General features: G+C 38.6%; 1 protein-coding gene and 3 long non-coding RNA genes across 13 annotated transcripts; 3 read left to right on the forward strand and 1 right to left on the reverse strand.

The window, feature by feature from the left end:
• Positions 1 to 349: 349 nt before the first annotated feature.
• PTPRC (protein tyrosine phosphatase receptor type C) lies at positions 350 to 76,102 on the forward strand. 4 transcript variants are annotated; one of them, XM_064720279.1, is made up of 30 exons: positions 350 to 399; positions 4,967 to 5,026; positions 5,138 to 5,227; positions 51,632 to 51,664; positions 54,471 to 54,503; positions 54,740 to 54,967; positions 55,516 to 55,653; positions 56,476 to 56,619; positions 57,255 to 57,389; positions 57,926 to 58,093; positions 60,166 to 60,362; positions 62,046 to 62,106; positions 62,770 to 62,878; positions 63,707 to 63,738; positions 64,908 to 65,023; positions 65,558 to 65,648; positions 65,745 to 65,821; positions 66,050 to 66,086; positions 66,491 to 66,588; positions 67,461 to 67,586; positions 68,989 to 69,146; positions 69,528 to 69,663; positions 70,204 to 70,353; positions 70,797 to 70,887; positions 71,233 to 71,366; positions 72,207 to 72,341; positions 72,655 to 72,777; positions 73,195 to 73,373; positions 74,027 to 74,162; positions 74,919 to 76,102. In XM_064720279.1, exons 4-30 carry the CDS (start codon positions 51,646 to 51,648, stop codon positions 75,189 to 75,191), a joined length of 3,324 nt encoding a protein of 1,107 aa, XP_064576349.1. In that variant the 5' UTR covers positions 350 to 399; positions 4,967 to 5,026; positions 5,138 to 5,227; positions 51,632 to 51,645; the 3' UTR covers positions 75,192 to 76,102. The 4 variants fall into 4 exon arrangements, with proteins under 4 accessions (XP_064576349.1, XP_064576350.1, XP_064576348.1 ...); XM_064720278.1 differs by lacking the exons at positions 350 to 399; positions 4,967 to 5,026; positions 5,138 to 5,227 and adding exons at positions 13,687 to 13,703; positions 15,251 to 15,275; positions 19,082 to 19,197; XM_064720280.1 differs by lacking the exons at positions 350 to 399; positions 4,967 to 5,026; positions 5,138 to 5,227 and adding exons at positions 12,862 to 12,880; positions 13,631 to 13,703.
• An 11,589-nt stretch (positions 76,103 to 87,691) lies between these two features.
• On the forward strand, positions 87,692 to 91,543 carry LOC135451122 (uncharacterized). 2 transcript variants are annotated; one of them, XR_010441223.1, is made up of 3 exons: positions 87,692 to 87,757; positions 88,533 to 88,820; positions 89,485 to 91,543. It is a non-coding gene; the product is annotated as an uncharacterized LOC135451122 (long non-coding RNA). The 2 variants fall into 2 exon arrangements; XR_010441224.1 differs by lacking the exon at positions 87,692 to 87,757 and adding an exon at positions 87,844 to 87,928.
• Positions 91,544 to 92,108: 565 nt separating this feature from the next.
• LOC135450884 (uncharacterized) lies at positions 92,109 to 227,357 on the forward strand. Its single transcript, XR_010441175.1, has 3 exons — positions 92,109 to 92,221; positions 126,996 to 127,126; positions 227,264 to 227,357. It is a non-coding gene; the product is annotated as an uncharacterized LOC135450884 (long non-coding RNA).
• On the reverse strand, positions 111,924 to 172,480 carry LOC135450883 (uncharacterized). Of its 6 annotated transcripts, XR_010441172.1 has the most exons (8): positions 172,085 to 172,438; positions 142,426 to 142,538; positions 136,580 to 136,698; positions 125,850 to 125,973; positions 113,678 to 115,339; positions 112,946 to 113,019; positions 112,792 to 112,863; positions 111,924 to 112,707 (listed from the first exon to the last, which is right to left on the reverse strand). It is a non-coding gene; the product is annotated as an uncharacterized LOC135450883 (long non-coding RNA). The 6 variants fall into 6 exon arrangements; XR_010441169.1 differs by having other exon boundaries at positions 111,924 to 112,863; XR_010441174.1 differs by lacking the exons at positions 113,678 to 115,339; positions 125,850 to 125,973 and having other exon boundaries at positions 172,085 to 172,467.
• Positions 227,358 to 288,358: the final 61,001 nt, after the last annotated feature.

Raw genomic sequence — 288,358 nt, forward strand, 5'->3', positions numbered from 1 at the left:
GTCTCTGTGGCTGTACTTCCCAAGGCAAACACTTTTGAAATCTCTTTTTTTATAATTAGGAACTGAATTCTTTCCAAATGAGCTGCTATGACTGCTAGGTAGCACACACTGCTCAGGCTGCAGATGTTAATTCACTGATAAAGCCCAAAGATCAGCAGTGTGTCAGGCAGGGCAGCTGCCTCGGGTGCTTTTTTGAGTTTGTGTGCCTTTTGTTTCGTTGCTCTAGAAAGGCCTAAGTGAGGAAAAGCAAGGTGCACACCTGCATGGCTTCTGCAGCACGGTGGGGGCTGTTCCTCCTGAAAATGGAGCACCTTCTGATGCAGTAGGATCTGTCAGGCTGAGAAAGAGAGACGGGCTCCTGTTAGCATCAACAGCAAAAGGTCTTTGTACACAAACATGGTAAGTATGCAGTGAAAACCATCACACGTATATGAAAATTCTGGCCTTTTCTCTCTGAATTCAAAATCCCTGTTTGCTTACATTAGAAGAAAAAGTTATGAAGTTTGTACTGAAGTTGTAATCATGTCTGCAAGCTAAGATTCTTGCTGCAGCCATTTTCTGACATTGAGAGTTTCACTCTGATGACCTCACCACAGCTGAATTCAGCAGCCTGAATTTCGTGCATCAGCCTGAAAAATATGGGAACAAAAAGGTATGCAAAGATGAATAAATATTAAAATATTGCTAGAGGCAGCTTACTGCCACACTGTCTGGGTGAGCTTATTGACTGCTGGCCAAGTCTGCAACACAGCTCCAGCTTCAGCTGGTGTAGCACTCTGATGACCCTATCCTGAACACATACTTTAAACCAGCTCATATTTTTTCCTAAATTTGGCCTGTGTCTTAATGGAAATAATTTTTTTTTGCAACTATAGGAGGTTTCACATTCAGAGACAGCCAGTGTGAGCTGTATATTTAATGAATTTTCCTAAAAATCTCTTCAACATCCAGGAGAAAAGAATAAAGAAAGTGTCCTTTCAATAAATCTCACTATCCATGTGAAAATTTAGGTAGAGCAAATATTAATTTTAAAAAAGTGCAAAAGAAACTGCAGCAGAAAAAGAGCCATAGTTTCTGTGTCTGTAACTTCCAGGTTAATTTATAATTTCACTGTCATTATGGTTGTGGTTATTTCCTATTCTCAGTTTATGGTGTGATCACCTCAGCCAGCAAATCCCCAGCCAGCAGATCACATACTCCCCCACAGTGGCATGGAGGAGAGAATCGCAAGTGCAACAGTGTGAAAATGTGTGCGTCACAGTATAAAAGCAGTTTTAAAATGAGGGGAAAGGGTAGGAGGACACAAACTGACCAACAAGAAGTCACTTCTGACCTCCCACAAGCACAGCAGTGCCTAGTCAGCCTCCAAAGAGGGAATTCTGAGGAAGGGCCAAACCCCAGCTCTGTGGCTGAGCTGGCACTCTGTGACACCCCTTTGGTCAGCCCGTGCTGCTGTCCTGGCTGCGCCCACTCCCAGTTTCCTGCCAGCCCCATGGGGCACAGAGCTGAGGAGCAGAGAAAGCCTTGACACCCTGCAAGCCCTGTTCAGCAACACCTCCAACCCTCCAACACTGGTGTGCTATCAGCACAATTTGAGTTGCAGGCTGGCAAGGTGCAGGTTGCAATGAAGCAATTAACTCCATCGCAGCCAGCCCCAGCACACAGCTTCATTGCAAGGAGTTTTTTTTTTCTTCTTTCCTCAGTGCAGCTATTTGCTGTTTTCTTTCCCATTCTTCTGCACCATGACAGTGCCTCTTCCCTTATTACATCTTCTCTATGATTCTTCTCATTGCTGCCTTTCCCAAAAGAAGTTTGCAACGTCATCAGTGTATTTGTGCACCCAGGCAGGCAGGGAGGGGAAGTGGGGAGCCGTGTAAGTATATTTTAAACAGTGTAGGCTAACCAACAACTCATATCCGTGTCACAGCTCAACATTCACTTGAAGAAAACTGAGTGTACTATATCAGAAAAGTTCAGCTCTGTCTCAATTTAGATTTGACAAGATCAACAAAGATACCACAAAGAAATTAGTTCAACTTTGCAGCCTAGAGGAGCTGAACCTATGGTCCTCTGCATTGTACTTCAGTGCTGTTGCTTCGTGTATAGCTTAAGGTTGTTTAATCAATTTTCTAACTTGTAACAATACCTTAATTTTCTACTCAGTCATTTCATTGTATTTCATTCCAGCTCTGAGCAACACTAGCTTAAACTAAAAGTGAGAAAAAGGAGTAAGAATTTCCTTTCTTGTAGTGAAAGTATTAATACCTCAATAGGAAGAAGGAAAGCTTTATTTGGAAAGGTAAGAGAGAAAAGATGGGATGGAAAAAATGAGAAATACTGGCAACCTTTCCCTTTAGACTAGAGTAGAAGTTGCTTTAGCTAAGGTAGTCTGTAAATTTTCCTGATGTTATTCTGATACAATTCTGAAGGTGAATGGGGTGTTTTTCTCCTTACTTTGTAAAATCAATTTTTAATTAGTGCTCCCAAACATTAACATGTATATGTATTTGTGTTAGTACATGTGAGTACTGAGATTTAAAAATCTCTACTCCACCACTTTCCAGTGACCTCTAGGATTTTTGGTGTAATTTAAAAAATAAAAATAGAACTTATCCTCTCTTTTTAAAAGAAATCAGAGCATTAACTAATTTTAGCCTATCCACCACCTTACATCACGTCTCTGGTATTTCTGTTCCTTGTTTCTCTTGCTTGTCATGTGGCTGTGAGAGTAGTGAGTCTTGTCTCAGGCAGTTCCTCATTTTAGAGGGGGAAGGATTTTTATTGTTAAGCTTCGTGCAGTGCAAACACTTTTTTTTTTTATTCCTTTTTTTTGCCATTCTCTTGGTAGCTCGTAGGGACTTGAGTTTTCCTCTGCAGAAGGTAATTCTGCGGGGGGGAGATCTCTGTATGATTTAACGTAAAGCCTCTTACAGGCTTGAAAAAGGTCAGAATTCACGATTAGTTCTGCTTTTCTTTCAAACACTTCACTTGCCAGTACCGGCAGAGCCTGTGAAGCCAAGCACCACTACAGCGTGTTAAACATGTCCGGAAGCCTGGCTGCCCACACGGCTGTGTGCGGGGCCACGGCTGCGGCTCCCGCCTCGCCTTCCCCGGCCCCGGGCGCCCTTCCCGCTCGGCCCCCGCCTGGGGCCGGCCGGCTGGGGAGGGAAGGCAGGGAAGGCAGCCTGGGGCCGGCCGGCTGGGGAGGGAAGGCGGGCGGAGCCGCGGCTCGGCCGCGCTGCAGGCGCTGGGAGCGGGGTGGCAGCGGAGCCGCCGGGGAAGCGGGGCCCTCACAGCGCCTCCCTGCAGGAAGGGCCCGCTTCGGCTCCCGACTGTGCTTCCGCCCGGGATTGTTTGAAATTGTCCTTGGCTGGGATGGGAAGTAACAGGAGTGGTGATCCGAAGATAGGTCAGAGGTGGTTGGTGTCATTGTCGTGGAATAGACTGAGAAGGTGCATTTCGGACAATAATTATGCTTACAACGGTGAACCGTGGAGCCTGGGCCACCATGGGAGAGCTCCCTGTGGGCCTCCCTCACAGCTCCTGTGCGGGGAGTTTGGCTCTGTATTTCTGTGGTTATGGCACAAAAGTTCTAGGGGTCAGACTTTGTCTGGGAGAACAAAGAGGAACAAAAGATTTTATAGAAGAACATTTTGGAAGATCCCAGGGAATATTTTCTGGCTCTGCAGAGAGCCGCAGGATTTTTGCTATCACACAGCATTTAAAGGGGAGCCTCACTGCTGTCTGTGCTATTTTGAAGTCATAACAACAACGACCTGGATGACTTAAAAAAAAAAAATTTAATATGAAATGGAACTTCATTTACATACAGTTAATGTTAATATGAAAAGTTTGCTCTAGTAAATATGGGGTCTGGTAGGAGCTGCTGGAATCAAAAATAAAGGCAAATTATTATCAAGTTGGCAATTCTGAACAGCTGCCTATTTTATCTTTTAAATAAATGCCTGGATTTTTTTTTTTTTTTTTGAGAAAAAATTTGAATTAGGCTACTAAGAAAGCACAAAAGTATTTTCTCTATTTCTGTCTGAGTATATTGTGAATATTTGCACTGCTCTTTTTTGCTGCTATGGGTAATGGCAGAAGCAGCATGGATTAAACCTTTCTCACAGAGCATGGCATAGGCTGTAATAGAAGTCTCTCAAAAGAAAAAATCATTGCTTTGAAAAACCTCAAAAGATACATTAAGAAAAGAGGCTTCATGCTTATGGGTATGGTAACCCTTGATAAAAGGCTACACTGTCTTGGCTCTCAAAACACTCTTGAAATTAAATTAAATCCATTGAAATTCTTTAGTAAAGGCCTAAGAAGTGATAGCTTTTATTCTGTCAGTGTGCCCTACTGGATCTTTGCCTTCCAAGCCACCTGAGATCCTCTTAATAGCAAAGATGATTGTAGACATGTGTCCCAGAATCCACAACATTACAGCAGTTCATCTGTCCATTTCACTTCTCCCCCTTTTCGAGGTAGGGGTGAGCACTGTATGCAAAGTACTGAGAGTCTCAGAAATTACTCTTTTTCTGCCTCTTTCTGGCCACTTGACTCCTCTTCGCCTTCAGACCAAAACCAGCTCTGCTTTCATGAAATAAGCTGTGACAGGACACATCCATTCCTGCATTTTGCCCATGCCAGCAGCTCCCTCTCCGTGCTGCTGCCCAGGGCCTCATGCTGAGTCTGTCCCCAGCTGCAGGTGTAGCTCTGCAGTCTTTTCGCTGGCTCCTACAGCCATGTTTTTAATGAATCCCACGTGGGAAGAAGAGGGACAGACATGGTGATGAAAAGACAAGGCTTTCACCTTGTGAGCTTCAGTGAGGTGCAGGGGCTCACCTGCATATGTCAAATAAATGTTGTGCTACAGTGTCAAGTGGGGATGTTGTGCAAACTGACTGTAATAGCAACAGGTTGATATATTTTTCATAATGTGCATATTATGTCCCATATACTCCAGGAAAAGACCCCAGCAGGAATGTGTGCTGTTACCCTTGGGGACTGCTCTGAAGCATTACTGGTAAAGCACTATCATTTCCTTGAAATTTCCAAGTATAAATTACCCCCTCTTGTTGTAATATCTTTGATATCAGTGTTTACTTCTGAGTCTCTCACATTTCTGTTTTTGCAGCTCTGCAGTATGTGAAACACCTGTTGTTAGAAGTATTGATGATACTGAAGAAATAACAAGGCTCTGCAGCATAGAAACCTGTGTCAATAGGTATGTGAATTAAAGGGTAGGAGGGGAGCTGACGGTAAGAAGTTCAGAAACCTGACTCTTTACAGTAACCCTGACTTCCTCTATATAAAATATTGCTGTTTTGAAGTTTGCAGGTTAAATATATAAAGGGATGACTTGGCTGTGGGAACTTTCCCCTTCCTCAGACAGTATCTGATAAGGTTGCTACTGACAAATCAAAGGTTTGTATGAAAATATGCTTATGCCTGTGGTTAGGTGTGTGTTATCCTGTTATTTGGCTTACAAATCTTCATAGCAGCTTTGCAGCCTACCTTGTCAAAGAACCTGTTTGTTTTAGAAAACTGACCTAAATAATAATTTTGCAAGGAAAACCCCTAGAGTTCTCTGCAGGAACATGTTTTGAACACATTGACTCCTACTTGAGAATGAAAGTGGTTTAGTTCCACACCTACCAGCAGTTTGCTTGACCCCTGAGGCAGCAGCACAGAGGCATCCTCAGCTCCCAGGGTCCAGAGCAGTGAGTGCCATGGCATGACAGGGCCTTTACTGCAGTCTGTGCACAGCCTTGTCTGTTCCCCTGCCTAGAGAGGATACAGAGCTGACCCTGTCCTTTCCCGCACCCCTGATGTCCCTCAGGTTGTCTAACAGCTGCAGGCAGCAGTGGGGAAAAAGTGGTGAAGTTTAATTTCTAAGGTTTGTTCAAGGAATATAAAGAGGAAAAACTCCTGCATACATCTAGGCTGTAACTGCTAGAGTTAGTGTACTCTAGCTTGCATTAATATCCATGTTGGGAAATGGAGAGGCCTTAGAGGCTCTATTTCTTCCTCTGTAATCACCCAGAGCTCAGTTAAATGTTTTCAGGCTCGTGGTTTTCAGTCATTTTACTGAATCACAGGCTCTGCACAGCAGCCATACAGCAGCAGGCTTTAGAAGTCCAGCAGAGGAAGGTCTAAGTACTGGGGAATGGCTTGAAGATTTCATTGCATTTACTGCAGTGATTACACAGACTCTGGAAGTTCAGTTTTAGGAGTAGGTGAGGTGGCAGTAGGCTCTGTGTTCGGAGGAAACCCTCATATGAAAGAGAATGTTTCACAGCAGAAGTGTTTCAGACTCCCATATAAATAGGAAATAGGATCCAGAGTGGCATAAATGGAAATAGATTCCCTGTTACTAAAGGAGGTGAATGGAAATGAATTTAGATATTGTGTAATCTTATCTAACGTCTTGGGTGTTCTTACCCAGGATGTTAGATAAGACTAAACAATATCTAAATGTTCTTCTTACATGGGCAAGCATTGCCAGATTAAAATATATTATTGTGTGTAGGCTGAATGATTCTACAGTGTTTAGTGGGAAGTGATTTCTTTGATGAAGTCTAGAGAGCTCCCATACAAAAACATGGGACACTCATTCTGCTGTGTTTTACAGTGTGGAATCTTTTTTCAGTGTATACTGGGCAGTTATGGATCAGGGAACAATCTTTATTGGGTGTGTGGTGGTGGGGTGTGCATGTGCTCATGCATCATGTCCACAGCAATGTTGATGAAAAGCTACCAGTCCTACTCTGTTGCAAAAATCATTTTCAATCTCTAGCCCTCTCTCTGAAACATCTTCAGGATGATTCCACAGATAAGGAGAAACACAAAGGTAGGATTCAGAAGGCAAAAGTTGTTAATAAACTAGAAGGGCAGTAATCTTTTTAAGATAAATAAAAATCCCCCAAGAAAATAAATGCATTGATCACTTTGAACTACCCAGCTAGACCTGCTGCTTCTGACTGTCTTGGCTGTTCTACTCCTCTCTTCCTGAAATATCATTTTAGTAAGTTCACAAAGCTGATTTAAAACATAAGACACCATGGAGTCCTATCTCAGGGAAGCCTTAGCTGATGATAGCAAAGAGTGTGTTTGTTTCAATGTATTCTAACTAAAACTAAGAAGGATGGGAGAGCCTTTTCATCTGGATAGCTCTGTGTGGAATGGTGCATGAATATACAAGCATATTTATGTGTCTAAATAGACATAGGAATAGTCATATAAATGTCAGAAAAAGCTACTCAAATACATGGCAATTGGTCTTTAGTGTTTATTTGGTGCATTATAAATACAATTTTTCTTTCATATAGACTGTATTTTCAAGTTCCTTTTCTTTCTGTCCTTCACCTCACTGGAGTATTTCCACCTAAGACCAGCAGGAAGTCTGTAAAATTGCTTTTTTTTTTCAGTAAGAACTATAGGATTTGTTCTATGGTTTTAGTGTAGATGAAAGAAATAATGGATTTCTTTGAAAAAAACCCAAGGAAAATCAGGACCATTTTGTTCAATACTACACCACTGTTTTCAGTAATTGCCTTGTACAGTTTGCAAGTCTTTCCACTTTATGTAAATACATTTACTTCTGAAAATCCCTTCTAGCTGTGAGGTGGGGCCTTTTGAAGGAGGTGTTCTTTTGAAGGTTTGAGGGTCTCTTAAACACACATTTTCTTTCTTCAAAGGAAATCTTGTAGACTCCCTGTCACAAATCCTTCTTGTTAGGAATTCTGCTTGAAGAACTGTTTGAATTTCAATATCAAGTATTTCAAACAAATACATCTAATGCCTCAATACATTTTTCGTAGGGTCAGTAAGTGGCCCTAAATAAGAAAGGGAACCTCTGATAATTTGAATTCTATTCCCAGAAACTCTTTGAAGAAAAGAATAAAATAAAATCTGAGCTTTTTTTTATAGTTAATCCTGGAAACCAGGAAAGGGGAAGTAACTGTAAACTTCCAATTTTTGAAGCTGCTTTCTCTTTATTTTGTGCTCCCATTTCCTATATTTTTGAAAGATGAGTGAGAGGTGAAAAACGGTAACAGAAAAGAATGCAATAACTTAAAGGTAGGTTTTGGTCTTGACTCCTAAACAGAAGGAATAATTAAGTATAAACATGAGTGTTACTATCAGTGTAAGCTGTCAAGTGAATAACAGTTATATTTGAGTTTTCTGTAGTGAAATCCTGTTCTAGAACATTTTAATGATTGCAGGACAAGTGGTCTGTTTACACATCACTGAAAAAGTGAGTCCATAAGACTGTAAAGCATTTACCTCTGAATTTTTATTGAAACTAAGAATTGATTTTTTAAATATAAATTTGAGAATTTGGAAATATTCTGATGCAAAGATTGTGAAGGCTACAAATCAAGAAAGAGAAAAGGTACTTGTAAAATTTGGATATGGAGAAAAAGAATATCATACTCTCAAGAAATGTGCATAATAAAAGCTAGAATTGTGCTCAGTGTCTCTGCATCTGTGGATGTGAGGAAGTACATAGCTCATCTTGGTTTTAAAGCCTTTAGCTATGAGACAATTAAGGAAGAACATAGATTTCTTAAAAGATTGTCTGGTTTTTGTTACAAGATATACAGCTCAAGGACACCTTGTTAAGAAAACCAGAAGTGTACTTTCTTCTTTAAGTCCAGCCTCATTTTTACAGTCAGGGTCTCCAGGAAATAAAATCATAAATCTGGAATGTTATAAAACACTTTCCCATAATTCAAGGTCAGGTTATAAATCTAAGTTGCCGTGTCTCCTGCTAGATATGTATTTGCTCTGGTTCTTAGAGCTAAAAGGTTGCAAGAAGAGACCCTTTAAATGCTATTGACATTAATTTTAGCAGCAAATTTGAACATGTTCCTTGCTGAGCTGGGCAGTATGAGCTGCTTAAAACAAGTATATGCTCAGAGGTTTTTGGGCAGCATGGAACACAAAACATTTTAAGGATCATCTTTACCTGATAACGCTTCCATTGAGAAATGGCAACTAGTCTGCAACTTCATGCATCTTTACATAGTCATACACATGTTCCTGTATGTACCTACAGATACACTGAGAATCCTGTGGATCATTGCCCTTTTGAACACTTCTTGGGACTTCACAAATGCCTGTAGAGCTGAGGGTGGGGCCCAGCAGCCTGACATCTAGGTGGAGCTGGGTGTCGTAAAAGCACATTGCATTGTACTGGTGTCCATGCTTTCTCTGCTGAGATTTTTGCAGCATCCTGCTTGCATATGCACAGCTCTCAGTGACCACCACTTCTTGCTCCATGATCTGCTTTTCTCCTCTGCTCTCCTCTTCCCTCTCCTCTCCTTCCCTCCCACTCACAATTGCATTGCTTGACCAGAACACGAGTGTGCTGCACAGAGCTGGTGGCCGAAGGGTGCTGGCACCTGTGGCAGGCAGATTGGTGAAAAGGAGCTTGGTACCTCTGATGTACAGAATGAAAGCTGAGATATCAGATAGGTTGTTCCCAAAGGATCAATCTTTAAATCCAAACAATCCAAAGGTAAGAAGGCATGGACTCACCTCAAGTGTTTCAGTGTGTTAAATTGAGGTTGGGGATTGAGGGCCAGGATATCAACACTGCTGTTTTCAGCTCCCAGAGTATTCCTTACTTCAGGGACCCACAGTGGGCTGCATCAAAATGCCTTAGCTGATCTCCAGAAAGTCCATCTGCAAAGAGAGCTACCAGAGACAACATAAATGAAATTGTGGCTTCACTGATGTAGCTGGAATTTCACTTAGCTGGAAAAGAAGGTTATATTCGGTTCCTCAGTTATGACTTTTGCAGCTCTGCACCATTTCTGGGCCTTGGTAATTATCATACAGGAACCACAGAGTGAAACCAGCTTGGAAAGCTGAGAACAGCAGCGATTTATGGGCCAAGCTGAGGCAAGAGCAAGAAGCAGCAGTCAGAAATGTTTATTGTTTTTCAGTTATAGCTTTATTTGGTCTAATATTCTTAATCTGGCAATCTTGAAAAACACTGCTAGTGACCTTTCACAACAGTAAAGGTATTAAATATATTTGATGTTGCAGTTAAACAAAACTTGCTTCAGCTACATAGATTTTTTACAAGTACAGCATAAGAACTACTGTCAGTAGTTTAAGTGGGTATCTGCTGGGATTCAAGATAAATCATCTATTTGACAGGATTTTGGCATTTTGTTTTTCCTTTTGAGCTCTTACTTGTTCAATAAATGGTTGTAGGTGGTTTGGATTATTGGTAGATAATTTATAAAACTGGTTTCACATAACTTAACTGTTGTAGATCATGAAAACCAAACTGTTTTGCTCCTTAATTAGTCTGAATGTTAATGAAAGGACAGAACTATTTAAAATAGGTAAATAAGAATAGATGCATGATCTTCAGAGAGATCCTATGGTTGTATACATACAAAGAATATGTACATTTTCAGCTGCTCAACTTTCTAACATGAGCTAGGACATGTATACAGCCCAGGCTTTCTCAAAACTACTTTTTCTACTTCCTGTTACCTCTTGGAGTAGAGCAGAGGCCATTGTGGAAGCAGCAGAGAAAAGCTCTTCCCACCTTCTTTTTGAACTTCTCTTTTCTCACCCTGCCTGTGTTCCTCATGCAGAAATATGCACGGAGCTTGTTTTCTTCAGGACTGGTGTTTTGGTGCCCAAAAATTGTAGCAGTATGTGAAAAGTATTTCCAGCTACAATACAGTGTCTGTAAGTCTGACCTTACAGATTAATGATTCGAGAAGGTGAGCTGTCTGTGAAGAGTAGTGAGACAGTTCAGGATTTTTTTCAGACTGATGTGGGAAATTTGGAGAAGGGAAGGTTCTGAGAGCAAGGAGTGGCACCAAGGATTCTTTGTTCAGGGACAGTGGGTGGCAGGCAGGTCATGTTTTGTTTGCTGTCATCTGTCTTTAATTTGTTCCTGTTTACAATAGAAGAAGGAAAGGAAAATGAACAGGTTTTTTGCTTTTCCTAGACAAATTATTTGTGAATTTGTATTTTTCCATGGCCTCCTCCATCTAAAATGACCATGTGCTGATGGAGTGGGTAAAGTCTCTCAGAAAATTCACCCCTCCAAAAAGTGTCTCTATTGATCAGTGTGGAGCAACTTTCTGAACCTCAGTAAACTGAAAATTAGGCTGGGCTATGAAACTAAAATGAGGTTCAGATTGCTCAGCATAGCTTTGTCTCAAGGAGAAGCCTTACATTTTGTTTACCAGGTTGTAAGTTTGACAGACTGACATTGTTCTAGGAACTGGCACTTTATTTTTGGTTTGCATCAAAATCAATTTTAAATAATGCCTCTGTATTTTTAACAGAGAATCTCATAAACTCTAAAGAGGATCTTCTTATGAGAAGAAGACAAAAACAGAGACTCTTGCTAAATAATTGTTGCATGAAGTTTCATCTTCTGTGATATTTCCTAACCTACTAAGTGTAGGAAGTAACACTTGCTGTAAAGCAGAAAGAGGATGTGCAAATATTTTATGCTGATCTGGGGAGTGAGAGCACATTACCAAATTAGTACATCAGCCTGAGCTTGGTATGGGAAAAATGAGCTATTCTTGATAATAATTTATATTGCCATCATTTTATCACTTTTTAGAATAAAACTGAAGAAACAATAGTGATACTGTGTTTTTTGCCTTTTTTTTTTTTGATAGAGATTAGATTTTTCTCATTGTACACATGAGCACATGTTATAAAACAGTTGTGAAATTGTGGTGTTTCTTAGGGTCCTGTTTTATGAGAAACATGGAAAGGTTTTTTTTTAAAAAACAAATGAGTCTGATATTGTTTTGTTTCTCTTGTGATTCAGTGGTTTATACACTCTGAGAATTCCAGGTGTTTGGGGAATACCACAGCATGGGATTACCAACCTCCCCTCCACCCCTTCCACCATCCTTTTTTGGTTATTTTTGGCTATTCCATTTCACTGTATGCACAGGTTGTATGTATTTATAAGGCCTCAACAATATGTTTCTTGAGCTTTGTGACCCAGTTAAAGTAGCCAATTTGTGCTAAATGTCTTTGAGTGCTTATTGTGAAATGTCCTTTAATGAAATAGAAATTAGCTATAAAACCCAAATACCAAAAAAACATCTATTTATTTCAGTGCTTGTCTTCCCAATGCAGTCTTTTCTCTTACCTGTTGTAAATCATTCAAATATTTGCTTGACTCTGCCAAAATTTGTCATGCACAAGTCTACTGTTTACATGATTGTTACTTTAAAAATAAATATCCAATATTTTTGCACCTCTCTTAGCTGACTCTAATTATGCCCATTAATAAGAAGTGATAAAGAAGTCTTTTCAATTACATGAATGACTTTTGCATTACTCTTTTTCTTTAAAGTTTAGAATTTATTGCCTTTGCTAAATATTCTGTTGTTTTTTTTAGTGTGAGAATAAACCAAGACATCCAGTGCCTCTTTAGGCAGACTTTTTTTGTTTTTCCAGACTATCAGCACTATGAACTTGTGACATTTTAAGATGGTTTGTAGTGTGTGTGAAACAAATAAACTGAATGTCTTGAAGGCATGGAAACTGAGGGAGGGAGATACCGACCCTGATGTACAAGGTAAATAAATCAGTGGGATCAGTTTGGGTTCCTAACTGTTTCAAATTCAAAGATGATTATTGTGAGGTTAGATTATACAAATCTCCCAGACTCTTGTAGATTTATAGCAGTAGTTTCTTGACAAGCCACTGAGGGAGAAGTAATGCCTGCCACATGCTTGTTCTTGGAGACTTCTCTCTAACCCTTTTGGACAGCCCCAGAGAGAAAATCATGTCCCAACGTGAAGAAGGGCAGGAGATGGGCTATCAGAAGATGACCGACAGCCTCACTGTGAGCAGACCAGCCTTCTAGGTAAAGATTTGTGGTTTATGCTTATAAATACCTTGCTCAAAGGCATTTTGGGCTTCTATACAGTAATGACTACAATCAGCTGTGGGACTGCATGTCCATCCAAAACATAATCATAGCTGGGATGTTAGAAAAACATTTGCTATAGGGTAATCCTGTGTTTTATTGGAAAAATGCACACAAATACTCTTGGTTATAAGCACTGTCATCTGACAGATAGTGAAACACCAGGACAGCTTGTAGAGCACAGCTAATAGGGTATGACAATCAATCTGGCACCCCAGGTGAGGAGCAGTCTGGGTGGAAGCAGGATACAGTGGTAGAAGCAAAGAAAACAGAAGTTAAAATCACAGAAGATTCCTGCTTGGGAAAAACAGAAAAGGGGGCTGAGAACTCACAGAAAGCAAGCTGGTCTGCTCATTTACAATGAAGACTGGAGAGCAGTTAGCTCAGAAGTAGCACATTGTAGGAAGATAGTCTGAAACATGGGTTCAGTAGCCTACCCTGACCCTGGTCCTGGCTTGCTTCAGCTGAAGTTGAGCATTAAAAAAAGATGAAAAAAAAGAGCCCACCCTGTGTATTACCTTCAGAATAAACAGACTGATCATTGTATTTGGTGCAGAGCACACAGGAAGCAATATTCAAGAGATAAGGGAATACCCAATGATCTGCAATGAAACCAGAATCTAAAGTCTTTGGAAAAGACTGTAAGCATTTTCTTCTTTTTCTGTGTGGGTTCTTTTGTGTTGTCAGGTGCTACTATTGCTTTGCTTGTGTTCCGTCAGGCCTTCTGCAAACATGGCCCAACTGTGACTTTATGGTGCAGGTAAGATAGCATTTACTGCAGAGTGTTATGTAATTAAGTATAATTCTGCATATAATTTGGGAAAATTAACCAGCAGGTATAGCTTAGCTAGTACCAAGCCATCAGCTGAAGGCAGGGTGGGTTTTGTGAACGTGATAGGGGAGACCCTGCACAGAGGGAGCTTGTTTAGTACCTCCAGCTGGGGTGGAATTCCTGAATTTCAGCCAGATTGTTCAGAGGACAATGCTCTGCCTAGAATTCAGCTTACTGCCCTTTAAAATTGTGGTTCTTCATTTGTTGAGACAGTCATATGAGTGCCTATAGAACCCAGAAGTTGGTACTAGGAAATGAAACTGGGGGGAAGAGGAAAATCGGACTAAGAGGAGGAAAAAATCTGCCACTGTTGAAGAGCTCTTCAGAATGAGAGTTCAAGAAGTGGTCCAGGGGAAGCAAATACTCAATTAATTGTCATCCTTTCTTTTCATTTTCCCTTTCAAAGTGAATCATGGAAGGATACAAAGAAAAGATGCTATGGGTAGAAATGTTTATTTGATGTTTTATAATGTAAAATTATCTCATTCACTGGGCAATATTTGAACACCTTATGCAAAGCTAAATCCTGAGCTGTTCTCAGCATCCAGCACCCATTCAGAACCAGGAAGCAGAGCAGATGGTCAACACAAATCTAACAAATCCCAGGATTTATGGATATGCTGACACTGTTTAAGGGTAGCAATTCTAAGTGAGCATGTTAAAAGGAGCTATTCAAGAACGTTCATTTCACAATAACTGAGCCCACTGTTATCTTGCATTGATTTTATGTGTAAGCAAGAAGTAGGTGCCTGGCACTTCCAAGAGCTTCTTGTAGGCTTATTGCTCATTTTGGGCCAGATTGTGCAGAGTGCCTCAGGGATACCAGAATACGTTCTCTGTCCTGAGCAGGTACAGCACAGATCATGCAGGCAACATATGAAGTGAAGATGTCAAATCATCCTTGCCTGAGGGTTGATAGCAGCAGAGCAGTATGCTTGCTCAAAGAGCTCTATTGTTTACTCTTGACCTTAAAATAATTTGATCCAATGTGACACATTAAGTAGAAATGCTTTCTTTCTTCAGGAAATAGTTCTTGGCAATTGAAAACAAGCCTGGAAAAGTATGTAAAAAATAGATTTCTTAGCAAATGTTCAGTGAAACATTAAGACTGTTATAAGATATGTTCTCTAGCATGAACAATGTTTTCACAGTAGGACTGTCAAATTAATTTTACTCGATAAAATGCATAATGCAGGTAGCCCCCTTGATTTAAACAGAGTTGCCCTTGGGATAAATTTATTCTCTGTCCCTTAGTGTTTGCAAAAGCATGTGACTTCAGTTTCTGTGAACTGCTAAATTCTGATATGCAGTGTGCTGAGCATCACTGTAACTGAGCTGAGTCATATGAGATGACTTCAGTGCAAGGGAAATTATGCAAAAAGAAATCTGCATTACTTTAAATGCAAATGATGTATGGACTATGTAGAGAATTTATTTTTTATTTAGTTACATGCTTTGTAATTTATTCTTTCAAGGCCTCTGAACAAAAGGAAAACACAGGTGAGTTCTTGAGAATGCATTGATTGAGAAAACTAATTCATACTACATTTTGTAAACACATTAACACAAAACAGCATTAGGTTTAGGTACCAATGAAGAACACCATTGCCTGAATTAATCCTCCCCCTCCATGCCATTATACCCTCCAAAAACCAAATAAATCCCAGTTAAATTCTTGGTGATGGATGCTAAAGTGAAACCATAATGACTTTGATAATCTGGACTCAGAAGCTGTGTTGTGTGAGGAATGTGAATGCTGCAGTGTTATCTGGTTAAACTCGTAGGGAAATGAACACAGGGTGAAACTGCGCAGCATGAAAACATATGAAGAGAGAACAAAAAGAGTGAGGTTTCACTAGCATCTTTCAGTCCTGCTTCCTGTGTTTAATGTGTGGCATTAAACACACTGAGCACCAATGGTCATTTGTGGGTGGCACAGGCCCCGTAGGTGTCAGAGTGCAGGAGAAGTGTGGCTGTTGGTATCTGGTGGCAGATGCAGGGTGGGCCAATCTTTGGGGGCAACCTGTGACAATCAAACCTGAGGCACAGATTTATTTGACTTGTGCCTGTATTAAGATGCTGTTTATACCCTGGTTACTGCTACTGTTGCCTTGCTTTAATATTTCCAGTCTATTTCCTCCTGGCTCAGTAGTACCAGGCAGAGATAGGGAATGGTTTGGGGAACACTCTTGGAGTAGAAAAAGGGACTCTCTGAATAATAACTCATGGTTGAAGAGTTCATGCTCTTCCTTCTTTTAGGGTAAATAGTGGTGAGCTTTATGGATGTTCTCTACTTTGCTCTACCATTCACTGGAATAGGAGGCAGCTCCTTGGCTTCTCCCCAAAAAATAGTAAGGTATTTTTTAGCTTCATTAGCATATGGTGGAGCTGTTCTGGGGCAGAAGTGTCATGCATTCGTGCTTGCCCCCTTTCTCTCTGTCACATCCTGCAGTCTGATGCCTCTGGGCCACACCACTTACAAAACAGAGCTACAGAAACACCTCCTGGTAGAAGGCAAGTTAGCAGGGACTGTGGAGGCTATGAGAGATTTGGTGTCTCTCAGCTAGCTCAAGACTGTTTGGAATCTGGGCAGAGCTTTTGCACTGTCTAGCATCAGTCACTGAACACCTACAGCATTTTGTCTGCTGTCTGATGAGAGGCTGTACACGTAGATGGGTGTTGGAGTGTTTTGAGGATCACAGCTCCTGGCTCCAGTGCTGTGGTCTTATTAGCAGTGAGAGAACCAGACCCTCCCTCCCAGGTTACCCAGGGGGATGAGTACAAAAGAGAAAGACTTCCAAAGAAATGGGTAACTTTAGCAGCTGCACGTTTTTAATGTCATTTTAGAAATCCTTATTAATACAAATGGATGGTTCTGGCTTTGATTCTTTCCAGGACAGGGGAAGTATACTGCTGTAGTTACATACTGACATAATCATGTTGGCCAATTAAAAATTCAGGCTCTGTCCTGAGAAAGGATTTATTTTAACAGTCCACTGTTTAATGTGCAAGTGGAGTAAATTAATTCTCTCCTTCCCTCAAAAGGAAAGTTCTGGATTTAACCTTGGGAAAGGAGACTGCAGTTTATGTCTGGAAAAAGACTTCACGAGTTCTAACAGAATCATAGAATGTTAAAGTTGGAAGGGCCCTTGAAGATCATGCAGTCTCAACCTTCCTTTAGTGGGCAGAGAGATCTCCACTAGACCAGGCTGCCCAAGGCCTTAGCCAGCCTGGCCTTGAACACTGCCAGTGTTTGAACATCCACAACCTTCCTGGACAACCTGCTCCAGTAACCACCCTCACACTAAAGATTTTCTTCCTAATATCTAACCTAAATTTCCCTACTTTCAACTTGTACCTGTTATTCCTTGTCCTGTCACTACAGTTCTTGATGAAGTGTCCTTTGGCTTCCCTCTAGGCCCCTTCAGACGAGGTCTTCACACAACTTTCTTCAGGCTAACAGCCACAACCTTCCCAGCCTGTTTTCATAGGGAAGGTGCTCCAATCCTCTTATCAACTTTGTGACCCTCCTCTGGACTTGCTCCAACAGTTCTGTGTCCTCCTTTTGTAAATTTGTAACTTTGGTCATTAATTTTAACAGCTGATAGTTTATGGTTAGCAGTATACCTAGAACAGTGGGATCACTGGAGAGTGTGATGTTTTCACTAAATAATATATAGGGCATGGTGCAATATTTCAGGGCTGTGGAAGCTCTGTAAATATCTCACAGCCAGAAAAGATCCATTCTGCAGGAATTTGTCTTGGGGTTGCAACTAGAGTTGAGTGGAGATTGTATAAAACTACTGGGGAAGGTCAGGGGGAATGGAGCCTGGTTCTCTTTGAGAACCTTTATGAGAAATTCTTCACAGGCTGGCATGCACTCTGCTTATCAGATGGCACATGTCAGCCGTGCTGGTGTCCTGCTTTTGTCTAGGATAAAAGGGACTAAGATGTCAGGGCTGCAGGCAATGTATGGCTGTAGTCCAAACTTAATTTTTGATGACTCCAGCCAGGATGGTGAGGTTATTTTATATCAAAATGAGAGTATCTGGTGTGTCAATATCATTGGATCAGTTTTGTTCTGAACACATTTAAAATATAATTATTATTACAGCCACTTTGTATGAAGACATACTGCTTAATGGAAGCTAAGATTTTGGTGTGTGTTGTAAGACTTGACTCAAAATTGTAGAAGATGTATTTAATCTTCTGAGGAGTTTGATTCAGTCATGACATTTGTGAATTAAGTGAATTTTTGCAACCTTTTCCTGTGTGTTGTTAAAAAATCTCTGAAGGACTTAGGAATAGGCAGCACAAAGGTATTCTCTTCCTTATCTGTCTTATGACAGAGTTCTGCTGGTTCTTTTAGAACTTTGGAGATCTTCAATAAGAGAAGCAATCAAACATTTCTTCCCCTTGTAATCTACCAGATAAGGGACATTGGTTACCAATTTGTTGAGAACTGCCTCAGTGCATGCAGTGAGGGAAAATGCCTTTGCTGTACCTTGTATTAAGTCCATGAAAGCAACAACAATTCTCCTGCACTACCATGGTAAAGAATTGTATTGAGTTCTCCAATTCTAAACATTACAGAAAACAGAACTGGACTGCCTCTATCCATTTGTTGTGTATGACTGTCATACCCAGAAGAACATCCTTGTAGAAAGATTCAGAAATACATCCCACCAAATCACAAAATAATTAGGGGTTGGACTGGGCCTCTAGAGATCATCTAGTTCAACCCCATGTTTCAATGGTTTTCATTTAATCATCATTACTTCACCTGAGGATGCATTTTTATGAAGGCCTTGTTGTCAGAACAAGTGTTTTGGTGACTCGTGGTTAGGGTTTCTCTTTCTCTCAAGAGAAATCTCAAGAAACATACATAACATATATGGGAATCCGTGAATGTGAGAAGGAAAGTGCACATGATGGGAAAAACGTGACTTTGCTAAATCCAGTCCTATGAAAAGTGAAGTCTTGTGTAGCTCCTAAGTACAAGGGGACAAATAGCTGAAAATAATCTACTTCAGTTGAATTAAGGAAGCTAAGTATTACTGCAGGAACCTAAGAAAAACCCCTTTGACTTCCTGGAAACTGAAAGAAGTTTTTTTGAAGAAGTAATTGTCTCTGACATCACTACAGTGCATTGCGAGTTTGCGAGTGGTTAGTTAGGGTAACAGAGGAAGCAGCTCCTTCACAGATAAGCAGGCAGTGCAATGTATGTGCCTAGTTAGTCTCCTTCTGGGTTCAAGTTTTGTGAAGAAATTCTTCTGCAGACAGATAACATTTATTTTGCTTTCCAGAGAGACACATGCTGTTTCATAAGGATACGCCTAATTTCCAGAAATAATCATGTTTTTGTGGCTTAAACTCTTAGCATTTGGCGTTGCATTTCTGGGACAGGATGCTTTTCTCAAAGGTAGGTTGCAAACTGATCTTTCTTTCTCTCATTTTGATCCCTCAGTATCCTCTGTAGATGTAAAACCAGTGAAAAGCTTTGCAAAGTGCAGAAATACCATCTTGGTTCAGAAATTAGAATGCAATTGTATGCAGTGGTATAAGAACCTAGGTCAGGAGGACTGGTGCATCATGTGCGAGGCTAAAATGTCTCCCGCGTGGTCCCATGTGAGAGTCAGACTGACCATTCAAAACAACAACCACATTTGTAGCTGAATTTGAAAAAGAATACATTTAGGTCTCTTCTATAAACCTGTTCCATGTAGTTTTCATGTTCACCTTCATCTCATGATGTAGTACTGGTTTTCTGTGTTTAAATCCTTCAAGAAAAAAGTCTTCCTATCAATGTTAGCCACTCCCTGATCACAGAATCTGCTTACAGTTCCTCAAGTTTTGATTTTTGGTACTGCAGGAGGTTAGTAACAAGTTCTGAAAGTTGTAAATTAATCTCTACTATTGGTAAATTACTTATTTTGTAAAACATTATTTATTTTCTTTGTAAAAACTGCTCCTTAAATAGTCTTTGGAATATTTAATTACCTTAGTGCTGGTGAATTTGTTGCTTGACATTTTAAGAGAAAGATCGAGCTCAAGAGGATGATCTTGCAAAACATGTTAGATGTTACAGATAAAGTGTAGCAAGAAAAGCAATTAGTCTTTAGGTAATACTTAATGTAAAGAAAATAATTTTTTTTCCTGTTCAAGAAAATATTTTCTTCAGAAGAAAATGCAACATTTTATGTATGTGTACCTTCCATCAGTTTAGCTAGTAATGTAATTTGAGATAGTTGATGGCAGACACAAAGTGGCTTGAAATATTTTTTCTGAAATGGCAGCCAATTATATGCAGGGCTGAAATATCTTTTCGTTTACATTGAATTTATTCATGCTTCTACCCTCATGTTCACTATAGTAACTCCAGGTTTGTACTGATGTAAGCAACAAAATGATCTGCCTTTAGTTGATAACCAGCTAAGAAGAGCATTTGAAGCCTGAGCATTAGCTGTCTTGTCCCTCAAAGTCTCGGAACAGAGACAGCACTACATAAATCTGGTTGATAGCTGCTGGAGATTATAAGAAAACAAGGGAATGCTGCACTGTAGAGGAAGAGAACAAAAGCTCTTGCTTTTCCTATAGTTTTTTTTTTTTATCTGCTGTCCTACTTTCCATTTTGTAAGTCCTTCTGAGACTTCCCACTGCTACCTTTTCTCCAGAAAAGGCAGGTTACTGTCTGCTCTCAGCCACCTCCACAGTCAGTCAACATGTTAGCTGACAGAGAGGGCTGGAAGACAGATAAATGGGTAGTAGCTTTTTATTTCAAGTAATATTTATTTCTCTCTGTTCACACACAGTAGTCTGATGTGAGCCAGTTCATCCCTACATTTTCTAAACTGAAGAGCCTCAAGGAAATATTTTAACTCCTCTTTACTACACTTAATTAAATCTCATGCTGTAGTATCAAGTACAGGGTGACAGAGCCATTATACTTCATATTTGCTGTGCAGATTCCTGTGCCTTGTGGCCAAGGGACACTGGGCAGTCTCTTAGGGAGGGGTTTGTTAATGGAGGAGCAGCAATTTGAAAGGATGGTGTAGGCTTTGGTTTTATGGCAATCACTTATCAGGCACTTGATTGTAAGTGTTTGATGGGCATTTGGACTTTTGTTATTACTAAAATTATTTTCCAGCAACCTATTGTACCTAGTGATTTTGAAAACTTAGCAGGAGAAATTTCAATGTTGTCTTACTTCCTCCACAAGCTCAGACATCCTATAGAATATCACTTAATTTCTGTAATCACCAATCCACATTTAAGAGCATCAAACTACATTAAACCAAACAAAACAGAAGTTAGAGCCTGCACAAAGGCCTTTTCATGGTGTAAATCCCTCAAATAAAGAGCATGTGTCCAACTAATTTTTCTGATAAGAAAGAGACGTAGTGGTAATCAAAAACCCTAAAAAAACGACTAATACCCCAAAGCCCTCCCCCAAAAACCCCTAACCCAAGCCAGAAAAATCAGAAAAACACTTTTGCTTCCCTTTAGAAAAAAGAAATGCTAGCAGAACAAGCACTGTTTCCATTAAATCATTATTTCAAGTTTCCCCCCTCCTCCACAAAAGTTTTAGCAATTTGACAGCTTTCAAAAGTGGCCCAGTTTTGAGCCACTTCCTTTATTTCAGGAAACTAAATAATTGTTTGATAGTTTTGGGTGTGACTTTTTTTTCCCCCCAAGTTAAAAGTATCAAACTTCCGGAGGCACTCTGTGCTGGTTTTGTCTGGGAAAGTGTTAATTTTGGACACAGTAGCTAGTATGGGTTTGTGCTGAAAACCATGTTGATAATAGAGGTAGATAACCACCATCTGCCTTCCCATCCTTTGGTGTAATACACAGACACCACTGCAAAGTGTTCATGAGATGTCCACCACACCTCCATTGAGTCCATTTAGTCCATGACTTTGGGCTCTGTGTTGTAGTGATACTCAGGACAGGAGAGGTGATTTGTTTTGTGGTTATTGGGCATCAAAGCCAGCTCAATTTGGGTTCCTGATGCACTTGCTCTGTTCCTTGTAAGGTTTTTCTTCCATAGGTTTGGGTGGTTCTTGTTATAATAATTCCTATAACATGCCATTCAAATCACAGGTTACAACAATTTAAAGGTATTTCTACTACAATCTCTTACTCACTCCCTATTGGGTTTAACAATGCAATGAACTCTTCCCCTTGCCCTTATTCCAGCTTGGATTTACCCACAGACTGCAGTCCCTTAGGGTTGTATGTACTCCAGGTGGAGCCTTGTTTACGAGGCAGTCTCTTCAGGGACACACCTGCTGGTGTATGGGGTTATCCACAGCCACAGGGGCTCTGAGGGGCAGCTGTTCCAGCACAGCCCTGTCCACAGCCCTGACCTTTGGAGATAGACCTGCCCCAGCACGGCCTCACCCACAGCCACTGTCCCCTCAGAAAGCAAACCTGCCCAGCCTGGCCTTGCTCCTGGCTGCAGTCCCTGCAGGCTGTTCCTGCCCTGCTGTGGGTTTGTCCATGGCCACATCCTTCGAGGTGATCCAGCAGGGCCCCATGAACAGCCGCTGGTGCTTCAAGGTGTCCCTGCTGCAGCACAGAGCTGGCCTTGGACCCTGAGGCCTTCAGGGCTGCCCCTGCTGTCCACTGACACAGCCACGGCCCCAGCCACAGGCACTTCCAGAGGTACCTGCTCTGCTGTGGACTTATTAATGACCAGAGAAGGTTCAGGATATCCTGCTCCTGCGTGGGCTCACCCACAGGTCACAGTCCCTTGGACTCAAGCTCACACTGGAGTTCCAGTATGTCCAGCACTGCGGCACAGAAACAGCAGCAATGCCCTGGCCATGTGCCAGTCCCTGTGCAGCACCATGGCTGTCCTCAAAATGTCCCCAAGCACAGCAGAGTGAGGGGATCAGCAGCACCACAGAGGGAAAGCAAAAAGCAGCCACAGATGAGCACTGCACTGATGTACTGTAAGGCACAGGGCAAGCACAGGAGCGGCCAAAGAGCAATAACAGCTATAAATTCCATCTAATTCTGAGCCGCCTTTTGGGCATCAAAAGGAGCTGTTGTGGTTTAACCTGAGGTGGTAACTCAGCCCAACACAGCTGCATGCTCACTGCCTCCCAGTGGGATTGGATGAAAGAGTAAAAGTGAGAAAAATCATGGGTTGAGATAAAGACAGTTTAATAGGTAAAGAAGAACAAAAGGTAAGGAATCAATTCACTGTTTCTTCTGGGCAGGCAGGTGTTCAGCCATCCTCAGGAAAGCAGGGCACCATCACATGTTACTTGGAACAAAAATGCCTTCACTCTGAATGTCCCCACTTCCTCCTTCCTTCAGCTCCCAGTACTGAGCATGATGCCATACACAATATCTCTTTGGGCAGTTGGGTCTCTTGTCCCAGCTGTGTCCTCTCCCAGCTTGTTGTGCACCCACAGTCTCCTTCCATAGTGGGGTGGTATGAGAAGCAGGAAAAGCATTGACTGTGTAAGCACTGCTCAGCAGTAATGAAAACATCTCTGGATTATTAACCCCATTCTCATCACAAATCCAAGCAGTCCCAAGATAGGTAATGTGAAGAAAATTAACTCCACCCCAGTCAAAACCAGCACACACCTGAAATTCTGGTTATGTAGTCTCCATGCTCAAGAGCTGTGCAAGTTTCCAGCTGGAAGTGTTACATTTTCTTTTCAGATAGCTTATCCTATGGCTCTGATTTTCCATGAAAATCTTTTTCACAGGTCAGTCTATACCCTGGGAAAGAGTCTGGCCAACTGAATTTTTTAAGCAGTGGAACTTAGTAATATTGGTTCATTTTATGTGTGGGATAAAATATAAGGGGAATTGCTCTGGCAGGAGAATGTATATTAAGGTAGGAGGAAGTGAAGAACATCACCACTGATGCTGTCCTCTTACAGATGCCCCACTGCAGGTTCTGTGTGGGACTGTTCTTTTTTGTTGTACTGGTACACTCGAGGGTTTCAGAAATGCATACCCCAGAGTCCTGTGCTTAGGGACCTCTTAACCCTATACAACAAACTGCTTTACACACTGTGCACCACCCCAGTGGTTTATTCCCTGAATGGAGGCAGGGAGAGGTGTGCACACAGGTGCCTGGCAGCTCTGCTCGCTCCCTGGGCTGGCCAGACACAACTGCTGAGCTGGAAGGAGTTCAGTTTCATTATGGTGTCATGCCTAAGCTACAGGCAGGACACAGGTTGGTTGGAGCTCAGCAGAACTCTGGGTGAACAATGTACTTTCTGGAATTAGATACAGATTTTGACTAAATATTTGATTTATTTTTACTCATTAACCTAGACCTGTTCAAACATAGCAAGCAGATGGCTGGGTTGTGGATGTGCTGTAGGTGTATCTGTTGATGCAGACAGCACAAGAGATATTGGTTCTGGACTAGTGAGTCTTTCTTACATAGTAAGGAAAAGACATGTTCGGTTCATTTTTGTTCACTCACATCAGTATATCGATATACTAAGAATATTTTACCAGTGTATTCCTAAAGCCAAAAGAACTGTCATGCAGAGACCAGTTCTAAGGAAGGTCCAGCTCTTGGTGGTTTGGTATTTGGAACTATTTCCTTTAGTTTCAATTTGGTGAACTTTTATTTATATATTAAGGTTCTGAAAAACAAATCAACAGCAAGCATGTTAGAAATATTGCATATATAATGAAATAAGGCAGAAGAAATGGGGGGAGGAAACAGGATGAAGTGATTTTCCAAATGTGCTGAGTGTCAGGAATCAAGCTCTGTTTTTCTGACTCCCATGACCTCTCTTCAGAACTGCCTGCTAGTCCAGTAGCATGTGTATGCATTAAAGCAGCGGCAGTCTCTGCGCTGAAGATAGGAATACATTGTATATATTTTGTTTTCCTTTGCTGTGCAGCTGCATTGTGGTATTTATTGAATCCTGCTGGGAGCTAGGCTAGGAGAGAACAGCAAACCATGGAAATGTTTCTTCTCTGTTTACATTCTCTATCTATTTTAGGAGTTAATATTCAGAAGCATAAATCTGGTCTGCCAGGAAGGCAGAAGAAATTCACCCACGTTGAAGTCTGCTGACATGGCTTGACTCTCTGTACTCAGTAACTGGTGTAGTTAGCTCAAGTATCTCTGAAGTGTCTGCATGTCAGAGAAGGGCAGACTTAGTCATTCTGCCTTCTTTGGGATGCTGTTCCTCCTCTGCTGCTAGTCCTAGGGTGAGAACCAAAGTGGGGAGAGCACAGCACGGGGGTGGCTGCAGAGATGGAACCCAAAACAGCAGAGGAGTGAGAAGTGCTGCAGGAAGGTGTGAAGTGCTGGACAAGGCCTGCTAGCATTTCAGCTCAGTGGCTGTGAGCTCCTCTGAGCCCCAGCAGAGGCTGTGTGTTACAGGAGTGCATGGCTTAGGCAGGGCTGGGCGGGTGTTTGTGCCTGCTCGGAGCAGATGGGCTCCCCGAGCTGGCTGCTGGCGCTGTGACTGCCACTCTGCCTGTGAGACAGCGATTGTCCCCGAGCTCTGCTGCTTCCTGCATCCTCCTGAGACACCCATCGCTCACACTGATTTATCTTAAGTCCTATACAACAGAAATCAAGCAGGCTTTTTCTTTCAGACAAACATATGAAGTGCATCCAGTATATTTTGGAGGAAGTAGCTGCCTCACAAAGCTCAGTTTAGGCCCTGAAACACTTCTGTGCAAAAAAAAAAAAAAAAAAAAGGTGAGAAGTTTTGAGTGGCAAAACTCTGACTTCCTCCTGTAAATATCAAGATTAAAATAACAGATACAGTTACAAAAGTTGTTTATTTCCCTGCAACTTGACTGTTATTTTAGCCTGCATGTCCTGATGTATTTCCAGGCTATCCATGCACTTGCAAACAGGTCTTTTTCACTGGTGTTTCAGTAACTGTTGCAGCATTTTATCTATTTCTAGGCTTTTTTCCCTTTCAAGTAAAGCAGTTTGGGGCCTTCAATGCCAGGATTTTAGAAACTAGCTGTGAGCACTTCAGTGCTAGCTTGTATTATCCATAGTGTTGTATAGCTAACAGGATCCACTTCTTTTCTTTTATACCACTACTTTGCAGTACTGTTCTTGCAGTTATTCCCTCTGTGTCAGTGCCTTCTCGGCTGGCCTGCTTGCTTAGGTTTCTATTCTTTAGTTTCAAAGACTTCTCTCACAATCTGTCTGTTCTTCATTCATAATCCCACTGCCTTGCAAAGAGCTCTAGAGGTACTTTTTTTAGGGCATGAATGACTTTTTTGTTGTTTCAAAAATGTGAACTCCACGGAGGAATATTTTTAATTGCCTTTTGAAATAGATTCTTTTCCTGACAGTAAGAGAAATAATCAAAATAGCTGTCTAATAGAAAAATGAAGCCATACAATGAAGCTCTTTGTAAAATATATAAGGAAATAGTAGTTAGTTAACTGGAACATATGTCCTGTATGAGTTCAAAGATTTTTACACTCAGAGAAGTATATAATACAGAACCTCAGCTGAGATGTAACAAAAATATAGGGCTAGCATTGCCTTTCCAGGTAATCATGCACACTGCAAAACTGAATTGAATATTTAAGATAGTATTAAACTCTGAACTGTTTCTGGAGGCTTGTAAGTTAAGATTTATGTAGGGAAAAATAGGGTAAGATAAACAACAAAGCAGAGTCAGGCTTCTAGAATAAGATCTAAGAGACAGAAGTCAGCTGCAGTCTTGGCTGTCTCAGAAACTCCTGGTGTGAAGTGTTGCTTTCATTTCTCCAGACTTCAGTTTCATCATCTGTCAGACTGAAGATAGTAACACTTACCTTGCCGAAAATGTAGAGTCCTAATTCCTTAAATATTTAAAGGTATGCTTGTATCTTGCAACATGCAAACTACCACCAATTAATGCGATGCAACTGGCTGTGGATTAGAGTATTTTGGCTATTTTGGCTAGAGTATCTGAGCAAAGAAAGCAAAAGTATTGGGCAAATTACTTGTACATAAATTTATACCTTTTTGTCAGTCCTAAGGCACAGGTATTGTCAATGGGGAGCTGATAGTTATGTGCTGAATGAAGAACAACCCATATTGTGCTTAACCCTAGCAAATCTGAAATTCTGTAAAACATGATCACATCAACTTAGTGTCCATTTCACCCATTACTGGGTGAAATATCTGAAGCTGCTCAATGAGTTCTTGGGACACCAGAACAGGACCACCAGCCTTTTACTTCCCATCTCTGTGGATGAGCTGAGGTGTGCTAAACAGACCACAGCTGCAAAAGGATTCATGTAAGAAAGAATCCTCCACACCTAAGGGTAAATACAATAGGAAGCCTGTCTAGTAAATTAGGTATTTTAGAAGTCTCAGTGGTAGCAGTTATAACCCTGAGCAACTGTTCTAGAGAAGTGCAGGCCAAGTTGACTTTGTCAGCATATAATGTAAAATCGTACACTCACGTGACCAAAGGAAAGATGACCAGTGCTGCTACTGCAGCAGTTTGACTAACCTCTTAAGATAGACCTTTGATGTCTAAAATGAATGCAAAACCACATGTGTATGCATCTTAGAGAAATCTTCTGGTTTTAATGAGTTTTGGATAGAGTATCTGGAGCATTTCTTTATTCATATCATACTTTCTTGGAAGACTTTAAATGATGAAACGTGTATTTTTTAAATTACGTGGATTTTTTTTTTATTCGATCCCTGATGGCAGTAAGAGATGATTGCCCTAGATCTCTTGTATTCAGTACACAAGGTCCCTCCTCCCAAAATGCAATGTGTGAATATGCATGCCTGTGCAATGTGTGTGAGTGGAAGAGTGATAGTTGGGATATCTCAGACTGCTTAACAAGTACAGAAAAAACTTGACTTGGTTTGCAGCTTCATTAATGCTGCTGTGCTCAACTGTGCTGCCTAACAGAAGTGAAAGATCTTTCTACATCCTGTACACACCTGCAGTCTGGTGTCTTAGTCTGAGGTAAGAAATGTGGTTAAAGTTTGAGGGAAAGATGTGAAAGAGCAGAAAGAAATATGCGTTAGTAGACATTAGTAGTGTTTTTGATTTTGCTGTCTGTCTGCTAATGAAATGACAGAAAGAAATGTTTCTGAGAGACATCCAATATTCCTGCTCTTAGAAAAAAATGTATGAATAATAACAGTTTAACCCAGTGTCAGCTTCCTCTCTACAGTTTAGAAGGTTTACAGTGGAATGGTGCTGAATACAAGGGAGGCGGCTCAAGGAAGTGAATTTGAATTCTGTAAAGAGTTATATAACCTTGACAGTAACGGATCAAGGCTTTGTAATACTCTGACATGAAACTTTCATAAAGCCCTGTGTTGTTTGGATGCCAAATTTAGCATTTTCTACTTTTCTGAAGACTGGTTGGTTCGGCCATGAGGATTTTGAAGTGATAAAACATTTAAGTTTTTTCTATGTAGTAAGATATTATTTATAGAAGCATACAGTTCTGGAAGTCATCTACAGATGCCTTTTGAATCAACACATGATGCATTAAATTAATTAGAAATCATAGAACAGTTCAGGAGAAAAATGCCAAGATATGTGCATCAATTATTGCAAAAGATAATAAAGAAGCAACAGCTGCATTTGTCTTCCTCCTGTAGTTAATGCTCAGTTCAGTGGCCTGCTAAGATGCAGTTTTGCACTGCCCTGAATAAATAGGCAAGTGTTTGGTGCAGTAGCTGGTCTAAGTTTTTGTGTTAATATTGGAAAGAAAACCATTTACAATGTGGATGACATCAAGTGTGTTGTCATTGTGGGAGGGTGCCTTAAATGGCGAGTGAAGGACTGCTTGCAAACCATGGCTTCTAAAAACCACACTTTTCACCAAGCAACGGAGACATTTTCATAAGAAAATGCATGTCAGTAATGCCATTTTCAGTTGCTCTCACTGCAGGTGATGCTCTCTGTTTCTCTTCACAATAGAATTGCTGCTCACCTGAGTCTCACCTCAGTGGTGACGTCAGTGGAAACTCTGAAAAGGCTTTTCAGTGTCCTACAGAATTTATTTTATCTTTCTGGTTTTGCTGGTTTGGGTTTTGGGTTTTTTTTTTGTTTGCCTTTTTTTTTTCCCTTTAAACCTACTGGGGGTCTTTGAACTTCCAAGTCCCTGAGAAAGTTGTTTGGAAAAGATACCCCTGGCTTTGACTGTAAGCTCCAAAACACTTGGGAGCTGTTTTTATATAGAATAAAAAGATCAGATTTTCAGAGGACCTCCATGTGTTGGTCACTGACAGAATATGAAAAACTGTGGTGTTCAGCTGCAAGTTATTGTTTTCTGAAAGTTTTTCTGAATACTTGGAAAGGAAAGAAAGAGCTACTTGGGAAGTCAGGAAGGAGCTGCTCCTCTGTGTGCTTGTGACTGTTTTACTTCTGTGTTTCTAGGAGGGCTCTTTTCCATAGCTGTGGTCTTACTGGGCCAGGTGCTGGACAAATGTAGTATGAAGTCTGGCCTTGTCCTCGAAGAATTTCTGATCTGATTCTGGATAGCATGGATATTTCTTAAAAGGGAATGCTATAGAGGTGAAAGGAAAGACTGATAATGGAAAAAGTGATAGCAGCATATGCGGCCAGCCAGAGAACTTGCATAATCCCCTGTGCTGTTTATTTCCTTTTCTGAGAAAGGGACATACAGCACCTCATTCAAAGCAGCATGCAATCAATTATTCCCAGAATTCAAGATAAACTGTCTTACACAGGCCCATGTATTGCACATATCATCACATTGTGCTCTTAAAACCTTTACACATGGCAGCAACTGGTGTAAATATTCCTGGGATAACACTTAATGATAAAACTACTGTGGGTAAAAAGGTAGCTTTTCTCTTGCTGTGTGGAAACAATAAAAAATCAGGTCACATACAAAGGCACTATATTTATTTGCAATGATTATTTTCTCCAGCTGTTGAATCCTTTCATTAACATATTGAATTCCCCCACCAGTGAGTGAAAGACAGTAAACAAACAACAGAGTGTGTGGATAATGTGTTACAAACACACACACACATTCACTATCTGGTATGGGAGAGCATGTAATCCCACCCTCCTGATTCTCAGTTCTTGTAGCTGTTGCTCTACCTGCAGGAGATGAGCTAACATGAACAGCATCTGGATGGGCAAGAGAGGTTCCACATTCCATGTTCAGTTCAAAAAAATTTCAGGTTGCATTCAGCACTTTCATATCTAAGTGCTCATAAATAGTAATAGCAATAATAAATTATTTTGACTTGTAATTGATCTAACTGATTTATTTAGACTGTAAAGAAAAAAAATTATATTTCCTCATTATCAGAGGGTATATTCTGTAGATGCAAGATCTGTAGATGCAAGATCTGCAATTAATTCAAGTGTGACCTGGATCTGTAATACAGTACAGAATATCTTTTTACAGATATCTACTGGACACTACAAAGGGTTGGGGGGTTTTGGTTTGGTTTTTGTTTTTTTGGTTTTTGTAGAATTGGTTGTTTCTAATTGCAGTGTAAGATTTCGGGGTCATAGGGACTTTTGGGTCCTGGATGGCTGCAAGTTTGAGTGAAAAGGTTTTGTATAAAATGTTAAGCACTTGGAATGGCTCTGTTTGCAAATGCAGTAGTTGATGATAAGATACAGCTGTAAGCAGAGCCTTGAATGGAGTTGTGTTGTGTAAGATGTGTGTAATAACTGTTTATTAATATAATCTTTCTGTAAAATCTGATCTGTTATGACAGCCTTTCCTCGAGATAATGAGTAACCATAGGGGGAAGGAAACAGGTACAGTAACCCTACACACTTTTTAAAAATTGCTTTAGATCTCTAAGGTAGTGTTTGAAGAGCACTGCAATGATAGAGTGATAAAGCTGACATATGGCTGATACCAGATCTTTGCAGTGGTGGTGGATGCAATCAGTATTTTCACTGAAAGAAGTTCTTCAGAACTTCAGAAAGAAGTTTTCCCTTTATTGGATTCTCTTTTCTGTGAAGAGAATGAAAACCTGTTCAGTGTTTTATATCTCTTTTGCTCAATGTACAGTTCAGGCCATATTTACACAATTGCTACTGAAAACTTTCTACAACTAGAAATACTTGTTTCCTTTTATGTTTTTTGAAGCTGCTGGTGCTGATCTTCTCTAGCTAAGTGCAACACACATACAGATTTTGATACCTGTGATGATAAAATGGCCCAAAGAGAATATCAGTCTAATAATCAGAAAAATTAACTGAAGTTAGGGGTGCTTTAAGGAGAGGGGTGCTTGTCTCAGACTGATTTTCAGTTTTGAAAGGTCACCACTTCTGTCAGTCAGACTGGTATAATTAGGAACCTGTTAAATACAGACCAATTATTAATGTTTGCTGCATGTGAAATTTAGTCTGAGTACATTATGTAACATCATGCAAGAATTCTTTGATGAGAGCTGGAATATTTGTCCTGATACCTAAGCCACCATTTCTCTACTTAGCTGTGAGATCTCTGTTCTCAGGGCTCTTTGCCTCCCTCACTCCATGGCTCAAGCACAGGATCAGCTCTGCAGGTGAAAGGTATCTTCACCACCTGCTCTGGAGCTGTGTTCTAAGCTGGACAAAAGAGCAGTCTGTGATCATGGAATGAAACCTTTCTGTGGATGTTCAGCAGTGTTAGGAAAGGAAAAGGACTGGCAATACAAATGGATATTTGCCAGCTCTTGAGTATTCACCTTTGCTCCCTGGACAATGACTTTGGAACAGCTTATGTGTGTATGATTTTGTTATAAAAAACAGCCCTGATGCTGGTAAACATTATTTGTTAAAGGAAATGCAAAAGAAAAGAGCCTTGGGACACCTGTTCATCATAGCAAATTGTCACCTCATAGAGCTGATATAAAATATTTCTACTTCATAAGTGGACTTCAGTGCACCTTTCTAAATATCTTACTGTTCCACAGAGCTCAGAACACTTTATCAAGTAAAGGTTAGTTTACTTTATAAAAAGACATTTTTTTCTTTCCCAGTAAATCAGGAAGTTTCTCATGAAAGAGTAAATTAGTACTGCAGGCACAATCACCTTTTGGCATTAGTCTAAAGAGGATGAAACCCTACTGGCTTGTCTCCAGCATTTCTTCAGTGATAGCATTTTTTTTTGCCCTTTTCTCTTTTTTGGCTTTTTTCTTTTTTAAAACTAGTGCTCAGCCCATACTCATAGCTGTCAGAACTAGTGCAGAAGTCTAGTTAGCCCTTCCTGACTGATTCCTGCTCAGCCCTTTGTCCCCTGCCCCCAGCTCCAAAGCCAGGGAGGAGCTGATTGGAGGGCCACAGTGACAGAAGCTGTGGAATCTGCTGCCATTGTAATTCTGAGCATGCTTGGAAACAGTCATGGAAATAGTGCACTTCATTTTCTTAGTGATTATATCTGATCTGTTTTTGAGGGAAAATCACTAACACTCTTGAACTGATTCATTAGGATAGGTAGCATCTTTGTCTCCAGATGAGTATGAAAGTTACCTGACCTTTGATGGATATTTTGATAAAAGCAGACACACAGGCCTAGGCACAGTTTCCAGGAAGTGTAGGCAGAACATTCTCATTCTTCCAGTCTAAGAAAGAGTATAGGCAATTCTTATAGGAGTAGGGGGAGGAATTCTGCTTAGAGAAAGGATTATAGTGCTCATGGAGCTGATATAAAATATTTCTACTTCATAAACAGACTTCAGTGCAACTTTCTAAATATCTTACTGTTCCACAGAGCTCAGAACAATTTAGTAAGTAATAGTTATTATTTCTGTGTTAAATGGAAACATTCAGATAGCTGATTTCCAAAAGGTCACTTGAAAAGCTGCTGAAAAAAAAAGAAAAGCCATTACTTTTGCTGAGTAAGAAGCCCAAAAAAAAAAAAAAGAGGGTCCAAAATGAAGAAAAAAGGAGTATTTTTAAATCCAAACATTGAAGTTGATTGTTTGTGACTGTAATTTCATAAAGGAAGTCACATAGTTTGCAGAAAACTGAAGCAAAAAGCTGTATTGAACAGCCCAAACTGAGAGTATAACACTGATTAATGCATGAAATGAACCCTTAATTTAATGAACCCTCTTGATCAATCAGCAGCATGGTAGGAGGCCTGTACATCACCTCAGCCAGTTGCAGAAATCCTGGGTCAACCTTCTGCATAAAGTACTTGTCATCCAAGTAAGGGTGGACACAAGAACTTAATGTGAAATTCAGCAAAGACTACTGCAGGAGGACTTGAGGGCATTAATCCTTTTTCCTGGGAGAGAATTTCTTCATCTTCAGAAGAAAATTTCTGCCTAATTCCACCCAGAGTTATTAAATTGAGCACAAATAAAAGGGTTGTTTGGACAGTTGGGTCACATCAGAGGGTGGCATTTTTTAATGAACATGAGCAAGAGTAAATCAAGACCAGAGTGATGTCAGTGATGTCTCAGTAATTTTATAGCAGGGCTCAGTATGTTTAGCAGCTCCATTTATTTTCTGATCTGGAATTATTGTGGCATTGCAGGAGGCAAATGCAAATGAAAATTAACATGATCAGGATGATGGTAGGTCTTAGTGAGGCAGATTGTTATAGAAATTACCATCTACCTTTCTTGTGAAATAAGTCTAACCCCCAAATCAAAACAGCTGTGCTGGTGATGCAGAGTCCTGATCCAGGGCTTAAGTCAGAGTGACACATTTCTTTGAGTCCTCTTTCAATCTAAGGGACTGTAAGAGCCTTTTCACTGGAGGTGGAAGGTGTTGCAGAGTGTGTGTTGTTGCAGTGTTGGTGCAGTCATAGAGGAAGATGAAAAGCCTCACTACAGGAAATGTGATCATTAGGGAAATGATCTGTCACAAAATTCATTGTGATGCCATGTTTCAGAACAAAAAGTGCTTCAAAGCTTTTGGCTCAAAAACAAGCTCAAATCCAAATCCCTATGACTTCTTGTCATATAGAGACAGGAGATTTCACTCATAATAATCCTGGGAATGGCTGACAGTGTGTGATGCTGAGTTTTTGAAATGTTAGATGTTTCTTGACCACAGATTCCGTCTAGATGCTTCACAATGCAGTTGCTGGAGGAGAAACCAGTTTGATTGCAAATACATCCTAGCTTGGTCTCTCTACTCATTATCTTTATGGTACACTTGCCTTTCATATTCCTGCTGTTGTTTTAATATTGAAAATTCTTTCTGAATTTCAGCTCCTTGATGATTCTTTGCTAAAAAGAATTAGATTTAATATTGTTTTATTGTCCAGTGCTTGCAGTCTTACTGGGAGTCTTTCTAATATTGTTTTGATGGATTTATTAATATAATGATCAAGTTGGCAAGCATCAGCCCAGTTTGTGCCTTCTTCACAGGTGAAGCCTTGTTATGGGGAAAACAGAGGAAATAAAAGAGATTGCTTAGTTTCTCAATTTGGGTAGGAATTGTCTGCATGCTACAGAAACAAAAAAGAAATTTAAACACCCCAGTGGGCAGATTTTCCACATCTGGGAGGTTCAAAGGGTTTTGTGGAGATGCAGGGGTTGCTCATCTTCTGTGAAACAAATTCTGACCACTTTCCTGCTTACAATTTCAAGGACACACCCAGGTCCATTGCACTACCTTTGTGCTGTCAGCAGATTAATAATTAAACAGAATGAATTTTCTGTATTTCTTTCCACTGCCATTTATGATCTGTCTGTCAAGGCATCTTTATTGAAATCAACAGATTTTTGCTGTTTTCTAATATTTGTAATTTTGTTATGCAGATTTTTTTTTCTTTAATAATAAGGGGTTTTAAAGTGTAAATTAGAGAAACTGATTAATAGGGATCTTTTCAAAAAGCTTAATAATGCAAACTATGAAATAAAAAGAAATCTATAAAAATGATAAGGTAGGAGAGGAGTATGGTGTGACATCCTTGCCTGGCTGTCAGCCCTCTGGCTGTCCAGGAAGTCACCCTGACACACGTGGCTGCTTCCATCTCTTCTGCAGGTTTAGGCTTCCTTCATGTAGTGGTGCAGATGGAGGTGCTTTTCCTTTGGTGTCAGGTGCTTGATCTGGACCTGCAATCTTGGAAGCATTGTCAGGATTGTTGGTATAGTGATATTCATCCAATTCTACTGATGCATGAAGGATGGAACTTGAGGGCATTTGGATGCCTTTCATCATACTCTTGGGCAGTGTGCACTTTTTCCAGTGATTGATTTGCTCTTGCTGTAGTAAGTCACCACTTTTTACCTAAAAAAACCTCATGGCTTGGTTTAATGTCATGTTTGAACTGATACCTTTTCACAGAGGATATATTCTACTTTAAAAAAGCACAGGTAACAATGTGCAGATGCAGTAATTTTCTTAATGGTCTGAATAATCCTCCATTCCCAGTGCTTGGGAGTGCACACTAATTGAGTTTGCATTCTTCTTTATGAGGACAAGGCACACATTTGTAGAATCTCACTGCAAACACCATTAAGTTAGACTGGAAATTGGGCGTACAAAGAAGAGTTAATTCACTGAGTTGTATCAAGCTCCCAGCATACCTAACCAAAGGACTGCTTGCACAGTTTAAGGCAGTGGCAGAGATACACCATGAAGAGCTTCTGTATTATGAGTAGTATTTGGAGCTAGTATTGTAAAAATATATGCACACTTAGAAAGTGAGAGATGTGAGCATGTTACATAAGTGCAATGTATTGAAAGTATATATGCTATCTTCTGAGTGTAATTTAAACAGGAAAAGTTACATCTCCTTTGAAACCCCCAGTGCTATTTGTGCAGAATATGAGCTCTAGTCTTCTTTGGACAAGAGTTTAAAAGTTAGCTCTAGGAGAAAGCATTTCAGAATGTATGGAAAGAAAGTATACAAATATAAACTGAAATCCTAGAACCTGTCAGGAAATTATGACAACACACTGTGCAAGTGTGTTAGGCTAAATGGAGAGGGAGCAGTAAAGCCAGAGAAAAAAATAAAGACTGGGTTATGAGTGTTTGTGTAGGTAGGAGTCGTTTTCTGAAGATCAAAATCCATCTAAAGAGATGCTAAATAAAGATATCTACTACTGTGGATAAAATTCAAAGTAATTATTACCAAAATGAAGAAATTAATTTAGGAAATCATATAAACCATAATTAATTAACATATTATTCCAATGTATGAGAAAAGCTGTGAATAGCTCAATGGATTTGCAAAAAGTACTAGAAGCAATAAAACTGAAGACTAAAGTGCCTTTTTACCAAGTTTTCATGCAGTCAGCCCCAGAGAGATTCCTGTTCAGTGCTGGAAAGTCTAAGGCAACAGTAGAAGGCAGGGTTGGCTACAATCTGTTAGTGGTGTGAGGAGGGGGCCCAGCAGTTTAACAGCACAAGGTGTTTGCTTCTGAGAGCACTGGGGAACAGCAGAAATGGGACCTGTTGCCTTCTATTCTTTTAATTTTTTTTTTTAAACTAATGCTAGATTTTCTTTTAGGAAAGAAAAGCGTATGAATAAGCTTATAAAAAAAACCTTGTGGATGTTGTCTTTAGGAAGGAAGTTTCAGAGCTGAATGGTGTAGAATTCACCCAACATTTCTTGAAGGACTTATGAATATGAAATTCCAGTTAAAAAAACCCAAGCAGCTGCCTGAGCATCAGCTGCTATGGTAGAGGTAGCCAGAGGATCATAATTTTAATAATGGTGGCTCTTTGGACTTTAGATAGACCAATGAAGTTTCAGTAGTTAAGAAATACTTGAAATAATAATAGCAGAAGGATAAAAGAAAAAAGTACTTAGGATGTTTGTACTGGGCAGCTCTGCTCATCCTGGCCCAGGACAGTCTCTGGATATTGTGTGCAGTGCTCACAGAAGGGAAACGACAGTCTGTTCTTAGATATTTGCCATCCCATAGGGTACCATGAAGTTTGTGTCATTATGGTGGTTGCCTGTGTTGTGCTTTGTAGATAAAAAAGCACTCTAAAAATGAAATCCTAGAACCTGTCAGGAAATTATGACAACACACTGCACAAGTGTGTGCCTCAGGCTAAATGGAGAGGGAGCCAGAGAAAAAAATAAAGGCTGGGTTATGAGTGTTATTAGGGCAACTACACTTTCTTGTTCTTTAGTTTTGCAAAATTCTGTGTCTTCAAACAATGTAGGCTGAAGTGTTAATGCTTCTGTCCATTGCCACCATTCCCCTTAGCTCAGTGAGGAAGTTTACTCATTTGTGGGTTGACAGGCAGCCTTGCCTGGGAATAGGAAGGTGCTTGCTGGCAGTGCAAGCTGAGAGCTGCTTTGCTAAGTGCAGACCAGTGCTCTGCTAAATGGAGATAAAATTCAGGCACCCACATCCTGTCACACCACTTAGTTCTTGCTGACTGCCATATACCAGGAAATTGAAATAAGTCCATTAGTTCCAAACACTGTTAAAAACCTGCAAAGACTAAAAAGTTATACTTGATATGCTTTATACTGTGCACGGTTGAAAGTCTGCCTTGGTAGCTTAACCTCTGCTCAGGCAACTCTTCCTGGTGACGGCAGAGGAAGAGCAAAGCCAGCTCTGGCTGCTTCTCTGCCATATTAGGTTTGCAGGTGAACAGGAATAAATTCACAAAACTGGTAGCTAATGCAACTCTTCTTGTACATCTGTAATCATTATTTGCTGCCAGTCCCTGTATCTGTTACCCTTGTACCAAAGATGTTGAATATGCAGCTTAAAATTATTGAAAAATTTAACTGTGTTTGATTTTTTAAATCCATATATGTTTCAGATTAAGTTATTAACCAGGGAAGTAGGTATTCTCCTTTTATTACTCTATAATGTTAGCAACTTTAATTGAACTTTAGCAATAAATTATTAAATAGGGCTGAGTGGGTCTATTTTGGAAATTCTTCTGAAATCAGTAGGTCATTTGAAAAGAAGTACAAATTTTAATTGAGCTTCTTAGTTTACTGAAGTCAAACCTTATTATCCCCGTGAAAACTGGTCAAGACCAGGAAGATAAACATAGTAACATGGTTATGCATCACAGGCTTGCTGGGCAAGCAAATCTGAACTACAGTCTCTGTAGGAGATTGAACTAATCCTTGTGATCTTATCACCTCTGAGTTTCAGAATTTCTGATCCAGTTGGAAGAGAGATAGCAAACTCTCAAGGTTCCTAAATGGCAGTTTAGGTGGCAGGTCTGAAGCAGCTGTAAGCTCCTAGTGAAACTGGTACAAGAGCATGTCAGTTTTTGACTGGTGTTAGACTGAACACATCTTTCAGATTGTGCTGTGGAGGCATCATCAGAGTTGTGTTTCCTGAGTGTGTTGTAATCAGATGCACAAAAATAAGATAATGAGGAGCCAGGCAGGTAGGGACCAGCCCCCTGAACGTGGGGCCATTGCAGTTTAGAGGTCATCTGCTGAAGGAGCATTGAGTCAGGAGCTCCCACATTGGCTGGCAGGGAGGGCAGAAGGCAAAAAAGAGGGCAAAAAGCAGCCAATCACATACGACTTTTGCAATTTTAAGCTGCACAACGGAGAGTAGCATTGTTGGGTGGCTGTGCAGAAGGCACTGGAGCCCTGCAGGACCTGCCCAAGCCCCCTCTCTGAGCCCGTTCACATGTTAGCCGTGCTCCATAAGCTGTTGTCAGTGTCAGCATTAACACAGAGCCTGGGAAGGAACAGAGGCAGACATTTTGTCAAACTTATGCTACAGACCAAACACATGTAGCAAGAATTTTATCTGCTTTTAAGTGTTAAAATAATTCCCCTGCCCCTCCCTGCTGAGGTGGTGGACTGCAGTGGGTTTTATCTGCTTTATGTGATGTCTCTATATCTCTGCCAAAGCAAAACTTGGAGCTGACTAATGGATAAATACCAGCATTGACTCTCAGCTTTGTCCCCTAAGGTCTGAAGGCAGAAACAAGACAATGGGAGCCCTCCCATAGTTAAGCCACTCAAATCTAACCTGAAGCTGATTTAAACTGAAAAGGGAGTTAGATTGTGTGGCTGGCTGACTGACTGTGATGAGTCATAGCCAAAAAGGACAGGATTCCACAGTACAGCAATGCCAGCAGAGAGGCCCCTGAACAAGCAGTAACAGCTACTGGCGGAAGCAGGACTTTTACAGCCGCATTCAGGAGTGCAGTGCCAAAGCTCATTAACTTTGATGAGGTAAAAGATGACTTTCATTAGCAGCTGCCAGTAACTTAAAACCGAAAGACAAAACAAGCTTGGCAGTTAAGCTGTTTTAGCTCTGTGCACCTTTGCACAAGTAAAAACACTTGCACTCCTGGCTGGAGGGCCGATGCTCTGGCAAGAGGCCGGTATTCCTCATGTAAAGGACCAAAGCCATGCTCAAGTAGATTGCAGTGGTTCTAATGTGAGAAGTTTCTCATGATCCCAAGTGCTGTGGCATCCCACTGAGCCATCAGCCACTCATCTCTGCAGAGCCAGCTCCTCTGTCTGCCAGTTCCCAGTCACTCATGATGTGGGATTGAGCAAGGGGATCTCAGCTCAGAGTAGGAGATGTTGGGGACCATTAGTGGCACTTGTTACATTCATTGGACAATTCTTTCAATAAATTCCATTTCCATTCATCAGAGAATCCTGTTCCTTTGGGGTGGCTGTTGGCCTCATACATGTGCCAAAAATGAATTAATAGCCTTTAATTCAATTTTCTGTTACACCATCTGCTGTGGCCCTGGAGGGTTGGCTATTTGTACCCTAACAGAAACACATTATATCCTTGGTACAGGGTTCCATTCCCTGATCATTGTGTTCCTTATTTTCTTGAAACTTCAAAAGTCTTTGTAAAGCTTTCTTTTGACCCTGTCAACCTTAAAAACAGTTGGACATATCTTTCATTGCATTATTTCAGACTGCTTTGTGCTCTTGTCACTGCAGATAAGGCTCATTTGTCCTTAATTTCTTTGGGTCTTGCTTATGTAAATGTATATAAAGAACATATTTTATATCCAAAAGGAAAGAAGGATTACATTGTGTTAACAAGGCAGAATTTATTATTTGTCAGCAGATGAGCAGAGCATCTTGACCATGGAATTTCTTGACCATCATCCTTGACCATGGAATATCCTACAGAAGGATCTTATGTGGCAAAATGGAAATCCAGAAGCTAGAGTTTTACTTTTTGTAGATTTTTCAAAGCTTATGCTCGTTAGGGTATTCTTGACAATCCTGACTGAAATGCTACAGTCTCCTTTTTTTCTCAGTTGCCTTGCTGATGTTGAGCACCATTAAAAATGGTCTTTCATATTTTTAATATTAATTAAACTACCTTGAAAGTTTCTGTTTCAGCATCAAGTATAATGAAAACTGAAAAATTTGATAAAGAATTTGAGTGAGGGTGCTGTAGGTTGTGCAGCGGTTTGCTCATAGTTGTTTATCCAGGTACTCCTAACAGTTTACATGCTGGTGCAGAGCAGCCCATGGAATTCCAGGTGATCCCACACTTGAGTTGGTCTCTGTGCACCAAATGGAGGTACAGAGAAGGCTCATGTGCTTTCCTGAGCCAGCAGAGCTGAGTGCTGAATTAAGCACTGCCAGTGCCCACTTCCTGCTTCTGTGTGCTGCTGGGGTTTATTAAGAGATCTGTTACATGCCAGACTCTATAGAAGTCTTGATTCACATTATCTTTCTTCAGACTATGATCTTTTTTCAAGTTGTACTTAATTCCTACCGAAGTAAACGACAAGTAACAAATTTCTGTGCTTCCTTGAACACCTACCAGAAGGTTTTGTCTTTTTTAGTTTGTATTATCAGTTTGCGGGGCATACATATGAAATGTAAAATAATAGGTGCTGAATAATATCTTCAAGTGCCTTAGTCTACACAACTGAAAAAACTTATATATTTCCATATTAAAAATGAAAGACAGTAAATGTTACCAGTTCATGTGGCCATACATTCACCACTATTTCAACCAAATACTGTAAAAGTATAGACTTAGAAAAGCCTTACCCACATTTGCACACACTTCTGTCTTTCTGCTTCAGCTTTTTCATCTGTCATCACAGCAGACTATACACACACTAATTCCAAACTGCTCCAGCTGGGGATGTGTGTGTACAAACTGATGCTTGTGTCACAAATCCAATTGGGTTTCTGACCTCCCACCTCCAAGTGGGAGTTGTTATTGTCAGATATGTAATGCTGCCATATACACATTTCTTATTATTAGACATAAGAAATGTTTACAGGTCTGTGGTATTTCCCAGCTTGTGAATAGCTGTGCCTATATAAAGAGTGTAAAATTATTTGGAGCATGAAATTGGATGTTCTCTTAACTTTGGCCTGAGGGCTTTCTGTGGGCCCCTATGCATTGAAAGGTCCATACAATTCTTTTCCTAAATAAATTCCTGTCTAGCATCCTTATTCTTTTATTTTTCTTTTATTTCCCAGACCATTCATTTAAGACTTTTAAAATAAAAAATTATAATAAAAAAGGAAACTTGAAATCCTAATGAAAATTGCCTTCCACAGGCAAAAGATGGAAGCACAGACTATTTTTGTTCTTTTTGCCTTGGATTATTTAAAGAGATACTGAAATCAGTCTTGTTCAAATCTTGAGTAACACGAGCTTTAGATTTTTGCTGGAATTGGGACACCACAATCCCTGTGAGCAGAGTGGAGTCCTTCCGTTCTGTGCCTTTATTTCTATTTCCTGAAACACTCAGCATACAGTCTTTTAGAAAAAGATGATCAGCACAGGATTTAAAGAAAAATTAGATGAACTGTTTTCACCTCTCTTTGCTTGTGATTATCAGGTGGTTCATTAAACTTGGATCTCACATCTCCTGTTTGTTATAATGAAAATAGCAAATGGAGAAAGAGGAAAAAAAAGGACACATTTAAAATGCAGTGAAAGGCTTAGTGCTGGGTACCAAAATTACTGATCTGGTTCCAAAAGAAGAATAAAGAAGGAGAGGAGACCAAGAAATCACTTTCACTTAACGTTTTTATTGAATTCCAGAGGAGTTGTGTGGACTGTGCTCTCTTCTGAAATCTGTTCATCATTGCTTTTGATGTGACATGAAGTAAGGGCCCCTTCTTGACCTGTTCAGCTGCTCAGCTTCCCTGAAGGGACAGAGCCCAGGTTTTGCAATCCAGATTTTGAGATAGTGAGAAGCTTTTGTAAGTGTGTGCAGGACATTCTGGGGAGCTCAAGTTCAAGGAGTTTCTCTCTTTGCAGCCTGTTCCTGTTTATGCAATCAGACGGATGTAGGCATATTTTTTTATGTCAGTTTCAGGTTCCTTGTCTGTGAACTTCATAATTTTAAATTAATTTCTAATTGCAATATGACACTATCTCCACTTTGCATGGGATGTTAGAGAGACATAGACATGGAGGGTACATAGAGCCACTCATTCAGTTGAGTGAGTAGAAAGTGGAATTCCTGGGTAGGACTTGGTCACAGTTCCAATTTTTTTCACTAGCTGAGGACAAGATGGATTTCAGGCCACACATCAAATATAGGACATTTTGATTAATTTAAATAGTGTAATTTCTGCTTTTCACAGAATCCCAGAATTAACTAGGTTGGACAAGACCTTTGAGATCATTGAGTCTAACCTATGACATAACACCACCTTGTCAGCTGGACCATGGAATTAAGTACCATATCCGGCCTTTTCTTAAACACCTCCAGGGAAATAATAAAAAAATGAATGATAAATTTTAACAGACAGTGTTCTGGAAGATAATGATATGCATCACTGAATGATTTACTTTTCAAATGATTTTTGCATGAATAATGCTGGTAGAATCTGACCCTTATATGATGCTTCCTATCAACATTTTCTGTGTATAGATTACTGTGTTTTAAATTGCACCCTAACAAGAATGCAGTTGATTTAGCTGTTGGTCAGTGAATCCTGGCTGTCAGAGTATTTTATGAGCAATAAAAATGTTATTCAGTAGCATATTTGATGAAGGATATTCAATTCTGATAAATTTTGGCCTGAATGTCTGGAGGAAAAAGTGAAGATAGTAGCCAAGTAAAATCAGTGTCCATTGAAACAAAGAGAGTTTGCTGGCTGCAGCTGGCAGCCCTGGGAGGGTGAGGAAGCTGCCCAGCAGGCAGAGTTGGTATGGGAACAGTTCTCCACTGAGCTGCATGATTTTCTTTCCCTCTGTACTCTCTATCCTTTCAAGAAACAGAAGCTAGTTGTCTATCAGCCAGTGCTGGTTAGGATCTCTTCATGCTGGAAGAAATCTGGGCCATAGGAGATGACTGAGACTAGCAGGATAGTTTAGAGCATTGCTGCTTGGAGATGTGAGGCTGGGACTTCACCTCATGTAGCACAGGGACTGCTGAGGGTCCTGTTAAGCTTGGAGCAAGAAGTCACAGAAATACAAATGACAAATCACTGGAAAAGGAAATTTTTGTGCCACATCTTTATTCTGATTTGTGAATCTTTCAAAGGCTGAGGCTTTGCAGGCAGAGTAACTAAGCACAATAAAACCCTCAAGTGACTGGAGGTACTGAGCAATGGCTCATGCATTCTCTACTGTGGAATAGAGCAACTAGTTTTCTTTAGGCCTGAACTGCACAATCATCAGATAATTCAATTAAAATGTAGTGTTTAATTCTGTGAGTAGATAAAGGCAGATTCTCACTCAGATCTTCACTCTGACTCCAATGTGCCTATTTGAACCACGAGACCTGTTCTCATCCAAGACAGCAGCTGAATCCGCCAGCCCCAGCATTTGACTCTGTGATAGGGTTGTTTCAGAAGCACCAAACATCACTGTATCACTCAGAGCAGCACTCTTTTGAGCCAGTTGCCATCTCTTAGAAGTATCAGAAATGTTTTCACAGGACTGTCTGAAAAGTGTGATTTTTGCAGCAGTACTGAATTACCTTGGTGAAGGGAAAAGCTGTGGGAACGGTGTAACTGCAGCCGTACATTCACCTGTGTCACTAGGCCAGAGGAGCTCTGTGACTGCAGCCTTGGGGGCTCTGGATTCCTTCTGTCCCCAGCTGCCTCTGCTGAGGGGCATGACACTCAGGTGCTGTCAGTGCTGCTACACCTTTGCAGCAGTTATTCAGTGTTGCTCTCTGGTGAACTGTTGCTCTGTCATTTGTCACACTCTGGTCCTGCTGGCTTGAGTCTGTGTGCCACCACTGCTTACCTTGCCCTCAGCCCTTGGCCAAGGTGAAACCATGGAGCTCCTGTGGTACATTTATATATCTTTTATCAGTAAAAAATCTGCAGTGCAAAAAAGATTTTTTGCAAAGGTTTGGTAGGGTGTTTAACATAGCAGTGGATCAGAGACAAATATTATTATGAAAGGGAATAACTCACAGGCAGATGTCAGTTCTTGAAAAAAATGTTCTTTTTAAAAAGCTGAATCTTTTTGAAAATCACTGATTAGAGTCCTCACTGGCATAATGCTCCCAGTAAGTACAGAGCTGTTGATCCAAAGATTTCATGCTAATAGAACTCTGAGAAACAGAAGGTATTTCTGATTTCAACAGGCTTTACGTTATCAGTGGCTAAAATGCTGATCTTAGAATCCCAGACTCACAGAAAGACTTAGGTTAAACTAGACCTTCAACATCATTTACTTGCAGCCTCCCCTACTCTTCAAATGGTACTAAACTGTTTATGGTTTGAATTTGAGCTAATGAAAGACAGTTGAGAAGTATTTCCAAGTTGATTTTGTTTTTTAGAGCAAAGGACCCATTTTTTATTGCTGGCAAAATGACATAAAAGTTATAATCAATCAGGAAGATGTACAAAACCAGATAATGTTTTAATCTTGAAGAAACTCGAAGATATCTGTCTCTGAGAAGCAGAGAAGCGAGTCGGATATTCAAATAAGCCATGGTCCAATGAAGGGATTGAAATTAAGTTTGCCCCTGCCTCACACTCTTCACCAAGTCAGTCAGTCAGGCTGCTCAGCTGTAGCCTTTTTTTCCTGATCAAAACTCTTGAGAACTGAGCTGTCTTCTGCTGTTCTCCACAGCTTCCTGTGACCAATAGAGTCAGCAATTGCAAAAACCGTGGGAGTACAAGTTGAGAGAATGATAAAATAGGTGTAAGTTCTTACCTCCTCCTGCTTGCCATAAACAATATACATTCAGCAAATCCAGAACCATTCTGTCAGTGCCATTAAGCAGAGCAATATGGAGCAAGTATTTCTGTTCAAGGTAGATGGGGGAAAGGAAGATCAAGGAAGGATCCAGCAGGGCTGGAAAAGTCATGACTGAAGTTAGAGGCACTGGCCCTGGGGAGCAGAGAAGTTTAGCACGGGAACAACATGAATCTGGCTCAAGACTTTCCGTGCACAAATACTGAAATTATATAAAGGGCAGAGCAAATATGAACACAGATTTTTTTGCATGTTGCATAAAGTTGCCAAACAAATATCACAGCCAATCTTTCATTCCTCATGCAAAGGTGTTTCTTAATGGCTGTGGAGAGTACCCAGCATTTCACAGCTGAAGGAACTGTTACATCAGGGTTTGATATTCTCCTCTCTTGCAGACAATTCACATGGTGACAAGGACTCCCTGCAAAGCAGTTTGGACTTCATCCCAAAGATTGCCACCCCTCACTGTGTCATATTAATGAACCTGTGCAACTGAAAATAATTACAAATGCAAATGTGATGAAAAGGAGTTTAATAGGGACGTTTCATGACTGCACTAGAGAAGTGGTTTAGCACTAAGATAAGTCTGATTGCTTGGGCATGTGGGTGCTATGGTAACTCCGTTTGCATTTGGAATCACTTAAGCTCAAAACCACAGTATGCTGCACCCTCTTCCTTTTGAGCAGGGTTCTGTAGAAGAAAGGCAGAAGTAAACAGCATGAGAGAAACCACAGGGCAGCAAAGGCGTCGTTAGCTGTAGCTGTGTGAGTGGGTTACTGCAAAGCCGTCCTGTGAAGGCTGAAAATGTCATTTAAAGTATGGTGCAAGTGATAGAAAACCCCTCCTTCTGACTGCTAAACACACAATAGTCCTGGGTATTTCTTTTAGGTTTGCAGGAACTGTGTTGGCAAAAAGAATTTGATTTGCTGCTTTTGGTTTTTGTTCTACTTCAGGTTTATGGTTTTGAGAAATTCTACATATCATTGGTAACAAGTATTACTTCCATTAAATTAATGTTTCTTCAGGGAAATTTCTCTTTTGCTCTGTGTTTTTATTTTCCTTTGGAAAAAATATACTTCTATATTTCTTTTGCATAATCAGAACCAGAAAAATACTTTTTTTTTAATTGTCAGAAATATTCAACATGTATTATAACATTGTGTTCCTCCTTGTATCAGTCAGTTGTGAATTTTTAATTCCCTCCTTTCTTCTGGTTGTTCCCTTTGTAATTGATTGTTGGTTTTTTCGCCTTCTCCATAGCTGTAAATGCTGATTAATGCTCACAGTTGACTCTGAACTTAAGAAGGATAGGGGTAACTACAGTCTTGGAAGGTGGACAGCAAGGAGAGGGATCTAGAACAAGCATTAATTTCAGAGGTCAGTTTTCACTGCAAGCCTAACACCACATCCTATCACTGGCTGTCGTTAGAGCAGCTCTCCCTCCTGAGCTGGGCTCTGCAGGCAGACCCCGCCTTCCCACTGCAAGTCAGCCCTCAGCACTGGCAGGTGCTTGGGAACAAAAAGGCCTTTGACTCTCAGATAATGCCTGAACCAAAGGATAAAGGGGCAGGAAAGAGTGCCAGGATCAGGCTCTTGGGAGTGATGCACTGTGTGAAGGAGTTGCTCTGGGAGGCAATTAGTAATGAACTTGTGCAAAAAGAAATATTTTGAGAAATCAGATGGAAACTATTTTAATTATCATTTTGACAAGTCAGAATGGACATTAAACCCAGATATCAAAAGCAAAAAATTGGCATTTCTTAATTAGAACACTTTAGAATTTCTGTTAAATGAAAATTTACAGTTTCAACATTTTATCCCTAATTTCTAGTGAAAATAAATGTTGTCAATATTGCCTGTGGAAAAGAAATTGTAATGTTTATTTAGTTCTAACTTCTATGATTGCTATAGGGCTATGAAGACTTTTACCAATTAGACAATGAATAAGTTAGAAGTGATTTGATGGCTTCATCTTCAATTGACCACAAGAATATATTTTTATTTTACGACCCTCAGAAATGTCTCTGTCACCTGAGAAAATTCTATACTGTAAATCAAATGATTAGTTATTTTTTGACTCAGAGCATGAAAAATTTCACATATTTTTAATATGAAGTCTATATGGCATTCTTTTACTCGATTTCCAAAAAGCAGCAGTTCATCCAGAAACTGGGAATATTATCAGTTTTTTCTTCCCCAGAATGAGAGATAAAGAATAAAGTGTAATTCTGTAGTCTCTGGTTATGAAAGCATTTCAGCACATGTGATCCCACCTATAAAATTTGAGGGCTCCTCTGTGGTATAGAATTGCTCAGATGTTTAAATGTTTGTTAGTTTATTCTTACGTCTGCCCAGATTTGGTTATAAAGTAGCAATGGATCCCAGTTTTGTGTTTTCAGCAAAAATAACAGTAACATCTCTGGCCTGATGCTCATTTACTTTAAGGTCTCGTTAGCTGGTTCTGGCAGCACAAGGGAGCTTTAAAGCAGGTGTGAATTACATCCTATCCCACTTGAAGTTTAAAAATAAATCAAAGGGCGGCTGGCAGCATTTTGTGAGGCTCCTTGCCTTACTCACCCTTCACCTCCCACCAGGAACTGTTCTTTTTTTTGCAATTTAGTGTTGGCTGGCAGGGGAGCTGCAATGTCTGTGCTGTTTGCTAGGAGACCCCCTCAAAGAGCTTTACTCCATCTGAACAAGTAGACCACATCCTGTTGCTTTCTGTGCAGATGTGAAGAGCCCTGACCCTGCTGAAGCAGTGCTGTTCAGCTGTGAAAAGAGGGAAGGCAGAATCTGGACTTACATTGGTTGCTTGGTGTAAAATGCTGCCTGGTGGGGGTTGCTGGGGTCTGTCCAATGTACTAAAGGCTGGAGAGATCCTGGGAAAAGGGCAGCAGCTCTGCAGAATCAGTAAGCATTTTTCCTGGCTGCAAAACGCGGCTGCCAACTGTTTTACAGACACGAGGCTGAGAGGAAGGATTACTTCCTCTGCCCCCTCCCAGCTCTGGCAAAGACATGAGGAGTGCAGCTGGATGTGAAGAGCCAGCTGGTGTGGCACCAGGCTAGATAAAACACCAAATGCACTGTTAGCAGAAGAGCATCCTCCTTCCCACATTGCTCTGTGCTGTGTGTGGAGGAATGCAGTCCTGCAGCAGTCCTGCGCTCAGAGCAGACAGCCTGAGCTGCTGCCATGCAGGTGTAGCCTCCTGGCCAGTCCAGCAGGAAATACAAAGCCAGGTCCATTTTACTCACTGTGCAAATTAAGCAGTGGAATAGAATTAAAAGACATGTTCCATGTCATCAGCTAATGGATTTCTGCCCCTATAAACATGATAGCACTTTTAGGCTCTTATTGCTGATTCAACAGGATCTCCATCTTATCAGCTGGAGTTTGTGTTATTAATAGCACATGCACACAGGAAATGTGTGCTGGTTCTTCCTACTGCTCAAGAAGATCACACCCTGGACTTCCTTGAAACATATTTTTATCTTTTAGCATATTGTAGGTCCTAGTTGTCTTCTGTTGAGTTGCTTGGTCCTGCCAAGTGAAAACATTTTTCTAAGACAGCAAAAAGCTGTCTCCTTATACAACTGGACTTCTTATACAGGTGCAAGCACAGCACTGCAGTGAGTGCAGAGTCAGTACTGCAGAGGGGATGCAGCAGCTCCTGTACCTCCACATGTGACCCAGAGAGCCTCCTGTCCTAGGGGTTTGAGAGGTTGGCTTTTTTTTTTTGGTGGCCTGGATTCTTTCATGATTTTTCCATTTGCTCTTCTTTTTGAACATCAAAAGTACTTAATAACACAGTATTCCCATGTTTCACTCACAGGGCCAGTACCTGTTTGGGCTTTCAGGAGAAAAAGTGATGAATTCATTTGTTTTAGGTGTATTTTGTTGTCATCTCAAACCTTTCTTTGAAGCAGCAGCTGCATTCTGTCCACTGACTGGTAGGAAGGAGAATGAAAGTGATTAGCCAGGCTCCCAGCTGCCCGAGGGATGAGCTGCTGGTTGTACCTTTTTCCAGGGCATGTGATTAAGGCCAGATCTGCTCAAACATTACTGATGAATCATTTGAAATCTTTTAGGTATGTCTGCAGGAACCAACTGTGGCCAAATCAAGAGAAGGGAGAGGGAAGCTTAAAAACTTACTACAGTAGTAGGAACTTTTTCTATGCTCTAATTCTTCCATATGGGTTATCTGATGTTATCCTTGTTATCCTACACATATCATCTTAAGAATGTCTTGTGGTTGGATGCAGTTTAAGCTCTGAGAAAAGTTTTGGGGTAATTCCCATTTAAACTCAGACCAACTTGCTTAGTTTGGCAATCATCAAGCTTTTGTACTGAACAGCATGTGTTTGGGGGATTGGACATCCTCATTACATTTTAAAGATATTTTTGGATTTCAGCTTTCAAGTTTCTAGAGTTATGTTTTAGAATATAAACATGAGCAGACAGTTTTGTCTTGGTTAGTCTGAGGTTAGCTCAGACATTGTTAGTGCTGGGACATGTTTTTGAAAATTAAGAGTAGCAATATACCTATTAATCTCAGAGTAAGTCTGGAGTGTTGAGATTCTTCTTGATTTTCCTTCATTTTACCCAGTACCTCTCAAAAAGGTTTCATGGGGAAATGCATTTGCTTTTCTTTTTGAGAGGATTTTTTAGTGTTCTGGTGCCACCTATTGAATTCTTTTCAACTGCATCTTCTTCCATTGCTATGATAAAGCATATCAGGGAAGGGAATCACAGGAGAGCAGGAGACCCTTGAAATGCTTACAAGGGCATAAAACTGCCATGAAGTTCCGTTTAAATGACAGTTCTTGGTTATAGACAGGATAAAAGGGCAATCTCAGACTATTATTTCCCATATTGTTTTAAGCCACTGCTCTGAGCAAGGCAGTGGGACCAGGTGATCTCGTGAGGTCTCTCATAACCTGGAGTTCTATGACTATATGTAATGTTTAGGTTCTCTCAATGGGAGTGAGCAATGAACCTGACACTCTATTTAAGCTGTTAGCATTATTCTAACTTTACAAGGGGAAGGATGGGGAAAATGATTTTCACAGGAATCTTGAGGAAGTGAATGAGGCAACACAACGCTGACAAGCTTATGATCCCTCTTATCTTATATTATCTCACTTTACTTGGAAGAGGCAATCTTGATGTGTATCATTTTGTCTCTATTATGTTTGCATCAGAGATCAGTAAATAGCTTGAAAAGTATTTCTGAATGTTTCACTAATCTGGGCAGAGTTTAATTTAGAGTTTAATTTTTCTGCAGCTTCTTTTATTCTGTTCAAGAAAAAGTTTTTAAGTGAAAGTTAATCTGTGACAATGCTCATGGAAAGTTAATATTTGGCTTTAGGTATATTTGATGTGCTAAACCAAACTATGATTTGGAAAAGGAGGTGGAGTAATTGATGACTAACTGCCAGCTTTCAAATCCTGAATTGAAAACCATGAAAATACATTGAAAATTTATTGTTTATGGTAAATACAGATGGATATGAATGTTAGTTTTCACAGGGTTCCTTGGCATTTTAATGCATATACTTAGAGATCATGCAGTTGTTGTAAAGAAATGTTGCAGGCAGGAGGTTTCAGATGCTGAAGGTACATTGAAAGTTCAAACGATCACTTTTCAGTCTGCTACATTTTAAAGCTCACATTCTTCCAATTAAGAGCAATGTTATTTTGACAGTTTCATAGGATTTTATGCAAACCTAGTAGACCCATATCCTCATCTCATGGACCAGATTTTAGGCAGCACCCTTCCCTACTTCTGTAAAGAAATAAATGCTGCATTAGTGTTTTTAGCCAAACTTCATTTGACTTCTGTTGATGCTTTTTCTGTAAGGTATCAGGCTACTGGCTTTTTCCAAATTGTCAGCTGTAGTAAGAGATCTTGCATATTGTACAGTGCACAACAAATTCAGTTGCTGACTAGAAAAGCATTTGCAAGACTTAAGCTTTTGTGTACATTCATATTCATATAATGGCTTAGACACACTTCATGACAGTTCTGAGCACCCAGAAATTCTCACTCCCTGCAGGTGATGTTGCCATCACTGGTTGAGTGTTTTTAATGTCTGTTGCCAGCCTTCTGAACTGTCCATGACAGGTGGAGAATCCATGGTGGCCACTGAGCAGCCAACACTGCTGCTGTTTGTCGGGTCAATAAGGAGAAAATCTCTGGAGTCCCAGGGTATCTGCTTATGTTGATCTTCTGTGTCAGAGATGAGGGACATGATTTTGATGCTGATATATGAACAGGATATTATGTATCCCTCACAAGTATGGCAGTTTCTCACATAAACCTGGCTTTTTGCTTTAAAGGTTGAAGGAGTTTATTTTCAAAAGAGTAAAGATACAGCAGTTGTGAAGTGTCATGAAGTGAAGCTGAAGTAACAGAGAAATTATAAACAGGGAAGTTTTATCTGAGAAATATGTGCCACAAGAAAGAGATAAATAAATTCCAAGAAACAAACATAGTAGGAAAGATCTGGTAGAAAAAGAGCAAAAGAAGGAGGAAGGAAGAGCCAAACAGGTGGCTGGAAGTTTGTTGGATAGGGCCCTGAGCAGCCTGATCTGCTGGGTGGCATCCCAGCCCATGGCAGGGGTGTTTCAACTAGGTGATCTTTAAGATTCTCTCTAACCCAGACCATTCTGTGATTCTGTGACCATATACTTGATATTTTGGGCATCTGGTTGTTGCTATATCCACTAAATATAACTTTAGAATGTGTAATTTCCTGGGGAAAGCTTAGCTGATATTTGGGAGGAAGGAATGTGTCTTTATATTTTTTGGCAAATTCCTGGAAAGGTTTTGTTACGTTTCTCTCTTTTTCTCTTTTTCAGGGGAGGAGACAACAATGACCACACCTGGTACTGGTAAGAAACATTTTACCTGGCAGAATTGCATTGATTTTTTTTTCTTCCTTGGCAATATCTTCTTTCATTTTCTCACACACAATTACCTCACAGAGTGTATAATGCCTTTTCATTCACCCACCAAAATTAAATATGCTGTCTTAATAGGCAGGAATATCAGACAAGTATGGTTTTGAGTAATGTATTTAGGTATATTTTAAACACAGCATTTAGCATGAAAGGCACAATCATAACAAAAAAAGAATACACTCACTGGTTGTTCATCTGACACCTGTTGAATCCCCTGCACTTTGAATGTTTGATGTGCCTTTGCTTCGTTAAATTTTGCCAGTGTGTCAGTATGGGAGTGCTGCAGCACTGCACCCTGGTGGTGTGGGCAGCTCTGTCCCTCTGTCCCTGCGCGGCCGGGCACACCGGCTGGAGCATGTCCGACCCCGCTGTCCCTCTCACCGCAGGTGCCAGCCTCGCACACAGCACGCACCTCTCCCCGCACGGCACGGCCCCGAGCAGCCCGGCACGCAGCAGCGCCTCCGCTGCGCCCACCGCACGCACTCCCTCTGCCTTCGGGGATGCTCCTGCAGGTTTGCTCTCTCCCCTTGCAGCCACGCGCTGCTCTCAGAACTCTAGGGGAAAACGAGGTCATTCAGCACCAGGGTAGCCTTTTCCAGCTCATTTTCATCAAATGGAAAAGGTGTCTGCGCTTTGGTATGGCGGCAGGGCCAGGGTAATGTGCAGGACCTGGTATCGGAGGGCCGAGTCTTGCAGTCACCATATTAGCATCGAAATGCCAGCTGCTGCCAACAAGGCTGCCCCCAAAGCCAGAACAGTGGGAATGAGCCTAAAAGAGAATATACAGACTGGTCAGAGATTTATAAACAGGGAGATAAATAATGAAGTATAGTAAAAAGTACAGTGAATGAGAAAGGTACATGACCCAGCAAAGGAGCACGATCTAGAGTTGCTGTTTGTGAAACAGCACAAGCACTGTTTGTAATTGTGTTTTATTGTAAGAATATAGCAAAATGTTCCAGTTTTTCCCAGTTCACAGATTGTAGTACTGTTTTTATTTTGACTTCATCTTGAATTATGACTAAGTGTTGACCAAAAAAGAGTCATTGTACACAGCAAAATTCATTTGTAAGTGGTGTAGTCCGAAAAATTTGCTTTCTATTTAAATACTCTTTAAAAAAAAAAAAACCACTTTTTTTTTCAGCAGTATCTCTAAACTACAGAAATCCCCCAAGAAACAAAACAAAAACAGAGAAGTGCTGTAGTGTAAGACATTTCTGATGACAAAGCCATATGGAAGAATGAATTTCACTTTTTAATGCTGATATGTTGTTTATTTTCTTACAGATGATTACAATTCAACATCCTTGCACAGCACCACCTCATCAGTCAACACGCCAGCAGGCACTGGGATGAGCCCCACTCCCAGCTCCACTTACACAATAGGTGACAAACTTGCACACAGTTACCACAGTTCTGATACATCAGGCACAGAAAATGGATTCGAATGAGGCTATTCATTTGGAATGTTTTCAACCTAAGCATACAAATTAGACATACAACTGCATTAAACTTAAGGATGTTTTTAGGAACCCTACTAAGTGTTTATGAGAATATTAAGATACCAGATTTGTTACTTGTCAAGCAAGTGCAAAATAGAAATTATTTCCACACAGTGGCATATAATAGGAGGGTAAATTTGTCAGTTACTGTGTCAGTACTTCTCTTGTTATTCACAGAAATTAACAAAGCAGCAAAAAAGTGTGAATACATCTGAGATCTGTGTGCCTTTCTGTCTTCCAATGTCATCCCTTTGGTTTCACACAGCAGTAATACTTCCTTGGGATCTAGTAGTTCAAGCACTTACAGTGATTTTAGTTGCCATTAGGCAGTAAGGAATTAGTCAGGTCAGCAAAATATATGTATGTGATTGTGCAAAGTACCTCCAGGAGCTGGACACTTTCCATTTTGAACTGTCCTTCAAGTAGCTGTAGGCTGCTGTCTGCTCTTTGACAAATTGAACTTAGCTTTTCCTTGTGGCTGTTTTGCCCCTTACAGTCTTGGTGACTCCCCAGTGGTCTCTCTGTTTGCCCTCTCCTTAAGGCCACCATCCAGCTGGTGACTCCCAGCCTGGAGGCAGGAAATCTAGGGCCTGACTTCTGTGAAAAAATTAGATTTTGGTGTGTTCTAGTGACACCTTTACCTTGGGATATATTCAGTAACTGTTTTCAGGATGAAGTCCTTTGCTCTAGCTTCTCTACAGAAAATACCAGTAAAAATTTCTTTTGGGTATCCTGGTGTAAAAGTAGTCACTAAACAATCTGTACTGTTGTATAAATCTCTTTCCAAAGGTAAGATGGCAGTGCAAAAAGCAGGTAAATTTTGTTTCTTTGGTGACATTTTATACAACTCAGTTACCCATTCCACAGCATAGATATCCTGGAAAAGTGCTGTAGTTTATCATACTGCTATGAGAGTATGTGATTTTGGAATATTCTTGTGTTATTTTGTACTCAGAAATGTTGCTAATAACCAGTTTGATTTCTAGTTCATTGATGTCATTGGAAAATTGTGAAAGGCACATGATCCCTAAAATAACTAGTTAAGGAATGATGTTATGTATAGCTGATGTTTTCTTTCCTATTTCAAATGTGAGAAGAGTGCTAAACACATTTACTTGTATTGAATATATTGAAAAAAGAGTTTGGGGCAGTACTGGTCACCCTTCTCCAATGCTTTGTGGAAAAAATACCCAATCTGTTAAGACAGACCTTCATATTGTTTTCTTTTTTTATAGAACCTACCACAGTGATACCTGAAGCAACTTGTGGTAAGAACCATACCCCTTATTCTCCTTCAGTCTTGAAATGTGACCAAATAGTAAACTCAGATACAGAAAATTGGTAAAGCTGATAAAGCAGAAAAAACAATAAAACTGATCAGTTAGCATATAAAACTGGTGATTAGTTATTTTATAAAATGTCTTCCAGTTCTGGAAGAAGTAAGATTAAAGTTATTTAACAATTCTGGTATTTCCAACTCCATTTACAGTAGCTTTTCTTTTAGCTATTACTGAAGACATAAAAGACTCTAACAATGACTCTGACATGGCTGAAGTTTTCCTGAAAATTGACACAAACGACACAGAATACATTATTCAGGGGGATGGCGGAAGCAAAACCGTGAGTTCCAGCAACCGTTCAGTAGAGCTTCGGAAATGCCGGAGTTACACTGTCAAAGTTAAAAATGGCAGGTGTTCAGATGGTTCTTCTTCTTCTTTTCTTGTTCCAGAAGGTAGGTGTACAAGGCTTCTAGTAGTTTCTTTTCTTCTTTTTTTAAAAATTCATTTTTACCTGCAGTAATTCAGCTTTCCTAGATTTCTTTGTCTATTCTTGTTGCTTTTCAGAGAATCAGACAGAAAGTTTTTCATATTTTGTCCATGGTTTGCAAGCTATTCTGAAGTTGTATATTAGAACTGCGCAGTATTTTCTCAAAGAACAGTGAAAGCAAACAATAGTTTTTTCATTCTAAAGAAAATGGGAACTTTAACTGCATTGGCCATATGCATTGTGGTAGACAATAGCAAGACCAGCCTTCAAAGCTGGTGTTTATGCTGAATGTCTGCACTAAAACATTAATTTATTATTTGAATACCTGTGTGTCTTTATCTCATGAAGGCTTTTTAAATTTTTGCTTTCCATTTCTTGTTACATTCTTTGTATATCATTCTATGCTGATTGTATCTTCATATTGTAGAACAAGTCAAAAAATATAACTGAACTGTTATTTAAAGACTCAATATGGCCAATGTCACAATGATGTATAATATTCTTCCATTCCAGTCACCAGGGAATCTCTTAAAGTTGAGGACTCAACTGACACATCTGCCACATTATGCTGGAGTAGCTCACTTGCCTGTGCTAGGGTGACTGTCACCTGCAACGGGACATCACTTCAATTACATCCAATGCGTTCTGAATGTGGGTTATTTATTTATTTCTCTTTAAAAGCATTGTTGATGTTGTCTTTTGGTGAAAGACCGGCAGATTTAAATTAATTGTGCCAGTCTGAGGAAAGGGTAGCTCAGAATTCCTGGGAGTGCCAGTTGGAGGACTGTCATCCCCACAAGTGCAGATCTGGGAAAGTTCAAACCCAGAGACCTCTTTTGCTGAGTTCAGCAGTTTCAAAAGTTGCACGAATTCTGGAGATTTTGAGGTCCTGTTTGATTTTCTGAAAGGGTGCTGAGCAGTTTGGAAATGCCGCAGTCTGTGCTCGTGCTGTGAGCTGATCCCCTGCAGGCTGCCTTGGCCAGTGGCTGTGCAGGCTCCTGGATGGTGTGAGGCCAGGCTCTCTGCTCTTGGAGTCAGCCAGCCTGAGGACATGCTGGCTCAGAGGCACCTCATGTGATAGGGCAGATATGGATGCTGAATGGCCTCATGTGTCCCAGAAAAATGGGTGATGAATGTCTGGGGCTGGAGATTTCCTGCTTCAGGGAGCTGAAGATCTAGGAAGCCATTCCAGGGTTCTGCCAGACTCCCCATGACATGTTCTGATTTCTGTAGGAAAGCTGTTTCCTACAGAAAGTAAAATTTTGACCTTTACTGATGAGAAGTAAAGGTCTATGCAAACTAAGTTAGTATGTAAGAACCTAACATCTAGTCATTGGATCAGGTTGTCCATTTTTCTGTTTGGAATATCATGATAGTTTATTACAAATGATATCAAATAAATGTGGTAGGGAATGGTGCCACATACTTTAGGAGCTGTGAAAAATATTGATAAAGCTCTTCTTGTGTCTACAGATCTAAATTCTAAAGATAAAAATCAAACTTGTGAAGTGCTGAAAATTTTTTTGCCAAACCGTCTGTATGACTGCAATGGATCCATACATTTTGAGGAAAACATTGTTGCCAGCCAAAACTTCAACATACATACAGACTATGGTGGTAAGTGTAATGCTTACTTTTGGTTTACATTTCACATATTTCTGGGAGCTCCTACTATGAAACCCATTCTCTGGGTTCCTGGGGTTTAAGATACACTTTGAGCAGCATTCTCTGCCTCACTCAGCTTCTCTGTCAGCTCCTCCTTCCTGGTCTCTTGCCCTAGTGGTTGTTCTTTCATTGCAGTCACCCCCTCAGTCTTCCAGCCTGAGCCTTTCTTTCCTTCTGTCAAAGACTGTGATTATTTTTTGTTGTTGTTTTGGAGACTGAAAACATGGTCAGCTATATGGAATTTTGAATGAAGATGCACATACAAAAAAAGTGCAGACCTAGTCAGAGACAAGTCTTAAATTCTTGATTTGAAGACATAGGACAATTTTAGTAAAATGTGATGTTGCTGTATTCACCTTGTCCTGAATTAAATAAACGTATGAAATTACTGTAATATGATGCTTTTACATATACTCAGTTTATACTTATGTATACCTTCTTGAAATAGAGTACAAAAAAAATTACATGTTGTTGGTATCTTGCTTTAGTGTCAGATGAAATTTCACCTAATTAATCAAAATAGGTCAAAGGAGGAATACTTTTATTTTCATTCATTGCAAATTATTGTTATCTTTCTTTTACAACAGTCCCAGAAGCACCACAAAACCTTCAAGTAGTACATAAAAATATGACAGGTGTAACAGTTCATTGGACAGCACCTGGGAACACTTCCAACGGTCCCATAGATGGCTACTTTGTGGATTTCTGGGAGGAAGGCAAAAGTAAGTAATTAAATAATTCATTGCATGTACATAATTACAGAGCACCAGGCATAATGCACTGGTGAAGTCCTATTGGACTCTCTTTACACTGCAATTTATTCTAGACAAATGTTAAAATTTCCTTCATTTAAGGTTGTTCCAGTTGAATTTTCAGTTGAGGTTATTCAGTTTACCATGTCAGGGCATGACCCTGTTTCCCTTCAGTCGGCACAAATGCATGGCAGTTAGGCATAAACAAGTTTAGATGATTATAGCCAGGGGATTGTCTTTGCTAAATGGCCACTCCTTCCAGATATGCTGGTCTAGGCCATCTTACATTTCAAGGAATCTTTATATGTAAATACTCTTTTTGTATTTATGTATTTCCTCTTCTTCCTGAGCCTTCACTTAGCATTGGTAAGCAAAGCAAAGCAACCAGAATAAGGTAATTAAAATAGAAGTACACATGACAGTGGTTTCAGGTAGCTCTGATAAAGTGTAAGAGTTCCTGTGCTCCTAACACAGATTTAATTAATTTCATTAATTTCATTTTTCAGAGTTTCATCACGGAGAAATCAACACAACTAACACAACTCACTATTCTTTCAATGGATTTGAACCTTATACCAGTGCTTCTGTATCTGTGACTGCATATACAATCAACAAACGCAATTCCCTTCTTAAAGGTAGAAGCGAAAGCCGTGAATTTACAACAGATGCAGGAGGTAAATCTTCTTGCTAACTCTTATGACCTAGGCTGATACTAATACAAAGAATTTGTACTTTCCTAGTGTACTTCATTGTATTTCATACATAGTATTACTATTAGCCAAGAAACTGATTAAAATAATGGTACTGACATTCATATAATTAGTGTCCCTTTAAAAATTACTTAGTTGATCTATTTTTTATTATGCACTTAATATGATTATTTTTCTTTTATATATATAATTCTTAAAAGAAGATTTCATTATTTGAAAGTCTTGTGAATTCTTTAGGAAGCATTCTATCCCAATATAAATTAAAAAAATTGAATTAAACAAAAAGATAATAAAAAAGTTTAATTTTTTCTTTGTGGCATGAAGACTTCTGTTGTGTAGTTACTTATTTGCTTGAAGTATACCCAGGCTACACCAACACTGTCAATTTGTAATGGATATCAGTTAGTTTGGATGTACCTGTACACAGCTTCCAACATTAGGTTAAGAATGAAAAAATGTGTGTCATCCCTTCTGCTGACAGAAAGGTCTGTGCATCTTTTTGGGGCTATCCTTTCAAATGTATAGTTTGAAGTGTACAGGGATCAGAATTGTCACCTGAAGCCCCACAAAAAAAAGGTGATAAATTAATTTACTGAAAAATATAAACAGGTTGATCTGAGACTTCACTGCAATACAAATTTAAATATGGCTTTAATTTTTAGGCAGCCCTAATATGAGCATGACTGTGGTTCTTTTCTCTCCAAAAATCTAGTTTGAGCATATTATCTTTTGAACCCCCCACTTTCTGCATACCACTCATTTTAATAACTCATGTGAAGATTGAAGTCTTCAAATAAGTTTATGGATGTGCCAACAACCTCATTTCCCTTATTTTTTGCAAAAATAATGCGTTGCATCATGAATTAATGGTATTGATTAGACCTTCTCAACTGTCACAACAGTTAATAACGAGTCAGGCAGGATGTGGAAGAGTTTTATGGCTTCTTGAACTGAAGAATATAACAGTGGAACACTGAACTGAAGAATATAACAGTGGAACACTGTCCAACAAAGTCCTTGGAAGCAGGAAAACCCCTACATTTTATAAAAGATGTTTTCATCTTCAACAAACATTGCCTCCAGAAATGTTCACTTTCTCCTTGTCACATCTCTCTCAGCAGCATGTGGGATAGGAATCTAACAGATCTGCCCTGTGCATAAAATGATCAGCTGTGATGTAACCTCACATTCAGACAAGTCAAATATCCTGGCTCTCCTCACCTGGGATATTTGATCTGCTTTTAGAGCCTTATATATCTTAGCTCTTCACATGAAGAAAAAATCAGCTGCAGTTTTTTGGTTTTATTTTTGCTCAATATGCTGTTTTGCAAGTTGACATGCTTTTGTAGAAAATTTCCATGGTGGTGTTCTACTGAAATGTGGCTACTGATATATGGCTTCTGAAATGTGGCTGCCTTACAAAGGTTGCCTCATTTACTTTCTGAAAGGTTTTACCAGCTCATAGTGAAAGGTCCCTTGGCTGTGCCCCTCAGTCTGAAGCCTGCAACATTTGCAGCAACAGAAGAAACTAGAGTTTAAAACCACAGATTAGACTTAACAGATTCTGTATCATTAACAAGTTCTTGTGGCTTTAAGCCAGACTTAGGTGTAAGGACACTGTTCTAAATATTAGAATATACTAGTGACTTCTGGGAGAAATTTCATTTAAAATAGTTTTGAAACAAATATTCACATGGAGAGCTCTTTTTTTTCTCCTGTCTTGTCTGTTGCCCCATGTTCCTCAAATGAGAAAGTGATGTCAGATGTAAGAGAGAGTTGCCATCACACTATTTTTGCAGTCTGTCAGTAGAGCATTTCATTTCCACATCACATCTGTTTCAGCTTAGATAAGCTCATGATTAAGTCAAAGTTGATTATTTATCTTGTTACTTATTAAATTGGGACTGAAATTTTTAAGCAAGAAAATATATGAAGTTATTGAGAGAAGACAGGAAACAGACATGAGCACATACAGCTTGAAATGTTGAGCTTGAAATGATGAGAATAGAGCAAGTAACCCTTTTTTTTGTCTACAGTACCAGAAGAAGTGAAGAACGTTAAAGCAACATTGATAGATAATAATGCTGTCCATATTACATGCAAAAACCAAAGTGTGTTTGGACCATATGCAGAATTTATATTGATTTGGGAGAATGATGAAGAACCTGAAAAGAAAAGCAAATGTGAATTTAAAAGAGAAAATCTCCTTTACCTGAAAAACTATACATTTAAGGTAAGTTAGCTTATTGCATTAAAATATATAAAATATTGCTGCATTTTCACTGTGTAAGTATGTTATGCTTGATTTTAGGGGAAAAAGGTAAATTTGGTGGCAGAGAAGTAAATTTTTAATATATAGGCCTCACGTATAAAAAAGTAATTATTATTTTGGAACTAAAATGCATAGGTGCCTAACCTATCAAGCAATCCCTGGTGTGCTATTCCACATAGGTTCTAACAGCAAGAAAAATTCAAGCAGAATAGATTGTACTTGGCTCATAAGATTAAAACACTTTCTTGAGTATGACAGATATTTTAGTTTTTAAAACATATTCCATTTAAAGAATGAAGATTTTTGGTTCTTCAGGGCCTAATTAGTGTAAAGCAGTTCAGATCCTTTTGCATGCCATTACATCAGCCTCTTACAAGCCAGTCCTTGTGTCCATACAAAATATAGCATCCTCTGTTTATGCCTTCACTTTGCTGCAATTTTCTGTCAGCCGTTTCACCCTTTTGAGGTTGCCTGCAAAACCAATGGTCTTGTGTGATTCCCTTAATATGGCCAGTAGGAATATTTCTTATATCCTGATAGCTCCTCTCAGTTAAGTTTAGGCAAGAAAGTAACCAGTTTATTACTTTTAGGAAGCAGTTTCGCTTATTCCCCACAGTCTTTTCCTCCTTCTCTGACTTGACCTGCACAAATGCAGTATCAGGGAACTTGAGTAATCTCAGTTTCATGTCAATATTTTGTCAGGCTTTTTCCAACAGATGCTGCTCAGAGAGCTTTATATTTGAAAAATTACGATGTGGTCCTGTAGGAGCAAAAGATCCTTGCATTGTCCCAGTAGCACAGAACCACTGTGCCATTTAAAGGTTTTTGTTCACCACTTTCAGTGAGCAGTTTTCCTTACAGGAGGAATTTGTTTCTGCACCTCTAAATCCTGGCTTCTGCTTTGCAGATATTTTGCTTAATTCTTTCCCAAAAACTGGAGAAAGCCTTATGGGCTTAGCTGGTAATGAAAAGACTCTGGTCAAGTTATAGGAAACTCACAAGGAAAAAAAAACCCAGTGTGAAATATTTGACTGCAAGCTGTCTTTTAGACCTGTCAGGAATTTCCATTAAAGAAATATAAAAGATCAAATAAATATTAAATATATGACAAAACAAACACAGTTGAACAATGTGTTTTAACACCATTTAAAGTACCCAAAAGTTAAAGATGCAAGAAAACACCCTATTTAATTAAATTTCTATTAATTACCTACCCATACATAAATTTGAACTAACACCATCAAATTCAGTGGACTATTTGTATATTTACTACTGCAGCAAATGAGGTTTTTATATATTGCACAGTTATTTTTCAGATTTAAGAGGCTTAATAAAAGATAAAATTGATTTTACTTTGAGATGCATCTGTTTTTTATTTTTTAAAGTGTGTTTCCTATTTTTCTAAATTCTCTTTCCTGTCAGCTCCGTATTTTTGAATCCAGGTCTTGCTGTAACTTGGGTAGAAACCTGAGCTGCACCATAAATGTCCATACAGAGATTGACAGCAGACACTGCTGTCAATGATGTTGTCAATAGAGGGATGAATTTGAAAAATCCATTTTAATTTGTTTTTTAAGAATTGTATGCAGAAATTTTTACTTGTTATATCTGAACATCTCTGTTATTGTCACCCATTACATGCAGATCTTTGTCTTTAATGGCGAACACAATGGGACAGCAGTGGTGGGGAGTATAAAAACCAGATGTAAGTAAATATGTACAGCATTTTTCCCTTTTGATTTTAGCATAATATAAATAATATAAATTGTCAATTCAGTTAAATTATTCCTAATTAAAAATCCAAACTTCCTGTTTTATAGTTAATATTTGATCTGCATTTGAAAAATATCCCCATTCAGTATTAATGTAGCAGATCATGTTGACAAGTCATTAATCATAACTCAGAATTATTACACAGCTGTGGTTTCTTCAGGAAACATTCAAATGCAACTAGAAAGTAATTTCTCTGACTGACATGATTCACTTTTGGATGATTTTCCTGTGTTCGGATCCTGCATTTCAGGAGCTGAACATCTGTGACTTGGCAGAGGTTCCCAGTTCCCAGATCAGGAACAGCTGTGAGCTGAACTGTACAGGTCACACAGAGCAGGAGACAAGCACAGTAATGCTGAGCCAGTGAGTTGTAGCATTTTGGCAGGTGGACATGGAGAATTTAAGGGAAAGTTTTCTTAATGAAAACATAAAATTCCCTCCTCTACTTTGGTATAGCAAACTCAAACCTGTTTATTTTTTTTCTCTAAAAGGACCCCAACCCAAAAATTGATGAGCACTGGTTCTAGGGAGTATACAGGTTTCTTTTTTTAAAAGTAATTTTAAAATAATATATGTAATTTTTTTCTGTTGGTAGATAATTCTACAGCCTTGATTATATTCTTGCTATTCTTGATCGCTGTGACTGTAATTGCTTTAATATTGGTTCTGTACAAAATCTATGATCTTCACAAAAAAAAGCTTAGGTAAGCTTCATGTTTGTCTCCTTCTCTTACATAAATGGAAGGGCCATGGGTGTGGCTTTGGTTTTTCCACAAGATTACACAGTGGGTAATGACAAAATGGTACAAATTTGATGTTTCATTAAACCTGGGAAAAGGTATCCTTTTACCTTTAAATCATTTTAAAAGAAACTAATTTTTTGGTGTTTGTCAGCAGAACAAATATAGCGAAATAGATTTAAAATCTCACTGCTCTACCCTTGTTTGGGGTGCAGAACAAAATTACTTGTCCCTAGTTTTGTGAAAAAAAAAATCACAGATATCTGGAAAACATTTCCTTCATGATTTAAATCAAAAGTAATGAAAATAATCCACACTTTCTTGGAACTCTTTTAAATACTTGTTCACTCTAAACAATAGCTCAGGGAGGTGTTGTTATTACAGTGCCCTCTCGATGGCTCAGCAGCTCTGTAGCACAGAGGATGGCAATAGAAGGATGGCCATTGCATTCCCTGATGCCTGTGGCTACTTAGCATTTCAATTTCCTGTACTTTGTGTATGTGTTAGTTTTCTGTCACTAGCAAGAGAAGAGAAGATGGTGTGAGCAGTCACTTCAGTGAAGAAAGTAAACACATTTGTTGTAGGTGAGATAGGCAAAGTCATGCAGGCACTACAGGTTTTTGATGTGGCCACCTTGTTTCTCTGCCTTGGGGCAGGAGGGCAGGAGGACAAGGATCCCAAGCACCTCTGCATAATCCCAGGTGTAGAACTCTTGTTTCACTGATTTTATTAACTTATTATTATGTATATCTTACTAGTCAAAGCATTTACAGGTGCTTTTGCTTCTTCCAGCAATTCTTCGGAAGGCGTGAACCTTGTTGCAGGTGAGTATATCTATATATTTAGCAATTCATATTTATTTCCATTTAGCAAATGGAAATAAAATTAGGCTCAGGTCTTGCTACGGACTTTGGGTTATTTGCATTCTAGGTTGCATATACAGATTACAGATATCAAAATGATAACACCTTATATGGTGGACAAAAATACTTCAGTAAATACATAAAAGAAGTATTTATACTTGAGTGAACTGAAAGTTCATCAGTGTTTGAAAAATTCTTATTTATTAGTCAATTAAAAACCCAGTTAGTTATCCCAGACAATGTTTGTGATATGTTTAACAGTGAGAATAAGTCCAGAATAAAATCTAGTTTAAAATATAATTCCCCTTTTCTGTGCACCTTTTTCCAAAACAAGAGACTGAACACTAGCCAGTTATTTTTTTTACTGAAAAATTTTGAAGGCTTTTAAATCCCAAAGACTGAAAATTTTGTGCGCCTTTTTACACAAGATTTCAAAACCTGTGAAGAAGGACATGATCAGTCAATACCAGAAAGTTTCAAGAAAAAAATAATTTGGAACACTAAAATTTGCAGCAAATAAAGAAAGCATTAAATGGAAAGTAGGACTTAGTTGAAATTCAAATCCATATGCTTAGACACAACTTTTCAATGTAAATGAAAAATTAATATATGTCTAATAAGAGGTGTTAAAAGTTGTTCAATTGTTTGTTTTTTTTTTTCATTCAAGATGATATTGCAGATTATTACAACTCAGAACACAGATTGGAGAAAATGTGGAAAGTTAGGTGATGCATGTGGTTCTGTTTTAATCACTGACAAAGACTGAGCAGAACTGAGGCAGAAGGCAAGGCTGTGGGACTGTTGTGGCTGCTGAGGTAGTTGCTGTGCCCTGAATATGGCAGTCACCATTTTGTGCAAAAGTATTGATGTGCTGTCCCTGCATGTGACCTCCTCCAGAGGTGTCTCCAGTCAGGCAGCAGAGCTGGAAAAGTTCTCTTATTCCCACAGCCTGTTTGCTCACAGCTGCCTCAGGCAACACCAGTTTTATAAAAATAACTTGGTGTATCCAAGCTAAAAGAAAGAGTTTAGTTCTTTTGTTCATTTATCTGGCAGTTTTAGAATCACGTTTACTGAAGTGTAATGAACATTTTCAACATCAGTAACAATAAACATTTGACTTATTTACACAGTTAAAGATGATGACAAGCAACTTCTCAATATAGAGCCAATACCCTCAGAGCTATTGCTGGACACATACAAGAGGAAGATTGCAGATGAAGGAAGGCTCTTCTTGGAAGAATTTCAGGTTTGTCATTCACTCAAAATATACCACAGGTTTTTATCCAGATGGTTGGAAGAATTCCATCCCAGAGCATGTTTGAAGTACATGTACTGTTGTATTTATACTAGTTAGAAAGAAATTATGTAGAAAGGTCAAATAGTATAAGTTAAGGTCAAATAGTCCTCAGTTAATTTTGCTACCAGTCTCTCCCCATTGTAAGATGAAAATACTCTTTTTTTTCCTGAAGGTGTTCTTCAGCAAAAGTATAAAGTATGCAGTCTAAGTACCTCTCATCCTAAAGTGCCTTTTAATACATATTTTTAAAGTTTTGTCTTACTGCATAGCCATGGGGATATAAATAATATTTAATTGTGGAGATATATACCAACTATATTAAGGAGAAGGTTTTTTTAAACTTTAGATATAAGAAATGTATGAAGTAATATCTTATGAGGTATAATGTTACCTTCCAGATTCAGTAATTCCAAATTATTTCCATATTCATTTGACTATTTTAAATCTAGGCTTAACTAATAAAATAAATTTTGTATTTTACAGAGTATTCCTAGAGTCTTCAGTAAATTTTCTATAAAGGAGGCCAAAAAGAGCCATAATCAGAACAAAAACCGTTACATTGATATTCTTCCATGTGAGTATTTGTAATAATTTTAACATGGTTTATATATGTTTGATTTGTCACTGCCTTGAGATAATATAATTGTTTTGGTTTAAATGATTTAAACAGATGACCATAACCGTGTTGAGCTCTCAGAGATGCCAGGAGATCCAGGATCAGACTATATCAATGCAAGTTATATTGATGTGAGTGACTTTTACTTTAAAAAAGTCTTAGACACTATGGAAGAAATCCTGTAGGCTGTGCATTTGAAGCATCAGTACCTTGGAGGATTTCCATTGGGGTTGCTTTCACCTTTGTAATGTATTTGGTATTATTGAATTGTTGCATATTGAATTTATTTTTAAAGTTGCAAACCTTTTATATTGTAGATGCTTTTTTTCTAAAAGTTGATAACAATGTACTTCTCACAGGGCTTCAAAGAACCAAGAAAATATATTGCTGCACAAGGTAATTTATAATCTTATTCACCCATTTTTTTAGAGTAGTAAAATCCTATTAGTAATCTTAAAGGAAAAATTAAGATCTGACATTTTGAAATTTAATATGACAAACTAGTCAATGAGTTTTTGCTTAGGGAATTTTGTGACAATTAATAAAGGGTAGTTTAAAGACAGTTTTCTCATGTTATATGATTTTACACCAGAAGTTTTCAGATTTCATAGCTATGCACTAAAGATACAGATGAGAGTTTTCAAATGCCGTAGCCTAGTGGCAGCAGCCATAATGAAATCAAGTGTGTGACTGTTTTTTGTATGATTTCTGGTTAGCTATTCAGATTGCCTGGCTAAGCATGAAGGTGTTTTTCCATGTGGCTGCACTCTGAAAAAGTCCCTTAAATTATCTCCTTCTAGGCCCCAAGGATGAAACCACAGATGATTTCTGGAGAATGATCTGGGAACAGAAGGCAACCATTATTGTCATGGTGACTCGCTGTGAGGAAGGAAAGAGGGTGAGAAAGATCTGTCCTTCCCTCCTTCTATTTTCCCTCCTTCTTTTTCCTGAAAACCAAGTGGATTGCTGTGCTGTGCTGAATTACATACTCTTCTTAAGTACTTTTTTTTTCAATCTTTGCTGTTCTCTCATTGTGGCAGAACCTGTGTTGGAAAGCATGCCAAAAGAGTGTTGCCTTATGAATTACCAGTCTAACCTGAAAATATCACTTTAGTCACAGCAGTATGTAGCAGAGGGTGAGCTTCCAAATTATGGCTAATTAATCCAGAAAAGGGCTCATGGTAGAACTGTAGCTCCTCAAAGATCTGTCAGAAAAGGTATGGTTTCTATTTTTCTCCTGTCTATTCTTGATAATCTGGCAGTGCTCTCAGTAGATCCTAGAAAGAATATTTTAGCTCTGTTGCCTTTTTTAAGTGGATGGCTGGGTGCTTCTGGCCTGCTTTTGTTCCTTATTCCAGGTACAGCAGGAAGAAGGGGAACTGCTGTTTTAACTGCAGTTAAAGATGTTGACAGCCTGCAGATCTACAGCACACCCAAGCTGATGTTATAGGCAGGCAGGAGCAGCAACCCTCATTGAAGACTGAAAAACAAGGCATGGAAGTAGCTGCAAATATTTCTCCAGCCATCAGGCAACAGTAGCAGTCACTCTTCATTGTTTCACTAGTGTACAGGATTTTTTTTTCTGCACTATACATCTGAAGTTAAATACCATGGCCATAAATTTCAGGTCAGAGACCTGAGTTGTTGGATATTTGGAATTGAAAAGTTGGAAAACTGAGTTGCCATTTATTTTAAATTAGGTTTTTTTTCTAGCTTTCAGTTCTCTGCCACATCACCACATCACTTACTTTACTTTATCTCTCTTCACAGAACAAATGTGCCCAGTACTGGCCATCAATGGAGAACGGGACTGCAACGTATGGGGACATCATTGTGAAGATCTATGAAAGTAAAACATGTCCAGACTATGTCATTCAGAAACTGCACATCACAAATGTAAGTTGAGTCAAAAGTGTGAGACTGACTGGAACTGGAGTGTCAATTTGGAGTCTGTATTTTAAGAGAGAAGAGTCAGCGCTCAGTGGAAGATGCTCTGCTGACTTTCCTAAGCATCATGTAGCTTAAGGGAAAACTTAGACGTAGATGTAATTTTTTGCAAGAAATATGAGTTAGATATATATTTCCCAACTTCAAAAGGTATTTTTCCTTAATCCTCTGGAACCTGTATTTAGGATTATACTATTAATATGCTGCCAAGTGGTAAAAATTAGTATATACACTGTGGAGTATTTATATATTTAGTTTGTTCTCTAACACAAAAAAATTGCTGCTTTGTGTGTATCTCAGCATAACCCTCTGCAACTACAATCAGTGCAACTCATTGGTAACCATCATTTCCCCTTCTGATAATTGTACAGTGGGACAATCACAAATTCTGGTGATCTCAAGTGTGTTTATAAATATAAGTGTTTTTAAATCGCCATTTAGAAATGTGTAAAGTCATTAAGGGTGGTTAATTGCTCTTTTTCACACATCTGAAGTCTATGTGTAATTGAGAACAAAATTTGCCATCAAAGGCTAAATGCTCAGCTCAGGCCCTTTGCAAAAAAATTTCAATGATAATAAATGGAGCCTAAATCATAGCTAAAAGCATTCAGACTCAAAGAGTAAATCTGCTGGCAGATCTTCAGCAAAGCAACAGAATCCACCCATCTTGATTCATGATTACAGCTGGAAATACCTATTCTGCTGTCTCGTATTGCATTAAAATTCACTCAGGAAGTGGTCTGATTAAAAGAAAGCTGTAACTTTGTGTGGTCAGTGAGCAGATCAGGATGTTAAAAGTTACCTATTTACAAAGACATTACTCTGACCCTTAAGAAATGAAGGATTGCAGCAGGTTGAGGGCTGATATTTTTAGAACTGTCTGCTCTTTGTTCAGCTGACATCATATCAATAAAGATAAAATGGATATTGGTTGGGGAATTGAAGAGTGGTTCATGGCAAGAAAGTGGAGACTTCTGTAGTTCTGGTAGAATAGTGATGTGTAATTACTGAAACCATGGCAAACAACTGCATGAATAGCCACAACTGGATAACTCAACTATGAGTAAGAATTTTGAGGTTAATTAATGGAAAAATGCCTGTACAGGAGTATGAAATCTTGGCCAGTAAACAAATGTCATTGAGGGTTTTTTCTAATTTAGTTTTATAATCATGGTTATCAAAATTTATGTCCTTTCTTTTAGTCTAGCAGCAACATACCAAAGTCCACTCAATAGTCTCATGCTTTGGGCTTTAGTCTAGTCATTTAGATTTATGTATACATCTGTATACACATACTAATTTATATATAGGTTGATATATATTAAAAAAAAACACACTTCACTTTTTCTAGGGAAGAGAAAGGACAGCTGGAAGAGATGTCACTCATATCCAATTCACAAGCTGGCCAGACCATGGAGTCCCTGAGGATCCACATCTCCTTCTCAAACTCCGACGCAGAGTTAACGCCCTCAGCAATTTTTTTAGTGGTCCGATCGTGGTTCATTGCAGGTAAATATACATTATTCTTTTAAAAATTTGGTAATGTTAAATGACTGTAATGAAGCTATTCAGAACAGGGGTCTGGCAAAAGTCTTTGTCTGATCCCAGATTTTGTGGGATCACTTTAAATACTTGAAAATGAGGCAGTAAAAGATACACCAGGCCTGTTTTTGAAGGATATGAAAGAAATTCAGGTTGATAAAACCTGAGGATACATAGACTTTTGAAAAACAGCCAGATCAATGTTGAGCTGCTCTGGCTATAAGCACCATATTTGGCCATGTTGGCCTTGCTTTCACTGAAAGATACTAAAAATGCCAGCTGATGATTGTTTGTGTTGCCAATCAATGGCATTGCCTGTGGATAACCAAGTCCCTCTGTGCACGGCAGTGCCGGCGTTGGGCGCACGGGGACGTACATCGGGATCGATGCCATGCTGGAGGGGCTGGACGCAGAGGGCAGAGTGGATGTTTATGGATACATCGTGAAACTGCGCCGGCAGCGATGCCTCATGGTCCAAGTAGAGGTATCTCCCTGCAACTCCTGTCACCACTCTCCTGGTCTAGGGCTTCAGCAGTATTGCTCACAAGGGCATTGCTCAGTTCAGTTGAAGCTGTTCATAGAAAATACAGCTCTGAAAAGTATTAAGAGGGAAAAAAACTTCCAACATAATTTTTCGATTTTAGGAACTGCAACTCTTTAAGTTCATACTTTAGAAGAGGAAGCCAAGGAGAACAGCTTTTTGGCATACAATTCATAAATGCAAAACTGAGCTTACAGAGTCAAACTGGATTTTAAAAATTCTAAAATACCTCTGCCCAAGTGCAATTTTCATATGAGTTGAGTACAACAAAAGTTATGGACTGATGCATTGCATGTTTTTAACTTATTTCACCATTTTAAAGTTTTAACATTTGAATTTGATATCTGTTTAATATTAATGCTTAATATTAATAACACTTATCACAGGAGTAATAGCTTTAAATAATGATTTTAAAAAGTGTTATGATTTTTTTTTAAATCTTTAATAACTTCATGTGTAAACTCTTCAAATGGGAAACACCAGTCACAGTACATCCTTATTCATCAAGCGCTGGTGGAATACAATCAGTATGGAGAAACAGAGATCAGTCTCTCAGAACTGCATTCCTCCCTTAACAATCTGAAAAGAAAAGACCACCCGAGTGAGCCTTCTCTGCTGGAGGCAGAGTTCCAGGTAAATAAGCTTTGCATTCCAGTTGCCCTTCCTTCCCACTTATGTTAAAAATGGCCTTGCACAATAGTCATGAGCTAGAGAGATACCACAGGTAATAGATCATTTAGGTGCTATTTTATTTCTCTGGCACAGAAAGTTTCTTTACCTTCATGAAAAAAAGCTGTATGCTAATGAAGCTTTATTTCTGCTTTGGTATTAATATATTTAAGAAGGATGGAGCTCACAGAATGATTACTTGTGTGTGTGTTCATGATTTCCTGTGCCATTGTACATGATGTAGCAGGCATTTTTAAACGGTAGTTCAGATGTTACCAGAGTTTAAAGAACTAAAGTAAGAAGAGAGGCACTGAGAGAAGAAGGCTGCATGTGAGAGTCCTGAGGGGAGACAATGATGTCAAGAACCATTTCAGTCGAGTATAATATCAAATATCCTCTTTCTTCAGCGATTGCCTTCCTATAAGGGGTGGCGGACACAGAACATTGGGAATCGGGATGAAAATAAAAGCAAAAATAGGAATGCCAACTCAATTCCTTGTAAGTATTTTCCATTGCCTTATTTTATCTATTTTCTTCTATTAGAAAAATTTTGAAAAAAATGAGCAAATCACCTTATAGAGTAGTATTTGATTAGTTTTCTGAACACTGTGAAATTCTAAACTTCTTGTAGTGATTAAAAAAGAAGAGATGATTTTTTACCAAAGTGAATTATTGGGAATGTTTATTTCAAACGAGGTGGCCTTGGTTCTGCAGTTTATTGTGAAAGGACTGGCCTTTTCTATTCCCTGGCCCCCACAAATGCCATACCCAGGGCGTGTGCTGTGACAGCGACCCTTTGTCTCACACAGATGACTTTAACCGGTGACACTTTGTCTCACACAGATGACTTTAACCGAGTGCCCATCAGGCACGAAGAAGATTGCAGTAAGGAGGCTGAGCATGATTCAGATGAGTCCTCGGATGAGGACAGCGACTGTGAGGAATCCAGCAAATACATCAATGCTTCCTTCATAACTGTATGTATTGAGAGGATCCACTATAGGAATTTCACAAGCTTTCAGGTCGACCTCTTACTCTCTTGTTGGCATCACAATAGAAAAGAATTTAGTCAAATAAGGGAGATGGAACTGAGGGCTGATTGGCAAATCCATCTATGTTTAAAACCATTAGCCTTCACCTGGCCTCATGATAACATATATTTCCATTAGTGGGCATCTGTCTACAGGTGGAACCAGATTAATATTGTCCCTTTTAGTGAAATATGACTATAGTTATTCACACAGACCAAACCCTACCAGTGAAAATTGGAGCCAACAGTTTTTTGGTATCATTATATATCCAAAGAAGAACAATTATTGGTCGTAAATGAAGTCACTGATTTTAATGGAATCACTCACTAAGTTCCATTTATCTGAATCCTTTGAAATGCTGCACAGTTTAGATACCTATTCAGGGTAAATGTATCTTTATTTTTAGGAAGCTCAGTGTGAATTGACTGGTGTACCAACTTTGTATGGTGTAAACACAATTTCTTAGTGGCAAAATGAAATGGCTGTGTAAACAGAATGTTTTACCCCTTGAAAATATGCTTTTCAAAAAATGACAGGGTGAGATCTCAGCCACTGCAGCATCAATATATCTTGTTGTAAGTCTGAAGTGATATTCTTAGGAGGACTGAGGTTAGTGTCATTTGGATAGTAGAATTCCTGTAAGACCAATTCCTACTGTGAAAGGCATGTTTTCCCTATAAACAGACAGCATTAATTCATTTCACAGGGTATTCCTTAAATGATGAGTTGTATTGTTTGACAATCATATTTCAAATTAATTGAAGAAAAAAATTATCTCTTTTATAGGGTTACTGGGGTCCAAAAGCCATGATTGCAACACAGGGACCACTGCAGGAAACTATCTCTGACTTCTGGCAAATGGTGTTCCAAAGAAAAGTCAAAGTCATTGTTATGCTGACAGAGCTGAAGGAGGGAGATCAGGTGAGGGCATTGTCTGCACACTGACGCACTGAATATCCTCTACATGCAAACAAAACACTGCACTGCACTCTCTTGTTCCCTTGCTCAAATGTTTTCCATAGGGTGAGGAATTTGCATTTTCAATATATTTTCCCCTATCATTTACCTACTTAATTTACTTTCTAACTAATTTTTCAGGGAAAAGTGTATGATGCTATATTTTAAAATACCACAGAACTCCTTTAAAGTCAGTACAGTCTCTAAGTGCACGTGGAAGGCAAAGTAAAAAAGGATTTAAGTGCTAATCACTGACTTCTACTTTTATCCATTTTAGGAACTCTGTGCACAGTACTGGGGAGAAGGAAAGAAAACGTATGGTGGCATAGAAGTTCAAATGGCAGATGTAAACTCTGGTCCTAGCTATACCATACGTGCATTTGATGTTGCACATCTGAAGGTGAAAGTTTCTTTGCTGTTTTCAAGGAGGTTTTAAATTTAAAAGTAAATTTATAAACTTAGCCTCAAGAAAGAGAAGAAACAGTTCACTCTGCAGTTCTAGGAGCTCCTGCTCTAAGAAATGGAAATATTTTTCTCTTCCAGACCAACAGTAAATCATGAGAAATGCTATAAATTATCTCCAGTTTTCTGTTTAGTGAGTTGCTGAGATGGTGGTAGGGGAGTCTCAGGAGATCAGCTGTCTTTTGTACTTTGAACAAAGCTTGGATGTCTACCTACCTCATATTCATGAGGCAGAAGTATCACCCTGCAGGTCCTCAGGAACATAGTTCTTCCTTTGTTAATCCACAGCAAGAGTTACTGTGTGAATCTGTATTTTATACTGAACATTAACCACATCTCCACTCCTGTTTTGCAGACAAAAGAAACTCAGAAGGTGTATCAGTATCAGTACCATCAATGGAGTGGCTGTGATGTTCCAGAAACCCCCAAAGATTTAGTCAGCATGATTCTCAATATCAAACAAAAACTTCCAGCTAGACCAGTCACTGAGGACAGCAGGAGAACCCGCAGTGTCCCACTGCTTGTCCACTGCTGGTGGGTCTGAATTCAGCACACACATTCACCTAGCTCTAAGTTCTGGGTATACATAGCAACCATCATTTTGGGATGCCTACCTTTTCTCACAAGCCCTTCCGTGTGTCTGGAGACTCAGCTCTCCCAAGAAGATTCCTTGAATTGCTCAAGCTTCGCCTTTTGGATTGTAGTGATGAAAAGAAAGCACACTTTTCTTGGGCAAGTGTGGGCACACAGCAGGTGCTATGAGCAGCTCCTCTTGGCTGGTGCACCTATTTTGTGCTAGGTCAGAGTGCACTTGCAGGACGTACTAGTGAATATCCAGTAGGGTTTTTAGGATCATCTCTCGCTCCAGGATAGAAGTGCACTTTTCTAGGATCATTTCCAGGAATAGCCTTGCATCCCATCAAAACCAGAAGATAATCCTGCTAACAATAGTTGAGACTGTAAGTCTCAAATTTTGAATTTCCCTCTTCCCTTAAGTGGTACTTCAGGGATAAATTATGTTCTGTGTGAATCCTACATGTATACTTAATTGTGACAATTTCAGTCCAGTAAAAAATACTTTGGAAATATAATTCAGTAGAAAGTTTTAAAAATGTATCTAACATTTAGTCAGAAGACTTCTGATTTTACTTTGTAAATTTACATGTGTATTTTGCATCATCTTCTAGTGATGGATCACAGCAGACTGGTTTATTTTGTGCTTTAATGACCCTTTTGGAAAGTGCAGAAACAGAAGAAGTAATAGATGTTTTCCAAGTAGTAAAATCACTTCGTCGCACCAGGCTGGGAATGGTCTCCACCTTTGTAAGTAAATCATATGAATTAATAGAAAAAAAAAAGACATTACTTACCATGATCACTAATATCCCCATAACCTTGGGCATAGGTTTCTGTATAGGGAGCACTGATTCTAATCAGAACATTCACACTCCACCATTTGGGCAGCAGCACTTGCTGATAGGAATGAAGGAGTCTGTGATATGCAGAGCTGCAGTTCTGTACTGCCTTTGCAAAGGGTGTACAGTATCAAATTACAAATGGCATAAATTGCTGTTCCTACAGGTGGTTCATGATGTACAAGCAGTGTCCTTTCTGCAGCTGGGAGATGAACTCCATGTGCAGGCTGGCAGCCACTGACTGTTTTGTTTAGTCACTCCAGAGGAACTGTGGCACACTCTGTGCAATTACCACAAACCAGACCTGGGTGTCATCAATATGGACAGGTTATTACATGGCCTTCCTGACTCAGTATAATACATGTTATTTGCAACTTAGGTACTCTAAAAAACATATTTTTGGTACTTTATGAACCAAAAGGGCACTGAGTGACAGCTTGGAATATCTGATGCAGACAGTTTCAGAGATGTTATGTACACATGAAGTCAGAATAAACCATAGGAACGACGCTCTCTATGCCAAAAACTGTGGAAGTGCTTCATATGCAGTCTTGCTTGTCCAACTACATGCTACATTTCTAAAATGTAAGAGGAAAAAGAAAGAAAGGATTAATTCTTGGACTCAGAGCATTCCATTAACTAACTTCTTCTCTTTATTTTTAAGGAACAATACCAATTTCTGTATGACACCATTGCCAGTACCTACCCTGCACAGAATGGACAAATAAAGAAGAATAGCCAGCAGGAAGATAAAGTTGAATTTTGCAGTGAAGTAGTAAAATCAGATCAGGAAACTGATTTGATCACAACTGATCTTGCCCCACCACCGCCAGAGGAAATTGAGGCACCTGAAATATGTGATGGTTCTAAGGCTGCAGATAGCACTAAGGGAACAGAAAGCTCTACAAATGGCCCCACAACTGCAGTTCTAACTTAGAGCTAGGTTAAAAAAAAGTGCTTTTTTGCCAGCAAAAAACTTAAGCAAAATGGGAGGTATAAGATTTCTTCTTCTTCCCACTTTTTTTTTTTAATTTTAGTTATTTTTGGTTTTTGAAAGGTACAAATTTAAAGGAATACTTGAAACTTGTAGAGAGTGACAAAGAACTGTGGAATTTTAATTTTTGTGTAGATTTGCATTTAATACTTCTTCAGAAATCTTCACTGTTTTTTACTTTTCCTTTTAAAAACATGTACAGTTTAATACTATGCTGAGGAGCGCAAAGCAAAATTTTTTATTTCTGTAACAAGGAGGAAAGCAACTCAGAACATGATTATTAAGTTGCAAGAACAGGTCTATCCTCAAAACTACTAGCAAGTAAGTGAACCTATAGGTAAGCATATATTCTAGTATTTCAGGACTAATGAGAGCATTAATAATACTCGTGGGACTTGTGGGAGTTTGCCAAACAGTTTTAAGAGTTTATAATTTACATCATGTGGTAATTCCAAGGAATTCTGACTTACAAAGGATGTGTAAGTCCTCCCATATCAATGCAGAATAGAAATTTTTGCATTTTTCTAAGTGTCCTCAAGGTGTCCTTGTTGCTCCACATATATTAATCTGATACTCCTATAGGAGTTTGGAGATTGGCATTTGATCATTGAAATGGTTCTGGTGGAAAACACATCCTGTTTACTCTTAGAGCTTAAAATACTGAGTGCTTTTATATCTGTTTCTTATGCTTACATTTATTTAAAGGACTATTCCATGAATGCCTCCAACCTCTTTTCAGAATTGAAAAATACTTTGATAATTATATGTGTAGATTTTAATTGGTACAGGATATATTTTTTCATAATGATGTTTTGTATGTTACAATTTTGATATTTTTACTATTTCTTGCTGGATTTTAGCCAACTGTTTTTAGAGCAAATAAAAAAGTTAATTAACAGTTGACAAGATTAAAATTATTTTGCTTTTTAGTACTATGCAAACTGATAATTTACTTCTAAATGTATAAAATTTCATGCTGTCCCATACATGGATAAAATTTACAAATGTCAGTAGGAAAACACATCATTTAATTCTTCTAAAACTGTGTGTGTGTATCCAGGTAAGTGTCATGACTCTCTCAGAGCAGAGGAAAGAGGCTTCATTTTATTTTGCTTGAAGCCATCAACAAAATAGTCACGCAACAGATTCATTGCTCCAAGTTTCTCACTGCTCATTCCTAATTTCTCATTACAAAACATAATTGAAATCACTTAGAGAGCTGTGTAAACAACATGTACAGTCACACTTGGTTAAAGCCCTGATTTAATTGTGCTGTTAGCCTAGATCAAATATATCATTCACAATTATCAGCTCAGCCAAGTGCTTGCTGGCAGCCTTGCTTCAGAAAGTGGCAGCAAGCAGACAAGGAGCAGGGGGATTCCCCTTGGCTGTCAGCTGAACTCCCTTTTCAGCAAGGAGTTGTGTTAGGTGATAAACAAACAAAGCTGAAGGGGTCATGTGTGGAGGGACTACATGGGACGATAATCTAAAATATACTGCAGGCCCAAAATCTGTTAGCTAGTTTTAGAGAACCTAAAAATAAAATTGTAAATTTAGCATACCTTGAAGATCAAAAGTATAAAGACCCTTTGGTGCAGACTGGTTCACTGGTGTTCATTGTATGTCAGAGAACAATAAATTTCTTTCCCTTTGTTTAAGATTTGGCAACTGTAAAACCTCTCACTTAAAAAAGCTAAAAAGTGAGTGCTGCTGTCTAATGTAAGGCTGTGGAGACAGAGACTAGTCACATTTTTAAAAATAACTGAAAGTGTTTCCCAAATCAAAAATTACACCACACGTTTCTTGTTTTAAATCTGAGGGCAATCATATACTTCAATTCCTTGAGAAATGATTTGTATGTTTTTTAGGCTCCTGCAACACTTAGGCTGTAAAAGCCTTGTGTAATTATGATTTATTTAATTTTTTTTCTAGAATGATTTCAATGTACTTTTGCTGGTATTTTTTAAAAGAGAAGAATGCCAAGTTAACTCTTGACTTCTGCATGAACTTTGAAAGAAAAATCCTTAACTCTGTTAAATTTTCCTTCATGTATGTCTTCATTATTAGAAAAATGGAGCTTTACACTGAAACTGCCCTCATGTGCTTACTGTGAACCACTTTTGCAGTAAAGTTCCTTACAGTCACAAGGAGGTAAACTGAGCTCTTGGATTTTAATTATTTTCAAATTAAAGAACCTATTGTAGAATTAAACCTCATTAAATCCCAGTTCAATGACTGAAGGAGCCTGTCTTAAGTTTAGAAGTTTAGAAGTTCTGATTGCTTGCAGGAACTCTCCATGGGTGTGCCAGGGATGCTTTTTTGCCTTCTGTATTGTCCTTTGTTTCCTGAACATCCATGAGGGGGTGACACAGATCTTGCAGAAGGTGGTCCTTATGCTGGATGCTGCACAGTCACTTGGCTGATTCACTTGAAGGATTAATGTTACATTCCCCAGGAACATGGTAAAACATTTTACAGGTGAGACACGAACCCTGAGCTAGAAAGCTTTGCTAGGAACTGCTTTGGCTCTATCAGGGCAAGAACAATAGTGTAGCTCACTGGCTTTGCATAGCCTGAAAGTTGAGAAACAGTCTCAAAGTAAGATGAAAAAAGTTTATCTCATGAAGTGCCAGTAAACCACAGAAAATATGCTAACCACTGCCTCAAGCTGAGCAAACCCCTCTTGGAGAATGGTTTAGAATCTGAAGTCCAGGATAAAAACAACTAAGCAACTGATGAGCTGAGAGGACTTTGAGCAACAAATAAAGGTAATCAAGTGCTAATGTGACCAGAGGGACTAAATTTCTCCCACGATTTTCTGGGTAGATGCTGACATAAATGTGGGCATGTAAAAATTACAGTGCTGTGATAGTGGAATCCAGTGTGGGAAGATGGGGAAGAAGGACCTTAGAGTCTACACAAGATTCTGCTCTCAGGTAACTGCAGTGAGGAGTGAAGTGTGAGTGTGTGCTTTTGTTTAGCTTTTTCCTGTTTCTCATGCTCTGGAATGAACAAGGCAGTTACATTAAGACTTTTCAGAGGCTGAACATTATGATGCAGCACAAAACAGGGCCAGCACACAGAGCCCTGGCAGTCAGGGTTCTGGGAGATGGCAGAAACCGTGCTGCTCTCCCACAGCCCAGCAGCCAGTGCTGGATTTGTGCTCCTGAGGGGATGTTTGTGCCTGCTCCTTTCCCCCACACTGGTGCAGACAGTGTGCACAAACCCGCTCTCTCCACTTCGAGCCGGCTGGTGCTGCTGCAGCACACGCTCCGGCGGCACTGAGCTCACTCCCCCTGGGAAAGGGAGGGCGTTCTGCCCCTTGCCCCCAGGATGGGCTGGGTACAGCTGGTGGCCACAGCAGGAGCCGAGGGTCGGGGCAGGCCTGGAGGGTCCCCACCCGTCCCAGCCGTGTGCTCCGGGTTACCCCGAGGACACCCCCTGTGCAGGAGGGCTGCTGGGGGAGTGAGGCAGGGACTGTGTTCTGGGCTTTGCTGCAGGCCAGGAGAGCTGGGTGGAATAATCTGGTGTGAGAGGCACAAACTGTGCTGGGTAGTGGGTAGAAAAGGGAAGAAAAATCCTGCCATCCCATTGTGAGCTGTTTGTTTGTGTGAGATAGCAAAGAAAGTAAAGTGAGTGGTGCCTCCAGACAAGTGTTTCATTAAGCAAGAAGTTGTATATTTAACATTCCACAGAAAAACTATCCAGCACCAATGCTTATCTCTTTGACAAGGAATCTTACTTCTGTAAAGGCCCAGGTTTTTTTCTGACATGGTACATTCTACAGATTGCCTCTAAAATAAAATCAGAAATTCCCTGAGGGCTCTACACAGCTGTACCACAGCTATTTTTCCATATGTAAAGCAACTGTTTGCCAACTGTTTGCCAAGGACCAGTGTGCTGGTTTTGGACTAGGGAGAACTACAACAGAAGAAAAGGGAGTTTCAGTTACAGAATACAGAACATTTCTGGGTACATCAGATCTGCTTCAGAAAAACCTCAAGCCTTTGGATAAATATAGTCCAATTTTTTGGAAGGTACGGCAACAGAGAATATTTTATACAAAAGCCCAAGTCAATCTGTTTTTTCAATGTAAAAGGAAGGAACATGATTCCAAAAGTAATGTGCAAGTAGATGCTCAAAGATCTTCTTTATAGTGATAAAAAAATTATTTAGGAAGGATACTTACTACAAATTATAGTAAAATATAGCTTTAAATATTTTTAGCTTTGCATAGTTATGTCCTGAGACTCAGAATTGCCAGCATCAGCAATGCATACTGTTACTAAACTTTCTAAAATTAAGATAATAAATCATTTTCAGAGGAATAGGCATAGATCTACTTACAGCTGGGTATCTCTTCAATCCCACATCTGTGTAGTGCCCTGGCAGGCAGTACTAACATAGCCATAAGTGTGACTGTCTGACACACAGAGGGACAAATAAAAGGAAGTTTATTTTGGATCAGTTTCAGCACTCAGACTCCAATTTTTCTTTTGGAGATGAACCCCCCGATAGCCTGACCTTGCCTGGCAGTCAGCTGGGAGTCAGAGCTCGCACATGTCAGTGCTGCACAGAGTCCTTGGGGCGACCCTTGTGTATTTCCAGAGCTTCCCGGCAGGCTGTGCTGAAACTCTTCAAACGCCTTCTGCTCACTTCCAAGCCTCCTGCAGTGCATCCAGCTTGCTCCATTTCAGTAGCATGGAGCCATTTGAGGTAATGAAGATGGCATTTGTTTATGTAGCACTGCAGATCTTCTCTCCCCAGGACCAAGCTCCAGTTCAGACACAAAGCATGTGCATGTTGTGTGTGTGTGTGTGTGTGTGTGTGCATGTGTGTGTGTGTGTGTGTGTGCATGCATTGCTCATTGCCTCAAGTGTGAGATTCCATCCCCAGCCAGAAATCCATAAGCTGCTGATTTGGCAGCTGCTTGGCTTAAAGGAAGGAAAATTGGAGAAACAGGAATGATATGGTCATCCTGCACTAACTTTTTTTTGTGGGGCAATGCAGCTGGTGGTCTTTATAAGCTGGTTTTCACAGATGAATTTGCAAAGTAGATTAAAGGTGAGGTGCAGGAGACTGCATGGTTACAGAGCACTCCTGTTGTCACAGACCAAATCAGCTCTGGCATCAGGGGCTACCAAATACATATTTGTTAGCTCTCCTGATATTGCAATAGAAGTCAGTGTGCATGTTCTTCAACTGCAATGAAAAATGGTAAAAAAATGACAACAGAAAGTTACCACTGGAAGATGGTGTTCTTGCCAAATGCGGACATTTGGTAAGAAATGTCAATTTTGAATATTTTTTCTTGAAGAATAATAATTAATTTTAATCCTATTTTTTTAATGTTAATATGTTATTTTGAGAAATCCAATATATTGTTCTGTGTTTAGCACTATAGTTCCTTTTACTCCTGCTATTTTCTGAAATACTTAAATATATTGTTTTTAATACATCATTATGTCACTGATATCCCTTCAAGACTAAAACAGTTCAGTATCATTAAGTGTTTCCTTTTTCTAGGCTGCTTTCTTAATATAATTTCTATTCAGCAATAAAATGAAATTCTGACTTCATATATTGATTTAGCATAAATAAAATTCTCACAGAACAGGAATTCAATTTCTTAAATGGCATTAGTAAATTATTCCATAAAGAGTTATGTCTTGTTTCAAAGAGAGCAAGGCATTTCCACTCTCAAATAACACCTTGCAGGTCTCCACTTGCAATGGAAATACTCTTTCTGTGGCAGTGCAGGGCAGACAAGGCTCACGGCACACTCACAGAAAGCTCTGCTCTCATCTTTGCAGTCCAATTTGTTGAAGACTCTGACTCTTCCTTCTGTAGCTTTTTCTCAGTTACTGAATTGTGATCTCTTCCCATCTGAATAATTTTATCAGATTTCTAGGTTTTCTTCTGATTTGGAAGCTCCAGCATTTCACTGACTTGAAGAGCTATCTGTTTTCCACAGCAGCTTTCTGTTTCCATCTCCCGGCCCAGCCCTGTGCCTGTGCTCCATGTCCCTTTCCCCCATCGTGGGTGCCAGGGAGCAGCAAGAGCTGCCTGCCCTGCCAGGGAAGGAGAGCCAAGCAGGAGAGGGCCAGCCCCACATGGACACAGTCTCACTATGCTGAGCAGGGTGAGCAGAGCAGGGCTGGACAGTGACCAGCCTCACCTGTGGCACGGTGCACAACTCCATGGGGCCCGCTTTACTGCTTCAGAGAAAAATGCAGATATTTTAGGTCCTGTATATGTAGATGACAGAAAAACTACTGATTCCTCTAAAATCAACCTGCCACAGGTACCAGCTTAATATTTGGACCTAAACTCCAAATTTTATTGAGAAAAAATATTAGTTTGGGATTACCTGTGCAGGTAGAGATGAGAAGGAAGCAAGTCAGCTAAATTTATTGCCTTACAGATATGATGCTCGTCATATTTTCATTCAAGGCCCATTTCCACACAGAGCTACATCTGCATCTTCTGCCTCTCTATCATATGGTCAGCTGAAGTTTTATTCTGAAAGTTTGTTTCATACAAGATAGGAAAGAAATAGCCACAAAGTAGATATCTTGTTCTCTACATTTCCATCATGCAGGAACAGCTTTCTGTTGGGGTTCTGGCTTCAGGCTTGCTAATTTTGAATTCCTAATTCAAAATTCTAAAGTCATGAATGGTGAACTGCTGCACAGAAATGCATTAGAAAGGACCTTATCTCATTTTCTGGTCTTTTGTTGAAGCACAAAGTTATATAATGTGCTTTATAAATGCTGCTGTTTTCCAAGACAGCTGTTTCCCCCTTTTTGGTTTTAACAAATGAGAGAGTGGGGATATGAGTTACTTGTCCTTTTTTCCTCATTATGCCCAGACAGGGAGGAAAAGGTTCCTTGTCCCAACAGATGTATGTACCCAGACAACATCACAACTCATGACAGGCTGCACTACAAGTAGGTGGTTAAGTCTGGGCTGCACTACAAGTAGGTGGTTAAGTAAATTTTGGTCTTTATCTGATTTGAGTTTTAAAGGCCTTGAAGCCTAGGCTGCTGTTCTACTTTAATACAGAGTTGAGAGGCATAGCTATGAACTGACAACATGTGTGAAATCGTGGTCTCTGCCCTGTTCATACAGGAAAAGTCTGTTCTGCTGTCATGGCAATAGCTCTGAAAATCAAACTGCATGTCAGCAGCCGAGCGCCATGAATGTTGATTGGTTTCGAGGACATCAGAACTCATTTACAAGGTTGTTTGTACTTGTAAATGTCATTTTTGGTGCATACATTCCACAGCCTTCCTGTAGGCACCTCCTCCTAGTGAGCAGCTTCCTCAAAGCGAAGCAGAGCCGTCCTGAGGCCAGCAGTGGTGCCAGCTGCATGGCAGGATGCTCCTGGCAGGAGGCACTGTGGGAGAAGGAGAAAGGCAGCTTGAACTGAGGCGGCCCCACGCTCACAAAGAAATGCTCTGGAGGCATCAGATGAATGCCATTAGCAGCCAGTTCAATCTCTTCTCCCTTTTCTTCTCCAGAGTGTTTGATGGAGCAGATCTGTATGGTCTTCTGTATGTTTGTGGATTTTTTGTTTTGCTTTAGTTCTTTTCTGCATTGCATTTTTTAAAAAAATTGCATCTAGCACTCTATTTAAGCTTTTGCTAGTAGCTAAAAATATAAATAAATCAGTAGTTTGTTTAGTTTAATTCCTGCTGCAAGTTTTTGCATCCAAGTGTCATTATGAATCAGTTATTTCTTTGCTCAAAACCATCAAGTATAACAGCATCCAAGGTAAATACTTAAATAAATCAAGTTTGATAAATTAAGTAGTTAAAACTTCAGAAATCTAAGATAAATAGGAAGGAGAGAATATTTTTATAAGGTTTATTCAGGTTTCCTTGGCAAGACCTTGATCTACAGTAGACATCCCAGCCAGTACTTTCCCCTGCAACCTGACACTTTTGGCTGGGAGACATCGCAAACACAACCGAGTGACCATGTGATGGTAACTGCTCTGAACAGCTACAACTGTGTGCTGATGGCTCCTCTGAAGTGGTTCACAAGCTGAGATCACATGTAAAGGCCAGTTAGAAGGTATCCTGGATAACCCAGCCCTGGAAGGAGAACAGGATATGTCTCTGTGGCAGGGTAGCAGGCTGTATGCAAGAAATAAATGCAGGTTTCCAGCTATTCTGCTGGACTTCTAGGTTGGAAAAAAAATCACACCATATTTAGAGAGGAAGAGTTCTCTTTTTTTAGCCAATTACATAATTTTATAGCAGCATTTAAGGGAAAAATGCAGTGTGCACTAATTATTTTTATAGCAAATTAATAAAATCATCTGATAGGAAGGAACACATTCTCTCCCTTTGCTCCCTCAAACTGGCTCCCTACTTGCTGTCCTGTAAAACTCCAGCATAAATACTCTGTAAGGCTGCCCCTGATCCTCAGAAGATCAAAGCAGCCTCTTCATAGAGGGCTGAACTGTGCAGGGCCAGCAGTACATGCTACAATAAATATCTGAGCATCCATTGTTTATCAAGGACTAAGGAGAGCAGAAGGTTATATTAAAGAAGAAAAGAGAAAATTTTCCTGCTGTGAATACTTTGAGGTAAAGGACAAACCCAGTATGTCAGAGTTCAGTGCTGGAAAGGAGAGCTCTAGAAAGAGAAGATGTTTCTTGCTGTCCAAAGAGGGGATGCTGTGACAGTAAGTGTGTCATCCTAGTCCTCTGTTAAAGAGCATTTTAGATGACGTTAACCAGACTTCGGAGGGCAGCTGTTATGAAGCACAGCTCAAGAAACTGTGCTGCCTCAAGGCCTTGGAGCAGCCTTTTTACTTTTATATCTTGGCTAATGAATAGGCTGCCCTTTGGCAACTGTTATATAAGTGAGAGCTTTTTAAACCCAATGCATTTCACATTCTCTTGAAAAACAAAATTTTTGACCCAACAGGATAATGCGTAAGCAATTCCCTGAGTTATAGCCTTCTCTGCATTTTCCCAGTGTGGGTTTTTGCTCCATAAAGCACATTGTGAGCATGGGGAAAGCAGTTCCATGGGCAAACTGCTTTTGCAATATTGCTTAGAAGTGTCCAGTGATGTCAATATGATCACAGCATTCTTCTGAGCCAGGACTCTGTCCTACATCAACTGAAATTAGTGGGATCATTTCCAACAATTTTGCTGTGCAGTAAGTTGGGATTTGAATAAGAGAAGCAAGTATGAATAGATTATATTCAACATATTTTTCTCCTCAGTACCAGAGAAACTGATACTCACAAATACTTCCTCTATGCTGAAAGTTTTCCTTCTTTAATAAGCTCTTTCTTCTCCCCAAAACTAAGGGGAAAACAGGTCATCCACATAAAAATGTGCATTTGGCACACTACTTGTCTTGAAACAATTCAGTTCTTGGATTCTGCTGCCCTGTAAGTGGAGAGCAGATCTGGCTACACTTGTAGTGGACTCTTAACATTCATGTTGTGCTTAAAAAAAAGGTAAAAATAATAATCTGTTTCAAGTTTTACCTGGAGCCCACTGTTAAATTGGTCCTTGGCCAATGGCAATCTAAGAATATGCTTTCCTCCTAATTTGGGTCAGTGATAAGATTGCTTGCCAGCAGTACACAGTGGGGGAAACTCAATGTGGTTAGCCCTGGTCACCTGGCAAACAGGCATGCAATTTGAACAGCCAGTGGGAAATTCCTATTGACCTGCTTATGCTGCTTTTTGGAGTCATACACTTGTCTCTTTTTCAGTGCTCTCTTCCTCTGCATTAGTTGTTCCTAGGGATTATTTTTTGTGCCTGTAAAAGATCAAAGCAAGAAGCAAGCTGAATTTGCTCTTAGAAGTGGCTTCTGTTACATCAGGATTGAGACCAGTAGACTAAAAATTCACACGCAATTTAAAAAATTCCAAACCCCACCATCACAGCTACAACTTCTGGTGCCTCATGGTTTATTTTTGGAGAGAGACAATTACATGAGTGTAGTTGGAGGACGCACAAGTACCTGTTACAGTGTCAAAACCAGGCGAGTGTAATTAAATGTGCTGTTCTGGTGGGCTTGAAACCTATTTGCAATCAAGCGAACCAGTGAGCTTTTCAGCAGATTTGGCTTTCTCCCCTCGGGAGAGGTTGAGCCCTGGGACAGTAGCCACGTTTCACTGCTGCTCCTGGCTGAGGCACGTTGACAGAGACGTGTGGGAGTTTACGCAGGGTCCACTTGCACCAAGCCTTGTTCTGGCCAGGATTAATCTCCCATTTTTATGAGCACAAAACTTCACTAACATTTACCCCTAAATTTAAAAAATATCAAGAATGTACTACTAAAGCAAATATTTTACATAAATAAATATTTATTTAATCTTTGTTGGCATGGATGAAGAGAACGCAGTGTTGGAGCCAAACCCTTCATGGCCTCCTGGATGTACCTGGTATTAACTCTTTCAGAGGAAAGGGGAAGCGATGAGTCACCCACTGATTTGCAGTTTCTTTTTATTTCCCATCTAGCTTGAGCAAAAATGCCAAAATCTTGAATGCTGTTAAGAGTCTGAGTACATTGTATGTGAAATGTGAGATGCAGGCTCTGACAGTCCTGCAGCAGAGCACAGCACAGGGGCTCCCCAGCCAATGCAGAGCCAGTGCACTTGGAGCTCAGCAATCAGATGCAGCGTGGCGATGCTATTCCAGCAGTCTCATCAGAATTAATTAGCCTGGCTGAGAGGCAGGACAGATTTTGCCTGAGCAGACTGCACAGACAGAGCAGCTATAGAGCCTGGTACCTGAGCCAGTTTATTTGGAGCAATACGGAAGTGCTGTCAGTGCTGAGAAAATTGCACTGACTTAAATGGTGCCAGATCACACTGTTTATTAGATCAGTTGTCTCAATGACATATGCAGAAGGCTGTATCTAAAACAGGTTTGCTCCTATGCTTTTCCTTTTTGGTGAAGATTCAAGAGAGGGAAGAGTCTGAGTATCCTGCTTGAAAAATCATTCCCTATGAATTCAACAAAAAAGGTTAAGTTGTAGTAAAGCAGTTCCTCATATGCAAGCACATTTATTAAGAATGGAAGAGAAGTAGGAACTTATAGATATGCATTAAAGTATCAGAGATCTCCAAGATTAATCCATACACTCACTAATCTATAATAATTCTATTTTACTTAGTAGAACCCTTTAAATGAATGTTTGGCAAACAGGATGCCTATATTTTATTCCTGAAATCTACACAGCTAAATAATAGTTAAGGATATAGAGTCACATTCATTAGCTTCCAGGAGAAAGGAATTTGGGAACCTAATCTGATGTTAAGACCTTTCCAGGTAACGTGAGCCTTTCATCTAATGGGGTTCTTGTGTATATGAGCTGTTATTGCCAGGCACAGTAACCCCAGCTATGAGCAAGGGCTGACCTGTAGAGTTATCTGCTCCCCAGGGAACACTGGTGGAGGACTCAGCTCCTTCCTCTGCCCTTGCCTTTGCTGTGATTCTGGGCAAGTCACTGGGAAATAAGACACAAAGGCTATTTGGAAAGTGAGGAATATAATACTTTGAACTAGGGGTAAGCGTTAAGATAAAAAACATTGAAAGACTGTGAAGTTATCTTCAGTAACTGAGGAACAAGCAAGCATTTTAGAAAAAAACCCTACACTGTTACGTGGCTTGTTTTTGTGACAAGCAAAGAGGAAGCAGGACAAAAATGTGAGTATGAAAAAGTATTTTATATACACATGAATACCTGTAACTGATGGGATCGGGAGAGAGGCACTGCTCTGGCAGGCTAATCCCTGACTGCATCCTTCACACTGTACAGTTACTGCTTGATCCTACAACAAAGTCTGTGTTCACAGGTGAGATTTCTGTATGGCTATATACCACACACAGCTGCTGCTGCTGCATTACAAAGTGCTCAGGGCCAGATGCTGCTGTAGTTTGGCAGAGTGGGTACAGAATAGGAATTAGGGCTTTCAGAGCTATCCATTAAATTTACATGTCTGTTTCAATTCAGTTAATGGAATAAAAATCCAAGACTGAAGATCTCAACTATGAATCCCTGGAGAAATACAAGGTAAGATTTAGGTAGCTCAGAAAGGAGCAGATACTGTCTGCAGTTTTCTGTGCAAAAATGTGCTGTAAAAATTCAGTGTTACCTAAAGGGGAAAAAAAAAAAAAAAAAAGAACAACCCAGAAAAAGAACAACCCAAACATTTTTTGAGAAGCAGCACTAATGGGGGGACATGTTAACAGGAGTGCTGATTCATATCATTAATGTGGGCAGGCAGTAACCGTGGAGAGGGAAAGATCTGTTGGAACATGCTTCTCTTGAGAACACGCCTAAATTAAGAGGCTGTCAGAGACATGTGTTTCACAGTGTTGGCAACCCAGGTGTAACAAATTTCCAAGATGACTATTAGTGAGTACTAACAGCTATAAAAGCACTTCTAATTTCTTGCTGAATATGGAGGCTTAGCTGGAAGTGGTAACTGCAGGTAGAAGCGAAGAACATTTAGGACACATGTGCCGAGTAAGGGCCATTGGCAGGGAACACATAAATGGCATGATGGGGTCCAAATCAAGTGATTTGATTTAAGGAAAAGAACCAGGAATTATGAGAGTGGAAAGACCACCTCACACTATCCTACTGCAGAACTTTTAGCTTTCTGTGTCAAGCATTTGCCTTTGACACCAGATCTTGGTTTGTTATGGCAATTCCTATTGTCCTTTCTTTGCTTTTCTTTTGAGACGTTTTAGAATAATTATAATTTCCCTGGGGAAAAAGATACACATGCTCTCTTACCATTTTTATTTTCTGAGTGCTACATTTCTTTTAATTTATGGACCCGTTTTTGTACTGCAAAGAAACCAAAGACTTGACAGGATTTTATTTCCTGAATATGACTGATGCCTGAGAAAACTATGTTTCTATTTCAGTAGGGCTGCTTTGAGGAGCAGAAATAGGAATAAAGTGTGACTTTAAAGAATTTAAAGGTCTTCAACTTCACTAATCTCTTCATATAGTTAGTAGCCGATGATCTGCAATGGTAGAATATTTAAGCACATGACATGAAGGAAAACAGCTATTTGTGTATTTTTAATAACTTGTAGGTATCTTGCTAGTAAAGGACATTCACTCCTTTCACCTTGCTGAATTTTTAGTAAGGGTGGAAGAGAAAAGGTAAAATGTTTGATGCTAAACATGGAGACAGGGTTCAAGGATGTTTATTTTACCAATTGGCTTATAATTGGCAATATTTATCATTGAGGTTGAAGTGACACTTTGGCTACTTTCTTTTCAACAGACAACCCCACTCCTAGCTGTACTTATGGCATCCAAAGATCTGAGACTGCTTCATGATACTGAATAATGAAAAACATTTTCTGGTACCTTAAAGAAGTGTTTTCATGGTAATTATAAAGAGATGACCTGTTCACAAAGCAGGGCATCAGGGCAGGTGAAAATGTTGCAAAACAGACTTTGAAAATGGAAGTCTCCAGACCACATCTGAAATACATGAAGTATTTTTTCCAGAAAGCACTCTGTCAGTCACTGGTGCTGGTAGCAGAACTCTGCCAGCCAAGGAGATCAGGTAATGTCAGCTGCATGGTAATCAGGCTTGAACAAATGCTGGTGGGCTTTTTTGTCATTGCTTTTTTTAAACAATCATTCTGAACTTCACACTTATGTAATTATACAGGTTTTATTAATTTACGATTTCGTTGATTTTATCTGATTTATAGTTTAATTAACATTGTGTCTGGGAACTGTTTGGAAATGCACCTTATTTGGAAAAATCTCTGAAGGACACAGGAACATTAATTCCCATGAGTTTTCCATCTCTTATTCACATGATTGTTTGCAATATGAAGGAATTTATAGCACCTACATCTGTGTTTTTTTCTGGGGAAAAGACAGTATCAGAAATTAAATTACAATCCACTGTGTTGCATTGGTCGGTAGGGGAGCATTGGGCAGTATTTTGGGGGTATATTACCTGAGAAGGTGCTGGAAGCTTCTCTGGAGCCAATGCCAGCCACCTCCAAGATGGATCTGCTGCTGGCTTGAGGCCAAGCAGGAGAGGACTTCTGGGTCCCACTCTTTCCTTTCATATACTTTCTAGATAACATTTGTCATGGGTGACTGTTTCTGGTTTCAATGTCAGGCTTGCAGAACCTCATAATCCCATGGCTATTCTTTTAAATGGATCCACCAATCATGATGTGACAGAATAAACTTTTTTTTTTTTGCTGCAGGATACAATTTTATGATGGGTCTGCACTGCCCATCTCACAGAAGCTTTTGAAAAAAAAAAAAAAATGCTATTCAGGGTGTTTTGACCCTGAACTGTCTTGGGCACAGCAAGAAGGAGCACCTGGAGTAGGAGGCAAAAGGCAGGCGAAGAAATGTCTGCTGTGAGCTCCCTCAATCAGCCTGGGCGGCCCAAAATGAAGGAAAGCCCTCACCTGCCTTTGAGGAAGGAAGGCAAAAATACAGGTCTCTGACAGAAATAGAAGCTCTTGACTATTGCCAGGAATTTTGCATCGTTTGCTGACTGACATGATGTCTGCTGAGTGTTTGCCCGTGGGCCTTAGCTCCAGGATTTCTCCCCCACTCAGAGACAACAGCTCCCAAGCAGCTGCACCATTCACCTCTGTGCAGGCACAGGCAGTCCAGGAGAGGGATGCCAGGACACCCAGCCCCTGTTTTGGACAAAAAAGGGACCAGCAGGCAACATCTAAGTCAGGCAGGGCTCAGGAGGTGAGGCAGGATCATCAGATCAGACTTGGAAAGCCTATGCAGGATGCCTATGGAGCAAACACCATGCCTGATGTTCCCAGTGTGGATGTGTTTAGAATGTCTTACGGCTCTGAACTTAAAAGTATTTTAAAGGGATTGCATTATATATCCTTTCTAGTACTTTATGAAGCTGTTTATAGTAGTTGAATGCCTGGAGTTTGAGATTAAAAAACCCCAAAGCAATTCTAGATGTAGCCTTTATTTTCTTCAGTCTTGTGGTTCTGTGTGAGATGGATAACACAGAGTTAGCCATATTACTACTTCATACTGGCATATTCTATTGAAAATGAGTCAGGAGCTACCCTGGAATACCTCCTGAATCCAGCAGAGCTAATGCAGATTTACACTAACATTACTGAGAGGAGAATTTGGCCAATTTTGGACATCAATGATTTCTAAACAATGAGATACAACATATCTCCAACAGGGCTTCAGAACCCCTCATTAATGATTTATGAAACTTGAAGAGAAAACAGACTGCTGAGCAACAACTTTATTCTTTGAAATTTGTGCAAGCTGGTGATACATACCTTTTACATTTAATAACAAAACTCCTGCCTGGAGCACCTTTTACACTTTAGCTTGTATGTGCATTGTGTCATAGTATTTTAATCCAATTTCTATCAGATAACTCTACTGTCTGTATACAGGAAGAGCTTTTAAAATGCTTAGTGAAGCTCTGAGTCCCCGAGACTGGATTTTTAGTTCCCAAGTAGGGCATTCTCTGCAATAACTTTCCACCACTGCATCCAACATTCTTTGTCTCCTTTGAAAATCATGGCTGATTAAAAGTCTAATGCAACAGCTGTTTGTGATCATATGATTGATTGATATGTTTCCTAGACAGATGCTGAGTATTAGATGCAGAAACATTTTCACAGTGCTCAAGAAATTTGGAATTGATATTTTTTAAAGTCACAGTAGGACAGAGCTGCTAGACAATGCAGATTCTTTACAGACATAATTAAGAATTGCTGTAACTCAAAAGATTGATCACACCACTTAAAAAACCCACCCCCATAGGTGTTTTTTCAGGAGGCAAAATTATAAAATTATTTTCACTAATCAGAAAGTACTTTGAAAACTTCTAAGATTGCGCTATGCCCATAGATTACTACACAATGTAATTTCTTTTTGCTGTTTAATATCAGAAGTGAACTCCCATTGTGAAAAAGCTTACTGGTTAGCTCCCATTAGCTGGACACTATGAGAACAGCTGCTCCTGGCAAGACCAGGTGGAGCACAAGTAGGGATGTGGCAGCTAAACAGTTTGCAGTATAGGAGACATTAGGTTTTGTAATTGTCTTTAAGATATAAAAAAATTATCTTTGTGATCAATCAAAGATTGACTAATCAAAGGCTGCATGATAGCTCCAACCTGGGGAGGCATCTCAGGGCAGTGATCCTCATCCACAGCCCTGCCATGAACCTGGCACTGAGGGTGATGCCTGAGAGAGCCTGACCAGCATCCACTGGGAACACCTCTGTTACTCAGGGCCCTGAGGCCCTGTGCCTGTGCAAAGAGCCTGGAGGGGCCGCAGCAGGGCTGTGGGATGTGACACGGCCTGCAGTGAGGCTGCCTGGGCTGAGGGGGGGGCACGGGGACCTGAGGGGATGCACCTGAGGGCCAAGGGGGGCTGCTCCTGGGAAGTGAGCGGTAGCACTGGAAATTCAGGGGTGGCACTGGGACCTGAGGGGATGCACCTGGGCACTGAAGGGTGGCACTGGGAATTGAGGAATGGCACCTGGGGCCTCAGGGGATGCACATGGGAATTGAGGGGTGGTACAGGAATCTGAGGGAATGCACCTGGGACCTGAGGGGTGGCACCAGGACCTGATGGGATGCACCTGGGGACTGATGGGATGCACCTGGGGACTGAGGGGCGGCACCAGGACCTGATGGGATGCACCTGGGGACTGATGGGATGCACCTGGGGACTGATGGGATGCACCTGGGGACTGAGGGGCAGCACCAGGACCTGATGGGATGCACCTGGGGACTGAGGGGCGGCACCAGGACCTGATGGGATGCACCTGGGGACTGATGGGATGCACCTGGGACCTGAGGGACTGCACCGGCGCTCAGCCCACCCTTAGGCTCCGGCAGGAGCTGTTCCAGACCAGTTTCCAGCCCGCAGCAAACTCTTTGTGAAGGGTATCCAGGACTGTCCTGTGAAGAGCTGGAGCACTCAGGTAGGCTGTTGCTGTTAGTTTCCCTCAAAGCTCTGCCTTGCTGCAGGATTATCTGCGTGGGTGGTGGGAGAAGGGGAGGGGAAGATTCCTTTTCTTCTTGGAGAGAGTTGGAGTTTGAGGTTTTAAAGGTTCTGGCTTCACACTTGGCTAAGGCTGCTGCTGTGTGTGTTTGGGAGAACCTCCCTGGGTAAGCCCAGGCTCTACTGTCTTGCCCTAGGCTCTTCACATTTTGGGGAATCAGCACGGAGAGGAGACTTGGGCTTTTAAAGGATGTGGACAGGGAAACTAGGGAAAGGTTTTTCAAAGGAAATTGCTTGCTGAAGTGATTCCTAACAAGTGTTCATGAGGGAAGTTTGAATGTGCCCTCACCTCCTGTATGTGCTCTTGGTATCCCTGGTTGTCTCTCAAGGATTTCTTTTTCTGGTGCTGTCACAGATCCTGAGCTCAGGTAAGATATTTTTATGCCAAACTGGGCTCATAAAAGTAGGTGAAAGTGTTTAAAGCTTTTTAAGGAGGAGAAATCTTTAGTGGAATGCCTTTCTTTCTGGAAGGTGTGTACTTTTGACAATCCAATTATACATGCAGTTTTTCTTGGTACTAGTAAGACTTTCTGGTTTTGGTTTTTGGGTTTTTTTCCTTACCAGTTCTACCTGAAATCAAAAAATTTTTATCACTTCCCTCTGTGTCATGGACAAAGAGAATATAAATGTGCAATTACTTTACATCAGTGCTGCACCTGAAACTAGTTAGTGGCAGTTCCTTGGGTTGAGGGGAGGGGGAAGCAAGTTTATTCCAATTTGTAAAGTTAAAGTCTGTCTATGGAATTTTCATACTCTGAGACTAAGGTCAAAATAAAGTTAAGTTTAAGAACGTAGTCTTGAAATAATCAAAAGCTTGAATAGGTGGTGTCTATCCACATATTACTCTTTTCCCAGGAAGATCACTTTCTCTTGATAGGGGAATTTGGTTACAGAGTGAATTAGTGAAGCAAAAGTAATATGGTAGTTACTGGCTTAGGGAGGGAATTCTGAGTCTGAGAAAACTGCAATAATTTATGCTCTTGGCCATCAGTGTGTGTATACCATGGGAACAAATAAATACCAGCATATGAAATTAGCATTCAAAGAAGGCCTTGCTATGTGTAACATGCAAGGCAAACAACCTCTGTGTGTTAAATCTGTGGGTCTTTAATGTAAAACTGAAAGAAAATATATGTTCTTGGTAATCAGCTCTTATTTAGTGTTCAGCTCACTTTAAAAGTCTTTTTAAAGCCATCACTGCCAAAGACCCAAATGCAGAACCAAACAAATTCTTTTCCCACTTAGCAGAATCCAGCTTCTGAAAAATGACAGAAGAGGGTTCTGAAAATGTAGGGGACATGGATAAAAACACCCAAATAGGCAAATGGAATATTTTTGTATTTGTGAAACCATGTTTTTGGGAAAGAAAGGGCTCTGTTTCCTCCAAAATTGTTGTTAGTTTCCCTCTAAGAAGAAACTGATTACAAACATACAAAATTAGTGCAGAGGACATGATATGCATTCAGTTTGTGTCAGCATGCAAGCCCCTTCTAGTAAATGAAGGTCAAAAAGCTTTAGCCAGGAAGTTGAACCAATCTATCAACACATACAAAAATAACCCAAGCCAAATACCAATTAAACATCACATATTGTTGTTTGCTATAAAGGAAAGCAATATATTTAGTTCATTTTAGATTCTCTGTTTTGAACTAGAAAATGTCTATGATCTACAAGTAACCATATATTAATTAGCCCTTGTTATGTCTGTTTTTAAGTTGCCTATTTTATTATATGAGTTGGAAATATTTGTACAGATTCCTAAACTGCAAAATATTCTCAAACTTTTGCCTAAGTGGTACTTTAATTGAACTATGTGTAGTAAGCCTAATATTCGTTTAGCTGATCTATGGTGTATTTTCTTTAGGTATTTCTGCTTACATTAGTAATGTAAGGAAAGGTTATTATTGCATTAGATCACAGTTATGTTGCTTTTAATACCAGGAACTAAGAAAATGGGCAGGTATGTAAGCTGAACAATGTCACAGAGTTTGGGCTGTGTGTCTGCAATAGTGTCATTGTAGTCCCTGTAAAGCCAACAGAGCAGTGCTTGTCTTGTGGTTGAGAAACCCCTTTGGAAAAAAAGGGGGTCAAGCTGTAAAATAACTTAGAGGGAACATAACTTCCCTGAAAAATTTCAACAACTGCATTTTAGATTCTTCCGTGCTTCATCAGGATTATTTCCTTTAAGCATGGATGCAACTGTAATTTTTATAACTTGATAGGATTACTGTGGCTAGATGAAATACAATAAGTTTGGGTGTTGTTTTCTATGTGGGGTATCCACTAATTGTAAAATTCTCATGACACAATCAGGGCTGATTGGCTGGTTGATGATTTTTCTGTGAAAAGAGCGTGTAAGCATTTGGGCAATCAGGTGGTGCCTGTCCTACATGCATCTGCAAGGAGTGGAAAGCTGCAATGCATGTCTGCCCTGCTGAATCCAGGTATTTTGGCTGCCCGTTAGCATCTTCCTGTAGCTGGTCCCAGCTTCTGACTCAGGACTGTGTCCACATTGTAACTCTTTAAAATGCCACCTATGAGAGCTCCAGCAGTTAAAGCTTGAAAGGCTCTTCCTAAGAGCTTTCTTAACCTCTAGTAGATTCAATACAGCATGATTTAAAGCAGGCGTTGGATTTAGAGCATGGATGGAAAAACTCCAGGGAAACAAGAGATCCACAGCCATGTCCCTCTGGGGTAGATGGCTAAACTGAAATGAAGCACTGTCTCACAGGGCTTGTGAACGTGCATTTACAGTCTCCAATTTATAGATGTATATTCTGGTATGGGTGCAGATGTACTCTGCCACAGAGCTTTCTTTATTAAGCAAATGTGGGTTTTGAGGGAGACCTAACATTGTGTTCATAAGGACAGCTTTGCTGTAAAGCTGACTCTGGCAATTTAGGGCATATGTTTGTTTATTAATACTGTACTTTGTTCTATGTATATAAAGAGAGGTCATCAAAAAGTGCATTTCTGATTTGTAGCTTGAAATGCAGATCTCTGCTAAAGCTTGTTTCTGTTCCAAATATCTGCTCATAAAGATATATGGGTATGTGTGCAGTTTAGATATTGTGAGATTAAACTCTCAGAGGCAAACTTTGGTGCTCTGTTTATTAAGGGACAAAAGCACTGTCTGAAAATTTTACAATAGAGGAGTAGTTCCAGACAGACAGCAAGGCACCACTGTGGGGGCTGATTGCTCATTATATTTATAGATAAGTAAGGAAGCAATGTGTGAAAGATTGCTTTAAGGGCTAAAGTTTTCTAGTATAGGATACAAAGTACCAGTGGCTGTTTCTGAGAGCTGAGAACACAGATTTAGAAATGGGACCCTGTTTTTAACAGCTGCCTAAAGATACCAAGTGAGAATTCTCTCTTCTTAAAGACCTTTTTTTAAAGTTGTAACACTTCTTGTTTTGTTAGTGAGGACTTACTTCATTAGCACCTAACTTAGAATGCCTGATGAGGAACCAGTGAGCCCTTAAATAAAGATTTCTCAGTATGTTGCATAACCTAATATCTGGGGTTGCTAATAATCAGCAGCCCTTTGACTTAACCTAATAATTTTTTGATTTATTTTAAGTAATGCTCATTTGAATCCTGGTGGGCAATTTGATAAAGAGCTGGCTTCCCACTTGACCAGTGCAACCCACCATGTATTTAGATAATACTTAAAAGCTGGGTGATCAGTATTATATCTGTGTTTTAACAGGGTCATTTTCTTGCTTGAAAAGTTCTTAGACTTATCAAAGAGCAGTAATTTATTTTTTAAGAGGAAGCCTTATGTATCATTAAGTATGATTTGAGACTTCAGACTTTAATTTCCATACCCTATTGAACCTGACTAATTCAACTTGGAAATTGAACTTTTTTTCCTTAAACCTTGCATAGCATTAAAATTGCTGTAGCCAATACTTTAAAAAAGCCACAGTTTAATTTTTTCTTTTCAACTTTGCTTTCCATGTGTATTTTTCAGCCCCTTCTGTAGAGAAAGACTATTTGGGACTATATTTCTCTTCCAATAACATGTCAAAATATAGGCTTAAGAATAGTGTATGCCACAGGCACTCTTTTTCCAGAATTAGCATTGAGAATTTGCTATTTGCTCTGATTTCAATAGATCTATGACTTATCTGAGGTTCACAATAACATTATCTGTGTTACACAGTTGTGCAGCTTCTGCTTAAAAATCTTTGGAGAGTGTCCAGTCTGGAGCGCAAGCTGGCAGCTTTCTCACCCTCACCCCTTGTGGTCTGGGAGCTGGCTGGAAGGTCAGCAGCCCCCAAGGTGCTGAGGCACTCCTGATGGACTGACTGAGGCTCTGCACAAGCCTTTCCTGTTTCATGTGGGAGCAGTGATAGAGCTAAATGTGCCTGTGCATCAGGGTCTTTCAGGCCCTCTTTCATAATAAGGTCACTGCTTGCTGTGATCCCAGAGTGATGCATTTTTATTTTCCTTTGCCAATTCATTAAAGTGGCCTAAACTGCAAGCTTACACCCTTAATTTCCCTGGATGCCCAGAGTATTTGGGTGCTGACTTGCTCAGTCAGGGTGAGCTTAGGCAGGGTGTGAAATGATGCAGCTGCCTCAGGTAAAGCCAGCGCAGGCACTCTCACTCATTCCTGGGGATACTCTTACAGTCTCAGCCATCCATAAAATCAATGTTTTAAAGATGTTGTCCTGTGTCAATTTGGAGAACCTCACAGCTAATTTAATGGCATATTGTGCATGATAAAATCTTCATTGCCACCCAGGTTCGTGTCTGACTTCTGCCAGGTTATGCACATCTTATATGTAAGGATGTGTTAAGAAACTAAGAGTTCTTATTCTCTTTGGAACCACTGTGTGTTTACATTTGCCAAAGAATCTCTACCTACAGTCTCATGTTCATTCATTCCTTAATCTTAAAACCCCTAAAAACACACCAACTTCTTACCCTCTTTCCCTGACAACTTCACACCCCTGAAAAGTGAACTGCAAGCTGCATTAACCAAGATGTTCATTCCAGTCTGGGCTTCTGATGCCAGTCCATGCTCTCTTCTGTTTTCTGCTGTGCAGGTTTAGTTGTCCTGTGCTTGTATGTGCTATCATTTGGCAATTTCATATCAAATGTATTCAGATGGAATATTGAATTGGATACTACACATAAGAGAAAACCCTTTTCCAGAAACAATGATGAAAAGTATTACTGATCTCATTTCAGTTTCCAAATTTGGGGTAAAAGGTAACAGCTTTGGAATGTGACTGAATAAGGTGGTTTTTCCTTTGTAGTGGAGAGCAAGCATCTCATGTCACCAGGTTTCTAGTGCCTGAGCAGGTACCTGGAAGAAAACAAATACTGGATCCTTGGAGCTAAAATAATGGATTTAATTTATCTAGTTTTCCTGGATTGCTTCATTGCTACTTGGAACGTTCAAAGGTGACTGTCATGTATTCAGTTTTCCCTCCTAAAATACTGGAAATCAAAGGTCAGACAGTGACTGAACAAACCAATAGCAAATTTCCTGTGTTTCACACAGACAGTTGAAATTACACTCCAAAATATTTTTTAATTTGCCACAACATTTTGTTTCATTCTGTATCTAACACAGCAGCTCAAGTTGCCTGCAGAAATCATTGTGAGGCATGTTTCTATATTGCTTCTTGTGCAAGATAAAAGCTTAGCTCACTCTCATAAGGACCAACTTTTTAAAATTAGAAAACATAGGAAGCAAATTAATTTTGAGCAAGGTGCAAGTGAATAAAAATGCTTCCCTATATCACTTAGTGCCATGCAGCCTCCCCTTAATCTTGAAATATACAGTATAGTTACAAGATGCTATGTTTTTTGATCAAGCTACTCAGATTTTATGTAGATTCCCTCAGGAAGGAAGAGACTTGCTCCTCAAAATGCCTGGAAATTTTCAGGAATGAGAGTTGTAATTAGTGAGGAGTGTGATTGAGTGCCATCATTTATAGTGATATCTTCACCTTTCCTGCACTTTTTACTTGGACTCTATTATGATTAAATACTATTTTTGTATGTAGAACAAACACCCATAGATTCTGGCGATGCCTCAGTCTGAAGGAAAGTTGAAGCAGTGCAGGAAATGCTTTCTGTGTGGACACTGTCTCTTTTTGCTTGTGTTCCTGTGCTTGTATGTAATGTTTACAAATCAGACAGACACCTATTTCCCTTTCCTCGGTTGTAGTCCTTGGATCCAATGAAACAGCTTGTAGAATATAATATTTGGTTTTTCTAAATGGGGAAAGCAGCAGTTGAGCTTACAGGAGTGCAAGGTGTGTAGAGGAAGCAAGAAAGCACCTCGGGTCTGTCTGAATTCTGCAGCAGGTCCCTGACGTGATGCTTTGTCCCCATCAAACTTTCTCTGCAGTGGTGTGCACAGAAGATGAGCATGGATTCCCTCCCCAGCCTATCGGGTTGGTGTGTGACCTCTGACAACAGCTAATCAAGTCCTAACAAATTTAAAGATGGTCTTTGCAATATAAACACTGCTTAGCAAAAAACTTTACAATCCTCCAGTTATATACATGCATCCGAGCACAGATGTTAAATAAAGCCAGACCTTTACAGTTCAGTGATTGAATTCATGCATTTGAAAGGAGGAGAGGGGAAATGGTTTCAGGACAAACCAAACCAGATGGAAGAAGGTGAGGCTTAGCTTTCCTATCAGTTTTTTTTGGGTGAACTCAAACACATAGTCTGAAGTTAATGTATTAATTTAAGGATCATTTTATATTTTTCAATCTATATTAAGCGAGAGATTTTTAGATTGACATGTTCAATGTATTTCTTGAAAATACTGAATGAAATTAATCTGAAATCCCAATTTCCCCCTCATTTTGATTCACTGATGATGCAGTTAAGAAATCACAAAAGACTTGTTCTACTATTTTATGGTTAACCCATTATTTTATTTAGGGGGAACAGGACAGTTACACAAAATGTTTGGACTTTATTGCATGTTTAAGTGCTGTTAAAGTTTCTTCAAGATAGAGGATCTGAGGGAAGAATGGTTTCCAAACCAGAGTTGCGCTGAATGTCAGGTCTGTCCATATAAAACAATACAAAAAATGAACCTGTCACACGGCCTTTTAAAATTTTTCTCCAATGTCTCATTTGTGGGTATTGAGTTTTTTGGCTCAATATTCTTTTAAAAAATTTATTGAGATACCGAATTACTGTCTCTTTCCTACATTGTGTACAGTAGTACTAGATTTGGAAGCATTAATTTTTCATTTCAAATAGAATTTTTTATGAGAAAAGAGCTGCTAAATCTTTCAGATCAGCAGAAATACCCACTGTAATTCTAATTTTGGAGTCTTGGTTATATGATAAAGGCAATATTCACACATACAAGTTGAGGGAGCTATTTTGATCCCAGTCATGAAAAACCCCTGCACAGACTGCTGCTATATATGAGTGTTTACCCAGAGCATGACGTGAGTGGACAGTTGGAAAGGTTAGTGCTGTGGTTATGTACTGAGTTGTGTACATGGCACTGCAAACAGAGACGTAAAAAACCTACACAGATTGTTTCTAATAGTGGTGAATACTGTGGTTTTGGCTGAACACATTTATGCCTTTCTAGATGAAAGTAGAACATAAGTTTGCTAGAAGCCAGAAGATTTTTTTATGAACTCTAACAGTCTGGTAAAAAAAGAAGTTGGCTCAAAGAAAAGAGAACTGAGATGAAAAAAATTAACTCCCGGAAAACAGTTTTTGCTGCTTTTAAGAAAATCAAAAATGCCTTTATTGTTATTTTGTTTCTATTTTTTTTTGCTAAGTTTTGAGGCAGAAAGCAAAAGCAGTCTGACTATGGCTGTCTTAGGACAAAGCAACCTCAAAGTAGTATTTCAAGAGGATGAAAGAATTTAGCCAGGTACTGCTGTGAGTTGTTGTCTAAGGCCTCCTGGATGAGGCCCATTCTGTTGTGCATATAAAGCATCACACAGTGAAGAGTTCCTGCAGCATAAGTATAACTTGAGAAAGTTTCTTAAAACAGAAGACATGAGAAATCTTGATTAACTAAAGTGGAGAACAAAAATTGACTATTTGTTTTGATACAGCTATGCAGGCGACTGCCTGGTGTGACATGGGATCAGCAGCTCTGCATGGACATGGCTGTCTGAGCATGTTGGCAGCAATGGGATATTCATCCTCAAAAACTCCACCCAGAGACAAAACATTTCAATAAATAAATAGAGCAATGAAAACTTTAAGGCTTTTTTATCCTGGTCTGGCTACAAAAGAACTAATACTGATTTGCCAGAATTCACAATGCATTTCTCAGACATTATTTTCCTCCAAAACAGCCAACTCCTTCAAATTTGAGAAGTACTCACAAGGAGGGGAAGAAAACCTGGTAGCTGTAAAAGCAAAATGTATTGCCATTTTTGATCCTTCAAACTCTCAGTTCCTATTGCAATGCTAGAAGTAGGAAAGCTTATTTTGAGAGTAAGCTATCAAAGATTCTATGTGCTCCATCACTAATATCTCACCCAGGGAGCAGGACAGGTGCCTTTGGCAGTGTGGAAGGGAATAAGGCCAGTGACATGTCAGCTGCTGCCAGTCTCTGGTCCATATAAACCCACCTTTGAGTGGACTCCAGCCCAGAGTCACAGCAAGGCAATGGGCCCAGATTGCTAGGTTAAACATGAGGGTCTGGAAAAGATGGGTGCCTGGGTTGGTAGGGCTGTTGCTGCAGGGGTAAGCCCAGCTGGCTCTCGTTCTGCTATCTTTGTCTAAACCAAGGGCACTAATGATTGCAAAGGTTTGTTAGCAAACATGGATGTGAGCAGGGAGAGTTCCAACAGCTGCATGCCAGTTATTGGGGTCCCTCCATGATCCTTTTTCTGAGACATGTACTGGCCTGTTTTCCCCATTCCTGCAAAATATCTCACCTCCTTTTGTTGAATTATATTTTTAATCTATGCTGAGACACCATCTGATGCTTCTGTAGTCTCTCTTACTTTTTTTTTTTTTTCAAGTTTTGGTTTCACACAACCATTCTAAACCTTTTCTCACTGGAATCTGTCTACGAAGTGCTCCTTTCTCATCTATCAGTGCTACAATTCCTTAATCCTCCTCCCATTTCTGCCTGACCTAATCCATGCACACCATCCGCCTGTGCCATCGGTGTCACAGTGCCTGAGCCACCTGAGCACATCCCTGCTGTCCCAAAGCACAGCTGCCTCGGGACCAGCAGTGATGCCTGCAGGCTTCCCTGTGGGATGTGTCACTTGTTCCGTTCCACTGTTGGTCTGCAGTGAGAAAGGGGACATGTGCTGTTGTCTACAAGTCTTTCTTCAGTTCTGATATACTTCTGCTCAAGGAGGTTTTCTTTTCTACTGCCAAGTGTCCTGGTGCTGACAGTGTCAATCATATGTGAAACTTTCTAATCTCTCTGCAAACTTTTTCCTGAAAAAAATGCCTGAAAGATGTGGTTCCAAGGAAAGATTGAAAAGCTTAGTAGGAGGACTGATGATGCCTGGAAAGAGAAACAATCTTTTACATCTTTAAGAAGTGGGACCAGGGTAAGGGGAGTCACATCATTGTTTGTCTCTTGGCTGAAGTTAAATTCCTTGGATTAATATTGGAATAAATGGTCCAACTTTTAAAAATCTCAAGGGATGTGAGGAGAATGAGTTGTGTTGAGGATTTCTAAGGAGCAGACTGTAAAATTTCCAGTACAATGGGATAATAGGTCTTGAGAAAAGAGAGCACCAATAATGTAGCCTTGCACTAGTAAGGTTCAAGGCAGTTTTCAGTTATTTGCCCTCCAAATAAAAAGCCATTGAGTGGGGTGGGAAAGCTTCTGTTCCAAGTCAGGACTAATTAAACAAGTACTCTGAGAACCTGATGTTGTATTTGAGTATCTTGGCCAGCTTTAGAATTAAGGATAAAATTGGGAAAAGGGAGCTTGCAAGTATGTTGGGGAACCATAGGTCCCTTCCTCCATCTTTCATGGACTAATCTTTGGGACAGTCCTATGCAATTAAACACCAGAAATTTGGTACTGCTCCCTTGTGTCATTTTACATTATCAAAATGCTTATATCTTTATATGGGCTCATGAGGATCTAGTAAATTTAATTGTTCCAAACTAATATTATTTTCATGGTACTTTTTCCTCTCCTTTTAAGAAAAATCCTAAGAAATAGTGAGGTGTTGTAATGGTTAAAGAGATAGCGTAAGAATTGATACTAGTGCTTGTCCCAATAGGAGAACATTTCACATCTGTTATTTATGATGTGAAGCACCACTGGGGACAGCTTCAGTAACTATGTACATAGTAATACCTTTAATTAGACTAACAGAATAAATATTGCACACAGGCTTTAGGGATTTCATAAAAGCTCTACCCCTGATGGAGAGGAAATTGGTTCAACTGGACAATGATAACTGTAACCTGGGAAGATCACTATCTCCTAACTTCTTGTGCAGCAAGATTCTTGCAGTACTTGTGGGTAAACTTAAGGTTCATCTATGACCTTTCAGACAAAACCTTCCTGTGAACCTGGAAAGCTTCAGAGTAAAATTTACTTGTCAGTCAAATGACAAATGTCAGATGACCTTCTGCTATTACTATGCTTATATTTAAGATTTAAAGAAAAATCTCTCCAAATCTCTTAGAAGTACTACAGAGATTAGATTATTAGAGCAGAAAAATATCTTTACCTGAGACTGTGCTGCCTCTCTTCTGGGCTGCACTGCCTGAGGTACAGAGCTGAAGCTTGGGCTATGAGGCTTTGAAGTTAAAGCATAACAGGCTCTTTGTTTTCTCTGTTTTCCTTGCCATACAGAGCACATGACTGCAGTGACAGAGTTCAGTGAATAGGGGCTTTACATGGCTGCCCAGTGCAGCACCTGCTGGCAGCTGAGTGTGACACCCCTGCAAACCTCTACCTGTGCCACAGGCAGGGACACAGAAACCCCTTGTTCAGCCTCATGTTTTGTAATAGTCAGAAATATACATGTGCTGGGTTGCATTTTCCTCCTTGAAGCCAGTTTTTCCATGTGTTTCAGCCAACACAAGACCTGCAAATAGAAAGAATAGTTTTCCAGTTCAGGACTTTGGAAATAACTATAGCAATGCTACAATGGAATAGTGACACCTTTAGCTTGTGGGGCTGCTTTCAGTGTTTGTAGTGGTCTGCAGGCATAAGTGGACAGGGTATTTTAATAATCTGTGGCTGTGGATTGTGTCTTGTAGCTTGTGTCTATCTTGAAATAAAAAGCCAATGGTTCAGTCTCCAGATTAAAAAAAAAACTGATTGTAAATTTAGAACTTTTTGCATGGTTGTCACAAATGAATACTTTCATATGAATGTCTATTAGGGGCAAGGGAACTGAGGTGACAAAAAGTGAATTGCACCTTGTGGATGCAGAATGTCTGCTCAAATAATGGAATAGCAATAGCTTCTGATATTGTCGAGAAATAAGTGAAAACACATGAATTACCAGACTGGCTTCAACTTGTGTTCTTATCATTTACATGACTTGGTCCATTAACATTACTGCTTATCTTCTTCTTACAGTACCTTTCTAAATTACTCTGTCTGTGGGTTTGGTTGTTTTAGTTTGGGGTGTTGTTGGTTTTTCAGGTTTATTTTTTTTTAAAGGTCTATTTGTCCCTTGAAGAATTATAGGATCTGCTCTTACAAAGAACATGTCTTATAGCCCCTGCCAGATCTTCTTCTGACTTATTAAATGTTAATTTCCAAATGCAAGGTTTGAAAAAACAGCAAAGCGATGTATTTTTTACAAATAGATGCCTCTGAGCTATGTTTGATATGAAGTAGCTTTTTAACATTCCAATTTTATGTCAAGAGTTAATAATTTATCCAGAAAAATTCCACATAAAGTGAAAATTAGTGCCTGTATTTTGCTGTTTAAAGTTTTATCTGAAACAGCACTTGTGGCTATTGCCTGAGAGGCAGGCTAAAACCTTATTAAAAGCTGAGCATCTACTGCAATACTTCATTCTCTATTTAGCTTTATTAGTAGTTGAGAGCCTTCTTGGTGGGAGATGTTTTGTTAACCATAAGAAAAAATTCTATACACGTATAAATAAAACTTGATGATGAAAAGTAGGTCAGTCCTTCAGTATGGCTTTTAGCTACATCTTAAAGATTTTTCTCTGCAGTGATTTGCTGATCCAGTTATTCTTAATATCATAATCCTCAAATTTATAATCCTCAGTGATAGTTAATGATTGCTAACATGCATAATTTTCCAAATCCAGTGTCATCAGTGGCAGTGATACATTTGGTCACGTGTTTATAAGTGGCTGTCTGTTTCAGAATCTGGTTATTTAAAGTGTATCTAATTTAATTACCAAACAGTGAATACACTGCCTGCAAAAGTCACTGACCTAGAATGTTGCCTCTAAGCTTTTGAGCATGGCTGATAGTGGAATGATGTAAAATGACATGAAAGCTGAAGACATAATTGCTCATTGTGAATCTTTTTTTTTTCAGTAGCTAACATTATTCCAAAGATGAAAAGTGACAGTTATATATTTTTGGCAATGTTTCCCTGTAGGAAAGGAACAGGCAACCTACTTATTTTTTCTACTGTTAGGGCTGACTCAAAATTATATTCATAAGAAGTTTATTTACTGACATTTTAGACTGAATTTTTGAGCAGTCTGTACCGAAGTACTAATTTAGGGCTCTTGTAGTCTAGGTATGTAGTCATGAAAAATGAGCTGTTGGAGGTTTAGCCACACAATATCACAAGATTACTTCAAAGAGCAAATGCTGTGTTTGGGAGTTTTTAAGAAAATAAAACCTGAAAAACAATGAAGCATTCAAAATTCAGATGTTCTTTCTGAATATCTGGCTCTACAAAACTTAAAAATGCCATCTGGTGACAGCTTTACCTTCTCTCAGATTCCATCAGACTGAGTGTGTGTTGTTCCCATTGCTTGCAAATTTACACTTGTAGCTGATGGGAATTGTACATATGTGAAAGCTTGGAAAGCAGTTACTGAGCAGCCTTATTTCCAAAAGAGCTGATAAAATGTAGCAGCCAACAATCTTAAAGTGAGCCCAGAGCGTGAGCTCACATTGCAGTGCTGTGTGCAGGCTCCGGGCTCACTTTAACAGTGCCTCTTACAGCTTCTGATGATGATCAAGGTACATCAGCTGTAGGCAGCTCAGGAACCCCCCCATGTCTGGGTGCCGTGCAGGGATACGGAGTTCTTTTCTCAGCAAGTGAGAGTTCTTTTCTCTGCCTTTCAGCTGTGAGTCCTCCTCTGAGAGGAGGATAGTGGTGCCAGCACCTGGGACCTCAACTGCAGGAAGCTGCTCATGTGATCTTACTGATTTGGGATCCAAGTCAAAACTTATTTGTAGACCTTATAGATATATATATAAACACTTGTTATATATAACACTTTATTTGTGGTAGAAAGAAGGCAAAATAATCTGTTTTGAGAACTACAAATAGTCATTAAAACATGATCTATTATTTGTAGGCACTTTGATTAAATCAGTTCTTAGTTTCAGTTCATCAAAGGATAGTATATCCTCCTGGCAAATCTGTCACGAGTATACTGAGCTAATCTGATCTCCTCACAGAAAATGAATGAGGTAGAAAGATTTCTGTTTTGGGAAAATATAACTCTGGTGCTCACCTAAGTAGAGAGGAGCCTCTAGTGCTAGATGCTAAGATGGGAAAGGCACACTCCTAAGTTCAAGCAAGAAACCCTTCTGCACAGGCATGCATGTCTCAGACTTGGGTTACTCCTCAGCCATGCTCCTGACTAATTAGCAATAGACACAGCAATGCCTTAGAATCTCAATACAAGGTTTGAAGCTGAAATCCTGTTCCCATATAGATAGGCATCTCTGTAAGGAGGAAGGAAACGTAATGTTTTGTTTGATTTTGTTTGGTTTATTTTTCTCCTGCGAGGATGAAGTTTCTTAAGTGCTTGTCTGCTTCCACAAAAGGCATTGATGGGATGGGTGATGTAGCAATGGAGAGATGAAAGAAGGGGAGGGTTTTTTGTTTGGTTGGTTTTGTTTTTAGAATTCACCCTTAACAGTCAGTTTATGGTATTCAATTTGAGCAGACCTGTGGTTTGATTATCTCCCTCTTGATACATGTCAGCTAGTTCCAGAAGGCACTTGCAGTCAGCACTTAGCAGCATTTGTATATGTACCTGCATTGCCTAAATTGTGCAGAACATAAATCATGTCTGGTGAAGGCTGATACACATTTGAAGTCCATATGTAGCTCTAGGCCAGAGAGGGATGCCAAAAAGCACCCAAACTAAAGAAGCCTCTGGGTATTGTGACAGGAGGTATTTTAAAAGATGTGATAATGTTTTGCTTGGATTTTTTTTCTCAGATGCAACCAATGAGTGGCTTACTTTGCTAGCTCTGTGTCAAAATAATGGGAAATGATGGAAGTGCACAATGTGAAGGGAGGGAGAGGAAACAGGCTGCCATTGCTTCAAATATATACACTTGTGCTGTGGGAGCCATCGCCAGCCAAAAATAAGCCGTGAGCTCTTTCCCACCCACATAGCTCAAGCTTTGTGAAGCTGAGGAGACTGTCATGTGGTGGCAAAGGCCAGATTATCATAATGTGGGTGAGATGTTTCTGCCCAAAAATACTCTCCTGCCTGTTGTGTTCTGAAGCTCCTTATTTGTACCTGCCAAGCAGTAATCTGCACCTATGGAGTAGTGAAGTGTCCAAGTGCTGTTTGTGTGGGGCACCCACAGTCTGGGGGCAGAAATGCTCTCTGTAGGTGGAAACTGGTGTTTTTTCAAGTACATGTTATTTTGTTTCTCCTCTTCCTCCTCCCCCAAGAGTGACATCTACCTCTGCATTTTTTCCCTTAGTGTAGGATGTGTGGGACCATACTTCTCTTACAGTTCTCTTGTATGTTGGCTTACCAAATCCTCAGCTTGCACAAACTGGCATAATTTTACTGAAACTGTTGACTTCAAAACCAGCAGGGAATCTGAATTCATTAGGTAGCAGACCATGATCCACATGAACTTTTGGAACAATCTCCTGCTATTGTTTTGGGGATGTACAGAGATATTCCTGGAGAGTCTGCAAAGATTTCTTTTAAGATTTGCTGTAGGCCACAGCTGGCTGTTGTCTATAAAGTAATGTCTTTTTTTTTTTCTCCTGCTATCTCCTACAGTTATATCCTGAATATCTCTCCAAGTTCTTTAGTTTTGCTGTCCCTCTAGCAGTTTGTGGCCTCCCTGAAGTGTGTTCACTGTCCCTGTTGGTGGGAGAGCCTAATTTCCTCATGTGTCTCAGTCTGGTAACCAGCAGCATATTGATACTGAGTGGACTGGATGGCATTTAAATGTAAATCTATTGTCATGAACTCGAGGCTTACTATGGCTCATTATTTTGAGGCAAGCAGAGTAATTAGCACAGGGTGTGCTCTATGACAATTAGGAATGTTTTACACATCAGATGGTGATGTTGACTTTTGAGGGCAACCACCTGGACTCAAGTCTCACTAGCTAAAACAAGTATTTTTGTATTTCTTTTTGTTTCAATATGCCTGTGGTAAAATGCTCTAACTGTTTAATCAGTAAATAATAGATCCATGCAATCAATTAGCTGAATAGTATGATTAGTTGGACAAATTGCTGGTACCCAGAGGTGACACCATAGCTGAGATATGCAGTTTATGTGTATTGTGATTTCTCTTGAATGCAAGGTGGAACTTCCGCTATCTTGAAAGCCAGGCACTTGTTGCTTTCCAGCTCTCCCTCCTCTTTACCTGACCTGGTATTTGAACCTTCTGAACACTGGTATCATAGATTTGTGCTATCTGGTCCATTTTTGACATTTTTTTCATTATAAAGAGTAGTGTGACATTCGCAGTGAAAAAAGAAAGATTATTAAAAAAGCACTCACAAAAAACCCCACCAAACAAAACACAACCCAGACATTTATATCATCAGGTCTCATTATAATCTCTTTGTGAACTTGTTAGATTAAAGCAGATTTGTTAAAACATCAAAAATTTTAGGGCTATGTTGGAAGCAGCTCCATTTCATGAAGTAGAATCAGGAAAGATAAAAATATGTACTGTGGACCTAAATTCTGTCTGCAGAACTGGAGGGATGATTTCTGATTTATGCTGAAATACAGGCAGTTTGTTCTGTCCCTCATGGCTGTGTGGATTAGTTTCTGTACCTGAAGCTTTCCCTAAATTTCTGGTGTTGGTTCATATCCAAATCGAGGAGGAGGAGGGTGTTCTCATTTCTAGCAGCAATACAAAGGCAGGCTCATAAGAAGATGTAGAAGCTGGGCATTTCTGTCAGTTTCCATAAGAATTGTATTTGAAAGCTGTGCAATTTGAAGACTTACCATGTTTCCTCCTCAGATCAATAATTGCTAAACTCAAACATGAACTTTCTGTTATGTATGTTTGTATTCAGTATGTGATAACTGGTTGTTATGAAGTGAAGGCTCTACCACAGCCACGGAAATACTGAGCTTGTAAATACCCTTTAGGTGCAGACATCAGGAGAAGTTAATCATTATGCTTCTGCTGCCTCTTTTTCAGTTTGTCCTCTTAAAATAATGTGGGAGAAATTCAGAAATGGACAGTTTAATTTTTTTAAATTATGATAGGCTTCTGCTTTTATTCTAAGTTCATTCCTGCTTCTGTGTGTTACCATGTCATTTCTGACACTAATTTTCAAAATATTGGTGATTTGGGGAGGGTGAGGGAGGAGGAAGAGGAGCTATATTGTGAAAAAGAACCTCTTAAATTTAAAAAAAAAATTGCAAGTAGTGCATTTCAAGGAGATGAAATAATCTATTTTAAACTAGGAAAGAACTTGTGGACCCTGTATCTATGGAATAATGTTAGATAAATTTAAATGTGTTAACTGTGTGGTGCCATTACAAATGCTTTTTTTGGCTGAAAAGGATCAGTGATTTCTTGTAAAATAAAGAGACACCAGATTATTTCAGCTAGCCCTGGCTGGGCTCTTTGGAATGTGGTCGAAGTTTCTGGCACTTGCACTTAAGGAGGATGTATGGAAAGATAAAAAAACAACTAAAGTTCAAACAAAATTACACAAACCTAAATAAAAGAGAAGGCAAGATGTAAAAATATTTCTGTAATGGGTGTGACCATTCAAATGCTTGGAAAAATAATTGGTTACCATTGTAACTGTGGCAAGGAACAAAGAGATGCGTTAATAGGGAAAAAAAAGATGGTTAGGTGGTTGGCAAGAAAAACAGGTATTTACATGAGGTACAAGTCAGGATGGCAGGAGCATTCTTTTTTTATTATTTTCCCAGAAGACATGGTTGGAGTCTAAAATTGTCTCGATACTGCTTCTATTTCAACTATAAATGACTTCTATATTTAACTCTTTAACTTACTGTGTCACCTCACCATCTGTAAAGCAAGAGATGTTAATGCTGTGGTGTCAGCTGTGCCAAAAAGCAAGTCTATCATATTCATGCTGCCATGGTCCTGAATATCACAGACTATTTCTAGCATAGAAATTCTTTGACTTGTGGTTTTAGAGGTACAACCAAGTGTGTTTCTGTACTTGCTAAGCAGAAGTTGTAGAATTGATACAGAAGCTGTTGGGTTGGATGTTTCAAATCATCTTCTGCCAGAAGCCAGGGAGAAAAAAAGAGCTTAGAGGTAATTAAAAATCCCAGCAACTCCAAACCTCCTAACAAGCCCTTAGTACCACCTGTGCTGTACTCAAGCACGGTGATGGGCACGCCGGGGAGCAGCAACTGATCCCTCATGGATGGCAAGTGCATCCCTCTCCTCTTCCTCCACTGCGGTAAAAGCAGTGCTCCTATTATGTCAAGGTCCATTGCATTTACTGCAGCTTTGATATGCTTGACCTAAAAATATTGCTGTGAGTGAATTATTTACAATGACAATGAGGAGCAATTTTCTAGAATGTTTCTGTGGCCTGTGGGCATTGTACCGAGTACATATGTATGTTATTAACAAAACCCATGAAAATTACCATGAAACCTTTCCACAGTATATCACAGTTATCGTCACCAAATTGGGATTGTTCTGTGGCTTTAGAGCATAAGGAAACATATGTGCAAGCCAACATTTCTTGTGGGGAGTGGAATAATGGAATTGTTTTCCAGTGAATATTAAGTAACTAGTCTGTAGAGGTTGATTTCAGGTTGTATGAAGTACTACGTGTCTGTGCACTAAGGAGACATTTTTCCATTTCTATACAAAAACACAGTGTAACTAAAATCACTGATAAATTCCCATGCTAGGCACCATTACAAAGTCATTCTTCTCTTCAGAAACCAGTAGAAACTTGCAGTCAAGGTGGAAATATTTCATATTTGCTATCTGTGCCTAGGTCAATGCTGGCTGAGGTTTCTGCATCCTGACTTAGTGGAGTATGAATAGTTCTTCTTCCATTAGTAAGTATATGGAACAAAATGATGACTGAAATCAGGAGAGATGTGTGTTTTGAGGGAAAGTACTGCCTTAAAAAAGGATGTAACGTTATCTTTTTCTTGCAGTGGAGTCTGTCCCTCCTCAATGCTAATCATTCAGGCATTATCAGTTAGCAGAGAAAATATATATACAGAAACTACTCATGTTCCAGGATATTAGCTCTTCCCAGTGCTGAGAAATTCCAGATTCTTCTGTTTCAATAAGTGTTTTCTCTGTTAAAGGCACATAACACACCTACAACAAGCATTAATAAGTGTTTCGCAAAATGAAGAGCTGGTTTTTAAGTTTCAGTAAAGAACTTTGTTTTGTAGCAAAAACATATTAGCTACAATTTAATTTGTAATTTTCTCTTTCTAGACAGAATGTGTACCTCTGAGTCTTTTAATATGATCTTTATCTCCCTGCAATATGTAAGTCTGTAGTAATTCAAGTTCCCATTTTTGTAGAAATGGGTAAACATAAAGATACAGGCTTATCTGTGAACAGCGTTGCTGAGAAATCATTTATCCATAGCAACTCTTCCTTTTAATGCTTTACTCCTCTGTCTCTGACCAGGATAGCATTCAGTGAGCAACAGAGCATGTGGGTTCTTCTCCAGTAAATATTGGAATAAAAAAAGATAATCTTCCCAAACACCACTTTTAAATAATGTCCAAATAATTTCAGGATTTATATTGCTAGTGTGGTTATGTTTTTGAGTCTATAAATGTTAGTTTCACGTGTGACAGAGGACTGATCTCTTTCATGATTGAACTGCTGAAATGCATTCCTACCATTTAATTAGACTGATAACGGTTCTAGAAGTGGCTGTAGATGTATTGTCCCATGATAGCCTTGACACTTTTCTGTTCAGTTCCTACACAGAGAAACATGGATAGACCAAGCAAGCTTAGTACTTGTGTGACTAATGTGCTGAGTAACCTTTGTAAATAATCCCACTAAAGTACTGTTTATAAACATTGCCATAATGAGAATAATGATATGAGTGATATGATAGTATGCTGTGAGTTTTCCTGATTTTGTAAGCAATTTCTGCTGCAGAGTATTTGAGTCTAAAGGTAGAACTTACCTTGGATGATTGTGTGAAGTGAGAAATGTAGACTGGTTCTTTTGTGTGTCTGACCAGGTTAATAAAAGGTTGTAAAGAAATAAGAACACAGTTGTGAGCTTCTTTACACTTTATTTTCTTATTGCAAAACTCAGACCATGACATAGGTACTCGGTTTACAGTAACTTTAAAATTTAACCGCTTTTCCATTATTATTTCTAGATATGTTTCTTTGTCATCTTTCAGATCCCTAAAAATAGCAAATGCAGTAGTATTTTTGTTCTTAACATCAGTTTAATGTAAAATTAATTAATATTTTTGATGTAAGATTTTTATCCATAACAGTTAAATCCCATTTGTTCCCAATTGTGTTGTCATAAGTATAGAATAAACTTTTGAACTCTTCAACATTGCCTAGTTAAACGGCAATTAAATATTCTTTCCTCTTATGTCAGAATCCTTAGGAGTAGATATACAGAGCTTCCTATCCTGTTATTTTTTCTGCATACATACTAAATAAGAATTTTCACATTTTCAATGGTACTGAACCCTGTGAGGACAATGCTCCAGAAAAAGGCAGCAAGTTTTTTTCCTAGTCAGCTAAGTTAAACACACTCAAAACCAAGCAAGCACAAAGTGGATACCCCCAAGTGTTTTTCTGACCAGAGAACTGTAGCTTGTAAGAAGTGTTTGCTTCTCACTATTGCCTTCAGAGCTGCTGCTCCTCTTAACAGCAGCTGTACAATGTGGGGCCACAGTTGCATTCATTGTTCAGTGAGCTTGTCCACATAGTTAAACCCACCGACAGCAATGAATGTTGATTGTGACCTTTTTTGTAAAGCTTGGCAGGGTGAGGGAGAAACATCATAAGATGGTTAGGTTGCTATCTTCGGTGTTAAGGCCTGAAAGCATGAAGTAAGGAGGAGGATGGTTAGCTGGAGGGTACAATCAACGGTCGATGGTTTTCACTTTAATTCCAAACTCACCGACAGCGTTGAATGTTCACTGAAGCAACCACTACAACAGAACTCCATTGACTTGACTGCATCCTCAAATCTCTGAAAGTAGGGGGGAAAAATCACAATTCACACAGTGATTTTAATTATACAGATGATGCAACTTGAATCATTTTTCTCTTACCGACACCAACACCCTTCTCTGCTGATCATGTTTCAGACTTTCTGCAAGGAGCTGGCAGTTTCCCAGACTTCTTTCTATGAAAAGAAAATATGTTTCTCTTACTCAGGCTTTAAAAATAAAGGTTACAGATCCAGGCAGGAGTGGATTAATGTTGTCTGTTATTTCACAGGACTGAACTTCACAGTAAAACAAAACATGAATTCCCATAAATGAACAGAGCTGGCTAAGAGTTTTAAAAATTAGTGTTGCCAATTAGAGATTGCTCAATTGAGAAAAATTTCTTCTATTGACATGGTTCAATTGGATAAAAACTTGTTTAGGATTGATAAAAATAAATTTTCTTTAAAGAAGGCTTAATTTTTCAAAAAATATCTCAGAGACAGTAGACCTTTTTTTCTTTACAAATTTTCACACATGCAGAACTTGTTGTGATAGTTTTCAGGAGGAAAAAAGGTGACTGTATGTCAAGGCTTGACCTATATTTATTGTCATTTTTTTTTGTGTCAGCATGCTGTGCACATCCAGCTGATCATCCTACAGTAAAGTCCTTATTCTTAAAAATTTCCACAATAACACAGCACTTTTTCCTAATCTTCTGAACTTTCCAACTCAATTGTCCTAATTATTATTAAAAATAAATAATACTTAAAAATTAAGGTTGTAGGTTTTGTGTTGCAGAAGAATTTTAGAAGCCGGATAAGAAGACAAAACATGATAATCCAGAAATTTTACCTTATTTTCGTTTCTGAGCAGAGTTCTTATGCAGGTGTTCTTGAAGCTCAGCTTGTCAGAATTCTTTTCTACCAGGTCCACTCTTAACTGTGCTGAAATTCCGTGACTGATTCATTGACTTACATGAATTGCTGTTTGTTTGTTTACCTTATCCTTTGGATAAAGATGCCCTCTACTCTCTGTGTCTCGCATCCTTTGTTATTTATAAAGCTTTATAAATGTTTGGGTTTTGTCTGTACTCGTGTTAAGGGAACCCACACCAGAACAGGAGTTGATCAGTGTGCTGCCCCAGCCCCTTTTGCAAATAAACACTATGACAAGGACTTGGTCCTAACTGTTTCTTTCAACGAATTGCTCTGCGTGTAGAGGTATTTATTGCATTATTTGACTCAACTGTATTTTCCATCGAACACAGCTAAAAGAAAAAGTCATTAATATATAGCCTACTGGAGAACTAGACCAGAACAGAATCAACTATTATGGTGGCTTAGATGTGTTTTGTTTATGAAGGCCACTTTGTTTATGAATATAGCTAAATCAAATACATTTTAATTCAATGTGGCAGCCCACCTTCCTTTCCCAATACAGCAGCACAGGATATTTGCTGCCAATACTTTAGCTGTGATTATTTTTAGTTCTCCATTTATTTGTACTGAAATTTCCAAGGTTTAATTCCATGGATGTTAGGAGAAGACCTCTGCACACTGGCATGAGTGATGAGAGAATAAGGCTCTCCAACTCAGTCTTACATGCATCTGTTCAACTTTGTTCTAGCCAAATGAATTGACTTTATGATTAAGGGTTGCTCATATTTAAGATCTACCCTATTATAAGCTTGTTTTCTGTTCTCCATTTCTTTCAGTACTCATTCCTATGGCCTTATTCCCTGCTTCCATCTGTCACTTCATATTTCAGTTGGGGGCTTGCCTGGTTGATATCTGGCAATTGGGATGGGGTGCAGGGGAAGGAGAGGAGCTGTGTAGAGCTTGTGGCTGGGTGGATTTCATCTTGGAAGGAATTACTTTCGCAGGTTGTTAATAATGCCTCCCCACCCCCCATAATGGAAATCCTCAGTATTTCCTTGGTCACCTAGCCTGTGAAATGGGCTGAAACTTCTAAGTAAAAAAGGTATTTCTGGATTCCAGCCCTGATTCCTGATGTGTGCAGGTTATGCAGGGTAAATATGCTTTCATCTTCTTTCATCTGGCTTTCATTTTTTTAAAATCCTTTATTGGGCTTAGCTAGCTGTTACAAATGCCAGCTTTATTTTAAATTTTATTTCAGATCTGCAGGCTTATGTGAACATTCAGATTGGATGTATTTTTTTTTTTATTTAAGGTTAGTAGGTCATAAATAAACCAAAGCACTTTCCTTGCTTTGAGCAATAGGGTCATGATGTACATGAAATATCGCTCTAAAAAAACTGCAACCTAACGTGAATTGACAGAGGTACATGAGGAAGTAGTTCATCGTGTCGCTGCAAAGGCCATGGGGATTTGGACTGCTCGAGCTGCCTGTCTTAGGAATAGATTAGATATCTTGTCTGATGACCTGTACTTAATTTAAGTGACTGCCTTTGCAAGTCCTTCCAGAGGGCAACTGTGTGAAGTAGAGCATCTCATCCTCAGTCTTCAGTCCTTTTCCTCCTCTTGATGGCCTGACCTAAATTGAAGATATGGTTGTTGTGCTTGCACAAATAGACAATTATTTCAATACTATGTGAGCTGCATCTTCAGTTCTAATTAATTACCTTTTCCATTTTGACCTTGCTATGTTGAATCAAAAACCAACATTCCAACTTCATTGTAGTGGTTAATGCTGGGAATACAATGCACTCATGTTAACAACTGCCTTATGTAAAATAGAAGCAAAAGCTCCCTCTCCCTGTTTAGAAAAGCTGTCAAGTACTACTCTGCCCTGCTTATTGCCCCACCTTTTCCCTTCTTCCTCCTCTCTCACCCACACAGATGAGATGAGATATGGAAGATGTCAGCCAGATCACAGTCTGGCTTGCAGGCCACTTCAAACAGCTGCCTTCGAACTGTTACCACCTTTACTGCTGGTGTGCAGCGGGGAGATTGCTTAGGTGAATACACAGAACTCGGCCTTGAGGCTCTTGCAGCTTTAGGTGCTTTTTCTAATGGTGCATTAAAACAATCTATGTGTACTGCTTAAAATACTATGTTAGCAAATTTATGAAGTAGATACTTCATGTGGTTTACAGCATCATTTTTCTTTCACTGACACGGAGTTGTTTGTTAGTGGAAGGTGGAGTTAAAGCTTTCTGAAGCCAAATATTCGTTTGTATAAAAGGAAGACAACGGAACAGTGCTCATACTGATACTGCAAAGTTATCTCATGGATGCAGTTGTTGGCTACTTCCACCTCCCACTTGCCCTCTCCCACAGTCTGTCAACAGACTTCCAGTTAAACACTTGGGGACAGGAAGAAATGCAGTGTGTGCATGTGTTTTTTTAATTGTCTTGCAGAAGTGAATTCCAGGGGCAATGTCTAAAAATGGCAGAGGCACACTTGGGATCAGATTCTCAGCTAGAGTAAACTGACACAGCTCCATTGATGTCAGTGGCATCTGGGTTTACACCAGCTGACACCTGGATGCTCATCTGGAAAAAAGTGAATTAGAATGATCAGTTATTGGTTCTTATAATATAAATTTTTTGTGGTGTTGATGAGTTCATCATTTTTATTAAACCTTTCTAAAATGACAAATTTTCATGTTGTATTGACATTTTACTTTCAATAAATCAGCAGTAATACTAAATCCCGGTAAGTATTGACACTGCTGTGCTTCCACTGAAAGGAATTAAATCCAGTTGACTGTAGTTATTAGAAATTCAATTTGTTCTTAGATGCCTTTGAGTTGTAAGCTGAAAGTAAAGAATCTGTGCAGCTATCAACAGGACAAAATGAAAAGTATTTGTTTCTTCTGTGATCTAAAAATCTGCAAGAACAGAAGCAAATAACAATCACTGTAACCTAAGACTCTGACTGTGTTCTACAGACACTAACTGCAGTTGTTTCTGCAGTGTGCTGGAGTGTAGCATCAGCTCCTAATGAAGTATATCTAAGGCTAATGTTTTACAAGAAATCCAAACACACAATCACCATGTTTTCATGTTGCCTTAGACCTATGGAAACATCTCTGTTAACCTCTTTTGGAAAAAAAAGTTTGAGGGAGTATTTCACCATTTACTGGAGTACAGCCATCTCTGGGGAAGAGGAGCAGCTGTGTAACATCTTGAAGCACTAGTGCATGCCAGCCTGAGACAGGAGCAAAAAGTTGTGATTGCCATGTTTAAATTCTCCATTCTACAAGGCTGCTTTTTTGTACATTCCTGGTTCTTGCTCATAGAATAAGAGAGTGGAAAAACAGAAAACACTTTCAGGTGAAATATTGTCCACAAAACTGGTTTTTAAACGAAATCAAACTTGTTTGACATGCACAGCCATCACAGAGTGATCTGAAGTTCACTGTCTTATCAGTGTTCTGATGGCCTAGAAACTGTGACATCTCCAAACATGCTGCTTTGTGTGTTTGTAGGCTTTGATGAAGTTTTTGAGTAAGTTTGCTGTCCAAAAATTGACTTTGCTCTTGAAATGAAACCCATCAGCTAATATTACATGTTTACAACACATGCTATGAGGTGGGATACTGATTAGCCAAGCTAATTTAGGAACAGAACAAATGTGAGAAGCAGCAGTGATATTAGTTCAATCAGATATTTGATTGCGCTTCCAGAAATAATTTAATTGCAGAGCTCAAAACTATGCTTTGCCCATTAGAGTTCTACCTGATTGGTATTTGGTTAAATCTTGATACTAAAGAAACTTCCAAGCCCATATTTAATGTGAGAGCACACACAGTAATATTGGCTTTTTGCTTACTATTTAGATTTATTACATCTCAATCAATATAAATTGCTACTCTTACTTAACAAATCATAGTTGCACTCATGTTCTAAACAGACTTTTGTGTCTGCCCGTTTGAGCCCAACTGCAATTTATTACTGCATGTTGTTAGTCCTGTTTGACATTGTAAGCACTTTTCCAGCATACAGGATTCAGGCCCTGGCTCTATGAGATTTGCTTTTTATTTAAAGCCAAGAAATTGGTAAATAAATTCTAATACTGCCTGCAACTTCCCAATCTTATGGATCACAATTCTCTACTCTTGGTTACTGGAACACATTACTATTTATGGAAGATATGCACGTATTTCAATGTCCATAAATCATATGCAAACATCTGTTCTTTAGATCAGTAGATGGAGTATGGTAACTGGTTCTTACATTAATAGCCATGAAGTAATGCTCACCTATTGATGTTATACTTTAATATTTTAGCAAATATTTCAGTAATTTAACTTTTCAGGCAATATTAATCAAAACAGTAGAAATTGCAAGCATAGTCTGGCATAGAGTTCTGTGTAGCCTGTACCTGAAAAATGCCAAGTGAAAGTTGTAAGACAGCGGGTAAATATTCACAGCAACATGATCAACCTGGCTAAAACACAAAAGGTTCTGTTAGTAATTCTCTCTGCACTCATTGCTGCCTTTGAAGAGAATTTCTTTCCCTCCCCCTTCCTGTGATAGTTTTAAGCAGGCACCCTTTTCTCATTTGATGAATCTGGACTGTGTGTAGTGGTCTACATTGTTGTCTTAGTAGTATGATCTATTTCCCACGTGACCCTGCAGGCAAGGTTCTAAGGCCAATAACTGCGAAGCTGTGCTCTGGAAACATGTGGTGTGTGTGGAAACCAGGGCTGTGTATGAGGCAAAATGTAAGAGGTGGGAAAGACAATATTGTAGGATAGGATGGGCACAGGACGGAAAGGCAGAGGATAAGAGTTTTCTTATTCTGTCTTCAATCTCAGTGTTTGGATTTTTGGATCAAGTGATTTCAGTTGTAATGAGAAGAATCTTCAGCAACTATCCTGTCTAGCATTTATGTCAAGCCTTTATTTGGTTGTCATATATACTGTGGATACATTGGTTGTTTTTCAGCATCTCCTTTGTGTTTGTGTTCTTTTTCAGGAGCAGAGACTTGATACTTTGAGACTAGCAATATAAATGTCAGCATAGTTGAATTTTCATAGGAAGAACATGTGTAAAAATGGAGAGCAAAAACATTCTATATTTTTAAAAGTTGAGTCCTACTGTAGTCAGCCATAGGACAGGAGACTGTAGTTCTTTTTCTGCAGAAAATGGGCTTGCTTTTAAGTTACCTACTAATCTTGGTATAAAACCTCCCAAACTGCTTCAGAATGAATTCAGAACCCCCTTTTAGGATTTCTGGAGTACTTCAGTACCATTTACATGTTGTCTTTTATGTTCTTCACAGTGAACGTGTTAAATAGATACATATAGAAAAACATGCTTGTGGGCTTTCAAAACCTTTTGTTTAACTTTTGCTCCTGATTTTTAAATAATTTTCTATAAAAGGTGCTGTGAGTGTAGGTTTGCCTAAGAGATCCTCCACGTGTCCATCTTGCTGCCAGCGCAGAGTGCGATAGCAATTGGCTTTAATATCCCATCCCCCTCTTCATTCTGTGTTGCCATAGGAATGGTCTGCGAGAATTACCAAATTCAAATAATTATAGTCCTGCTGCACAAAGTTTCTTTTGATCAAGAGCAAGTCATTTGAACCCTGATGTTTAGTGGGGAATACTTACAGCCTCATAAAAGTGTAGTGATGGCTGATATCTCATAGTGCTTTGAACATGTGAAGTGCTATATAAACAATATAGGGCTATTGCACACAACTCAAGCTATTAGCATTTCAGGCACAGTGCCCCAGGCCCTCGGAGGGGAAGTCACGTCTTCACTGGAAAGGAGGCACCTTTTTGAGTTTTGTCTGCTTCCAGATTAGGTATCAGGAGCTCTCGAGGTAGTGTAGAGATATGAAAGGCTTGTTTTTTCAAATACTGTGTCTACTACTCTGCACTGGATTCTAACAATTAGAACTGTTATTCTAAAAATGTGTGGATGGTAAATCATTGCCTGGTTGCATTACTTCCTTTGCTGTAATTGTATTTTGGCATTTCTGCATTTTTTTTCCTTTGTGAAAATTCTGTATGCTAATCTATTTCTTACTAACAGCCTCGGTATTCTTCATGTGTAATTTGAAACAGATGAGAAATTATGCTTCATTTCTGTTCCCAAAAGCATCACCTTACTTGCAGAATTTAGAGCACAAATGCAATTTGAGAATGTGTAGAGCACCCCATGAGTGTTGGTGTGTACATGTTGGTGAAGCCTTGTTCTTAAGGTAGCAAATCAATGTAAGAAAATAGGCCAGGGGTATTTGCCACACAGCTGATATTAGAGCCTGTTAGAGCTGAAGGTACTGCTCAGATGGGAACAGTTTGCCCAGGATTGATGGAATTGCCTGATTTGCCTTGTTTTGACTCTTTTCCACATTTTGCACACCCTGATAAACAAGGGCTCCTGCTTAGGACCCACAAGAGGCACCTCTCCTTGCAATCACTGCAACACAAACTCTGGGGCAGTAGAAAGGCTCATGACTATCTTCAGGGAGAAGAGGAAATTCCTTGAAGTCTTTTTATGCCAGTCATTTCTCCAGTTTAAAAACAAAGCAATTCTTGGTCCAGAGTTGGCAAAACATTCTTTTTGCTTTTTGATGGTGTAACTTCTTTTCACCAGTAGAGACTATTCTAAAGGATTGCATTTTTCTGCTTGCTTGTTGTGTGGCTTTTTTAATGTCTCAGGCTAAGCTCTTAGGCATGTTAAATGATGTAAACAAGTTTTGGATTTTTGTTACTGTTATCTAGGAGCAGCCATTCAAAACAAATATGCTATTGACTCAACTCTAAAAAGCTCTGAACACAGAATAAGCTCAGACTTTGAAGGACTGGGCACACAGTTTAAATATTTAGCATAGCAAAACCCATTGCAGTACAATTGCTTGTACAGGATCCAATGATTTACAGCACAAATGTGAAGCATAATCCCATGTATTCAGGGAGCAAATGCCTAGTCAATTTACTGTTTTCTGGTGGATTTTTTTTATCAAGACTGACACACACAAACACAAAATACCTTTTACTGCTCTGACAGAGGCTTTTTAAAGTAATGCATATTCTTCTAAAGAAATAAATAGATACAAATTACCAGAACTGTTCTAAGGCCTTATCTTTATTATTGAAAATGGCCTAGCCTTTAATGGTTTGTAATCTGCCTGTGTTTTTGTGGCTTTCTCAACATCCTCCTCCTTGTCCTTGTTGAGCTCAGCTACCCTTTGAAAAGCTTTTTGCTCTAGTGACCACTTTAAACTTTCTATTGACAAAATAAAGCTGGACTCCTAATTTGTTTTTCCAACAGAAGGTGTGAGTTGAAAGTGGTCATTGGCCCAAAAACCTATCGTGAAGACAAAGTTGATTTTAGTGGGAAAGGGGGAGTGATGTCTGGTTTCCTTTTCTCTGTCCTTCAATTCCTACCTCCCAGAGTCCCAACCTCACAGCAGCAAGGTTTCCCTTTTTTCCAGACTTTTGCTACAGCAAGGAAAGGTAGGCCAGGAAATTGTACTTGAGTCCTCAACTCAAATTGGTTTGTGAATCCAAATTCAGTCTTTTAAAACTGTGGGAAGACTGACTGGGGCATTGGCAATGAAATAAATGAGTGAATGGGATGAGGAAAAGCATGTACAGCCAAATAAGTTAATAAATTAAACAATTCTCTTTGCTTCTTATGCACTTGTGTAGCTTAAAAATACATGCAAGCATACCTGCAGACATTTTAATGTGCAAACAGAAAGGGAAATATCTTTGTTTTGGAGATTTAAACAGATCAGTACAACTGTAGCACCCAGAAACTTCAAACATTATCAAAATGGGTTTTTCAACCGCAGGGTCTTGCTTTTCTGCAGTACCCAACACATTTAAATAAAAATTCTGAAATGAATTAGTAGGTTCAGGAGTAAGTGGATGGCATTTTACACAGTCAGGACTTTCTGTAAAAGTCTCAAGAGATCCCCTATCACCATTGTGGTAACCACTCCTAATCACAAATCCTGATCTGAACAATCATAGGTGGTACTGGCTATTCTGAGGAGTTTTGTTTCTGCATCAATACCTGCCTGGATTTATAAACCATTCTTGTGTCAGTGCCTGCCTCTTTTCTTGCTGAAGGTAATCAGGGAGCTTGAGGCTCACAGATTACATTTTCTGTGCTGTTCAAAGGTGTTCTATTTATATTTTTACTTAGAAATATCTGGATGAAATTCCATTTGGAGGGAAGTTCCATCCCTTAAGCCCTATACACTGAACACCTAAAGCAGAGACATTGCTGGCTCTTAGCAGATAGGGTGGATTTCATTCTTACTGAATACGACCCAGGTGCTAAAAAGCTATAGCTGAGAGTGCTGGGTTAAAAGCACGAGGCAGCTAGGTGCATAAATATTACATGGCTGTATCTTTAATGGGTTCCTGTCATAGACTTGCTTTTGTTTAAAGATTTCCATAACCCTGCTGATTTATTGCATCTTTTCTAGAAGTATGCTGTTAGCAGGAAACTCAGTTGAAGCACTTTCAATCATGTTGGAGGATCATTATACCTCCACTTGAATAACTAATTAGTTGCAAGAAATTAACCACTGCTGTTTAGCACAAAAACACTTTCAAGAAGGGCTTTCATTTTTGTTGTGGAAAATGACCTCAGGCACTTGAGGAGGTGGGGCAGAAAGGAGAAATAATGATCCTGCTGTCTTTTAATATAACTTTTGTTTTCAATTCCACCCAATAACTAGCAGGCAGCGTAGCTGTCTGAATAAGGAACTGCACTTGGACTTTGGATAAATGTGTTCTGATCTTTCTGATCCCATGGATCTGGCAGCTGACCTGAACCTATTGATTGACACTGGTTTCAGGTTCTAAAAGCTGTCACTGAAGGCTTGGGAGATGGAGTACAAGACTGAGGAAGAAATAAATTAGTGAATAGGATGGAAGGAAGAATAGAATATGGGCAAAGAAAGGTACAACCAGTCTCATGTTTCTGAAACTTAATGTTCATATTGTGAAATGTAGATTTTAAAATATCTTTTTACTTGGCACATAAAGGTCCCTGTCTTGAGCTCAGTATTATTGTCAGATGGTGTTCACAGCACTACTAATCTAATGTCAAACACAATGAGGTGAGGAAGGAGAACAAACAGCTCAAATACTTAGTGATTCACCCTACTTCTGTGGTAAAAACTGGGAGGAATTTGAAGACAAATGATTTCAGAGGTCTAGTTTCCTCTCTAATGTCAAATTCATTTAAGCCAATATAAGTAGCAGGTCCTAAACACTTTTTTTGTCTAGAACTGCAATTTTGCCTGCTATTGGAGAAATATATATATGAAATTGATCTTAGTTTATCAAATAAAAGCTTAATAGGATGCACTTACAAATCAGTTACCTTCTTTTGGTCTTCTCTGTCTAGTAGGAGAATTCTTCAGATATTTAATAAAAACAAGAAATATTGGCCAGTAAGGTGAGGACAAGGGTGAAAGGGGGAGTTTATTGGTATTTTTTGCTCTGCTTCCTTTTCTCTAAACACACTTACAAGATTAGAAAGTTGTCTTTGATATGTGTATCTGAGATTTGATATGAAAATGCTGGGAATTATTCAGTGCCAAAAGGGAGTGGGCTGCTCATGACAAACTCCACCTGAATATAAAATATAAAGGTTCCTATAACGCTTTTAGCACTTTAACTGTCTCCTCTGTTCTTTGGATTATTTTCCATCTTGCAGCAGCTATTTTGGGTATTTTAATGTCAGGATTAGAACCTCATTCAGCTCTTTATGATTGTATTGGATTACCTGCATAATGTGTCTTCTGAAAATATTTACGTAAATGTAGTACATTCTGGTGGCTATGGTTTTTGTTTTGTTTGGGGGTTTTTTATGTGGTGGGGTTTTTTTGGGTTTTTTGACTAAATTTGCAGCCTTTTGGTATATGAGAATGCAGGAGTCAGAGGTTTGCATATGTGCATATCAGGAAATCTAACTTTTTGCTTTCTAGAGAATTCCCTACCAGGTTTTTTAAAACAATACATTACTCTGAAATGGCATGCAGAGAATTTCAAAAGGACCAAGGGATTTAAAAATTCTCCTTCCCCAATGCTCAGGGGAATTGCTTCTGATAATCCCAGTGCTTTTCTTTTGTGCATCACTGAAGATTGAAATCTGAGTGTAGGAATATCACAGAAATCTGTTCAATGCCTTGCAGTTTCTCTCAAGTGAGCAGTGTGCAATAGCCCAAGATACTTTAGTTCTACACATGGTGAGAGTGTGGTGCAAACACCAAAGCTGTGGGTTCAATCCCCCATGGGTTGTTCACTCAGGTGGGACTTGCTGATCCTTGCGAGTCCCTTCCTATCCAGAATATTCTGAGATATAAAAACTCCTTCTTTGTAGTAATCACAGTTGAGTAGCATAGAACTCAATAGAAGCCCATTAAGAGACATGCAAGTCAGATGTTAATGACAGATGTCTCAATTTCCCTTTCCCCTCTCTGAGCATGTTCTCTGCTTTGCTCTCATTATCTCATTTTGCTTTGCTTGCTCTTTCATTTTGATCTGTTACTGTTCAATGAGTATAAAATGTCTTCAAATAACGGGTGCTGACTTTGAGGGTGGTTTCAAGTTTTGGTTCAGACTTCTGCCTGTGGTTCTCATTGGGTGCATTTGAGTTCTTAGATCTAAATCTTAAAATTCCTTTCCACTTGGATACTCTTATTCATGCCATACCAAATACTTTTTAATCTTCAGTCATCCCATGTCCCCATCTCATGAAAAATATATGGTCCTTAGTCTTGTATAACCAAAAGTATTGGAAAATGTGGAATCTAAAATCCCAGCATATCTAGGGAGAAGAGAACATAAGACTCTTCTTTAAATAAAAAACCCTTTGAAATACATTAAAACACATAGACAGCTATGCCTGTCCTGCATTTACACTTCAGTTATTCAATGATATCACAAAATCAGAGCAGATCATGAATGAATCGACAGCAGAATAGCCCTGGACCTCTTTACTGAGAAACTGCCTTGAATACATTACAACCCTGAGGGAGAGAAATATTACTTTAAGTGGATTATAGGAAAAAGCATGTAACTATGTTCCATTTTTTCCATCTAGGAGGCTCCTATGTATTACTTGTGTGTAAATGTAGCTAATTTTCTATTTTCAGTAGCTGTGGTCACATGCAGTTGAAAAGACGAAGTGAGAAAGCGGGTTGGGCTTGTAATGTAATTGAGAATCCTTGCTTTTATTGGGCCTATGCCAAGTAAACCAAATGCGTAGAGATTAGCTCCTAAAGCACATTGCAGGTGATTTCACGCAAATGGAAAGAAAGTTACTGTGGGAATTGGAGAGACTGTGCTTGCTGGTCTGGTATAGTCCAGAAAGATTTGTTTTTTCTTTTTCCTCCTGTTTCTCTGCATTTCCTCCTCTACTGAGGATATAAACCAACCTTATTTGTCTTCCTTTCCTTTCTAGTTTACCAAAGTGTGAGTCTGTAAACATGTCCCCATGCTGACAAGTAAATGTTTTTCTGCAAAATTTTACAGAGCACAAGCTGTATATCTCATCAGTTAATGAATGATGACGTTCAGCACAAAACATGTCTGCTTTTCTCAAATGGTCAGCAGTTCTCCATACAGAGCTGGTGGGGGGGGATTGAAGTTTTCAGTGTTCAAAACCCCTTAAGTGCAGTAAATGAACATAAATCCACTGTCTTACAATTAGAAATAATCATTGGAATTTTGCAGTTCCTGAGTGGAATTAGGAAGAGTTCCACTGGTCAAAACAAATCTATTCTTTTCAGATTATACCATATCTCATGAAAATGAACAATTAATAGTCTTGCTTGCATTATGGCTTCTTTTTTCTAATACTTTTATATATATTATAGATATTTGGCAGAGTTGCATAGTCAGAAGCTGAATGATGAACAGAATCTGCATTCTCTTGGCTTTGGTATTCTGCCCAGGATTTTTGCTTCACAATCCTTATTTGAAAAAAAAAAAAAAAAAAAAAAGTAGGTCTTAAGCCCCAAACCTACTTTATTTCTTATTCTTTCTTGTGCTGTCTTGAGCATTTGTATAGCAATAGTATCAATTATTCAATCAGTGTCTTTGAAAAGCACCTACCAGGCTGCCAGATTCCTGTTGCAGAGAAGCTAGATGGTGCCAGAAATCAGTCACTCTGCTAAATATTGCTGCTGGCTCCACTCCCTGTCTCTCAGAGTCGGTAGAAGTCTAATCTACTGTTCTCCTGTGAAAAGATGGCAGGATGTAAAAATGCCATGTGAAGTTGCTGTTATGTAACAAATGTTTTGCCATCCTGCATGGTTAAGGAGTTAAACTGGTCTCCGGTCTTAAAGTGTGGGTATCTTCTGTTACATGGAATGCTTTTATGTTCAGCTGATGTGGTATTTGTCATTTAGTTCTTCACTTGCCAGACCTTTAGCTCTGTGATTTTAGAAATTCCTCTGTTTTAAAGAACTGGTTTGCTTGCAGTCAATTCTAAGCAAGGCAGATATCACACTGCCTTGCACATGCACAGAAAACCACCCAGCAGAGTTCCTATACAGCAGTTCAGCTACCCCAGCATTCACCACCCAGATGACGCTTGTGCACAGTTGCCATGCTGAAAATTAAAATGGTGTAATATTAAAATTATCTCGGAAAAAGTAATTCTGATGGCAAATGTGCAAACAAATTTGTTCATAATTGCAGATGCATCTTCATGGCGTTTCCAGTTTTTGTAGAATCCAGGGACCTTTCTAAAAGTGCTAAGAGCCATTTGTTTGTATAAGAAGAAATAGAATTAATTTTTCAGTCTCACTTAAGATATGCAGTACAAGAGCCTGCTCCTTTGTCAATTGGCAGAGAAGTGTTTTCAGGGCCAAATTCCAGGAGAGAATTTCTGGCCATATTGTTTTAAGGCCAGCAAAACTTTAAAGGCTGCAGTTCTATGTCTCTGGTTCTCATTAGTCCCCCAAATAGTTTAGGAGGATTACCTTCAACCTGCTGGCTTCTGAGGGTATTTTTCTGTGTGCAGTTTTTTAGGCAGCTCTACGTATTGCCTAGATATACATCTCTGTGGATATTTTGGGTATGGATCCTTGGAAGAGAACTGCAGTTTTTAGCTGACCTTTGAGTTCAGAACTTTGGTTGCTCTATTTCCAGGACTCTTCTAATTAGGAAATGGCTGCAATGACTGTGGGTTGACTCCTCTTGTCCTTAACTAGGAAGCTAATGTATTCTTTGCTGGGTGCTGTTATTTCCTCCTAGGTCTAAGTTGATATTGCTCCTTCTGCTGAAATGACAGCTCCTGGGTGAGGTGTGACACTGCACAACCAAGAAATCTGCATGCAGGATGTGTTTTCTCCAGCTCCACAGCTTTCCAGGAAGAGGTTTAGCAGGTAAACCAGAACCCCAAAATCTGTTTCCATTATCAAAAAGCTTAGGTTCAACTGCTAATTCTGGAAATATAAAGGCACGAGCCTGGTATTTATGCATATGACTTTGATAGCTGAAAATGTTAGCACTTGAATTTGAGGGTTTGAAAAGGATTTTTAGAATGCAAATCAACTTTTTGCTAAATCTTACACTGAAAGTTAAACCCGAGAATATAAACGAAAATAATATTTATATGTAGCAAACTGTAGGGTTTATTAATCTGTCAACAAGACAGACAAAACCAGAAGGCTTGTTGCATCTTACAAGTTCTTTTTTGGAGATAACATGTTGGAATACAGCTCTGAGAGAAATTTCTTGTTTTAAGATTATTAATATGTAGAATTACTAGTGGGAGCAGCCTATGACCTTTAAGGCAGTTTTTCTCCTTTGACAACCTTTATTTTGGATGCTATAATTTACCTTTAGTGTAAGAGAGTTTTAGCCTTTCCTATCTGCAAAGCTGAACCTTAAAAAGTGCAATTTTCTTCTATTCTGTGTATGTCAACTTGAGTTGGCCTAATTAAAGGAGTACTTTGCTTTTCAGGTGGGGATTTCCTAAGGTATTTTCCTTTTAAATTGACTTTGAAAGAAGTGAACTGAGTTTTGAGCTTCCTTACTCATGTTTGACTGCTTTATTACTGAAACTTTATGCTGATTTTTGTTTATAGTTCAGAAGATCAGGTAATTGAAATTAATTTAGTTACTCTTCTCTAGATGCCTTTTGGGCATACTTGGAAAAACTACTTGTACAAATGTGCTATAGTATGAATCTTGCTGACTTTCATTTGATTTTGCATTCGTTACTTTGAGACAAGGAGAACAAAGGTTGCTTATGTAAAATGAGAGTGCAGAAACATAGCAAACATGCCTATTCTTGTGAGAGGTGTGGTGTGTAATAGCTTCTGATGAGGTGCATTTGAAGAGTTATTATGACTAAAAAGATGCTGCCTAATACACGGGTCTGGTAGAACTACTGCTTCTGATTGTGTGTTCCCCCTTTACTTTCCTGCTTCTCCTCCCACTGCGCCACCATTCTGCATTTTCCCTTCATGGGGGAGGGAGTTTGTGGGGGAAAACTGGCTGCCAACAGAAGCGTGATTCCAGCTGGACTCTAAAGATAAAACTCAAAAATATGTTGCAGAAATACACTGGAAAAAGGGAAATAATAGCCTTGGGAGCGCTCTCTGTTGTGAACTGTGGCAGCTGGGCAATTGCATTGCAAGGGGTTATGTGTCTGTGGCTTATGACTAGCTGGTAATTATAAACTGAAGATAATTCAGTGCACTATTTATATAATTTCTTGTTGAAATTTTCATGTATGTTCACTTGTGATTCTGTTTAGGTTTGGCATTTTCATTTTACTGCATTTACATAGTTTCCTGCTTTTCTTATGTTTGGGAAAATTATGATCAGAAAGCTTTTCCTATATTAGCTATTTTCTCAGGACCAGAATGCAAGTATAGATGTTTCTGTGAGTTTGGAAATTTTTTTTCTTTTGGAGTTGGTTTAGGTTTCTTTGCTCTTCAGGTATTCTCTCCATATTTCTTCAACTCAAACATAGGCCCTTAATAATGAAAACTGATAATGTTTCATGTGCCAGATATTTGATTGAAAATGTTTGTCCAAACCTGCAGCTTAAAAAGAGGTGTCTGGATGAACAGCAAAACAGAGTTGTGCTAATTCATGTTCCCTCCAGAAGATATCTAATCATCTGATTAAAAAAGTAATTAATTATTGATCTGATATGCATACTCTTTCTCCTGTAGTAGCTTAAATTTTACTCAAATTTATTAGATTTTCGTATCATTAAATCTATAACAGTATTTAAAAATCATAGATATGGTAGGCCTGCTGCAAGTTTCTCTACAACCCCATGGATTTGAGTGACGGTGAGCAGTGAAAAGTGCGGACAGGAGGAATAGTTTCTACCTCCTTGTGTCCCCATCAGTCCCATCACATGTCCCTGAACATAGGTGGCTGCTTCTTGACTGTGCAAGGAAATGATTAAACGTGTGCAGCTGGATTGTTGTCGATAGCAATTAAGCATTCCAGACAGTCAGGCTATCATTGTATGCAAGTTAGAATTAGAAGACGTGGTTGAAAGAGTTTATCTGGAGAAACCAGGGAAATGGCTGAAAAATTTGTAACTCATGAATGCACAGAAATATTTTATCAGGAAATTCAAAATTTGGTTACCAAGAACATGACTGAGTGTTAACTGGTCTGAATAAAAGAGGGTCTTTGAGACACAATATAATAGATTTCTCTGATGGTCACGAGTGGAAAAGGATTTTTACTGTGTCAAATATTTTTGTTTGCTGGACTTCACAGAGCAAAAACTTTCTATGTAGTTGAGAGGAAAAGAAAAATATTATTGTATTGCTTTTTGTAAAGGCTTATTTGTATCAGCACTCCACCAATAATATCTGCTAAACATTTAATTTTGTGTTTTTCTATACAAGTATTGAAGAACACATGCTTTGGAAATGTAATACACCCATTTCTTTGTGATACATCCTAAATTGTCTAAGAAAATGGTGTTTTCCTTCCATTTAAAAGGAAAAAGATATAAAAAAATACAACAAGGTGTAAAATGGAATGCATTCAATCATTAATATCCCTGAAACGCTTGGAAATCCATAGTCTAATGTGGGACTTGTGACTTGTAAGAGGGAATACAGAGGGTACTGATCATTTTCAATTTGGTTTTTGTTCAAATGGAGTCCACTTCCTCTTGTCAGTGAATTTCCTGTTGCCTCATCAGTAGCACATATCAGTAAGTTTAAAAATGGGCCTGATATCCCAGTTTGGAGCACAGCATAGAGTAAAAGGTATTCTAATTTTCCCAAGTTCCTTCATTCTATACCTGAAACACAGGTCACAGCCAGCTGATTTTGAGTAAGAATGAAATGTTTGCCAGGCAATACCACATCTTTTGAAAAGATGTGTGAAGAGAATATCTGGTATTTAACCCTTATTTAAAGGTCAGAGATCAACTAAAGGAGGCAAACTCTGTGCAGAAGATCTGTTTTTGAGAATCCAAACTGCGTATCTCTTAATAGATTCTTTTGGGGGGATTGTCACATTCAAAAGCTTACAAACAGTGAGTTGTTCCAGGGCTATCTCTGGGCTAGACAGTATGTCTTCAAAGCAGGTTTTGAAAAGGGCCTGATGTTACTTTACTTTCCTCTTAGTGAAGTTAAATGGAAATTTCGGTGCTGAGTTTAGGAAAGGATGTGCAAGGAGGACTTTCTGTGTGAATTGTCAGAACAAACCATCAGTACTTGGAATGAATCTAGTCTAGGCTGGCTCCACTAGCTCCTTAAGGGCTTTTGAGGTAGCTGTTGTGAATGACATGAATTGAAAAGAAATTAAATATTAGTGAGGCATTGATAAAAATATGGTCAGATTCAAAAACTGAGAGTATCTGCAAAGGATCATCCATATCAAGATTTGGTGATCATGCCAAGTCACCTAACACACCGTTATCTAATGGTCTAGTGTAAACTGAGTGCATTTAGCAGTAGTTACCATGGGTAGTATCTGACATACCACAGCTGTTTATTTTCACAAAGGAGAGCACATGTCATGAAGAATAGTTAAATATTACAGCTAAAATGTGCATTTCTTCCAATTCAGTCATTGGCTAATATAAGGTCCTATGTACATTTTTTATCACATAAGTATATAAAGTTTTGCCTTGTATTATTACTGACATGTGAGGAGAGGCTGCTATCTTCCATCTTGATGATACTTCAGATTTGGACTAGACACTCAGCGCAGGGTAAGGCCAGGTTTTCCTCAAGTTTGAGTAGCACACTGGGCTAGGTGAGGGACTGAGGTCCCTTCCTACCTCGCTTATGTCCAGTGCCTTGGTATCTGAATGATACTGAGCTTTCTGTTCTGAAGGTCAGGAATAGGAAATGTATCCTTTTGATTATTGACACATGAAAAAAACCCCAAACATTTGCGATCTTGCTATGTATGCGTGAATTTCTCCAATGCCTACAGTGGGGTGGCCTTTTGCTGTGGTTTGACTGTGAGAAAGGATGAGTGAAAAGCTGGGTGGAATTTTGTTATGCTTCCATAATCTTCTGTCCAATGCCAAATCATTGTAACTTGGGATGATATTGAAAATGGAGTGTAGGAGGAGATAAATCACATCACGTTGAGGGGAAAACAAAGAAATAAAGAAGCTACATTGCTAAGATATTAAAAGTTTTCTCATTTAGAAAAAAGTAAACTAATTTCAAGATTTTGTAAGAAAATTGTAGGCTGCTTTGTCTTCCCTTGCTCAGAAGAAACAATTGTAAAAGTTTAGTTGAATTGTTAAATATATTCAGTTGCTCTAGATGTTCTTGGCAAGTTTAGAACATGCACGAAAGTTTTCATGAATTCCTGATATTTAGCTCTTCTGAATTGAGACTATGCCTTTAATAAGCAAAAAATCAATGCTGGTTTGCATATGGCATTAAAAATAGGCCAATACAGAATAAAATTAGCTGACTAACTTAATATTGTGCATTTTTTTCTTAATGTGAATACTTTGAGAATCTGAGTGCTTGAAATGATGAATTACACATGCAGAAAGCAGGAAATAATGGAGTCTTGAAGATTGTTCCATATATAAATATTTCATCTCAAATGAAGATTGTCCATTTGAGGGCTACAAGCAGCAGACCAGCTTATGGGAGCAGATGTCTGCCCACACACCCCTCAGGAGTTTTTTGACCTTGAAATAGCTTGAAGCTTTTGAGATTGAAAAAAGTTTTAAATGCTGGCTAAAATTCTGACTTTAGTACCCAGCTCTTCAGTAACTTGCTATGACCAGTTTAGCTTTTTATTAGTATAATTTAGAAAAAGAAGTGTTTCTGATTTAGTCATGAAATTGTTCAGTAATGTCAATATATTTTCTTTTAAGGTGCTGTCAAAGAATAAGTTATTTAATCAATATTTGTCATTGTGAATAACTGTATGTAAAGGTCAATACATACAATATCATGGTTCTGGGAAACAGTATTTCAGTAAATATGAAATACTTCACTGGAAGTAAATACAGAAAATACCTAATACTCAAAATAACCCAAAAGAAATGAGAAATCCCACCTGATATATTTTAGAAATTAATTTGGAGCATATTATTTCTGACTCCCTAGCCATATTCTGTATTTTCATTTTAAGTTCTCAATGACTTTTTTTATCTGCTTCTGTACTGTTTGTACGTCTAAAAATTTCATTGCTGTAAACAGGAGACTTGGATATGTGATGAATGAAGTGTTGCAGCTGCCTGAGTAAGAAATTTTTGTGGAGCTAAAGATAGACTTGTCTCTTGTATCTATCCTTTGGCAGAGAAAAAGGGTGATTGAAGAGAAGTAGAGTATATGAAAGCACAGCTAAAACACAGACACACTGACATTATAATACAGTGTCTCATCGGGTGATGTGGTGTTTTGACTACATGGCTGCAGCAGGTCTATAATTTAAATGCCATTAATGGCACACAAAACAATAGTGTGGAGACAGGAATACTGTAAAATCTCTGGGTCTGTACTTAAAATGCAGATGAAATCACCCTTTGAACTTGTAATGCCAAGTGTTGTCCAAAGTTACCATTCTTCCATGAGGAAAGCAGTTTGTTTTTGTGGTGTTTTATGTCTTCTTCTCCTAGCACAGACATTTTCTGTTTAGATTGCTTGGCTTGTGTCACTGCAAAAATCCCAGGCCAAGGGGGGCTGGTTCTATTTTGCCTCACTCATGTCCAGTTCACACATTCGGTACAGAATTCACTATTGTCGATAGTCATGACTGTGTTTTCTTTGTGTTCGTTGTCTTTTGAATATGCTTCTTTATCCTTTTCCTGAAGTCACACACAGCGCTAGTTTCACCAGAAGCTCTTGGTGCTCAGCTGTAACAGAGTTACACATAGTCCTGTGACTGAACCCCAGCTATAATATCTCATTTGTTTCCACTTGGCTGTTGTAATGTTTTCTACCGCTTAAACTTCTTGTCCTTTCCCTTGCTCTCTTTTTTCCTTTTTCTTTCCTGATGCCATTTAAAATTGTATCTGACTTAGTTTTTCTTATTCAATTTAACTGTGTGTAAGCACATGTTTCTGTACCCTCAAAGATTTAATGCACCTTGGTGTAATGTTTGCTCAAATTATTTGCCAAATTGGAGTGAGTCTTTCCAGAAACAGTTCCTGATCTTTGAAAACCTTGAAAAATGTATACAATATGTTAATTGTGAAGCTTTTTTCAGAGCATATTTCAAAGGAGAAGAAATGCTGTGTAAGTAAAACTCGTTCAAAGTGCTCCCTCCACCACTTCTAACAGGAGACTGTTACAATAGTTGCATTATTTCTTTATCCTGATCAAATGCCTTTGTAAATCTCACTTAGGCTCCCCCCCCCCCCCTTTAAACTGGCTCACTGTGTAGGTCTGGTACTATACCATGTAAATACTTAGCTGTTCCTAATTTTGGCTAAGTGGATGAACTCCTTCGAAATATTCATGCAGTGTTAACAAAACTTAAAGCCAATTTATACTCCATGAACTATAACAAAATATTAAAAGTTGTTAAAGGCATAGGTATGGAGTTTCAGCAAAGTGGTTTCTCTTTATAGTACAAGTCTCAAATTTGAATGTGGGTAGTTAGGTATGCCTTTCTTTTCTCACTTAAAAACAAATAATACATAATGTTCAAAGCATATGGAGTAGACGTGGATCTACTTAATATTGAAGGTAAATAGAATTGAAGAAGAATAATTAATTTATTCTTATTAATTTTGTATTAATTTAGCAACTTTGCATCTTAGCAGAAGTAATTTATTGGGCATTTTTTTATCTAGTGTGTCTCAAGTGTTTAGAAACAGGGTCTTTCAAGTCTGTGATCATCAAAATGGCTTTCTACTAAACCTGGGCATTAATAGAACAACTCAGGTTCTTCCAAAATATCGATGCAAATATGTACAAAGATGGAATCTTATGAATGGCACTGCACTCAATAATATTAATAAAGGAAGATTTTATGTAGGCCACTATTCTTGGCTACTACAATCAGTATTTTCAGTTTTGTCTGAAGTGAAGCTAATAATTTGTCTTGCACTTGTTGCCACAAACTCTGAGGAGTAACATGAAACCAAAGCAGAACTTGAGAGAAGTAATAGGTAGCATTTACCCAAACTTGTTCTTAGTTAGAGTATGAGTTAGTGAAATAACTCTCCTTAGTGATAGGTTTGGTAAAATCAGTCTTAGTTATCACACTGTTTTCCTACCTAGGAAATAATTTCCGAAATGCAAGGGAACTATTTATGCTCAATGGGATTTAAATATAGAGTGAATCTGCACAATTTCTCCGTGTCAGAAAAATACATTATGCACTTTGACAAATTTTCCCTTATACCTTGTACACAAGTAATTTCTTCAGTACCAGGATGGTTGTTAGTTTTCTGTGATCAGCCCCAAGTATATTTTATAACCTGAGCACAGTTCATTTCCTGACATAGCAGTGCAGTCCCAGCTGCCCTCACAAGAACAGAATTCCAGATGTTCCTGTTTTGCTCTATGGAGCAGTGCTGTAATTGTTGGACAGCAAGGATACAATTTGGCTCTCTGATAATGCTGTATCTGTAGAAATAATTTCACTGTGGCTGTAGGAATGTATGTATACATTAGGAAGGAAACTCTATTATGGATTTCAGTCTTTAAATGCATTCATATGGCCCAGGTGATTGCAAGAACCACTTGGATTTAAGAATATAATTATGACATTTTAAGTGTCATGTAAGGAAGGAATTAGCCATTATCTAAAGCAGCGTACATGGTAACACAGCCAGTGATCTGAACCTGTCATTCATTTAATAATTCACATTGGAAAAGGCATGTGAGATCATTGTGTCCAACAGCAAACCTAACACTACCAGGTCTACTACTTAAGTCTCGTCCCAGAGCACCATGTGTGCATGTCTTTTAAGTACCTCTAGGGATGGTGACTTCATCACTTCTCTGGGAACCCTTTTCCAATGCTTGACAGGCTTTTTGGTGGAGAATTTTTTCCTAATATCAAATCTAAATGGCCCCTGGTGCAACTTGAGGCCATTTTCTCTTATCCTATCACTCGTTACTTGGGAAAAAAAGACATTTGATACTCAGATATGCTCTGCTTCAGCTGCCTGTAAGGTACTTATAGAGAGTGAGAAATTCTCCCCTGGGCCTCCAGACTTCATAATCCCAGTTCCCTCAGTTTGTCCTGGATGGACTTGGGCTCTAGACCCTCCAATTTAATTGTGCAACTGCTTGCTCTAGTCACGATTACAGTTTGTATCTGTGTAAGAGTTTCTGGCTATTCAGCTTTGGTGCTTCTCCTGCTGTTTCATGGAGCTGTTTTTATAGGAGACTAAAAGCTTAATAAAGCTTAGAGTCAGTAAAAACAAAGCATGTGAGAAGACCTTTAGTTGTGGTTGTTCCCATATTTTTGGTATTATTTCAGAATATGTCCTACTATGGTCTGCTCAAATTTCTTGAATGTATTCATGACTGGGTTGGAAGCTAGTCCTGGGTTCCTTTCACACTTAATAGCTCCATTAAATACTGTGAGTACTCTGGTTGTGAGTTATCCCATTTTAAATCATCTCTACAGAATATCTAAATGCCTTCGTGATCAATTGGTTAGGGCAGAAATCTTCTCATGTACCAATTATAGTTGCCACTTGTGGCAGAAAAGATCAAATGTGAATTATTTGTGTTCTGAAACTCTCTGTGGCCATTTCTATTTTCCAAATTGGCTTAGGCTGAAATTTACTTTTTTTAGCAAAATTTAGCAAGACAGATTCTTGATTTCATGTGATGATAATGATGTTTTATTGTAATAGGAATATGTAATCGAGATTATAGAAACTGTTAACAGTATGCAGTTCTGCCTTCAGGATAAGAAAAATGGTGATGATTCCTGGAATCCTACTTTGTGGGAGAAAGATTGGAGGGGCTAACAACATGAACTTAGGAGTGTGGAGAAAAGGATCTTCTCTCCCTTCTGGGCAAGAAGAGTTGAACATTCAGTTTGCTTTGTGGTCTAGGTTTATTACTAAACTCCTGAGCAGGCCTGGAGGCATTTCCTAAATGAGACTGCAGCTACACAGCTTTTAAACTCAATTAGCCCTCTCTCCTGTGCTCTGCATGCCCTGTCAGTTCTAATGGACTTGGCTTGGCTCTGCGAGAAAGGGAAAGTGTGGGGGTCTGCACCACCAGCCCCCTTCTTCCCCCAGACTGGGTGCAATTCCCACATCTTATTGTGGCCCTTGGACAGCAGCAGTTTAAAGGTTCTCCAGAAAGCTAAAATGTTCATTTTGCCTAAGGAGGAAGGCTGGGGAAAAAATGGGTAGTCATTCAACAGCAAAGAAACAAGTTAGCTTCTACTACCTGGTGTGAGACTCCTTCAGGGTGGAAGGAATGCCAGACTGGGCTGGACTTTGTGTCATACCAACAGAATGGGTTGGCCCAGTGTCCTTGTTTCACAGTGATCTTCTGAGTCTTGTGGTCTGCAAAATGCAAACATGAGAGAAAGCAATCCTATCACAACTAATGCCAAAAGAAGTGTCTTAAGAAAATTGCTATTCCCAGGAATACAGATTAGAGTGCATTAAATAGAGGGGTAGAAATTATATATTACCATTTTAAAAAGTAACAAAAATAAAGACAAAACACCTAATGACTACCTTATGGAAAATCCCATTTGTTAGTCTTCAGGCACAAGAAAATATTTGACCTGTTTTGAGCAGCAGTGTTTTTTTATAACATGCTTTTGGTGGATAGAAATCTTTTTTTTCCTTCTGTTTGATCTAAAAGTCCAACTGTGATAATTTAAAAAATGAATGTAATGCATTAAGCTTGTAATATGATTAAAGGTATTACCAGAACTTTATAGAAGTTTTTTTGTTTTTCTCATTCTGTTGGTTGCAGTTCCATGCAAAACTGTAACTACATCTGGTTGAAAGCTTAATTTTTTTTTTCCCTCTCTGGGGAAAATGCAGGAGGTTTTGAAGAAATTCATATTTTAATGGAAGTTTTTCTGGGAAGGCCTTTTGTGTGAGGAAAGGAAAAAAAACCCCTTGCTGCCCTAGAAGGGTTGATGGCCTGGTGTTTTGGTGTGCATCCAAAATGTCAGAATCCTGTTGTCTTTGGAGAAGGGCTTGGAAACCTGGGTTTCTGATATTTTCTGTGGAAGTCTTGATGATCAGATTATCTGTCTGGCAAGTGATCGTGCTTCCTATGTTTTCTCCTCCTCTTTCTTTTATGATAAGCTCCTTTTCCCAAAAGAAAATTAAAATAACTTAGACATACTCCCCTTTAGTCTAAAAATAAAATTTCAAAAATCTTTTTATCGCTCTGAGAAAGGAATATTATTTTCTGATCAGTCTTAACAATAATGCATAGATCCATTGTTTGTGTTGTCCAGTAATGAGAAAAGTATGATAAGGATATAGTTTGCTCTTAGTAATGAAATTGAAGCAACTGTATGTAAGGAGGATGCTGTGGCTGGAGAGCTCTGGAGCCATGGAAAATTCTTGTGTTTATTCTACTGAGTATTGCAAAGAAGCACCTTGCTGTCTGTGCACTTGTAGGTGTACTTATTTTACTTTATGCATAGTGGAAAACTAGAGCTTATGTTGAAAATGTGAGAGCTTCTTTAAAAAATTCAAAACCAAACAGAAGTAAACAAGTTTGAGGGGAAAAAACACCTCTTCATAAAGCCACAGTGACTCTCTATGGAAGATGTGTCTGATGTCTGTGTCACAGTCTGATGTGTCTAGATCTCTTTTCCATTCATACAGAAACATGAAAAAAATCTTAGCTGCTCTGACTTACATCATCTCTTTTGAAGTACAAATGCTAATTGAAATCAGTCAAATATCTGTCTAAAAGCATGCGTGCTAAGATACTCCAGATCATTTTTTCATGTACTTGAATACAGATATATCTGATTTTCTCTAAAGCTTCTATCAGTGGGGGAAGAAAGGTGATCCTTGGATCATGCTCCCTTGATCCTCACTTTTATTACTTCATGTTTTAATGTTTACCACTTAAATGTGGTTTTGAATGTGCTTCTGAATCACTATTTTGCAAAAAGAAACAGACACTGCAGTCCATCTCCAACTGATTTCCCACCTTGCCTAAAGATTGGTGCTTTTCTCCTTTATTCTTTAGAAAAGATATTTTAAAATTAGGTTCTGCTTGCCAGATAAGCTGCTCTTCACTTTTAATTCGAGGGAACAAGAGGTAGCCATTGGTGTATGTTTGATCTCTTTGAAATATTTCAGTCTGCTATGTCATTCATTCAGATGTTTGTTGGATGGACTTGAAAGTATGCTTTGGTTGCTGTTTAGAAAAATCCAGTGCCCTGTAGGTGCAATACATGATAAAAAGAAGTAATGCCCAAGACCTATTGTGTGTGGATTGCTGCAAACTGCTTTTTCCCTTGCTGCTTTTAGCTTGCTGACCTGCAGAAAAGGTTGTCTCCATGTTTTCTTCCTGCTATCGATGTAAAATTCTTCATTTCAAGTACTTTTTTATTTTGCTTTGACCTGTTTTTATAGTTTTTAGTGCTGCCTGTTTAACACGTGTGCAGCAAACTGCTGCACTACAGAGTTCCTGCAGATGTTGGGAGCCAGTATGGCTTTTATAACTGCCTCTACAATGTTCGGTCATGGAAGCCTTGATTTAGGAAGAAGAAACCCAGTTCAATGATAAATATCTTCAAAGGTCCTGACCTACACCTGGAAAAAACAGTACGGCATTTTCTTGCACTGTCTGCGTGCTGAGCTGTCTGGGATAGTTTACTTTTGTGGCTTTAAACACATTAGGTAAAGTTTGGAGCCATGCAGTAAGTGCATGTTCCAAGTTCCTTTTTGCATCTACAGCAATCCTGTTAATGTTACCTCTTTAAAATTCTTTGTTAGTATATATTATCAGATAAAAGGTTCTTTTACTCTGTATTTCTGCTCTGAAAAAGTCCATGAAATGAACACAGTCTTACCAGCTGACTTCTGAGTTTAGGTTTTCTGGGGCTTTTAGCAGGTTGTTAACAACTACAAGTATGGCATTTTTAACCTTCTGATTTGAGGGGAATTTTGCTTATCAGATCACCTCTGTTTTCCTGATTCCTCTGCGTATAAACTTGCCCTAAAGGAGAGCCATCTCTGGCCACATTTTGTTTATTATGAGTTCAAAAACCTGGAAATCTGAAAATTATTTTAGCAAGAGCCTTCCACTGTTGAAACAGTGGCCAGAACAGTACTATTTTTCATCTGTATTTTGCTATATTAATTTCATATATTTAACAAATGATAATTTTAATTATTTTCAAGACAAATGTCAGAAAGAAAAACCTGAAACAAAGCCATATCAGTGCATTTTTCTGGGAGTGAGGTTAGACATCAGGACTGTGTCACAGCCCGTGTGCTTGTGCCTGGAAGGGGGAGTTAAACTGTGGGGGGTAACCTTTCACAAGAGTGTACTAGGCAGTGTTTGCAGGACATAACATCTTTCTTTATATGTTTGAGCTGGGTTTTTTCTCCCTGCTCTGGAAAATAGCGTTTTCTGTGATATATCATAGACCTTTCTCATTACTCCCATTTCTACCATCATATCCTAGGTATAAATGCAAGATTTTTCTTTCTTTTTATGGCAGTTTCTAAATAATGCTGACAAGTTTGTCAAGTCATATATTGTTTGTCAAGCAACCAAACCTGTACACAGTAGTTTTTTAGAAAGTGGGATGGAAAGGGAAATTAAATCAGCACTACTGGTCAAGAGTTGTATGGAGGTGTTTTCCAGGGGAAAGAATTTTAACAGTAAAGCCAGGACCCATTGGTCCTAATCTCTGTGCTGGTTCACAGATTGTTTTTGCCTCTTCCTTTAGGCCCACCAAAAATCTTGGCTGCAGGCACCTCCTGTTTGGGGTGGGGAGGGGATTAAAAATATAAAGATTTAGTATTCACTCTTTAAAGCTGATATTCTAGCTCTTTTTCTTGCTAAGGTAGAATGAAAACCATAAACTATTGGTAAATGTCAACTAACCGCTAGACTTGAAAGAACCAGCAGCTGCTTTCTGCTTATGAAGCAGAGAAACTGTGTGGGAGGAGATGTAAAGAACCTCCTCAAATCCCCACTATAACAGAGGGGCGGGGGAGAGGCTGTGCTGAATATGAGGTTTAACCTTTAGAATTCTTCTTCTGTTCTCTCATGCTCTTAGACTTGTATGAAAATGCAAAATGGCAATTGATTTTTTTCAGGTAAAAACATCAGACAAAGGCCCCATGCCACCTAAAACTAATTTCTGATAAAAAATGGAGTACTCAGCTTGCCTGTATCAATTTTGTGTCTGTTAAAGATTTATGGTATGAATCTCATAAACAGTTTTCAAATGTATTTAATGAATAATTGTTTGCAAAGGGCTTGAGTGTGCCTCAAATCAGATGCAATGTTTCAATGCAACAATATTATTAACAGCATCGTTAGTGTAGTATTGAAATGGCAACACTTAAAAATTCATCTACCACACATCTGAAATGATGAGTTTGTCTTGAATACAAATAAGCATAGAGGAAATAGATTGGGAGGTAGTCATTCATGATGTATAAAATGAGATCAAAAATAGGCCACAGGTTTATGTTAATATAAATTGAGACAAATTCTAGCTTGGCAACACTGACCTAAAAGCTGTCTAAACAAAGCAACTAATGTTTATTCTGCTTCTAAAAGGAAGTCTGTATCTGCTGTTGAGAAAAGAAAAAGGGTTGTTCTGGGATGGTTTTTGGGGTCTTTAAGTAACGTATTTATAGATCCTTCATCACTTTCTGATATGGAAAAAATATGCATAGCCTCATTAGCCCATGGCAAAAACTATTTTTAGACCTTTTAAGACTATTTATGAAAACACACCAGAAAATGTAGAAAGAAAAAGGGTTGGATTGTTAGGGTTTTTTTTCCCTTGAAAATAGTAAATTACAAGACACTTAATAAATGTATCTGGAAAATATGGTGGCAATCTGGCTTTCTAAATGGAGACCTTTCTGTAGCTAGATGCTGACTGTACTGGGCAGATGAAACAGCTCTCAAGGAATGATCAATATTGTTCAGTATGAGAAGACTAGTATTTTTTTTTTTATATGAGAGTTGTTCATGTAAAAACAGAACTTCAACTCTGTTATTTCACCTGCTCTTCTTTTAAACATGTCCTTTTCTGTTTGCTGACTACTCCCACTATGAAGCACTTGCCACAGTCCTGGGAATTCCTACTAACTCCCTAAGATGGGGGTGGGAAACTAGAACTGGTGAACAAGGGCTGGAAGGGTACCAGCTGGAGGATATTTGTGACAGATCAGAATAACAGGAAGAGAGTAAAAAAGAAATGGTCACCACTTTTGGCTTTTTAAAAGTGGGGTGCAGATGACTTGCTGTTATGTTTTTGCAATGTCTTGTTTCCAGACTGCTGGCTTAGTCAGCCAAGTCTTTAATTTGCCCAGTTTATAACAGCTGCTTTGGCTGCTACCACAGAAAGAGAAATTGTAATTTCCAAGCCTTCATTTCATCCCTCTTACCTATAATCCTCAAGTTCCAATCTGTCTGACCACTTGACTAGACTTTTTAATTAACAGATCTTCTTGGGGGCCCTTAAATGTGTTTTGCATATACAGGAGCACTAAACAGCCTTGGAAATTCTTGATGAGATGAAAAACATCCTGCTGGGAATATAAAATGGCACATAATGCCTAGAATAATGATTTCCATAATTGAAATTTTCATGTGCTGTATTAAAAGGCATCATTTACCTGGGGTCCTGTTCTTTTGAAAAGAAAAATTATTTAGTTTCGAGAACTTCTCTGTTTAACTCTGTCCCTACAAGGTTCTGTTGATTCCTCAGAAGAAGGTTTATGGGCTGGGCAAAAAAGGCACAAAGCTGAGGATGAAAAGTAGCATTTGAATATTTTTGTGCAGTCGGTGATTCAGATGTACTTACTTGATTTGCTCAAATGAGGCAGGTGGTGGAGTTCTGTAATGATCTTTACTTTGTACCTGGGACCACATTTGGCTGAGGTGGCACATTGTTAATGATGTGTTAATAAACAACAGCATTTGGGAAGGCAGGCTCCTCGATGGAAGGTAATAGTCCTCCCTGCTGCCATTATCTTAATGTAATTGAAGAAAAGGTCTTGTTTTAAAAATTTACTACTTGAATGGCACAGCAACTTGGGTCTGGGATGTACCTTGGAGACCCGATCACGTGTGTCGTCGATTTCTGGGGACATGACACGGATGATGTTGGTCAAATTGCCCTCAGCTCTCTTCATTGCTGGTCTGTATCACTGTGGTGATTTGTCTAGAAGGTAAAGAAATAAAGAATTTTGTTGGATACCTCAGGATATGTCCAATAGATCAGCCAATAATTGATCTTGACATTCCCCTAGGAAAAATCTCTAGTGTCACTGTAAAGGTCTTAGCGATTTTGTAGAATCTATACTAACTTGTTCTTTAGATAAAATAAGTTTTACTTCAAGCCAGCTCTAAGTGCAATTTGATTATTAAGAATATTGAGATGTGACACAATACTGTCAGTAATCCTTATATTTTCAATAGTTTAAACATCATAAAAAGTTACATCACTGGTGTTTTTTCCATGCTGTTCGGGTTTGCTGTTCATGTAGGATCATTCAGACATATGATACAATAAAAAAATTGTTAGAAAATGAGCTCCAAGATTATTTTGCAGTACTACAGATAAGTGTTGGCAAGATGAGTTTCTGAAAAATCAAATACTAGACCTGTGTATGTTGGTTTTTATCTCTTACAGAAAATTAATCCTGCTTAACCACTGAAATGCAGGTCCAGGTAACAGTCTGACCTTTACTGCTGACATGCATCAATCCTAATGAAACCTGCACTACTCCTGCAGTTTTTTAGTAGCTCTGAATATTATTCCAATCTCAGCCTGTGATATTCAAAAGCATATGAGGAACTACATAAATGCTTCCCCTGTCACTGAAGTGCAGCAGGTTAGGTGATGAGATTCTCAAAGCCGTCTAAATTCTTGGCATTCAGGAAAGAAAATGCCAGGGCTCAAGTAACAAATATTTGAGTTGCTTCTCAAAGCCACTTTATTAAATTGGACTCCTTTAAACAGGTTTAGTACTAAGTACAGTATATTAAATCTGGAAATTTTTTTTTCAAATCTATACTTTTTAGTGGTCTAATGGTTACTTTTTGAAGAACTTGTGGCCTTGCAAAATACTGTAATTACATAGCATGTTCTCAAAAAACCTGGTGTCTAGTATTAACCATCTTGTGGTTTCATGGAAGACATTTTGAGAATTTCGGATCCATCTTGTTCAGCTACGCCTCCTCTATTATGGTTAATGGGGGAGCATGCACGTTTGAATTCTTTGAATTGCTTTAAAAAGTCTCACATTTTATATTTGTCTGTTTTATAGGACATGAAAAAAGCTCCATCACCCCTCAGGGCATTAAAGCACAGTGCTTTAATTACACAATGCCCATTAATGCTAATAAATTTCATGCTAAGGACCTATGCTGTACCAGTGCCAAGGAAAACATAAGTCTCCTTCCTTTTCAAGCCCAGTGCCACACACTGTCTGGACGTGAGGCCATTAAAATGAGCTCTGTGGCAATGACAGACATTAGACATAGATGCAAGATTTCATGTTGACTTTCAATAGCTTCTATTGGTTGAAATAATGTTAACATTTGTTTTTCAAGTAATCTTTAAAAGTATTTAGATAGGAATAGTGTTAGGTGAGTGACAGAACATGTGTGAAATCAAGTGATAATATTTTTCACTGCTGCACTCTTTCTATAATCTGATTATAACCTGAGTTTTGTCTGTGAAGATTACTTTGTAATGATACTCTGAAGAATGAGTTTACCCACTGTATAAGATAAAGCATGTTTGTAACTGTTCATAAATCTTATTTCATTCTCTGCTCTTTCTCTTACCTAGGTCATTAACTGCAGCCCTCTTTTTTTCTATATAGCTCTTCTCTTAGCATTTCTAGAATCTGACCTCAGAAGTAAATCTCTTTATCTTGGAATATTCCTGGAAATCAGGCGGTCATATTATTCTTGATTCATGTGTACAAGTACAGCAGTTCTACTTTCAGGGTGGTGGGGTAGGGGAAGAGTTTGGGGTTTAGTTGGTGAGAATTTGAAGCGAGGGAAAAGTGGCAGTAGGTGTATCTGACTGGGAGACACAGACTTTTTTTCATCTCTGCAGTAAGATAACATCTACAATCTCTCTGTAGTAACAAAATGAAAATGGTGGTTTAGTCTGGTTGAGAATGGAGACCAAATGGACACAACAATGCATTTAGGAGGGGCTGAGTGATGGTTGGATGGTAAAATGTATAAAAACCCTCAAAATAATTTAGATACTGACTGGCTATGAAGTGTTAGAATATGCCTAGACTTACCAAGTGAGAGGATAGTGGGATCAACTAAAGGAATATAAAGAAATTTCATTAAAAATAAATGTGGATTTGTAACTAAATGGGCAGTGTTCAAGTTTTCTGGTGTTCCTGGTACTTCACCTGAGATGTAATGTGGAGAATAGGGTTGGGTTTTGGTTTGGGGTGTTTTTTAATAAATAGTTCTGGACCATCCCCAGTCCTTGTGTAACAATCAGTGTTGATATCCTGAAGGGGATTCATTAGTTAGTCAAAGGATTACCAGCCCTTTCTTAAGTCTTTTGGCAGAGCAGTCTTCACGAGCAGACAGAAGGGAAGAGAGGCAGCACTGGGGTTCAGAGTCAGAAATGTGCCACATCCTCATGGGCTGAAGGAAGGGGAGCATGAGGGTGAACCCAGCAGAGAGCTGAGCTCTCTGCCCATGGCTCTTCCTGCAAGGCAGAGGGCCCTTGAGGGTCTTTAGAGAGCGTTCTCAGCAGTTGTTTATCCTCACAGTCACAAACCTGTCGATTCAGGGTGTTATTCACATTTTCAGAATGTTTATTATGTAACATTTTCTATGTTCTGTTTATACTGCATTAGTGTTCTACTGCAAGACTGGAGGACTTGGGCTGAATTTGAGTGCCTCTGTAGAAGCAGCCTCCCATAAGACAAAGTATATTACAAGTGGAGAGTTTGTAAGAATGCTAGATGTTGATGAGCATTAATTATCAGAGCTGGAAGCATTCTGAAAATCTTTCTGATGCCTAAAAACTCCATTTTACACCTCTACTTCCTAAACTGCCCATCTGGTGGGAGGTTATGTTATTTTTAAGATAAGTAGTTTCTTTTGCCACTGAATCCTAAAGGACTGGAATCACATTAAAAACAATAGTTTCTAATCTTATATGCAGTTGTGAATATCCTTTTTTATTTTTAAATTAGTGAGAATCTTGAGTTGTCCCAAATCTTCCCCACCATAAATTGGACTTTCCCCCAGCTTTGACTAGTTTCAAGAAGAAATCCTATTGTTGCTTTTTCTCCTGCTCTGCTTGCCTGCATTCACCTCACTGCTGCTCCCCCTGCTCAGAGGCCGACCTGTTCCAGCTCAGTGAGGAGCACCATGAAGGTAGTAAACTTGTTATGAAAAGCTTGAAAACATGGATGTGCCTATGTGCCAGGCTTTTAAACTCATTGCAACTTTATTAACAACACCCTGGGTGAAGCATCTTTTAGTAGTAAACATAGTTGAACAGATTTGAGCTAAAAAGCTGGATTGACTTTGTTTTGGTTGTGTACTACAGCATTATCAGGAGATGATTTAGAGGAACAGCCACGAACTCTTAGTTTGAATCGTGTTAAACTGAGGGTTCTCCATGACTGAAAATGTTTTCCTGTCTTTATGGGAGCTTTCCCTCTCCTACCCCCTGTAGCACTTAGCAGTTTAAAGACAGCTGTGTATCAAATAGCATTTGTTGAGCTTACTCAATAAGCATATGTAATTTCACTTTTTCTTGAAACATTCATTCCTGCTCTGCTTTTAAGATTACACGTGTTCCCGTGTGCTATTCTTCTCCCTAGTAGTTTCTACATGAAATCTACTTTCCCTGAAAAAATGGAATCTTTGTGTCTTTGTCTCCTCGCTAGCTTTCAGGCATGTTTTGGCAGGGGCTCTGACTGTCGAGGCACTGGAGAGGAGGGGCCTTGCACTCATTTGTCAGCTTTTCTTGCATCTGTAATTTTTGCCCACTCAGCAGTACTGAAGGGGCTTAAAAAGGGGGAGAACTTGCAGTTGTTGAAAGTCAAACTCCTGAAATAATTGCCAGACTGTAACAGTTTGGGGAAGAGGTGTGTGTGAGAGAACAACAAATGCTTTGGCTAAAACCAGCTTTAGCTTTAAGGATTTAGCAGCTCTCCATTTCATGTAATTGCATGCCTTTTCCCCATAGATCTTTACAGGCAATGGTACTGTGTTTTTATAGATTTGCTCATTATGAGTTGATAAACTGGCTTTTCTTAATGATGATGAAAATAATTTCACTGGTGTTCGAGACTTGGTTGTTTCCGACCAACAGTTTAATTTAAAATGCTTAAGTCTTCTCCAACCTCTGTCCTAATCCTTTCCTGCAATCTCCCTTCGGAAGCTGGGTGCTTTCATCTCCTTATGTAATGTAACTGAACAGAAATTAGTTAATTTTTTTATTATTAGAAGACAGATCCCTTCATAGTAAGGAAAGCATTTTTCCTCTTCAGCTTTTTATGGAATATTAAAGTTGATCTCTCCTCCTCGTTTCAGTAGGCTATTTAAGCTCAGGGCTCATACTGTGAGCTGTTAATTAATCAGTGTGACAGATGAAGAAAGTATCCAACTATGAAAGGAAACCTTACTTCAGTGACTAACAATAAGGATGTGAGCCCGAGTGATTTAAAGGATTTTTTTTTGTGAACGTGTGATAAGGAGCCTTAAGCTGTTTGAGGTAACGATGGGGGTTTTTATGCTCAGATTGTGTCACTGCACAAACATTAAAGGGCTCATCAATATTTTGTCTTGAAAAGTCTAGACAGGAGTTGAAAGACCCTCTCCTACAGTTTGAAGAGATCCTGTTTCCCATAATTAATAACAGGAAGCAAGTAAATAAGGCTTTACTGACAAATGAAACAGCAACAGTAACATGTAACCAGAAACATTAGCTCCTGGCTGAGAAATGTAGCTGGGGTCTGTTGGTTTTAGTGTACAGCAAAAGATTGCTCTGGAGGCACAGTAGAGCTTTGCTCATGTCTAATTCAGTTATGTGATAGCAGACTAAAGTCAAAAAGTAATGATAATGCATTGTAATTATTGAGAGTGATTCGTGACCTTTGTTTACATCCGTGTTACAGTCCAAGAACTCTTCCCCTGTCATTATTTGAAGTTCTTTGAACTCAAAAGGAGATTTTCATGTTTATGTAAAAGCTACCAGAAGGTATTTCAGACATTTCCTGGAACAAACTGTATATATGTATTTTAGGAAGATAAGAAATGAAAGGAAACTGAGGAAAAGCTTTCCATTTTCTTCCTTTTTGAAGACTGCATTTTCCCTTCAAAGATACCTTTTCAGAAAGTAGTTGGAAACCCTTCTCTCCCCCTCCCAATTCCTCTTGTTAAAATCAGTTAAACAACAAAAAGGGGAGTTAGACCCTCATCTCTTCTGTACCAGTGTAAAAACCAGAGCAGTGCAGTTTATCTCTCGGAGCTGTTAATACATTTCAGTAACTCCACATTGCACAGACAAAAATTCAGCCTTGCCCTTGCCTGCCATACTTCTGATTTCTTTGGTTTTTTGGGTTACCCTGGAGGGGGAGGTTGGAGGTGCAGGAAAAGGAGGAGGTTTCTGTCTCTGTGGCTGGGGGATTGGTTGTTTTCCTAGGGAGCAGCAGTGACTGAATGCAATATTCAGAAGTACTGGGAAGCACATTTAACTCTGTTTGTGCTGGACCTTAAGTCGGGCTTGTTGAATTACGGGTTCATCGTCTGGCATGCTGGCTACATGATACAACTGTGTAATACAGACTGTTTGTCATCTTGTCTGACCTTGAAAAGAAGTGAATTTGTTTCACTGATTCTTAGATACACTGGACAGTAAATTCCTGCTTTAGCTATTTTATTTCCCCCTGTAGGTGAGCTGTTGGGCTTTCAGCTAAAAATGACAAGATAGGACAAAATAAGCTTGTTTGTAGAGCTGATGTTTTTTCCTTTTCTGTATATTTTAGAAGATTAACAGCCGTTACTCCACAGAAGCATGGTGATGAATACTAAATAGTCCACCATAAGGCATTTTGGAAGGAATTCAGTAAATTCAAAGACACCCCAACATTGTATTCCATAACTTCTTCCACTGACTGTAGCTTGTACTATGACAGCAACAGACTATATCCCAAAAGAGGACCATGTTGTTTACAATACCTTGTCAGGTTAAAATGTCTCCTGGCAGTTACTCTTTTTTTATTGACTGATTAAGTGAGATATTTGAGCACATGCATATAACCTTAAGCATAGGCTTCTCCCATTTTCCTCTATATTTTCACAGTTCATAACTGGACTTCTGTTATCTTCTAAATGCCTTTCCCTCTCCTGCTAAGTACTGAGTTCTGTCCCTTTGAATCATGCATGCCAATATCTAGCTAGACTTACAGCTTTTAAATGAGACAACCTGTGGAATGTGGTGCTACTTGACACAAGTGCTTGGCTTCTTACTGAAAATAAATAGCTCAGATGTCACTTTAAATGCCTATTGTAACAGGGAAAAGCCAGAGACAACTGTTGAAGCTGCACTTTCAGGGCACTATAAGGTATTTTATCAAGTTTTTTCCCTAGCTCAGAGCCGTAACCACTCATGAGCTCCCAATAAAGTTTATTTTGGAAATGGCATTTTCTTTGCCATGAAAAAGTTACCCTACACAGCAAAGCTGTGAATAAAATGGCATTACTTTTTCATTTATTTTGGACCTTTGAAAATCATGTGTCTAGATTGGTTATGTGCAGCATATAGGGTTAGAAATTTTTCTAATTAAAAAGGAAACAATACACAAGTCTCTTTAATACCAAACTTGAGTATCTTCAAGTCATATCCCAGAAAATATTCTTATATTGAGCCTGATCTTTGTATTCAGTTTTTGGTGTGGTTTTGCATAAAAAAGGTGGAAATTTCCATGTTTAGGGTGCTTCTTTTAGAAAGAAAGGTGATCCATCAGTGAAAAGTTTAAATTCTTTGAATTGTCAGATTATGTATTACCAGCGCTGTGTGCCCTGGTACATGTAGGTTGTTTAAATGCATATTTCAGAGAGATTAATGACTATAGGAAATACTAGACCAATGTAGAGTAAGATTCCTGATATAACCTCAGTTTAATCTGAAAGGTGCTGGTATGAAAAGCTACAGTTCTAACAAGATTAGGTATTGGTGGCAACATTTTGCTATCTTTAGTCTTATAGTACATATTTCCCAAGTGGAACTCTTGATCACTAGCCGTTTCCATGTTATTATCTAGATTTCCTGTTTACTTTATGTGGTATTGTAAGGACCATCTTGTGCCCTTTTCCAAAAGAATGAAGACTCTTTAATAGGGCATTATCTAAACCCTGCTCTGTTAAAGTTGCAGGGCTCAAAGTAACTGCAGGTACCCTGATTATACCTCACCTTTTAATACAATATTTTTTCTTGTCCTCTAGGATTTTTAATTACTTTTAGCATACTTTCCTTTGTGTGTGTGCTTGTGATTGGACCTGATTCATCCCTTCTCCATATTTTCTACTTTAAAGATAAAGATTTATTTCTGATTGAACAGAAGGCTCCTTATAAGAAACCTAACTAGAAAATAGTACAGGGAAGTGAATTTTCATTCAGCTTCAAATGTAAAAGTTTTTAATTACATTCCATACCATTATTTAAATATGTAAAGAACACATTTTTATGGTGCTGCACATTTACCGTAGGAAGTGTTTGAAAATCCCTTTAATTCATAGAGGTTGGGAAGCTCTGCTTATTTCTTTTGAGCAATAGACTTACTTTGGCACACAATTTAAAGAGGATATGCCTATTCATCCTCCTCTTAAATTAAATAAAGATTGTATGGGTAAAAATACTGTAAATTACTGTGAAGGTGTTAAAGTAGAAGCGAGCAGATGGATTAAGACTTAAAGAATTTGCCCCAAATTTCCTTTCAGCATGGCTGCTATTGGCTGCCTCTCGGAAAGTTTGGCCTACTGTGTGCAAAAGCTCCCCAGGCTGTCAGGGAGCAGAACAGAAGTGAAATAGAAAAAGTGTTCTGAACTGCCATCAGGTAATAAAACCCATGGATAGCCAACAGGATATGTGAGTTCAGGCATTCAATTTTCAGAGGGGTTCACTTCAGAGATTCAATTAAAAAAGAAGTTTAGACTTTCAGTTTCTTCTTTGTATAACAGGGAACAGAAGACACCTGCTAACATTAGAAAACATCTTTGAAAGGGGCAGACACCTACTGCTGCATTAATTCAGTGACGCTGTATAGTGAGAGGCCTCCTGGCTCTCCCAAGTCTTTCTGTCATGCATCCTACAAGGGGTTCAGAAGGAGGGGAAAGTCCCTGAGAGTCTTCACTGTGCTCTCACTATTGTGACATCAGTATTGGGAGTCAGAAATGGAGAGAAATTGTTCAGTACTTCACCTGCACATTCTGGAAGTTAAAACTTTTGCTTTACCCAGAACAGTAACTGAAAAAAAAAAATCCTGTAATGCCCTCTTTAGCCATTAGAAACTCAAATGCACCACTGTAATCAGAGGAAGAAATAGTAGAGTTGCATTTTTTTGGCAGCAGAGAAGTAAGGGAATACCTGCAGCTATTATTTCTTGATGCCCTAGTTTAAGTTCAGACTCACTAAATCAATGTGCCTCATGTTCTCACTCCTTTAAACACAGCTACCTGTATCTTTTTGAAAAACCAGGAGATAGGAATATGAGAGTACGAAACAGGATTTTTATTTGTTTACCTGAATGTTCTTGTGAAGGATTTTTTAGCTACCATGAACTGCACCTTTCCAGAAGCATTATTTCTCCCAGGTGACCTAAATATAATGTAACCAGTTAAATGTATTTTTGGGGTTTTTAAGGTAAAGCATATAAGGGCGTAGAATAAAAAAGAGTGATACTTTGCTCTTCCACTGCTTTTCCCCTGAAAGGAGGTAATTTCCTATTCTCATAAAGAACAAGCACTATTCTTTTAAGTATCCAGTGCTTTTACTTTTTTTAAAATTCTCGTTTTTTACTAGACTGTATTATTGACATAGGTGTAGTAGAAGCCTTCATTTATGGTACAGGAAGGGAGTTCTGTTAAACAACTTTCACCCTTTTTTTGCCAGGCTCTGTAAAGTAGCTCCTCCCTGAAGTCATCATAGGAAGAGGGACAGAGATGGCAAACTTGTTTCATAAGTATGTAATATGCCAAATAGTATTTTGGTGTATGCAGTGAGTTGGTTTTTTTTGAAGTAGTATGTCATATAACCCTTCATTTTACTAATTAAATGAGCATCTATAGATATTTACATTCAAATGCTTCTTGTCTGCAAGTTAGGGCAGGTTGTACTTGTCAAAGCTTCTTCTCCATCTTGTTTCACTTTCAGAGTTTCGACCTGCTTCTCACCAGCAGTGAGGCCGTGGCTGGGACACTCTGGGGGTGGTTCTGGCTGGCTGAAACCATTTGGCTTTTGTTTGTTCCTCCACCACAAGGTGCACTGGCAAAGGCAGCCCAGCAGTGCATGGCCTGGGCGGTGCCGCTGCTGTGCGGACACTACAGCCTGGCCAGTGGTGTTGGTTCATTGAAGAGGTTTCAACAGCACATGTTAATGCTTTTCAACTAGGGGGAAAACTTTTAAATTGCTCTCTATCCAGCAAAAACATTTTGCCTCATGACGCTGAGTTCTGACATAGCAGAGGAGTGCTTTGACTCTGCATTTTGAATGCTTCTAGACAAAATTTCCCTCTGCAAAGACAAGCAGCTCACTTGGTGAACTGAGACATCCTTTGTGTTCCTTTTGTTATACTTTTGGATTGACTGTTAAAACAATTTTTCCTTTTAATCACTAAATGCAGACTTGCATATTCATTTCTTGAAAACTGAAGGGTTACATGGATCCTTCTGCCTTAAAATGTGTGGAGAACCTTTTGTAAGAATTCATGTAAGGAAAAAATCAACAGCCTAAAGTACCAAGATGATTTGAAGTATATAAAGCTGTGTGCATTAAGATGTTAGTGATGTTTGGCTTTGTTTTTTGGAGAGGCTTTTGTAGGGGTTGTTGTCGTTTTTAATCTGGAGATCTCTAACCTTATTAGACTCCATTAAAAGAAGAAATTTTAGTTATCCTCCACCTTCTAATCCCAAGCATATTGCTATGTACTTGGCTTCCACTTGACAAAGGAAGATAGATATTTGTTAAATATTTGTGTGTCTCTCTTTTAATCATATAAACCTTTCTAATTGAACGGTATTGTCTTTGTAAAGAAATAACTACATCTTTTGTTGGATAGTATTTTTTTATGATACTGCAATAAACAAAGCAGTATTTCAACTTGGGAGGCAACTTCCTGGTGTTAGAAACCAACAAAAGCAAGTCCAGCACATGATTCACAATGAGAAATTTCTCTTAAGGGATTTGCCCTAAATTTGATGGTAGCTCAAAATGCTTAAAGGTTTTGAATTTTATTTTTTATTAATTCCGCAACTCAAACAGTCAAATCTTTGAAGACCCTTTGAAACATTACCCCCTCCTTTTTAAAATTTCTTTTTATGTGTATGCCTTGCCCTCTTCATAGCTTTAAAATGGAAGATGAAGGCTGTGCTAAAAGGCTCTTCTGCTGAATTCCTGTGGAACATGGAGTTTTCTCCATGAGAAATCCTCTACAATCAGTATCAAATACCACACTAGTATGGCTTGGAAAATGGAAGTCTGCAATAACTTTGATAAAGGCTGAAGATGTTTCTCAGAGAGAGGAGCATCTCTTTAACATTCTCATCTACAATACCATGATGAAGGTTTTGAAGCCCAGCAGAAGGGTCTCAGGGACCTTTGTCAGCTGCACATTTGCTTAGCTGTGGTCATAAGAGAAAGGAAAGGTCTTTATCTTCTCTGGCTTGTTACAGGTGTCACCTGTTTTGTGATGGTGGAATCTTCTGGCAGCAGAATTATTTTTAAAAACAGAGCTGAATCTCATTTATTTTCCTCTTCCCCCTCAAACTGCACTAATCAAAGTCCAAAAGCCATCCTTGCCCTCCCCTGAATAAATTTGCATAACTCATAGCAATTCTCTATTGAAACACCTGAAAGTTAGCTTTGGATCTGGGATTGTGATGAATATACTTTATCTGGGGGACTGATCTTAGGGCATTGTTATATTTTATTAGATGGTTTCATTCGATATTTAATTGGAAAAGTTGGGATAAGTAGATGCACTTGTCCAAAATGGACTAAAAACTTTTTATTAGAAATTTTTTAGGCTGGTACTGTTGCACATAAGATTGCTTGCAAATTTCCTCACAAATTTTGTACTTAATTCTATCTTGAGCTGTTAATTGTGCCAAACAACTTTGAGGTACTTCTGGCCCACTACATTAAGCACTAAATAACTTAGTGGGAGGCCACGTTGTAGTGCTTGTATGAGGGTGAGATAAAGTAGCATTACTCAGTATGTTAAATACATGTGACCACTGAATGCTAGGTTGCTAATTTATACCAAGTCCTTCACATAAAGAAATGAATCACTGTATACCATTCATTGCTCTTTTAACTGGGAAACTGATAAATATTTCATGACCACAGGTAAGCAGAAAACTCACTTTTTCCAGCCCACAAAACTTTGAGTTCAAAACTAGTCCTGTTCTACTTTGAATTTCAGTGAAATTTGGGAAGAATGAGGAGATCTGTCTCAAATAGTGAGTTTACTGCTAAATGTGAAACAGCTATTTTGGAGTCAGTGTGTCTGTTTTTTGACTATAAATTCCCTTCTAATCCCTGGAAATATTTTCTGAAGGAGTTTTCTTTTAAAATGGTACCACGCCACATGAAGTTTAACTTTATGAATCACCATCCTCCAGCTTGACAGAAAAGCCGATATTCAAAGACTGCAGTACTTGTGAATAAGGAGTCAAACATGAAGTGAAATCTTCTTACGTTTTTGGTGAGAAGTGGCACTTGATCCTTGAGGCAAAGAAATTCACTTCAACCTACATGACACATCACATTGCGAGCAAGTGCACTGGCAGGGCTATAAGATGAAATGCCATTTTCTGTTAAGTTAAAAGTAGGACACGTTTTTTCCATTTCTGAGAGTTCTATCACTTCATATAGTTGCTTTTGGAAATGAAAAATGGCAACAGCCCTGTACTGGAGTGGCCTATGAATTACAGAAAAGCAGCTTATGCTGAGTAGTGTGGCACAAGAAGATGCCAGGCATTTCATGAGGAGAAAATGCAGCACAGTCATGTGGAGATTACAGAGCCCACAAAATTTAGTTATGCTAAGTCTCTTTTTCTTAAATAGAGAGGAGAATGAATAAAATATAATTAGTTATTTTTTTTAGCAGGCTTATAGATGTTCAATATACTTGCAGAACATGTGCAGTAAGTACAGAGAGGAAAGAGATAATATGGGGGGTTTTAAGTTTGCTAACTTCAGTATCTGATCTAAATTACTGCTGTTTGAGGGTGATATATAACTCTGTGTATCATATGCCATACAGAACTACCTGGATTTCTCTGTTACTCTATAGCAGTGTCCAAAAGATGGTCTGCTTTGGTTTATAGTGGAATGAATAAAGGGAATAATCCTAACACAGCTTCTCACAGCTCGGGAATCAGGGAATAAACAAAGAGGAGTTTCTCATATTACATCATTCCGAATCTGGAACAGGAGCCCAGATGAACCTGCAGTCCTGCTGGCTTTACCAGTAGCTTGGTTTTCCCTTAAGGAAGCTAATAAAAATGTTTCAACCTACATTAATAGGTTTTGTTTAATTGTCATTCTGGCATTTATGTTGGAATTGTGTTCTACATGTGGATAACAGCAACTATAAGACATAAAGGTGATGAAATGAATGAGGAGAATTTTATTCTTTGCACCATAGTTTTATAAATTGCCTTGTTTTAAGATTTTTGTTATTGTTTTAATAGCTTTGAGGCAATTTTTTTTTCAAGAGTTTGAATCAGTGGAAAAAGAATAACAAAGACTTAAAAACAAGGAATAAACTGCAGTGAGGACTGTAACCCTATCTCACAAAAGCTTTCGCTTATAATAATAAAGACTGGAGTTGTAATTAGCTTTTTTGGAGTGTTTTTCACTCCAGCTGCACTAGACAATACTCTGACTTGTAGTTAATACATACAGACATATCTACTTATTTTCCTTTGCATTGCAGCATGTGTACTTCCCTAATTGGCAGCTTGCCATTTATATGTGGAAAACAAGATTGAGTTAGCAAGATGGAGAGAGAGTGAGATATCAAATATCTGCAGTGCACAAATTTCTGAGTTAGATTACTGAAAAGAGAGGAGATTTAAATTGGAATTTAGTTATTTGAATCACAGTGCACTTAGGCTGTAAGGCTAAACATGAGTTACAAATAATCAAACTCAGATCATAGAACTCAGACTGCCACTGTGAGATTTCACTTTAGGAGCACCCATTACTTTCTTTTAATGTGGAATCTAAGTGGTATCCAAGAAGAATGGATAAATTAAATAAACTCACTTGAGTTTTCTCTTAGTACTGAAACTTAGGTCAAACTGCTAAGACACTGTTCTCCCCTAAAGAAGGATGGGGCTGTGAAGGCATCTGCTTTAGCTTTTGAATTTAAACATCATAGGTAGGGACAAAATGATGGAGTACAATGATCTAGGAAATAAATGCTCCTTATGCCATATAAGAACTAAAAATTAGCATTAATGTCCCACACATTTTTGTAAATTAGAGAATTGATGTAACAACAAGAGCTCTATCAGGTATTGTATCACTGCCATTTTAAATGGATGTACTGCTAATCTAATTGAGGATCGCTTGGCACCAATTTCATATGGTCTAGCTGGGCCACCACAGTCTATCTTGAAGTAAAGCATTAAAATCAATTTTATCTCCCTGGGAAAGTCTTGCTATGTCTTCAAATTTCTCTTGCTACGTCTTAAGTGAAATTGATCTTGAGTAGAACCAACTGCAATTCTGGATCTTGTCTGAGAAGTCCAACTTTCCACTAGTACAAAATACTTACATAGAAGCAACAAGTTTTAGCAAACTTCCTAAATTCTAGAAGACAGAATTTTAGTTCTTTGTAAGCATAGACCTTGCATGTTTTAAGACATTCATGGCTTAAGGGCACAGAACTAAAATAAATTTTTAAAATGCTTTCAGAAAGACTCGGTTTAGGACTTCGGTTTCCTTGAATTCCTTTTCTCAGCATCCCTTTTTCTCTTCCGTGTATGACAAGAGCTTGTAGTAATTCAGGTGTTGCAGATGGATTACAAACTGAAAAGTATTGTGTGTTTTGTGCCTGCCAACCTAAGGAATTAAATGAATAAGTTTTGAGTACTCAAAAGCAATGCCTTTCTATACAGAGTACTTGAATTAGACTAACACTCTGAAGACTTTCTGACACAGGCTGTCTGCTATAGCTTGCATAAATCTGTGCTGAATGAATACTCAACCAGAATTACTTGAAAAGAATTGATGGAAGTACTGCCAAATGATGCAAACACTTATCTTAGCTCTGTAAAACTGAGATGGTCATCAGTGAACACAGTCACTGCTGTATTAAGGATTTAGTTATTAAAGGTGATAGAACAGTGGAACACAGTTAAAATCACCAAAGTTTGCCATCTCTATTCCAATCTTTCGTTTTATAGTTCTCATCCTGAATTTAGGGAATTCAGTAGCTTCCCTGATGTAATCAGCCAGAAGTGACTCTGTTCAATGCATATAATCCACTGCCTTAACAGTCTGTATGATCTTCACAGATTTTAAAAGAATTTCCAACTGATGGAGCTAGCCTTCAACCCTGCTTTGCTGGGAGCTTATCCAGTTTGTCACACAGGAATTCATTCAATTCCATAAATCTGCACACATCTTTTCTTTCTTTGCCCTTTCTGTTTATTAAATATAGTAGCCCCTATCCTCTAGGCAGGTTTTGTTAGCTGAAACACAGCAGGTAAAACAGGTAAAGAAATTTTCCAGACAAAGTGATCATTAAAGCACCAACAGCACCCTCTTAAAAACTTTTGATTTAGGTGTTTCTGTGAAAATCCTGATGTCTTGTGATCCACACATCTAACTTCAACTTTGAGATTAAATCCACACATCTAATCTAACTTTTGAGCTGGCTAGTTAAATGGTGATATTAAATAAGACATACATATCAATAGAGTTTGGAAAAAGTTGGGTGGTGTAATTGCCTTTATCAATCTTTGCAGAATTGTCTTCCCTAATCAGCATGTCTACAATGACTTGTTACACAACTCTGATTCTGGCCTCACAGTTTTGAGGATAAACTTTTCATGATCCAGCTCCAGAGATATAAAGCATGTCTGCCGTTATTCGTTCCACTAAAAAGGTGTTTTCCTCCAAAATATCTCTATTTTCCTCATCTTCCCACCCTTGCAGGTAAAACCAGTCACTTTCCCAAGTGCTCTAATGAAGCAATATCATTAGGTGGCTTAAAGAACAGCTAGAAAATATTTAAATACCTGCTTACACTTTTTTATATAATTCTCTTTTAGTCTGAAATAAGTTTTTATTAAGTTTTTATAATAGGCCACTTATTGAACATTTGTTCCTACTAGGCATCCTTTAAGAAATACAAAAAAATGTATCAAGATCAGTGTTACAGGACACTGAGTCAATTATCCTTATGAAAAAATAACGTGAGAAAACTATTTGAATAAGAAACATTTTTAACTGAAAATTGGATTTGAGAGTCCATAGAGAAATGAGATGTTCTTTCAGCATCACTGAGATGAAGTAGTGCTGGTCTGTTGAGGAAAGCACTTACACTTAAGGCACTTTGTTTTGGAGACTTTTTTGAATTTTGCTATTGTCAGTGAAAGGTAGAGTTACCAGCTCTGGAAGGCAAAAGTGCCCAGCTCCCATTTGCCTCAGCAAACTTCTGCTTTTGTTTTTAATCAATCTGGAAGTAATTTGCGTACGAAAATATTGAGTATTCTCATGAAAAATCTGTTTTAATGCTGCTTTTAACTGTCATGTTTAGGAAAAGGTAGGTGTTCTGGTAGGTAACAATAGTAATGACACTATATGAGGGGGACATTGTCTCCTTGTCTTTCTTAGAGCAGGATAAAATGTGAGGCTTCTGAGGCTGTGGGAAATGACTTTTGCATACATGAAATGTTTTGACTTTTAACTAAAAGATTGAGTTCTACAGTGCCACCATCTTTTAAAGATTAAATCCACATGGCACTATATGGAATACAATATCCATTGTTCATACTTCTTGAATGACTTGGAATCATGTGTTAACATGATGAAACCAGATGGGATGTTCAAACATTAAACTCCATTCAGTGGTAGCCAGATGTCTTTCCAGGAGAATGGGGGAGGGATCCTCCAAATAGAAATTTCAGAAAAGATTGCAACTGTCAAATTTTGAGGCATTTATTCAAGTTATAAATATGTTATATTTGTGATACAGTAATTGCTTATCTTTTCTTAGGCAAGTTTGAGCTCTCATCTTTGCTTCTGTCTTCAGATAAGGATGCATCACCTGATCCATAATGTTTATTCACCTCTAGCCCGATTTCCCCCTTAAATGAGGAAATAATAGTAAAATAACTTGGCAATTAAGCTGGGAGATACAGGGTTTGCTTTTGTGGCTCAGCTAACGTCTTACAAACAAAAAAAATTTGAAAAAGTGAGCAGCAGAGAAAAAAGTTGGTAAGTCAAAAGCAAACTGCAGAATGTAGTACTAAATTTTAAAAAAGTTCATAAAATGGTTAGCAGCCACTCAAGGCAGTTTGTGTCTCTAGATTAGATTAACAAATATTTCTATTTATCAGCCAGCTATATCTGCAGCTAGATTTGCAGAAAATTCATGGATATCTCCTTGTGTCTTAAAAAACAAACCAAAGCAAAACCTCTTCAGTTGTGCTACTTTTGACCCTTAGAAAAATTCCACTACAATGAGCTTGCAGGCGTGTGGAGAGACTGTAAATATGTTTAGACAGGTGGTACAGTCTGAGGCCTTCTCTAAGGAAATGGAAAACAATACAGAAGGTCTTCATTTGGAAATATTCTCATATAATGAAGCATGCCCAGTGTCTTTCAGTGCAGAATGCCTTTTCCAGTGAATCTTGCTGCTTGTCATGAAATAAAGTACAAGTTTTCAAACAGAACAATTGAGAAGCAGTCTCCCCCACGTTTCTCCTTAATGCTATCTTAACATCACTTATTTTACATTTGTGCAGTAAAAGAAATGACAGCCAATTTAAGTTTCTAAATTTAAAGCTACTGGATGACAAATCTTTGGCAAGGAGGGGTGCACAATTCTAGTCTTCGTTATGCTTGCCGCCTCCTGTTGTAGAGAGCTAAGGAAAAAAAGGAGCAGGAAGCTCATTAAGATCTTGTAGCCAAAGGCCACAAACCCCTCTCCCATAAAAGTCTCAAATTTTCTTGACTGTCTCCTCTTCATTTGCAACATCCAAAACATGCAGTGAATCCTGAGGGCATCCAGCAGGAAATCATTGCTGTCTGTTCTGTGTAAATCCCAATGAAGGAAAGAAAAGGACAGGATATAGGCACTACATGGTGAGTTACTCATCAGAGAAGCATTGCAGGAGGAGAGAGGAGAGACCATTTCTTAATACAATAAAAAGTTGGGAATTCAGCCAAGTTCCACTGGTCCTTTCAATGGCCTTGATGTTGTCACAACCTGAGCAGGCAAGGCATCATTGTGCTTTCCCCCAGAGTGTGTTGGGAACACGAAGGAGCCTGCTGGGATGAGGCTAGAGGAGATTGCTCTGCTGGCTGCTACAAAGGTACAAGTGTGTTGCCATCTCCTCAGAGAAATGCAGTTGTGCATCTAAAAAGTGGATTCATGAACTTGATGCATGTTCAGTGCTGGTCCCTGTTCCCTTTGAACTATTTCTTAAAGTTCAGGATTTTTTCCTGTGGTATAAATTTAAACCAGTATCTCAGCAAAAACCGTCTTGATTCCTCCTCGGAAAGGACAGGAACTTCACCAGCTTTTTAAGTAACTTGGGTTTCACTTCCTTCATTAGCAGGACGATAGATTTTAGGGTTTTTTTTCATGGAAAAGACCTTAAGTTACCCCAAATTTAATACTGAGCCTGAAAAATTCAGCTAGAATATGGATATGGAAAGAATAGTCCTGATTAATGATTCACTAAATGAAGTTGTGTAAAATTTATTCCTTGAATATAATTACAAAACTGGCATGGGATAGTGGTTAAAGGGATATTTTCTCCTCTTTAGAAAAAACCCCAAAAACAACTAAAATAATCCATGTGTTTTGTAGATTTGACTATAAAATAAAGCAGTAAAACTTGATGATAATTACAGTACAACTGAAATATAAGTTTGCCAGTGAGGTGAGGAAAGAGGAAGCTGGGACTTACAAACAAAATGTCAGATGAATCCCACAGATTGAAATAGCAGTGTCCTATAAGTTGACTTAGCAAAATTTCATGAGATTCTGCTGCTTGCTTTACTGTACCATTTTGTGTTTTGAGAAAATAACAAAAACTAACCAGATTGCAACCCAGTTTTTTGAGGTTTCCACATTAATGAAAACCTAGATTTGAAATCCTGATCTTTCCTGTGTCAGTTTAATGAAAGTATTTCTGCATCTTCAAACTGCTCCATTAAAATACACTATTTTACTTGCATCTATGCTTTCAAGTAAAATTTTTAAAACTCTCATATGTAGAGTAACATTGTGTATTTATGTAACTAGTTTCAATTTTTACATCTTTACATTTTGCTGTTTGTAGAGGAGTACAGCAATTCAGGGCAGAGTTGTTTAGAGACACAGATTGGATGGGGGTAGAAGAGATGGGTAAGAAGCTGCTAATCAGCAAATGGATTTCACAAGAGGAATCTGTCTCTAGTTTTAGAATTTTGTGAACTGGTGCTTTGAAGCAAACCTGAACCCTGGTCCTGACATGAAGAGAATCTGGAAAGAAGGATGATTCTCTTCCTTGTCTCTGATATATTAGGAAATCAGTTACTTGAAGAAAATGGGAGGATTTTTAAAGTATTATGCAAGACTGAACTATTACATAAGAATTACAGAAGGAGACACCTGGCTGTTTGACGGTTTTTTGTTATGGCTTTTTTCAACTGACATGAAAAAAATTATAATGAAGCACAATTCAGAGATGTTTTGCTTTAATTTCCTTTCTTCAGGTAAAATGTGTAGTGAAGGCACTAGGAATGATTGTAAGTTAAAGAATGAGGGAACCGTATTCACAGGAAAAAGAAGATTCAGTGGACAATGTTTTGTATTTTAGGTGCACGTATTGCATGTAGGAGAGACTGATAATTCATAAGAGCAAATGAACTGAAGCATAAGAATAATATCCTATTTCTGCCATGCTATTTTTTTCAGCAGATTTAGTTTTCTATCTGACAGTTGTAACAAATCAGTTTAGAACCTACAGACAATAAGACTGAGTCTCTTCTGGAAGCCATGATTGTGATGTTCCAAAATAGCAGAAAATGAATGTATATTTTTGGTAATGTAGTTTTTATTTACTTAAATTAGAATCTTGATTAATTTCAGTTTTATTCACTTTTATACTTGTAAACCATTGTAATGTCAGTTATTTGCAAATATTGCAAAACCTGCATCATAGGTTGTAGTCCTGAAAAAAAAATTGAAAATAGCCCTCTAAAGCAAGATAAATGAAACCACTTTTCTAGACAGAGATCCTGATGTTCTGGGAGTGAAGGACCCAAATGGCTGCTTGCACTGATACACAGCAGATTCAAAAGTGATGATCTTGACAAGATAGTAGGTGAAAACTGTGAGAATTTACTTCATTCTGTTTATTTCAATTCCAACTCTTCAATGCTCTGTGTTTTCTTTACAGAAACAATGTCTGTTTTCAGTCTGCAGAAGTAGTTGAATTCTCAGCTGTGCAAAAAATACAATTATGACAAGTACACTTGACCTTCAGTGAAATTAAGGAGAGTACCACCTGCACTAAATATGTCTTGTAAAGAGTGTTGGGAGCAAAGGGATACAGTCTGGCTAGAAATCAAATCCAGTTGCATGGCTTGATGCAGTAACTTTTCAGGTTTTTAAAGTTTTGACTTCTAATTGTACCCTACTCTTAAACAAGGAGTGCTGATGAGTTGTCAGCAGCTGCATTGTGAACAGGAGCACTCTTTGTGCTGAGATAAAGCTGCCCAGCTCTAGAAATAGTCTGTCATTCAATAAACAACCTTTTTTTTTTTCCCCACCATTATTCTCTTGTAGTTGCAGTGTTACAAATTAAATTGAAAAACATAAGAACACAGTTTCAGGATACACTTCCAGAATATTTTGACCCCTTCACCTGTGCCTACTCCTGGAATAAACTACTTATTAAGATCCAAATTTTGTTTTAAAGAAAAATTTCCCCCAAAATCAGACCCTGTAAAACGATCTAGGTAATAAAGATGACCTAAGTTAATTTTTATTTAGCGATGTCATAGGAAAACACCAAAATATTTTTTTAGAGAGGCACAGTGTCCTGTAACCAGTACAGCTGCTCAGTGGATCTGAAAGGTAATCCAGTAAAATAAATGTTTTAGTCCAGATGCAAACACATCTCTGTCATAGCAATTCCCTAAATATAAACCCTTACCTGAGCTCTTTCTTTCTGTGAGTCTCACCTTGAAGTAATGCTGTGCATAGAAGATGGCTTATCCTGGGTTATTCTGGCTAGACCAGTAGGGTTTTCCATAAAGCCTACCTGCTGCTATTCACCTCTTTTTAACCAGTCCTTTTCCTCCCTTCTTGTCCCTCAATGTAATGAACATTTGTCAGCATGGCTCAATGAGGAAGGAATGTGTGGAAGTCAGTCAGCTATTTAAAAGTTTTAAATTTCTAAACGAACTTTTAATTTTGGGGGGCACAGTTAGCTAGTGTGGATCACAAAGTGCAGGAACCATGACTGGACAGTCTTGGATTTGCAGTAAACTTTATGCCACTGGAGAAGGGTGAATTTTAGTACCTGGTGTCACACATTTGGTACCTGGTATTTAGTACCTGGTAAGCAACACAACATCTCTAGAAGATGATGGTACCCAGATTATACTTTCTCCTCAGAAAAGTTAAATTGTAGACCTTAAAAATCTTAGCAGCTATCTACTAAACATAAAGCATAGAGAAATAATTGAGTGTATTTTTATATTACCCTCGTTACTGAAAACTGTAGAATTTATAGATTTATAGCACTCTTTATTTTTTAAATCAAAATTGAAACTGTACAGACCTTATGTAGTTTAGCTCTTTTTATCATTACTTTCTAAAACTGTTGTTTTTCTTTAAAATTTATATCACTCTGAATCTAATTAATAACTCTACAAGAAATCAATTTTTTTTCCTGAGGAAAATCAGCTGTATTGCCTTGACTATTTTGAAGCAATGGGTTTTGTTTTTGTCTTCCATTTCCATAGCAAAGAGAATTAATTTAAGAGAGATCAATAGCATTGCCTGCATATGTTGCACACTCCTGGTATAATTCACAGTGCTGGTGAGCATGAGATGAGTTTATATTTAATTTTTTATCTTTTTGTATGGAATTATGTAAATCAAATACCCTTACAAAGAAGCTTTTGTTTTTATTAATTTAATACAGTAATACTAATAAGGGGAAATGTGTAAAACAAATCATCGTGTGTACTTAGGATAAAAAAATGTACTAACTCTTGATATTGGGTAGGCGTAATGGATGTGTAAAGTGCTCTGTGCACTTTTCAGTGTGTGAAACCTGCAAAAACTTCCAATAATGTTAAAGCACTTGCAAAAATGTTGCACCTGGAGCAGGGAGGAGTGAAGAGGGCAAAGGTCAGCATTAGGCATTAAGACACTGACTAAACAGACTTTACACTCGGTGAAAAGTCCAGACAACCCCTGCAGTGTCATCTTACAACTCTGGTTTTCTTCTTTTCAGGACATAGTAATCCATAAATACACTCAAGTCACCAGCAGCTTAGCTCTTCCCCCACTTCTCCCCCTTTTTAACTCTCCTTTCATTTATAATTCTTACATAAAGATCTGAATTTTTAACCCTTTCCAAGTCCTTTAATCAACCTTGGGAACTGCTTTTCTTCACTGTTGTCATTTGCTAGACTTATCTTTTTAAATCCTTTTCTTTGCGAATTTTTCTGTTAGAAAAATGGTTTCAAATAAGCTGAAAAAAATAATGCTTGAAAATAGTAGTACAAATTCAGTGTATGGATAAGATATTCTGGGAAATTATCAGATTTTTACTTCTAAAAAAAAATTTAAACTCTGTAAATTCCTTAAAAGCAGTCTTTGTTTCTGAAGCTTATTAACCAGACACTCTATGTAAAATATCTCATGGGATGTGGTGTAAATTTTTTTTCTGCAACTACTTCTGAGCTTATTTGTTTGGATAGATGAAACTAGTTTCAGCTGGGATGCTGCAAGAGAAGAATCATCTTGTTTGCCATTGTTGTTTTTTTCAATCAAAGAAACAGAGAAAACCTCATCCATTTCTCTAAACTGGAAAAATGCAGAGGTAAAACAAAGAGGTGTTTGTGCTTTTATTGTACAATTAAGTCTTTCAGTTCTGCATCTATTACACTTAGCAGATGAAAGCATGAGACCAAACTGATTTTAATCATTTTATCTGATCCCATTATCCACATCCCATGGCTTAACAAACTGGATAGACTCCTAATATAGTCTGGAGCCTCAACAGTAAAAATAGGCTGGTGAAATACAGCCCATGAGTGTTGCATGTAACCGTGCACGTTTTGCTCACTTCCTCTCCTTGTTCTGAGCACTGCACGAGGCTGTATTTCCATGCAGGATATTTTCCTCTCACCCTCTTTTCACTTCCCTACCCTTTCTGTAAACCTGCTGAGATGTTCAGCAGCTCTGTCACATTGTCTTTTTCATTAAGTTTTGCATCTGGTGAGCAGCACTGATACAAGATAGCCGAAAGTCTGAATGCTCCTTTCGTACTGTATATGAATATTGATTAGTAACAACATTAATAAGAAAATGTTTCATGTTTTTCTGTTTTGGCACAGAGATCCCTCATATTTCCCCAGGGAGAGAAAGCAAAGTTTCCAGCTCCATGTGTGTGACGTGGTCATTACTCAGTCACAAAATGGTGGCCTCAAAGGGTTTCCTGTCAATCTCTTGGCCAGTGCAGGCTCTGATTCCTGTTCCTGCACAGCAATTTTTAGCGCTGCTGCTGAAGGGTTTCTAACTTGGTCTGTTCAGTGGTGGGACTCAAAGCACCATCAATAGAAACAGAAAGGTGAACATGGCAGCGCAGTTTAACAGCGGCAGAACCCAGCAGAGGTGTTTACTTTTCAGGGCAGTGTGCTCTGCAGAAATGTAAGGCCTGCTTCAGCATGATGCTTTGAGCACATGCTGAGCTTCGAGGCGGTTCTCTAGGCGGCCTTCAGGTTTTGTAAGTAAGAAAACGCTCGACGCCATTTCAGGGCCAGCTCCTTGATGCAGAACACCAGGGGCAGGACGTGTCTAGGGCCCAGGATTGAACTCTGGTCATGCAGCGCAGCGTTTCACCTGCTCTGTCTCACTGGTACCTTGGGGCAGTCTGGTAAATAAGCCATTACTGGAGCTTTTTAGTGGTAGGCCTCGCATGAGTGTTGAATCTGGAGCATCTCTACAGATGGAGCAGTATCTTCCATTCATCCTACATTCTGATATTTTGTTGCAAGTTAGTAAAAAATAAGAAATGAAAGTCCAAGCACATGAAGAACTTTTACAAAATTAAGCATGTACTGAATGACGTTGATCTCTTGAGAAAGAGACTTTGTATCTTGTCTTTTTGTATCTTTGTTGTTGTAGAAATACCACACCAAAAATGATCTCAATTACAAAAACAAAAGATCATTTTTCAGTCTAGTATTTTTTGTTGTTTTCAAGCATCTGAGGTCTCTCCTGAATCCTTTTCTGTGGTATCTCATTGCTGACCTCATAATTATAATCACACATTCAAAACTTAAATTCTGATAATGTGACAGAGATGAGAAGCCAGGCAGTTAAATGACTTGCCCAGGGCTATGAAACATCTTGCTGGAGAGCTGAAATCAGACCTTTTACCATGTCTGCCTGGCCAGACCCAAGGTCTGTGCTTTGTTTTATGTTCTCAGGCATGTTTCTTCATGCAAATGTTATTTGGACTGCATGCTTGGCAAATAGCAAAGGCCATGCTGCCCACTGAATTTTCTCCTGGATTGCTTTTCACCTTAAGTTTAAAAATTATATGGGTTTTAACAAAGCCATTTTCATAACTCTTTTTCAGAACTTATATTCTACAGGTGTTGTTTATTGATTCAAGCTTATAGTGACAATATGAAACTACCAGCCATTCAAGCATAATGTTAAACTAAACTGTGAGTAGAATGAATTTGTACAAAATAGTACAGCCATAAGTCTGTTGCTACTTTGTTTAACCAACCAAAGTTGCTTCATATTGCTCTCAATTAGTCTTTTTCCCCACCCCCTTTTCTTCTGAAGGATTCCTTTTACCCACTTACCTTATCCATGGGCCACGTAAACACATAGGTAGGACTTTGTGCATCCTTTGCATACTCTACTTGTTAAATCTCAAATATTGTTATATTGCTTCACACACATCTCACTAAATGCAAATAAAATAGTAGGTAAGGCTGCAATGATGTCCTCTGGGTGTGTATTTCTGTAGGTAATGTTTGTGTGTGATGCACACAATTTTTACAGTCTGTACCTCACATGTAGATCACACAGACACAATAGAGGCTGATCACAACCAATGCAGTGTGGGTGGGACGTGTTTGCATAAAATCTATGTAGGTAAATTTGAAGTATTTGAAGATTACAGATGTTTTAAGGGTCAATATTTTGGACAGTGGAAAAATACATTTTTCAGACTCTTCTAAAATGTGCTTTTCAAAAAATTCTTAAAGTACCATATCCTTTAAATCTTCCTTCATTAGGAATGGTAAAGCAGTTCATGCTTTAATTCACCCACACCTTTCAGTCTTTTTGGTCATTCTTTCCTTGAGTTTGTTTTGGGAGGTCTGTTTCCAGTTTTATAGGGTTTTGTTTTGTTTTAATATTTGGCCATTAAATGATGTCTAGTACTTGCTTGTCTGGTATCAGACATACATCTTCCTTGTTACATGCATTTCTAAAAGAGGAACACATTATGAATTTTGCTTGAATGTTAATAGATTTGCTGCTGTACAAATAATACAAACGAAATATACTTAATTATTTTAGCTCATACTAGAAAAGATTCAGGACAAAGGAGAGATTGATGCAGTGTGCCTTACAATGGTCCTACTGATTTCTCTACTGGCCTTTCCTCTGCACATGGTCAATTAGAATTGAAAATCCTGTGCTGATTTCATTCGCTGGAATTTTTAAGCAGGTCAGGAAGAAAGATGTTATTGAAAGGAAAAGTCTCATCTAAATAAGAAAAGAACACGTGGCCATCTGGTCTAACTGTACCATGCTGAAAGTAGTTTTGACTTTGCTCTAGTTTGAGCTTTGCAACAGTTTGCTAAAATATCGAACAGAAATACATATACATTAAAACAGTCTGTGCTTTTTATCTACAAAAATGCAATGTGCAGTTCTCTTCCTATCTGTAATGCATGAGCTCCTTTGACCCTGTTACCTTATTGAAACTGTCTATGTTTCTGGTAGGTTCTCAAGTTACTTCAGCTCTGTAGAGGTATAAGCGAAACACCAATCTTTTGAAAGTTTTGGATGTAATTCTCAGTGCTTTATTCCTAGGACTAAAAGTCACACCTCTGCTAGAACTAGGAAAGGCTCAAACAAGCCAATGCAACAGGAAGCATGGGGGAAGAGGGGAGAGGAGAGTTTAAAAAAGGAAATCACTTGAAAAAAAGGAAAGAACTTGAAGTTTGTGTGAGTAGCACCGTGGAATTTGCACAACCAAATGTAGGCCACAGGCTAATAGACAAGCTGTAATACATATCAAATTTTTAAGGAATGGAGTCATAAATATGCAGGGGCTTCCATGATTTCATTATTTCAGCATCAACTATTAAAAAGTTTAAAGTCAGTAAAAAACAGAGTTCAGCAATTTTCACGCAAGGTAAATAAATTCTTTTTGCAAAAAAACTGAAACGCACAGCTCCAAATTTCAAGTATGTGAATAACAAACACACAGCTCCAAATTGCAGGTATGTGGATAACAGCAGGAGAGGATAATGCCATTTTTGAAGCAACACTGGTCAGGTATCTCCTCCCTACTCTAGGCAGGGCTTTTGTACCCAGCACTCTCAAAACCCAAGAGACCTTACTGGGAGAAGGGGACAGTGTTGAACTAAACATGGAGGCAAAGACCCTGTATTCATATTCTCCAGCTTAATGCTTATCTCTTATGTGATTAGACATTACTTCTACACTGACAAACATTGCATAAATTGCCAGTTGAAACACCCTTCTAAGACAAGATAGTGTGTAAATCACTTCTGAAGTTTAGAGAAATTGATTTGCATAGGATTTCAGCCTTTAGGAAAGGATAAAAATATGATTGCCTTGTCATAACCTTAAGAAAATGAAAGTGAGCACTTCATAATTTAGCTGTAGGCATTATTTCAAAACACATTTTTTGAAACAAGTGACAAATTTTGTTTTAAAACATAACATGCCAAAAAAAGTAGAAAGGAAATTATCACCTTAATATTGCTGAACATGTCTACATATAATTCACAAATGCATACTCCTCATGACCATTGTGTAGAGTTAGCTTGTGTATTTCATATAAGCAGTGTAAACTGTTCCTTTAGAAAAGCATTAAATCCCTTATTTACAAAAAACTAAAATGCAGGAATAAAAATTTGACCACAGCTCTTGATTAATTAACTTAATTTTCCTGACATCTCTATTCAGGAATTTTTACTTTGCAGTGGATATTGCTGCCACTACATGCAATCTTTTGTTTGCATGTCTCCGCTGCTATTTGGAAAGGAAGTTTTTTTAAGATTAAATTTATGGGATACTTATGCTGGGTTCCTTTTCTCATAGTGTTTCTAAGCAATATTAGAGAAAAAAAGCTAAAAAATTTCTTATATTTCCATTAGGATACCTGTTAGAGTGATTAAAATATAGTTTAAGCATTTTCAGGGAGTAAATTAACAACACTGAACATGTGTGCATGTGGTTGTGTGCTTTAAAATGTATTTTCTTTTAGGTCTTTTTCATACAAAGTTCATGTTTAAAAGCAAATATTATTCATCATGTTTATCACACCATAATTAGTATCACAAAACAATGAAATTCCAAAGAATTTAGAAAATAGGTCGATCTGCACAGCATACGTTTAAAAATTAAATAGAATACAGGCTTTGAATCTGCCTTTCCCCTGTATGTCTCTGCTAACCCCACCCATAGCCACACCAAATGGAGAGTAACTATTTTGGGGAGTGCTGCATTCCCAAGCCCAACTTTGTGGCACGATGGCACTGGGCCACTCGGCGTTTCCCTGGGCTGTGGCAGCAGCAAGGCCAGGGCTTGCAGGGCCAGCTCAGTCCCCTGCCACGCTCCCCTTCTTCGCTTTGAAGGCAACCTATTCACAAAGCATTTTGCTACTGCCTCATTTAAAACTATCATAAAACTGTCTCAGAGCTCCTGCTAATCTCTTTAAACACAAGTATTTTGTAAGATTTCTGCTTGATGGGCATTCAGGAGCGGGTATCTGTACAGTAGCTACTTGCCTTTATGTAATATATCGTATGCACATACAAAATCATTACATATATTTGAGCTACACAGCAATTATGTAAGTGATGCATGAACTTAACGTAAAATACTGCATTGACTGTAAACCCAGAGGAAAAATCACAGTAAAATGGGAAACACTGGATGTCCCTAGTTACACTGTGTTGGAAAGTGTGTGTGCCTGTGCATATGTTTTGTACAATAATGTGTATATATGTTTACAAAGTTTCTTATTTTGGTTTTTATTTTTTTGCAAATCACAACAAAGTTGAAACTGAGCCTGGCTGACATAAGGAGGGAAGGCTTGTGTTTGTCTTTAATCTTTTCTGCAGCACGGTTCAGACTTCTGTCTGATCTGCACATAGCAGAGCAAGGGGCTTGCCGTGCATTGCGTGCAGGCTCCTTGATTGTGGAAGGGAAAAAAAAAAAAATCTGGCTGGAATCCAGACAGGCGAGCGCAGTGCTCTGTTGATCATTGTGTCTAGCCTTCAGGTGTCTCAGCTCACAGTGGGCGGCGGGTGGGGGAGGGGGAGATAACAGGAGGGCAGACAAAGAATATAACAGTGTATTTACCAAAAAAAAAAGAAAAAAATTCATATGTGGGAGATTCACGTCAAATCCTTTTTTAAAAAATGCTTCTTTTAACGTTCCTTTCCCTGCAGTGGGAGCAAGCAAACATCTGTCCAGGAAGATTTATTTAAGCCATAATTAGTAGCGTCTGGAATCTTTCAACAATTTCTCCTTATTGCACTTAATTTTTTATTTTTTTAAAAAAAGAAGTCTGCTCATCTTTCACTTAGAAACTGTTTTCACTTCATGCATTATTAGAGATCCAGCCCAGCCAGGACCGAGTCAGATTTCTATTGTCTTTGCTTTTTCCCTTCTGATCGTAGTTTTCAGAATCTAACTTTTAGTAGGGAAGGGGGGGTGGGAAGGATCGTGCAGGCAGGGGGGAAAGACCTTTTTAAAGGTCTTACAAGCATGTGGGAGCAAGAAAAAGAGCAAAAATACAAATCAGTACTGTTTATTATACGGTTATTCATTTGGGCTGAATTTCTTTTCCGAGGAAGAAGAAGAAAAAAAGCGCTGCTTTGTCTGTTGCTTCTGTTTGAGAACTCTCATAAATCTTGCCCAGAAAGCAACTTGGGCTTAAGGAGATCTGGCCAGTAAAGCTTTGGGAAACAATTTCAATGTCTCCTGCTATGAATATTCTCTTCTTTCTGCCCCCTTCGTCCCCGCTCCCACTCCACCCCGACCTTCTGACGTTATACCGAAAGAGACCCACACCCTTTCCCACCCCATCAGGAATCTGAGTGAATGCAAACTGCAATCTAAAGTTGCTTATCAAAAAGCCTCTCCTCAGGCTGAGCGAGTCCAGATATTGCACACTAGTTGTGTGTTTTCAGTCCAGCCATAGCCCTTTCCTAACACTCCCCCCATTGCCTTGCCTCTCCCCCTCCCCCCGTGGAAGGGGTGGGATGGGAACCTTGCTCGACTTCATTGTTCCAAATGTAAGAGCTATTTGCCCCAAAGTGTCTTCGCTGTCTTTCATAGCTAATTATAATAACTGTCAGATGTCTGCAAAGTCTGGGCTGCCCTTGCTGGCGGAGTTAAAGTTTGCCTTTATGTTTTCCCCTTGGGGACAGATCAGGCCTGATTAGACACAGAGTACAAATAAAAGTGAACAACATACGTGTGTAGGGCTTTTTGTCTTTGTTTTTCTTTATGAACAAAGCAGCACGCTGGCTATGTCAGGAAGCAGTGTGTCATGCAGCGTGCATGCAGGCACTGCCCTGGAGGATAACTCGCTTTTGCTTTTTTTTTTTCCTCTTTCTTTTATTGAAGCATGCAAGAAATATTTCTGAATTTGAATAACACTTTACATACTTGTTCATCTTATAAGAAAAGTAATCCCTGATTTAGGGCACGTAGCATTTTTACATTTTTAAGAGATTTGCTTTTCTGGGTGAAAATAAAAATAAATAGAGCCTGTACTCACAGTTTTGTTGTGCTGTGCAGGTCGCTGTCTCCTTCTGCAGCGACAAGGAGGGTTGGAGAATGTCAAGGGTGCAGAATCCCAGATAATTCAGGCGAAATGTACAAATGAGCTTCCTGAAGTCGCCTGGAAGTCAGCTACTTGTGCTCAGACATCCCATTGCTGCTCTGCACGCTATACTATCTGCAGTTCTGAATTGAACTAAATACTGCCCATGTGAAAGACAGGGGAAACACAGTCATGTGGGACACACAAATCCACTCTATTGGCTCTGAAGGCACAACTTCAGCATTCTTGCATTTCCACCATTGGTTAACAGTTCGAGCTGAGAGAGTCTAGGTCCTCCTAGTGAGTCCGTTTTCCCTTTATGCTGGAAGAATGACTGTAGGATTTTACAGTGACAGGATTAGTTAAGAAAGGGACTGAAGTCATCCCTTTGACTGAAGCTGGTGGGTGGGGATTGGAAGCTGTGCTTTTCTCAAGTCGACGTTTTTCCTTTTTCTGCCTGCATTCTCAGCGTCAGGAAATGCTTGCAGTTAACTTGGGCGGCACAGAGAAACTGAAGTGACTTTTTTGGGTTCGGGGTTAGGGACCTGGCTTTAGAGTAACACAGAGTTACAGACAGTACACTGATTTTCATGGGAATAACTAATCTGGTTTACTAACTGGTTATTTTTCCCCTTTTCAGATTTTTTTTAAGCTCAGAAAGGGCTATATCAATATTATTTATCCTGAACTTTTGCATCATGTAAGCCAGATAAATGAATCCAGCAGTTTGAAAGCCTAGACTGATAATTTGACAACAGAAGAAAGATTTTACAGAACTATTGGACCTCTGGGGAGTGTTATGATATGGTAATAGTAATATTTTGAAAGAAGCAACAAATTCCAGAAAAACTGTAATTGCTGATATTTGAGACTAATGAAGATATAAAGATTAAGTAGGAGGGAAGAAGTCTGACTATCCCCTATTTTGGTATTCTGTCATTTGTCTAATTTAGTTATGCCAGCATGAGCAGTAATTCGAAACGGTACTCAGTCATGTGTGACATAGTTCTCCAATTAACCCTTATTAAAAAGACCTTTCCCAAATCCCATATGCATGTTTTCCTAGAACTACAGAAAACAGAGGTATGACAGATTTACAAGGTTTGTGTCCATCTTCCTCTCTGGGCAGATTTATTTCCTCCCTCATTTTTCCAGTGCTATGTCGAGTGTAGCTCTAAACACACCCAGTGTGTGACTCCTGTTGGTGGACTGTTGAACTTGGGGCCCAATTTAGCAGTTGAAGTGCTTAAATATGCTTGGAAATTTCCCAGAATAATTAATCTGGAATAGGAAATTCATTGTATGTTTGTGGTGTACGCAAGGCCAAGCCCAGACTGCTCTGCTGGCAATTGCAGTGTGTGTGAGATCCTATTTAGCAGCTTATGCCTGGCCCTGGCTGTCAGGGCATCTTTTTGTTTCTTCCAGTCAGGCTTGTTCAGTCCACCTTAAACCAATGCTTCTCCCTCCTCAGAGTTCAACCTCTTAAGCTATTTATAGACTTTTATCATCACCTCACTGACCACCCTTGTCATCACTTAGCTGAACACCATATTCCAGGTGTAGCTGGGTAAGATATGGGAACATTCCTCCATATCCTGTGACCTGGTATGGCTGCAGCAAATCAATATGTGTTTGCTTGATATGTGAGCAGGAAAAATACATCTCTTAAAAATAAACTGACACACCTGACAAATGGGATTTTAAAGAAGATGAAGACAGTAAATATTCTACTCTGGTTAAGAAGGCCTTGTGAAGACCTTCTTTGCTTCCAAGTGCTAAGAAGATGGGAGAGGTTTTTTCTTTTTTTTTTCAGCAGGCTCACTTATAAATGCCATTTAGTAACAATATATAAAAGGTGGTTTGGTGGGCGTTGTTGTTTGGCTTTTTAATCTTCATGAAGAAAGATAGTTGTCTGGTTTGGATAAAATAAGGCTACAGCAGTAGCATCAAAACTTTCTTTCCAGCCTTCAAAAATGTTTTCAGCTCTACTAGGCTTTCCACATCTGGACTCCAGAACACTGAGGGAATAGAACTGAAAACCCTGGGAGACATTTTCTTTTTTTCACTGTGCTGGTGGTCTTCATAATTTTGGTTGCTTTTTTTTGTTGTTGTTTAATTCAATTAAAGAGGGAAGAAATACTAATAAAAGAAAAATTACTCTAGAGAGCAGTAAACTCTTTGGTTTTAAGACCAAATACACAGTCTTGTCTGAAATACATCTTTTTCATTAATGTCAGTTTCTGATTTTAAAATGCTGAAAAGCTCTTTACAGAGAGGGGATAAACATCTGGGTTCATTTATTATTGTTTAGCTTTTTCCTCAAATAATTCAAGAGCACATTTCAGGAAAATCTAGGGACTCTGAAGCAGTGATTATTTACCTGCATTTCTTGAACCATGAATGAAAGAGCTAGATGGTACAAGCAGACATTTTTGTGACTCACAGTATTTTGGAGACCAGAATAATACTTTGCATCATTGTTGCCTCTAGAGAGAGAAGTGTATCTTTATATGTATTTGTGCATCTAAATGGACATTTTGCTCTTCCTGTCACGTCCATTGAAAAGAAAACAAAATAAAGATTTAGGCTACATCATATTCACTCTCCTTGAATAACAAACTGCTTCTTTTGCCACTATTGTTGGTAAAGATATAGTCAAAGAATAAGAGCATCATTAAATTATCACTGTGTGGAAAATAACGTTGCTTTGCTGATTCTGTCATTGTGATGAAGTTTCACACATGAGATAAGATGCTGCATGAACTGAGCTGTCAGAGTCTGGAGATCCTACTGCTCTGTGACCCTCTGTTACTCCATCCTTCAACACCACAAGTCTCTGTTTCTGGGTTTGGGTTAGGGTTTTGTGGTTTTGCAACTTTTCCTCCCTGTCTAGCAAAGATTGAGGGACACTTAACTCCTGTCTAATAGACATCCTGTTCCTAAGAATTTTTACACTTCCCTAGCCAGGAATACCAGGAAAGAAAAGACATAACTGAAGTTAGAAATTATAGTTACCAAAGGAGCATTTTCAATATTTGGAAGCACTAGAGAGCAGATGGTTGGTGTGAGGGTGAGGAAAAGTAGGATGGCCTTGAACATCTTGTACAGGGTGCATTCACAAATAACTTTTAAAAACAGCTATTGATTTTTTTTCATGTGGAAATATAAGCTCAATGTCTACTTGGAAGGAGGAGCAGATTTGCCCCTTGGCTGCTTCTTACTAAGTTATACAACATTTAGAAAGACAAAAATCAAAAACTGAGATAAATTTCTTTCAGAGACAAGACACTAATGCAGTTTGCCTGTTGATGTGTTGCATGGATATTTCTGAAAGTCTGTATTTTAACTGTTCCTTTAGACAATCAAATGCAGTCCTATTATGTGTATGATGCAGATTTCATGTTGCCCAGGATTTTTAAGCCTTTCCAGTTTTTTTTCCAGTGGAAAGTAATTGAACTTCATAGACTGTGTATTTGCTTACAACTTTGCCAGAGAATTTTTGCTGTTGTATACACCTTTGCTTTTTGTTATTCAGCAGTAGGTGGTATTTGCTAAAGTTTCAAGCTTATATTAGTCACTGCTAGCAAAATCCCTTGAGATTGGTAGTGCATAAGCAAAGAAGAAATCAGACAAAAAAATATCTCAGGAGATATTGGAGAAGCCAGAAAAAGGCAGAGAAGAAGAAAAAGACATTGAAAATCTTTGAGAGAGCAAGTGGATGAAGGACAAGCAAAAACCATTTCATGGAGAGAAACTACCAGAGCCCAGAAACATGCACATGCAGTGTGTGCACGTATTCTGGAAATGGTTCTGTACCCTAGTTAAGCACAGCCCAAAGCTAACACAGGGAGTGTTTCAAATGTGTCTGGTACAAGAGGGTTGTGAGTAAAGGTTTGTTCTCATCTCCTGCACCAGGAGGGATGAAAACAGCTGAAATGTTGTCTGAGCAAATAATCTTTGCTGTATTTGACCTAGTTGGGCAGGCTGCAATATCTACCATTGCCACAAAGAAAAATGAGTTTAGCTGTTAATATCATAATGGATTTTGTGAGGCTTTGAGTGGGGGGTGGGAGTGTATGTTTTGCTTTTGTTTTTTTCCAACTGAGTCTTATTCCTTGGTCTCCTCTGTTTCTGTTGAAGAAGTGAATGAAACCACACGAGATTCTGGGAGGATTTTTCAATAGTCAGAGAGGAAGTTGGTATTCCCCCACTAGTGAAAGTCAGAATGACTTACTCCTCTTTCCTCTGCAGGTCTTCTGTCTGCTTAGGGACAGCTTTTGGTGGCTAGCTTAGATAACATAGCTGTAATTTAACCACTATAAAAAAGTGATCTTGATATATTGATCTATGCACTGGAATTCATGCATATGTTGAGCTTGTAGTTGTTGTGTATTTATAAACCTGATTTTGGTTACAGGACAGTAAGTGAGGAATTCAGATCTCATTCAGGTGAACTTAATACAATAGGAAAAAATGCAGGATTATTAACTAATTGATCCTAAAATTTTTGTTAATTTATTCAAATGAAAATTGAAATAATGTGTTTAGAATTGTATTTGTAAAAGTAAAATTCTAGATAAAACGAAATGTTATTTAAACAGTGGCTTAGTGACTGCAGTATACCTCAGATCAAATTGAGTGACATGAGTCTTTTAAAGCTTGGCTACAAATGGGCTCACCTTAGAATGAAGCTACCCAGAAAGACTTGGTCAATAAAGCTAGAACCAACCACACTTTTGAGCATATAAACCTTAAAATGCAAGTTAGGTAAACAGCTTCTATATCACATCTGTGTATTCCAGAAAGTCTGGGCATTTCTTTTGAAAAATGCTTTTTTTTCCTTCCTGGGTAATTTCCTTAATTTTTAAAAATTCTTCCATTTCTTCCCTTTTCTTTAATAATTTGTTCTCTTAAGTCCTTTCAGAATAAACAATTTATTTTCCCTAAAAGATACTTGGCTGATACTCAACTGGCTCAATTTTCATCATAAAAAATGAAGGCTTTACAGGGACACTCAGACTTGGGGACCATAATGGGAATTTTTCCCTCAAACTACTCTTACAAGGTTATGTAGCTTTTTCTGGTTTCAGATGCAAATTGTTTCATCCCTAATCAACCCATAGTAATATATCTACATATGTATTTTATAAATTATTTATCAAACTGTCATTTCCTTATACATGTCTGCAACTGGCACTTCATATTTTAATTTTCTTGTAAAGTAAGATTGGTTTTAAAATCTAGAATTTATCAAAATTATGTGCAATCCAGTATTTTGTGAAGAATAATAGTATTTAGCAGTTCATGTGTCAAATGTAGAAGCCTTTTCATTGAAAAAATCCTACATGGTCTAATTGTGAATATTTTTTATTGAATCTATTATTCCCTGAGATAAATCATCTTTCTCTTCAGAGAGAAAATAGACGAATGTTTAAGTATTTCAAACTATAGGAATTCACTAAATTAAATAATGTGTTCCCTGCACTGTCCCACCCCTAAAGCAGTGGCTGCACAGTACTGCAGTATTCTAGGTGCGATTAAAGCATCACTAGGACACAAGCCTATAGCAGTTGCAACATCTTTTTTTTTTTAATAAAAATATATTAAACTAGAATATATATTCCAAATTTTTCAAAGTAATATAGTGTTTGTGGACCAATATAATAAATTTTGTAGATTATTTTTCTTCTTTGACAATAATTTTGGTGTAATGGGATTTCCCATTTTTAATTCGTAGCTCTTGTCTGGTATCTCAGTCTACAGATTAAGACTAAGATTAATTTTCCCCATTTCTGTTCCAGTTTTGGGTGGTCTTAAACCAGGACAGTTTCAAAAGGATTTGTTTCTTTAAACCATCTGCCTTCCACATTTTACTCCTTAATGAAATAATTTATTTTGTTGTTTGTTTAAAGGATGTTAATACTGCATAAAAGCAATAAGGACACCATAGTTTTCCTTACAAGAAGCCAGACCTGTTACTTTAAGGAAGTGCATTTTTCCTCTGGTAGCTTATGAAAATTTAAATTAAAAGGATTTAATAATTTAAGCAGCATAGTTTAGTGACTGAGTGTTGAAGAACAGAAGAGTTTGAGGTTGCTAGCAAAACACAAGGCATTTCAGAGAATATAGTTCAGTACTGCCTTCAGGCACTGATCCTTACTAGGTGCATGCAGGGTACAGATGCTTTCAGAAATAGATTATTGTATAGTTGAACAGAACTGCTACTCCAGGAATGACATTTTATATTTAATTATATATTTGGTATTGATTAATGAATTTCTTACACTCTACAGAGCAAATAATTAATTTACCAGGAGGGTTTTGATCTTGGCTAATGAACAAGGTGTAGACAGAGGGGACAAAAGTGGCAGGGCAGAGGGAGCAAGTCAATGCACTTGTTCAAATATTTCCGGTTGCAAAAGTATGTTTGCATATTTGTCTGGTCCTTGTAGGGGAATAAAATCCTACTCTGAGCCCTCCTGCATGTCATCCTACTTAAAATAATCTCTATTATGTTTTTTACCTTTTTTTTTTTTAATAGAGCCATCATGATGATATCTAGATATTCTACTACTCTGTCCCTCGCTCTGTATCATTTGTTCCTTCACATTGTTTAATTATGGACCTCATTTATGGAATTATCACAAGCTGAACTGGAGGTTTCTTGCTTGAGGGACCTTGACTGAGATCCTGACCTTAGTGAAATCAAGGAGCAGAGTGGGTTTCAGTGTCTTAAGTGGCACCGGGATTTCCCTCAGACTTTATTCAGGACACCTCTGGACAAAGGGAACAAGGAAGAATGAAGTGCTTGAGTATTAAGCCAATTATCTCTTCTAATTGGAACATGTATAGGGAACTCTTAAACTGAAGAAAGGGTGAAATCTGCTGAATAAATTATTCCCAGTAAATAGTGCACCCAGCTCTAGTCCTGACAGAGATAAAGCTGCAGTGGCATCAAAGTGTCTGCTCTTAGAGGGTGTTGCTCTGACACAGATGTCAAATGACAAATCAACATGAGGTGAACACATGAGTCTTATTCCCTGCCTTGCTCAGCTGGAGAGATTACAAAGGGGGTGGTCAAATAAGCTCCAACAATGCTCTTATAACCTCCTTTAGCTGTAAAAGATAAATAAAACTGGCCAGGAGGTAACTTCTGTAATTCCTTAAATCTGTTTTGTAGATACTACAAAGTGTAGACTGCAAATAGCTTGGGACCTTTTTCCACAGCATGGAGGGAGGCAGGGAAATCAGTGAGAGCTTGTGGCCAGCCCCTCCAAGACCGAAAAGAGACCTGAAAATTAAAACCAGCTCTTTTTGTCTGGTGAAGTAGGTGTTGCTAAAAAGGGGTTTAGCTCTGGTTCATTTTCCAGTATTGAATTTATCTCCATACCTTTTGCTGGGCTGTGGTGAGATATCTCTGAGACTAAGTAGCAGTGATGGAAATACTGAAGATATTAATAAAAAGTGATTGAAACCCTATGCTGGGGACAGTGTTCTGACTGTCCATATTCTTGAAAAATGCCATAAAAATCATATTTTTGTTCAGGCTTCTTTTACGCTGGTGAGTGGCATAGGTACTCAGCCTGTTTCCTATAAAATTGAGTTCTTAATGAGGAAAAAATCAAAAGTATTGGAGAAAAAGTGGTTTGAGTGTTTCCTGAGGACAGGCATGTAGGGAAGGGCCTCATTCATAATGTTCATAATTCTTGTAGGACCCTGGTAGAACAGTTTGAGCGTGTGCTGCAGGAACAGGGCAGTCTACGTGCAGAACCTGCCGTGGCAGCTGGGGCACATGGAGTCAGGCAGCAGCTCCCGCTCTGCAGCTCAGAGAGGAAATCAGAGAATTCAGATCCAATGCCTCTCTATCCATCAAGATGTCATTCATGCATATTAAATGGCATAACACTGATAAAGTCTAATTTTAGCTGAAATAGTCTTTGCAACACCAGATTTTACTTCGGGTAATAAAATAGAATGTTATTAAAAAAGAAAATATTTTTTCACTCATTTCTTCAAAAGGACAGGAAAAAAAAAAACTAAAACCAAAACCCCATTACTTTTGCTTGCCTTTTCTCCCTCCTTCTCAGAGAAAGAGCTACCTTTATAGTCTTTGCCCTAAATGTAACATCTCAAGCCATAATTTAAAAGCAGTGTAATTTTGTATCAGATTTTTTGTGTTTTTAATGCACTTTTACTTAAACTCTCCAGTGAATCTGAAATGCAGTTTGTAGTCCTTTAAAACCGTGAAAATCTTTTTTTTTGCAGTGATGAATTTTCCCAGAGTAAAGAGGGTAATTAATGTATCTTGGTTAAATTTCTGTATCTTTAATTCCAGTAAATTTCTAAAATTTCTACCAACTAGTATCTATCACAAAAGTAGAATTATTCTAAAGATTAATTTTATCTTAGTGTTAAAAACTCTACATCATAGGCAAACAATCCATGTAGAAATATGTGCTTGTTCCTTTGAGAGAGGTGAATAGATAAACTGTCCAAGGTACAGGGAAATAGAGCATGGATAATGCGGGTTTGAGATATTCTGTTGCTTAAGTGATGCATTAAATCAATATTCTGCAAAGCTTTTCCTTGTTAAGTTATTTACTTGGCTGCTGTCACAATTCACCATTTAGGTCATCATCTTTTTAAAAAATATATTTTCTTGTGGCCTAATTTAACTTCATCTAAATACTCCAATTCCTCAAGTAATGAAACTGCTTCAAATGCTGAAACTAGATCTGTTTTAATGCCAATATTTACACTTATGTTCCTTACTTGGTTAATATATTAAGGAAAGAATAGAATTTCAAGTGAATTACTAGTTTATCTGGGTGGAAATCTATTACTGCAAATTAATATCAGAACGAATAGAAAGTGGTCGTAACAATTTAATAAGAAGGGAAAATTCTTTAATCACGTTCTGAAAAGAGGCTCATGAAAAGAAAGACAAGTGTTCTTTCTTCAGCTATTCTTACTTTAACATAATGTATGCATAAATGAAGTGTCAGAAGTTGCTTCATTTCAACAGTCAAAAGCATTCAGAAGCGATCCTGGAGATAAGCAGTGCCTTGCTGTAACAGGAGCTGGAGGTTGTGCTCGGTGAGGGCACCTCAGGGAAACCCTCAGCCCTCACCGGGCTCAGGGAGAGCTGCCCAGCCTCAGCACCCTGCAGGGACTTCCTTTGGCAAAAAAAAATAAAAGAAATAGGCCCATCCTGGATTGTGAATCACCTCTGCTGGGCTGAGGTTCTACTGAGCACCAGATAACAAAATCGTTTTAGACCAAGCAAGCCATCCAGTAATTTTTTTCCCCTTAATCAAGATTCAAAAGGATAAGATCACTCGCTTCCCTTTGTAAACTTTGCTAATGGTCTCTCATCTGTACAGTGCTGTCTGTGAGATACTGTTTATGTAAAGGGGAATAAGTGACAGGGTCTACACAGGCATAGCTCCGTCTGCACTTCAGTTTAGATGGTTTTGTACTTTTTAAAAGAATTTTTGATGAAATTAAAATTACACTGTGGTTTCGGTTTTCTTTTTTCTTAGGAGTTTCATTTAATTTTAAACTAGGCTAAGAAACAGTGTTACCAAAGAGAATTTACTCATCCTTTTTAGGGTATTTAAAAAATATTGGTTGTTCAAATGGTGATGAAAACTGTTAAGTAAATGCAGGGCATTTATTTGTGTGCAGGAAAGTGCAGAGATTGTGATAGATTTTTAAAGAAATTATAAGTACTGAAGCTTGTAGAAGAGAGTTTGGGAATGTCTGCATTCCTTACCTCTCACAGGGGATGATTTAGCTTGATCTGAAGAGATTAGAAAAAGATAGAGCAGATTCATTAGTTATGAGAGGAGGTACCTTTTCATACAATGTGTCGTACAATTGTGGAGCTCACTGTCAGGATTACTAAGGTTAAACCTGTCTTAATTGCTGTATGAATATCAAATGGTTTGATGCCCTTGCATTTTTTTCTTCATAGTCTCTGCCAATCCCATCAAGTTTTTTTATCTGTTTCTACAAGCACCTGTCTTTTCTCATGCACCTTTTCCGGTTTGTGGGAACTAAATGCAAAACAAAACATCTACTGTGTTGCCACTGCTGCTCTTCAAATTGCAGAACCTTTTAAAGAACATACACAGATCAGGCAGCATAGTTGTAGTTCAGTGAGGGAAGTTAAAATTTTCTGGAGTTAATGCAGCTACTTTTCAAATTAATAAGGGAATGAAGAACTACTTCTACAAATGTATGTATATATATAAACACTGAATAAACAAAAGTGGCAAGATCATCCTTGATTGTTTTCCCCATCAATAAGGATTAGTTTAATACCTTTTATAATCTTTTAGTTTATAAACATGAAGTATGACTATCAAAAGCAGTGGAACTCCATGTCCTGTCCAGATAAACGGCCTAATGAAGCACAGTGTGTGTAATAAGAGGCCTTGTAGAGTAGAAAAATGCATGCAAACTGAATCTCATGCCAAACCTCCTTTTAGTGTGTTCTTTATTGGCCTAAGAGGGCCAGAGCATGCTATCACTGGCATGGAACAAAATTACAGAATACCTGAACTGATGAGAACAAGAAGTTCCAATGAACAAAAAATTCACCAAATCCAAAAATGTAAAGTACTGACCCCCTTTGACCCCAACAAGTTGTTAATTAGCAGAGGATTAACACCCTTTTCATGTGGTGGCAATCACTAGAAAATAATGTGCATGCATCAAAGAACTTTGGGGCCTTCTAACAAAAGATTAAATGCAAAAATTCTGTGGATTATGAAAGTGGAATCTGAAAGGGTCGCTACACTGTCCAGTTTGCAATTTTGAACACATTATTGATACCTTAGAAAGTAAAAAATATTTTGGGAAGAAGAGGACTTAAAACAGATTTTTGTACAAAATTTTATACAGAAAAATTATTTCTATTGCATTAATTTTTCAATTTGGTGTCCTTAGAGATTTTAAGCAAGAGTTATTAGAGAAAAATCTTGGCATGTTTTAAAATATTGCCAGTTGAGGTAGACAAAAAGGAATTTTATTTTTTTAAGTAATTCTTCAAAAGGGATTTAGAAAGTTTAATTCCTATTATAAATTACTATGGACATCAGGTTATTCAGTAGTCTACATAAAGCCACGACCTAGGATGAGTACTGTAGAGCAAGCGAACAAAGCCAGAACTTTTTCTAAAAGAGAAAGCTTCTCTCTAAAAGTTGGTTACTTCTTAATCCTGAAAATATGGCTAATATTGTGAACGCACCTGCAGCAAAACAGAACTGACTTCCTTTCAAGGTGCACCAGTACTTTGCAGTTTACTTCCATAAGAGGTTTTTAACTTGTGTTCTGAGTGGGGCCCCTGAGGCCCTGCGGGTGTTGGGGTGTCCCTTGTGCCAGTTTGCAGGTCACGGACAGGGCACGGAGGGAGGGCTGGTCCCCGCTGGGTTCTCTGCTCCACAGCCTGTGCAGCAGTGAAGTGCACACCTCAGTCAAGGGGAGAGTGTGAGGAAGCTGAAACCCTGTAAATTTAGCCAAGAATTGTTTGCCTCTCACTCCTCTTAGAATTGCCAGCCTCAGAAACTTCTGCAAGTCAGCTGTCCATTGGGGAAATTTATGCACAGCCCTGCCCCCATGCAAGCATGTCATTTACAGCAGGAAGCAGTGGGCTGGGTAAGCACCTTCCTCTTGTCGTAAAGACCCTCTCTAATTTCAATATCCAGACAAATATCTGGGTCACTAAACAAATGAAACTCTTGATTTATCTAATCACTTGTGGCTAGTGAGTGCAGATTAGTTTTGTTGTGAAAGTGTATCTCTTCCTTTATAACCTAAAGAGAGTACTTTTGTAACTTTTAGCAAAACGAGTATTTTGGCTTTTAGAGGATGACAAATGCTTGTTAGACAACTTTTGCTGGTTGTGTTTCACCCAGATCTAGTCTCATCTTATTCAAGTCCCTTTCCTTTTGTTCTTTCCACATTACGGATTTGGCATATTTAAGGCTTCACAATGGACAGGTTATGGAGTGAATTGTATGACAAGAGGCAGTAATGATGATTCCACCTGCCATTTTTAGTGGTGTGTTCATAGTTGCCCTCATCTCAAAGGATGCTTGGAGAGACTACCTAGAAGGGAGGCAAGACAGAGTTAAAGGATAAAGGCAGGTTTTTATTGGAAGTCCTTCATAGGGTACACCTTGGGCAGTGCAGGAGTCTCACAGAGACTACACCCAAGGTGGATGACAGTCACAAGTTTTCAGACAGAAGTTTGGTCTATTTGCATATCAGAGGTTAATTGTCCAATTACAGCTTCAGGTAATGCAATCACATTCCCCCCGTTTGCTGCCCCCAATTCACTTTCTTCTTTCTGAGTTCACATTTTTTGCGGCCTGAGACAGTAAGATGTCCTTTAATTTCAGGCCTAGAGAAAAATTGTTTTCTGAACAAAATGGAAGAACAGTAGCTGACAGGCCATGGAGTTTTAGAGTTATACCCTAAAGCAGTACTGTTTTGAAAAATATAAAAGCTAAAACTTAAGGCATCACAAGGAGCCCATGCTTTGACTTGTATACTTAAGGTCAGTCTCACAGGGCAGACAACTGAGAAAAACACCTTTCAGACAGATTGAGTGAATTGGACCTGGAAGTTTCTGAAAGATCATAAACAGGAAGCTTTGCAACTTTCTTAACAGAGGCATAATTGAAGCACAAAGGCCTTCTCTCTGTTGTGAATTTGATCTCCTAACACTTGTAGTAGATTCTGTATCTCCAAGGAGATTTTTCATTCTTAATTATACTCTGATGCTGACTAGGACATGTTCTCTTTATATGTTTGGGTTGTGTCACTCACCTGTTCAACTAGTGAATAAACTGGAGCCTCCTGAGTGCATAGGTCTGCCAAAATATACTATATTGACCAGTTAATTCCCTGACTTTTGAAACTGATTCAGCTTCAAACTTTCTATGTTAATAGTTAAAAATACAATTAAAATATCCAAATTTCTTAAGAGGAAATTAGCATAATGGTCTCTAATCATATCCAACTGTATATGATACAAGCTATTGGTAGCCTAGATAATGAATGTATAAATAGACACTAATTTAACTCTTCTTATTTCAGGTAAGTAGGAAGTTAATTCAGAAAGGGATCATATAGCTCAATGAAAAGCATGATTGTGTTTGATTCTTTATTATGCTTACTTCAGGATTCTGATTAAATACTGCCTGTCAGTTATGTCTCTAATTAGATAAATGTTTCAACTGTAATTCTTGGAGGGCCAGACTTAAATTGTGCTTCCAAGGAAGTTCACAGAAGCAACTTTGACATTTGCTTTCTGCAAGTGCTCATGCCAGCAGAGTTGATTATTTGAATACAGTTGGAAAGCAAGCAAATTCAAATATCTATTCATGAAAGGTGTTCCACTCTCAGATTTAGGAGCCAAGAGTACAGAGCTATATTGTCTTGGACTTTAGGCTGAACAGCTGGAACTGTTTCCAGCAAAATCTGTATTGGTTTATATAGCATTAAAATTCCCTCTTTTTTTATCTAAGACAATGATTCTGTAAATACCTGGAATCATTCAATCCCTGCCTCACTGAAAGGCAGCACTGCCCTTTCCAGTAGAAACAGAAATAAGTAACTGCGGATGGGAGAGGTGAGACTTTTCCTTTCCTTTTGCTGGTATAATTTTAGAGTGGTGTAAATCAACCATGAACTTCACCTTAGAGTTGCATAGAGAAGGAAAAAACATAACCAGGTATATTCTATTAATATGATTTCCTACCACTTAAAATTAGATGAAATCATTTCTTCAGAGTTCCCATACTTTCAAGACTTACTCTTCAAAGGTCACAAGCAGCATGACAAAACCTAGACATTTGCTGACAATAACTAAAACTCATAAGTACTCTCTAAAAATACTCTAAACTGATGTATGAATTTTTAAGATCCACATTCTTGGAACTAAGCCTGCATTTCAGTGCTTGCTGTTTGTGTACAATCCCTTCTGTTAGCACACACAAACGCAGTTTGCTGCAATAACTAAAATCCATGGGCAGTGAGGCAAGGACCAGTTAGAATTACTTACAATAAAGATGGTGGCCACAAATATACTCATAGGTTCCACTGGCTCCCCTTTTTCCTTGAGCAGTGGATCACATATGTTGGATACACTGTGTGCTGAGGGGAGGTAAAGCACTTTTCATGTCCAATAAGAGTACAGAACAAAAGTGCTTATATGTGCATGGCTAATGAGTCTATGAAATCCTGAGCCTCTCTTCTAAAACAGTCCTGCAGAATTCAGTATTGAAGTGACTGTGAAATGTGGGCTCAGTTCAGTTTTGAGACTGTGAATCAGTCCAAGGTTTCTTTCTTGGAGGCGCAGGCTTTCACAATTTTGCACTCTCTTTCGCTGTAGAGGAGTGGGAGGGGAGTGAAGGAGCCCATTTCCTTGTTTTTCAGAAGTTGAGTCATGGAAAGCTGAATGGATCAACAGAAATTGAAGTGTGGGGAAGATGTTGATGCATAATAACCCTACTCTTCTATGCTCCTGCTAATTCCAGACTTACCTGCTGCTTATCACATGGTGGGACTATTCTCACTATTATTTTCCTTAATGCTGTTCGTGTTCAAAGTTAGATTAGCACTGTGCATCCCATTTATCACAAACTCTGTATGGAAAAGCCATATGGTGATCAAGGCTGGGAATTATGCCCCAAGTTTCACACTAAATGCACTTATATGGTCTTATGGCTACTTACACTTGGTGCCCATCTGTTAGGATGGCAGGGGGCCCACTGCTAAGTTGGCCAGACAATTGCCCTTGAGAATAGTTGCCAGACAATGTTTGAGCTTCTGTGGGCAACACAGCAATGGAAAAACCACCAGCTCTGCTAAAACTGCCTCCTTATACCAACAATGGCGTCTCACACAGTTACGGCTTCTACTTCACATAGAAAATGTATGAAGTAAAAACGTGGAAATGATGATTTCTGTCCCCGCAGAGACACCAGTTAAGCTGCACTGGGCAAATGTAAAAATCATCCAGGAGAACTGCTTCGAGTCAGAGTGCAGTAAACTACAATTACATATGTACAGTATGCAGGAGATTGTCCATCAAGTAGGAAACTACAAAACAGACTGATGTAACACATCTGTGGCAAAACTAAAGGTGGGAGTTCTAAAAATACTTCAGGGATTTAGCACTCAACATCAGAGAGAGAAGATCCTATGACTCAAGTTGGTATTCACCATGTAGGAGGTGGGATGATCCTTGCTATTTCAAACAACCAAACATATTTTGCTTCATACTAAAGCTAGGGAATGAAAGTATTATTTTGGGGAGAAAAAAATCCTTAAATCTTTACAATTGAAAACAAATTTAGATTTTGAAGACAGTTCATGAAAGTAAAGGTAGGAAGAGAAACAGTAAGGAATAATGATATGAATGGTATAGCAAATGCATTTTGCAGAGTATAAAAGTAGAGGTTAAGCTATGAAAAGAGAAAGTAGGAATTAGGCAGCATCAAGAAGGTATCAGAAGCAGGGAGAAGAGAAAAAAAAACAGGTGGGTTTGTTTATATCAATTTTTAAATGTACATTGTACACAGTCTTTGGTTTGGACTTGGAATTGACTACATTGAAGATAAAAGCAGTCATGACTTCAGGAAGGAGAGGGAAAACATAAGCAGGAAAAAGCATTCAGTCTAAGAAAGAAAAATAAGCTTTCATGTGTAGGGGAACTGGGGAAAAAAAAAAACCCAAGAAATGAAAAGCAGGTGTTAGAAATTGAAGTTCAGCTCTTCCATTGACTGTGTAGATTAGGCCTTAGACTCTCGGAAGGCTTGGTTCCTGAACAGTGTTACTGAGAAAAAAAAATAAAATCTGCTTCTCTTAAGTTCTTTCTGGTTCTGGGCAGCTCTCTTGTCTCTAGAAAGTCTACTCTGTCAGAATGTGATCTTGGCCTATACAGATGGCGATCTCTTCAGTAACACTGCAAGTTCTGTACCTGTAACTTTTCTAGGGGCATTTAATTCTCATTTGAAAAATCAAATTAGGCAGATTGTGTGTTACTGAAAAATAGCAAGATCTTGACATTAAGACTTCTCGCAGGAGTCTGAGTTTTAATAGAGATTTTATTGGAAAAGATTTGTGTCCAAATGGACAAAACTAATTACGATCACAATTTGGTGGTCAGAATAATTGCTTATGATGAAGAAAGTTGCATGCCAGTTCTTGAACCTGATTCATTCCAGGAAATTTTGATTTCCTTTATGCCAGACAAGTGCACTGGTCTCTGAATTTTCTGAAGGAAATGATCACCTTTCCTTATCTTGTTTTCACCTTGTTGGGGATAGCTGGAACACATTTTTAAAAAAACCGATAACTTCGAATGTTGCAGGTTAAAGAGGGCACACTCTGTGAAGAGGAAATGAATGTGGGCTGTCACAGACTCTGGGCCCCACAAGGGTCCAGCAGGTGAAACTGGTTGTAGATCCATTGCCAAATCTCCCACTGGAGTTTTGAGAGGAAGGTTTAATTTCTGCTATGAAGGTGTTACTAACCAGGTCACCTTTTCAGTCTGAAAGGGACACCATCCTCTGTTGAAACGAGCTGGCTAAGGAAATGCTTGAAAGAGAATTCCTCTTAGTGAATCATCTCACTTTTCTTCCATTTCTAACGTTTATTTAATAAATGCATATTTTCTAAAGTAATCATGGCAGATACAGTTGTGTGTTCCAGAAGATTAGATTAAACGTGCTATATGAAAATGGAATCATTGAAGTAAAACAGTAGTTTTTCTTAGAATCATATTTTTGTAAGCCACCTTCACTCTGTAAATAATTTCAGTTTCTTTGTGTTGGCTTTATGGCATTTTGTAGTGTTCATAAGATTAAGAGGTTAAATCTACAATCTTTAGTATGTCTTTTGGCTGTGTAACATTCATAGATTCACATTGGAGGTTTTCAGATGTGAACAGAAATGTGAATTTAACTGTGATCTTGGCCCAACATCTAAGATTAACCCATGATAACCCAGTTACATAGTTCATTCTGGACCTGAGCTCCAGCAAAAAACTTCTGTCTTTTAAGTTTCCCTAAAATAAGTGAAACTCAGCACCTATTAGTACCCAGATGTAATTGAAGAAAAATACTTTCAGTTTTAACAGATGGGCCTTTCAAAACCAACCATATGAAACTAGTTTATTTTGAGTGTTTTGTTCCTGGAGGGACAGCATTTTATTTAGTCATCATAGCTCTCATTTGCATATTGTGTTTCATTTGTTTCATGACCACATTAATTAGAAGAAAAGACTATCTTGCTGTAGATGACATTTCAGTTCCTGAATGAACAGGGACATGAGCTTCAGGCAAGTTGCATTAATTTCCTCTGTATAGAAATTAATAACAAGTGTACTTCAAACTTTCCCTTCAAAAATAATAATTTGAATATTTATGCATAAGAAAAGGCCATTCCTGACCCTTGGCCAAGAGATTATTTTGTTGGTTTATCCCCAACAAAATATTTCATGTTGACAAGCCATTACATGAGTGATTTTTTTGAACAGAAACAGAGCACACAGTTCTTACAAAGCCTTGATCAAAAATTTATTTCATAGAGGTTTGATTATGACCTGAGAGGCTACTCTTGATCATGGAAATGAAATGTCCAACGTTCATTTCCACAAAAGTTCTAGGCAGAAATAGCATAGTCCCTAATAAAAATCCCAAGTGTTGGGTTGCGGGTTATGTAATGGTCAAAGGCAAACAAGAAAAGGAGGCATGTTGATGTAGTTAAAAGGTATTTGAAACGAGAAGGGACTACACCAAAGTTAGTCCAAGATATTCCTTTTGAAACTGCTTCCAAAACTACTTGGATAAATGTCTCAAAGTGAGGATTCCCCAATGAACTCCCTCTTACAGTGACTACACTGAAAAAGTGCACTATTGTAGGGACATGTGCACTTCAATGCCATCCTTGAAGAGGGAATTCTGATGGGTAGTGCAAAAGTAGACAAAATCTGTTCAGAACAAGAAATTTCATCATGTGTACCTCATTTCTGGAATGTGAACCTTAAAATCTCAGAAGTTTTATTAGGTATTATTGATAAGCAAAGTACATTCAGAGGGCATAGCTTCAACAAGAAACCTCAAGCAGTCTGTAAAGCTGTGTTGACAGAAATATTTTTTTAAGATATTGCAATCTCATGCTTTCCATTGGAGGAAAAAACTCCTTTTCCCCCTCCACCTTTCATGAAGTGCTTTATATTTGCAGACTGCATACCTTTTAAGGTCAAGGAAAACTACAATTGTCCTTTTATCTCTGGCTTTCCAATTATTTGCCTGGACTTAGGGTTAAACATCCTACTCTAAACTTTACAAGTTTGTTCATTCTTATGCACTTTAAATTTTAAAAGATCTTATCTCTAAAGTTTGATTAGGGCTTATAAATATATTGTGTTTAGAAGTTATTTTTTGTAACAGTTCTGATTTTGGCAGGGGGAAATTTTATAGCATCTCCATGTTTTGATTTTTTTCACAATATCTTATTTCTTCCCTTCACTTCCACAGGTATTTCAGGAATTTAACTATATTCCTACAATGATGTCTTTCTCAGAATCATCTCAGAAAAGGCAGATTTAATTTTGGCTTTGAATTTTCATTAATATTCTTTTTTTTCATATCTTTTCCTTCAAGCTTATTTTCCTAGCAGTTCAGTAATTCTAGTCCCATTTCCAGCTCAGCCTGAATGCTTTGAATTTCAGATGGATTGCAAACCACCTCCTAGACTCTCAGAGGGAATGGCTTGAGTTACAGAGAAAGAGGCAGTAGCTTTTTACACTCCTTGGTGTACCTTCTCCTGACCTTAATCTGAAGACAAAATGTCTTAAATTTGATTATGATAATAATAATTTTAAAAACCATAGCTCCTTTCGTGTTCATTGCAACAATAATTTCTCTAAATGAACAACATAAAGAATCAGCTAAAATAGTACAGATGGGTTTATTTGGCAATAATGGTCCATCTTTTGCACTTGATTTTACCTGTACAGTCAGCAATAAGGGTGCCAGGTTATGGCTGCTCAAACAAGGGCAAAACATGATTTGTGACTTGAGATATTTCCTGGGCAGCCCAAAGGAAAGCCTCAGACATTGGCAGCCCCTACTTCAGCACTGAAGTCACTGACACTTGCGCTGCATCTGCAACAGTTGCATGAATTCCATTCATTGACCTATATGTATTTATTTTGTCTCATTCCAGGTTTCTCAATACATTTCTTGCAAATCACTGAACAGCTTACAAATCCAGTCTATTAAAACAATTGTATCAGGTTTTGCACCCAGTCTGTCTGGGTCCCTATTTAATCTTAGAAAATGAGCTGTATTGCAGAAGCCATTATGTTGTTAATGCAAGCAAATGATGTTTAAGGGAGCTTGGGTATCCCAGCAAATCTCCTTTTATTCTGCAGCTCTTTTCTTGCTTGAGTTTTGTTAATTTTTTGAGTGCTGCTCATGAAGCCAGGAAAGCAGTAAAGTCTTTGAAAAGCATGAAATAAATTCTGTTCAGTGAGTGGGTAATTGTTCAAGGTCATCTGTTCGTTGTCTTTGTCTTGATTGTTTGAATTAGTAGCTAATAATGGGGCTGAACCGTGAATGAATTATTATCCATAGGGCATATTTTGGGGAGTGTCAGGAAATATTACAGGGTAATTAAGGTTATCCAATAGCAAGGCTGTGTTACCAGCAGATGTCTAGTAATTACTATGTTTAAAAAGTGTGGGGATTAAACTAAGATTATAGCTTTTATATTGACTGCCTTTACAAGTCAGACTTGGAATTTATTCAGTTTATTCTGCTGCCCTTTTTCTTTTGTTCTGATTCTGTCACTTAAATTCCAACTTAAACACAGGCCTTTCCTGCTGAATTAAAATAAACATCAGCAGATGGTATGCAGTACATGTGTATACAAAATAGCAGTGTGGCTATTGAGGACTACAAAGATAACTACATTGAGAAATACTGCTACTATTTATTTGTTAACAAGTTCTGATTCCATTCTAGGGCTTGTGCATTAGGTCTTTCAGGTCCTAAAATAGTGCAAAGATTCCTTTCTCTAAATATTTTTCAATACTGTAACAGTGTTTAATATGAAAGGAGAGCTCAATTGTTCATTCAAATTTCATTTGTTGATTTGGATATCTTCAAGCAAAACCAAAAGTCCTGAGTTCAAAGTTTTGTTGTTATTACTGACCCTAAGCTGGCTTAGTGCTACCAGAGGCCAGGGAAGGGGAAGCATTTGTTTAGTCCCCGATCCAGCAAATTTGATTTTAGCAGATGGGCTGAAGGGAGATAATGTAATGGACAAGTATCTGTGGCATCTGGAATGTCTGGATTTAGCACAGTTGACTGGCACTGGGGTGGGGAGGGCAGCGTGGAAGCTGTCTGTGCACACTGAGCCTCAGAGGGAATGAGAAACCTCTCAGGAGAAAAGGGTGATGACTAGGAAGGAAATGTAGGACATTGAGTGTTTATAGCCATAAAAAAGGAAAAGTGGGAAGTTTGAAAAATGGAGGAGAGCTACAAAATGAACATGACAGGAAAGGGAAATGTGGACAACAGTGAGTAAAGGTTTTAAGCAAGTGTTTATGTGGTATATGGGACCTTTTCAAAGAGGAACGCACTGGCAGATTTGTTTTTTCCTTAGGCATTATTTAAAAACACAATTGAAAAAAAAAGTTCACTTTGCAAATTGTATGTAACATCCCAAAGTCTAAACCCCTTTGATTCTGGCCTACCAAGTCTCTGCATAATTTTTCATCTGACTAGCATTAAGCAGGGTAAGCTTTTTACTTCTTTATTTTGCATGCTGCTGGCAGTGCAAGAGGGGATTACACAGGAGTGCTATGGATTTGGAAGTCTGGCTCCCATGTTAGTGGTTTTTGTTGGTGTGGGGCTACCAGCAGGTGAATCAGCCCATGGCAAACACTGTTTGTTGTTGCAGACCAAGCCCTGCTCACTCTGCCTGTAGCTATCTTATGCCAGAGATACCCATTGGTGCACAAGCTGTAATTTCAGAAATTATTATAACCACACTAGAAGGAATCCACTAATATTTTCTTGTCAGCTTCTTTGGCTTTTCAGTTAAGTACAAAGGCAAATGTTACATGTTTATGGCAAATGATTGTTCTGATTCAAAAATGCTGATTATGGACGTGCATGCGTGAGCAAAGAAAAATAAGCAACAGTAACCTGACATGTCAACGTGGGAAAGTGTGGACACAGCACTAGGATGAAACTTTGTCATGAACTGTCTAGGATGTCCAATGTACATTAATTGTCTTAATTGCATGTGGGATCTCATTAAAGTCAAAGGCATTTTTCATATCTAAAATTAAGGGCCATGTGAAGTTTTTTACTTGGCTAAAAAACATTCTTACAAAGTTCTCGCTTGAAGAAATTAATGAAAGCTAATACAGTTCAGAATCAAATCTAAAATCTTCTGATATTTAAAAAGTTACTATAATCCAAATGGATTTTCTTTGATATAAATTTTCAAAAAACCCCAAAATTAGGACTTTTCACTAATTAACCCCTATTGGAATTAATGTTTGACTGGTGTAGAGGAAAAGCTGAGAACATGGAAGGGGAAGGACAGGGAAGGGCAGAAACAACTAGCAAAACATTTGAGATTTGAGATAAATGATACATTTGAGGTAAAGATAGAGGTGTAATATGAAGTGTCTCTGAATGTTTCTGCTTGTGATTATTCTGAGTTAAAGTTCATACTCATCCATGCACATTATAAAGGGATTTTCATCTGTTTAGGTTTCCTCACTTTTTAAAGTGCAGACCCCTCATCAAATCAATTAATAACCTCAATACCTATTAGTCCCTTCAGTGAAATACTGTAATGCTTCTTATTTGTATTCCAAGTCATTGATATCCATATGTTAACATGATAAATGGTGAAATCTGATGCAAAATGCTCCAAGCCTTGTGGAAGACATCCATATTTCTTGGTTGTCTGGTTCCTACCATACAAATGTCTGAGCCCGAGCCTGTTTAAACTTAATGAGAGTATTTTTATGACCTCATTGTACTTTGGGTGCAGATAGAAAACTATATAACTATTTTCTTTGTTTGTTTGTTTTTTTTTTTTTGATTCTATTGTTATTGGTTTTATTTAAAGAAAGTAAGATTGAATTTTTTTTTGTGGAATTAGTTTAAATACAGCAGTAGGGAAAAAGAAAGTTCAAACACCTAATCATACCTTTTGATCTGATTGTAAATTAACAAATAAGTAAATGCACTGCTGCTTTTATAGCGTTTTGTATAGCTGAGAAAGGAGCTTAATGGAAAAGCTGCATTTTACCCTAAAGCTTTTCTTTTACTTTGTAAGGAAAAGAAACACCAATGATCAAGTTTCCCTATGCTGAGTTCACTGTTGCAGCAGTAATGCTTTTACTGAAATCTCAACACTACCAAACATAAGCAACAGCAGTAAGCACACAGGGCACTGCATTTACTCCCTCCAGTGTGCTAATAATGACCTTGGGTACCTCAGAGAGGAAAAGCAGATTCTGCAACTTTGTGAGGCTCTTTATACAAGAAAGGGGATAAAATCAGACTGTTCATTAATAATGAAGGAATAACCAGTGTAATGAAGATCTGTCATGTGTGAGACCTGGACAAACCCAGTAAAGATGGAAAGTACAGTGCTAGTCATGGTCTGACTTTAGGACATTTGCAGGTTTCCTTAACCTTAATCAACATGGGGCAAAGCCAGGCTTTTGCTTCCTTTTCAAAAACTATCTGTGTGCTTCTTTAAAACAGGGAATCTTTTACACTCAGATTAATGTTCAACAATCTTCAACATTTGTAAGAAAAACAAAGATGTTCTTGTTGTGGGAGATCTGGTTAGAGACCTCAGAAACTGACCAAAACACTAAAACAACTTACCAGTAAAAATTGATTGAGTTAATGAGGTACATTAGGGACTGTGCAGAACATACATTTAAATGTATGCTAGATTTTACTGGCATGTGCCATTTTTTTTTTCACATTGGTGCTGTTAGGCTAAAGTAGATTGTTGAGAGGTTTTTAACCTTTATCATCCATCTTTTCCAAAATGAAAATGAAGGGTGCAGAAGAAGATATGCAGTGTCAATACTTCACTGTATGATTTAAAGTAGAAGAATGATCATTGGTGTAGTCCCACCACATTTGAGTCTCAAGTGCAGTGAAAGGTTGCTATAAAACAGATGTAAAATAATGAAGTTAAGAAATTAAGGAATTCTAGTAGACAAAAAAGGATGTTTTAGTTTTCTTTTTTCAGCATTGGTTAGATTTAAGAAATGGGAGAACTTTGAACACCCTGTTTTTATTTTAACCTCAGAACAAACATTTAAAAGCTGTAATTTTGGGTGGATGATTACTAATGACTTTCTTTGATTTAAACCTTAGATATTTCTAAAATTATCTCAGCAGACATAAAATTAATGGTGTATGGAAATGAGTGAAACAAAATTGCTCACATATAAGCAGCTGAGCATGTGCTGGCACGAGTTACAGAGATAGGGAAGTTGCACTGGAGCCCTCAATTTGCTGTGCCAAGGTTTTTAGGATTGTATAAAATGTCTTTTCTGTCTGCAGTCTGGGCTAGTGGAAGGTGTCCCTGCCCATGGCAGAGGGGTTGAAATTAGATGGTATTTAAGGTCTCTTCCAACCCAAAGCCTTCAATGATCCTGTGTGTCCTAAATGAGTGTTTCCACACTGACCCCATGGCATGGGCCAGCCCCTATCCCAGGCTTAAACCCAGACATTTACAGCTTGAAACTATTCATAATCAAAATGAAGTTTTAATAAAGGTTAGTTTGCAAATCAAATAAAATATTCTATTACCATTTGATCTAGGCCTATTATTTATTAAAAGGTTTTGGTTAGGCCACTCAAGTAAGACTCCCATTTTTCAGAGTTTCATTCTTAATATCATTGCATGGAATTTGTGGCTGTAACTCTTGCTCTGAGAACTGTGCTAACACTACAGCATGTCTGGTAATTCCTCATCTAAAACATGGACTCCAAAGTAAAACATGGTGTGAAAGCCTGTAACTTTAACTGGTTTTAATTTCAACGCCTTTCAAATTATTACAGCTTAAATCTGAGGTATATTGAGCATTTTTGTGGACATTTGTTTTCTATCAGTCAAGAATGCATGCTCCAACATCAAATCTTATAAGTAGGGGAAAGAATTTGCTGTAATTTCTTCAGATCCTTTTCTACTTTTGTAAATATCTTTAAAAATATTCCACCTAAAGATTGCTCTCTTTTTTTACTTCAAATATAACTACTTTTAGATGGGTGAAGAAATAGTTTGATGTTTATTTTAGATCTACAATTCTCTCATCTGGCTCTGGACTTCATGAGCAGTGTGGCTGGTGTTTATTTTTAACATGTTAAATCAGAAAGGAAATAAAAATGGTCATTTCTTGAAACATGATTTGCTGAACTCTTAAAAAGAAAAGGGTAATTTAGTAGGGTATCCTGTGACAGGAAATGACAAGCTGCCTTCACCCTGGTATATTGATTTAGGAGGGAGATGCTTGTGCAGAAAAAGCAATACTTGTTCAAGTCACTGGACAGTCTGAGGATTTGAGGAGGAGGCGGGGAGGGGCTGAGGCTTTACACTAAAAAGGCTGGAGTCATCAACTTTAAAATAGCCTGTGTGGCCTTTTTCAGTGAAAATAGAGAGTAATGTGGCTATAAAAAGCAAAGTAAACTACTAGTTGACTGCCTCTTTTATGCCATACACATCTCTGAAGGTTAAATTTGTTATTTTAGAAAAACATAGGGTAGGTTTGAAAAGAAAACCCAGGTTGTTTGGCTTCAGTTTTTTATTATGTGAAATCAAAAAGTCATCTCACACTGAAGAGACAAAAAATACTTGCCTTTAATGTTGTGTTAATGAACAGAACTGTGCTATCCTTTAAAATTCCTTCAATAACATTGTCTAGTGTTTAATACTTAAGTGTAGTTTGTAGACATAAATTTGACTGTCATATTAACTTGCAAATATAAAAAGGAAATTCACAGGTTCACAAGAGTGTGAAGAACTAAATGTCCATGCTGCAAACATTTCCAGTTTTTAAATTTTCCCTTATTCATCCAGCTTTCTGAAAAATGCTGGGGTTTTTTAATATTAATGTTTTTCAGATATGAGAAATGTGCAAATCAGTAGTGACCTTTTGATTTTATAGGTTTATTGAAAGAAAAGTAAAGAAAAAGGTGTACAGATTTGAAGAGAAAAATGAAAGTAGGCATCTTATTCTTAATATGAAATATCTGTAATGTAGGCAAGTCTTATAAAAGTTAGAGACATCTCTGGATTGCCTGAAATAATAATGCTTAAAATATGGTTGTCTCATTTTGTTAATCTTTTTTTTGAATTTTCTGTTTCTTTATCCATGTAATACCTAACATCATGAGGATCTTTTTTTTTCTTTCTGTTTTAGTAGCAGTGGAGTTAAGATATGTAAAGACAGAAATATGAAAATATTAGTGTACAATAAATATCAGATTTGGAAATGGGCAAAAATACAAGAAACCTTTAAAGATCTAATTTGATTCATCCAGTGTTGAAAACACACTGCTTGCTCTATTTTATCACAGCCCAAATCTACCAAGTTGTTCAGAAGTCTAAGGACTTCAGCTCTTTAAAAACCTCTCTTCTCTCACTGACTGGTCTGGAAACTGTCTGTCTTTGCAAGGACTATTCTTTGGTTTCTTTAGACATTTCAGCTATTTGGATCTCAAATCACCTTTGACAATTAGAATTAGTAACTCATGTTCTTTAAGCTACACAATACAATCACCCTTGATTTCATTTACAACATTCATTTTGTTTAAAACTTCAACAGTTTGAGACATGATTTTGTAGATGTGATTTTTTTTTACAATTAAAATCATTAATGATTAAAGCTGTTTCAGGCAATTTGATACTGTTGTATCAAATCTTTCCCTTTCTATGCCTCTACAACCCAATGTATTTCAATACATTGAAAATGGCATTTTCATGGATTCATGTTCCTTATCTTTTTTCCTACTACAGCTTAACTGCCACCCTCCTTTCTTCTATAGGTTATTCTCCATACTGAAAGTGTTTTCTAATGCTCAGAAATCACTTACTAAAATATAAGGTTTATTTGGGGACCATTGCAACTGTTGGACAGCAATATCTTGTCTGTCTGAATTCTTTTCATCTACATTATTTTCTGGCTACTCTTAATGTTGCCTTTCCTTCCTTCCTAAAGAAGCTTGTTTTTATATCTCAGGCCCTTTTTGAAATATCTATATACACATACAAATGAATTTATAGAAGAACTGACAGCTTGTAATGATTTAATGAACACACACTGTTAAAAGGCAACTGAGTCATAGCCATGGTATAAAACATTTGGGTGATCTTGCACTTTTAACTTTGGGGAGTTGAGTAACTAATCAGTTCATTCACAAATTAGAATGTTTTTGGTTTTTTTTCAAAGTATGTTTATAGTTTGTTCTATTATTCAGTTTCCTATTTCAAAGAAGCAATAAAATTCTCAGAAAAGCTTGTTGAAGTGAGTGTAAAATAGCTTGCAAAAACACGTTCACCTGAGGAAAGTAGCTGGAAAAGGATCACAGTGATACAAACGCGCAGGGAGGAGAAATGTTACTTCTTTTGGAGGCTGTTGCACTGAGAAGTTCCTCCCTGCTAATATTACATTGTGAGCTGATGTTTGGACATTGGTTCAATGCAATATGATAACCTGAACCCTTCATGTCTGAAGGAAGTTCATACATCTGTTAATTAGTTTAAAATATCTGCCTCAGGACATGAAATCAATTAGGCTGAACATCTCACATAGCAAACTGGTAAATAAACATACAGGTGTTCCAGCCAGCATGCAGATTAATAAGAAATATTTTTATTAATGAAAGCTTATTTTGAGTGCCTCTGTCATTGACATAAGGTCGGGGCCAAGCAGGGCTGAGGGGTTTTCCCACCGGTGACAAGCAGGGAGTGCTGCCCAGTCTGTGTTCCCAGAGTGGGAGGTGCTGAGCCTAAAGTGAAAATATCCCTGAATATTTTCAGGGACCAGTGGTGGGAGTGAAGAGGCAGCAGTCCTTGAGCTGGGCAGACAAAACAGGAGAAGGAGGGACAAGCTGGCCCAAGAAATAGAATAGTGTCAAATATTTCAAATGGGCTGTGTCTAATGACGTGGGATGACTGTGCCTTGCTGAGTAGGCCAGGCCGATATGAGAGCATAATCCAGCATTCAAAAGATGATGGTGATCATCATCATCATCATTTGCATCTGTGGCTGTCTATTTTCACAAAAATGAAACAGAGTATCTTATTTTCTCATGTAAGTGATATGGGATAGTCTTTTTCTGTCTTTTCCCTGTTAAAAAATCAGGGGTGAGAAGTTTTTTTAGAGATCTCTGAGCTAATAAACCTTAGGTTGTTGCAAGCCAGAAGACTATAATAGAAAGGTGTGGCTACTTGATACTAATGTACTTCACTAGCATTTGTTGATAGCCAGTGCTGGAAGCAAGCCTGAGACCACAGCACACTGACACCACCCCTCCAGCAGGGTCACTTTACCTGCTAATAAACAGACCTGTCCCACCCAGACTAAAAGGAGATGGCTGGTATGGTAGGGAAATTGTTTTCTCCAGGTTAATACTGGAAAGAATCTTCCAGGTCAGAACATTTAGCCAGGCGCTGTTCCATGTCTAGAGGGCTGAGAAGGGTGAAATTTTGCAATAGCTGAAAAAGAGGACAAGAAGCTGGGTCTCCTATGGAATTTCTTACAATGAAACAGAAAACTAAAGATGAAAGAAAAAGATGAAGCAATGGAGGAAAAAAGCCACAACCACCACCAGCACCAAAACCTAGTACACCTTCCATATTTAAGAAAAGAATGTGGAAAGATTTCTACCCTTCCAGGAGTCATTCCTTTTGGAGTACTCTGTAACAGGGCGCTGTGTATTGCACCACCTTTTTTTTTCTCGTCCCTTTTGTTTCGGAACGTTTTGGGCGGCCTGTCAGTCTCTGCTTTTATGGTTTCATGTACTTAAAGAGGTCTCACTAAACTAAACAGCCCATAGTACTGGAGCACTAGAAGTTTTTCTTTGAACCTGCCAAGTGTTGAAGTGCCACATTGTGGGCAGGGTGACAGACTGTTCTGAAAGCAGAAAGTCTGCCAGGAAGGCGAAGAAGGAGGCAGCTGCCTGGCTACAGCAAAGGAAGGTCAGGGGGATGTGGGATGCAGTTGGGAGGACATGGAGTGACAGAAAGGTACCCAAGCACAGCTGATTTGTTTAGTGTCCCATGGAGGAGCTGCTGTTGAGGCTGGATAACAAGAGAGCACAACTTGGGTTTTGCCAGACAAGGTGAGATCTGTGGTTCACCAAATGGTACACAAAAAAATGATGAATCATAGATGATGTGTGTATTTTGACATTTTCCCACCTATAAATACTATTTTTACCTTGCAAAACACAAACTTTGTTGTATTCTGAAACTAGAGTCCTTTTTTCTTCATGATCTGTCTTACAGATTTGATAAACTCTCCCTCAAGACCCTGTAAGATGATATTAGCCAATAGTGCTAACATCAAAGGTTCTTTATTGAATATGATCAAGGAACCTCTAATGTCAATACAAGGGGCGTTTGTTTTGCAGCTGGTTGGCAGCCAGCCACTTGCTGTGCAGTTATGAAGCTCCTTAATGCTGAAGTGCCTTTAAAAGTGTGGTGAAAAACACTGATGGAAGGCCTACAGCTCTAGAATGTGCAGGAAAGGGATTGCTTGCATATTACAAAGGTAATATTTTTTAGTTCATGTTTAAAAGGGGTGGAAAGGAAAGGAAAAAATGAAGGTAAAAAAGCAACTCTGTATTTTTTCAGCTGTGTATGCCAACCTGGCAACCAGTGCAAATTAGTGAAATGTTACCAGTGACCCCTTTTCTCTTCAAAGACAAATAAATTAAGTGAGGTAGAAAATTTAACATTAAATATACAGTAGAATAGCAGAAACTCTTGTGACCCTCCTTGCTAGGAATTTCGTGCCTCTGGATTTCAGTTCTTGTGGTGGCAGGCAGGAACACTAAATACTTCAGCCCTAACTTGATTCACAGAGAGAGGACTGAAAGTGGCAGCTGCCCATGTGAATGACCAAGGGTTGAATTTGTCCACTGTAAATCATGCATTCCAAGGAAGCTTAACAGCAAATTATTTTGGAATTTGTCACATTTATATCCTAGGCTTGTGAGATCCAGCAGCACACCTTGTTTATGGATGATCCTTTCAGTACCATTTGGATAAATCACCCTAAAACTGCAGTGATGTTGTCAGGCATCTTATAGTGATCTTGGAGGTGTGGAGCTGGCTGAAGGCTGTTTTGATGAGATAGCTGAAAGACAAACTAAAGTTTTGTCTCTGCCGTGAGATTTTGGAACAGTGCTGCAGGACTCAATGTATCATCCATCTATATAAGGATCAGATACAGATGGTGGCATAGAGTAGCTGCAATATGGACAGATTATTTTTACTCAGTTGTCTGTGAATGGATTCTATTCAAGTTACTGTGTTGTCTCCTTGGATTATGTATGTTAATTTTTTACATTGAAAAAAAGTGTGTATCTCTGTGTCTGCTAATGCTCTGTCACCTATACAAAAGAAAGTGTGTGAATAGTAAAACTCAGTCTTCACCCTGCTTTCCCAGCCCAAGACCAAAAATCCCACAAGTTAAGACTTTAAGCTACCCTGAAGTGAATGAAATAAGACTCCATTGGTTTGGCACACTATCAGCTGATGCTATTGTTACCCATGAAAGCAGTGATGAATTTTGAATACCACAGAGCATGGGAGCAGCGAGTGGGGCCTGAAAGCAGCGTCAGTCAGTGAGAGCTCCTCAACTTGCTGCACTCACTGACACAGAAATGAGAAAAGTTTGGTTTATAATCCTCATGCTTTTATACTAATATTTCTTACAAAATCTTAACTCTGTCTTAACATTGCAGAATGGGTTTGCAGAGAGTCTGAAGTGCAGGGTGAAAGCTGTGACCCACAGCAGGTTGTGGAGTGTCTGGTGAGCTGGGCACGGGACAGGGACATTCGCTGCAGCGCACGTTTTACCGTGGAGGGAGGGAGGCAAAGTGTGATAGCTGAGAAGCTGGAGTTTGGTGTTCACACTGACAAATACATGCATGTCTACGGATGGGAAATTTCCAAACAATCTCTTAGGGATGCATAAAAATAAACAATCAAATGCTTACAGTCTGATAAGGGCACATATTTACCTCTGATTTAGAACAAGTGTGTAGGAATCTGATTCTTGTTTTGTTACCAACAATGAGCTATTTCTAATTTTAGTGGTTTGCATGGTCCTTTTTTAAAAAATGAAACTAAAATGTATAAGATGGCTGTTTCTTTATGAGGCTATTTGCATGCATAGTTTAATTAAGATGTGGTAATTTTAAGATTTTTTACAAGAAAAATAGTCTTTGAAGTCTTTTATGTTTGGTGAATATACTCATTAAATGAGAAAGATTATGAAATAAATTTCTAATTAAACCAAAATGTTTAAATAGGTTCTTAGTGTCTAAATTAAAATTTTGATTTGAATTTAGGCCATATCCATAGCTTTAGTAGATGTAAAAGTATAAAACTGGCAAAAATTAAGTAACTGCTTTTTTGAGTTAAAAAATCTTCTTTTTGCAATAGAAAAATTCTATACATGTTCCACATTTGAATGTTTGATTCAAATCTCATACGAATTTCTTGCATTAAAATAAAGAGATGTTTTATTAATTAGAAAACTGAAAAGAAAACATAAGCCATAGGATGAATGTGGCTGATATTTCAACTCAAACATTAAGTAGCTGAACAACATTGACATCAAACTAAAAAAATCTATAGTTATGTATTGGCAGTGGAAGTAAAGCTATTTTCACTAAGTTCTATAAAAACATTGCTGATAATCCTCTTCTAATTTTTACTTGATAAAAAAATCAGTGAAAAAATAGAAACCTAGGATGTCAGAATTTTTGTTTGAGGTACTCTCCTAAATAAGTAGAGGAAATAAAAATAGTCACCTACCTATGTATTGTCTTTGTTGCATCTTTTTGTGAGTGGTTTTTGATACTGTTCCTTTTTCCCTCCTACACTAAGTTCAGTCTTTTGTCTCTTTCTAACTCTCCCAAATCAGCATCCAAAACACCTTTGTGAACTGCTGTAGCAATCAAGTAAGCCCAAATGGTTCTTATTCTTACACCACAAAAAGCTTTCTAATATTAGAATTAACTGTTAATTTCCCCTTAGATTTTAACTGTTCACCTAACTTTTGATATTGTCCTATTTCTTTACAAACTCCATTTGTTATTTTTCCTGTACTCCTGTAATAGGAAACCTCTAACAAAAATGGAATTAATGCATTTGAATCCATGCTCTAGCCACACAAACTGAATTTTCAGCATCTCATTCTCAGGTTAAGACATATTGCTTCAAAAGTTTGAATATATTTTACATATCCAAATGTGAATTAGCACACTTATTGATATTTGCAACATAAAAACAGTGTTATCAATCTTATTATTAATGCATTTGCAATGTTTTTTGTTGGAGGGAGAGGAGATGCTGGCTGTTGTGTTTGTGCAGTGGCACAGCCATCCCATAACCAAGGGATGCTAATAAACACAAACTGATTAGAGTGCCCCTTTTCCACTCTGGCTCTGTCAGAGCCGCAGAGACCGACCTTGAGGCTGCCCCACAAACCATGGCGGAGGCCCTGGCTGGGCATGGGTTTGGTGCCAGAGCTCTGGGCTCTTTGGATGGAGCTTCCTGGATGGTCCTCTGTAAACCCTCAACATTCATTTTGCTATTTTGTTCATGAATACCTCAGAGCTAACCTTTCTGGGAAAAAATTTTTTTTCTTTTTAATCTAAATTTAATCTACTCCACTCTGTGATTAATTTGACTGAGTGGAATCCTGTGGTTGTGAACAGCCTTCTATTTTCAGCTGGGTGGGGAAAAAAATTGTTTTAAAATAGGTCTTTTAATGTTTATTTTCCCTTTGATTGCAGACAGTGTCCTTACACTCAGTAAATACTTCTGTAGCACTTTTCAACTTTAGTCCTTGCAGGCTATCTACTTAACATTCTCTCAGTGATGTTAACCTGTGCTTTCTGAGGTCAGAGGATATCAGCAATGACTTTATATGATATCCTTTTTTAGCTTTAGCTATTGATTAACTGATTTTATAAATGCATTTCTGTGACATTTTGTCATCAGTATCTTCATGATTTGATTTAAAAAAAAAGCACTTCTCTTTTTTCAGGAGCGGGGGTGGCAACCTTTAGCATTCTGTGTGGAAACTGATTTGTATTTTCGTTAGAGGCAGGTCTGAAAACAGGTGGCAGTTTAGAATTTTTGAATCATGTAATCATCTTTTATCCCAAATGAAGTTTGGGAATATTCCATGAAATAATGTTCTATAGGACCAGTTACCAGATTGCATTGTGTAAAAGTTCTTGTGCTGCAGCTTTCCTTATTTTCTTTCTTACAAATAACTAAACCAGAGAAAGTGTATAAATTTATAAAAACTTAGAGTATACGTCACTATTAATACACACTGATTTTCTAGGCTGTTCTGATACTCTCAGTTACTATCTAAAGAAACACCAGTTAGTTAAATATTTTACTGCAATTTTGAATAATTTTGTAGCTGAATAATTACCCTAATAAGGTTAAAATATATTGTTGGTAATGCAGTGTGAGTTTAAGTTGTCAATTCAGTTGATTGCCAGAGTCCTCTGAAAAATGAAACAAACATTAAATTTCCCAGAAAAGTCAGCAGATAGTGGCTCTTGGAAAAAACAGAGCTTTCGTATGTTTTGTAGGTTTCGGGAAATACTTTTTAAACTTTCTTGTAACTCAAAGAACATGGGATTATTCAGAAAAAAATGGACTGTATATAACTGTATTAACTCTTCATCTTATACTGTATGAAAAGAGAATGTTTATTTTTTTCCTTGCTGAGAAGTTTTTAGTAAAGATCACTGTAATTTTAGCATGGGAGAGGGTATATATACTGAAACTTTTGGTCCCATCTGCTGCCTCCACACACTCAGGACCGTTTTTTTTTCTCTAGACAAGAATTGTACGCATAATTTTAAGTTCTTTGAGATACTATCTCCTTCAGCAGCCTGGTGTGCAGGTATTCATAAACCTTCTCCCAGATGAGTATTTTTTTCCTTTTTTTTCCCCCTTTTTTATTTTCTTTTTCTTTTTTTTTTTTTTTTTTTTTTTTTTTTTTTTTTCTGGCAAGGTGGAAGTGGTGAGGGACCGTTAGAGCCGTGGTTTAGAAGGTAGGTGTCTGTGGGTATTGATGGGAAACAGTCGTTAGAGGAAAGCTGCATCACCACACAGGAAGAAGCACAAAACTCTTGAAAGCATTTTCTCCAGCTGTTGCGGAAGAACAATTTAGACAGTAGAACTTGAAAGCCACAGATCTTATACCTCATTTCTAGCTGAGAGGGTCCTTCCAGAAAAAGGACTGATTAGCTGCAGTCTTTTAAAAGCTCCCTCTCAAAGGCTCAGCAGTTTCACAGAAAAGATGGATCTAGCAGCAGGAAAACAATAAATTGCAAATGTGTAATCAAATTTATATAGGATGGTCTTCAAATTTTGCAATGAAAAACACAAACTATGAAAGAAAATACTGAATATCTTATTTTTGAAACAGAATGTGTTTATTACAATAATAATTTATTACAAACCTGCTTGCCAATAAATAGTAGCTAGTGAAACTTCTGAAAAATTGCATTTAAAACCATTTCTGAGTGTAATTAACTTTCTCCCCCCCCCTTACCCCTGCCCAGTCACACAATTTCTTTATTCTTTCAGCTATTTTGCATTAAGTGCTGAGCAAAATTTCCCTCTGACTTGGAGTCATTCAGTTATCTGCAGGAGCTGTGAACTGAGAGCTTGGTTCCTCCTTCTTGCCCCACTTTCCTTAGACTGTCTCAAAAACTAGACAGACTATTTTTCCCAAATAAATGTCCAGTGTTCTGCCATCAAATAATTTCATCACTTATTTCTCATGACATATTGTTGGTAGCTATTCCACTTCTAAAGGATTGCCCACTAGCACCCTTGGAATAAATATTTATCAACTTTTCTTTGAAGTATGTATTTGGAGACAAAGCAGACCAGCATGAGCTTTAAGGCAGTATTTTTCTTTCAAGTGAGATTTAAGGGAAGCAATATTATAGTTTATAAGAGTAGTACATGATTCACTTAACTGATGGCACATTTTATAGTCCCACTTCTGTTACTGACCTGTTACATCACCATAGGCAAGATATTTCATCTCTGCTTTTGTCCTTTCCAAGGCAAGGGTGGTCACTACTTTTTGTTTAAGCTGTACATTTTGAAGCAACATTTAGTGAATTCTGTCTTGTGTGGTGAATGTGTGTTCATATGTGATGTCACATCTTGCAGTTATATCTTTTGTCATAATTTTGCAGGATTTAGGGGGTTTTTTTGCAACAACTCAGAGTGACATTTGTCTAGGGAAAGCAGCCTGTCCCCACCCAAACCCCAAGAAGAAGCCATGGCCCAATGGTCTCAGAGACACCCGAACCCAGGTGTCTCAAGCACACAGGAACTTCTCCTCCTCAGTGACAGAAAATTTGAGCTGCACTTGGGGTGTCAGGATTTTAGACCCATTCTGAAGCAAAGAAATGCCCCAAAAATATTTTCCAAAAATTAACTACCTTCTAAGCCTGTAGCAGTCTCAAATATTCAAGTGTTTTTTTCATGCTCCCTCTGTGGTGCAAACCTCATGCTTCTCTATGTGCTATGTATTTCCATAACTTAATTTATAATAGTTGGGTTTGAGCTGCTTGTGATATCTTGAATTGATAAACATTTGTAATTTAAGAGGTATACATTTTATCTAGGAGCAATATGCATAATTTCATATGCTGAAGGATGAAGAAGAAGGTAGAGATGTGATAGTTCACACACATACAGAGACACAAACTGGCAAATTGTGCTAGAGGAAGAAGCTGGGGGGCCTAACTGAGAAAGGGAAACCTAATGATGGCAGACAGGATTATTTTGATCATCTTTGGTATTCAGGATATGAAGGCAGTAATAGACAGGAAAGTTCCTCTCTATATGTATAGGTAACTTCATTTGCAAAATAATCTGTACTTCTACTGTAGATTACTTTGGTAATTTCTAGCTACAGTCATAGGAAATGAGGCACATGTGGGTTTTAGATGATATTGTTTTGGTGTCTTTCTTGAGAAGGGGGAGATCATGGTACAGTTGTTTAAAAAAAGGCTCCTGGATGGCAATAGTGATCCAGAAAGCTTTGTCATGGCTAGACAGATCTAAGCACATGTGTGTCAGCTGAAGAAAAGGACCAGGATAAGGTAGAACACTGAATAGTCTGGAATTCTTTATTATATTTAGCCTCTGCAAGAATAATCTTAGAAAAGGCAACTTTTCTATGGTGCAGACAACCCCAGAACTATAAAAATACATAGATGATGATGCATTTGGTATGCATTAGCTTGACTTTAATGTTGTGACCCAGAAACACTCTTTCTCATACTGACAATCTGTTTTTTATGTGAAGGGGAAAAGTAATGGGGCTAGTATATACCTACCATAGTGCAGATGTTGCTATTTGATACAAAGAACCAAATTGACTATGCTGTCTTTACTGGAAATCCTAGTTAATGTTTTGCTTGTGTTAATATTTCCATGTGCTGATCCTCTTGGGCAACACCTCAAAGTACTTGTGTTTCATTGCTAAAAAATTTTAGTCTCATTGAAAATCATTGGGATTTGAATTTTTGCGGTTGGTTGTTATGTTTTGTTTCAAGTTTCACCAATTGCTACATCAGAGCAATACATAAAACAAGGGATTTAACTTCTTTGGGCAGATATCCAAAAGGTATGTGGTCTGAAATGTGGGAAGCAAGACTTGACTCTCTTCTCTGCCAGAGATACCAATGTCATTTTGAACAAGCCTTTTAATATTTCTGTTCCTCACATCTCCAGTAAGGAAAGGAAAATTGAGGTAGTTCTCTGCTTGGAAATACCACCTTTCAGAGGCCACTGTATTTATGCTTGTATGTCAAACATCTTTGGTTGCCTTGTTTCCTAAACAATCTGTTCCTGCATTCTGAACCAGTATTGTAAATTTGCAGAAGAGAGTTCTGCTGAGGTCTGCACCTTGGGAGGTGCATCAGGTGCTAATTCTGTTGTGAAAGGGTCATCTGAGAAATATTTTAAAAGGAATGAAATTCTGTGTCATTATCATTTTAACTCTTCTAATTCAACCCCCAAAGAAAAATGAGTACCTAGACATTTTTCCCTTCCACAGTGGGATGGGATGGGAGGTGATGCTCTTGTGTGCCTGTGTACTTCATACATGAGTACAGTGACACACTGGAGATGTATACTTTTATATGAGCAGATGGTATCTGTCCATAACTCAGGCAGCCTGTGAAAGCCAAAAAGCTTCTGAAAATCTTCCAAAAATAATGACTTGTTCTCCAAGACAAACTTACTCAGGATGCAGTTACCAGACAGAACTCAACATTCTGTATTAAGAGAAGCTGTTTGAGCAAAGGCAGTTATTACAATGCTTGACATTTTGAAAATGAAATTGATGGATTCTTCTCACGGCTGGAGCAGACACTAATGGAAACTCCTGTGAGAGTGCTGAGAGCATTTGAAGGAGCCGCTGGAGAGCTGAAACAGCACAGCTCCACAGCACAGCTCCTGCTCTGGGGCTGCTGGTGCATGACTCCTCCCCACACCCATAAAATCATCCAGTGAGGAATCTTAGTTGTTGCCAAAACATTTAAGGGGAAAAGAAAGATGATGCATGCTATTTCAGCCCCCTCTTTTTTTATGGTTTAGAGCAAACTTATGGAAGTTTGCTTTCAAATCCCCTTCTTTGAAAAACTGGTGGAAATTTAGTGTCAGGGGAGTAACAAGATTAGGTGACCACAGATATTTGAAGGGTTGGGGAACACTCATATTCCTTTGGCTGCCAATTTTTCTATAAATTCCCTTTGAAACATTGCTCAAGGGTGTAGGCAGACAAAATTTTAGTTGTTAAAGCAAGCAAAAGAGCACTGCACACTCTTGTTGTCCTTTGCCTCTGCTAACTCATTGAGCCCAACTTAAAGTAAAATTCAGATACTTGTCTGCTGGGATTTCAAATAAACCATCTGGCTAAGCAATGTGATAATTAAGTGTCTTGTATTCCATCCCACTAAATTGTCATTTAAAACAACAATGACAACACTTTAGTAGTTGAAGTTTTTTAAATATTTTTTTAAATTCTATGCAGATCATATTTAAATCTCAAAGCCTGGGTAGCTGGGCTATCAGACAGACTCTTCATTTTGAAATGCTGACACACATTAGTTAAAATCTCACAGATACTATAAGGGACTGAATAATTACTCATTAAACAAAACTAAAACAAACCAGAAAATCCCCCAGTACTAAACATAAAAACTTCAACGGGCCTTCTTTGGAAAGCATTCTTGGTTTTGCACAAGTATTTATTATTCCTTAATTTTACTGAATGGGTAGGAAAAAGAGTTTCCTTGTACTGTTTGCAAACTGCTCATAAACTCTGTGCAGTTAAATTTGTTTTGTGGTTGTTCCCTGTTGACACTTAAAACTATTTGAAAATACATGGCTAAAATTCTGAATTTTCCAGTACAAATGGTGAAATTTGGAAGAATTTATTATATTTTAATGCTATATAAATATTGTGGAGTAATAAAGTTCCAGAGCACTGACCAAGCATTGGGCAGCTCTGAGCTAGAAGATAAGAACACAGGGCTGAATGCAATTTCACCAAAGTTTCCTCTTTACACAGACCCCTCTGAACACAGTACAAGCTGTTCCTCACAGTACCCCCCGATGGAGCAGTTGGAGAGTTGCTGAGTGACTGAAAAGTGCTGGCTTACTCTAATAATTCTAATAAACTAGGTGAGGAAACTTGTGATAAAGTGTTACTGGAAAAATAATATCTTTACCGTTTCTATTGATTTTTGTGATTGGCACAATGAAAAACATAAATATTTTTATTTTCTGTGGGTAGACAGACATAGGGTAAGAATAGGTATGAAAATCTCATATATTTCATTCTTTAGCTGTAGTGAAGTAGAGAAGGAATGGATAGATACTGCAAAGTAAATTTATAACAAATCTTTTTCTAGGGAAGAGTCAAATGTTTCAATCTTCCACATCATAATTGAATGCCCAAACCAAAGGTGTCTATAGAAACAACTTCTTCTGTAGCCCAATAAATTTCTGAGGTCAAGAAACTAAGTAGCTCACTGCTTGGCTCTCAACAAATGGGAGCCATGATCTCACTTGGCATTGGATAAAATGAGGGAGCAGCAGGCTGCCAGAAAAATAGCAGCAATTCTTACTGGTGCTGGGACTGCAGCTCTGAACAAATGTTGGTGAGACAGTCTCAGAAGTGAGATGGAACCAAATGAGGACACATTATTAGGAAAAACACATTGCAATTTACAGTCTAGTCCTGAACTGAATAATTATCATATGGTGCTAATACCCATTTCACTCTTCTGTGAAGCAGGTCTGGGATTTAACATCTTGAGATTGGCTTAATCTAAAACATATGTGTTTTCTTTTATTTCACATATGTGTTCTGCATTTCCCTTTTTCCAAGAGCTAGGATCAGCATGATAATATGCTGTGATGAGAGAAATACAGAGAGAATTGTTGTGATAGAGCTACAGAAACAATATGGGACCGACAGGAAAATGCGTGCGTTCTCTTTTATGGGTTTATTTTGTGGTCCAGACGGTGCTTCTATTAAGATTAGAAAGAAAAGTTTCCCCTGTTGGTCATGCTACATGTGTATATATGTCCCATCCCCCAAAAAAGCTTTAGTAACTTAACTGAACATTTACTACATTTGCAGCATAGGTTGAAGCATCCTGAAATGATAAACCCTAAACATGTGTCTGTTTTCTACCATGGGGATACTGTAAAGGAGGATTCTGTCACAAAGCTTGGGATCACTTAGATTTTTGTGGGTCTTTGTGTCTGGATCTATTTAAATCTAGCATTATAAGACAAAGGACTGAAATAGTTTTTTTAAAAAGAAAAGGATGATTTATAGCATTAGTTTATCAAAGTGGAATAAAAAAAATATATATAACTTGAAAAGCATTTCATGGAAAGATGTCATTTCCTTTCAGTACTAAAATATAAGTCTATCCCATAATATATTCTTTTGTTATGTAGGGCTGCACTAGACTATACTACAAAATAAATTAATTCCCTGTCATTACAATGTGGTATATGCAATTCTTGCAGAATTGTTTGTCCAACACAATTTTCTTTCTAGTCAGAAACCCCCTAACTGTCACGCTGAAACTGTCTTTTCTGGCAAAAGAGGCTCCCTTGATCAGTGCTACATACCCACAAGGGATTTTCTTTTGTCTTCTTTGGTCATAAGGTTGCCTTACTGTGTGAAACTAGTTCAGTATGGTAAATGAAGTCTCAGCTGAAAACTCATTATACATCATTATGTAGCACGGTGCCTCTCCCCAATGTGTTGTTTCCTTTTGCTAGAACCTCTGCTTTTAAATAAGTGAATATGGAAAGTACATTTGAACTATAAATAGTCTGTAAAGGAAAATCCAGAAAAGATACTTGCTATCTTTTCTAAAAGGAATCAAACATCTTTTATGTGTTTGAACCATTGCATTTGCATGGAAACTCCTCTTTACCCTCATGAGAATTCTAGGGAATTTATTGGATGTATTTGAGCATGCTCACTGGTGTTAGGAAGTAATGACAGAGGTTATCTACACAAAACCTCCTATTTGATCTAACTGACAGCTTTCTTTAGTCTTCAAAAGACTGCAAACATAAAATTCTCTTTTATTATAACATGCATGTAACAAGTCGGGGAAGAGCATTAAATTCTGCTGTGTAATTAATATTGAACACGGAGTCTCTGTGCTGATACTCTAAATGGAAAGAGTTGGAAAAGAAAATGAATCATCCTGGTATCAGCCTGCACAAATTGAGTGGAGGAAAAGTTTCAGTACCTGGCTTTAGGCAGACACTTAGGTGGTCGCCTGCTGTGCTGCCCAAGGGCTGAGCCTTGTTGCTGAGCATTGACCAAACACAGTGAGGCAGAGAGGCCACAAAATAAACCATGCAGCCACACCTTCACCAGAATGTGACATACATAATGGGAGAAATGTGCAGCAGTGCAGGCTCTTCTCTTTCCTTATTTTTTAGGGTGTCATTTCAGGGACTGAGTCTTACTTGTATAGATCAAGCTAGAAAAGTCTAGCCTAGATTGGCCTCAAGAACATTATTTTCTGAAGCTTTTTTGCATCTAAAATGGTAATCCTTATGCAGCCAGCACTGCAGTTCAGCATGGCCTCTGCTGAAAGAATAGTACATAAGCTGTACATTGTTTACCAGTAGTATACAGTGATTAATTTGTTTGGTCTGAGATGATACCCCAAAGTGGCATTTGCCAAATAAAAGTGATTTGCATTTTGGTCTTAAGACTGTTACTGCTCAAACAGAGGAATGGATTCTTTGCAGCACAGTCTCTAAATCTGCATTCAGAGACCTTATAGAAACATTCTTCAGATACAGAAATTCACAATTAATCTTTTGTTGTAGTGCTACCCAAATTGAATTTCTTTGGCCACTGTGTTGCATAAAGTATGAACATATAGTTTTATTATTCACTGGACAAATGTTTGAATTTTATTGAGCAAGTGGATTATCCGGTGCAGAAATGCATGTTCTAAAGATGGACCGAAATCTATGGATTTGTGTACAAAGGGAGTGGGTAGCAAGGAAAGTTCAGTATCGTTTCTTCTGGCTGACTATTAAAATGTGCAAGCTTAATTTTTTTGCCATTGTATTGTCATTTGACTTGAAAACATTTAATGATGGATGGCTAAGCTTGTGTTATTGTATATACAAACATGTTTGTCAATTTCTTTGTTCTCTGAAATGAACCAAACAGGAAACTGCATGTCAGGTCCTTTGATGGTGTGTCTTCTTATCATAAGTAGGAAAGTCTGCATTCAAGTCAGTATTTTTTCCATCACCTGTATTCAAGTTCTATGTCCAAACCCCCCTACATTTTAGAAGTCAGCATAAATCTATCCCATACAAATATTTCATTTATGTTATGAGAAAAGCAACAAAAATTAGTCTTAGTTATTCTGAGTTAAAACTGTGTTTTAGCAAAAGGAAACAGTTCCAGACAAAAACATAAACATTCTTTAATATCCATATGGTTTATCTTTCTGAGAAGCTAGGGAAAGCTTGATGCCTTACATCCATTTACAAGTACTTAAAAGCCTTCTAGCTTCTAAACTTTTCAAACTTTAAAGCCTTTTTAACTTTTCAACTATTCAAAACTTAAATTGCAGGCAACTGCCTTGGCAACAAATGCATAATTTATGTGATGGGATTCCATGTTCAAATTCTGCGCTTCTGCAAATTATATGTGTGATGTTAGGAAATAAAGCTCTTCCTTTTAAAGAGGTTGTTTCACATTGGATAATAAGGCATTTCAACAATTGTTTTTAAGCCATCTGTTAAAATAGAACGAGTTGTTTCAGGGTTGGTATTTCAGAAGCCTGATTTTGCTTCAGCCTTCTCTCTGAAGAGAACTGCTGTGCAGGAGAAAAAAGTGGATCTATATGGAAGGTACTGCCAAGAGAAAACAAAAACTAAGAACAAGAAAAAAATGTTTAAAAAATTGAGAACATATATTTTTCTTGTAAAGAGAGTGCATTCACAATTTCCAAGTTTAAAACTCAAGCAAGAGAAGGACCAACTGGGCTGTCAGACTGACAATTGTGTAACAAGCAGTTAATCCAGGCTGGCCCGGGGGACATCATCTGCTCCTCCTCTCAGAGACTGCACAGCACTTCTAATACCCTGTAACAAGCTTAAACCCATGATAAAAGATCTGTGGTCACAATTACAGTGTGCCACAGCAAGAAGGCAGGAGACTCAGCAGCTTTATTGCTCTCACAGGCCATGGCAGTGGCAGGGACTTGCTGAGTGAAATTTCCAGGTGAGCCTCAGGTGTGAGGCTGGCTCTGTGTGAGCAGGGGAGTCCCACAGCCCCACTTGTGCCAGGCAGTGATCCCTGTGGGGAAATGCCTTCCTGGCTGCAATCTGGCAATCTGTAAGTGCCTGAGCCAAGCATCACACAAACTTCAAGGATTTTTATATCAGCCAAAGGGTTCTGTTCCTATTTCTAGCTACAGCTACTTTTCTTGAGAAAAATACCCTAGGAGTTAGCTAATGTGTCACCTTGGGGAAAGTGCTGGGGGAGAATAGGTGATGGAAAGAAAAGCTGCTAGGTCCTGCAGCAGTCAGTGAGAGTGCTGGAGCAAGGGGGAATACAAGCTTAATACAAAGGTCCTATTGAACCGTTTTGTCACCACCCTCACAGGATATACTAACAAACTGTGTGGTTTTAGAAAAATGTGTTCTGTCTGCAGAGAGGTGCCTCTTGCTCCATACCCCTCCCCACCAAGCAGTTAGGTCAGACATACAAGGCTCTCTGGATTTTGGTTGCTGTGGCCATGAAGTATGGGACTAGAAAGAGAAGTAGGAAGGGGATTTTCTATGTTTTGCTGAACATCAAAGCCAATCCACATCTAACATCAGCAGCTGGCTTCTGTTATTGTTGAATGAAACAAAAAACAGAATTCAAGAACACTTGTATCATTAGGACAGTCTCCCCATTAAACACTTCCCAAAATAGTCAGGTAATAAAAAGCTAAAAATAAATGTTAACTGCAAATTTGAGATATTTAAGTATTAAGCATTTTGCTTTGTGCATATTTCTGAAAGAGGCCTGCTTTGGAATAAATAATGCTTGAACAAATCAGTTTTAAGGTTGTTGTAAATCATGCATATGTTAGCATTGGCTTGTTTTAATTGATACTTCATTAAACTAGTACGTATTAGCCTGGCTTTGGTCTTTCTAAGCTGCTCTGAACTTTCAGAAAACAGATGATCAGGTCATATACTAGGCCTTTATTAACAACACCTTTGTAGCATTAATACTGAAGTTGAGCACCTTTTTATACCTGACACTGTGCATTCCTATTTTTCTGTTATTACCTTAACACGTGGTAATAAGACTGACAGAACCTCACAGCCAGGCTCTCTGCACAGGCTGAGAAAACAATAGCCCACTAGGTTTTATGCCTCTCTCACCAAAACACTGGTAATTTGAATTTACCCTTAAAAAGTTTGATGCCTCTTTGATTGTTAAATCAAACCCTGTTTATTAAGCAGTGTGTGTTTGATAGGTGTCTGTCTCCAGATGCCTGGTTCTCATTACTTCAGATATTTAACTTGAATGATTGGTCAATTCCCATGAATGATTTAAAGAATTTGATATAAGCTGAAATAAGTTAAATGCCTAATTTTAAGCATAGATAATTGAGTGACCCACTTCCTTTCTGCTTAAGATGTTCAAAGAGGCTTAGTTTCAGTTTCTGATGGATGTGTTGCTGTTTTATCCAACTCTCTTAATCCCAACCTTATATAAACCCCATACTGGTATTTCTAAGCAGAGACAGAGATGGGAGTTTCTGTGTGTATGCTCAGAGGGTGAATGTCATTTGGCAGCAGCCTGAAAACTTTGAATCAGACTTAGTGGTGTTCTATGGGCCTGAGAGGGGTACAGCCTCCTGTGGAGGGGTGCAGAGAAACATTCCTTGTGCACTGTGTGCCAGAGGGTGATGGAGCTGCTGGATAAAGCACCTGCTCTGGTACTCCAGTCCATTCAGGCCCAGCTTTCACTGTGGCAGTTCCCAGGCCTTAACCTGCTCACTTCCCAAGTGAATTGCTGCAGAACTCAGTGGGTTTACATTCAGACAGGAATGTTTTTATCACTATCTTAAAGAATTACCCTTTCAGTGGTGCTGAAAAAGAACAGTGGTCCTGTGATCCTTGTCTTCAGTAATGTTATGTCCTCTCCACACTAGCTCACAAATTATGTAAGCCCAGGACCCCAGAAGGTCAGCTCTGAATCCATTCTTTTCCCAGTGTGAGAAGCTCTCTCCTTGGATTTCAGCTCCACCCACTCTAGAGATAAAGGCCAAATGCTAAGGTTTGAGAGGGACTGGGCTTGTACAACTGGAGCTGGGTGATGTATAATAGTCTGTGACTGCTTTCCAGTTCTAAAGATAGTGATTCTTGAGCTTTGATGGAAATAATTCTGGAGCACAGCTATAACTGGCATTGATCCAGTGTGGCTCAGTGCATTTTAAAGGATTGCCTTATTGGAAACTATGCCATCCAGTATGTGGCTTACTCAAACAAGCTTTTCTATGAACACCAGAGTGCAACTTTATGGACCCTGTCAGTCCAATGGATTTACATTCCACATCATTAAACTCCTTCTGCTCTTATTTTTTTGTTTTCTTTCACTTTCCCTGCTTCTTTCTCCATGACCCCTTTGCTATGCTGCCAGGTATCCCTCCATCTCTTCACCTTGCTGGGCTGAAAATAATTCTGCAGAATTATTAGTATATTTGGTTACTGTGAGTGTAATGTAAATGATAGTATAGGTTTTCATCTCTAAAAATTTAATGCAAATACCAAACAAACTGAAATATACTACAATTTTTCTGGTCGGCTTTTCAATTGCCTTTTCCCCACAATCTTTGAGGTGGTTGCAGTGCATCCAGATCTTAAATCATAGCAGCTCTGAGTAAAAGAAACAGAGTTGTGAAAACTGAGAATATTGGAAAACTAAGCAGCAAATAGTTTGCTGCAGCACCTAAGAGCAATGACTGATTTAGAGAAAATGTCTGTCTGCTTGCTGGGGGTGGTATTAAAGCACTTAACTTCTCCTGCTTTATTGGAAGGAATGAGCAAGTTTTGATATAAAAGTGCTGGCACTTTTTCAGCCTCAGTAAACTTTTACAAAGCTTTTGTGAGTTTTAATATAGCCATAAAGCAATGGAAGTTTATACCATATCCTAAGTTTGTATACTGTATCTCAGGTTCAAGTGATATTCTGGAAGCCCTCAAGCTTATTCAGAAAATTGACTTGGTTTCTTGTGCATGAGCACTTTTCCAATCTGCTTTACAGTAAACTTTTTGATTGCTGAGATTTTTTGTCCACCATGACTAAAATAATGTTAGGGTTTTTTTTTTTTATTTATTTCTTGTCTAAGCCAATTCATTTCATGTTTGAACCAAGATGCCATTTTTTCCAAAGGCTGTAGATGCTAGCAATGTCAGGACTGTAGGAACAGCAAAAATGAGATCAGTTAAATAATACCAGAAATAAATTTGGTCATAGACTTCTACCACAACAACAAAAAAAGACTTTATCTTCATATAGAAAGGTTCTTCACTACCACTATGTTAATAAATCGGTTTATTCTTGTTTTCTTTCTTTCCCCCTTAAGGCCTTGTGATTATAATTGTATTCTCTAACACCTAAATTTAGTTCTGAATCAAGTACAGTAGCTCAATAGAACACCACACATTAAGATCCACATTGAATTTCACATGACAGGCTTTACATTTGCTGAAGGCTTGGGGGCTGTGGTTTTAACAGTCATCTCACATTTTGGTTGAACACAGTTTGATGCACGTCTATGAAATTTGTGTTTTGCTCACACAGGGGATGATTCAAGTCTACAGCTGTCGCAAACAGTATGTAGGACCTAATTCATGAATAAGCTGTCAGTTACTATAACCCCAAAATAAAAACAAATTACAATCACAAGAGGAAATTGGTATGAAATGTAAGAGTGGAACAAAAAATTTATCCCATTAGTATTAAATTTGGACACAGATTCACCTTAAAAATTAGTGTACCTACATCTGCCTCAATTTGTGTTATTGCAATTGGATCTTTGTAAAGCACACCTCACTTATGAATCTAGAATTCAGAACACTTGAATAGTATTATTTAACCTTAAAAATATATTAATTCATTTACAGTCCTGTTAAAATAGCTTTAATGGTAAAAGCAATGCAGTCAATCATGCTGTTGTCCTTGTATTTGTCAGCAATCTGCATGTAAGACAAATACTAAAAAATACCATGTGAGGAAGTTACCCTTTCATAGCTCAACTCAGGGTTCCTCGAGAACTTAAGAAACCCAGCAATCCTTGTCTCCTAAGGCTGGGATAGAAGCATCCAACACAGAATGTACTTAGCAGCAGATTGAATTATGTCACTCTTCTGTGGGCAGGACTCTTCCCATTTGGCCATAATAGAGTGTTATTCATTTATTTACAGAAGTTTACTGATGTAACATTTCAGACAGTCAAGTGACATTTCTAGTCTTATTCCAAGGGTGAAAATAAGCATGAAGTGCCAATTTATGGAAGTGCTGATGCACTGAAGTATTTTGAAAGCTATTATTTGATCCCATTGTGTATTTCAATACCCAGATAGTAGTAAAATATATGTATTTTACTCAGACAAAGATGAACCAGAGTTAACTATATATGTGTGATATATAACTAATATATATAATAACTAATTCTATTTATATTATATATAACTAATGTATCTATAACTCATATATATAACTAGTATATATAACTAATTAATAGTTATATTAATTATAGCTAATTAATATAACTAATATACTAGTACTTGGTGAATAGTAAAAACTTACAATGATTTGACACCAAAAAGATGTTGTACAAGAGTAGACAGCCATTATTTTTACTGAAGTAAGGAAACTTCAGAAAATATCACAAGAAGCCTACTTATTTAGTAGTAGTACCTATGATTTTTGATTTTTTTTAGCTCTCTTATTGCAAATTTTGTCCCCTAAAAGACCATTTCCATTCATCTCATCTTGTATCTTCAATTTCACTTGGGCTTCTCTGGCATAGTACTTTTGGCTGTGTGAATGTCATTAGGCTTGATTTCTAAAACTTATTTTCTAATCTAGATTCCGAGCATCAACATGAATGCAATTCCCCTGGTTTTCTTCTGTGTCACCTGAATAACCATCTCCACCCTTAGCCCATACTTTGAGAAGAAACTTTTCCTTAAAGCCTCTTCAGCCAGAGCTTCAGAGGTACAAAGGTGGCTCCTCATCACATGAGCTGACCTTCCTCTCTCATGCTCAGAGCCTGTTTGACAGCCCAGTGGGACGGAGGGGCTGTGGGGTGACCCATGTGCCTGGGCTGCTGCAGGCTCACATCTCAGGGGACGTGTGTGCCCCAGTCTATACCAGCTGTTGGGTAAGAACAGTTAAATACTAATCTCATCATTATTAGCTCAACCTAAGACTTACAGTGCAAGATATCTGGCTGGTAGAAGCAAGTGCAGTTCATAACCATCAATTTTTTTGTATGGGAAAGATCTATCTGTAGCCATTCCTGAATGGCATGTGTTGTACAGGATAATTGTGTGGCACACTTATTTAAAATAATAAATTACTGCATTTAAAACTAAACTAAATCGGAACGAGCCTGGAAATGAATATTTCCATGTGAAGTACCTGTAACCACATGATAGCAGAGTAGTTTTTGTTGAGGACAAAAAGCATGCAACCTGTGTGCCTTGAAACATACATGAAATAAGAACTTTGGAAAATGGAATATCATTGCTACAAACAAGGCCAAGGAATTGTTTGAGGTAATTAAAGCTGCACCGCACAACAGTTAATTCGTGTATGTAACTTCACTTCCAGTTCAACTGTCTCTGTGTACAGATCCCTCAAGTGCTCTTATCTAGTTTTCTCCAAGCTTGTTCTGGCAAGTTTGAATAGTGGTGGTTTGTTCAGAAGCAGTCAGTCCTTCTGACAATGCAAAGAATTAATCTTTTGTCAGTGCATACCATGTGCAACAAAGGCGCCATTCTGCACTGCCTGATTCCGTGGCTGTTTTTCAGCAAGGCTGATGACTGCATTTCCAAATTGTGAAAATTTAACACTGCTGGCATGGCTGGAGATTTATTTTTTCTCATGTGCTCAGTGACAAATAAGCTCAGAGTTTAAACTGTTACCATTTTAGAGGAGCTCATTTTTTAATTATATTTGTTGGATTTTAAGACTACGTGCCTTACTTTACGGATATACATAGTCATACTTGGTTTTATTTGGCATTTAGGGGAAATGTCATACCATTTTCTGAAATGTCTTGAAATATTTAAAAAACACTTCTGGCCATAGTTTATTCTTAATTCTCAAAACCTTTAATTTATATTTTTGTATTCAAAGAGAGAATCTCAGGGAAGTCACAGATGATTATAATAATAGTTATTGGTTTATTTTATTTTAATCAGCTTTAACATAATACCTATTTACTTTTTTAAAGTTACACAGATTGTTATTTTATATCTAAATAGAAATTGTAGCTTTTGATTCTTTAGATCCCTATTTTCATAATGATATGTGTTCCTACATCTGAAATTGACAGTACTTTAATTTTATTATGAAGCCTTGGGTGGTTTTACTTACAGATATATGAAATATTCTCTGTCCCTGGAAGCCTCCAACCCTTGTGAAAGATCTTGCTGTAGCTCAGGAAAGACTATTACCTATAAAATCATATTATGGGCTGTAAAGAAGTATAACTTGAAGAGATATGAAATATACTGTGAAACTTTAATTACATATAATCTGTCAGACACAGGCTGACACAGACCAAGCTTTATTAATAATGTGCAGATGAAAACCACCAAGGAACCTGAATAGAAAGATGGACTCCTAAACTTGTGACTGCAGGTATAGAGGGGATTCCAGGCAGAGAATGATAAGCTTCTAGTAAGGATAGAACTTTTAGTTTCATTTATTCTAGGTTGTTTTTTGGTTTGGGGTTGGTTTTTTGTTTGTTTGTTTTAATGAGATTTGTTTTGGATTCTGAGGATGCATCCGTGTTCACATTCCCTTGAATTATGTCTCCACTTTGCACTGGTGTCAGTGATTGAGCAGTGTCTGCAATGAGCTGATGTTGAAAGGAGTGTTTGGTTTCCCCTCCCACTTAGTCCTAGAAAAGACCATTGTGGCTCTCAATGCCTGCACCCTGTGCATGTCTCTGAAGAGAGAGTGTGCTGTAGGTACCCTTCCACCAGCAAAGATTTAATCATCTCAAACATCATCTTGGCTCTGTTACTGTACTTGTCCCCAGAGTGATCTATTTGATATCAGTCCTCAAGTGCTGAGCATTATATTTCTTCTATTTTATTTCAGAATTGGTTTGAAAAATGAAAATTATGTTGGAATGTCCCCAAACCTTTTCAGTGTATCAGAAAATGATAACAATAAAAATTCATGGAGATCTTGTGAGCAGCATGATCTCCAAGTTTCTTTAGTTTTAGTATCACTACTTCAGGTGATCAAGTGGACTTGAAGCTAATTCTTCCCTCTGGTGAATGGACAAAATTAATGACTCAGAGCTATCACTTCCACAATCTGTCTCTTAAAACACTGTCTTTGACACTTTGAATGTAACCTTCACAACTAAGGGAATTAGAAGTTTCAGGTCTTTAGCTGAAGTTTCAGGTCTGGTTTAAAGCTTTTCTGAGGACTAGCTTAAATAAAACTTCCTAAGAGAAATTTCTGCCAAAACTTTCATTTTTCTCTCCTATAAAGCTGCATGCAATCTCAAAAAGGTCCTTGTAAGATTAGTGACCTCTTGGTGAGTCCAGATAGAGTACAAAAGTTTTCAGTCATCTTATCAAAGGTATCAGTCTCACAGTTGCATTTCATTGCTTTCTTTTAACAACTCTGCCATAGCCCAGTGCTATGGAGATTGGTGTGAGGGCTTCTAGAGGCTTTGAACAAAGATGAACTTTTTGCTTTAGGCAGATAATTACTGCGATTAATCTTGGAATTTGATTGTATTTTCTAACTCCAATTAACACTCTATTTAGACTAAGCTGAACTGTTTTACTTACCTTGCCCCCCTGATTTATTGGGTTGCACAAGCACTAATGGGAAAGTTAAACTTGAGAGATGATGGAATTACTCAGCTACTTACAAGGCTGTTTGCAGTGCTTGCAAGGTTTTAGATCTTTTTATTTGAATTGCAGTTTATATGGATTCTGACAAAGCATTAAAAGTGAGGATATGGAAATTTATCTAAATATGTTTAATAATACTCTTGTGCAATGAGCATATCATATGGCCATCCTTTTAGCTTAAGTGACCATTGCAAATCCTCAATCCTATATTCCATTCCTCACTTAAAAAGGCATCTGTCATTTTCATCTCACTACAAAATCAGTCTTTCTCAATCTTTTTGCTATCCTGTAAGCATAGTTCATATGTGTTGACTGGTTAAGGAATGACGTGGCAGAATGCATGATGTTTCAGTTAAATAATGTGACCCTATTAATTATCTACAAAAGCAGTCTAAACTCTAGAGTGTGTAGCTGCTAACATTTCATCTTGGTTTCTTATTTGTTTCTTTTAACCTTTTTAGCACTTATTTGATTCTTCATTTTCTTTTAGGAAGGAACTTAGTGAAATTTGTTTGCAGCAAGCCAGTTGTTTCTAATATAGAAACTATTTTCTTAATGGAACAGAAATTTCACTATGAAAATGCAGACTCTTTCATTGGGGTTGTGGCTAAGACATTTGATTTCAATAAGACAACTTCACAGTTAGTTTTCTAATGCAGGGTTATTCCTGGTCATATTTTTAATTGCAGGGTTTCTAGTAGACAATTTATGTAGGCTGCTATGTTTTGTTCCTCCATTTAGAATGGTAAATGTAAGAACAGGTACTTGAAAGAAGTCTCTAGCCAAGGACAAGATAAAACTATTGTTATTTAGGTCTTTTATTCTGTGATAAAGTTTTAATCCATTCCAGAAAGACTTAGTTGTCTCTTAAAGAAGCAGTTGTTTATGTGAATGGGTCTGTTTGTGATGATATCTGGGCTCTCTATGAGATACAAGCAAATAGAAAAAAATTCTTGTCATGTCTATATGAAGACCAAGAGCTGTGGCAGAGGGCTGTCCTGTTCTTTGGCATTCTCAGTGGCCTCTTCACAGGCTCAGTCACCAAAGGAGGAAGGCAGGGAGCTGTTTCAGTTTGAACAGGAGAACTGTTAGATGAGGACCAGGTCAATAACTTAAACTAGTTCAACTGAACCAAGAAAGTGAGGAAACATACTCTAAGAGACAGAGATGATGGCTATGTGGATGTTAGCAAGACAGCCAAAACACTGATTCAAAAAGACAGGGGCTCCTTTTGAGACTTTACCTGACCATATACTGAGAGATGCATGGCCAGTACTTCCCACCTGTGTTTGGATGTGCTGCAGGGCAGGGAGGCGCTCCAATGTACAGCCAGGGCACATCTTGGCTCCTGTGCAACTGCACTGCAAAGCCAACTGCTCATTCACCACAGATAACTCTGCAAAATTTTCAATTTACACTGCATTTGGTATGGGAATTGCCTGAGAAGTAACACCAAAGAACCGCTGAGTGTCTGCAGGCAGAGGATTTATCTTCAAGGTCTGAATAGGGCTGTACATCCAAAAATCCTCCTGAAAGCACACAGGAATTTTCCTTCCTCCAGTGGCTGCAGAAATAACCTCCTGTCACCAGCCCATCTACCAGCAGGGAAGCTTCTGTATGTTCACACTTCACATCCTCCTCCTGCTCTGCCTGCCTATTTTGACTTCTGTAAGGCAGTGGTATCAAGGTGATAAGTGATGTTTCCAGTCAAGCAACCACCCTGAGGATATCAGCCCTCCCTAAAACACCCCTCTGGCAACTGTCCCCAGCCATTCTGGCACAGCAACAAGGGCTGGATCCAACCTGAGCCCACATGCCTTCTGTCTCCCTGCCACTGGAGATAAACCCACAGGAATCTCTCTGCACATCACCTCATGTTTTGTCTGATTCCATTCCTACACCTGCTGATATTTTTCTCAGATTAATGGAGTCTTTATATAAGTTTCGTGGAAGCTCCAGTCCATACAATATTGCAGTAGAAACCAGAGATTGAGGAGATATTGCTGTTGGGGCTATGCATAACCTTTCTATTCTCTTTCTGATTTTAAAATTTATTTATTCTTAAAAGGCTTTAATTTTGACTTAGAGGGATCTCTCCTTCAAACTGGGAGGTGAGAAAGCCTTTTCATTGCTCTGGTTTTGGGGAATCTTGGCACTTTATTGCAGTCCACAACTGACTACACAAGAACACAGCACAGAAGGAGGGATGGCTTCCTTAAACGCCTCCAGGGACAGTGACCCCACCAACTCCCTGGCAGCCTTTTCCAATGCTCTATCACCCTTTCCATGAAAAAACTTCTTCCCAATGTCCAACCTAAATGCTATATTGGATCTATCAGGGTGATATCAAAGATGGCAGAAAATAAGGAGTAAGAAAAAAAATTAGTCTGCAACTGCATCATTTATAAAGGACTTGAAATACTGTTAGTGCTGAAAAGGTGGCATTTCCAGAAGATGCAAAGATTTAGTGCTTTTCTTTATAAAGCCTCTTGCTGAGTGTCAGCTGCAATCTGGTTTCTCCAATGGAAACATTTTAGTACAAACCATAATTATTTTCTTTGTCAGACAAATTTATTTGTATTTTGCTGAAATGTATTTCTTTGGAATGCCACTGTTCAGTTATATGTGGACAATAGGAAATATTTATTCAACACCTTAGAATGAAAAACTTGTTAATCTGAATGTGGTTATTAATAGATGCCTCATGTGTTACACACTAAAATGGTAGAACTTATTTTTCAGACAAATAAAACAAGATTGAGAAAAGTCATTCCCTTTCATGCTAAATCTACTTAATAATAGTTTTTTTATTATTATTCCTACAGCCCCTCAAGCAAATCAGGCTTGGATTCTGTCTGATGTGCATTTGTTTGTATTTAAGACATTAACTTGTCTAAGAAGTGAATATGATAAAGGATCATATTTCAAAACTATGAATGTATTCCAGCTTTGTGAATCAAAGACCTTCTGACAGAGCTTTTACTTGTCAAAATAAAATATGTATTTTAACATTTCTATCCGCATACTCTGATGTATATCCTCTTCCAACCCATATTTAAAATGTCAATTGCCTAACCCAAATTGAGAACATCCATATATGAAAAGACTTTGTCTACATGTTTGGAATTATGTCATTTTTGCTTCAAAAATGCATAACTTAAAAAGAAGACTTTACAGTTTCATTTTAATGTTGATATTAAAAAACACAAATATTTTTTAAATGTTTCACTAATTGTTTTATTTTAATTGGAGCAAGTTTTATTGCTCTGTCACAAGTCCATGTTTTTTCTATCAGCATTGTACTCTCCTGTTTAGGGTACTGCAGGAGCACATTGTGCATATAAATTTAACAGGGTGATCACAGTTCACAGGGAGCCACACATCTATGTCATGATGGTTTTCAAAGATTTTATGAAACAGTATTATGGCTGCAGATATTCTTAGTTCCAGAAGATTGTTTTAACCAAAGGACTATTATTATCTTGAATTAGCCTATTTCAGGCTCTCAGGAGTCTCTTCAACTACAGACTTTGGAGGAGATTTATCCCTTCTGTTCTGGTGTCTTTCTTCAGAAGTCCACAGACACAAACACAGCAAACCAAGCAGGGAATCACAGGAGAAAACTCAGAGCATTTTCAGTTAAATACCAATGGCATGTTAGTATTCACTTCAGCCAGCTTGCAAATCTCACTGATTTTCCAGAAAGAAGAGCATAGGCAAAATTTGCAACAACAGCACTGTGCAGGACTCTTTCAGGTAGAGAAGAAAGTCCTTAAAATCCTAAATACCTTGCTGGCACTTGAATAGAGATCACAGCATTTCTTCTCTGTTTGAAATTCATCTTTCTTACCAACATGAGAGTGTATTTCTTGTTTGTCAAAACGACAGGAGCCGGGCCAGCGCTCTGTAACATGACAAAGCACAAAGAAGGGAGCCAGAGGCTGCCCTGAGAGGGCTGGCAGAGGCTGCCCTGAGAGGGCTGGCAGAGGCAGCAGGGAGCCAGAGGCTGCCCGGGGAGCCAGAGGCTGCCCTGAGCGGGCCGGCAGAGGCAGCAGGGAGCCAGAGGCTGCCCGGGGAGCCAGAGGCTGCCCTGAGCGGGCCGGCAGAGGCAGCAGCCCGAGTGCTGCCCTGCCCAGGGCCTGGAGCTCCGGCTGGGCTCGCCGGGCCGCGGCTGCCGCAGAGCGCTCGGAGGGCGGTGCTGGCACCGCCGCCGCTCCCACAGCGTTATTTGTCAGGATAACATGTTTTGTTTGTTTGCCAAAGAATATATTTGATCAAAGATCTCGGGGCTTATCTGTCTCAATGTTTTTGTCATTGATTATACAACGTCTGTGTTTTCTAGGTCACTTACGTATTATGCTTCTATATGAGCATGTCAAAGAAATGTATTCACTAATGTATGTTTAATGTGAATGCATCTGAACTCTTATTCAAACAACGAATGTTTCCTACTCTTTAATATCTTCCACTCAACTCCTTTTGGAAATTAACATCTTTTTATAAATATTATCCATAATCCCAAATATTATCAGCAGATATAATAGGTTTAAAAAACCGTAACATTTACAGTTGAGCCTTATAGTCTGATGCATGTTTTTCACTAATTAACCCATTTTAGTTGTTTTGTATCCCAAGACGCTCTGTATTCATCATTTATATGCTCTATTTAACTCTTTTCAGGCAGAAGACAATATGAATATATACAAGCAAACTCCTGCATATGTTACCCTAGTGAATTGTTCATTCTTTGATGAATGTGCTGGCTGGAAAGTGATTATTGTAGCTGAATAGAAAATTCTTGTTCTCTTGTTTAAAAAAGAAAAAGAAAAAAAGAAAAAAAGGCTTTTTTTCCCGGACATGGTGTTCCTAAAAGAGACAGATTGACTCTACATGAAATAAAAAATATGTATACCAAAATTACCAGCTTTTTAATAAAAAGAGGTTTTCAAAATTTTCATAAGGCTAATATATAATAACACAACAGTATTCTGTAATGTAACTGTATTCTGTGGCACTCCTAAACAACAGACCCCGCACAAACACTGATGTTGCCTATTTTCTCCACAGAATCTCTGAATGTATTTACGTATTTGGAAACCTGTTTTACCAAAAATATTTGAATCTGAAATGTGTGATTCGTATCTCAGCAAACTGACATGGTAAGTAGATGCTATTTCTTTTGCATAATTCAGTAACTTTAAAGGGAATTTTAAAATTTGAATTATCTGAATGTTTTAAACAAACAGAGTGTTCCTATAGGAATTTTTCTTTTCACACCTGCAAAGTAAAACGCCACTGACCTTAAGAACTGTAATGCAGTGCTAACTCTCTCTGGCAACAAATGTTTGTTCCAATTTTATCTTGAGTGAATAACATTGTTAATAATCAAGAGCCTTGAATGCCTTGTTGTGGTGTACATGTCCTTAAAACAGATTTGGAAATCTCAGCTTGCCTATGTAATAACACGGTTTCACCTTGGAGGAAACACATTATTGAGTATAATGTAATGTCCAAACCTTTACCTTTTCTTTTTATTGAGATGGCTATCTGTGGTTGTTTCTTTGGACATGGGTCTCTTGTGACTAGACAGACAAACTGAGATCTCTCAGTACTTGAAGTCAGGTAAGTCAGAAACAGGGCCAAGGAAGAATTCATGGTGCTTAGGAAACCAAATATTATATGCTATAACATTTTGAAAAATATTTTTTAAAAGTCTAAAATCATGCAAGAGTAAACTCCATTCCATAATGTGTCACAAATATCTGTACCATTGTCCGGTTTATCTCGGCTGTTTGAGGGGCCTGGAAAGACCCGAGGTGGCCTTGGGGCAGCCCGCGTATCGAAGGACGAGAAGAGGCTTCAGTTCTTCTTTCTGGTTTTATGTTTATTAATTGTTTATCTAAAAGATGTTCTTTCAGCCGAACAAAGATCTGCTCAGCAGTCAGCCATGGGCACACTGTGCCGTCCCCCTGACCGCCACGTATCTTTATACCCCTTGCTACGTATACAATATTTATCATTTTTCCCCAATACCATCTATTGTTATAACTCGGTGTACTCTTAGTAATAACCAATCCAAAGGTGCCACCGTGGCCAAAGAAGATGGAGGAGAGGAGGAAGAAGAAGGAGGGTAGGACACACCCCAATTCCTCCATCTTACTCCTCTAAACCCCCCTGTACATAAATCCTAAACCCTGTTTCTCACTCTCTAATTAACTAATCCCTTCACCATTCACCTGGTGAAGCCCTCTTATCTTCATAAAGGTGTCGTCTCCCGTGTAGGGTCAAAGTCCTGCCACCAGACACTTCTGGCAACATTCCAGGACTCCCGGGCCCCCAAGGGTGGTCTCGGGGGCCCTGCATCCCAGGACTCAAATCCTGAGATCCCACATCCCATCCCCTCAGAGTACAGAACACGTGCTGCCTGCTTTTTGTTTTGTTCAGTAACATGAGATGTTACAATTCCACAGTGGTTGTTAGCCTGATGGACATTTCCTGAAGTCATTAGTAATAAATTTAGAGCAAATACATGTGCAGGATGATTGTTTTGCGTATTGAGAACTTTTAAATGGAGATAATTAAATCAAATAAATATTATCTTTTTTTTAAATTTTCTTAACTATAGGCTGTTTTAACCTGAATGGGAAACTGTACTCACTCTCACTCTTTTCTTAGTCTTTATGAGGTAAAAATTGTTATATAGTTTATTGCATTGAAAATGTGAGTTATAATTAGATTGTTGTTTCCATCAAAACCTATTCTAAAGCTCCTGTTAGAAACAACTAGACAGACAGATTTACATCACTAAAAGGGCAGAACAAGAAATCAAGTAAAATATAATTTAGTACCTATAAGGAGATGAGTAAAACCTCCTCACCAAACCACCCTCACTCAAAGAACAGAAATTAAAATCCCAAATAAAGCACAGACAGGATACTTCAAAAGACAAATTTGAGACTGGTTAGAAAAGGGAGTGAGAAAAATGTCTGTTTGGAGCGAGTAATTATCTTTTAGGATTTTACCCCACATTGTATGAATACATTGGTACCCAATTTAGCTTGGAGCACCAATCTTCATTCAGAACTAAACTCTTTCTGTTCCTTTACATGAATTACATGTTCTGAACATCATCCTGCAGTTTGTCTTTCTATTATACTGTTTTACAATTTGACATTAATTTTTGACATTTAGTAGTTATCAATGTCTCAATACGTATGTCTGCTCTTTTATAGGAAGTTTCTCTCTCTAATATATCCAGTAATATCAGAATAATCTCCAGTTTGAACTTTGATGTACAAAATCTGTAATGATGGTAGTTCTTTGGGAGAATTCAGCTTCAAGTTAGAAATAGGTCATTTATTCAAGAAGTCACAGAAGTAGGAGTAATTCTTTCCTCCTTTGGCATGTCTCCTTTTTTCCTTTTATGCATTTCATATGACCAAAGTCCATTTTTTTCCAGCACTCAGTTTTTACCAGTATGTTAAAATGGTTTTGTCTTGTTGAGATTTGTTAGGTACCCTCGTTTCATTGCAATTGACAGTTTGGGGTAGTGCTGTCCATGGAGTTTTGTATTTTATTTTGTATTGAAATGTTTGCTACCATGTTCTGATAATCTCTGCCACAGAAAACAGGAAAACAACAAAAAAAAAAAAAAAAAAGGAGGGCTGATGTCCTCATGTTTGAAACACTGCAAGGAGACCAAAGATCAGAGAGACAGACACTGGAGGAAGAGTTATTCAGAAGTGATTTGTGAGCAAGCATAAGAGCTGCTTTCCTTCCTGGTTAATATTGGCCATTAAATGTGTAAAAGTCAAGTCTTCCATTTGCCTGGGAGAGCTCAAAGGGATTCATACAAGGGACCATAATTCCTAAAGGAGATCCCTCATACAGATCAATGGCTTGGGTGAATTTTAACTGTTTAAAGTTCAGCACAGCATTTCAGGCTGGATGATCCCAAACAGGGATTTACCAGCTTAGCATTTATCAACATTCAAGTTTAAAAATTTGGGCTTTGTGCAAAGTTAATTATATATTGTACTGTGTTATAAAACTCGAATATTTTTTGTTGCATTTTAACTGATCCAAAAGGGGAAATATATTGGACATGGACAGATCAAATTATTTTGCCTGGGGAAGCATCCTCACAGTTTGATTTTTGAGAGTTACAATTAGGTAGGTGCAGTGAATACAACGGTGGTGGGAGACAGATGAAAAGGACTGGCTGTTCCCCAGTGTTCCATAAGATTTCCTTCCTTGGCCTCACTGTGTACAGGAGATTTGAGCCTTATGTAAAACTGGCTCTTATGCAAGGTCTTTGACACGTCTGTGTGCACTGAAAGTCACTGGAGAAGGCTGCAGGTATCCCTCTGCTTTTTGGTTTTTTTTTTAGTCAAAATATTTAGAGCTTAACAACTGAATTCCAAAGAAGCAGCAACTGCTGAGAGCATCTTTATTTCACACAGAGCATTCAGCATCTTTAAGAACTGATGCTTTTCTAGATGGATTTGGCATTGTCAGCTTGCTTTCACCGTTATTTTCTGAGTGTTTCATCTACATTTTTCCTCTAGTTGTCATTGGTGTCAAAAGAGAAATAAGACAACTGATTCAAAGGTCAGAGACATCATTTCAGATTTGATGAGTCAGTGACAATAGAGCTTAGAGAAGTAGCCCTTGGCAAGCTTAGAAGCAGTGACAGTTTTGATGGTGAAATGGTTCCGGGCAGCTGGGAAGGAGGCTTCTTTCCACATAGGAAGATAAATAATGAACGAATACTTCTATTGGTGAGATAGGCAAAAGATTTATTTAGGGACAAGTTTGGTCCTTAGTTTTCACAACCTGAAAAGTGAAGAAGGTTTGAATATTCCAGCTGCTCCTATGGTGATCACCAGCTGCTGGTAGGAAACTGATCTGCTGGGATGGAATCTCACCCCTTTCATGATGCAAAAGCATAGAGCCTTTCTCAACCATATCCCTTCTTTTGCCCAAATATATTTTTAGTTCAAGAGGTCCTGTGCAATTGGGAGACAAGCTGCCTCTTACATGGCACCAAGAATGGATTTTTTTTTCCCTGAAGTGAGGAAGAAACTAGGGTAATAGTGAAGTGTAAACCTATATTAATAAATGCAGGACATTTATGCTGAGACCAGTTTTATTTGCCCTTCTTCTCCAACTGGAAGTATAATTTAAAATGAAAGTAATGAGCTGGGTTAAATCACACAATTTTTCTTATGTTGTGGGTCCTCAGCTGGCAAAAGTATGTGCACTGTTCCACATCCTGGAAAAAAATAGAGGAATAATCAACATAAAAACACATTTCTCAAGGGGGAAACCACTCACTCTGTAACCTCTGTGTTTTGGTGTGCAATAGACTTTCCCTAAGTATGTCCACATCAAGTTTCTTTCTTGTTGACTCAAATGTAGAATCTAAACCGGAGACAGAATCTTTGATAATATTAATAAAACTTTCCTGCTTTATGCTTTGATTCTTGCCTAGAGTAGGAAGCTGGCCACAGAAAAAGTAGGTCACTGAAATAATTACTGTACTGAAAATAATATAGCCTGACAGTTCTGGGGTTGAGCTACTGTGTGTCCATGGGGCTGCAGCAGGTTTGGAGTATGTGTATTACCATGAAGATGTGTAAGTCTCTAGTATTTAACTTTAACGGGGTACTTGTGTCTAATCTTCTACAAGAGGTGCTTTCTTGTCAGCTAGATGACATCTATTTTCCTTTTCAAAGCTACCTGCCAACTAGGTTAAAAAAAAAGTGAGATCATCTATAATTGATCTTGCAAGTACTGCATTTTTATTTTACCAGAGTGTGCATATCTATTTCCTTTCTGGTGTTTGCTGCTGTTGTCCAGATTTGTCCAGTCATTTAGCACTTATGTCCTCTGATTCTTGCACAAGCTTTAAAACTGGCTTATTTCTTGTAGTTACACTGCAATTCACTTGTATGCCAGATGTTTACATTGAATGGAGAAAAAATAAAAGGTGATGGATGTCTGAAAATGTATCCAAAGGACAGCTGAAGGTCAGGCTGGACAGTCTTTATGTTGCATTAATTTTCAACCATTGCCTTGTCTTCTTCTTCAACCACACTTGTCTTCTACATACAGAGTGTATCATAGGAGAAATATTTGACTGTGGGCGATATGTTTTCCTGCATTTGTGATCATTTTGTGACACACAATTTCTGTGTCAAATATGTGCCATAATAAAAAAAAAAAAAATTGTAGCTCAAAGGAATGTTACTAGTAAACATACTCCTTTCTAAAGCCTTCCAGTAAAGATACATAAATCAACAGGAGAAAAAGGGTCTACAAAAGATAGGAATGAGCTCCAAACCATAGGTTATACTGAGGAAAATATTAGGAAAATAAAATATGATTGTAGTCTTAGAGACAATAATACTGCTTTTTATGTTTCACAACTCTATTTTTAGACAGCCAAAAGCTCTGGTGTGTTAAAAAGCTATTCCTTATGAATTATACATTTGTTCTTTTTCATTTGGCTACAGTGACTTTGTCATATGAGTCCTGAAGATACTGAAGATGTATGTATGTATGGTGTGCTGAAATTTTCTGTTGGCAGTATGCACAGTTGTCTGTTCGAGCTTTCTGACTTGCTTTGTATATTTATATGTTAACTAGATTATACACTTCTTTGTGACAGTGATTTTTTTTTTAATCTGTATTTTCAGATAGATTTAGTGCATTCCTTCTGCCTGGACTTTTTGGGGTTTTTTTAATTAAAGGTTTAGGAAGGTAGGAATCATGTTTTTTTAATTTTTCCTATAATTTTTAAGGGCTGATAGGACTAAAGTGTTCTTCAATTAGCTTCCTGGCTGACCTTGAGCCTTACAGAGATATAAGAGACACCACTGAGTTTGTTGTCAGGGTTGGGCTAAACCTGTTGATCAGATCATGTTCTAAAGTATTTTAGGCAACCATCTTAACTCCCAATTTCATGAAAAAGAATACAGCCTGCTTATGCCTGCAGGAAAGCATACATTTCCCACTTGGTGTTTTATGCCTGAGATTGTGTTGCCAAAGCTGCACATCCTTGTCCTGCTATGAAGATGTGCACTCAGCTGTTCACCAGTACCTCATCCTGCCAGCCACAGCCCCCTCCCCAACCTCTCCTGCAGGCTAAGGAGATGTGTGGTGTACTAAAAAACAAAGAGAGAGGCAAGTAACCTACAAAGCTGCTGATCTATTTCTCATTATGGTGTGTTTAACTGGTGGCATAATTGGCTTTGAAAGGATGGCTTTGCAGCAGCCAGTAACATAATCTAGGTTGTGGGCTTCAGTTTGTGTTTTACCAGGGATGATTTTTGTCACATCTGTCAGTGATTTCATTTCTCTGTCTTCTCTGTCTGCCCTATTTCACTAAAACTTTCTGGAGGTGAATAGATCATCCTCCAGCATTCAGAGCCCACCTCGTGGAATTCAGATAGGAATCTATCAGATATCAATAAATTACATAAAATGATGTTTTGTGCCATTGAGAGGACAAGTGAACATACTTGTTTCTCATTTTCCAAAAGAACATTTACTTTAGTGTTGAAGAAAAGGCCCTATCTTACTCAAAGTTCTTCCCCAACCTCAGCTTCCTTTTTTCCTTTGCTATTTCCATCTTTTCAGATGCCAAAGATTCCTTTTCACAGTCACTTGTCATCTATAACCCTGAATATTTTGCCTCTGCCTTTCTTGGCCCTGGCACAGTTACAGATTAGAAATAAAGTCAATTCTCTTGCTTTCCAAGTTCAGTTCATTCTCACTATTTCTACTTTACCAGGTCAAAAAAGGTGAAGCTCCTCTCAGATGGGGATTGCCTGATCTGCTGGTTTAGGTTTTGCGTTGTTTCTTTTTTCCCTAATTTGATTGTGAGTTTTGTTGGTTTGTTTTGTTGGTTTGTTTGGTGATATGACATAAATTTAAATTGTGAGCTTGTGTAGAATGAGTAATATTCAACAAAAGGAGTGAACACAAGTTAACAGTCACATGGATGGGGAAATTTTACCCATGTTACAGTAGTTCTGGTTTCTTCTGTCAAAATATCTGTCTCTGATTTATTGCAATTTTAAACACACGGGAGCTGTAAATTACTATTGCTTTGACATCTTTTTTTTAGCCTCTTTCTTCTTTATTTCAGTGGCCATTTAAAGTAACTAGTCAGTTTGTTTTTTTTCTGAACCATCCTTTTGTTTGGACTCATATTTGCCATATTGCTAGAATCTGGAGTAGAATTTCTTTGAGTCTTGCTTGAGCTTTAGGTGGAAAAGGAGCTGAAGTGGAGGGCAGCTGTTTCCCTGCTGCTGGGATGTGAACAGCAGGGCTGGCTGGGGGCTGCAGCTTCCCCCACCCCAGGACAGGGAACTCGTGTGTGGGGGTTATATAAATATATATCTATATAACAAAATTATATATCACAGGAGCAGGAGAGGCTCTATTCCTCCTCTTGGCCCCAAGCACCAGGGGGCTCAGCCTGGGGTGCAAAATCGAGTGTTATATTGCCAATACAGCTTTCACCTGCATGTGAACCCCTACAGGGTGTACCCCAGAGTCTGTGGGAAGGGGAAAAGGACTTTGCACCTTCCACTGGCCTCAGGGATCCCTAAGGACCACTAAAATTACTGCTGCTCTTAGGAGAAAGAAACTTTATGCATTTTTTATACAGCAGGAGAAGAATGTAAAAGGACAAATGACTCAAGGAGATGGGTAGAAATTCTTGCAGATTCTTGCTTTACTGAACAATTTAAAATTATACATAGCATTAGGAAACCATGACCTTCATCTATCTTTATTTTCTTTGTAATAAACTGAGGAGAATTTTACTATGTGTTCAGTTACTCGTAGCACTTTTAAAATGACAGAAGTTCTGTAATTTAAAAAGTGATAACAGAGCAAACGATAATGATATTTTAGAAGGTACTTGTGGCAGCCCCCTGGTAGGCTACAGCTTGTCTAAATATAGGAACTAACAGAAGAGGTTTCCATGTTCTCTGTCAATGACATTATTGCACTGCTGATTTCATAAAAATAAACCACAATTGTACCTCTTTCAAATCCTCAGCACAAATGGCTTATGTTTATACCAAGTAGTTCAAATTATGACTTCTTGTTTTGTTTTTTAAAATAATGTTACCTTTTTTCATTTTGTCAGACATGCTTATGCAGTAGAATGTCCCCTAAACTGAAATTTTGAGTGATGATTGTTTTGAACATGTACCAGAGCTCAATTTTTTACTTGATACACTATGGAGGTCTCCTTTTTTGTATTGCCAAAAGGAAAAAATGTACAAAAATAAGCTGAATATGTCTTTATCTTACATTGGGAAACTGACCTGCAAAGCCTCCTAACTTGTGATAGGGTTATGATTATGTAAAACTAAAATATTTTCTTTATGTACTTCATTTTGAAAGACTTAAAGTGTTCAACTCAAAAATCTGATTCAAAAATGTTCAGTCCTGTATTGTATCTTATCAGTAATTTGGTTGTGTTAGAAGTGAAATCTAGGTGGTATTTGGACAGTGCTAAGTTAATTCAATAAATTAACTAGAAAGTATTTCTATAAAGAGGGGAAGACACAACTCTGGAGACCAGAAAATTATGAATGTTACTATATACTTCTGACATTTCATTTTTATCTCAGTGTCTATGATTTTGTTTTCTTCCAAGCCTTAAGCTTGACACCATGAATAATTTTGTACACATTTATAGGATATTTTTAGCCAAAACAGAAGATGTTAGATCTCTTTTCCACCACAAATTTGCACAAGTAGAGGGTCACATGGCTGTCACAGCAGTAGTAAGCAGCAGTACCAAAACCCAAAGTATGCTCCAGGGCCATCCCTGAATTTGTCAAGTGTTGTTTGCACCATTAGGGCAGCACATCAGGGGTCAGCAGGACAGCAGGGAGGAACCTGTCCCCGGCAAAGGGACGGGAGGGAAGGGCAGGTGAGGCCGGCAAGAGGGAGGAACCTGTCCCTGGGAAAGGGACGGGAGGGAAGGGCAGGTGAGGCCGGAGGAGGGAGGGCGGCGGCACAGGCGCGCTCCGCGATGCTGCAGTGCGGGGCGGTGGCGATGGTGACACTGCGGTGGCGGTGATGGTGACACTGATCCTTCCTGATGGGCTGCCCGGGCTTCCCTCCCCCACCTCGGTTATGTGTGAGGCTGTCTGAGAACAGCCCTGGAGGAGAAAAGAAACGCTGAGAGCTCTGTTCCCCCGCAGTCGGGTTTCAGGCACCCGTACAGCCGCAGGAAGGCTGTGAAGGCCGTGCCGGGTTCCTGCAGCTGTGCCCGCCCAGCCCGCGGGCAGGGTCAGCGCTGTCCTGCGGGTGTCTGTCTGTCTGTCTGTGTGTCCGTGTGCGGTGCGGAGGCCGCAGCAGCCGGGAGATCCGTGAGGGAACGCTGCAGGAACCCGCCGGCCCGGGCAGCGCAGCAGAGCGGGGCCGAAGGAGCGGGGAAGGGCCGAAGGTGCTGCTGCCGCTGCCCTGCCCAGCAAGGCCCGGGGCAGCCGAGGCCTGAGGCCCGCCCGGCAGCCACCCCCGCACAGCGGCAGGGCTGGGCTGCTGCAGGGAACCGACACCACAATCATTAACTCAAAAAGGCCTTTTTGTCCTCAACAAGCAAACAGAACAATAACACAGCAAAATTCTCCCCCCACCCCCCCCTTTTTTTTTAACTTGGGGAAAGATGTCACAGAAAGTTTCAGACCCCTGGAGGTAGTTTTTGACTGTCAGCTTTACTATACTAGTAGAATGCACTAGATGCTTCTTCTAAATAAAAATGAGGACAGAACACTAGCTATGTTCTAGGCATAGGATTTTAAAGTTTTAAAATTAACTTTAAAAAACCCCGAATCTGGCTTAACTTAGATACTTAGATGTTGTTTTCATTTATCTTTGTTATGAAGAGACCTGAAAATATATTTTTTTTTATTATTAATGTAAAGAATGCAGTAAATACAGTGAAAAAGCCAGTGCTGTGTAGCTTCCCTAAGAATTTTAGGATGCAGACTTGACCAAAGTGTCTCTGTAGTTTTTTTGCCTGTGCTGTCCCAGTCTGTTCTGGCAAGTTTGGATTGCTCTTGCCACCAGGGTTTGGAAGGGAGTGAATCCATCTTACAGAGGTGAAGTTGAAGGAAATGCCATTCAAGCCTCCATGCGATCAACACAGAATAGTTTGCATGGTGCAAATTGAATTGCTCTTAACCCTGCAATGTGTAGGGACTGTGCAAAAATGCCTGTCTGTTATGAGAATCAAAATTCCAAAACTTGAAAAGCAATTTTGCAGTTAAGACTTTCAAAGTAACCCTGAAAGTTTCATAAACTATCTGGAAAACTCTTTGAAAGTGTTCCTAACTAAAGCTAGATTGGGGTTTTTGGAGAGGAGGTTTTTTAGTGGTTTGGTTTGTTTTGTTTTGCTGTCTTTTTTAAAGAAAAAGAAAATTTGACATCATTAAAAGCCAAGCCGTTAGGAAATGGGTCAGTTATTTGGATATCATCACTTAAGTGATGTCCCAAGTGCATTGAAGAGGTATTTTTTTTCTCATAGACTTTCTGGAAAATAAATGCAGAAAGGGCATTTATTGAAGGAGATAAAACTTTTTTTTTTTTTTATTGCAAGAAAAGAAGAGAAATTTAGAGGGTGATTCACAAAAGTCTGGATATAGATTTTTAAGACCATAATAAATATAAAACTGCAGGATTCATTGACCAAGATACAAGGACATGGTTCCCTCTCATTTTATAAACATGTTATCTGTAATGCCAGAATGATTATTAGCTGAAAGTCAATGTTCTTTCCTTGACCACAGATTGGATTAATGGTTGTTCTGGAATGATCAGTGCTTTGCATTCTGGCACATACTGAGAACAGCAGAATTTCCTAGCATTTAAATAAAATTGAGCTGCAGAAATGCAATACTCAGAACAGGCAGGTTAGATGGATGTTTGCTACAGCATTTGTTGTTCTGTCCATCTGCTTGAAAATAATCAGCTATATTAAATTTACAGCAGACATCTCTTACTCTCGTTCTGTGCTGGCTTGCTGGCAATGTGGAAATAATTTATAGAAGTATAGGTAGCATCTTTTGTAATAAAATTATTGCTCATCTACTACTACCTTAGGGAAAACCATGAAAATTGAGGGCTTAGAAATAAACTAGGTAAATAAAAAGTGAATAAAAGACTAGGTATGAAGGTATGAGTTTCATAAGATACATACAAGTTTATTTATACTGAAGAAAAGACTCAGATTTAGTCCTTGCTGGTGTAAGCAGTAAGTGAAAATATGACAAGACTTGAAATAATGAATTCTCTGTACAGGACTATATTATTGTACCTCATTAACAAAGAAAAATCAAACAAACACAAACCCAAAAAACCAAGCCACTAGGACATAAGATTGTGGCATGCAAATGAAGAGAGAAATGGGGACTGGAAATAGGGGATTATCATTCTGAAAGATTTTTAAGTGTTTCTTAGTTTTTCCAAAAAAAACCCCAAAATCCCTTACTTCTGAAACCCACGAAGTGAGTGCAGATGCACTGTCTCTTAAGCAGTTTTAAATAATGACATTAATAATATAAATGAGTGACTCTGAGACGAGAAGAGGACAAAAAGCCAAACATTTATTTCCTCTTTCTTTCATCACTTTCCTGGAAGGCATTACATCAGCTTCTCTTGCTCACGCTCTCAGTTCAGTACCTCTGCTGGCAGAAGCAGCCTGAGCGCTTTGCAGTGCCTGGGAGGAGGTGGCCGCAGCACAGGCTCCGTGGGTGAGCCGGCCGCCCCGCTGCCCGCCGAGGTGGCACATTGCAGGCGTGTCCCCGTGTCCCGGGCACGGAGCAGCACAGCCGCGCTGTGCCATGGCACCGGTACCTCTGCCCCGGGGGGCTGCCGGGCGGGAGCGGCGGCCTCTCTGCAGGGCCCCCTGGACACCGTGTGGAGTCCGGTGCAGAAACAGCCTTAGTTCTGTGAAACCAGTCAGAAAGAGTCAGGGGAGAACCGCTGAGAGAGAATGTGGTGCTTTTTTGAGGGAAGGAAGAATCTAAGGAGAGTTAAGTGATTGTTAAGGCAAAGTAAAATGGTACACGGAGCTTGATAGTACACGGAGAATTGTTTATTGCAACTTGCTAATTCAAGTTGATATTTAAATACCTTAGAATTGTTGAAGGAGTTAAAAAATCATAATGGACAGAGCAGCCAAGCCCGTACAATTGCATGAAAACCCAGTTACACCAACAAGAAGCTGCTCTCAAATGCCAAGCCTGCAATAGCCTAATTTGAAATGCTGGTTAGAAGCTGTGGGGCTGTGGTTTGCATGCTGACTATCTGGGTGTCAGTGATTTTTTTCTTATTCTGTGCTGTGATGGCACCTAATAAATGGATTATTTTCTTAGCAATCTCTAAGTTTGGTTATTGGGATGCTGGAGGCGGACGGTTTTTGCAGGAAATCTGTCAGCCCCAGAATTTGTTTCCCTGTTGGTTTGTCAGAGCTATTCTTTTGACCTTCAAGGTGCAGAACAGGGTTCATCTATTCACTCAAGCTTTTGCCTGAGGAGAGGAGACTGAGGGAAATCAAGCCTTTTCTTGGATCACAGTCTATTTGGCTTGACGTTGTCAGTAAGTGTTATATATCACTGTAAATGTTTACTTAGCCTGTTGGTGAAGCACACTTTATAAGATGAAGGATATATAAAAGCAGTGTGGATATGTGTAAAGAGGGAGACAGTTAAATGGCACTGGGCAGAACAAAGAAAGGAAAGAAATTAAATGCATTGGGGTGGATTACAGTGAAATATATCTGCACTGTGGTGGACATTGGCAATTATTTTCTATGATTTTTGGAGGCTAAAATGCGTCTGCTAAAACAAAAACCTATAGACTTTCATTAAATTTTGTTCTGCATCTGGATGAAAAGATGTATTTTGATTTAAAATATAATACTGAATGTTGCATGGCAGGACTGATATTTACAAAAGATGGATCTGCTAACCCTTGATATGTAGACTGCTTGAAAGGAAAAGCTGAGTGTGGAAATGAGGAAGGCCCTGGAGCCAAGGGGCAGTGGGTCTCTGCTGTTCCAGGCTGCTTGTGGTATGTCTGTGCTGCTCAGTGGAGCTTCTGAAACCTTGCATGGCAAGGCTGACTCCAGTTTCCCTGCACAAAATGCTGCCTCAGCATTCCCCATGGGACTATTGGGACCCCAAGATTTCTTGGTTCAGAAACTGTTGTCAGTGTTATGTCAGATAAAAAGAAGTCTGCCCCATGGGCATTTACCTGCATGGATGGATATTCACATTTTAAAAGTTTTAAATAAGTAGCTTTTACAGATCTGATAGATCATGCTTATAATTCTCAAATTATCTTCACTCAAATTATCTTCAAATTTCAAGCTGTCTGGAATGTCTTGCCTGAAAAATTTGTGCCCACAAAAGTTGGAATTTAAATCAAAACCAGAAGTTTTGTCTGGTAAAAGTAGTAATTAATTTATTTATTTTTGGATGAGAATTTTCTTTAATTATGACTTTTGTTCTGTTTCTGCTTGGAAATGAAATGTTAAAGTCCAGATCAAAATTAACCGAGAATTTCCTGAGAAAAAAAACAAATTAAATACTCCCATTTTTGGGCAGGAGGAGGAGTTGCAGTTTTGGATGAATTTTTCCTACAAAAGTTTTATAAATCCGAAACAAGGTATTGTGGAATTAAAGAAGGACAATAAGTCTTTCCCTGGTTTTACAGGGTACGTTGTAAAGGTGACATCCTATTCCATGGCCTGCTCCCTGATCCGCGTGCAGCAGAAGCAGAGCGGAGGCAGAGCTGAGCTGCGGCCGCACAGGAGCGCTCAGAGCTGCCCCGGTGGTGCCGAGCCGTGCCCGGCACCTGGAGCTCTTGGGCTGTGCTGGAAACGCCTTTCTGCTCCCACTGGGCACAGGAGAACCTTGCTCTGCTCCTGTGCAGGCCCGAGCAGTGGCAGCTGTGTGGTCACAGCCAGCACCAAGCCATGCCAATGCTCCTGTCCATTCCCTGCCCCTCAGTGAAAAAACAGAGCAGGGCTGGATCAGCCTCCTGGCTGCGCCAGCTGAGTGTGCACGAGAGGCAATGAGAGAAATTTTGTGAGTTTAGGTTTGTTTTTTTTAATAACGGTTTCTAAAAACTATAGAAATCAGCTTATGTGTCAAATTCCTGAGAAATTATTTTTATGAATAGATCTGATTTATATAAACTTTGTACCCATCCCCCATCTGACACACTTGGTGCAAAACCTCATCTCTGAACATGCCTTCAAATGTTCTGAAAGTGCAGATCTGAGCATCCTGGTTATTGCTAACGTATAATGTTGCTTTAAAAAAAATAATTTGCCATGAAATTCTGTAGGCAATGTGTTAGGAAAGGAATTAGAAAATACAGTGAGTAAGAAATAGATTAGCTTGGGCTATTATAACCAACCTAAATTTTTTAAATGGCTGTCCAGTTTATCTCTCCTGCAGCTGCATCAGACCTTGTAATGGGATTAGGCTTTTCCTTAAAATCTTTTTTTTTTTTTCCAGACCCATATATTTCTGGCAGGGAATAGTATTCCAGTTATCTCACCCAAAGAGATGATGCACTTTAATATAAAAGCAAAGAGGGGGCACTTCTAAAAACTGAGTTTGAGTGTGAACTCATTTCAGCATGGCGGGAAATGGTGCACAGTGTCTGCCTTGCACAAAAGGGTGGTCCTCATTTTCTTTAGATACAAACACTGTTACTGGAATAACTTTGTGGCCTAGTATTGGCCTGGATGAATGCTACAGAAATCCCATCTCCTCACTAAAAGAGGAGAAGGAATTCACTGTCCAAAAAATAAAATCCCATGCTTTGTCAGCTCTGACCTGAATAAGGATATGAACTGACCACAAGTGCCCAGTAAACTGCAAGTGTTAAGATGTTCCCAGAAGGATGGAATTTCTGTAGTTCAGCTTTTCGGTGATCTCAGCTGTAAAATGACTGCCACACTCTATTTGTAAATTTTCCCAGTAAATGGAGCATCCTGATTGTAGAGCATCCTGACACAGCTGGCACCCAGAGTCAGGGGATCAGTTGCTAATAAACAACTGCTAACACTGGTAATGAAAAAGCAGAAAGAGGGGCAGGCTCTGTGAGTATGCAACAGTTGCTGATGCCCTTGAGGGTATCTCCAGAGAGACCTGCTCTATCTAGCATATGGAATATATCTAGGATACAGTCAACTTGGTGTAGTAAGTTATTTATTTTTTTTGAGAAAGTCAACTCAATGCATCTGTGATAGCTGTCCATACCCATGATTTGCATCCTGGGTCCATGGAAAGCACGCAGGACTCAGTGGACACTCAGCATGCTCCTTTAGTGGATGCAGAGGCCTTTCCTGTGCTTCCAAAGGGATCTGCCTGGGTCACATACAGAGCACTGAGAACAGCGCTGTCATTGCTCTTAGTGATTTATTTTGCTCCTGATTTAAGCAGGATTATGAATTGAGGTTAAATTGTACATCTCTTTAATCCCTATTGTGGGTAGTTTCAGGACAGATATGCATGTGTCAGGAATTCTTAGCAGTGCCTGTGTTTAACATGGATGAGAGCAGAGAGGTCTGTGCTGCACAACCTGCTCCAAAGACAAATTGAGAAGGGTTGAGTGGGCTTGTTCCCTGGCATGACCTGGGTAATCCTCTGTAGGTGTGGCAGTTTGTCCTGCCCGCCCAGCATGACTTTGGGAGGCTGTCCTAAAGTATAATCAGCAAAACCCTTTTGCTGTGTTGTGCCATTTCTCAGTGTGTCTGCCCAAAATTTGAGCAGGATTTGAAGCAAATGCCTATTAGTAAGAAAAAGAGTTTTAATCCATAACTTACAATGCTTTAAAAACATATTAATAATTAATATATGGAATACATATGTGTATGCATCCCCATATGGAATGTGTGTATTTGTCCCTGCTGTTACAGCCACTCCAGCTGCAGGTGGAACATCTGCTGAGGGTCACAGTCCTGCTGTGGCAGCTGGGGTGACTCCACGTGACCCTGACTGGCACAAGTCAGAGTGGGGGTAGGGCAAGTGTTTTTATGGGGCAGGGTAGCACAAGATCACAGTGGGCCATAGCAAACAAAGCTACAATATAATTACCTATGACTCTAATTCCTTTGTGTTGTGTGTTGAAACCAGTATGGAATGTGCTTTGCAAGCTTTTGTGTTTGTAGAGTACAGCAATATGCAGGGCCTTATGCATTAAGCATGACAATCTGGTTTTCAAATAGATTCTATCCTGAATTTATAAGTCCCAGTCATCCTTCCTCCCTCCTCTGCACATATGTGTAGAAAACAATGCTGTGGAGTAAGGTAGAGCCCTTGATTTATGGCTTATCTTTTTTGTGTGTCTGTGTGTGTGTGTGTGTGTTACTTGGCTGATTCCTGTGTAAAATAGCTGCATTGAGTAAACATGATGCTGAGTATGCCCCAGGTCACCTAGACGCTGCTAAGACATCAAACTAAACTTCCTTGAACAACACTTCCATTGGATTGGGCTGCTTCCAGTAGAAAAAGGACTGATAATGTAGGTTCCCAGTCTCCCGGGAGCTCATTTTATGGCCTGTCTTTCTACAAGCTAAGAGGTGTTTGTCTTGTGTCCATATGATTATAAATGAAAAAGCATACTCTGTGCTCTGCTCCAGCCATATAAACAGAAACACAGACACAAGTCTTTATTGAGCTACAGTGAGCTGTTCAGCACAAAATTGAACTCCAGCCAACTCCACCTCTCAACAGTGTATTAAAAACAGCTCAGATCCGGTTTTACATTTCCCTGTTAGACTTGAGTTGGGATTACACAGGCTAAAAGCAAATGTAAGGGGAAAAAACTCACCTTGAGGTTCAGACTTTCAGTTAACCAATAAAAAAGAAGGAGGCACCTAGGCAGGGAAAAAACATCCATAGGAATCTCCTGGTGGAAAAAGGTTAAAAATTGGGAGTAAGAGAATTTGAGTGCTCAGTGTGAATAGGAAGCAAATAAAGTACTGTAGATTGAGGGACAGGGCAAATATGATCGTGAAAACTGAAATCCTTCACGAGTCTCTAAAGAGCTGCTGCAGAAGAGCTACAGGGGCTGGGAAGAGAAGAGTAAGTCACATGGAATAAGTCAGATGCTTTGCTTGTACTGTGCCCATGTGCTGCTGAACCTGCCCATCCTCTTGTGTTCCCTGCACCAGGCAAGCACTCCAGGAGGGGAGAGATTTTTAATATGACAGCATCAGTCAATAAACTATTCAGCAGCCAGGACTCAGGGACATGGGAGCCCCATCAGGCTCTCTCCGACTGGTTAATAAATTGTAATGTGTTCCAGCATGTGCTGGTGGTCTGGACCACAAAGCCTGTCCCTTGTTGAGCTGGCTTGTAAAAATGGTAACCTGGCTTGCATGAACCAGGGCTCTTGACCCAAGCTTTGATTTAGAATGGTTTTGCTAGTAGGAGCAAGGTGAGAGGAAGGATAGAAACAACATTTCTAATACTTTTTCTTATTTGGGTTTCGTTTTATTTTTCAATTTCCAATAAATAGTTAAAAAGTACTAGTTACAAAGAGTAGTGACTGTTCTGGTTTTTTAGGCCAGAAGGGAAGAGAAGACATTAGTTCAAATGCAAGAAAGCTCATTCTTGGGAGAGATGTGACATAAATTTTAGGCTTAAGTACAAGATGTTAAAAACAGGCAGGTAAATTTTTGCATTCTGATTACTGTCCTTACTTTCAAAACAAGTAAGCACCAGGTACTCTCACAGTGATCCATAGTTTTTAAAATTAAACTATCTGAATAATCAAATTTGAGTCTAGCATTAGGTTGCCATATAAAATCAACAAAGAAAGCTTGTTCTGGAGACTCAGTTAAATGTCTGGTTTCTTGAGGGCAATTATCCTAAACAATTTTCCAAGTTATCTGAAACTACACTGCCATAATTTACAGGAACTCAAACATATTTCAAAAACTCTCAGGTATCATCCAAGTGGAATTAATCTCTTACTGGATGAGGGGCTCTGTAAACAAAGTTGTCAAAGCCAAGGACTTTCAAAGGCTCTTTTAGGGAAACAGGACATGCCAGAAGTTCAAAAGCTGGTCGGGTTAGAGGCTGTATAAAACAAGAGTTATTTTACTGCATTCATTTCTCTATTTTTATTTAAAATATACTTCGCATCAATAATTAACAAAGGTTAACACAGGATTAAAATAGGATTACTCCTCTTACTGATATTCAGAATAGTCCACATTGCATTTGAAAATTAGATTTGGTTTGAATATTGTTAGGGTTCTACACAGGGCTACAGCACAGTTTTGTTCCTTCAAATATCATTAAAGAGGACTTGTTGAGACTGTAATATTTATTAAACAGTTTAAATCCTCCAATTTCATAAACAAATGCTCTGGCATCCTTTTTCATCTGGGTGTAGAAGCTGCTTGTATGCAATTGTTAATTGAAATCACTTTGCTTAGTGACCCCAGGCAGCTGTGATGCACTGTGTCCCTGATTTCTGATCGTGAGACCAGAAGTCAAAAGCAACAAAAGATAATTATTTTATTTCTAGTCTTTGTTTTAATTCCTAATTTTGAACTTAAGTGCTTCCAAAGTTGCCAGACAACAGTGCTATTTCCTTTTTAATTGCCTAATGTGAGAAATGTTTGCCAAATGCTGTGGTAACAAAAGAAATACTGCAATTTACTGATTATAAAAGCCTTCTGTAATTTAGCTTTATGTACCATGCTGACTCTCAGTCACCCAAGGAAAATGTCCTTTGACATGGCCTCCCTTGCAATCCTTGATCATTTCAGCACAGCTATTTATCTGCATTTGGATCTATTTATGAACAAATAAATGCTTTAACAACAACAAAACCCATAAAAAATCCCTCATATGAGCAATATGCACAAATTCCATGCATCTTCTGCATGACTTGAACTGCCTGATTGTACAGTTAGTTCTAAAAATGGATGACTTACACAAGGGAACACTAGCCTGCAGCCATGGTTGAAAGGGCATATTTCTGTGAAACATTCAAATGTGAACCTCAGTTCCCAGAGTTAAAATGAAGATTTACATATTTGATAAGATCTGGAATTGCTGTATGTCTTGCAGCAGACCTAGATGTCATATGGGTCACTGGAAAGTACACAGATTATAGCAATAAAAGGAATATAATTCAGCAGCAAGAGTAACACAACATAGACTGTCATTAGAAATCATCCCCCTTTATTCTGGTTTTAGTTACAAATGAGAAATATTCACAATGTTGAGATCTTTAATTTGGATGAGTCTTTGTAAAGGAGAGCCCTTATATAAATTTCCTTTTTCTAAAACCAGTAGCAATTGACTTTAAAAAAATTCTGGTCAGGATGGAAAAGAATGATCCACTCAATGTGAAGTCTGCAACCAAGATGAACAGGAAATTACTGTAATGATCTTACATGCTTACCCATCACTTTGGATTCACAGAAAATAGCTAATTTTACAATGACAGGAAAAGGTTTTTACATGGATGGGTTAACCATAATCCAGCAAAGCTAATGACCACATTTTTCAATGTTTTGGGCAGCTGCAACTGCTGGTGAGATCATATTAATTCTCATTCTAATAGTTTTTCTAACAAATTTTTAGTAACTTACCTGTTCTGGGCAATTGAGAGAAGGAGGTCAGTTACATACAACAGAAGACTTTTTGGAGGGATTCTGCCCAGAGGGTGTGAGAGATTTTATTTTATTTAATTTTATTTATGTTCAAAGTATTGGGAGCAAAACTGTTTAAGGCATCGTGATGTGAGAAGTGATTCTTTGTTATGGTTTGGGTAATAACACAATTTGAATCTGTTGTTGCTGAGCATATGTTCAGATTTGTTTGCTAGTATTTAAGTCTGTATGATCAGAGCTCGCTACTTGGCAGAGGGGTCCAAATTCCTCAGTAGCTGGAAAATGCATTCCTGAGCATAGATGAGTTGTCCAAGTGCTCTTGCTGGCAGCATGCAGAAGGTTTGGGGACCTGTGGCAAACACCAACATAAACAAAGAGCATGCCTAGAGAAGGCTGCCTGTGAGCATAGTGTAACATGTTTGACTGGATGGTCATGGACCTTCAGACACAAATCTCTGTGCCAGAGAATGCTGGAATTTCTTTCAAAATTGTAAATTATAAATATCCATTTCCTGTCTTGATAAGCATTACATCTTCCATGGGAAATCCATAGTAATCCTCATCTTAATGCTTGTGTAGGAACTGATCTTGGAACTACATATTGGTGGTTGTCCTGATTATGAAATGATTAGTTGAGATATATATGAGTATAATAAAATTCCATCTAATACTCATAAATCTGTAATTGATTATGAGTTCAGTCATAAGAGAAAAATATAAATATTGATTATACTTGGGCAGTAGTTGGCAAGATTTCACTTTTTTATCCCTAAACCTAAAACCTCAAATCTAGGAAAGAAAACCTTATACTGATTTAAAAAGAAACATATGGGGTAAGAGGAAAGTATTTAAATCCAGAAGGATAATTCAGCAAATGAAACTGAAAAACACCAGGACTAGTAGAAGGTTTATAAGGGAGGAAAAGAACTAGGAAAAGTCTATAGTCATTAGCAAATGGCAATATATTTAAATTAATATATCAAATAAATTATTTACAATTACTAGATGAACAGGTAATGGGAGGAGTAGGTGTTTTCAATAAATATTTCAATTCTATAGCTGGAAAGCAATAGTTCATATATTAATGGGATAGGTTAATTTCATATTTTCCATTTTTTAAGTTATTCAGGAGAATTTTTAAACATCACCTGAGTCAACATTCAACAGAAATTTCCCCCTAAGTGTTTCAGGAGATGTGTCTCATAGAGTATTTTTGACTGCTAGTATTTATTTTCAACAAATCTTGGAAAACTGAGAAAGTTTCAGAACTTGGGGGGAAAAAAATTGTTTAAAATTGTTTAAAATTCATTGTTTAAAATTTTAAGTGGGATAAGTCAAGTAATTATAAGTGTTATACACCTGACTTCAGGCATGGGAAAAATGATGGAATGGCCTTTAAAGCTAATACAGGTTGAAACAATGGCACTGTAAATAACATTGCTCAACAGAGGATGAGAGAAGTAAGTTTTTGTCAGATCAGTTTATTTGCAGGACTGTTATAAAAATAGTGCTAATAGTGCTTTATAAAGCTTTCAACTTGGAATGGTGCAAAAGTTTGAGAAATCAAGTTGCCATGGCATATATTGGACGAGTTAAAACAAGTGACAAAACAGAAGTCTAAGCCGGGGCTTGTCACAATGTTTTTCTCCAGCACACCCCACTGAACATCTGAACTTCAGAGTCCTAGTTCCTCTGTCATCCAAATCCAGGTGTCATGGTTAAACATATATCAATACATTCTGAATCCAAAAGAAGATTAGGTTGCTAAATTTGAAAGGGTCAAAAGGACAAGTAATTCAGTATCAGAGGGAAATTGATTAGGATTTTCATCAATGATGAGTCTCTTTCTGTGCCTTCTGGAGGGAGGCTCCCATGGGCTTTGAGAGGATTTTTCAAAGTACACCAGCCAGTGCTCGTACACTGCCCACCAACTGGGCAGCACCTACCTCAGTCATCCCTCTTACCTCTCACAGCCCCCACCTGTACAGAAGCTAATGCTGAACTCTGTAAAGGTCTTGCAAACATCACCACCATCAGGCAATTCACTTTTACTTGGCAGTCCGTAGAACAACTTTGTATGCCATGCTGCAGTAATTTTTAAAAAAAGAAAAAGATGATTATGCTAGTCAGGAGCTAACACCTGATTTTTCATTTCAGTGATCAAGCCCAGAACAGCTTTTAAATCCTACTTAAACTGGATAATTTCTAAGAGAGATTTTATGTAAAACAAATAAAATCCTAAGTGTCCTTGGCAAGCATGGTGAAGATGGTCATGCACCCTGTGGAGGGTGCTTCTTACATTATCCTGGACTGATTTATAAAAGGTTGAAACACTTCACAAAGTGTTTAGATCATAGAGATAAAATTATGTATTTTATATATTGCCTTATAGCTTCTAAATTATCGAGTGCAGTTTTGAAGACCACAGATTCTATAACATCTTTCTGTATTAGCTATGACATCTACAAGCTCTTGGAGAGAAAATTTGAACTTGAATACACTATGCTATAAAAAACACCACACAAAAATGGCTTCATGCATAGTAAGTGTTGGAAGGCTTCACAGATATTTTTGTCCCTTCTGTTCCATCTGGGATGTGCTATTTTAGATTGGGTTTAGTTTATAGTATTGTTACAGTTTCCTTAGTTATGAAAACATAGATACAATAGTGTAGTTCTGTGCTTCATATACTGCAGTTTTTGTTAGGAGTTTGTTTATTGGCTCTGGGAAGTGTAGAAATTAATTCAAGATGGAGAAATGTACAGTAAAAGACACATTGTCTTGTTACACAAAGACATTGTAGTCTTAAATCTGTAAAAAAATGCATTCTGACTAAAGTAAGAGTTTTCCTCTTTGAGGAGCACAACACAACCACTCTTGAGGCATTGGATTTCATTTGGAGAAAGAACCATGATTCTCTCACAGATAACTGACATAATTTTTATCTCATCAAGATGGAGCTTTTCAAATATAAGCAAGCTGCTTTCTTAGTAGCATCTATTTGCATCAAAATGCTTGTCTCACCTAATAGTTTAGAAATTCCAAGGACAGCAGGACTCATTTTCCAACTGACTTCAGTTTCTGAACTGAACTCTCAGAACCTTTTTTGAAATATTTAATTTATACTTTCTGTCCATCCATGCATAATGATACCATTTTGCCATGTCTTATATAAAATGCACTTGTAACAAACCCTGCATTCACAGTAATGGTTACGAGCACCACAGATTCTCTGTGGAACAATTGCCAATGAAACCAATGTCTAGAGACCACCTAACTGTTCCTGGTCAGCTTTTCCTGGCCTCGCTCTGTAGTTCAGCTTAAGAATTCTACTTTGGTGGAAGGGGTTTTTCAGCCTAGAGTGAGCTCTATTTTTTCCTCTGGAGGAACAAATATGAAATTAGTGACTGGAGCTTGGTGTCCCTGGCTTAGCAACCAGAACAGGTAAACACAGCTTATACTGAAGCTCTGGCTGCTCATTTCTGACAGACTGGAAGTTGAACCTGTGTGGTTGAAGCCTGGATCTCGCAGTAACACTTGGGGTTATGGTGCTAGACTCTGCATGCAGCTCTGAGAGCATCTCTGAGGCTGCACTGCAGCTTGTGCTACACTTGTGTAGCTGCCAGCCATGTGCTTGGGAGGGCACAGTAAGGAAGGCATTGCCTTCTAGCATGTCCTAGCTCTGCAGGGTACATGCAGGCTCAACCTACTGCAGTCAGCCCAGAAAACGTCCCTTGCATTTGACTGGGCCAGGGTTTCATCTCTTGCATACTTTAAGTTTTTGTGTAAGTGCTTATTAGCCATTTTTCTGGCCTGTGACACATGCCACTACGTCTGGAGACACATCAAGGCTCTTTATTTATCCACTCCAGGTCTGTCTGCAGGTTGTGTGCCTTTCTCAGGTAGTTGCAGGTAATGGTGTAGCCCACTTACATGTCTTCGTTTGAAATTGTAAAATTATGTTGTTCTTTGCTCTGAATTTTTAAAATTCCTCAAGAAGGATTTGGTGTAAAACAGAGGATTAGACAAAAATAATGTATTTAGACTCAAAGCAGAAAAATGCAATTTATACCCCTGCACTAGTTAGCTTATCAAATTGAAGATGATTAATATATGTGACATATGAGTTCTTGTTGCTGTAACACATTTAAAAGATTATGTTGAAATGGAACAAGATGCTTAAAAAAATCAGGTTAAACAAGATTTTCAAATGTATGTACATTCAGGGCATATGGGTCTAGCTAACAAACAAACCCTATATATGTAAGTACATTTCATCCACAATAATTTTTTTCTATAAAGTTTGAAACAACTTTCATATTTGATTATATTCTTTTTAGCATTTATGTTCATGGGCAAATTTTGTGCTGTCTAGTACTGCTCATAAAGCTATTACAGACTGCAGGATTTTGTGGGATTGTGCAGTCCAAATTTGGCTTGCTATAAGCCAGATTCATCAGTTTAATACTGATGTACTACAAGTCATTTATGACTTGTGCTCATGTTGTTCTAAGTGTTTTTTCTTAAAGGCATCAAGTATGATTTTTCCTGCTGTTTTCTGTTTCCTCAGAGGTCAGTTATGTACTACAGTGTGATGTGTAAAATAACCTCAAGCATTTGCGCATAAATGCTAATTCCCAAAGACATTATATACTCTAAACTGCTCTCACTAATAATTGAGTTTAGGACATGACATGGATTTCCATTATAAAAAACCTTAAAGCTGAAACTTTACTTTACATTTTGCATTGCAGCCTGAACAGTTGTTATACCTCAGGAAATTCACAAGTATGATTTATCTGAATTATGTCCTTTTCTGTCAGGAGCTTATCACTGTGCTGTGAACTGACATGCTTGGTTATTCTGATGCCTGCTCTTGCAGTGCCCTGTAGTCAGAGCTACTCTATTCCATGACAGGAATTAAGTACTTAAATACTGAGTGCTCAGTGCTGAATGTGTCTGCTTTTTGGCTAGCATGTGACAATTTTGCATGTGCCAGATAATTCTTACTCTATGAAGGTTTATAATTGTACAGTCAGGTTGATTGTACTATCTCGTGCTGTATTTTGCTGTCAGTGTAGTACCAGTATGTACTTCAGGTTTGTGTGCTTCACACATATTCAAAAGAATATGCTAAGATGAAGCCTCATTTGGGAAAAAAAGCCATGCAGGATGGATTTGCTGGTTATGTATCCAGTACTTTCCTGTAAATTGAATATTTCCTGTGTAGGGGATGCAATGTAGAAACAGGTTCCACATATGCTGGAGTTGTGTTCCCTACTGTATGGCAAATGAAACAGGTTCCACATTTGCTGGAGTTGTGTTCCCTACTGTATGGCAAATCTCACATTAAGCTAAAAAGAAAGGAAGCATGCAATAGGAATTCAGATGGGAAAATGTATTTGGTCGTGTTTGATCACTGGGAAAAAATCCAGTGTGTAAGTAACTTGTTTCAGTATTTTGCAGTGTTTGGGACAGTTTGGAAAAAAGATTACCTTTAGGCCAATGTCTAGTCAAAACCCCATGTTTTAATGTGGAATGTTATCCAGCCAAGCTTCAACACCAAAAGTGTTCTACTGACATCACTGGAAAAATCTTGCTAATCTACATGTTTTATAATCTGGAGAACTGGCTCTGCCAGTGCAGCCACTTGTGCCAGAAGCCCCAGCTGGACTAATTGTGCAGATGCAGTAGAGCTCTGCACAGGTGTAAGGGGGCTGGAGCAAGGATTTCCTGGCTTCCAGCAGCCCAGACCATAAGATTTCCAGAAATTAAGTAGGCTCTAGATTAGGAGAACAGATTAGAATACTGATGCAATGACTATGATATAGGTGTAGACAAGGAAGTTTGTGACAGATGAATGGTGTCGATATAAATATAGGGAAGAATTACACATATTTGTGTAATAATCCTTTAATATAAGAATGTACTTGGACCTAATTTAGATTAGGTGATTGAAGCTATTCTGAAGTCAGCCTGCTAAGAAAAACTAGAAGCTTTAGAATTCAGATTGAAATAAACTATTAATTCTGTCAAGAAGCTGTTGCGTCTCATAGGTAAAAATAATATCTTGGAAAAAAATCCACATTAGACTGGCTTTCCAATAACGTGTTCATATTAGGCTTCAGTTCTACCTCATTGATATTTAATGGGCAGTCACATAGACATTATTGTGAAAATTTTCAGAATTCTAGTGAAGGTGTTGAGAGAGAATAAAAGGAACTCACTCTCAATGTTTCCTCTGTAGCTTTTATATTACAACACCATAGCATTAAATGCCTCCCAGATGGAGAATGAGACAACCAAGCTGTCTTTCAGATGACCAAATCACTTAAAGTTTGGCCTATGGGATAAGCATTAACTAACTCCACAGGGAGGAAGTCATTCATTTCTGATTTTAACTTCTGTTACTGTGTCTGTTCTGGGCATGCTCAACATTCCAAGTAACAAAGATCCAGGTATGCAGAATATGATAATCACAAAACCAGACAAAATGAAAATGAAATTGTAAATGTTCTGTGTGCCCTCTCTTCTCATATCCAAGCACTACTAGCCTCTTCCTGAGTAAAAGCTTACTTAGATTAAAAAATACTTGGAGAATCACTTGTAATAGTTCATTGGAAGACAGTCTTGAGTATTCTTCTGAAATGCGGAGTGCTTAATAACCTTGACTGTGAATGCTGTCAAATATTTATGCTTCCTTCCTTCCAATGTTTATTCAGAATGCATTTTTGTACAGCTGGGAAGGTTGTTAGGAGCTGATGACTGGGGCTGCAGAATGACAGATATTCTTAAAGGGGAAGAAATGAAAACTTTCCATCCAGAAGATGCAGATGTTGATGTAGCCTGTGATGTGTGGTGTGAATTAGTGATGAGGAAAGCAGCATCCATGCAAGATGAAAGACTAAATCAGAGTGAAGAGGATTCCTCAGTAAATGAATCCCTTGAAAGGAAAGCACCACTTAGCAGCCCAGATTTAACCAACTTGAAACACAGACACAGAAAGAATTAAATTATTAAGGAGCTTATGAAGATGTGGCGTGGAATAAGGGGGAACTTTTGAAAGTACAGTGCTAACTTTTTAATGATTTTCTCAACGGATTGAGTACACTTCAGTGACAACTACAGTCAGGTGTCTTTTTTCATGTAAATTGTTCCAATCTGTTCTAACAGACTAAAATAATTTTAATTAGCAAATAGATAAATAGTGTAGATTAATGTAGTTAAAGATGCTCTCCAAAATAATTTTCTTTAGAATTTGTCATTCTCATTTTCTTTAGAGAGGATAAGTCTTTGCTCTCAGCAATTATACTGCATAATTCACAGTACTTCTTATTTTTAAATAGCTGTGCAAACATTACGTAATCTCCCAGCATCCCTGTGAGCTGGATAATGGAGTCTTTCTCATTTATGGATGGTGTGATCAGGACTTCAGCAGTGAATGCTCTCTGTACACTAACCCAGAGGCACAGCAAACCCAGCCACTCTGCACCACGTGGTCTCTGCTATTTCATGTCAGTCAAACAGACACTGCTCTGCATGCCATCCATTTCCATACAAGTACAGAGGGAAGCCCATGATATTATTTCTTTTTCAAAGTGAGACCTTCTCTAATCTACCTCCTGCATATACTGCACGGTAATTTCAGACTGGCTCAATGAAATAGAAAAATACTTTAGAATCACACTGTAGGTCTTGGCAAACATCTCTCCTAAAAATAAATTTTAAAAATTAGACTGACCTTTAAGCACACTCATGGTTCAGAAAAACTGTTCTGCTTTGGACTAGACCAAAACAAAACCACCTTCAGATGCATCAGCCTATTGCCTTTCTATTACCCTTCTTCCATTTTTTCCAGTAGGAAGAATGAGGGTACAAGCCTCCATTTTGCATTAGCAAGGTGAACTGAAAGCTGTGCTGCCACCTTCCTAAAGTGCCTCTCCACCTCACACCAGTGAGGGTGTGTTTTGCAGAGGCCTTGTAAACTAACAAAGGCCTGACAAAAACAAGGGATCTCAAAATGGGAAAGCCAAAAGGGAAAGCTGAGCTTTTCAAACAGAAAAAAATTAGTAATTATCAGGGGCCTGGAATTTGAGTACCTGTTAGCTGGAAGGAAATAGTTTTGAGAAATGAAAATCCAAATACAAACAGATAATACAAAGAGATTAAAACATGAGGTATGGCTAGTAGCATGAACAATCTGGTTTGAACCATTACTGTGGAGAGATTTTTCTGTATGTTTTCTGCGTGCAGCACAGCTCTGGTTCTCTCTTCATTGAGTATTCCAAGAAATAAATGAGTGACACAGTAGAGCATCTCATCCTTTTCCTTAAATGTAGCACTAAGTCTATCAAGCTTATATCAAATAAATTCAGAGAAAAGTAACAACCCGGTTTTTTTACATGTAAGGCTTTAGAATCTTTATTTCGTTTTTAGATATGTCAACATAAAGGCAATCAAGTGCCAATATTTTCACCTGAATCATGTCTGATTTTATGTGCATAGACCATTTTGTCTTTCATATTCAAGAATCTGAAAATATTAAATGTGTTCTTTTGGCTCCACTTATTTAAGTAACAATCATAAAGTAATTTAAGAGATGGATTTTCAGGCTTGGCTGTACACCAGAAGTAGTCTAGCACATATGTTGCACACTTTGCTATATAGTTCCACTTTGTGTACTTAAGGGGGAAGTTTTACCTCTGGTTTGCAGTGCAGAGGGGATGAAGAGCTCTTGATCCTGCCAGATTGCTTTACGTGGAGGATGGGACTTGGGCGGGCTCCTGTGGCAGAAGTAATGCCTTCCACATAGAAGACCTGAAGTTTTGCATGGGTGAATCTGTATCTGAGTGCTCCCTTCCCCTTAATGAGTGTGAGGTGTACAATTTGATGTGCAGCTGGAAGTCTGCTGATCCAAAAACTGTCAAAACTGTTTGTGTCACCTTTTCTTTACTATACTGATGTTGATATAATACTCATGCTTATGCTGATAAGTAGTGTTCAAAATGCTCATTTTCGTAGGAGGAAATAATTAAACAACTGTTTTAGGGTAGACTATTCTGCTAAATTAGATTTATAAGTTTTAATGTTAGTTTTAGATCAACTAGAAAGTGGCACTGAGCCTAGAAAGGGAAAATAATTCTAAAAAAAGATTTCAGTGTTTTACAAGGTATTAGAGAATTGCACTAGATTGCACTTCCAAAAGGGCCTCTGACCTCGATCACTGGTGATGAATAACCGTAAAGGACAAACTAGGAGAAATTCTTTGTTATATAAGGAAGTGAGGTGATGCCTTTGTGGATTTTATGAATGTCAGGAGAAAAAAAAAAAAAAAAGGTCTCAAACAGATAAATCCTTAATGCAAAAGTGGCCCAGGAGAATGATGATGAAAATTACTAAAAACTGTTAATCTATATTATACCTTTTTGAAATCAGACAGAAAATTGTTCTTGCATAGCAGGAAAAATCCAGATTCTCAACTAACTGTGACAATTTGATTTTTGGAAGACCAGCTTTTAAGTTAAAATAAATTCCCTTCTTGACACTAGTAAAATTTCATGTTATTTACCTTTGCCTGCAATGAAATTTAGTATAAATCATTTTATACAAATCATACAATCACTGAAAAAGACTATGTGATTTAGATTATAAGTTTTCCAGCAGTTGGATGTGTACATGAGGACTGCAACTCTATTAGTCCACTAGAATCCACACTACTGCAGGCATCTTGGGAGAAAATACGGATTCTTAAAGTGAACATCCTTACCTTCCAGTGAAGTTACAGCAACACTGGGGCCTTCTTATCCAGTACAGCACTGGTGCCGCTGTAGCTCCTGTGAGTGCACCTCAAATGGAGTGCACCTCAAATGGAGTGTTAAGGTGGGGTATGAGCCAGTCTTAAAAATAGCATAGGCACAGAAAATACAAAGTCTCAGGGGTTGTGTATATGTAAAATCCAGGTGCAATTCTTTTTTTGTTTGCAACTACAAGGAAAACAGCCACACTGAAAACCCCCACCAAAGCATTTGCCTTAATCTTTCTCATGCCCTTAGCTTCCCCTTCTTATGTCAGTGCAGCCCTCCTCCCACAGCACATTAAACAGCCTTCATGGACCACGAGGGGAACAACACTGTAAACAATAGCTCATACTACAGTGGTCTGAATTCAAACCCCTCTGAATACTCTGAGGAGCACTAGTGGCACTGGTGACCTCTTGCTCTGCAGTTTCCCACTCCTACTGCCTTGCACAGCTGCAAAGTATGACGGCAAATTTCAGAGGAGCATCGAGGCCCAGCACTTGTTTTCACTAACTTCGTTTTGCACCACTGTAGAAAAATAAATACTCCTAAATATATAGCCCCCTGGAGAATTAAAGTGAAGTTTGTGGGAGTGGAGGGTTTAGTATCCAAGAATTCCTGAAACTCTAACTATACATGTGTGTTGTGTGTGTATATTAGTATAAGCAGTGCTGATAAAGAAAAATTTTGATTAATATTTCTGGTGAATTAGATAACTAAGAAGGGGTGGATCTTGGCAGTCTCAAAATGGATGTACCATTGCAGTTTTGCTGCTGCTTATTTTCATAGAATCAAATTGCTCTTTGGCTGATCTTTTCGTTTCATTCTCTCTGACATTCTTTAAAGCTGAGATGTTTGATCTGCGGCAGTAGAAAGAGCTGACTTTCTCAATGTCCAAAACCAGTCTTTTTTGGTTTTTTTTCTTGTGTCATGTCATTGGAATGTGATCTTCTGATGTCAGACTCCTCCTCAATTAGCTGAGAACTCAGTCCTATAACTGGCTATCTTTTTTAGCGTGGTTGGGTTTGGGATTTTATTTGATTCCTCATTCTAACACTCACATTCCTTTCGAAAGTATTTCCAAATATTTTTGGAATGAGCAATAAAGGAATTTATTTTCACATTTGAATGCAGTATTTGTTTCTATAGCAGGAACCCTTCTGGGGAAGAAATTGTTGCCTTCATTAATTTCTAAATTCATTCATTTCATTACTAAAGAAATTAAATGATGATTTGATCTTTTATGATCATCTCCTGCCTTTAGTGGATAGTTCTACTCCATCTTGTTCTCTGATTCAGACTTTGCTGTTAGTATTTCTTAGTCACTATGTTGATAAGAGAGCTTAATTTCTGTGTGCTCTACAGAAAGCAATTAATGCCAAGTTCTAATGAAGCATGAGCTGTGAGCTTTCACCATGTCTGATAACTGACTCACTGTCCACCAGTAGAATTCCCTTTCAGTAAGGCTTGGCAGGAAACACCATCCATCTCTGGAGAAGGTTGCCTTCCACAGCACCTCCAAAAGATGGTTGTATCCGGGGACTGGGACAAGCAGAATTTCTTCCCTGTCCACTCCCCTCACGGGTCCCACGGATCACCACCAACACATACAACAATTGCTGTTCAACTTCTTTGCTGAGGAGGGAGGAGTAGGAAGGGGAGCCCCGGGCAGCCTCAGGGCTCCTCCCCTCCCAGCTGCAGTATGGAGAGGCAGCACTGCCCCAGCTGTGGCAAAGGCAAAGAGAGCCACACTCCTGCTTCCAGCTTACAATGGTAAATGCTCCCTGGCTGAAAAACCTCCTGCCAAAAGGAACCTTAGCCAGGAACCTTTCCTCCTACCAAAAGGAGAGGTCTGAAATGTTCCTGGCTGATCTGCTCCTCCCAAGAATGTTCATCTAAGAGAATTCCTCTAAAATTGAATTTTTTTACTTTTAAAAAAGATCCAAGCCTGCTGCATGTTTTCAACCACTATGGCTGTGGATGTTTGATCGTTTGGTTATTCTGCCTGTCTGTTGTTTGAAGGTCTAGGCAGTGTTTCTGCATCGTTGAAAGTGTGTGACGCTTGCAATGCAAGCATCCTGAAAGGCCTATGAATACATTACAGCCTCTGTTCTCAGCCCCCATTTCTCCCAGAACTTCCCTGTGTGAGCTGTACTCAGGGCCATGCCATATGAAACAGAAGTTCTAAAAATGTACATCTTGTCCCATGAGATACTGTGCAGGAAAATTGGGAGGAGCCTAAAACAAAAAGAAATTTGAGTACCCAGCAAAAGGTGATTGTTCTTTTCACCTTTGAAGAAAATCAGTGGAGAAAAGAAAAAAATGTGTTTCTTGCAAGGCTATGTTTCACCCAAAAAACAACAGACCACCCGTGTTCTGTGAACAACATGACCCAGCAAATAAGACTAGTGGTGGCAGGGCTCACATCACTATGAATTTATGAAAGCTAAACAGAGCAAAAGGAAGGGAGGAGAAGGAGGTGTACATCCTCATACAACTCCTCCCCCTCCCAGCCCACCCCAGTGAGTGCACTGCATGGAAAGCTCTTCAGCAGTGCTCTGCCTTGGGTAGCCTGCCCTGCAGTCAGGCTGCATTTCCAGAGAAATAAGAGTGTACCAAGTGGGGTGAATTAAAGTTGCTGCATTCCCGCTCAGATTCAGTGCTTTATTTTTACGTTATTTAGCTTAACACACATTGGCTAGTTTTGTCTGAGGTATGTTGATTTCATGCTTAAATAATTCAGCAAACTCTTTTTGTTGTTGTTGCAAATTGTACTGTTGCCAAAACCTTGTGGAACTCAGCTGTTAGTGCCCACGTGGGAAACCTATAATGCTGCTCTGAATGGTCTGCAATTCATTCTGCTCCATTCATTGGGGTTTCACGTTTCTTTTAGCACAGACCCCAATTCTCTACGCTCTTTTACATTCTGTGTTTAGTCTAGTACTATTCCTTGCTCGCTGGCGGTTGTACTGGAAAAAGATTGTTGATATTATTCTGGCATATGTAAGCAGTAAGGATTACACCATAGTCACTTTGTTGCTTTTAACTCACATTTGAGCTTCTTGAAGGAATCTTCTACTCTTTTTTTCATATGTGGATACAGTAAACTTGGCTGCTCTCAGTACAAAAGCAGGCCCAGCAGAAGGTGCAGCATCCATTCAAGAGATGTGCTGGTGCTGACTGCACTGCAATGTGCAATCATCTCCCTTGAGCATTGCAGTAGTCCTCTGGGGGGAGGAACTCAAGTGGTTAAAAAAGTAATGCCTGTTTCTTTCAATTCATAGATGTCTGGATTTTGAGAGTCCTGGTTTTTACATTTGCAGTTCAGTTAAATGATAATTATTATCCTGACTAGAACATTATCTCTCCTGATTAGTATTGCAGACATTTATAGTAATGAGCCAGTCCTGTGGCTCCAAATGTTAAATTCTGCTCTTAGCATGGGGTTGTCTCTGAAACACAGGGTCTAAATGTTCAAACAAATTTGGCTACCTATATCCATCAACTGAAATAACCATTTCAGTTACTGTTCTGCAAGAAACTTGCTTGATGCAAGTGAAAACTGGTTTCCACTTTGGATTATATCAATAGACTTTTCATGCAAGTGAAATTCATACAATTTTTCTCTCAAGCTTCAACTCAGCATAGGACTCAAGCATATGTAGAATCCAAATGGAACAATTTTCATATACACTAAGATTCTTTTCTCCTGGAAGAGTGTTATTAAAAGTCTGTAATGAAAATTAGAATCTTTCATTTAAAATGCTTTGCTAAATCAGAGTTACAGATAAAAACCAGATTATGGACCTTTAATCTTAACGCATAAAAACAGAAATATCATTTAGTATTAAACTTCATAAGTTTTTACACTGTTGTAACTACTTCAGCTGACTTTGCCCTACCATGGTTTTATTTCATTTGAATTAAATCGCTTTTGTTAAGGCACAGATTATTTTCTTTCAGAAGATATACCATTACCTGAACTTTTATTAGCTTGGATAGCAAATATTGGACCTACTTACTGAAAAAAAAAATTTAAAAAACACTTAGAATTTGAAACCAGGGGACTTCATTGAAGTTGCAGGTAAATGGACTAAAATAGTAACTAGAGACAATAATGAATTATCTGCATAAATAAAAACAACATATAAAAGCAATAAAAAGGAATATTTTATTGAAAAGAAAAAACCCACAAATTTGCTAGCATCTGTTTGTATTGTTAAAAGAAAAGTGACTGAAGGACCTGTTTGGTTTAGGTAATTTTTACTTTCTTAGTGTTTTTTTCCAAAACTCTCTCAGAAGGGGTAATAGAGTATCTGTGTATTCAAGGGCTTAGAGGTAAATCATTGGCATAGATTAGAGATTGGTAAAGTGGTAGAAAATAAACCAAAAGATTAGTAACATTCCAAAATGGCAAAGAATTAACTGAGGAGAGCCCATAATAAGACCAGTTGTTTAATAGTGTCTGGAAGTGAGGGAGAACATTTGCAAATTAGAATTTGCATATGGCACAGAAACTGTTAGGTTAGCCAAGACTAGAGAACTCTTGAGGGACCAATACAATTTAGGCACTTGGGCAGCACAATGGCAGATGGGATTAAATGCTGACAAATACATATTGGAAAGGATAATTGGGTTAAAATATGATTACATCAGCTCCCTTAGCTGTTTAGCAGTCTCATTTTTAAACACTTCCTTTGAAGTAGTTGGCAAACACCCATTTGTTTCAGCTAGAGAAGACCCAGATCTCAGGTCTGAAATCTGAGTGTAGCTCTGTAGCTTGTTTGGGAAAATTATACAGATAACAGGCTCTGCTGCTGCATTTTTTTTCAACCAGATGCAGATATTTTGCATATTTTATTTGCTGTGTGCTACCACAATTCTCCTCCTCTTTAGTCCCTGCAATATTATTATTGGGTTGCATGGCAGAGGCCACCCAGCCTTTCCTCACCCAAACAGCCACTGAGTGCAGTGCAGTCCTGGGAGCTCTGGGACTCCTTGCACTGCTGCCATTCTGGTGCCAGCTGCTGTGAGCAGCCGTGCCCTGCTGCCCATGCTGGGGCCTGAGCCCAGCTTTGCAGGGCTTTGGGCAGCCCTGCCTGGCCAGCACACACCAGCTGATGCTGCAAAGGGCCAGGTCTGGGCAGCCTCTGTGTGCCAGACACACCACATGTTGGCTGTATGATTTAAGGTAACTTGTGAGTTCACTCTGCAGGAGGAGAAAGAAAGCAGTGTTGAGCTTATTTCAGTTCTTCCCTCATTCAGGTGTTAGTGGTTTATTTGTTCTTTTGGTCTGTAGCAGTGAATCTGAATGCTGATGAAACACAAACAGGCCTGGCAATCAATTTTTGTTAATGTTTTGGATGCTGTCCCTGGACCACAAGTTTTGTTGTTGTTTCCAGCTTAGACAAATCAGCCAGTTATTAATTATGATAGACTGTGACTTCAAGGGTGTCCAGATCAGCTAACTACTGCAATATTTGTGTCTCCAAAGCTGTGATGCTGAACAAAAATATATCTAGGAAAGTTCTTCAAATAGCTATTTCTATCAATGAAAGCACTGCCATGCCCCTGCAGTTCCATTGACTGGGTATTCCCCAGTACAGTGCTTTGTCTGGGCATCTCCAAGGTTTGGAACCTCTGAAGAAGTGGCTGTTCATAGAATCACTCTGCATGGGGGACCAAGGGACCCTGGATGGACGTACAGACAGAGGAATGAGACACTGGGGAGAGCAGCACTGTGGAAAGGGCCCTGGGGGTCCTGGTCAGTGGCAAGCTGGACACGAGCCAGCAGTGCCCTGGCAGCCAGGAGGGACATCCCTGTCCTGGGGCACCAGGGACAGCACAGCCAGCCAGGAAGGGAGGGATTGTCCTGCTCTGCTCTGGGCTGGGACAGCGTCACCTTGAGGTGGTCCTGTGAAGGGCCTGGAGTTAGACTTAGATGCCTTGTGGGTGCCTTCTGACTCAGAATATTTTATGAGCTTATGATATTATCTTTTGGATCCTGAAATTATTTATTCACACTGTATAGCTCAGAAAGCATCCTCCTATTCATGGACATTTCTTTTAGTCCATTTCCTCATTCTATTCCAGGAATCTGTATAATCATCTTGATGCATTTTCTCCCTTAGTTGTCACAATTTCCTATTTTTTTTTTATTACTAGGATAATTTCCTTTGTCAGGTTTCCTTCTGATCCAGCACTGCAATTCCTCCAGTCCCCACCAGTTTTTAGGCAGTGTCTGAAGGAGCCATGTCTGCCCACACGCTCTGCAGCTGAGGCAATGGGCACTGCCCTCTTCAGCCCGAGCAGTGTCCCCAGCACCTGTCCCACAGAAAAGGGCTGGGGTTGCACCCTGGGGACTCCCATTCCCCAGCACATGGATTTAAAGCTGTTCCAAAACCTGCCCTCACCTCCTCAGCTCATCCATATTCCTCACCCCGCCACACTCCTGCTCACATACAGGCTGGGAAGCAGAGACTGAGAAGTACAGGTAGTGAAGATAAAGAGAGGGAGCAGTGGCTGCATCTGCTGTGCTCATGGCTCTCTTTTGGCCCATTTCCACTCAGACCAGCCTGATGTCTTCCTGCTTGCATCTAGATCCTCCTGAGACTCCTCTCCTCTCTCCATTGTGCTGTTTGGCTAACCTTGGAGATCCTTCCTGCCCTAGAACCGCTCTGTTCCTCATTTCTGCTTGAATCCAGATGACCCCTTCAAGTCCTCTTCCCCTCTGGCCCCCTAAACTTCTAAACTCCGTTTGCCAGAAAATTGGACTGAGCCTCCATGGCCGAGACATTCTGAGCCAGCTCTGCACTTCTTGAGTCCTTCCCCAGTGAGTCTGGGGTAATAACAAACAGATGTTTGAAGGAACTGGGAAATTTGCCCAATCCTGAGGGAAGCCAAGCCCAGGCTTTTACATGAGTAATGTCCTTGGTGTCCAAAACTCAACTTGTCCCAGGCTCTGGCTATTCACCAGAATCATCTTCCTTTTCTCTAATGGCCATTTCACATCTTGTGACTCACACATTTTTTGTCAGGTGGAATAGGTGCCTGGCTTTAGGATGTGTTTCCTTTGGCCACAGGGTGTGTGCAGAAGCCCGATAGTGTCAGGCAGCAGGTGGGCTTTGCTGCCATGAAGTGACTGCAGTGCCTGCAGAGCCCTTGCAAGTGCAGGGTCGAGTCACATCCAGCCATGGCTTCTTTTGCTAGGAAACAGATAATTCTGCATGTTTACTAGAACTCAATGGGACTTCTGAAAAGAATATATGACATCAAAAGATTATGATAGTGCCACTCTGATTTTGCTTCTCTTCAAACTTCATCATTCTCTGTTGTTAACTAGCTTCTGTTTTAAGGATGAAAACACTATTTACAGTATTTACACATCCACTATGGCTGCGTTCATCACCTTTATTCTTGATTTCTAGCTCCTTCCATTCAGATTTGCAGTAGGTTTGTCTCAATATGCATGAATGAGTTCAACTGAATTAACTGACTTGAAGCTTCACCCAGAAATTTAGGAGGTTCAAGGGTGTCTAGAGAGGCTTTTTCTCTCCAATTTTCATGTTCACAGAGTTTCTTCTCTCTGATTCTTGCTCAAATTTGCGACAACATGCACAAGAATATGAGCATATTTAGCCTACATTTTAAAATTGTCATGCATATATAAATATGCAAATTTATACAAATGAAAATTTGGAGATTTCTCATTTCTGTAAGGAATGAATGTGGACCAAAGACCTGAGAGAAACACTTAGAAGTTTGGATAACTAAAATAAAGACCAGAATGTTACAAACATAATCCATTTCTGGCCTTCAAAAATTTTGCTGGAAGGAAAAGCATATGCAGCATTACTGTTGGTGGTGGGTACAAAATTTCTACACTTACTATTTTTCATTTTTGCATCTCATTGTTTTCTGTTTTGGTTGCCCTTGCTGCTGGGGTTCCTATATCTGAGCTGTTACTCATTCCTTTCCATTGACATTTAATGTAGCAAACTGTTTTCTTTAAGGGCTTGCTGTCAATCAAGCTGATACTTTATATAAAAAATAGAAAAGGCTGACCTGTCTATGAAGATTGCTACACAGGAACAAATTAAAAATACTTCCTTTTGGATCTATCCCTCTCCTGTTTTCTGTATTTCACAAAGCCCAGGCTGACACTGGAAAACACTGAGCCTGACTTCTTCCCACTTCCACTTTTATTTTCTTTTATTTTATGTACCCCTGCATAACAGTACTGTTAGTCTTCTTAATACTTGAGATGGAAGTTTCTATTAAAAGGCATAAAATTACTGATTTGAGTTTTAACTTATATTCTGGATTTCATCTTAAGTTTTGTAAAACCCCCTTGCAGTTTGGAGGCCCCAGTCTAAGGGACAGTGGCCCTTTAACAATGGTGGAAGTTTCACAGACTTCCAACTTGGCTGCTGTACAGTTTATTCTCAATATAAATATACCACCTGGGAATGCTTGATTCAATGTTTCCCACATAATTGCTTTCTCATGTCAGTGCTCCATTCTTTCCCTGAGTGCTGTAGCCTTTCACTGCACTATTTTGGGGGACAGCAATAGCGGCCACCAGTACCTCAGACACTGAATCAGATGAAAATAATGGCATCAGCATGAAATGTTCATGGTTTGCAGCAATTGTCAGTAAGATCAGTAACCTTGGGAGAAAAAGGAACTCAGTGTGTGCAAAAAAGGGAAACAAATATGCTCCATCAGGAAAGGCATGGAGAGAATGCCCATTATTGTGGGTATATATGAATTGTTGGAACCTCATGGAACTTAAATTTATGTGTAAAGTGTGTGTTTACATGTATTCTTAAACTGAAGTTTCTTGCAATTTGTTTCAAACAAGAGTTCCATAAATTCACATAAGAAATATTGAAGCAAGTTACACAAAACTGGTAGAAATTAGTTTTACTCTACATTTGAAACTAATACATTCAAAGACTGAATTTCTTTCTTGTTTTTTCTATGACTTATTTTTCTCCCATGTGACTGAAAATTAGATCTTGTCACTAAGGTGGCATAGCAAAAGTGCAAGTTTCTATTTGTAATCAGTCAATAAACAGACTTGCAGCAAAAAAAAAAGCCAGTAACATTTCAGTTGATCATGCTGAGGTAAAAAATGAAAAAGTAATATTTAACATTTTCTAAAAGGATGGATGCCACACTTAACATTTGGATTATTTATTTTTAATTAGTAGCTAAATTTGTTCACTTAAAAACACCCTTCTCTGTCGAGGCCTCTGGCAGCTCATGTCCATACTGAGGGCTCTGCTGCCTTTCATCAAACCTTCTCACAAATACCAGTGACATTTGGGTTGTCTTTTCTAAAGTACCCATGTATAATGTAGACAGGTGAGTTTTATTATTCAGTTTGTATATTAGTGCCATGTCCTTAGGCCTGTAAACAGCTTGTGAGGTAATACTGGGCCCTACCTAAATCAATGGAGTGCTGGACTAGAGATTAAAACTTAATTAAACTGGAAAGTACGTAATAAGTAATTGCACAATAGATCGTGGACAAGGACTTCTCTCAGAAATTATTTTTTGTAAGTGCACAAATCATGTGGCTCTTTCAGAACATTTAAAAAATTCCTGTACAAATCCATTTGTATCTTTAGGCACACAGAATCTTTTAAAATCTCTCAAAAGTGCCATAAAAAACTTTCCACTGACTTTCACATTGGGTAACTTGTTTTCATTAGAATATACACATACTTTGGTGCTTAGATTTTGCATATTTAACTTCTTTTTGATATGAAATATTTAAATAAATACTGATTTTGCATCTATAGGGATGACTTCGAAAAAGTTCTTATGATATTTGGATAGCTGTCAAAAATTATGTTGACTTATTAATAACTAACACGTGGCATAAGTATTTCTTTTTAGTCACATTCACATCATGCTTTCTACCTAATTGTTATTAATCTAAATATTATTCAACATAATAAAGCTTAATAAATTCTATCTCATACCCTGTAGTTTTTCCATTTTAATAGAACTGTTTGTCATAGAGGAGAAACTTCAAATACACTTTAATAGCTTTCTTTCATAAGAAAGCCCTCCAGTGTTTTTAAATACATTGCAAAATCTTTAATCCAATAAGAGAAATAATAAAATGTGCTGTGCTGCTCCATGTCCACAGAAATAACCTTAACAATAAGGCATTTCTTAATGCCAGTGAAGGGATTCAGTGCAGAATTGGGACAGATTGCTAAACGGTGTAATATGGTGCTAATTCAAGTTTGCCTGTGTTCCATCCCTTTAGAAAACTGTAGATATGCATCATCCTTTTTTTTTTGTATGGTAGGGGTCAGCTTTGGCAAAGAGCATCAGTGTGTTTTGTCTGGACAGCTGGCTTTAAGAACTGGTATGTTTGGAGCATGGGGATGGAAGAAGTAAAGTAAGGAAGGATTCATCAAAGAGTCTGAGAAATATCAACTGGTGATTGTGCTGAATTTTTAGACAAACTATCTTTCAATTTTATTCTACTTATGTATTAAGACTAATATTTATAATATTTTAAAATTCTAAGCCAACAGCACTTCACCTGTGATTAATGAGCACTGGAGGCCATGGTGCTACCAGGGCATCCTTGCCTGGGTTTTCACATAGATCACTGGATGGAAAGGCAGGTACCCTGCCCCAAGCCAGCTGACTCTGTCCTATGGTGAAAACTCTCCCCTTCTTTCTCAAGAAAAAAGAGGGAGTAAAGTCTGAAGTGGGTGCAAACAGGAAAATGAAGGATCTGTCCCTTAACTTCAGAGGTCATTTTTTGTTGTCTTTTACCTGATCGTTTAGAAAACTGGGCACAGAACTCAGTTTGCAAGCCAGATAACAAAGGATTTTCTGCAAACTAACAAGGTTAATTTTCAGAGCACTTTCTAACTCTGAAGTATGGGGAATTCAGTCTTGCACAATGCCATGAAGGGAGTCTTATTTTTGTTACGTAGCCTTAAAAATCAGTCCAACCATAAACAAAGAAATTAAATGTTAGGAATTATCCGTGACCTAGAAACCTGATCCTTCACCTTAAATCCCTTGCTTACCTTATAGACCACACCTGTTTCTCTTTGCCTTCCAGTAAACACAGGTATAACAAAATATTCACCACAGCTGCACAGCATTTAATGCTGCTGATGTTTCCATTACATGGGAGTACATGACTTTTTACTTTACATTTAATTAAATGGTTTTGTGGTTTTATTATGAGGTAATTTATCTGTCAAAAAACAACCTGAAATTGTATATGAAATCTTAGCCATATATAAGCTTTTCTCAAGGACTATTTACATTTTATTTATAGCCTTTAATTTTATAGGTAATAACTATCTTCTTTAACAGTGAATTCATTTGGGACAGAGTTGTGTTATCAGATACACTATTAACTTCTTTTCACCTACTGTTGACTGTCTTCATTTCTTTCTCACAATGACAATAAGCAGTTTGTCTAAGCAGCTAGACTAATTATTTTCAGCTGCACATGAGATTGGTTTCATTTTTCCCAAATGGCCCAAAATTCACCAGAAATACTGTCTATGCTATCTCTGCAATTTATTTCATTATGCTTCACAAGTGCTGCTTTTAAATCTGGAGAGCAAGTCCTTTTCTCACCAGTTGTGTGAAGGCAAGTGCTAGTTTTTGTTGTCTAGAACTTTAACTAGCAAGAGACTAAATGACACATTTAATCCCCTGGGTTGTGGATCCTCCATCTCTTTCAGATGCAGAATTCACTACTATTCTGCTCTCAAATATTTAACCATATCAACAAGTAACAGGAAATTTTGTGTTAAGTTGGGCCAAATCTAGCTTTGAACTAACTAATCCTGGAGAAAAGGTTGTGTTATACCTGAGCTGACCTTATTACTCTGTCATTAATCTGCTTTGTTATGCCTGAAGAAGCACAGGGGTCTCAGAACTGCTGGTAATCTTCTCTGCCATATGTGTGGTAATATCTGAACACAGCAGGATGAATTAACACTAGTCCCATCTTTGCTTTATTACTTGTAAATCAGCCCATTAATATTATCTGAATGCAGTTTCTTAGGATTAACATAGATGATATTTGAATTGCCACAGTGATTACTTCTTAAAAACTCTACTAACATGAATTTTGAAACTTAGAAATAAATTCGTTCTGGAAGTCAAAAAACCCTTCAAATGAAGCAAAAGGAAGACTAAAGAGTTATATCAATAGGAAGAAACAACTTGAAGCCAAGAATATGGAAAATATCTTTTGCTATAGTATATTTCAATCCCAAGAATTGGCTTGGGGGCTAGAGTATTTCTCAGTGAGGCAGCAGAGCAAATAAATCACTGCTCAGTTTGAATTAGTATAGTAAATTAATATTATGTAGCCTTTCCCTTTTTTTTAAATAAACATGTGTTTTTGTCTGATTTACAAAGAAAACATTTTACAGTACTCGCCACCATGCTCTGATCTGGTTTATCCCCTGCATCTGTTTTCTACTGTGGGATTTCAGTCAGCTGCTTTTGAATTTGAGAGATGATTAATTTTTTCTGATTTTTACAGCTGCTTCTTTAGAAGAAATCCTATGACTGTCATAAAAGATCATGAGCAAAGATGACCCAGGGTGAGCAGTGATTGCCCATGGGCACAGACAGAGTCATAAAAAGATGCCTCCTCTGTAAAGGCAGCAACTTCTTTCTCTTGTAAAGATATGCCAAAGAAGCTATATACAAACAATATGTCTGTAATGTGATGAAAACTAAACAGAAAAATCCATCTGTTACATCATTAGAGTGACTGCATAGCGTTAACATTTTTATCTGCCAAGGGCCTGCCAAAAATTTTTGGGTTTATTGAGCATTGCATATAAAATTTTCTTAAACTTTTTCACTGTGATAGATTTTGTTGCATTAATGAAAAGCAGCATTTTGACACTGTGCAGGTTGATGGCTCTCTTTGCTTTTTTAATTGTGTCCTTGTTCACAGGAGCAGGGCAGAGCCTTCGTAGTGAGGAGTGCACTGTGAGAGCTGGGGAGGGCGGAGAGGAGGGGCCCTGCAGGGGGAGCTCCCTGGGACAGCCACCCTGCCCTGGGCAGCTCCCTGGGCGGGAGGGCAGCCCCTCCTGCCCTGCCCTGCCCTGCCCAGCCGTGCTGGCCAAGGGTTCCATGTCCTCCTGCCTGTGGCACCTGAGAGCCGCTCTGAAGCCTTGGCCAAGCATGAGGGGAATCTTAAGGCAGCTGCTGTTATAGAGGGCTTGTAATTACCCATAGGTAATTAGGGGTAATTACCCCTGAGTTTCTCAGGCCTGCCTTGGAGCCCTTGTGGGCCTAGTTTGGAAGGTCTCTCTATTAAAGTAAAGCTTTAATTTAAATGTTGAAGATATTTTTAAGTAGTTTGTAGCAATCAGTTAGTTTCAATATCTATAACAGTGCCTCAGATTTTTTTTTATACCTGCCGAGATTTTCTTTGAATTCAGATGGGATAGAAAAAGTGTGAAAGTAAAAATGGCACAAAAAATGGATGATCCTTTTTGCAGAGGGTCTTGCCTTGTAGAATAGGCCCTGCCCTTCCATAGCCAGTTCATCAGGCATCAACAGACAGGAAAGCATCTTGTTATTAACTCCTGCTCAGTGCTGCACCCTGAGAACAAAAGCTGTGGGAAACTTTGTTTCAGAACAGAGCCATACTGTACCTTCACATTTTATTTTGTTTGCTTTTTATGTTAAAAATAGCAATCTCCCAGTTGGAAAGCTACCAATGTCATGGTACTTGGCAATCAGATCTTAGCATTTGTTTTATGTTCTTCCTAAAGATGGCAGTTTGTTATAGCAGCATGTTATATCACACTCTGTCTTGGGGTGATTTGGGGATATTCATATAGGAATAAGTGCTCAAAGAGCTTGTTATCTTTTGTACCAGTGCATGAAGAATGTAGTTGCTGGTAATCTCTGCAAGTACTAATCCAGCCTTATCCAGTTTAGTTTATAATATCCAAGAGCAGCACAGAAAATATAGCAAGATACACTAAAAGAGCTTTGTATTCACATTGATGTAAAGTAAGATTTATTTTAATGTACTCATGCACTCTTAGAACCATGCATTTGCTATCATGTCATCCTATAATATGTCAGAGAAATAATGCTTCCAAGAGCAAGATGGCAGATTGTCAGCTACTGATGATGGTGTTTCAGAGATGTAGCATTTTTATGGATAGAATTACAAAAGAACAGCATTTATTGCCCTTGGCAAGGAGCTCTATTAGGTATTGACAGCATAGTAAGTTAAACTGAAATTCTTGTGCTCTTACTAGAAACAGGAACATTAAGTTTAAAATCACCCATTAGCAGGACTACTGTTACAAGCAGGCTCTGGGCAGAGGGTTACATTGATTGTTTTTCAGGACTATAAATTAAAACAAAAAGAATGATTCAGCTATGAAATGTTAACTAGAAAGTGTTACTCTGTTTCACTTACCCTACAGTGGGGCCTGCAGTTGGGTCTGTGGGAGGAAAGGCCAGCGTACTCAGCTGAAGAAAAGGCTCAGGCCAAGCTCAGAGCAGCCAAACCCAACTTGAAGAGGAGCTACAAAGACAACAGGGTCAGCCTGTTTGTTCTGGTGGCAAGCAGTGTAACAAGGAGCAGCTTGGGAGGTTTTGGTTTTATCTTCTGCCTTTTACATAAGTCTTCACCAAAAAAAAAGAAATACAACTCAGACCAAAAAACCAAGAAACAAATTCTTTCAACTGCTGTAAACCAGCACTTTTTAGTGGTTATGAAAATATTACAGTCACACATGCTGGGTTTTTAAGTGGGACCAATATTGCTGTCAAGATATTGACAATCTGTTGTTTGAGGTGGACTGTCTCCTGACAGAGGTACAGACATAGCAGCTTGGAGCAATGCAGAGATAATTTATTTTTAAAAAAAATCAGACAGGAGGTTGCATAAGAAAGTGTCATTGCTTGCATTGATGTCAGTCTTCTATAAACAAAAAATTAAGATTTTTATAGTACTTTCTATAGTAAGAGAGATTGGGAGTCTGTTCCTTTTATCATTTGGTTGATGATTACAAGAGCATCTTATCTGTTGTAACAATTTTTTGAGACATTTGGTGTGTTTTCCCCACTGCAAGTATTACAAAACTTAAAATAGATATAGGCATTAATCCTGAAGTGCAGGGTGCCTGCAGCTCTCAGAATTGTCACTCCCTATGACAGTTGCCAGACCTATGTGTGCAATTTATTTGCTTTTGCATTGTTGGATGGATCCACAGAGCTTAGGCTTAAACCCACCATTTCATTCTTCATGTGCTCGATTCTGTACTGTGGTGCTCACATTTTATAAGAAGTCCTTGATATGTATAGTACATTTTACACTACATGCTGGTGTCCTTTATGAGCACAAAATAATCTTAAATATTCTTAAATTAACCAGTTGAAGTTAATAAAAGACAACAAAACACAAGAAAACTTCTGGATAATATGAATTTGAGGGATTCTTACAGATCTTTTTTCCATCCAGCACCTTGTCCTCTGTTTTCACATGACTTTGCCTCATTGAGACTAATAAGCAGAACCTGTCTTACTCCCCCCTTCATAATATAATTAAATATATTTTTCTGAGTTTATATGCCAGTCCCCCTAGCTCAGAGCAGACCCTTCCAGGTCAGGTTCTCAGTGCTACACGCCCACCAGTTCTGCCTGTCCCCAAGAATGGAGATTCTTCAGGAAGTCCCTTCCACCATTTGACATCTGTCATGGTAAAGATTTTATTTTCCTAGTACCTGATGAGGATTCATCTGCTGTCAGTTGTGTCCATTGCTGGTTGTTCTATCATCCAGCACCTGTGAGGAGAGTCTGGTTCCATCTTTACTGCGCCCTCCCCTTGGGAGCTGCAGCCAAACATCGGGTTCTCCCAGAGTCTTCTCTTCTCTGAGCTGCACAAACCCAATTTTCAGCCTCTCCTGCCTCAGCACATTTTCCAGCCCCTCACCATCTTCTCCACTGGACTCTCACTGGAATGTGAATCTCTCCTTTCAGGGGCAAACCACCTCTAAATGCCATTCACCAGAAACTGTTTCCCAAATGCCAGGGAGAGGGGAATAATCACTTTCCTTCTCCTTCTCACTTCACTCTTGTAAATACAGGTCCTGTGGCTGCCCCCCTTCACTGGCAGGGTGTGCTGATAGAGCAATCAGCTCTAACTGAGTGTCAAATCTGAGTGTGGATAACATAGGTTCTGAGCTGAGCACATGCTGAACCAGGAGGCTTCCATGGAATTTAGAAGTAAGTACATTTGGAATCCACATGGCAAAATGCTTATTTATTTCCCAAGAAATATAAATTTGCAAAGGTTTTCTGGACAGTGTTTCAGAGGGAAAGGACACAAAGATGTTTCAGGAAACAATCAAAGCCTTGCTGTAGGTTGGAGGTAAGATATCTTTACCTAAATCCTCTACATAAGAAAATGCAGAGCATCAGTGCCAATGTCCTAACTGAAATCCTATCTGAAGCATGTTGTGTAGTAAAATATTCATATTTGGTGAAAAAAAAAATAAAAATCCCCAAACAATTTTTCTCATCATTGTTTGGTTCCATGAAACAGGCTCATCACTTGCAAAATAAATTGTGCTGCATTCATTTCATGACCAAAGGACAAATATAAGGGTAAAGCATCATATCTTTCTTCATCCACTCCACTCTTATCCCAACAGAGTTCTGCACTTGGAACTTGGCAGACAAATGTCGATTATTCTGCTTGCCCTCTTATGCCACCATTTAAATCACTGATGTCTTGGTGCAGAAGCTTTTATGCAAGTTGTTCCTAAGAACACAAGAATGGCAGTTTAGGTAGCTGAGAGTGGGGTGCCCTGGGCTAACCCCAGCTGCCACTGCAGCTGAGCATGCCTTGGCCAGGAGTCCTGCTTGTATCCCTGGGCAGGGCCTTGGTGAGTCACAATCCCAGGCTCAGAGCACATTTGTCTTCAGCTCACAAAAGGTTAATTTACTGAAAACTTGAACTGGAAGCATTTGCTAATGTGTAGCCATTACAGCATGTCTGCTCTGAAATACAAGGCAAAAAAAAAAAAAAAAAAAAAACCAAAACCAAAGAGAATTGAAAAGCCACAGTTGTGTCAATCACAGTGTAAAAATAAGGTCAGTAATTTGAGTAACTGAACTGCCTAAAACAAAGGACAGTAAATAGAAAAGTAAGCCAGTAAATCTTCTGATATTTGGGTTATTCTGCATAAAAATCCCAATGTGAAAAGGGCATTATCTTCTATTAATGGTATAACACATATCCACAATTTTATGCCTTGTTAAGAAAAACGCTTCTATGATATTTATATATGAACTCATAATATATGATGTATTTTATGCTTTCCCATTAGAAGTCATTAAAAGAAATTTGCATCTCTGTCTCATGAGTTGACCTAATTCTAGGAAGAATTTTTTAGGTTATACGCCAGAGTTTTGGTCTCAAGTTCCACCAACCTCCCACAGAAACAACTACTAAAAATGCCAAAAACAAACCAAACAAACAAGATAATGATGTGCTATTTTTTATTTAGCCTGCATGCCTCCTGATGAGGTGAATATAAATATGTTCCTCCCACATCTTCTTTTGTATGTACCCTGAGGTTCTTCTAAAAAGCAATTTTCTCTCTGCAGTAAAATAGTGAGGATGAAGTTAAGATTTGTGTTCAAGAGGTATTATCTATAGCTCTCAGGTAGCAAGATTGAGGTATTGATGGTTCAAAAGTCTCTTCTCAATATACAATTTTCAAATTTAGATTTATCTTTTTTTATTGAACATCTGTTTTGTGTACTGGGTATTTGGATTGAATTTGCTGTTGGTTTCATTTAGAAGAGATTATACAAAATTCCAGCATTTGTAAAAAGATATAATCTATATTCTCAGTTGTACACTCATTGTTTTTAAAAAGATAGTCTAATGGCTCCAAAAATGGACACATCTCAATCAAAGGCAGCTTCTTTTTATTTCCAGAGTATTCAAATGAAGAGTTAAATGAGAGTGCCATTATTTGACATGGAGCTACTGCTGCTTTGGAGTCTCTGACAAGGTCGGAAACATCATTTGCTCTGTGCTGCCATGTGCTTTCTAGTTCATTGGAACCATTTTAGTAATTAGGGCATGATTTATTCTCTAACAAATGTCTGAAAATCTATTGTTAATGTTCCTTAGAGAACTTATTCCTAAATTATCAAAACTGCAAAATTATTTTAGCTATTGGCCAATTTATTACATTGTAGATTTCTGAGTTGCTCCATTGTGCCTTTAAAAAGATTATTCTATCTATATTTTTGGCTAAACTTGTTCATACGTATTCTTGGATCACACCAAAACACTCATCTTTGTCAATATTCATTAGTGCTGTTCAGCTGAGAAACCTACTCTTCTAGCATCTTCCTTCACTGAATTTTTTTTTTTTAAGGTATGATAAGGAATTCCAGAAAGAAAAACCTTCCATACAGGAGACAGAAATCTTGAAAAGTTTGGAAAATGCTTTAAGTGCTAATATATATATGTATATATCTGTATGAAGATTATAATGATGGCAGTCCATCTGTGCAATGTGCTTTCACTGGGGATAATCAGAAGGGGAAAATTGATATTTCTCATCTAGTTTATAGGACTTTTTATGTTATTCAGTGAAGCTGATACAGGGCATTTCTTTCACCTAGAGACTTGTTGATAATTGATTTATAAAAGTTGTATTAATCTCTTGTATATCAAAAAAATTGATTGGGATTTAAGTGCAAAGGAAGTAAAACTGGGCTCAGGGATCGTGATTTGGGCTGAGGTAGGAAGTGTGCTTTCTCATTTTCACTTTCCATGAGAAGGTTTGGTACTTTGTTATATGAGGGGGCTAAAGGAGAATGAATGGAGTGATTTTGTGTTGAGTTTTACAGTTGATAATCTTCAGAGTTAGAAGGTATTCAGTTTAATATTTATTAAAATGCAGGAGTTGCATTTCACAGCATGAATCTAAAAATAACTGTAAGATCTTGAAGTGTGTGATAGTTTCTTTGTAAATTATAATTAATACATAATAGATTCCAATTAAAAATACGCATACAGTTCAGGCAAAGATTTTTAAATTGCTTTACATAGGCATATAAATAGTGCTACCGTGGAGAAATTCAAAGAAAGGTGACTGAAGGATAGTTCTAAAGACAGAGTTTGGTTCCTACTTTTTCAAACCTCACAGTTCTTAAACACAGGTCTCCTAAAGCTCTTATCTTCTACCACAATATATTGTCTCTCTTGAGATATAAAGCCACAGAGGATAGGAATTATTACACTGAAGGGTTTGTGAGTTGATATTTATTAGTCTTTCAAAGAAGTCACATCATTATTCAGGACAGGGAGATAGAAATAAATTCATTTCATGGCCACAGACCTGACCTCATTTTGAATATTTAATTTAGACTAAAAAGAAGACTTCCCATTTGTCCTAGGGTGACTTTATGATGCTTGTATCCCAGTGGTCTGTTCGGTTTATGGTGGATATGAAGTTCTGCACTGGTTTCAGACTGGTTCTGACAGCAAAGGGGGAAGTGTGCAGTTTGTCTGCAGAACCTGCCCTCGCTCCTCTGCATTGCCCCTGCTGGACTATCAGTAGCATGGACAGCAGGACACAGCTCTCCTTTGCTTTCTGTTAGCTTTTTTAGCTAGCTGAGGCAGAAAAGTTCCCCAGACTGTGGCTTTTCCTTTTCTTGGAGGTGATGAGCCCTGCTCTGGACTAGAAACCCAGAAAAACGCTGGGAGCTCACACCTGTGGCCCACCAGGGCCCAGGACGTGGCATTTTCCAGCACAGGAGGGACTGACAGGAGACTGGGGGAGCTGAGCTACACCCCTCAAAAAGGACTCTCTGAATTTGCCATCTCTTCAGAACCTTGAGAGGTTCCACTTTTTATTATTCATTTTTCCATATTTGTGAGTTCTTTGCTTGTTAAAAAAACAGTTTTTTCCACTTCTCTCAAAGTAGGTTTATATCTCCTGAACCAGCAAGGGGAGGGGACAGCTTGAATTTTCTTTCTAGAGGGACCCCATCTGGAGGTTTCCTCCCAAATTTGCTCTAAACCAGGACACCACTACGTAGCAAGTTTATTAATTTTAGAAAGTAAACGTAATATATGCCCATAACCATTAAGAACTTATGAGCTCTTTTCCTCCAAGATGCATCTCTCCTATAAAACCATGAGCAAGTACTAGTTAGTTTTCACCTAGTCCTTATCCTTTGCAAAGCTGAATGAAAACATTGGTTTGTAGTAGGTCTTAAAGGTATATAAATTGAATGGAATTGTTTTTCTATGCTTTGGATTGTTATTTACAACATATAATGCTAATATAGCATTCTTCTTTTTAGTGGATAGATTATCTATTTAAAAGAAAAATAAAACTCAAGCATACTCACCCAACTAACAGTAAAATTTACCAAATTTGCTAAATGTGTGTGCATTTCAGAACTCAAACCATGAAAACGTTGAGTGCCCTGTATTCCTTTAGCACAGTAGGAGCCTGGGGAGCCCATCATCTTGTGAGATGCAAGATTAGATATTGGAATAATCTCCCACCCCCTCAATATTTACATCCCAATATTTCATCATCCTCCCAAGTCCACAGCCTTCTCCAGTATACATGGAGACAGATGGCTCATAAGATTACAGGCTGTGGAGATTTGGTGCTACAGACAGGTCCCCTGGTATTCTAAGAAAATTAACAATTTATTTAAACAGCTCTGTCAGATGCAATCCTCTTTGCCTCATTTTGTCTCCTGCTGGCTCTGTCTCATGTAGGATTGCCTGCATGTAGATTCACTGGTTACAGATTCATCGTTTAGGAAAGAAAAGGAACTTAGTCATGAGCTGTATGACCCGTGGGCACGCTGGACAAGCATGTGAGCGTAACCAGAATAGCAGTCAAAAAATATCACACTTCTTATTGTTGTACCATCTTTATGAAAGAACTCTCTCTTTCATGGAGCTAAAACAGATTCTTGCCTGTTGAGCAGCTCTAAATTAAGTCCAAGGATTATCTGTATCACAGTAGTCCCAAGCAACACCAGATTTCAGATAAGGAGGTCACCAGCCTGACTCTGCACCCTGCCAAAGCAGTGCTGCTGCTGCCCACAGCTCTGTCCCTGTGGCCAGCAGAGCTGCTCACTCACTGCTGGGCACAGGGTACCCAGGCACACGGTCAGCACGGGATGCTTTTGCACAGAAAATCTCACACTTCACTGATTATTGCTGCACTGAGCAGTTTGTTGAGCTGGCCAGTGGAAACAGGTAGCCAAATTAAAGATCTGGCTCTTGTGGGAATTGTAGCTCTGAACTGGTGAGGGGCCACTTACAGGATGGAGTGATTAGCACATGTCTTGGTGTCACAGATGGGGAACAAGTTCTCCCTTTTCATTTCCTTGTCACAGTCAGGATGTGCAGGTCCCTGAACTGCCAAGCCTGGTTCCCCATACTTTCAATAATTCTCATCTGTCACATATTGTAACACAGCTTTTCTGAGTTTCTTTTCTATCATTGTACATGCTACACAATTTGTCAACAGTGTATTTACTCATCACTGGTAATACTGCCCTTAGGACATCAGGACTGCATTTGCATTTTTCACAAATTAATTACAAGAGATGTATAACTATCCTGTGATCCTCCCATACCCTGCCCTTTCCCACTCCAACACCCTGGGCTGAAATGTTCTTTGTTAAATTTATCATTTCCTCTGAATATTCTATTATTGAGTTTCTCACTGTTCTGTTTTTAGTTCTTCTCCTTCTCCTGAAGGTCTTTGCAGTAACTGCTTTTCATCCTAGGAGGTCTGGAGCCATTTCTTATCTGGATCTTTTTTCTTCACTGGGGAAACAGGGTTCAAATAATTTTTTCAACATTGACAGGAATAAATTTAGGTGTCTGCTCAGGGGAATCTATGGCATCCATCTTCTCTCCTACTCTGGCTATGAAGACACACACTGTCTTAGGAAAACAAATGAGTCTTTGCTCTCTAATTGGCATTACAGAAGGCAAAAGTGGTTTTTCTGCAAGTGTATACTCATATATTTTCTTATGTGGTTTTCCCCACACAGTTTGAAAAAACTCATTCAAAGGAAATTTAACTTCCTTCAACTCTCCTTTATTTCAATCCATAATATACTGAGAACTTTTCTGGTTTTTTCACCTATAGCAGAAAAGTGCCATAATAAGTTTTTTTAGGATGAAGTAAAATTGTTAGCAATTCTATTAATTTAAGATCCACAGGCATAAACTATTTTATATTATTGCTATTTTGGTAGTTGCCCCAGTATACTATAATAAGTATATATAATAAATAATTAATAAATAATAAGTCTATTTTATAAATAAGTAATTTATCATGGTAAATATTTCAGTTCTTGTCTGCCTTACACCATGTGCAGTCATTTGTACTTTTACAAAGGAACTTTAACTGGAGATGTCCACAAACTCACAGTGGCCCACCCATTTTTCTCACCACATTTCTTTACCTTTATGACATCAGCTCCAAAGTTACAGAGAGTCAGACACAGAGTCTCATTTTAGGGACACAAAAACTAGAATCCAAACAGTATGAGTCAATGCATTATTTCAATAAAGTAAATAAATAATATCTTAAATAAAAAAAAATAAGGTAGATGTCATTCCAGTGCAGTAACATCCTAAACTGAACAGTATAAAAGCAAATTCAGCCTGGAAAAGCAGGTGTGGAGGAGGAGAGACAGCATCAAGCTATTTCTTGAACCTTTTCTGACAAAGACAAGAGGTTTTGGGAAACCTTTGGCTACAGTACCAATAAATATTGCATTAAACATAAGCTTTCTGGACTTAATTTTCACTTAACTGGGATGTCTTCTTTCCACAGGAGAGTGCTGATGTGTATAAGTCTTACATTCTCCTAAATATCTCTTTGAAATAAACAGGATAGAAAAGTCTTCATGAAATCAAGGAATTTTGCCTTTTTCATTTCTCATCACTCCAAACCTAGAAAAATCAAACTTCTCATGACCCTTTATTGATTGCATAAAGATATTCTCAGTCTGACATACAAGATGTCCTAATTTCCCTTAGTCTCTCAGTGAGCCCTGGCTGTAGTTTGGCAGCTCTCAGTGGTCTCTGCAATGTAATTCAGCTGTTGACTGCAACAGCCACCTTCCCACATGAAAACATTTCCAAACACAAAAAGATGTGGATATAATTGCTTAAAGAAAAACATTGAAAAATCTATAAACCAAGACCAAAAAAAGTGAAAATACATTTACAATCACAGAATATGCCCCATTTCTCTCCCCCATTTATGCCCAAGGAGGAGAATACAGGTTAACTGAGCACAACAGCTCATCTCCTTGGAGTAAAATCTGTTGAAAATACAAGTGCTCATTTATTGTTTGTCTAAAGGCCATTGCATTGTAAGTGAGTAGAGTTCAACAGCTATCAGTGTTAGGTGAACATTTGTTTAGTGAAAGATCACTGGAATCACATCCAAAGATGATATGGCATGAGTAGATCTCACACACATTTCCTGCCAAAGTATGTTCTGGTTGTTGGAAAATCTCCAGAATAAAACTGGTAATTTTTTTTATATTATCCTAAGAAAATGTCCCAATGAAGAGAACAAAAGAACCCCCTTCCCCAAAAATATTTTTTGTCCTCAAGACTGTCCTCTCCTCAAAGCCATGTGGTGCTTTGGGCTCCAAAGCTTTAGGATAAGAATGACAGAGGGAAGACTGAGTTATTCTTGCTCCAAAAAAGGCAAAAAGCATAAGGGATAGATATGTCTGTTCATTCAAGCTTGTCTGTCTCTTCTGCTTTGTTTTCCTTCTCATACTGATAGTAGCAGCTAAATGTGAGTGATTAGCATTATAATCTCTGAAGCACCTGCATACAGCTAAAGATTTTCTAGCCTACCTACAGGATTAGCAGCCCTAGTGCTGAAGTTAATGGAATTGGGTATTAAAATCACAGAGGGAGTTTTGAAAATCACAAGAAGGGTGATCAGCAATTACCCAAGGCTGCTTTTAACTTAGGCAAGAGTTTCTTAGAGGACGGTCAGCAAATTACTCTCCTGAATATTCTGCAGGCCAGTCACATATTGGATCCCATTCAGTAGTAGTCTGCTTGGGACAATTTTTAATTCTTAGTACAACTGTCACTAATAAACTTTAATTTCTAGTGCTTAGCTCATTTTTCTGAGGGAAAGAATCAAAGCACATCTTTTATACACAGCCAGAATGTATGTACAGATTTGAGTTGCTCAATTGCACTAATGTTTTTTCATGAATGTATAACCAGTGGTTGGATAAGAATGAAATACAAGAAGTGTGGATATTTTGGTTCAAGCTTTTAGGTAGCGAAGAGAATAAGTAAAGTGAGAGGCATAATTCTGACATGGAGAGGTGCAATTCCACTGAGATTGTTAATGACTGCAAAGCTCAGAGAAATCTAATTAGTGTCCTGGAATAGAAGGTCAGATAAGGTCAAATATAAATAGTGTGTAAAAAAATAAAATATATCAGGTACACTTAGAACTCAGTGTGTCTGGGACCAATCAGGTGGGGTACTCAGAACCTGCTCACAGATATTTTGACTTTTCTGAAGTCTAAAATTTGTGGACTTAAATTAAAATTATTAGTGTCTCAGAAAATGCAAATTTAAAGGAGGGCTGTTTCCAGCATGCCTGGGCCCCCTTACAGTATTCCTTAGATAGGTCTTCCACTTCAAAATGAATGTCAACTTCGCCACCAACTTTTGATCAAAGAATTTTGACATCCTTCCTTACTGATAAATGAGGGGGCAAACATGTGTCAGTCAGGAATTTCATTTTTTATGGAGAGGTTTAGGGGGATACTGGGCAGAGGTTTCACATTAATACCTGTGATAAGCCAAGGGTAAGGTTGAAGAAAAGACATGTTCCGTTTCCCCCAAGGCTCAGACTGTCACCAAGAGTGGCTGACCCACAACATGGCAGGCAGGATGAGCAGTGGGAGTTCCACACTTCAAACTCCTCCCACAGGATTTGGTAACTGAGTCTCTGCTGTGGGAACACACTGGCAGCAGAAGTCTTTGTGTATGTGACCACACCTTGTGTGAAATGATGGAATGCATAGCTGCAATCTTGCATGTATAAGAACTTGTGGGCTGGCTGTCCTTTCCCTCTCCTGCCAGTCTGTGTAAGAAGTGGGTGATGATGGCTAAAGCTTGCTTGGCACAAGAGGGCATAGGATCTTACTGACTCCAGTGGCAAATGAAGTCAGTTCCACGAACTTCATTGTGGAAGCTGTCATGTACATATCCATTGCTGTGTTTTAGTTCTTCCACTTGTGTTTCTAAACGTTAGTCTTAAAAATAAGAAGTGTTTTATTGAGAACAAGATGCTGGAAATCGCAGTAGTTTATGCCAGTATTAGTACACTAGAGATGTTGTATTGCAGAAGTATATAAAAAAAAACATTTAAAGAAGTGACAGACTTTGATATCAAGTAATTCATCTTCTTCCCTTGGTGCTACAGAAAACTGACACATTCATTTCAGACATTTTAATAAGAGCATTGGTAAAACTGGTTTCTCAGCAAACCAAGTTGTTGTAATCTCTACTTTTCCATTAAATATACTGTATTTCTTCACTTTACCATCTTTATACAGAGGAATACATTGTAGTATAATAATTATGACAACAAATACCTTTGAACTAAGTGGCCTTTAGGAGCTAGAACTAAACAACCCCCAAGAATTTATCTACCCATCTCTGAGTGTTACTTTGCACCTGAGCAGTAACGGTGAGGATTTGTGATGTGGTTTAATAATGCTCCCAGAATCTCCTGTGAGCACCAGTTTTGCTTCTGGAGCCCCCAGCTCTGTGACAGTCCTCACTTCACATCCCACGGGACTTTGATTGATATATATATATATATATATATATAAATTTTATCCTCTATAAGGAGATAAAGCTGCAGGAATTCAAGCAAAACTCTTGAGAAGTGTGGAGCGGGATTGTGAGCGCTGTTAAATTCATGGTCGAAAGGGCACTGTCCCCAAACATGGGGGCACCCATGGTGCTGCTCAAGAGATTGTTACCCATTTGAGCAAGAAGTATTATGGCAGTGAGCAGAGCAAAAGAATAAGAGGATGGAGAGCATATTCCAGTGTAATTATAATAATTTATAACTCAGGGTTGTTCTCCTGTTAAAATCGCAAAAGCAGAATATTTTTACTTTCTTATAAATTATTCACAGTCATTTGCTTTGCTTCGTGACAAGTAACTTCTTTTCTTCAGACAGGATTTTCAACCTGAAAGAATGAAAGTGTTGACCCAGTTATGCCTAACAAACAAAACGTGAAAAGAACTAAAATTAGAAATGGATAAAATAATCTTAGTAGGAGCAAGAAATAAAGCACTTTTCCCCTTCCTGTTCCATCTGAATTTAAAATTGGTAAAGTTATTTCACTAAAAAAAAGAAAATAGACTTCATAATGAAACTGCTCAGAGAAGGATGAGGTAACATTTATGGAAATGCTGTACATTATTAAAAAAAAAATGTTTCAAAAATGGCCTAAACCAGAACTTAGTCCCTTTCCAGTTCTGCAAAATGTTCCTGATGCCTTGCCAGACGCCCATGCCCCATCTACAGCCTCTCTCCTGCAGGCTGAGACCCTTGTCATACACAGCATCAATTTCTGAGATGGGATTGAGGGCAGTGTACAAGAATTGAACAAGTATATACCATGGGATATTTAAGGGGTTACAAATGCTTTCGTGGCATCATTCTCCAGACTGGAGTAATAGATCTAGGACTAGATCTACCCATTCCCAGATTCAGGAAAATCCTGAAAAGGAAAAATTAAAAGGGCTTAATGGAAAACCTGTGCCCCTTTTAACCTTCTGCTATATTCAGTGCTAATGCATGGGATGTTATTAATGTATTGATTGCACATTCCATTAAAAGAGTCTGAAAAAGTTAACATAGGTCAAAAAATTACTTCCCTTTTAAGACATAGAAATCAAGACATTAAAAATTATGAGACTTTTTAAAAATTCCTAAAGCCATAGTTAAAACATTTAATGGGTAACAGTATTTTTTTAAAAAAACTTACACTTAAAATTCCCCCTAGGATCAAGGATTTAGGCTTTATTATCTGAAGTGCTTCAGAAACTGGTAGTAAACAACACTTAATTAAACAGATTAAATAAGAAAATGTTTGTTTACATTATTCTGTAAAGGAAAGAATCCCACAAGTTTTGTAATGTGAACTATGTTTGCTCTTTGAAGGAGTTAACAGAAACAGAGTGCCAAGCAGTTTCTTGTCTACTCACTGGCGACAGTTGTGATCACGTTCAAGATAAGAGAGGGGTTGTATATATTTAAATGACTTGCATTCCCTGCTTGTACATTTTAAATTGGCCAAATGCATCTATGTTTCATTTTTTCTCAACCACTCTTCACAGTATTTGAAATCTGTATTAGTTCATAACTCAACTCCCAACATGTTTGGACTACTATGGAAAGGCAGCATAAGATGGGAGTTTATTCTTCTCTCTGTGAGATATAAAAACGGAGCATATCTCCTTGTGCATATACATTTCCTTCTTGGCTAAGTATTTTGCTGATTTTGCCCTATTTATAGTAGTTTTTAGGGTTTCAGCAATGTCCAGTTAAAATACCCAGGCAAATCTTTTCTGAATTGGGAGCTGTGGACTATTAGAGGTCTTCCTGCTTGCAGTAATTTGTGTGTACCTTATTTACTTTGGATATCAGACCTAAACTTGGCTGCATTTATGAATACTTACATAGGTGTTTAGAAAAGTAGTTGTTGGACAGCAGGGAACCATTTCACTTGCAGCTGTTTATTTAGTATTTATCATTTTAACAGTTCAGGAAAAAGAACATTTTCCAACCTAATTTTTTACAAGAATTTCTACTCACTGCAAGCTATCAATACCTTCACCAAGTCAGAAATATAAAGCTGGCCTCATTCTCCTTACCTTATTATTTATAATGATGTTTTGGTAGCTGGTAGTCTCAATTCAGTGGAGTAAGTGAAGGGACTCATGGACACAATTAGTAATGTGCATAGGGGCTCTGAAAATGATTATAACATCAGGATTCTTATGTATTTTGAAAACATAATTTCTGTGTAAAGAACCTCAAACTTTCAAAGAAAGAAAGCAAGCCAGCTGCATGGCAGGCAGTGATAAGCACAACTGAAAATCAGACTGTGCCAATATAGAATTGGAAGCCTTTTATTTTGAACCTTAGGAAATTTCCTCCAAAAGAAGAAGGCATAAATATCTCCTTCATTTAAATGACTGCTACTTGATATCCTGATGAAAAAGATGATTTTGGTTTGGACTTTTGTTTAGCTTGGGTTTTAATTTCTTTTATTTCTTCCTGTCCTTGACTGTTGTGTTCACACTGGCTCAGATGTTGTGCTTTTCCTGTGAGAAACCTGCACAGGTTTCCTGAATGTAGGGGATTACTACTGCTTAGGGAGCAACATCAGAGATGCCGTGAAGAAAAGTGGATTTGCGATTGAATGATCTCCCTTCTTCAATATTCTCCTTTCAGCAAGTGAAAGAGAAGCTTTCTGGATAAAATTAAAGTGGGTGGAGGAAGAGCTGAAATAATTTTCAAAATACTGATCCAAACTAGGGCTTGATCATCAATGTCACCAAATAATACATAAATTCCCAAAATATTAGGTCCTTGCCAAAGAATATAATTTTTTCACCTTCTTCAGTTTCCTTACTTAGATTTACAGTGAATATTTGTATAATTCATGCCCTGTTGATGAGGGAAATGGTTGCCATTGATTGCAGTTGTGGGAGATTGGAACTTTTGATCCCTTTTAAAGAAAAACTAATTACTGCCGTGCCATAATGCAGTATCTGAATAGATGAGATGGGTAAAAAAAGGCACTTGCCATGATAGGCAGGACTCAGTCAGAGGTGACTATCAGGGTCTCAGAATCTGGTCAGTGGAGTAGCCACCAAAGTTTTGGAAACTTAGCACTAGTTCATATTTGGGAGACTTCTGCATTTATTCCTGCATTTTCCTTTTAGAGCCACAAGTGTCCTTTCAGTGGTCTGTGACTCCAGCATATCAAAGATTGTTCACAGACCTAACACTAGGCATGGACATAAACAACTTGCTGATTCAAGGTTATGATCAAAGTTTTCTTCCTGAGAAAAAAAAAAAAAATTGCTTCTTCTGTAGCATGTAGTCAGAGATGCATTTAATCTCACCTTGACTGATGTGTGCCATCCCTAGCACGTAGAGGAAATGCTTACATAGTCATAGCTACCTTTATTTTAGACACATGACTGTGGCACTTGCTGCACTAATTCCCCAGGATATTTATTTATAAAAAAATTACTTCCAGAGCCTTTTAGTGCATTGACCTTGTTTCAGGGTTTAGCTGGGAGGAGGGAGAGCTGAGTTTTTTTCTTAAGCACTGCAGGGGATTTCTGTCAGGTTGCTTTAACACTTCCCTTCAAATTCTTGCCAGGCTTTCAGGCTAAAGAATTTTAAGATGTAGCTAGCCATCATCACATAGGTTTTTGCATAGTCTCTGTTATTTTATGAATCTAAAATTTGATTGTTTTTCAAGCAAAGACGAAACAACAGCATACAAATATAAAGCTATCAGATCAGAATCATAAATGCATGGAAAAAAGATAACCTCTAATGTATCAGATCTGTATTATGCAGGGACCACTGCATGGACTGGCTTAATGCATTATATCAATTATCTGGCTAAAGGTGTGGAAAGGAATTGTACCTCTATAGAATAGGAGAAGGAAGAAAGTGAAATGTATTGAATACTGTTGTATTGTGAAATGTGTTAAATACTGTTTAATTTTCTTTGAAAAACTAGAGTGTTTTTAAGTAGCGAGACACCAATTTTAGGAATCATGAAAATATATTTATGCTCTACAGCTGAGAAAGCCTTAGCCATCCTTGCCCTACCCAACCATGACCCAAGAGGGTTAGCACTGCAACTGCTATTAGCCACACCTTTTATTGTTTCTTCCTGAGTGCTTCCATGCACAAACTGACAGATATATGGGAAATGCATATAGGTAATTCCTGAACCTCCTTCTCTTACTGTAGAGAATGTATCTATCATAGAATAGCATAAGATGCATAGAGGGTTTTGTAGTGGGGATTACCAAATTTGAACCTCTTTCATTCCCCCAAAATAAGTGGTTACATCCAGACCATGAGGAAGTCCCTCACATATTCCCAGATAACCATGCTAGAGGAGTGATTCGGGTTCATGTTAAAGAAAGCCTACTGATACGGCAACATGCTCCCTGTCTGGCAGTGTAACAGGTGTAATGTGCATTCTGTGCTGTTACTGCCTGATCCTTGGACTCCATCTCTCCCCTCCCTGTCACCGCTCCTCAGTTTCACACAGGGCTGCCACATCCAGAAAGTGGATATACAGCCCTGGTCACAGATGGGGCTTAGGCAAAGTGTTCAGCTTCATGACATTTCTGTGCTAATCCCTGAAGGCCTTTGGCCATACCCTTGCAGCAATGCACTTACACAGACTAGTGCCACTGCTAGCCCTGCTTGGCCAGACAGGAGCTTAGATATCCTGGGTTAAACACCAAGAAGACTTCAGTGGTAGCTAACTAGGTATAGGCAGGTGAAAATGTACAGCACTGCAAAATCTAATTCCACTGCCTCTTGCTTTTATTAGTGCCTCAAAGAAGGGCTGGGTTATTCTAACTGCAGTGTTGATGCATCAGTGTGAACTCTAACTAAAAAAAGAAGCGTTTGGAGAAATCCTCTATTACTTATACTTTGCAGGGAAAAAAAAGCAATTGCATCATTCTTAGCAGGGAATAGAAAGAAAGCAATAAATAACACAGCTGTTCAGTGATAACTAGAAAAGAACAGTCAGACTCAAAGCTTGCTATGTCTATTCACAGTGAAGAACTTAGGAGAGAAAAGATTATCATGACCCTGCTATGTGCATATTCTAAGGACAATATTGCTGGTAAAGTTCTAGAGTTGTCTCTTAAAATAGATAATTGCTAACCATGTTAACTAGACTCAATTTTATCATTCTATGTCTGTATGCAGTGTGGTGCTATGTGCAATTTCAGGCACTCATTCCATCTCAAAGTGGACGTCATCTGGATTGCTGTCATGTCCCAAACTGTCTGCACTTTCATTAAAAGAATTACTGCTCCCACCATCAGCTCGCTCAGAACAGCATCAGGAAATGAGCTACCTCTAAATGCAGAGATGAATTCTATTGTTCACAAAGCTGGTAAAATATTAGTCAAACATACGGCAGATAGGCTGTTTGGAAATGGGAGTTAGTGCCCCTGATGGAGTCCCAAATGCTGCCTGGCATTTCTGATGGTGCACTGGCATCCTGTTTCCTGTAAGATCTTTTGAAGGAATTCAACCTCTCTATACCTCAGTTTCTTCAGTCCATCAGTAAAATTATGACATTTGTTTTCTACTGAAGTTTCAAAGTGATAGACTTAATTGTCGTACACTGCAAAACACTTAGAGATCTCAAATTGAAACATAGTTCAGAAGTGCAAAGTATTTATTGCTGTTAGATGTCCATTACAGCTCTGGTTTTTGTCCAAACTGGTACTTTGGTACGTGCAGCTAGACAGCTTCTAAT

The sequence above is a fragment of the Zonotrichia leucophrys genome, chromosome 8 (assembly GCF_028769735.1).
Source record: "Zonotrichia leucophrys gambelii isolate GWCS_2022_RI chromosome 8, RI_Zleu_2.0, whole genome shotgun sequence".
NCBI lineage: Eukaryota > Metazoa > Chordata > Aves > Passeriformes > Passerellidae > Zonotrichia > Zonotrichia leucophrys.

Coding starts and splice junctions, on each gene's coding strand:
- PTPRC (XM_064720278.1), top strand. CDS start 19,131: ATGTTTTTGTGGCTTAAACTCTTAGCATTTGGCGTTGCATTTCTGGGA. Junction 54,504..54,739: donor GATACCTGAAGCAACTTGTG/GTAAGAACCATA, acceptor CTTTTCTTTTAG/CTATTACTGAAGACATAAAA. Junction 69,664..70,203: donor GCCTCATGGTCCAAGTAGAG/GTATCTCCCTGC, acceptor GGGAAACACCAG/TCACAGTACATCCTTATTCA.